General features: G+C 44.1%; 1 protein-coding gene and 2 pseudogenes across 6 annotated transcripts; 2 read left to right on the top strand and 1 right to left on the bottom strand.

The window, feature by feature from the left end:
- Positions 1–82,019: 82,019 nt before the first annotated feature.
- Positions 82,020–200,047, bottom strand: LOC101518372 (ATP/GTP binding carboxypeptidase 1). Of its 6 annotated transcripts, none has more exons than XM_058659857.1 (24): positions 199,916–200,047; positions 194,672–194,739; positions 186,778–186,841; positions 186,204–186,350; positions 183,559–183,690; positions 180,874–180,967; positions 175,834–175,871; positions 172,568–172,776; positions 170,916–171,093; positions 162,366–162,463; positions 156,233–156,349; positions 151,588–152,303; positions 141,112–141,195; positions 140,131–140,217; positions 139,884–140,032; positions 122,982–123,069; positions 119,827–119,971; positions 116,426–116,579; positions 114,910–115,090; positions 113,254–113,383; positions 111,768–111,899; positions 102,189–102,365; positions 97,004–97,161; positions 82,020–82,363 (listed from the first exon to the last, which is right to left on the bottom strand). In XM_058659857.1, the coding sequence occupies exons 2-24, from the start codon at positions 194,720–194,722 to the stop codon at positions 82,189–82,191; spliced, it is 3,504 nt and encodes a 1,167-aa protein (XP_058515840.1). In that variant the 5' UTR covers positions 194,723–194,739; positions 199,916–200,047; the 3' UTR covers positions 82,020–82,188. The 6 variants fall into 6 exon arrangements, with proteins under 6 accessions (XP_058515840.1, XP_058515844.1, XP_058515841.1 ...); XM_058659861.1 differs by having other exon boundaries at positions 82,020–82,393; positions 199,916–200,044; XM_058659859.1 differs by lacking the exon at positions 82,020–82,363 and adding an exon at positions 88,089–88,910 and having other exon boundaries at positions 199,916–200,039.
- Positions 98,502–99,168, top strand: LOC105941584 (elongin-C-like; annotated as a pseudogene).
- LOC101517712 (ubiquitin-conjugating enzyme E2 variant 2-like) lies at positions 134,748–135,156 on the top strand (annotated as a pseudogene).
- Positions 200,048–235,407: the final 35,360 nt, after the last annotated feature.

Raw genomic sequence — 235,407 nt, forward strand, 5'->3', positions numbered from 1 at the left:
GAGCTGCTTGGAAGCCTGATGGTGTGTGAAGTTAGTGAGCCAAATGGAGTTGTTCTCCCACAAGAACCACTCGGCTGATCCTTCTTCAATATGCCCTGCACCAACATGCAGTGTTTCCTTGATTGAATTAGCTCTCACACCAATATTTGCGTCTAGAGCCTTTGCATTGAGGGCTATCTGAAAACGGCTGTGGCACTGAAGTTGCCTGTGAATGTGGAGTTGGTGGCATGTGAAACCCGCATGTGGAGCATTCGTTTGTGTGGGATGCTCTACCGGGTTCATTCCTAGGTAATGCACTCAAAGGGCACTAAGCATAGAGTGTGAAAACTGAGTTTCCTTGAGAGCTGCTTGGAAGCCTGATGGTGTGTGAAGTTAGTGAGCCAAATGGAGTTGTTCTCCCACAAGAACCACTCGGCTGATCCTTCTTCAATATGCCCTGCACCAACATGCAGTGTTTCCTTGATGGAATTAGCTCTCACACCAATATTTGCGTCTAGAGCCTTTGCATTGAGGGCTATCTGAAAACGGCTGTGGCGCTGAAGTTGCCTGAGAATGTGGAGTTGGTGGCATGTGAAACCCGCATGTGGAGCATTCGTTTGTGTGGGATGCTGTACCAGGTTCATTCCTAGGTAATGCACTCAAAGGACACTAAGCATAGAGTGTGAAAACTGAGTTTCCTTGAGAGCTGCTTGGAAGCCTGATGGTGTGTGAAGTTAGTGAGCCAAATGGAGTTGTTCTCCCACAAGAACCACTCGGCTGATCCTTCTTCAATATGCCCTTCACCAACATGCTGTGTTTCCTTGATTGAATTAGCTCTCACACCAATATTTGCATCTAGAGCCTTTGCATTGAGGGCTATCTGAAAACGGCTGTGGCGCTGAAGTTGCCTGTGAATGTGGAGTTGGTGGCATGTAAAACCCGCATGTGGAGCATTCGTTTGTGTGGGATGCTGTACCAGGTTCATTCCTAGGTAATGCACTCAAAGGACACTAAGCATAGAGTGTGAAAACTGAGTTTCCTTGAGAGCTGCTTGGAAGCCTGATGGTGTGTGAAGTTAGTGAGCCAAATGGAGTTGTTCTCCCACAAGAACCACTCGGCTGATCCTTCTTCAATATGCCCTTCACCAACATGCAGTGTTTCCTTGATTGAATTAGCTCTCACACCAATATTTGCGTCTAGAGCCTTTGCATTGAGGGCTATCTGAAAACGGCTGTGGCGCTGAAGTTGCCTGAGAATGTGGAGTTGGTGGCATGTGAAACCCGCATGTGGAGCATTCGTTTGTGTGGGATGCTCACCAAGCTTCATTTCAGTCCTAGGCACTCAAAGGGCACTAAGCATAGAGTGTGAAAACTGAGTTTCCTTGAGAGCTGCTTGGAAGCCTGATGGTGTGTGAAGTTAGTGAGCCAAATGGAGTTGTTCTCCCACAGGAACCACTCGGCTGATCCTTCTTCAATATGCCCTTCACCAACATGCAATGTTTCCTTGATTGAATTAGCTCTCACACCAATATTTGCGTCTAGAGCCTTTGCATTGAGGGCTATCTGAAAACGGCTGTGGCGCTGAAGTTGCCTGAGAATGTGGAGTTGGTGGCATGTGAAACCCGCATGTGGAGCATTCGTTTGTGTGGGATGCTCACCAAGCTTCGTTTCAGTCCTAGGCACTCAAAGGGCACTAAGCATAGAGTGTGGAAACTGAGTTTCCTTGAGAGCTGCTTGGAAGCCTGATGGTGTGTGAAGTTAGTGAGCCAAATGGAGTTGTTCTCCCACAAGAACCACTCGGCTGATCCTTCTTCAATATGCCCTGCACCAACATGCAGTGTTTCCTTGATTGAATTAGCTCTCACACCAATATTTGCGTCTAGAGCCTTTGCATTGAGGGCTATCTGAAAACGGCTGTGGCGCTGAAGTTGCCTGAGAATGTGGAGTTGGTGGCATGTGAAACCCGCATGTGGAGCATTCGTTTGTGTGGGATGCTCACCAAGCTTCATTTCAGTCCTAGGCACTCAAAGGGCAGTAAGCATAGAGTGTGAAAACTGAGTTTCCTTGAGAGCTGCTTGGAAGCCTGATGGTGTGTGAAGTTAGTGAGCCAAATGGAGTTGTTCTCCCACAAGAACCACTCGGCTGATCCTTCTTCAATATGCAATTCACCCACATGCAGTGTTTCCTTGATTGAATTAGCTCTCACACCAATATTTGCGTCTAGAGCCTTTGCATTGAGGGCTATCTGAAAACGGCTGTGGCGCTGAAGTTGCCTGTGAATGTGGAGTTGGTGGCATGTGAAACCCGCATGTGGAGCATTCGTTTGTGTGGGATGCTCTACAGGTTCATGCCTAGATAATGCACTCAAAGGGCACTAAGCATAGAGTGTGAAAACTGAGTTTCCTTGAGAGCTGCTTGGAAGCCTGATGGTGTGTGAAGTTAGTGAGCCAAATGGAGTTGTTCTCCCACAAGAACCACTCGGCTGATTGTTCTTCAATATGCCCTCCACCAACATGCCGTGTTTCCTTGATTGAATTAGCTCTCACACCAATATTTGCGTCTAGAGCCTTTGCATTGAGGGCTATCTGAAAACGGCTGTGGCACTGAAGTTGCCTGTGAATGTGGAGTTGGTGGCATGTGAAACCCGCATGTGGAGCATTCGTTTGTGTGGGATGCTCACCAAGCTTCATTTCAGTCCTATTCACTCAAAGGACACTAAGCATAGAGTGTGAAAACTGAGTTTCCTTGAGAGCTGCTTGGAAGCCTGATGGTGTGTGAAGTTAATGAGCCAAATGGAGTGGTTCTCCCACAAGAACCACTCGGCTGATTCTTCTTCAATATGCCCTTCACCAACATGCAGTGTTTCCTTGATTGAATTAGCTCTCACACCAATATTTGCGTCTAGAGCCTTTGCATTGAGGGCTATCTGAAAACGGTTGTGGCGCTGAAGTTGCCTGAGAATGTGGAGTTGGTGGCATGTGAAACCCGCATGTGGAGCATTCGTTTGTGTGGGATGCTCACCAAGCTTCGTTTCAGTCCTAGGCACTCAAAGGGCAGTAAGCATAGAGTGTGAAAACTGAGTTTCCTTGAGAGCTGCTTGGAAGCCTGATGGTGTGTGAAGTTAGTGAGCCAAATGGAGTTGTTCTCCCACAAGAACCACTCGGCTGATCCTTCTTCAATATGCCCTTCACCAACATGCAGTGTTTCCTTGATTGAATTAGCTCTCACACCAATATTTGCGTCTAGAGCCTTTGCATTGAGGGCTATCTGAAAACGGCTGAGGCGCTTAAGTTGCCTGAGAATGTGGAGTTGGTGGCATGTGAAACCCGCATGTGGAGCATTCATTTGTGTGGGATGCTCACCAAGCTTCATTTCAGTCCTAGGCACTCAAAGGGCAGTAAGCATAGAGTGTGAAAACTGAGTTTCCTTGAGAGCTGCTTGGAAGCCTGATGGTGTGTGAAGTTAGTGAGCCAAATGGAGTTGTTCTCCCACAAGAACCACTCGGCTGATCCTTCTTCAATATGCCCTTCACCAACATGCAGTGTTTCCTTGATTGAATTAGCTCTCACACCAATATTTGCGTCTAGAGATTTGCATTGAGGGCTATCTGAAAACGGCTGTGGCGCTGAAGTTGACTTGAATGTGGAGTTGGTGGCATGTGAAAACCCGCATGTGGAGCATTCGTTTGTGTGGGATGCTCACCAAGCTTCATTCCTAGATAATGCACTCAAAGGGCACTAAGCATAGAGTGTGAAAACTGAGTTTCCTTGAGAGCTGCTTGGAAGCCTGATGGTGTGTGAAGTTAGTGAGCCAAATGGAGTTGTTCTCCCACAAGAACCACTCGGCTGATCCTTCTTCAATATGCCCTGCACCAACATGCAGTGTTTCCTTGATTGAATTAGCTCTCACACCAATATTTGCGTCTAGAGCCTTTGCATTGAGGGCTATGTGAAAACGGCTGTGGCGCTGAAGTTGCCTGTGAATGTGGAGTTGGTGGCATGTGAAACCCGCATGTGGAGCATTCGTTTGTGTGGGATGCTGTACCAGGTTCATTCCTAGGTAATGCACTCAAAGGGCACTAAGCATAGAGTGTGAAAACTGAGTTTCCTTGAGAGCTGCTTGGAAGCCTGATGGTGTGTGAAGTTAGTGAGCCAAATGGAGTTGTTCTCCCACAAGAACCACTCGGCTGATTCTTCTTCAATATGCCCTTCACCAACATGCAGTGTTTCCTTGATTGAATTAGCTCTCACACCAATATTTGCGTCTAGAGCCTTTGCATTGAGGGCTATGTGAAAACGGCTGTGGCGCTGAAGTTGCCTGTGAATGTGGAGTTGGTGGCATGTGAAACCCGCATGTGGAGCATTGGTTTGTGTGGGATGCTCTACCAGGTTGAAGCCTAGATAATGCACTCAAAGGGCAGTAAGCATAGAGTGTGAAAACTGAGTTTCCTTGAGAGCTGCTTGGAAGCCTGATGGTGTGTGAAGTTAGTGAGCCAAATGGAGTTGTTCTCCCACAAGAACCACTGGGCTGATCCTTCGTCAATATGCCCTGCACCAACATGCAGTGTTTCCTTGATTAAATTAGCTCTCACACCAATATTTGCGTCTAGAGTCTTTGCATTGAGGGCTATCTGAAAACGGCTGTGGCGCTGAAGTTGCCTGTGAATGTGGAGTTGGTGGCATGTGAAACCCGCATGTGGAGCATTCGTTTGTGTGGGATGCTCTACCGGGTTCATTCCTAGGTAATGCACTCAAAGGGCACTAAGCATAGAGTGTGAAAACTGAGTTTCCTTGAGAGCTGCTTGGAAGCCTGATGGTGTGTGAAGTTAGTGAGCCAAATGGAGTTGTTCTCCCACAAGAACCACTCGGCTGATCCTTCTTCAATATGCCCTTCACCAACATGCAGTGTTTCCTTGATTGAATTAGCTCTCACACCAATATTTGCGTCTAGAGCCTTTGCATTGAGGGCTATGTGAAAACGGCTGTGGCGGTGAAGTTGCCTGAGAATGTGGAGTTGGTGGCATGTGAAACCCGCATGTGGAGCATTCATTTGTGTGGGATGCTCACCAAGCTTCATTTCAGTCCTAGGCACTCAAAGGGCAGTAAGCATAGAGTGTGAAAACTGACTGAGTTTCCTTGAGAGCTGCTTGGAAGCCTGATGGTGTGTGAAGTTAGTGAGCCAAATGGAGTTGTTCTCCCACAAGAACCACTCGGCTGATCCTTCTTCAATATGCCCTTCACCAACATGCCGTGTTTCCTTGATTGAATTAGCTCTCACACCAATATTTGCGTCTAGAGCCTTTGCATTGAGGGCTATCTGAAAACGGCTGTGGCGCTGAAGTTGCCTGTGAATGTGGAGTTGGTGGCATGTGAAAACCCGCATGTGGAGCATTCGTTTGTGTGGGATGCTCACCAAGCTTCATTCCTAGATAATGCACTCAAAGGGCACTAAGCATAGAGTGTGAAAACTGAGTTTCCTTGAGAGCTGCTTGGAAGCCTGATGGTGTGTGAAGTTAGTGAGCCAAATGGAGTTGTTCTCCCACAAGAACCACTCGGCTGATCCTTCTTCAATATGCCCTGCACCAACATGCAGTGTTTCCTTGATTGAATTAGCTCTCACACCAATATTTGCGTCTAGAGCCTTTGCATTGAGGGCTATCTGAAAACGGCTGTGGCGCTGAAGTTGCCTGAGAATGTGGAGTTGGTGGCATGTGAAACCCGCATGTGGAGCATTCGTTTGTGTGGGATGCTCACCAAGTTTCATTTCAGTCCTAGGCACTCAAAGGGCAATAAGCATAGAGTGTGAAAACTGAGTTTCCTTGAGAGCTGCTTGGAAGCCTGATGGTGTGTGAAGTTAGTGAGCCAAATGGAGTTGTTCTCCCACAAGAACCACTCGGCTGATCCTTCTTCAATATGCCCTTCACCAACATGCAGTGTTTCCTTGATTGAATTAGCTCTCACACCAATATTTGCGTCTAGAGCCTTTGCATTGAGGGCTATCTGAAAACGGCTGAGGCGCTTAAGTTGCCTGAGAATGTGGAGTTGGTGGCATGTGAAACCCGCATGTGGAGCATTCATTTGTGTGGGATGCTCACCAAGCTTCATTTCAGTCCTAGGCACTCAAAGGGCAGTAAGCATAGAGTGTGAAAACTGACTGAGTTTCCTTGAGAGCTGCTTGGAAGCCTGATGGTGTGTGAAGTTAGTGAGCCAAATGGAGTTGTTCTCCCACAAGAACCACTCGGCTGATCCTTCTTCAATATGCCCTTCACCAACATGCAGTGTTTCCTTGATTGAATTAGCTCTCACACCAATATTTGCGTCTAGAGCCTTTGCATTGAGGGCTATCTGAAAACGGCTGTGGCGCTGAAGTTGCCTGTGAATGTGGAGTTGGTGGCATGTGAAAACCCGCATGTGGAGCATTCGTTTGTGTGGGATGCTCACCAAGCTTCATTCCTAGATAATGCACTCAAAGGGCACTAAGCATAGAGTGTGAAAACTGAGTTTCCTTGAGAGCTGCTTGGAAGCCTGATGGTGTGTGAAGTTAGTGAGCCAAATGGAGTTGTTCTCCCACAAGAACCACTCGGCTGATCCTTCTTCAATATGCCCTGCACCAACATGCAGTGTTTCCTTGATTGAATTAGCTCTCACACCAATATTTGCGTCTAGAGCCTTTGCATTGAGGGCTATCTGAAAACGGCTGTGGCGCTGAAGTTGCCTGAGAATGTGGAGTTGGTGGCATGTGAAACCCGCATGTGGAGCATTCGTTTGTGTGGGATGCTCACCAAGCTTCATTTCAGTCCTAGGCACTCAAAGGGCAATAAGCATAGAGTGTGAAAACTGAGTTTCCTTGAGAGCTGCTTGGAAGCCTGATGGTGTGTGAAGTTAGTGAGCCAAATGGAGTTGTTCTCCCACAAGAACCACTCGGCTGATTCTTCTTCAATATGCCCTTCACCAACATGCAGTGTTTCCTTGATTGAATTAGCTCTCACACCAATATTTGCGTCTAGAGCCTTTGCATTTAGGGCTATGTGAAAACGACTGTGGCGCTGAAGTTGCCTGTGAATGTGGAGTTGGTGGCATGTGAAACCCGCATGTGGAGCATTCGTTTGTGTGGGATGCTGTACCAGGTTCATTCCTAGGTAATGCACTCAAAGGACACTAAGCATAGAGTGTGAAAACTGAGTTTCCTTGAGAGCTGCTTGGAAGCCTGATGGTGTGTGAAGTTAGTGAGCCAAATGGAGTTGTTCTCCCACAAGAACCACTAGGCTGATCCTTCTTCAATATGCCCTGCACCAACATGCAGTGTTTCCTTGATTGAATTAGCTCTCACACCAATATTTGCGTCTAGAGCCTTTGCATTGAGGGCTATCTGAAAACGGCTGTGGCGCTGAAGTTGCCTGAGAATGTGGAGTTGGTGGCATGTGAAACCCGCATGTGGAGCATTCGTTTGTGTGGGATGCTCTACCAGGTTCATTCCTAGGTAATGCACTCAAAGGGCAGTAAGCATAGAGTGTGAAAACTGAGTTTCCTTGAGAGCTGCTTGGAAGCCTGATGGTGTGTGAAGTTAGTGAGCCAAATGGAGTTGTTCTCCCACAAGAACCACTCGGCTGATCCTTCTTCAATATGCCCTTCACCAACATGCAGTGTTTCCTTGATTGAATTAGCTCTCACACCAATGTTTGCATCTAGAGCCTTTGCATTGAGGGCTATCTGAAAACGGCTGTGGCGCTGAAGTTGCCTGAGAATGTGGAGTTGGTGGCATGTTAAACCCGCATGTGGAGCATTCGTTTGTGTGGGATGCTGTACCAGGTTCATTCCTAGGTAATGCACTCAAAGGACACTAAGCATAGAGTGTGAAAACTGAGTTTCCTTGAGAGCTGCTTGGAAGCCTGATGGTGTGTGAAGTTAATGAGCCAAATGGAGTTGTTCTCCCACAAGAACCACTCGGCTGATCCTTCTTCAATATGCCCTGCACCAACATGCAGTGTTTCCTTGATTGAATTAGCTCTCACACCAATATTTGCGTCTAGAGCCTTTGAATTGAGGGCTATCTGAAAACGGCTGTGGCGCTGAAGTTGCCTGTGAATGTGGAGTTGGTGGCATGTGAAACCCGCATGTGGAGCATTCGTTTGTGTGGGAAGCTGTACCAGGTTCATTCCTAGGTAATGCACTCAAAGGACACTAAGCATAGAGTGTGAAAACTGAGTTTCCTTGAGAGCTGCTTGGAAGCCTGATGGTGTGTGAAGTTAGTGAGCCAAATGGAGTTGTTCTCCCACAAGAACCACTCGGCTGATCCTTCTTCAATATGCCCTTCACCAACATGCAGTGTTTCCTTGATTGAATTAGCTCTCACACCAATATTTGCGTCTAGAGCCTTTGAATTGAGGGCTATCTGAAAACGGCTGTGGCGCTGAAGTTGCCTGAGAATGTGGAGTTGGTGGCATGTGAAACCCGCATGTGGAGCATTCGTTTGTGTGGGATGCTCTACCACGTTCATTCCTAGGTAATGCACTCAAAGGGCAGTATGCATAGAGTGTGAAAACTGAGTTTCCTTGAGAGCTGCTTGGAAGCCTGATGGTGTGTGAAGTTAGTGAGCCAAATGGAGTTGTTCTCCCACAAGAACCACTCGGCTGATCCTTCTTCAATATGCCCTGCACCAACATGCAGTGTTTCCTTGATTGAATTAGCTCTCACACCAATATTTGCGTCTAGAGCCTTTGCATTGAGGGCTATCTGAAAACGGCTGTGGCGCTGAAGTTGCCTGAGAATGTGGAGTTGGTGGCATGTGAAACCCGCATGTGGAGCATTCGTTTGTGTGGGATGCTCACCAAGCTTCGTTTCAGTCCTAGGCACTCAAAGGGCACTAAGCATAGTGTGAAAACTGAGTTTCCTTGAGAGCTGCTTGGAAGCCTGATGGTGTGTGAAGTTAGTGAGCCAAATGGAGTTGTTCTCCCACAAGAACCACTCGGCTGATCCTTCTTCAATATGCCCTGCACCAACATGCAGTGTTTCCTTGATTGAATTAGCTCTCACACCAATATTTGCGTCTAGAGCCTTTGCATTGAGGGCTATCTGAAAACGGCTGTGGCGCTGAAGTTGCCTGAGAATGTGGAGTTGGTGGCATGTGAAACCCGCATGTGGAGCATTCGTTTGTGTGGGATGCTCACCAAGCTTCATTTCAGTCCTAGGCACTCAAAGGGCAGTAAGCATAGAGTGTGAAAACTGAGTTTCCTTGAGAGCTGCTTGGAAGCCTGATGGTGTGTGAAGTTAGTGAGCCAAATGGAGTTGTTCTCCCACAAGAACCACTCGGCTGATCCTTCTTCAATATGCAATTCACCAACATGCAGTGTTTCCTTGATTGAATTAGCTCTCACACCAATATTTGCGTCTAGAGCCTTTGCATTGAGGGCTATCTGAAAACGGCTGTGGCGCTGAAGTTGCCTGTGAATGTGGAGTTGGTGGCATGTGAAACCCGCATGTGGAACATTCGTTTGTGTGGGATGCTCTACCAGGTTCATGCCTAGATAATGCACTCAAAGGGCAGTAAGCATAGAGTGTGAAAACTGAGTTTCCTTGAGAGCTGCTTGGAAGCCTGATGGTGTGTGAAGTTAGTGAGCCAAATGGAGTTGTTCTCCCACAAGAACCACTCGGCTGATTCTTCTTCAATATGCCCTTCACCAACATGCCGTGTTTCCTTGATTGAATTAGCTCTCACACCAATATTTGCGTCTAGAGCCTTTGCATTGAGGGCTATCTGAAAACGGCTGTGGCACTGAAGTTGCCTGTGAATGTGGAGTTGGTGGCATGTGAAACCCGCATGTGGAGCATTCGTTTGTGTGGGATGCTCACCAAGCTTCATTTCAGTCCTATTCACTCAAAGGACACTAAGCATAGAGTGTGAAAACTGAGTTTCCTTGAGAGCTGCTTGGAAGCCTGATGGTGTGCGAAGTTAATGAGCCAAATGGAGTGGTTCTCCCACAAGAACCACTCGGCTGATCCTTCTTCAATATGCCCTTCACCAACATGCAGTGTTTCCTTGATTGAATTAGCTCTCACACCAATATTTGCGTCTAGAGCCTTTGCATTGAGGGCTATCTGAAAACGGTTGTGGCGCTGAAGTTGCCTGAGAATGTGGAGTTGGTGGCATGTGAAACCCGCATGTGGAGCATTCGTTTGTGTGGGATGCTCACCAAGCTTCGTTTCAGTCCTAGGCACTCAAAGGGCAGTAAGCATAGAGTGTGAAAACTGAGTTTCCTTGAGAGCTGCTTGGAAGCCTGATGGTGTGTGAAGTTAGTGAGCCAAATGGAGTTGTTCTCCCACAAGAACCACTCGGCTGATCCTTCTTCAATATGCCCTTCACCAACATGCAGTGTTTCCTTGATTGAATTAGCTCTCACACCAATATTTGCGTCTAGAGCCTTTGCATTGAGGGCTATCTGAAAACGGCTGAGGCGCTTAAGTTGCCTGAGAATGTGGAGTTGGTGGCATGTGAAACCCGCATGTGGAGCATTCATTTGTGTGGGATGCTCACCAAGCTTCATTTCAGTCCTAGGCACTCAAAGGGCAGTAAGCATAGAGTGTGAAAACTGAGTTTCCTTGAGAGCTGCTTGGAAGCCTGATGGTGTGTGAAGTTAGTGAGCCAAATGGAGTTGTTCTCCCACAAGAACCACTCGGCTGATTCTTCTTCAATATGCCCTTCACCAACATGCAGTGTTTCCTTGATTGAATTAGCTCTCACACCAATATTTGCGTCTAGAGCCTTTGCATTGAGGGCTATGTGAAAACGGCTGTGGCGCTGAAGTTGCCTGTGAATGTGGAGTTGGTGGCATGTGAAACCCGCATGTGGAGCATTCGTTTGTGTGGGATGCTCTACCAGGTTGAAGCCTAGATAATGCACTCAAAGGGCAGTAAGCATAGAGTGTGAAAACTGAGTTTGCTTGAGAGCTGCTTGGAAGCCTGATGGTTTGTGAAGTTAGTGAGCCAAATGGAGTTGTTCTCCCACAAGAACCACTCGGCTGATCCTTCGTCAATATGCCCTGCACCAACATGCAGTGTTTCCTTGATTAAATTAGCTCTCACACCAATATTTGCGTCTAGAGTCTTTGCATTGAGGGCTATCTGAAAACGGCTGTGGCGCTGAAGTTGCCTGTGAATGTGGAGTTGGTGGCATGTGAAACCCGCATGTGGAGCATTCGTTTGTGTGGGATGCTCTACCGGGTTCATTCCTAGGTAATGCACTCAAAGGGCACTAAGCATAGAGTGTGAAAACTGAGTTTCCTTGAGAGCTGCTTGGAAGCCTGATGGTGTGTGAAGTTAGTGAGCCAAATGGAGTTGTTCTCCCACAAGAACCACTCGGCTGATCCTTCTTCAATATGCCCTTCACCAACATGCAGTGTTTCCTTGATTGAATTAGCTCTCACACCAATATTTGCGTCTAGAGCCTTTGCATTGAGGGCTATGTGAAAACGGCTGTGGCGCTGAAGTTGCCTGAGAATGTGGAGTTGGTGGCATGTGAAACCCGCATGTGGAGCATTCATTTGTGTGGGATGCTCACCAAGCTTCATTTCAGTCCTAGGCACTCAAAGGGCAGTAAGCATAGAGTGTGAAAACTGAGTTTCCTTGAGAGCTGCTTGGAAGCCTGATGGTGTGTGAAGTTAGTGAGCCAAATGGAGTTGTTCTCCCACAAGAACCACTCGGCTGATCCTTCTTCAATATGCCCTTCACCAACATGCAGTGTTTCCTTGATTGAATTAGCTCTCACACCAATATTTGCGTCTAGAGCCTTTGCATTGAGGGCTATCTCAAAACGGCTGTGGCGCTGAAGTTGCCTGTGAATGTGGAGTTGGTGGCATGTGAAAACCCGCATGTGGAGCATTCGTTTGTGTGGGATGCTCACCAAGCTTCATTCCTAGATAATTCACTCAAAGGGCACTAAGCATAGAGTGTGAAAACTGAGTTTCCTTGAGAGCTGCTTGGAAGCCTGATGGTGTGTGAAGTTAGTGAGCCAAATGGAGTTGTTCTCCCACAAGAACCACTCGGCTGATCCTTCTTCAATATGCCCTGCACCAACATGCAGTGTTTCCTTGATTGAATTAGCTCTCACACCAATATTTGCGTCTAGAGCCTTTGCATTGAGGGCTATCTGAAAACGGCTGTGGCGCTGAAGTTGCCTGAGAATGTGGAGTTGGTGGCATGTGAAACCCGCATGTGGAGCATTCGTTTGTGTGGGATGCTCACCAAGCTTCATTTCAGTCCTAGGCACTCAAAGGGCAATAAGCATAGAGTGTGAAAACTGAGTTTCCTTGAGAGCTGCTTGGAAGCCTGATGGTGTGTGAAGTTAGTGAGCCAAATGGAGTTGTTCTCCCACAAGAACCACTCGGCTGATTCTTCTTCAATATGCCCTTCACCAACATGCAGTGTTTCCTTGATTGAATTAGCTCTCACACCAATATTTGCGTCTAGAGCCTTTGCATTGAGGGCTATGTGAAAACGACTGTGGCGCTGAAGTTGCCTGTGAATGTGGAGTTGGTGGCATGTGAAACCCGCATGTGGAGCATTCGTTTGTGTGGGATGCTCTACCAGGTTGAAGCCTAGATAATGCACTCAAAGGGCAGTAAGCATAGAGTGTGAAAACTGAGTTTCCTTGAGAGCTGCTTGGAAGCCTGATGGTGTGTGAAGTTAGTGAGCCAAATGGAGTTGTTCTCCCACAAGAACCACTCGGCTGATCCTTCTTCAATATGCCCTGCACAACATGCAGTGTTTCCTTGATTAAATTAGCTCTCACACCAATATTTGCGTCTAGAGTCTTTGCATTGATGGCTATCTGAAAACGGCTGTGGCGCTGAAGTTGCCTGTGAATGTGGAGTTGGTGGCATGTGAAACCCGCATGTGGAGCATTCGTTTGTGTGGGATGCTCTACCGGGTTCATTCCTAGGTAATGCACTCAAAGGGCACTAAGCATAGAGTGTGAAAACTGAGTTTCCTTGAGAGCTGCTTGGAAGCCTGATGGTGTGTGAAGTTAGTGAGCCAAATGGAGTTGTTCTCCCACAAGAACCACTCGGCTGATTTTCTTCAATATGCCCTGCACCAACATGCAGTGTTTCCTTGATTGAATTAGCTCTCACACCAATATTTGCGTCTAGAGCCTTTGCATTGAGGGCTATCTGAAAACGGCTGTGGCGCTGAAGTTGCCTGAGAATGTGGAGTTGGTGGCATGTGAAACCCGCATGTGGAGCATTCGTTTGTGTGGGATGCTGTACCAGGTCATTCCTAGGTAATTCACTCAAAGGACACTAAGCATAGAGTGTGAAAACTGAGTTTCCTTGAGAGCTGCTTGGAAGCCTGATGGTGTGTGAAGTTAGTGAGCCAAATGGAGTTGTTCTCCCACAAGAACCACTCGGCTGATCCTTCTTCAATATGCCCTTCACCAACATGCAGTGTTTCCTTGATTGAATTAGCTCTCACACTAATATTTGCATCTGGAGCCTTTGCATTGAGGGCTATCTGAAAACGGCTGTGGCGCTGAAGTTGCCTGAGAATGTGGAGTTGGTGGCATGTGAAACCCGCATGTGGAGCATTCGTTTGTGTGGGATGCTGTACCAGGTTCATTCCTAGGTAATGCACTCAAAGGGCACTAAGCATAGAGTGTGAAAACTGAGTTCCTTGAGAGCTGCTTGGAAGCCTGATGGTGTGTGAAGTTAGTGAGCCAAATGGAGTTGTTCTCCCACAAGAACCACTCGGCTGATCCTTCTTCAATATGCCCTGCACCAACATGCAGTGTTTCCTTGATTGAATTAGCTCTCACACCAATATTTGCGTCTAGAGCCTTTGCATTGAGGGCTATCTGAAAACGGCTGTGGCGCTGAAGTTGCCTGAGAATGTGGAGTTGGTGGCATGTGAAACCCGCATGTGGAGCATTCGTTTGTGTGGGATGCTCATCAAGCTTCATTTCAGTCCTATTCACTCAAAGGGCACTAAGCATAGAGTGTGAAAACTGAGTTTCCTTGAGAGCTGCTTGGAAGCCTGATGGTGTGTGAAGTTAGTGAGCCAAATGGAGTTGTTCTCCACAAGAACCACTCGGCTGATCCTTCTTCAATATGCCCTTCACCAACATGCAGTGTTTCCTTGATTGAATTAGCTCTCACACCAATATTTGCGTCTAGAGCCTTTGCATTGAGGGCTATCTGAAAACGGCTGTGGCGCTGAAGTTGCCTGTGAATGTGGAGTTGGTGGCATGTGAAACCCGCATGTGGAGCATTCGTTTGTGTGGGATGCTCACCAAGCTTCATTTCAGTCCTAAGGCACTCAAAGGGCACTAAGCATAGAGTGTGAAACTGAGTTTCCTTGAGAGCTGCTTGGAAGCCTGATGGTGTGTGAAGTTAGTGAGCCAAATGGAGTTGTTCTCCCACAAGAACCACTCGGCTGATCCTTCTTCAATATGCCCTGCACCAACATGCAGTGTTTCCTTGATTGAATTAGCTCTCACACCAATATTTGCGTCTAGAGCCTTTGCATTGAGGGCTATCTGAAAACGGCTGTGGCGCTGAAGTTGCCTGAGAATGTGGAGTTGGTGGCATGTGAAACCCGCATGTGGAGCATTCGTTTGTGTGGGATGTTCACCAAGCTTCATTTCAGTCCTAGGCACTCAAAGGGCACTAAGCATAGAGTGTGAAAACTGAGTTTCCTTGAGAGCTGCTTGGAAGCCTGATGGTGTGTGAAGTTAGTGAGCCAAATGGAGTTGTTCTCCCACAAGAACCACTCGGCTGATCCTTCTTCAATATGCCCTTCACCAACATGCAGTGTTTCCTTGATTGAATTAGCTCTCACACCAATATTTGCGTCTAGAGCCTTTGCATTGAGGGCTATGTGAAAACGGCTGTGGCGCTGAAGTTGCCTGTGAATGTGGAGTTGGTGGCATGTGAAACCCGCATGTGGAGCATTCGTTTGTGTGCGATGCTGTACCAGGTTCATTTCTAGGTAATGCACTCAAAGGACACTAAACATAGAGTGTGAAAACTGAGTTTCCTTGAGAGCTGCTTGGAAGCCTGATGGTGTGTGAAGTTAGTGAGCCAAATGGAGTTGTTCTCCCACAAGAACCACTCGGCTGATCCTTCTTCAATATGCCCTTCACCAACATGCAGTGTTTCCTTGATTGAATTAGCTCTCACACCAATATTTGCGTCTAGAGCCTTTGCATTGAGGGCTATCTGAAAACGGCTGTGGCGCTGAAGTTGCCTGAGAATGTGGAGTTGGTGGCATGTGAAACCCTCATTTGGAGCATTCGTTTGTGTGGGATGCTCACCAAGCTTCATTTCAGTCCTAGGCACTCAAAGGGCACTTAGCATAGAGTGTGAAAACTGAGTTTCCTTTAGAGCTGCTTGGAAGCCTGATGGTGTGTGAAGTTAGTGAGCCAAATGGAGTTGTTCTCCCACAAGAACCACTTGGCTGATTCTTCTTCAATATGCCCTTCACCAACATGCCGTGTTTCCTTGATTGAATTAGCTCTCACACCAATATTTGCGTCTAGAGCCTTTGCATTGAGGGCTATCTGAAAACGGCTGTGGCACTGAAGTTGCCTGTGAATGTGGAGTTGGTGGCATGTGAAACCCGCATGTGGAGCATTCGTTTGTGTGGGATGCTCACCAAGCTTCATTTCAGTCCTATTCACTCAAAGGGCACTAAGCATAGAGTGTGAAAACTGAGTTTCCTTGAGAGCTGCTTGGAAGCCTGATGGTGTGTGAAGTTAGTGAGCCAAATGGAGTTGTTCTCACACAAGAACCACTCGGCTGATCCTTCTTCAATATGCCCTTCACCAACATGCAGTGTTTCCTTGATTGAATTAGCTCTCACACCAATATTTGCGTCTAGAGCCTTTGCATTGAGGGCTATCTGAAAACGGTTGTGGCGCTGAAGTTGCCTGTGAATGTGGAGTTGGTGGCATGTGAAACCCGCATGTGGAGCATTCGTTTGTGTGGGATGCTCACCAAGCTTCGTTTCAGTCCTAGGCACTCAAAGGGCACTAAGCATAGAGTGTGAAAACTGAGTTTCCTTGAGAGCTGCTTGGAAGCCTGATGGTGTGTGAAGTTAGTGAGCCAAATGGAGTTGTTCTCCCACAAGAACCACTCGGCTGATCCTTCTTCAATATGCCCTTCACCAACATGCAGTGTTTCCTTGATTGAATTAGCTCTCACACCAATATTTGCGTCTAGAGCCTTTGCATTGAGGGCTATCTGAAAACGGCTTGGCGCTGAAGTTGCCTGTGAATGTGGAGTTGGTGGCATGTGAAACCCGCATGTGGAGCATTCGTTTGTGTGGGATGCTCAGCAAGCTTCATTTCAGTCCTATTCACTCAAAGGACACTAAGCATAGAGTGTGAAAACTGAGTTTCCTTGAGAGCTGCTTGGAAGCCTGATGGTGTGTGAAGTTAGTGAGCCAAATGGAGTTGTTCTCCCACAAGAACCACTCGGCTGATCCTTCTTCAATATGCCCTTCACCAACATGCAGTGTTTCCTTGATTGAATTAGCTCTCACACCAATATTTGCGTCTAGAGCCTTTGCATTGAGGGCTATCTGAAAACGGCTGTGGCGCTGAAGTTGCCTGTGAATGTGGAGTTGGTGGCATGTGAAACCCGCATGTGGAGCATTCGTTTGTGTGGGATGCTGTACCAGGTTCATTCCTAGGTAATGCACTCAAAGGACACTAAGCATAGAGTGTGAAAACTGAGTTTCCTTGAGAGCTGCTTGGAAGCCTGATGGTGTGTGAACTTAGTGAGCCAAATGGAGTTGTTCTCCCACAAGAACCACTCGGCTGATCCTTCTTCAATATGCCCTTCACCAACATGCAGTGTTTCCTTGATTGAATTAGCTCTCACACCAATATTTGCGTCTAGAGCCTTTGCATTGAGGGCTATCTGAAAACGGCTGTGGCGCTGAAGTTGCCTGAGAATGTGGAGTTGGTGGCATGTGAAACCCGCATGTGGAGCATTCGTTTGTGTGGGATGCTCACCAAGCTTCATTTCAGTCCTAGGCACTCAAAGGGCACTTAGTATAGAGTGTGAAAACTGAGTTTCCTTGAGAGCTGCTTGGAAGCCTGATGGTGTGTGAAGTTAGTGAGCCAAATGGAGTTGTTCTCCCACAAGAACCACTCGGCTGATCCTTCTTCAATATGCCCTTCACCAACATGCAGTGTTTCCTTGATTGAATTAGCTCTCACACCAATATTTGCGTCTAGAGCCTTTGCATTGAGGGCTATCTGAAAACGGCTGTGGCGCTGAAGTTGCCTGTGAATGTGGAGTTGGTGGCATGTGAAACCCGCATGTGGAGCATTCATTTGTGTGGGATGCTCACCAAGCTTCATTTCAGTCCTAGGCACTCAAAGGGCACTAAGCATAGTGTGAAAACTGAGTTTCCTTGAGAGCTGCTTGGAAGCCTGATGGTGTGTGAAGTTAGTGAGCCAAATGGAGTTGTTCTCCCACAAGAACCACTCGGCTGATCCTTCTTCAATATGCCCTTCACCAACATGCAGTGTTTCCTTGATAGAATTAGCTCTCACACCAATATTTGCGTCTAGAGCCTTTGCATTGAGGGCTATCTGAAAACGGCTGTGGCACTGAAGTTGCCTGTGAAGGTTTAGTTGGTGGCATGTGAAACCCGCATGTGGAGCATTCGTTTGTGTGGAATGCTCTACCAGGTTCATTCCTAGATAATGCACTCAAAGGGCAGTAAGCATAGAGTGTGAAAACTGAGTTTCCTTGAGAGCTGCTTGGAAGCCTGATGGTGTGTGAAGTTAGTGAGCCAAATGGAGTTGTTCTCCCACAAGAACCACTCGGCTGATCCTTCTTCAATATGCCCTTCACCAACATGCAGTGTTTCCTTGATTGAATTAGCTCTCACACCAATATTTGCGTCTAGAGCCTTTGCATTGAGGGCTATCTGAAAACGGCTGTGGCGCTGAAGTTGCCTGAGAATGTGGAGTTGGTGGCATGTAAAACCCGCATGTGGAGCATTCGTTTGTGTGGTATGCTCAGCAAGCTTCATTCCTAGATAATGCACTCAAAGGGCACTAAGTATAGAGTGTGAAAACTGAGTTTCCTTGAGAGCTGCTTGGAAGCCTGATGGTGTGTGAAGTTAGTGAGCCAAATGGAGTTGTTCTCCCACAAGAACCACTTGGCTGATTCTTCTTCAATATGCCCTTCACCAACATGCAGTGTATCCTTGATTGAATTAGCTCTCACACCAATATTTGCGTCTAGAGCCTTTGCATTGAGGGCTATCTGAAAACGGCTGTGGCGCTGAAGTTGCCTGAGAATGTGGAGTTGGTGGCATGTGAAACCCGTATGTGGAGCATTCGTTTGTGTGGGATGCTCACCAAGGTTCATTTCAGTCCTAGGCACTCAAAGGGCAGTAAGCATAGAGTGTGAAAACTGAGTTTCCTTGAGAGCTGCTTGGAAGCCTGATGGTGTGTGAAGTTAGTGAGCCAAATGGAGTTGTTCTCCCACAAGAACCACTCGGCTGATATTTCTTCAATATGCCCTTCACCAACATGCAGTGTTTCCTTGATTGAATTAGCTCTCACACCAATCTTTGCGTCTAGAGCCTTTGCATTGAGGGCTATCTGAAAACGGCTGTGGCGCTGAAGTTGCCTGTGAATGTGGAGTTGGTGGCATGTGAAACCCGCATGTGGAGCATTCGTTTGTGTGGGATGCTCTACCAGGTTCATGCCTAGATAATGCACTCAAAGGGCAGTAAGCATAGAGTGTGAAAACTGAGTTTCCTTGAGAGCTGCTTGGAAGCCTGATGGTGTGTGAAGTTAGTGAGCCAAATGGAGTTGTTCTCCCACAAGAACCACTCGGCTGATTCTTCTTCAATATGCCCTTCACCAACATGCAGTGTTTCCTTGATTGAATTAGCTCTCACACCAATATTTGCGTCTAGAGCCTTTGCATTGAGGGCTATCTGAAAACGGCTGTGGCGCTGAAGTTGCCTGTGAATGTGGAGTTGGTGGCATGTGAAACCCGCATGTGGAGCATTCGTTTGTGTGGGATGCTGTACCAGGTTCATTCCTAGATAATGCACTCAAAGGGCACTAAGCATAGAGTGTGAAAACTGAGTTTCCTTGAGAGCTGCTTGGAAGCCTGATGGTGTGTGAAGTTAGTGAGCCAAATGGAGTTGTTCTCCCACAAGAACCACTCGGCTGATCCTTCTTCAATATGCAATTCACCAACATGCAGTGTTTCCTTGATTGAATTAGCTCTCACACCAATATTTGCTTCTAGAGCCTTTGCATTGAGGGCTATCTGAAAACGGCTGTGGCGCTGAAGTTGCCTGAGAATGTGGAGTTGGTGGCATGTGAAACCCGCATGTGGAGCATTCGTTTGTGTGGGATGCTCACCAAGCTTCATTTCAGTGCTAAGCACTCAAAGGGCATTAAGCATACAGTGTGAAAACTGAGTTTCCTTGAGAGCTGCTTGGAAGCCTGATGGTGTGTGAAGTTAGTGAGCCAAATGGAGTTGTTCTCCCACAAGAACCACTTTTCTGATTCTTCTTCAATATGCCCTGCACCAACATGCAGTGTTTCCTTGATTGAATTAGCTCTCACACCAATATTTGCGTCTAGAGCCTTTGCATTGAGGGCTATCTGAAAACGGCTGTGGCGCTGAAGGTGCCTGAGAATGTGGAGTTGGTGGCATGTGAAACCCTCATTTGGAGCATTCGTTTGTGTGGGATGCTCACCAAGCTTCATTTCAGTCCTAGGCACTCAAAGGGCATTTAGCATATAGTGTGAAACTGAGTTTCCTTGAGAGCTGCTTGGAAGCCTGATGGTGTGTGAAGTTAGTGAGCCAAATGGAGTTGTTCTCCCACAAGAACCACTCGGCTGATTCTTCTTCAATATGCCCTTCACCAACATGCAGTGTTTCCTTGATTGAATTAGCTCTCACACCAATATTTGCGTCTAGAGCCTTTGCATTGAGGGCTATCTGAAAACGGCTGTGGCGCTGAAGTTGCCTGAGAATGTGGAGTTGGTGGCATGTGAAACCCGCATGTGGAGCATTCGTTTGTGTGGAATGCTGTACCAGGTTCATTCCTAGGTAATGCACTCAAAGGGCACTAAGCATAGAGTGTGAAAACTGAGTTTCCTTGAGAGCTGCTTGGAAGCCTGATGGTGTGTGAAGTTAGTGAGCCAAATGGAGTTGTTCTCCCACAAGAACCACTCGGCTGATCCTTCTTCAATATGCAATTCACCAACATGCAGTGTTTCCTTGATGGAATTAGCTCTCACACCAATATTTGCGTCTAGAGCCTTTGCATTGAGGGCTATCTGAAAACGGCTGTGGCGCTGAAGTTGCCTGTGAATGTGGAGTTGGTGGCATGTGAAACCCGCATGTGGAGCATTCGTTTGTGTGGGATGCTCTACCAGTTTCATTCCTAGATAATGCACTCAAAGGGCACTAAGCATAGAGTGTGAAAACTGAGTTTCCTTGAGAGCTGCTTGGAAGCCTGATGGTGTGTGAAGTTAGTGAGCCAAATGGAGTTGTTCTCCCACAAGAACCACTCGGCTGATCCTTCTTCAATATGCCCTTCACCAACATGCAGTGTTTCCTTGATTGAATTAGCTCTCACACCAATATTTGCGTCTAGAGCCTTTGCATTGAGGGCTATCTGAAAACGGCTGTGGCGCTGAAGTTGCCTGAGAATGTGGAGTTGGTGGCATGTGAAACCCGCATGTGGAGCATTCGTTTGTGTGGGATGCTCACCAAGCTTCATTTCAGTCCTAGGCACTCAAAGGGCATTAAGCATAGAGTGTGAAAACTGAGTTTCCTTGAGAGCTGCTTGGAAGCCTGATGGTGTGTGAAGTTAGTGAGCCAAATGGAGTTGTTCTCCCACAAGAACCACTCGGCTGATCCTTCTTCAATATGCCCTTCACCAACATGCAGTGTTTCCTTGATTGAATTAGCTCTCACACCAATATTTGCGTCTAGAGCCTTTGCATTGAGGGCTATCTGAAAACGGCTGAGGCGCTGAAGTTGCCTGTGAATGTGGAGTTGGTGGCATGTGAAACCCGCATGTGGAGCATTCATTTGTGTGGGATGCTCACCAAGGTTCTTTTCAGACCTAGGCACTCAAAGGGCACTAAGCATAGTGTGAAAACTGAGTTTCCTTGAGAGCTGCTTGGAAGCCTGATGGTGTGTGAAGTTAGTGAGCCAAATGGAGTTGTTCTCCCACAAGAACCACTCGGCTGATCCTTCTTCAATATGCCCTTCACCAACATGCAGTGTTTCCTTGATAGAATTTGCTCTCACACCAATATTTGCATCTAGAGCCTTTGCATTGAGGGCTATCTGAAAACGGCTGTGGCACTGAAGTTGCCTGTGAATATGGAGTTGGTGGCATGTGAAACCCGCATGTGGAGCATTCGTTTGTGTGGGATGCTCTACCACGTTCATTCCTAGGTGATGCACTCAAAGGGCAGTAAGCATAGAGTGTGAAAACTGAGTTTCCTTGAGAGCTGCTTGGAAGCCTGATGGTGTGTGAAGTTAGTGAGCCAAATGGAGTTGTTCTCCCACAAGAACCACTTTTCTGATTCTTCTTCAATATGCCCTTCACCAACATGCAGTGTTTCCTTGATTGAATTAGCTCTCACACCAATATTTGCGTCTAGAGCCTTTGCATTGAGGGCTATCTGAAAATGGCTGTGGCGCTGAAGGTGCCTGAGAATGTGGAGTTGGTGGCATGTGAAACCCTCATTTGGAGCATTCGTTTGTGTGGGATGCTCACCAAGCTTCATTTCAGTGCTAGTCACTCAAAGGGCAGTAAGCATAGAGTGTGAAAACTGAGTTTCCTTGAGAGCTGCTTGGAAGCCTGATGGTGTGTGAAGTCAGTGAGCCAAATGGAGTTGTTCTCCCACAAGAACCACTCGGCTGATTCTTCTTCAATATGCCCTTCACCAACATGCAGTGTTTCCTTGATTGAATTAGCTCTCACACCAATATTTACGTCTAGAGCCTTTGCATTGAGGGCTATCTGAAAACGGCTGTGGCGCTGAAGTTGCCTGTGAATGTGGAGTTGGTGGCATGTGAAACCCGCATGTGGAGCATTCGTTTGTGTGGGATGCTCTACCAGGTTCATTCCTAGGTAATGCACTCAAAGGACACTAAGCATAGAGTGTGAAAACTGAGTTTCCTTGAGAGCTGCTTGGAAGCCTGATGGTGTGTGAAGTTAGTGAGCCAAATGGAGTTGTTCTCCCACAAGAACCACTCGGCTGATCCTTCTTCAATATGCCCTTCACCAACATGCAGTGTTTCCTTGATTGAATTAGCTCTCACACCAATATTTGCGTCTAGAGCCTTTGCATTGAGGGCTATCTGAAAACGGCTGTGGCGCTGAAGGTGCCTGAGAATGTGGAGTTGGTGGCATGTGAAACCCTCATTTGGAGCATTCGTTTGTGTGGGATGCTCACCAAGCTTCATTTCAGTGCTAGTCACTCAAAGGGCAGTAAGCATAGAGTGTGAAAACTGAGTTTCCTTGAGAGCTGCTTGGAAGCCTGATGGTGTGTGAAGTCAGTGAGCCAAATGGAGTTGTTCTCCCACAAGAACCACTCGGCTGATTCTTCTTGAATATGCCCTTCACCAACATGCAGTGTTTCCTTGATTGAATTAGCTCTCACACCAATATTTACGTCTAGAGCCTTTGCATTGAGGGCTATCTGAAAACGGCTGTGGCGCTGAAGTTGCCTGTGAATGTGGAGTTGGTGGCATGTGAAACCCGCATGTGGAGCATTCGTTTGTGTGGGATGCTGTACCAGGTTCATTCCTAGGTAATGCACTCAAAGGACACTAAGCATAGAGTGTGAAAACTGAGTTTCCTTGAGAGCTGCTTGGAAGCCTGATGGTGTGTGAAGTTAGTGAGCCAAATGGAGTTGTTCTCCCACAAGAACCACTCGGCTGATCCTTCTTCAATATGCCCTGGACCAACATGCAGTGTTTCCTTGATTGAATTAGCTCTCACACCAATATTTGCGTCTAGAGCCTTTGCATTGAGGGCTATCTGAAAACGGCTGTGGCGCTGAAGGTGCCTGAGAATGTGGAGTTGGTGGCATGTGAAACCCTCATTTGGAGCATTCGTTTGTGTGGGATGCTCACCAAGCATCATTTCAGTGCTAGTCACTCAAAGGGCAGTAAGCATAGAGTGTGAAAACTGAGTTTCCTTGAGAGCTGCTTGGAAGCCTGATGGTGTGTGAAGTCAGTGAGCCAAATGGAGTTGTTCTCCCACAAGAACCACTCGGCTGATTCTTCTTCAATATGCCCTTCACCAACATGCAGTGTTTCCTTGATTGAATTAGCTCTCACACCAATATTTACGTCTAGAGCCTTTGCATTGAGGGCTATCTGAAAACGGCTGTGGCGCTGAAGTTGCCTGTGAATGTGGAGTTGGTGGCATGTGAAACCCGCATGTGGAGCATTCGTTTGTGTGGGATGCTCTACCAGGTTCATTCCTAGGTAATGCACTCAAAGGACACTAAGCATAGAGTGTGAAAACTGAGTTTCCTTGAGAGCTGCTTGGAAGCCTGATGGTGTGTGAAGTTAGTGAGCCAAATGGAGTTGTTCTCCCACAAGAACCACTCGGCTGATCCTTCTTCAATATGCCCTGCACCAACATGCAGTGTTTCCTTGATTGAATTAGCTCTCACACCAATATTTGCGTCTAGAGCCTTTGCATTGAGGGCTATCTGAAAACGGCTGTGGCGCTGAAGTTGCCTGAGAATGTGGAGTTGGTGGCATGTGAAACCCTCATTTGGAGCATTCGTTTGTGTGGGATGCTCACCAAGCTTCATTTCAGTCCTAGGCACTCAAAGGGCACTTAGCATAGAGTGTGAAAACTGAGTTTCCTTGAGAGCTGCTTGGAAGCCTGATGGTGTGTGAAGTTAGTGAGCCAAATGGAGTTGTTCTCCCACAAGAACCACTCGGCTGATTCTTCTTCAATATGCCCTCCACCAACATGCCGTGTTTCCTTGATTGAATTAGCTCTCACACCAATATTTGCGTCTAGAGCCTTTGCATTGAGGGCTATCTGAAAACGGCTGTGGCGCTGAAGTTGCCTGTGAATGTGGAGTTGGTGGCATGTGAAACCCGCATGTGGAGCATTCGTTTGTGTGGGATGCTCTACCAGGTTCATTCCTAGGTAATGCACTCAAAGGACACTAAGCATAGAGTGTGAAAACTGAGTTTCCTTGAGAGCTGCTTGGAAGCCTGATGGTGTGTGAAGTTAGTGAGCCAAATGGAGTTGTTCTCCCACAAGAACCACTCGGCTGATTCTTCTTCAATATGCCCTTCACCAACATGCAGTGTTTCCTTGATTGAATTAGCTCTCACACCAATATTTGCGTCTAGAGCCTTTGCATTGAGGACTATCTGAAAACGGCTGTGGCGCTGAAGTTGCCTGTGAATGTGGAGTTGGTGGCATGTGAAACCCGCATAAGGAGCATTCGTTTGTGTGGAATGCTCTACCAGGTTCATTCCTAGGTAATGCACTCAAAGGACACTAAGCATAGAGTGTGAAAACTGAGTTTCCTTGAGAGCTGCTTGGAAGCCTGATGGTGTGTGAAGTTAGTGAGCCAAATGGAGTTGTTCTCCCACAAGAACCACTCGGCTGATCCTTCTTCAATATGCAATTCACCAACATGCAGTGTTTCCTTGATGGAATTAGCTCTCACACCAATATTTGCGTCTAGAGCCTTTGCATTGAGGGCTATCTGAAAACGGCTGTGGCGCTGAAGTTGCCTGTGAATGTGGAGTTGGTGGCATGTGAAACCCGCATGTGGAGCATTCGTTTGTGTGGGATGCTCTACCAGTTTCATTCCTAGATAATGCACTCAAAGGGCACTAAGCATAGAGTGTGAAAACTGAGTTTCCTTGAGAGCTGCTTGGAAGCCTGATGGTGTGTGAAGTTAGTGAGCCAAATGGAGTTGTTCTCCCACAAGAACCACTCGGCTGATCCTTCTTCAATATGCCCTTCACCAACATGCAGTGTTTCCTTGATTGAATTAGCTCTCACACCAATATTTGCGTCTAGAGCCTTTGCATTGAGGGCTATCTGAAAACGGCTGTGGCGCTGAAGTTGCCTGAGAATGTGGAGTTGGTGGCATGTGAAACCCGCATGTGGAGCATTCGTTTGTGTGGGATGCTCACCAAGCTTCATTTCAGTCCTAGGCACTCAAAGGGCATTAAGCATAGAGTGTGAAAACTGAGTTTCCTTGAGAGCTGCTTGGAAGCCTGATGGTGTGTGAAGTTAGTGAGCCAAATGGAGTTGTTCTCCCACAAGAACCACTCGGCTGATCCTTCTTCAATATGCCCTTCACCAACATGCAGTGTTTCCTTGATTGAATTAGCTCTCACACCAATATTTGCGTCTAGAGCCTTTGCATTGAGGGCTATCTGAAAACGGCTGAGGCGCTGAAGTTGCCTGTGAATGTGGAGTTGGTGGCATGTGAAACCCGCATGTGGAGCATTCATTTGTGTGGGATGCTCACCAAGGTTCTTTTCAGTCCTAGGCACTCAAAGGGCACTAAGCATAGTGTGAAAACTGAGTTTCCTTGAGAGCTGCTTGGAAGCCTGATGGTGTGTGAAGTTAGTGAGCCAAATGGAGTTGTTCTCCCACAAGAACCACTCGGCTGATCCTTCTTCAATATGCCCTTCACCAACATGCAGTGTTTCCTTGATAGAATTAGCTCTCACACCAATATTTGCGTCTAGAGCCTTTGCATTGAGGGCTATCTGAAAACGGCTGTGGCGCTGAAGTTGCCTGTGAATGTGGAGTTGGTGGCATGTGAAACCCGCATGTGGAGCATTCGTTTGTGTGGGATGCTCTACCACGTTCATTCCTAGGTGATGCACTCAAAGGGCAGTAAGCATAGAGTGTGAAAACTGAGTTTCCTTGAGAGCTGCTTGGAAGCCTGATGGTGTGTGAAGTTAGTGAGCCAAATGGAGTTGTTCTCCCACAAGAACCACTCGGCTGATTCTTCTTCAATATGCCCTCCACCAACATGCCGTGTTTCCTTGATTTTATTAGCTCTCACACCAATATTTGCGTCTAGAGCCTTTGCATTGAGGGCTATCTGAAAACGGCTGTGGCGCTGAAGTTGCCTGTGAATGTGGAGTTGGTGGCATGTGAAACCCGCATGTGGAGCATTCGTTTGTGTGGGATGCTCACCAAGCTTCATTTCAGTGCTAGTCACTCAAAGGGCAGTAAGCATAGAGTGTGAAAACTGAGTTTCCTTGAGAGCTGCTTGGAAGCCTGATGGTGTGTGAAGTCAGTGAGCCAAATGGAGTTGTTCTCCCACAAGAACCACTCGGCTGATTCTTCTTCAATATGCCCTTCACCAACATGCAGTGTTTCCTTGATTGAATTAGCTCTCACACCAATATTTACGTGTAGAGCCTTTGCATTGAGGGCTATCTGAAAACGGCTGTGGCGCTGAAGTTGCCTGTGAATGTGGAGTTGGTGGCATGTGAAACCCGCATGTGGAGCATTCGTTTGTGTGGGATGCTCTACCAGGTTCATTCCTAGGTAATGCACTCAAAGGACACTAAGCATAGAGTGTGAAAACTGAGTTTCCTTGAGAGCTGCTTGGAAGCCTGATGGTGTGTGAAGTTAGTGAGCCAAATGGAGTTGTTCTCCCACAAGAACCACTCGGCTGATCCTTCTTCAATATGCCCTGCACCAACATGCAGTGTTTCCTTGATTGAATTAGCTCTCACACCAATATTTGCGTCTAGAGCCTTTGCATTGAGGGCTATCTGAAAACGGCTGTGGCGCTGAAGTTGCCTGAGAATGTGGAGTTGGTGGCATGTGAAACCCTCATTTGGAGCATTCGTTTGTGTGGGATGCTCACCAAGCTTCATTTCAGTCCTAGGCACTCAAAGGGCACTTAGCATAGTGTGAAAACTGAGTTTCCTTGAGAGCTGCTTGGAAGCCTGATGGTGTGTGAAGTTAGTGAGCCAAATGGAGTTGTTCTCCCACAAGAACCACTCGGCTGATTCTTCTTCAATATGCCCTCCACCAACATGCCGTGTTTCCTTGATTGAATTAGCTCTCACACCAATATTTGCGTCTAGAGCCTTTGCATTGAGGGCTATCTGAAAACGGCTGTGGCGCTGAAGTTGCCTGTGAATGTGGAGTTGGTGGCATGTGAAACCCGCATGTGGAGCATTCGTTTGTGTGGGATGCTCTACCAGGTTCATTCCTAGGTAATGCACTCAAAGGACACTAAGCATAGAGTGTGAAAACTGAGTTTCCTTGAGAGCTGCTTGGAAGCCTGATGGTGTGTGAAGTTAGTGAGCCAAATGGAGTTGTTCTCCCACAAGAACCACTCGGCTGATCCTTCTTCAATATGCCCTTCACCAACATGCAGTGTTTCCTTGATTGAATTAGCTCTCACACCAATATTTGCGTCTAGAGCCTTTGCATTGAGGGCTATCTGAAAACGGCTGTGGCGCTGAAGTTGCCTGAGAATGTGGAGTTGGTGGCATGTGAAACCCGCATGTGGAGCATTCGTTTGTGTGGGATGCTCACCAAGCTTCATTTCAGTCCTAGGCACTCAAAGGGCACTTAGCATAGAGTGTGAAAACTGAGTTTCCTTGAGAGCTGCTTGGAAGCCTGATGGTGTGTGAAGTTAGTGAGCCAAATGGAGTTGTTCTCCCACAAGAACCACTCGGCTGATTCTTCTTCAATATGCCCTCCACCAACATGCCGTGTTTCCTTGATTGAATTAGCTCTCACACCAATATTTGCGTCTAGAGCCTTTGCATTGAGGGCTATCTGAAAACGGCTGAGGCGCTGAAGTTGCCTGTGAATGTGGAGTTGGTGGCATGTGAAACCCGCATGTGGAGCTTTCGTTTGTGTGGGATGCTCTACCACGTTCATTCGTAGGTAATGCACTCAAAGGGCACTAAGCATAGAGTGTGAAAACTGAGTTTCCTTGAGAGCTGCTTGGAAGCCTGATGGTGTGTGAAGTTAGTGAGCCAAATGGAGTTGTTCTCCCACAAGAACCACTCGCCTGATTCTTCTTCAATATGTCCTTCACCAACATGCAGTGTTTCCTTGATTGAATTAGCTCTCACACCAATATTTGCGTCTAGAGCCTTTGCAGTGAGGGCTATCTGAAAACGGCTGTGGCACTGAAGTTGCCTGTGAATGTGGAGTTGGTGGCATGTGAAACCCGCATGTGGAGCATTCGTTTGTGTGGGATGCTCACCAAGCTTCATTTCAGTCCTATTCACTCAAAGGGCACTAAGCATAGAGTGTGAAAACTGAGTTTCCTTGAGAGCTGCTTGGAAGCCTGATGGTGTGTGAAGTTAGTGAGCCAAATGGAGTTGTTCTCCCACAAGAACCACTCGGCTGATCCTTCTTCAATATGCCCTTCACCAACATGCAGTGTTTCCTTGATAGAATTTGCTCTCACACCAATATTTGCATCTAGAGCCTTTGCATTGAGGGCTATCTGAAAACGGCTGTGGCGCTGAAGTTGCCTGTGAATGTGGAGTTGGTGGCATGTGAAACCCGCATGTGGAGCATTCGTTTGTGTGGGATGCTCTACCAGGTTCATTCCTAGGTGATGCACTCAAAGGGCAGTAAGCATAGAGTGTGAAAACTGAGTTTCCTTGAGAGCTGCTTGGAAGCCTGATGGTGTGTGAAGTTAGTGAGCCAAATGGAGTTGTTCTCCCACAAGAACCACTCGGCTGATTCTTCTTCAATATGCCCTCCACCAACATGCCGTGTTTCCTTGATTTTATTAGCTCTCACACCAATATTTGCGTCTAGAGCCTTTGCATTGAGGGCTATCTGAAAACGGCTGTGGCGCTGAAGTTGCCTGTGAATGTGGAGTTGGTGGCATGTGAAACCCGCATGTGGAGCATTCGTTTGTGTGGGATGCTCACCAAGCTTCATTTCAGTGCTAGTCACTCAAAGGGCAGTAAGCATAGAGTGTGAAAACTGAGTTTCCTTGAGAGCTGCTTGGAAGCCTGATGGTGTGTGAAGTCAGTGAGCCAAATGGAGTTGTTCTCCCACAAGAACCACTCGGCTGATTCTTCTTCAATATGCCCTTCACCAACATGCAGTGTTTCCTTGATTGAATTAGCTCTCACACCAATATTTACGTGTAGAGCCTTTGCATTGAGGGCTATCTGAAAACGGCTGTGGCGCTGAAGTTGCCTGTGAATGTGGAGTTGGTGGCATGTGAAACCCGCATGTGGAGCATTCGTTTGTGTGGGATGCTCTACCAGGTTCATTCCTAGGTAATGCACTCAAAGGACACTAAGCATAGAGTGTGAAAACTGAGTTTCCTTGAGAGCTGCTTGGAAGCCTGATGGTGTGTGAAGTTAGTGAGCCAAATGGAGTTGTTCTCCCACAAGAACCACTCGGCTGATCCTTCTTCAATATGCCCTGCACCAACATGCAGTGTTTCCTTGATTGAATTAGCTCTCACACCAATATTTGCGTCTAGAGCCTTTGCATTGAGGGCTATCTGAAAACGGCTGTGGCGCTGAAGTTGCCTGAGAATGTGGAGTTGGTGGCATGTGAAACCCTCATTTGGAGCATTCGTTTGTGTGGGATGCTCACCAAGCTTCATTTCAGTCCTAGGCACTCAAAGGGCACTTAGCATAGAGTGTGAAAACTGAGTTTCCTTGAGAGCTGCTTGGAAGCCTGATGGTGTGTGAAGTTAGTGAGCCAAATGGAGTTGTTCTCCCACAAGAACCACTCGGCTGATTCTTCTTCAATATGCCCTCCACCAACATGCCGTGTTTCCTTGATTGAATTAGCTCTCACACCAATATTTGCGTCTAGAGCCTTTGCATTGAGGGCTATCTGAAAACGGCTGTGGCGCTGAAGTTGCCTGTGAATGTGGAGTTGGTGGCATGTGAAACCCGCATGTGGAGCATTCGTTTGTGTGGGATGCTCTACCAGGTTCATTCCTAGGTAATGCACTCAAAGGACACTAAGCATAGAGTGTGAAAACTGAGTTTCCTTGAGAGCTGCTTGGAAGCCTGATGGTGTGTGAAGTTAGTGAGCCAAATGGAGTTGTTCTCCCACAAGAACCACTCGGCTGATCCTTCTTCAATATGCCCTTCACCAACATGCAGTGTTTCCTTGATTGAATTAGCTCTCACACCAATATTTGCGTCTAGAGCCTTTGCATTGAGGGCTATCTGAAAACGGCTGTGGCGCTGAAGTTGCCTGAGAATGTGGAGTTGGTGGCATGTGAAACCCGCATGTGGAGCATTCGTTTGTGTGGGATGCTCACCAAGCTTCATTTCAGTCCTAGGCACTCAAAGGGCACTTAGCATAGAGTGTGAAAACTGAGTTTCCTTGAGAGCTGCTTGGAAGCCTGATGGTGTGTGAAGTTAGTGAGCCAAATGGAGTTGTTCTCCCACAAGAACCACTCGGCTGATTCTTCTTCAATATGCCCTCCACCAACATGCCGTGTTTCCTTGATTGAATTAGCTCTCACACCAATATTTGCGTCTAGAGCCTTTGCATTGAGGGCTATCTGAAAACGGCTGAGGCGCTGAAGTTGCCTGTGAATGTGGAGTTGGTGGCATGTGAAACCCGCATGTGGAGCTTTCGTTTGTGTGGGATGCTCTACCACGTTCATTCGTAGGTAATGCACTCAAAGGGCACTAAGCATAGAGTGTGAAAACTGAGTTTCCTTGAGAGCTGCTTGGAAGCCTGATGGTGTGTGAAGTTAGTGAGCCAAATGGAGTTGTTCTCCCACAAGAACCACTCGCCTGATTCTTCTTCAATATGTCCTTCACCAACATGCAGTGTTTCCTTGATTGAATTAGCTCTCACACCAATATTTGCGTCTAGAGCCTTTGCAGTGAGGGCTATCTGAAAACGGCTGTGGCACTGAAGTTGCCTGTGAATGTGGAGTTGGTGGCATGTGAAACCCGCATGTGGAGCATTCGTTTGTGTGGGATGCTCACCAAGCTTCATTTCAGTCCTATTCACTCAAAGGGCACTAAGCATAGAGTGTGAAAACTGAGTTTCCTTGAGAGCTGCTTGGAAGCCTGATGGTGTGTGAAGTTAGTGAGCCAAATGGAGTTGTTCTCCCAGAAGAACCACTCGGCTGATTCTTCTTCAATATGCCCTTCACCAACATGCAGTGTTTCCTTGATTGAATTAGCTCTCACACCAATATTTACGTCTAGAGCCTTTGCATTGAGGGCTATCTGAAAACGGCTGTGGCGCTGAAGTTGCCTGTGAATGTGGAGTTGGTGGCATGTGAAACCCGCATGTGGAGCATTCGTTTGTGTGGGATGCTCTACCAGGTTCATTCCTAGGTAATGCACTCAAAGGACACTAAGCATAGAGTGTGAAAACTGAGTTTCCTTGAGAGCTGCTTGGAAGCCTGATGGTGTGTGAAGTTAGTGAGCCAAATGGAGTTGTTCTCCCACAAGAACCACTCGGCTGATCCTTCTTCAATATGCCCTTCACCAACATGCAGTGTTTCCTTGATTGAATTAGCTCTCACACCAATATTTGCGTCTAGAGCCTTTGCATTGAGGGCTATCTGAAAACGGCTGTGGCGCTGAAGTTGCCTGTGAATGTGGAGTTGGTGGCATGTGAAACCCGCATGTGGAGCATTCATTTGTGTGATATGCTCACCAAGCTTCATTTCAGTCCTAGGCACTCAAAGGGCACTAAGCATAGTGTGAAAACTGAGTTTCCTTGAGAGCTGCTTGGAAGCCTGATGGTGTGTGAAGTTAGTGAGCCAAATGGAGTTGTTCTCCCACAAGAACCACTCGGCTGATCCTTCTTCAATATGCCCTTCACCAACATGCAGTGTTTCCTTGATTGAATTAGCTCTCACACCAATATTTGCATCTAGAGCCTTTGCATTGAGGGCTATCTGAAAACGGCTGTGGCACTGAAGTTGCCTGTGAAGGTTTAGTTGGTGGCATGTGAAACCCGCATGTGGAGCATTCGTTTGTGTGGAATGCTCTACTAGGTTCATTCCTAGATAATGCACTCAAAGGGCAGTAAGCATAGAGTGTGAAAACTGAGTTTCCTTGAGAGCTGCTTGGAAGCCTGATGGTGTGTGAAGTTAGTGAGCCAAATGGAGTTGTTCTCCCACAAGAACCACTCGGCTGATCCTTCTTCAATATGCCCTTCACCAACATGCAGTGTTTCCTTGATTGAATTAGCTCTCACAGCAATATTTGCATCTAGAGCCTTTGCATTGAGGGCTATCTGAAAACGGCTGTGGCGCTGAAGTTGCCTGAGAATGTGGAGTTGGTGGCATGTGAAACCCGCATGTGGAGCATTCGTTTGTGTGGGATGCTCACCAAGCTTCATTCCTAGATAATGCACTCAAAGGGCACTAAGTATAGAGTGTGAAAACTGAGTTTCCTTGAGAGCTGCTTGGAAGCCTGATGGTGTGTGAAGTTAGTGAGCCAAATGGAGTTGTTCTCCCACAAGAACCACTCGGCTGATCCTTCTTCAATATGCCCTTCACCAACATGCAGTGTTTCCTTGATTTTATTAGCTCTCACACCAATATTTGCGTCTAGAGCCTTTGCATTGAGGGCTATCTGAAAACGGCTGTGGCGCTGAAGTTGCCTGAGAATGTGGAGTTGGTGGCATGTGAAACCCGTATGTGGAGCATTCGTTTGTGTGGGATGCTCACCAAGCTTCATTTCAGTCCTAGGCACTCAAAGGGCAGTAAGCATAGAGTGTGAAAACTGAGTTACCTTGAGAGCTGCTTGGAAGCCTGATGGTGTGTGAAGTTAGTGAGCCAAATGGAGTTGTTCTCCCACAAGAACCACTCGGCTGATCCTTCTTCAATATGCCCTTCACCAACATGCAGTGTTTCCTTGATTGAATTAGCTCTCACACCAATATTTGCGTCTAGAGCCTTTGCATTGAGGGCTATCTGAAAACGGCTGTGGCACTGAAGTTGCCTGTGAATGTGGAGTTGGTGGCATGTGAAACCCGCATGTGGAGCATTCGTTTGTGTGGGATGCTCTACCAGGTTCATTCCTAGGTAATGCACTCAAAGGGCACTAAGCATAGAGTGTGAAAACTGAGTTTCCTTGAGAGCTGCTTGGAAGCCTGATGGTGTGTGAAGTTAGTGAGCCAAATGGAGTTGTTCTCCCACAAGAACCACTCGGCTGATCCTTCTTCAATATGCCCTTCACCAACATGCAGTGTTTCCTTGATTGAATTAGCTCTCACACCAATATTTGCGTCTAGAGCCTTTGCATTGAGGGCTATCTGAAAACGGCTGTGGCGCTGAAGTTGCCTGAGAATGTGGAGTTGGTGGCATGTGAAACCCGCATGTGGAGCATTCGTTTGTGTGGGATGCTCACCAAGCTTCATTTCAGTCCTAGGCACTCAAAGGGCATTAAGCATACAGTGTGAAAACTGAGTTTCCTTGAGAGCTGCTTGGAAGCCTGATGGTGTGTGAAGTTAGTGAGCCAAATGGAGTTGTTCTCCCACAAGAACCACTTGGCTGATTCTTCTTCAATATGCCCTTCACCAACATGCAGTGTTTCCTTGATTGAATTAGCTCTCACACCAATATTTGCGTCTAGAGCCTTTGCATTGAGGGCTATCTGAAAACAGCTGTGGCGCTGAAGTTGCCTGAGAATGCGGAGTTGGTGGCATGTGAAACCCTCATTTGGAGCATTCGTTTGTGTGGGATGCTCACCAAGCTTCATTTCAGTCCTAGACACTCAAAGGGCACTTAGCATAGAGTGTGAAACTGAGTTTCCTTGAGAGCTGCTTGGAAGCCTGATGGTGTGTGAAGTTAGTGAGCCAAATGGAGTTGTTCTCCCACAAGAACCACTCGGCTGATTCTTCTTCAATATGCTCTTCAGCAACATGCAGTGTTTCCTTGATTGAATTAGCTCTCACACCAATATTTGCGTCTAGAGCCTTTGCATTGAGGACTATCTGAAAACGGCTGTGGCGCTGAAGTTGCCTGTGAATGTGGAGTTGGTGGCATGTGAAACCCGCATATGGAGCATTCGTTTGTGTGGAATGCTGTACCAGGTTCATTCCTAGGTAATGCACTCAAAGGACACTAAGCATAGAGTGTGAAAACTGAGTTTCCTTGAGAGCTGCTTGGAAGCCTGATGGTGTGTGAAGTTAGTGAGCCAAATGGAGTTGTTCTCCCACAAGAACCACTCGGCTGATCCTTCTTCAATATGCAATTCACCAACATGCAGTGTTTCCTTGATGGAATTAGCTCTAACACCAATATTTGCGTCTAGAGCCTTTGCATTGAGGGCTATCTGAAAACAACTGTGGCGCTGAAGTTGCCTGAGAATGTGGAGTTGGTGGCATGTGAAACCCGCATGTGGAGCATTCGTTTGTGTGGGATGCTCACCAAGCTTCATTTCAGTCCTAGGCACTCAAAGGGCATTAAGCATACAGTGTGAAAACTGAGTTTCCTTGAGAGCTGCTTGGAAGCCTGATGGTGTGTGAAGTTAGTGAGCCAAATGGAGTTGTTCTCCCACAAGAACCACTTGGCTGATTCTTCTTCAATATGCCCTTCACCAACATGCAGTGTTTCCTTGATTGAATTAGCTCTCACACCAATATTTGCGTCTAGAGCCTTTGCATTGAGGGCTATCTGAAAACGGCTGTGGCGCTGAAGTTGCCTGAGAATGTGGAGTTGGTGGCATGTGAAACCCGCATGTGGAGCATTCGTTTGTGTGGGATGCTCACCAAGCTTCATTTCAGTCCTAGGCACTCAAAGGGCACTAAGCATAGAGTGTGAAAACTGAGTTTCCTTGAGAGCTGCTTGGAAGCCTGATGGTGTGTAAAGTTAGTGAGCCAAATGGAGTTGTTCTCCCACAAGAACCACTTGGCTGATTCTTCTTCAATATGCCCTTCACCAACATGCAGTGTTTCCTTGATTGAATTAGCTCTCACATCAATATTTACGTCTAGAGCCTTTGCATTGAGGGCTATCTGAAAACAACTGTGGCGCTGAAGTTGCCTGTGAATGTGGAGTTGGTGGCATGTGAAACCCGCATGTGGAGCATTCGTTTGTGTGGGATGCTCTACCAGGTTCATTCCTAGGTAATGCACTCAAAGGGCACTAAGCATAGAGTGTGAAAACTGAGTTTCCTTGAGAGCTGCTTGGAAGCCTGATGGTGTGTGAACTTAGTGAGCCAAATGGAGTTGTTCTCCCACAAGAACCACTCGGCTGATCCTTCTTCAATATGCCCTGCACCAACATGCAGTGTTTCCTTGATTGAATTAGCTCTCACACCAATATTTGCGTCTAGAGCCTTTGCATTGAGGGCTATCTGAAAACGGCTGTGGCGCTGAAGTTGCCTGAGAATGTGGAGTTGGTGGCATGTGAAACCCGCATGTGGAGCATTCGTTTGTGTGGGATGCTCACCAAGCTTCATTTCAGTCCTAGGCACTCAAAGGGCACTAAGCATACAGTGTGAAAACTGAGTTTCCTTGAGAGCTGCTTGGAAGCCTGATGGTGTGTGAAGTTAGTGAGCCAAATGGAGTTGTTCTCCCACAAGAACCACTCGCCTGATTCTTCTTCAATATGCCCTGCACCAACATGCAGTGTTTCCTTGATTGAATTAGCTCTCACACCAATATTTGCGTCTAGAGCCTTTGCATTGAGGGCTATCTGAAAACAGCTGTGGCGCTGAAGTTGCCTGAGAATGTGGAGTTGGTGGCATGTGAAACCCGCATGTGGAGCATTCGTTTGTGTGGGATGCTCTACCAGGTTCATTCCTAGGTAATGCACTCAAAGGGCACTAAGCATAGAGTGTGAAAACTGAGTTTCCTTGAGAGCTGCTTGGAAGCCTGATGGTGTGTGAAGTTAGTGAGCCAAATGGAGTTGTTCTCACACAAGAAGCACTCGGCTGATCCTTCTTCAATATGCAATTCACCAACATGCAGTGTTTCCTTGATTGAATTAGCTCTCACACCAATATTTGCGTCTAGAGCCTTTGCATTGAGGGCTATCTGAAAACGGCTGTGGCGCTGAAGTTGCCTGAGAATGTGGAGTTGGTGGCATGTGAAACCCGCATGTGGAGCATTCGTTTGTGTGGGATGCTCACCAAGCTTCATTCCAGTCCTAGGCACTCAAAGGGCATTAAGCATACAGTGTGAAAACTGAGTTTCCTTGAGAGCTGCTTGGAAGCCTGATGGTGTGTGAAGTTAGTGAGCCAAATGGAGTTGTTCTCCCACAAGAACCACTTGGCTGATTCTTCTTCAATATGCCCTTCACCAACATGCAGTGTTTCCTTGATTGAATTAGCTCTCACACCAATATTTGCGTCTAGAGCCTTTGCATTGAGGGCTATGTGAAAACGGCTGTGGCGCTGAAGTTGCCTGAGAATGTGGAGTTGGTGGCATGTGAAACCCGCATGTGGAGCATTCGTTTGCGTTGGATGCTCACCAAGCTTCATTTCAGTCCTAGGCACTCAAAGGGCACTTAGCATAGAGTGTGAAAACTGAGTTTCCTTGAGAGCTGCTTGGAAGCCTGATGGTGTGTGAAGTTAGTGAGCCAAATGGAGTTGTTCTCCCACAAGAACCACTTGGCTGATTCTTCTTCAATATGCCCTTCACCAACATGCAGTGTTTCCTTGATTGAATTAGCTCTCACATCAATATTTACGTCTAGAGCCTTTGCATTGAGGGCTATCTGAATACGGCTGTGGCGCTGAAGTTGCCTGTGAATGTGGAGTTGGTGGCATGTGAAACCCGCATGTGGAGCATTCGTTTGTGTGGGATGCTCTACCAGGTTCATTCCTAGGTAATGCACTCAAAGGGCACTAAGCATAGAGTGTGAAAACTGAGTTTCCTTGAGAGCTGCTTGGAAGCCTGATGGTGTGTGAAGTTAGTGAGCCAAATGGAGTTGTTCTCCCACAAGAACCACTCGGCTGATTCTTCTTCAATATGCCCTCCACCAACATGCCGTGTTTCCTTGATTGAATTAGCTCTCACACCAATATTTGCGTCTAGAGCCTTTGCATTGAGGGCTATCTGAAAACGGCTGTGGCGCTGAAGTTGCCTGTGAATGTGGAGTTGGTGGCATGTGAAACCCGCATGTGGAGCATTCGTTTGTGTGGGATGCTGTACCAGGTTCATTCCTAGGTAATGCACCCAAAGGACATTAAGCATAGAGTGTGAAAACTGAGTTTCCTTGAGAGCTGCTTGGAAGCCTGATGGTGTGTGAAGTTAGTGAGCCAAATGGAGTTGTTCTCCCACAAGAACCACTCGGCTGATCCTTCTTCAATATGCCCTTCACCAACATGCAGTGTTTCCTTGATTGAATTAACTCTCACACCAATATTTGCGTCTAGAGCCTTTGCATTGAGGGCTATCTGAAAACGGCTGTGGCGCTGAAGCTGCCTGAGAATGTGGCGTTGGTGGCATGTGAAACCCGCATGTGGAGCATTCGTTTGTGTGGGATGCTCACCAAGCTTCATTTGAGTCCTAGACACTCAAAGGGCACTTAGCATAGAGTGTGAAAACTGAGTTTCCTTGAGAGCTGCTTGGAAGCCTGATGGTGTGTGAAGTTAGTGAGCCAAATGGAGTTGTTCTCCCACAAGAACCACTTGGCTGATTCTTCTTCAATATGCCCTTCACCAACATGCAGTGTATCCTTGATTGAATTAGCTCTCACACCAATATTTGCATCTTGAGCCTTTGCATTGAGGGCTATCTGAAAACGACTGTGGCGCTGAAGTTGCCTGTGAATGTGGAGTTGGTGGCATGTGAAACCCGCATGTGGAGCATTCGTTTGTGTGGGATGCTCACCAAGCTTCATTTCAGTCCTAGGCACTCAAAGGGCGCTAAGCATACAGTGTGAAAACTGAGTTTCCTTGAGAGCTGCTTGGAAGCCTGATGGTGTGTGAAGTTAGTGAGCCAAATGGAGTTGTTCTCCCACAAGAACCACTCGGCTGATCATTCTTCAATATGCCCTGCACCAACATGCAGTGTTTCCTTGATTGAATTAGCTCTCACACCAATATTTGCGTCTAGAGCCTTTGCATTGAGGGCTATCTGAAAACGGCTGTGGCGCTGAAGTTGCCTGCGAATGTGGAGTTGGTGGCATGTGAAACCCGCATGTGGAGCATTCGTTTGTGTGGGATGCTCACCAAGCTTCATTTCAGTCCTAGGCACTCAAAGGGCAGTAAGCATAGAGTGTGAAAACTGAGTTTCCTTGAGAGCTGCTTGGAAGCCTGATGGTGTGTGAAGTTAGTGAGCCAAATGGAGTTGTTCTCCCACAAGAACCACTTGGCTGATTCTTCTTCAATATGCCCTTCACCAACATGCAGTGTTTCCTTGATTGAATTAGCTCTCACACCAATATTTGCGTCTAGAGCCTTTGCATTGAGGGCTATCTGAAAACAGCTGTGGCGCTGATGTTGCCTGAGAATGTGGAGTTGGTGGCATGTGAAACCCGCATGTGGAGCATTCGTTTGTGTGGGATGCTCTACCAGGTTCATTCCTAGGTAATGCACTCAAAGGACACTAAGCATAGAGTGTGAAAACTGAGTTTCCTTGAGAGCTGCTTGGAAGCCTGATGGTGTGTGAAGTTAGTGAGCCAAATGGAGTTGTTCTCCCACAAGAACCACTCGGCTGATCCTTCTTCAATATGCCCTGCACCAACATGCAGTGTTTCCATGATTGAATTAGCTCTCACACCAATATTTGCATCTAGAGCCTTTGCATTGAGGGCTATATGAAAACGGCTGTGGCACTGAAGTTGCCTGTGAATGTGGAGTTGGTGGCATGTGAAACCCGCATGTGGAGCATTCGTTTGTGTGGAATGCTCTACCAGGTTCATTCCTAGATAATGCACTCAAAGGGCAGTAAGCATAGAGTGTGAAAACTGAGTTTCCTTGAGAGCTGCTTGGAAGCCTGATGGTGTGTGAAGTTAGTGAGCCAAATGGAGTTGTTCTCCCACAAGAACCACTCGGCTGATCCTTCTTCAATATGCAATTCACCAACATGCAGTGTTTCCTTGATTGAATTAGCTCTCACACCAATATTTGCGTCTAGAGCCTTTGCATTGAGGGCTATCTGAAAACGGCTGTGGCGCTGAAGTTGCCTGAGAATGTGGAGTTGGTGGCATGTGAAACCCGCATGTGGAGCATTCGTTTGTGTGGGATGCTCACCAAGCTTCATTTCAGTCCTAGGCACTCAAAGGGCACTAAGCATAGAGTGTGAAAACTGAGTTTCCTTGAGAGCTGCTTGGAAACCTGATGGTGTGTGAAGTTAGTGAGCCAAATGGAGTTGTTCTCCCACAAGAACCACTCGGCTGATTCTTCTTCAATATGCCCTCCACCAACATGTCGTGTTTCCTAGATTGAATTAGCTCTCACACCAATATTTGCGTCTAGAGCCTTTGCATTGAGGGCTATCTGAAAACGGCTGTGGCGCTGAAGTTGCCTGTGAATGTGGAGTTGGTGGCATGTGAAACCCGCATGTGGAGCATTCGTTTGTGTGGGATGCTCTACCAGGTTCATTCCTAGGTAATGCACTCAAAGGGCACTAAGCATAGAGTGTGAAAACTGAGTTTCCTTGAGAGCTGCTTGGAAGCCTGATGGTGTGTGAAGTTAGTGAGCCAAATGGAGTTGTTCTCCCACAAGAACCACTCGGCTGATCCTTCTTCAATATGCCCTTCACCAACATGCAGTGTTTCCTTGATTGAATTAGTTCTCACACCAATATTTGCGTCTAGAGCCTTTGCATTGAGGGCTATCTGAAAACGGCTGTGGCGCTGAAGTTGCCTGAGAATGTGGAGTTGGTGGCATGTGAAACCCGCATGTGGAGCATTCGTTTGTGTGGGATGCTCACCAAGCTTCATTTCAGTGCTAGGCACTCAAAGGGCACTAAGCATAGAGTGTGAAAACTGAGTTTCCTTGAGAGCTGCTTGGAAGCCTGATGGTGTGTGAAGTTAGTGAGCCAAATGGAGTTGTTCTCCCACAAGAACCACTCGGCTGATCCTTCTTCAATATGCCCTTCACCAACATGCAGTGTTTCCTTGATTGAATTAGCTCTCACACCAATATTTACGTCTAGAGCCTTTGCATTGAGGGCTATCTGAAAACAGCTGTGGCGCTGAAGTTGCCTGAGAATGTGGAGTTGGTGGCATGTGAAACCCGTATGTGGAGCATTCGTTTGTGTGGGATGCTCACCAAGCTTCATTTCAGTCCTAGGCACTCAAACGGCACTTAGCATAGAGTGTGAAAACTGAGTTTCCTTGAGAGCTGCTTGGAAACCTGATGGTGTGTGAAGTTAGTGAGCCAAATGGAGTTGTTCTCCCACAAGAACCACTCGGCTGATTCTTCTTCAATATGCCCTCCACCAACATGTCGTGTTTCCTTGATTGAATTAGCTCTCACACCAATATTTGCGTCTTGAGCCTTTGCATTGAGGGCTATCTGAAAACGGCTGTGGCGCTGAAGTTGCCTGTGAATGTGGAGTTGGTGGCATGTGAAACCCGCATGTGGAGCATTCGTTTGTGTGGGATGCTCTACCAGGTTCATTCCTAGGTAATGCACTCAAAGGGCACTAAGCATAGAGTGTGAAAACTGAGTTTCCTTGAGAGCTGCTTGGAAGCCTGATGGTGTGTGAAGTTAGTGAGCCAAATGGAGTTGTTCTCCCACAAGAACCACTCGGCTGATCCTTCTTCAATATGCCCTTCACCAACATGCAGTGTTTCCTTGATTGAATTAGCTCTCACACCAATATTTGCGTCTAGAGCCTTTGCATTGAGGGCTATCTGAAAACGGCTGTGGCGCTGAAGTTGCCTGAGAATGTGGAGTTGGTGGCATGTGAAACCCGCATGTGGAGCATTCGTTTGTGTGGGATGCTCACCAAGCTTCATTTCAGTCCTAGGCACTCAAAGGGCAGTAAGCTAAGAGTGTGAAAACTGAGTTTCCTTGAGAGCTGCTTGGAAGCCTGATGGTGTGTGAAGTTAGTGAGCCAAATGGAGTTGTTCTCCCACAAGAACCACTTGGCTGATTCTTCTTCAATATGCCCTTCACCAACATGCAGTGTTTCCTTGATTGAATTAGCTCTCACATCAATATTTACGTCTAGAGCCTTTGCATTGAGGGCTATCTGAAAACGGCTGTGGCGCTGAAGTTGCCTGTGAATGTGGAGTTGGTGGCATGTGAAACCCGCATGTGGAGCATTCGTTTGTGTGGGATGCTCTACCACGTTCATTCCTAGGTAATGCACTCAAAGGGCACTAAGCATAGAGTGTGAAAACTGAGTTTCCTTGAGAGCTGCTTGGAAGCCTGATGGTGTGTGAAGTTAGTGAGCCAAATGGAGTTGTTCTCCCACAAGAACCACTCGGCTGATCCTTCTTCAATATGCAATTCACCAACATGCAGTGTTTCCTTGATTGAATTAGCTCTCACACCAATATTTGCGTCTAGAGCCTTTGCATTGAGGGCTATCTGAAAACGGCTGTGGCGCTGAAGTTGCCTGTGAATGTGGAGTTGGTGGCATGTGAAACCCGCATGTGGAGCATTCGTTTGTGTGGGATGCTCACCAAGCTTCATTTCAGTCCTAGGCACTCAAAGGGCATTAAGCATACAGTGTGAAAACTGAGTTTCCTTGAGAGCTGCTTGGAAGCCTGATGGTGTGTGAAGTTAGTGAGCCAAATGGAGTTGTTCTCCCACAAGAACCACTCGGCTGATCCTTCTTCAATATGCAATTCACCAACATGCAGTGTTTCCTTGATTGAATTAGCTCTCACACCAATATTTGCGTCTAGAGCCTTTGCATTGAGGGCTATCTGAAAACGGCTGTGGCGCTGAAGTTGCCTGAGAATGTGGAGTTGGTGGCATGTGAAACCCGCATGTGGAGCATTCGTTTGTGTGGGATGCTCACCAAGCTTCATTTCAGTCCTAGGCACTCAAAGGGCACTAAGCATAGAGTGTGAAAACTGAGTTTCCTTGAGAGCTGCTTGGAAACCTGATGGTGTGTGAAGTTAGTGAGCCAAATGGAGTTGTTCTCCCACAAGAACCACTCGGCTGATTCTTCTTCAATATGCCCTCCACCAACATGTCGTGTTTCCTAGATTGAATTAGCTCTCACACCAATATTGCGTCTAGAGCCTTTGCATTGAGGGCTATCTGAAAACGGCTGTGGCGCTGAAGTTGCCTGTGAATGTGGAGTTGGTGGCATGTGAAACCCGCATGTGGAGCATTCGTTTGTGTGGGATGCTCTACCAGGTTCATTCCTAGGTAATGCACTCAAAGGGCACTAAGCATAGAGTGTGAAAACTGAGTTTCCTTGAGAGCTGCTTGGAAGCCTGATGGTGTGTGAAGTTAGTGAGCCAAATGGAGTTGTTCTCCCACAAGAACCACTCGGCTGATCCTTCTTCAATATGCCCTTCACCAACATGCAGTGTTTCCTTGATTGAATTAGCTCTCACACCAATATTTGCGTCTAGAGCCTTTGCATTGAGGGCTATCTGAAAAACGGCTGTGGCGCTGAAGTTGCCTGAGAATGTGGAGTTGGTGGCATGTGAAACCCGCATGTGGAGCATTCGTTTGTGTGGGATGCTCACCAAGCTTCATTTCAGTGCTAGGCACTCAAAGGGCACTAAGCATAGAGTGTGAAAACTGAGTTTCCTTGAGAGCTGCTTGGAAGCCTTGATGGTGTGTGAAGTTAGTGAGCCAAATGGAGTTGTTCTCCCACAAGAACCACTCGGCTGATCCTTCTTCAATATGCCTTCACCAACATGCAGTGTTTCCTTGATTGAATTAGCTCTCACACCAATATTTACGTCTAGAGCCTTTGCATTGAGGGCTATCTGAAAACAGCTGTGGCGCTGAAGTTGCCTGAGAATGTGGAGTTGGTGGCATGTGAAACCCGCATGTGGAGCATTCGTTTGTGTGGGATGCTCACCAAGCTTCATTTCAGTCCTAGGCACTCAAACGGCACTTAGCATAGAGTGTGAAAACTGAGTTTCCTTGAGAGCTGCTTGGAAACCTGATGGTGTGTGAAGTTAGTGAGCCAAATGGAGTTGTTCTCCCACAAGAACCACTCGGCTGATTCTTCTTTTCAATATGCCTCCACCAACATGTCGTGTTTCCTTGATTGAATTAGCTCTCACACCAATATTTGCGTCTTGAGCCTTTGCATTGAGGGCTATCTGAAAACGGCTGTGGCGCTGAAGTTGCCTGTGAATGTGGAGTTGGTGGCATGTGAAACCCGCATGTGGAGCATTCGTTTGTGTGGGATGCTCTACCAGGTTCATTCCTAGGTAATGCACTCAAAGGGCACTAAGCATAGAGTGTGAAAACTGAGTTTCCTTGAGAGCTGCTTGGAAGCCTGATGGTGTGTGAAGTTAGTGAGCCAAATGGAGTTGTTCTCACACAAGAACCACTCGGCTGATCCTTCTTCAATATGCCCTTCACCAACATGCAGTGTTTCCTTGATTGAATTAGCTCTCACACCAATATTTGCGTCTAGAGCCTTTGCATTGAGGGCTATCTGAAAACGGCTGTGGCGCTGAAGTTGCCTGAGAATGTGGAGTTGGTGGCATGTGAAACCCGCATGTGGAGCATTCGTTTGTGTGGGATGCTCACCAAGCTTCATTTCAGTCCTAGGCACTCAAAGGGCAGTAAGCATAGAGTGTGAAAACTGAGTTTCCTTGAGAGCTGCTTGGAAACCTGATGGTGTGTGAAGTTAGTGAGCCAAATGGAGTTGTTCTCCCACAAGAACCACTTGGCTGATTCTTCTTCAATATGCCCTTCACCAACATGCAGTGTTTCCTTGATTGAATTAGCTCTCACATCAATATTTACGTCTAGAGCCTTTGCATTGAGGGCTATGTGAAAACGGCTGTGGCGCTGAAGTTGCCTGTGAATGTGGAGTTGGTGGCATGTGAAACCCGCATGTGGAGCATTCGTTTGTGTGGGATGCTCTACCACGTTCATTCCTAGGTAATGCACTCAAAGGGCACTAAGCATAGAGTGTGAAAACTGAGTTTCCTTGAGAGCTGCTTGGAAGCCTGATGGTGTGTGAAGTTAGTGAGCCAAATGGAGTTGTTCTCCCACAAGAACCACTCGGCTGATCCTTCTTCAATATGCCCTTCACCAACATGCAGTGTTTCCTTGATTGAATTAGCTCTCACACCAATATTTGCGTCTAGAGCCTTTGCATTGAGGGCTATCTGAAAACGGCTGTGGCGCTGAAGTTGCCTGAGAATGTGGAGTTGGTGGCATGTGAAACCCGCATGTGGAGCATTCGTTTGTGTGGGATGCTCACCAAGCTTCATTTCAGTCCTAGGCACTCAAAGGGCACTAAGCATAGAGTGTGAAAACTGAGTTTCCTTGAGAGCTGCTTGGAAACCTGATGGTGTGTGAAGTTAGTGAGCCAAATGGAGTTGTTCTCCCACAAGAACCACTCGGCTGATTCTTCTTCAATATGCCCTCCACCAACATGCAGTGTTTCCTTGATTGAATTAGCTCTCACACCAATATTTGCGTCTAGAGCCTTTGCATTGAGGGCTATCTGAAAACGGCTGTGGCGCTGAAGTTGCCTGTGAATGTGGAGTTGGTGGCATGTGAAACCCGCATGTGGAGCATTCGTTTGTGTGGGATGCTCTACCAGGTTCATTCCTAGGTAATGCACTCCAAGGGCACTAAGCATAGAGTGTGAAAACTGAGTTTCCTTGAGAGCTGCTTGGAAGCCTGATGGTGTGTGAAGTTAGTGAGCCAAATGGAGTTGTTCTCCCACAAGAACCACTCGGCTGATCCTTCTTCAATATGCCCTTCACCAACATGCAGTGTTTCCTTGATTGAATTAGCTCTCACACCAATATTTGCGTCTAGAGCCTTTGCATTGAGGGCTATCTGAAAACGGCTGTGGCGCTGAAGTTGCCTGAGAATGTGGAGTTGGTGGCATGTGAAACCCGCATGTGGAGCATTCGTTTGTGTGGGATGCTCACCAAGCTTCATTTCAGTGCTAGGCACTCAAAGGGCACTAAGCATAGAGTGTGAAAACTGAGTTTCCTTGAGAGCTGCTTGGAAGCCTGATGGTGTGTGAAGTTAGTGAGCCAAATGGAGTTGTTCTCCCACAAGAACCACTCGGCTGATCCTTCTTCAATATGCCCTTCACCAACATGCAGTGTTTCCTTGATTGAATTAGCTCTCACACCAATATTTACGTCTAGAGCCTTTGCATTGAGGGCTATCTGAAAACAGCTGTGGCGCTGAAGTTGCCTGAGAATGTGGAGTTGGTGGCATGTGAAACCCGTATGTGGAGCATTCGTTTGTGTGGGATGCTCACCAAGCTTCATTTCAGTCCTAGGCACTCAAAGGGCACTTAGCATAGAGTGTGAAAACTGAGTTTCCTTGAGAGCTGCTTGGAAACCTGATGGTGTGTGAAGTTAGTGAGCCAAATGGAGTTGTTCTCCCACAAGAACCACTCGGCTGATTCTTCTTCAATATGCCCTCCACCAACATGTCGTGTTTCCTTGATTGAATTAGCTCTCACACCAATATTTGCGTCTTGAGCCTTTGCATTGAGGGCTATCTGAAAACAGCTGTGGCGCTGAAGTTGCCTGTGAATGTGGAGTTGGTGGCATGTGAAACCCGCATGTGGAGCATTCGTTTGTGTGGGATGCTCTACCAGGTTCATTCCTAGGTAATGCACTCAAAGGGCACTAAGCATAGAGTGTGAAAACTGAGTTTCCTTGAGAGCTGCTTGGAAGCCTGATGGTGTGTGAAGTTAGTGAGCCAAATGGAGTTGTTCTCACACAAGAACCACTCGGCTGATCCTTCTTCAATATGCCCTTCACCAACATGCAGTGTTTCCTTGATTGAATTAGCTCTCACACCAATATTTGCGTCTAGAGCCTTTGCATTGAGGGCTATCTGAAAACGGCTGTGGCGCTGAAGTTGCCTGAGAATGTGGAGTTGGTGGCATGTGAAACCCGCATGTGGAGCATTCGTTTGTGTGGGATGCTCACCAAGCTTCATTTCAGTCCTAGGCACTCAAAGGGCACTAAGCATAGAGTGTGAAAACTGAGTTTCCTTGAGAGCTGCTTGGAAGCCTGATGGTGTGTGAAGTTAGTGAGCCAAATGGAGTTGTTCTCCCACAAGAACCACTCGGCTGATCCTTCTTCAATATGCCCTTCACCAACATGCAGTGTTTCCTTGATTGAATTAGCTCTCACACCAATATTTGCGTCTAGAGCCTTTGCATTGAGGGCTATCTGAAAACAGCTGTGGCGCTGAAGTTGCCTGAGAATGTGGAGTTGGTGGCATGTGAAACCCGCATGTGGAGCATTCGTTTGTGTGGGATGCTCTACCAGGTTCATTCCTAGGTAATGCACTCAAAGGGCACTAAGCATAGAGTGTGAAAACTGAGTTTCCTTGAGAGCTGCTTGGAAGCCTGATGGTGTGTGAAGTTAGTGAGCCAAATGGAGTTGTTCTCCCACAAGAACCACTCGGCTGATCCTTCTTCAATATGCCCTTCACCAACATGCAGTGTTTCCTTGATTGAATTAGCTCTCACACCAATATTTGCGTCTAGAGCCTTTGCATTGAGGGCTATCTGAAAACGGCTGTGGCGCTGAAGTTGCCTGAGAATGTGGAGTTGGTGGCATGTGAAACCCGCATGTGGAGCATTCGTTTGTGTGGGATGCTCACCAAGCTTCATTTCAGTCCTAGGCACTCAAAGGGCATTAAGCATACAGTGTGTGAAAACTGAGTTTCCTTGAGAGCTGCTTGGAAGCCTGATGGTGTGTGAAGTTAGTGAGCCAAATGGAGTTGTTCTCCCACAAGAACCACTTGGCTGATTCTTCTTCAATATGCCCTTCACCAACATGCAGTGTTTCCTTGATTGAATTAGCTCTCACACCAATATTTGCGTCTAGAGCCTTTGCATTGAGGGCTATCTGAAAACGGCTGTGGCGCTGAAGTTGCCTGAGAATGTGGAGTTGGTGGCATGTGAAACCCGCATGTGGAGCATTCGTTTGTGTGGGATGCTCACCAAGCTTCATTTCAGTCCTAGGCACTCAAAGGGCACTTAGCATAGAGTGTGAAAACTGAGTTTCCTTGAGAGCTGCTTGGAAACCTGATGGTGTGTGAAGTTAGTGAGCCAAATGGAGTTGTTCTCCCACAAGAACCACTCGGCTGATTCTTCTTCAATATGCCCTCCACCAACATGTCGTGTTTCCTTGATTGAATTAGCTCTCACACCAATATTTGCGTCTAGAGCCTTTGCATTGAGGGCTATCTGAAAACGGCTGTGGCGCTGAAGTTGCCTGTGAATGTGGAGTTGGTGGCATGTGAAATCCGCATGTGGAGCATTCGTTTGTGTGGGATGCTCTACCAGGTTCATTCCTAGGTAATGCACTCAAAGGGCACTTAGCATAGAGTGTGAAAACTGAGTTACCTTGAGAGCTGCTTGGAAGCCTGATGGTGTGTGAAGTTAGTGAGCCAAATGGAGTTGTTCTCCCACAAGAACCACTCGGCTGATCCTTCTTCAATATGCCCTTCACCAACATGCAGTGTTTCCTTGATTGAATTAGCTCTCACACCAATATTTGCGTCTAGAGCCTTTGCATTGAGGGCTATCTGAAAACGGCTGTGGCGCTGAAGTTGCCTGAGAATGTGGAGTTGGTGGCATGTGAAACCCGCATGTGGAGCATTCGTTTGTGTGGGATGCTCACCAAGCTTCATTTCAGTGCTAGGCACTCAAAGGGCACTAAGCATAGAGTGTGAAAACTGAGTTTCCTTGAGAGCTGCTTGGAAGCCTGATGGTGTGTGAAGTTAGTGAGCCAAATGGAGTTGTTCTCCCACAAGAACCACTCGGCTGATCCTTCTTCAATATGCCCTTCACCAACATGCAGTGTTTCCTTGATTGAATTAGCTCTCACACCAATATTTGAGTCTAGGGCCTTTGCATTGAGGGCTAACTGAAAATGGCTGTGGCGCTGAAGTTGCCTGTGAATGTGGAGTTGGTGGCATGTGAAACCCGCATGTGGAGCATTCGTTTGTGTGGGATGCTCACCAAGCTTCATTTCAGTCCTAGGCACTCAAAGGGCACTAAGCATAGAGTGTGAAAACTGAGTTTCCTTGAGAGCTGCTTGGAAGCCTGATGGTGTGTGAAGTTAGTGAGCCAAATGGAGTTGTTCTCCCACAAGAACCACTCAGCTGATTCTTATTCAATATGCCCTTCACCAACATGCAGTGTTTCCTTGATTGAATTAGCTCTCACAGCAATATTTGCATCTAGAGCCTTTGCATTGAGGGCTATCTGAAAACGGCTGTGGCGCTGAAGTTGCCTGTGAATGTGAAGTTGGTGGCATGTGAAACCCGCATGTGGAGCATTCGTTTGTGTGGGATGCTCTACCAGGTTCATTCCTAGATAATGCACTCAAAGGGCACTAAGCATACAGTGTGAAAACTGAGTTTCCTTGAGATCTGCTTGGAAGCCTGATGGTGTGTGAAGTTAGTGAGCCAAATGGAGCTGTTCTCCCACAAGAACCACTCGGCTGATCCTTCTTCAATATGCCCTTCACCAACATGCAGTGTTTCCTTGATTGAATTAGCTCTCACACCAATATTTGCGTCTAGAGCCTTTGCATTGAGAGAAATTTGAAAACAGCTGTGGCGCTGAAGTTGCCTGAGAATGTGGAGTTAGTGGCATGTGAAACCCGCATCTGGAGCATTCGTTTGTGTGGGATGCTCACCAAGCTTCATTTCAGTTATAAGGCTCTCAAAGGGCACTAAGCATAGAGTGTGAAAACTGAGTTTCCTTGAGAGCTGCTTGGAAGCCTGGTGGTGTGTGAAGTTAGTGAGCCAAATGGAGTTGTTCTCCCACAAGAACCACTCGGCTGATCCTTCTTCAATATGCCCTTCACCAACATGCAGTGTTTCCTTGATTGAATTAGCTCTCACACCAATATTTGCGTCTAGAGCCTTTGCATTGAGGGCTATCTGAAAACGGCTGTGGCGCTGAAGTTGCCTGTGAATGTGGAGTTGGTGGCATGTGAAACCCGCATGTGGAGCATTCGTTTGTGTGGGATGCTCTACCAGGTTCATTCCTAGGTAATGCACTCAAAGGGCACTAAGCATAGAGTGTGAAAACTGAGTTTCCTTGAGAGCTGCTTGGAAGCCTGATGGTGTGTGAAGTTAGTGAGCCAAATGGAGTTGTTCTCCCACAAGAACCACTCGGCTGATCCTTCTTCAATATGCCCTTCACCAACATGCAGTGTTTCCTTGATTGAATTAGCTCTCACACCAATATTTGCGTCTAGAGCCTTTGCATTGAGGGCTATCTGAAAACGGCTGTGGCGCTGAAGTTGCCTGAGAATGTGGAGTTGGTGGCATGTGAAACCCGCATGTGGAGCATTCGTTTGTGTGGGATGCTCACCAAGCTTCATTTCAGTGCTAGGCACTCAAAGGGCACTAAGCATAGAGTGTGAAAACTGAGTTTCCTTGAGAGCTGCTTGGAAGCCTGATGGTGTGTGAAGTTAGTGAGCCAAATGGAGTTGTTCTCCCACAAGAACCACTCGGCTGATCCTTCTTCAATATGCCCTTCACCAACATGCAGTGTTTCCTTGATTGAATTAGCTCTCACACCAATATTTGAGTCTAGGGCCTTTGCATTGAGGGCTAACTGAAAATGGCTGTGGCGCTGAAGTTGCCTGTGAATTTGGAGTTGGTGGCATGTGAAACCCGCATGTGGAGCATTCATTTGTGTGGGATGCTCACCAAGCTTCATTTCAGTCCTAGGCACTCAAAGGGCACTAAGCATAGAGTGTGAAAACTGAGTTTCCTTGAGAGCTGCTTGGAAGCCTGATGGTGTGTGAAGTTAGTGAGCCAAATGGAGCTGTTCTCCCACAAGAACCACTCGGCTGATCCTTCTTCAATATGCCCTTCACCAACATGCAGTGTTTCCTTGATTGAATTAGCTCTCACACCAATATTTGCGTCTAGAGCCTTTGCATTGAGAGCTATTTGAAAACAGCTGTGGCGCTGAAGTTGCCTGAGAATGTGGAGTTGGTGGCATGTGAAACCCGCATCTGGAGCATTCGTTTGTGTGGGATGCTCACCAAGTTTCATTTCAGTTATAAGGCTCTCAAAGGGCACTAAGCATAGAGTGTGAAAACTGAGTTTCCTTGAGAGCTGCTTGGAAGCCTGGTGGTGTGTGAAGTTAGTGAGCCAAATGGAGTTGTTCTCCCACAAGAACCACTCGGCTGATCCTTCTTCAATATGCCCTTCACCAACATGCAGTGTTTCCTTGATTGAATTAGCTCTCACACCAATATTTGCGTCTAGAGCCTTTGCATTGAAAGCTATCTGAAAATGGCTGTGGCGCTGAAGTTGCCTGTGAATGTGGAGTTGGTGGCATGTGAAACCCGCATGTGGAGCATTCGTTTGTGTGGGATGCTCTACCAGGTTCATTCCTAGATAATGCACTCAAAGGGCACTAAGCATAGAGTGTGAAAACTGAGTTTCCTTGAGAGCTGCTTGGAAGCCTGATGGTGTGTGAAGTTAGTGAGCCAAATGGAGCTGTTCTCCCACAAGAACCACTCGGCTGATTTTCTTCAATATGCCCTTCACCAACATGCCGTGTTTCCTTGATTGAATTAGCTCTCACACCAATATTTGAGTCTAGGGCCTTTGCATTGAGGGCTAACTGAAAATGGCTGTGGCGCTGAAGTTGCCTGTGAATGTGGAGTTGGTGGCATGTGAAACCCGCATGTGGAGCATTCGTTTGTGTGGGATGCTCACCAAGCTTCATTTCAGTCCTAGGCACTCAAAGGGCACTAAGCATAGAGTGTGAAAACTGAGTTTCCTTGAGAGCTGCTTGGAAGCCTGATGGTGTGTGAAGTTAGTGAGCCAAATGGAGTTGTTCTCCCACAAGAACCACTCGGCTGATCCTTCTTCAATATGCCCTTCACCAACATGCAGTGTTTCCTTGATTGAATTAGCTCTCACACCAATATTTGCGTCTAGAGCCTTTGCATTGAGGGCTATCTGAAAACGGCTGTGGCGCTGAAGTTGCCTGAGAATGTGGAGTTGGTGGCATGTGAAACCCGCATGTGGAGCATTCGTTTGTGTGGGATGCTCACCAAGCTTCATTTCAGTGCTAGGCACTCAAAGGGCACTAAGCATAGAGTGTGAAAACTGAGTTTCCTTGAGAGCTGCTTGGAAGCCTGATGGTGTGTGAAGTTAGTGAGCCAAATGGAGTTGTTCTCCCACAAGAACCACTCGGCTGATCCTTCTTCAATATGCCCTTCACCAACATGCAGTGTTTCCTTGATTGAATTAGCTCTCACACCAATATTTGCGTCTAGAGCCTTTGCATTGAGGGCTATCTGAAAACGGCTGTGGCGCTGAAGTTGCCTGAGAATGTGGAGTTGGTGGCATGTGAAACCCGCATGTGGAGCATTCGTTTGTGTGGGATGCTCTACCAGGTTCATTCCTAGATAATGCACTCAAAGGGCACTAAGCATAGAGTGTGAAAACTGAGTTTCCTTGAGAGCTGCTTGGAAGCCTGATGGTGTGTGAAGTTAGTGAGCCAAATGGAGTTGTTCTCCCACAAGAACCACTCGGCTGATTTTCTTCAATATGCCCTGCACCAACATGCAGTGTTTCCTTGATTGAATTAGCTCTCACACCAATATTTGCGTCTAGAGCCTTTGCATTGAGGGCTATCTGAAAACGGCTGTTTCGCTGAAGTTGCCTGAGAATGTGGAGTTGGTGGCATGTGAAACCCACATGTGGAGCATTCGTTTGTGTGGGATGCTCACCAAGCTTCATTTCAGTCCTAGGCACTCAAAGGGCACTAAGCATAGAGTGTGAAAACTGAGTTTCCTTGAGAGCTGCTTGGAAGCATGATGGTGTGTGAAGTTAGTGAGCCAAATGGAGTTGTTCTCCCATAAGAACCACTCGGCTGATTTTCTTCAATATGCCCTTCACCAACATGCCGTGTTTCCTTGATTGAATTAGCTCTCACACCAATATTTGAGTCTAGGGCCTTTGCATTGAGGGCTAACTGAAAATGGCTGTGGCGCTGAAGTTGCCTGTGAATGTGGAGTTGGTGGCATGTGAAACCCGCATGTGGAGCATTCGTTTGTGTGGGATGCTCACCAAGCTTCATTTCAGTCCTAGGCACTCAAAGGGCACTAAGCATAGAGTGTGAAAACTGAGTTTCCTTGAGAGCTGCTTGGAAGCCTGATGGTGTGTGAAGTTAGTGAGCCAAATGGAGTTGTTCTCCCACAAGAACCACTCAGCTGATTCTTATTCAATATGCCCTTCACCAACATGCAGTGTTTCCTTGATTGAATTAGCTCTCACAGCAATATTTGCATCTAGAGCCTTTGCATTGAGGGCTATCTGAAAACAGCTGTGGCGCTGAAGTTGCCAGTGAATGTGAAGTTGGTGGCATGTGAAACCCGCATGTGGAGCATTCGTTTGTGTGGGATGCTCTACCAGGTTCATTCCTAGATAATGCACTCAAAGGGCACTAAGCATAGAGTGTGAAACCTGAGTTTCCTTGAGATCTGCTTGGAAGCCTGATGGTGTGTGAAGTTAGTGAGCCAAATGGAGCTGTTCTCCCACAAGAACCACTCGGCTGATCCTTCTTCAATATGCCCTCCACCAACATGCTGTGTTTCCTTGATTGAATTAGCTCTCACACCAATATTTGCGTCTAGAGCCTTTGCATTGAGAGCTATTTGAAAACAGCTGTGGCGCTGAAGTTGCCTGAGAATGTGGAGTTACTGGCATGTGAAACCCGCATCTGGAGCATTCGTTTGTGTGGGATGCTCACCAAGCTTCATTTCAGTTATAAGGCTCTCAAAGGGCGCTAAGCATAGAGTGTGAAAACTGAGTTTCCTTGAGAGCTGCTTGGAAGCCTGGTGGTGTGTGAAGTTAGTGAGCCAAATGGAGTTGTTCTCCCACAAGAACCACTCGGCTGATCCTTCTTCAATATGCCCTTCACCAACATGCAGTGTTTCCTTGATTGAATTAGCTCTCACACCAATATTTGCGTCTAGAGCCTTTGCATTGAAAGCTATCTGAAAATGGCTGTGGCGCTGAAGTTGCCTGTGAATGTGGAGTTGGTGGCATGTGAAACCCGCATGTGGAGCATTCGTTTGTGTGGGATGCTCACCAAGCTTCATTTCAGTCCTAGGCACTCAAAGGGCACTAAGCATAGAGTGTGAAAACTGAGTTTCCTTGAGAGCTGCTTGGAAGCCTGATGGTGTGTGAAGTTAGTGAGCCAAACGGAGTTGTTCTCCGACAAGAACCACTCAGCTGATTCAATTCAATATGCCCTGCACCAACATGCAGTGTTTCCTTGATTGAATTAGCTCTCACACCAATATTTGCATCTAGAGCCTTTGCATTGAGGGCTATCTGAAAACGGCTGTGGCGCTGAAGTTGCCTGTGAATGTGGAGTTGGTGGCATGTGAAACCCGCATGTGGAGCATTCGTTTGTGTGGGATGCTCACCAAGCTTCAGTTCAGTCCTAGGCACTCAAAGGGCACTAAGCATAGAGTGTGAAAACTGAGTTTCCTTGAGAGCTGCTTGGAAGCCTGATGGTGTGTGAAGTTAGTGAGCCAAATGGAGTTGTTCTCCCACAAGAACCACTCGGCTGATTTTCTTCAATATGCCCTTCACCAACATGCAGTGTTTCCTTGATTGAATTAGCTCTCACACCAATATTTGCGTCTAGAGCCTTTGCATTGAGAGCTATTTGAAAACAGCTGTGGCGCTGAAGTTGCCTGTGAATGTGGAGTTGGTGGCATGTGAAACCCGCATGTGGAGCATTCGTTTGTGTGGGATGCTCACCAAGCTTCATTTCAGTCCTAGGCACTCAAAGGGCACTAAGCATAGAGTGTGAAAACTGAGTTTCCTTGAGAGCTGCTTGGAAGCCTGATGGTGTGTGAAGTTAGTGAGCCAAATGGAGCTGTTCTCCCACAAGAACCACTCGGCTGATCCTTCTTCAATATGCCCTTCACCAACATGCAGTGTTTCCTTGATTGAATTAGCTCTCACACCAATATTTGCGTCTAGAGCCTTTGCATTGAGGGCTATCTGAAAACGGCTGTGGCGCTGAAGTTGCCTGAGAATGTGGAGTTGGTGGCATGTGAAACCCGCATGTGGAGCATTCGTTTGTGTGGGATGCTCTACCAGGTTCATTCCTAGATAATGCACTCAAAGGGCACTAAGCATAGAGTGTGAAAACTGAGTTTCCTTGAGAGCTGCTTGGAAGCCTGATGGTGTGTGAAGTTAGTGAGCCAAATGCAGCTGTTCTCCCACAAGAACCACTCGGCTGATCCTTCTTCAATATGCCCTTCACCAACATGCAGTGTTTCCTTGATTGAATTAGCTCTCACACCAATATTTGCGTCTAGAGCCTTTGCATTGAGAGCTATTTGAAAACAGCTGTGTTATTTTGAATGGTATCTTGCTGGTTAAGTCTTTTTCCAGCTTGGGGCTGTTAGCATACACTATGGCTGTTGATTTTTTTTCATTAATTTTGTACCCTGCCACTCTACCAAACTCTCGTACAAGTTCTTGCAGTCTCTGTATTGAGTCTCTTCGCTCTTCTACATAAAGAATGATATCATCTGCGTATAGTGAGAGCTTGACTTCTTCGTTTCCCATTTGGATTCCTCTGATTTCTTTTTCTTGTCTTATGGCCTCAGCGAGTACCTCTAGGACTATGTTGAATAGTAGTGGAGAAAGTGGACATCCCTGTCTTGTTCCAGATCTCAGTGGGAAGGGTTCCAGCTTTTCTCCATTCAGTATGATGCTGGCGTTGGGTTTTTCATATATTGCTTTAATTATGTTGTGGATTTTTCCATCTATGCCTACCTTGGTTAGGGTTTTTAGTAGGAAGTGATGTTGGATTTTGTCGAAAGCTTTTTCCGCATCTATTGATACTATCATGTGATTCTTGTTTTTCAGTTTTTGGATGTGGTGTATCACATTTATAGATTTTCGAATGTTGAACCATCCCTGCATTCCAGGGATGAATCCTACTTGATCTGGATGAATGATCTGTCTGATGTGTTTTTGAATTCTGTTGGCTAGGATTTTGTTGAGAATCTTAGCATCAATGTTCATCAAAGAGATAGGTCTGTAGTTTTCCTTCTCTGTTAGTTCTCTGTCTGGTTTTGGGATTAAGGTAATGTTGGCTTCATAGAATGAGTTTGGAAGGGTTGCCTCTTTTTCTATTGTTTTGAAGAGTTTGTAGAGGATTGGGGTCAGCTCTGTTCGGAATGTTTTGTAGAATTCTGGAGTGAAGCCGTCTGGGCCTGGGCTTTTCCTTGTTGGGAGGTCTTTAATCACTGATTCAATCTCTACTTCAGTTATGGGTTTGTTCAGGTCGTTTGTTGCCTCTGGGCTAAGTTTTGGCAAGTGGTAGAAGTCTAAGAACTTTTCCATTTCTTGGTGATCTTCTGATTTGTTGGAGTACAGTGCTTTGTAGTAATTTCTGATTATGGCCTTAATGGATGCGGTGTCTGTTGTTATGTTGCCTTTTTCATCTTTGATGCTGTTAATTCTTGCCTTCTCTTGTTTTTTCTTTGTCAGTCGGGCCAGTGGAGTGTCTATCTTGTTTATCTTCTCAAAAAACCAGCTTTTTGATTCATTGATTTTGTGTATGGTTTTTTTTATTTCTATCTGGTTGATATCCTCCCTTGTTTTGATGATTTCTTGTTTCCTATTGTGTGTGGGGCTCTTCTGCTGTTGTTTTTCCAGTTCCTGGAGGTGTGTGTTTAGTTCCTGTATTTGACGCCTCTCTTGGGCCTTGACATGAGCTCCAATTGCGATGAGTTTACCCCGTAGCACTGCTTTGGCAGTGTCCCACAAATTTTGGAATGTTGTGTCAGAGTTTTCATTGGTTTCCATAAATTTTTTGATCTCATCTTTAATTTCTTCTCTGATCCATTGTTCGTTTAGTAGCATATTGTTCAGCCTCCAAGAGTTTCTGTATTTCCTGGGGCATTTTGAATTGCTGATTTCCAGCTTCATTCCGTGGTGGTCTGAGAGGGTACATGGTATGATTCCTATCTTTTTGAAGTTATTTAGGTTTGCTTTGTGTCCTATCATGTGGTCGATCCTGGAGAAGGTGCCATGCACTGCTGAAAAAAATGTATAATCTGTGGCCTTAGGGTAAAAAATTCTATAAATGTCAACCAAGTCCAGTTGTTCTATTGTTTGTATGAGTTCTGTTGTTTCTTTGTTGAGTTTTTGTTTTGTTGATCTGTCTATAGTTGTTAGTGGGGTGTTAAGATCACCCACTATTATTGTGTGCATATCTATGTCTCCCCTTAAGTCCGTGAGTAATTGCTTCACGTAGCTAGGTGCGTTTGAATTTGGTGCATATATGTTCACAATGGTAATTACTTCCTGATGGATCAGTCCCTTCACCAATATATAATGTCCTTCCCTGTCTTTTTTGATGTGTGTCAGATTGAAGTCCACATCATCTGAAATTAAGACAGCTACCCCAGCCTTTTTTTCTCGTCCATTGGCATGAAATATCTGTTTCCAACCTTTCACTTTCAGCTTCTTTGAATCTCTTCTGGTTAGATGTGTCTCTTGTAGGCAACAGATAGTTGGGTGCTGTTTGATAATCCATTCTGTTAATCTATGTCTTTTGATTGGTGAGTTCAGGCCATTTGTGTTGAGAGTTAAAATTGAGAGGTTGTGATTTTGCCCTGCCATACTTGTTTTTGTGGGTGTTGATATCTGTGTTATTGCCCTTCCTTGTGTGGACTTTAGTGGGGAGACCTTCCTGTTTGCCATCTTTGCTTATGATTCACCTCCTTTTTTTCTGGAATTAGTGCATTTCTAAGGAGATTTTGTAGAGCTGGTTTTGTGCTGGCATATTCTTCTAATTTCTCTTTGCTGTGGAAGTATTTGATTTCGTTCTCAAATACGAATGAGATCTTTGCTGGGTACAATAGTCTTGGTTGACAGTTGTTCTGATTCAGGATTTGGAAGATCTTTGTCCATTCTCTTCTTGCTTGTAAGGTCTCTTCAGAAAAGTCAGCCGTGATCCTGATTGGTTTTCCCCGGTATGTGATCTTTTCTCTGCTTCGTACTTGTCTCAGGATTCTTTCTTTGTCTTCGTTGGAGTGGAACTTGAGCACCACATGTCTGGGTGAAGATCGCTTTGGGTCATATCTGCTGGGAGTCCTCTGACCGTCCTGGATTTGAGCTGGATTCATGTTCCAAGTGTTTTGAAAGTTTTCCTGTATAATTTCGTCGAGCACCATTTGCATTCCTGATTCTTTTTCCGCTCCTTCAGGAAGGCCAATAATACTAATATTTGATTTTCTGAGGTTGTCTTTCATTTCTTGTATGGTCTTATTGGCTTTGTTCAGACTTGTCTCCAGCTGTTTCATGAACTGGGTGTGTTCGTTTTGTGTGTCTTCCGTTTCAGAGATCCTCTCTTCTGCTGTATTTGTTCTGTTGGTTAGGCTCTCAATTTTGTGCTCTAAGTCAAGGATTTTACTTTTCATTTGTTGTATTTCTGAGGCTATGTGGTTCTTGAATTCCTTGAAGTCCTCCCAATTCTTCTCACTGTCTCTGACATATTTTAACATTATTTTTTTGAATTCCTTGTCTGGTAGATCTTCTATGTCTTCATCTCGCATCTCCGAAATAGACATTGGCTTTCGATCCTTTATTGGTAGGGTGTTGGCACTCTCATCTGGATCATTACCTTTTCTGGTATTTCTTCCCATTGTGTTAGTGTTTCTTTTTTGAGAGACCTAGGCACCAGTGTGCTGAGGGGTCTCCAAGCACTATCCTGTAGAGATCGGAGTCTGCAGGCGTGGAGTAGCAGGGTGTGGGAATTTTCAAGGCACTTTTGGTGCGTCTCCAGAACACTGGACCTCAGGGCGCCTCTTCCAGGGCCCAGAGGATTCAAAGCGCACTCTCAGCTCGTCCCCTACAGGTATGCTACCACAGGGCGTGGGGGAGTGAAGGCACTCTCTGTGCGCGCACCCTGTTTATTGGATCACAGGGCTCGGAGCAAGGGACTATAGGGCGTGGGGTGTTCCAGGTGCTCTCTGGAAACGCCTCCTGCGCAGGTCCGCCCACCCCAGCACTTGCAGGGGACCGACCGCCCCGGCGCTAGCAGGGAACTGCCCAGCCCAGAGGCGTGCTTGGGTTCCTGTGGGATAGCACCGCCCAGCTGAGTGCCACACCGCAAAGGCACAGGGGAGTATCCAGTGTGCCTTTTGCCTTTCTCCCAGACACAGTTTTGGCAGTCTCAAGGCACTCGCCCTGTGTCTCTAGAGGCTGGAGCCTGGGGGGGGGGAGGGGCGGGGAGACCAATTGTGTTCAGGCTCTGTCCGTGCCCCTGGGGGGCCAACTCCCGAAGCCTCCAACCCACCACTGTCCCCACCCAACTCACTCAAACCTCAGGTTCTTGCAGTCTGCCTCTTCCTCTGGTGGGAATCCTGGCCGCCAGTGCGTCTCCCGACTGCTGCGTCCTTGGCTGGTCTCCGCGCGGGTCGCGATGGAGCCTGGAGGCTGCGGCTGGTGCAGGTCCCGGGGGTTGGCGACCAGGGTGGGCAGATGCCGGCGGGTCCCGGTGATTCAGGGTCCTGGTGTCCGCAGCGGGGCAGGTCCTGGCGAGTCCTGGTGACCAGGGTGAGCAGATGCCAGCGGGTCCCAATCACCGCCGGTCCTCACGGCCACAGCGTCTGCAGGTCGGTCTTTGGGTGGGTTCGGCGGCTTTCAGCGTCTGCACTCAGAGGTGACTCAGCAGGTCAGGAGCAGAAAGTCGTCTTCCCTGTCCTTTGCTTTGTTTTTCCCTGGTTGCTCTTCCGAGTTGTGTGGATTTTTTTGGCTCCACACTGTCCAGGGAACTTCACGTTCTTCTCCCTGTAGTTCTATGCTGCTCCACTTACGCTTTTGTCGCGTTCTAGCCCTCTCTGTCTGTGAGCTCTCTCACAGTCTTCCTCCTATGTCGGCCATCTTGCGAGTCCGAACACCCTGTATGCTTACCCAGTCCAAATGAACAGAAACCCAGGCCAGTGTAGGAGAAGGGGTTGAACTTCTAACTTCGGAGATGGGGGACAGCTGCCACCGCTGAAGTCCCATCTTTGATAGTTTAAGCTTACCCTTGAACCTTGCTGCAGGATGTCGTGTGAAGTCAAGTTTCCTCCAGCGAGGGCTGGTGCAGCTTGACCTTGAACCTGGAAGCTAATAAAAAGTGGGGGAAAATACTGGGTGGCAATGAGGACAGAACTCAGTTAAGCAAGCCAGAAAGTTTATTGCCTGTTCTACAGGCCCTGGTTCATTAGGCATCCTGGTGAAGGCCATGGTGGTTCCAAGTTCTAAATGAAAGTGGACTCTCCTGGCAATGAAGAAAGCAGGAACTGCCATTGTTGTCTCCACAGGGCATCAGGAACGGCACTGAGCTAGGGAAACTGGCAATGGGAGGTGGGAGAGATGGAGAAGAGGGGGTGCAGACAAGCCTGCCCAACCCTCAACAGCTGCAGGCACAATGACCCTGCACAAAGGAGGGGGCCATGGTGGGCCTGGCAGACTTGGACAGACCTGGGCACCACCACTGCCATTGTCACTGCAGCTGCTGCTATTTTTCTTATTTTTATTTGATAGAGTTGTGGAAAGGGGGAGACAGAGAGAGATAGATATCTTCCATCTGCTGTTTCATTCCTCAAATGACATCTATGGTCAGGGCTGGACCAGGCTGAACTCAGGTGCCAGGACTCCATCTGACTCTCATATGTGAGTGGCAGGGGTCAAGCACTCAAGCCATCCATCTTCCACTGCTTTGCCCAGGTACATTAGCAGGAAACTGGATCAGAAGTGGAGCAGCTGGGACTTAAACTGGCAGCTTAGTCCACCATCTGCTGTCTGTGTGCCAGGTACAAGGTGTCAGCCATCCCTAGAAGGTTCCAGAAGATATAACCTTGTCTTCTTTTTGCCTTGACACTGCCTCTGACACTGGAATCCTCAGTGTCTCATTAACAAATAAATTTGCTCACTTGCAAGAAATCACTCCATGCCTGTCAAGTGCCAAAGCTCCAGTCTTTGGTGGGCTCCCAGGTGCAGCAAAGGCAGGGAGCAGAAGAGGCCAAGGAAGGGTGAGGAGATTCCTGACCCCTGGAAGGGGACTCCTAATCATCCTCCCCACTGTGTCCCTGGCAAACAGTGACCATAAAGAAAATGGACTTCAGGGCCCAGAATGATGGCTGGTTCGCATCCCAGCTGCTTCACTTGATGTCCAACGCCTTGCTTATAGCCTGGGAATGCATTATAGGATAGCCCAAAGCCTTAGGAAACTGCACTTGCGTGGGAGACTCAAAGAAGGCTCCTGGTTTCAGTCTGGATTGACTCAGCTCTGGCTGTTGAGGTCATTTGGGGAAAGAAGCAACAAATGGAAGATCTTTCTCTTTGTCCCTCCTCTCCATAAATCTGATCTGTCTTCCCAATAAAAATAGGTAAAATCTTGAAGAAGGAGAACAAGAAGCAAGAACTTCACTCTTTCGGGATAGCATGGCATATTCCAGGCCCCCTAACACAAAAGCTGTGAGAAAAGTTCCCCTCATCCACTTGTCCCCACATGGCCTCATCCCTGCAGCAACATGACCATAGTTTTAATCCAGTCCTGCCTTAAACTGTCCCTTGGGCCCCAGACCTCAACCTTCTACCTAAGGCCCGGGACTTGTGAGCTCCCAGAAGCTTCCTTCTTGATTCCAGTGAAGAATCTCTCTCTCTCTCTCTTTTTAAAAGATTTACTTATTTTTATTGGAAAGTCAGATATACAGAGAGGAGGAGAAACAGAGAGGAAGATCTTTCGTCCTATGATTCACTCCCCGAGCAGCCACAACGGCTGGAGTTGAGCCAATCCGAAGCCGGGAGCCAGGAACCTCCTCCAGGTCTCCCATGCGAGTGCAGGGTTCCCAGGGTTTGGGCCATTCTCAACAGCCTTCCCAGGCCACAAGCAGGGAGCTGGATGGGAAGTGGGACTGCCAGGATTAGAACCGGCATCCATATAGAATCCTGGTGCATTCAAGGCGAGGACCTTAGCCGCCAGGCCACGGTGCTGGGCCCCAGTGAATGATCTTGCTTTCAATCCCAGCACTGCTTAGAAATACAGTCCCAGGTGATTCCAATGCATGAGCCAGAACTGAGAATCCTGGGAAGTGTCTCCAGGTTTGTAGAAGGATCAGTGCTGTGATTTAGTGGGTTAAGCCGCCACCTGCAATACCAGCACCCCACAGCTAAGCACCGACATCCCATATCCTTCCATTCTAGTTTCCTTGTGATGCACCTGGGAGAGCAGAAAAAGACAGCTCAGGTATTTGAATCCCTGGCACCCACTCGGGAGATCCAGATGAAGCTCCTCTCTTCTGATTCAGCCTGGCCCAGCCCTGGACTGTTTTAGCCACTTAAGGAGTGATAGTTGATGAAAGATGTTCTTATCCCATCCCATCACACCCCCTTTCAAAAGGAAAGAAGGGAAGGAGAGAGAGAGAAGGAAGGGAGGTAGGAAAAGAGGGACGGAAGGAGATAAGAAGAGAGAAATATATTATGAAGAACACACACTACAGTAAAACACCCACAGATTTTTTAAAATTTGCACCAAAACCAATCCATCTTTTCTTTCAAAAAAAAAGTATTTGTTTTTATGGAAAAGGAAGATTTACAGAGAGAAGGAGAGACAGAGAAAAATATCTTCCATCTGCTGGTTCATTCCCCTAATGGCTGTAGCAGCCAGAGCTGAGCCAGTCCGTAGCTAGAAACCAAGAGCTTCTTCTGGGTCTCCCATGCGGGTGCAGGCTTTGAACCACCCTCTAATGCTTTCCCAGGCCACAAGCAGGGAGCTGGATGGGAAGTGGAGCAGCCAGTACATAAGGCAGTGCGCATATGGGATGCTAACGTTTGCAGGTGGAGGATTAGCCTGTTGAGCCACAGTACTGGCCCCTCAATTCATCTTCTATTTCTATATTTCCATAAACTTTTCAAAGTCTTGTATAATACAGCTTGCATATACTAGATCAACTTTAATATTGACTAGACATTACATGATATTATGAATTGCTAATAAATTTTAAGTGTGATAATATTAACGCTATTGTGAAAATAAATGCACACTGTTGTAACTAGGTTAACTCAGAAGCAGTACAAGGCACATCATTGAAGCGAGGTGGAACAGATGGTGTTTACTGCTTCATTATTTTAACTATTTCAAAGTTGGAACATTGTTGTGATTAAAAAAAAAGTAAGGTAACAGTCAAAAACAGCTACAATATCTCCTATATTGATAAGAAACAATAAAATACTTATAATATAAATGCGTTCCGTGTCAAGGTTGTTGAGAAAAATGACCCTAGAACAGCTCCTGGGTGGGTTTCTGAGCTTATGGTGAGGTGTGGGGCCAGGAACAGCCTTTTAACTGTGTGCAGGGGTGGGGATAGAGTGCAGGGGTCCCTCAGAGGGGGATTCCTCCCACCCAGATGGGAAGGAGGTACATTTCCCCCGGTGCAGGCTTCCACGGTGCTTTTGGCACCATGTTTAAGACACCCGCATTCCATATCACAACGCTTTAGTTAAAATCCCAGCTCCACTCCCAGTTCCAGCTTCCTGCTAATATGCATCCTGATACATCCTGCCACTCACACGGGGGACCAGGAGGGAGTGACTGGCTCCTGACTTTGGCCTGCCACTGCTCTTACCATTGCAGGCATCTGGGGAATGAACTGGCAGGTGGGAGGTCTTTCTCTGTCCCTGACTTTCCAATAAAGTAATTTTAAAATAAAGTAATTTTAAAATTATTTTAAAAGTATTTCCCCCAGCAATTTTAAACAAATAGGAAGGTTATGATGCATACAAAAGGACATTCACCATAGCAGGTTTTTTTTTTTTTTTAGATGATGTTTACATAGTTGATCATGATGAGAAGCATCCTGGGTTAGGGAGAAGTGGGTGTGATCACTGTTTCCAAGTTTTCTACACCTTTTTCCTATTTCTAGGAGGAGGGCAGAGATATGGGGAAAGGCTATACCCAACCGCCCCACCATTCCAGTAACCGAGGATGGGCAAAGGATACCCAATATCAACCCAGGGTCACAATGGTGCATGTTCCAAAGGTTCTGTCCAAGTGGATGCAATAGTTCTGAAATGCTATCAATCTCTCTGATCTATGGAGAATCCCTTCCAATGTCCACTGGCTGACACAGCCAACCTTATAGTCTCCAATCACCCAGATATTTGCTGTCATCATTTGGTTGGGGTAGTTGTCCATATGTTCTGGTCTCCATTCTCTGTTGCACCGTGGTCTGTCATCCAGTACTCCATCCTCTACACTGAGGAAGGCCAGTTCTTTTAGGTGGGTTCATGGATCTAAGCCAAGCAATCTGGGCCATGTCAGGCGTCCCACCCATGGGGCTCATCGACCTAGCCCTCACCACTTAGGCAAGCTCAGTGACCTGGACCAAGAGACCTGGGTCCCTCTGGGGCCCCCACCCCTTGGGTTCACAGATCTAGCACCCACCACACAAGTGGGCCCAAGGACCTGGGTGAGAAAACCAAGTCCCCACTGGAACTCCCATTCCTAAAGCTCACAGACCCAACAACACTCACTACATAGGTGTCCACTAGGATCTGGGCCTCAAGACCCAGGATCCGGCCAGCACTCCGACCCCTGAGTCTCACGGGTTCAGCACCCACTGCACAGCGATGCCCCAGGCCCCAGGCCATGTGACTCAGGACCCACTGGGACCCCCACCCCCAGAGCATGGACCTGGCCCCCACCATGCAGGCGGACTCAGTAACCTGGATCAAGGAGACCCAGGCCTTTCCCGGCAGAGCAGCTCAAACAAGCAAACAAACAAAAAAAAACCTAGTAACCAATCACAATGTAGAATAATATTCAGCCATTAAAATTAAGTCTATAATTTTATAGAGAACTAGCAAGAGGAATCTCAATATATAGAAATGATAAGTGTTCAAGGAGATAGAAACATTGATTATCCTGATTTGATCATTACAAATGGTACATGTGTTGAATTATAACACAGAACTCCAGAAATATGTATAATTATTATGTGTCAATTAAAAATAAGTGAAGGGGCTGGAGTTGTGGCCCAGTGAGTGAAGCTGCTATCTCCAGATCAGCGTTTCACGTCCGTCTGTCCCCGCTGCTCCTCTTCAAACCCAGCTCCCTGCTGATGAGTCTGGAAAGCAGCAGAAGGCGGTTCACATGCTTTGGCCCCTAGACCACACAGGAGACTCAGGACCAGTTTCAGTCACTGGGCTGCTTGTGTAATGAAGCAACAGAATGAAGACCTCTCTCTCCCTCCTCCTTTAAGCAAATCAATCTTTTAAGAATTAATTAAGAATAGAGAAATTCAAGGGTACTCAAGATCACAGAAAATGTGTGTTATAAAAAAAAACCAACATAGATTTCAAAACTTTTTTTTTGCCAAAATAAACTTTTAGTTTCAACTTTCCATAAACTTTTTGAAGCGCTCCTGTATAAATGTCAACTTGGCCAGATGCCCACAGTTGTAAACAGGCAGACAGACACAAACAGGAAGAAATCAGAGCTCCGGAGGCGTTTTTGCTGGCTCTTGGGTCTCTGTTTCCTTGAGAAAACTTTAAACAATCATTTCTGATGGTGGCAACCAGAGAACAAAAGCCCTTCCCGACATCCACCTGCGGGGACACACCATGCCAGCCCAGAGGAAGTCAGTGGGACCAGCACAGGTTCCAGGGGCCTGGGGAGGGGGGAGTATCAGGGGACACTGAGGCGTTGGTGGGGTGTGCAGTCCGCAAGCTTCCCTGTAAGAGCACAGGCTGTTTCCATCTCTCTAGGCATGCCAGCCCACATTTTGTCATTTGATTGAAATTGTGTCATGCAGTCTGTCTCTCCATAAACAAATGGAATATTGGGAGCTGCCATCAGTTGGGTCACACAGCTTGCTTCTTTTTGCAAAGAAAAAATAAACATTGTGTATCATAACAACCGAGTCTTGATGGCTAAAACATGCCTGGGAGCCATAGCCACTTACACGGCCCGGGCCTCAGGCTGACACAGATGTGTCCCTCAAGCAGACAGTCTTGTCTGCTCACACAAGGCTCTTATTTGTCCCAGCGGTGATGATCAGAGGCACAGCCAGCTGGGCCCCTGGCAAAATCTCCAACCACCCTTGTGCCGGTCTGCCAGGCATCTTCCCTGGGACGCTTGCTGTCCTGATGTGCTGAGCCCAGACCAGCAGCATCAGCCTTGGGTAGTGATCTGGGGAGAAAAGCAGATGCCCTGGTCCCAGTGCAGACCTAAAGAAGGGATGGGGGGCCCGGCGACATGGCCTAACGGCTAAAGTCCTCGCCTTGAACGTGCCGGGATCCCATATGGACGCCGGTTCTAATCCCAGCAGCTCCACTTCCCATCCAGCTCCCTGCTTGTGGCCTGGGAAAACAGTTGAGGACAGCCCAATGCTTTGTGATCCTGCACTCGCATGGGAGACCTGGAGGAAGTTCCTAGCTCCTAGCTCCGGATCAGCACAGCACTGGCCATTGAGGTCACTTGGGGAGTGAATCAACGGATGGAAGATCTTCCTGTCTATCTCTCCTCCTCTCTGTATATCTGACTTTCCAATAAAAATAAATAAATCCTAAAAAAAAAAAGAAGGAATGGGTACAGGGCATGAGAATGCAAACTCCTTGGCAATTCCCCAGAAGTTACACTCAAAGAACTGTAGGCTTGTGTTTTTGACCCTGACCCTGACCCTGACCCTGTCGTGATGCTGCTACTCATCGCAACTAGGAGATCCCCCTTGCCTTAAATCCATGGGCATCTTCCTACCTCCCCACCCCATACACAAAGCCAGGGAGGAAGGGAAGGAAGGCTGCTGAGCTGGTCAGCGACAGTGCCCATGTAGCTGCCTTGTATCTTCACCTTACCCTCCCTCTCTCCACCCCTTGTGGCAAAGCCCCAGGGTCAGCAGACCTGAGGCTCTGTGGTTGTTGGTTTCCCTGCAGAGGCAGCCATGGTCACTTCTCCTGTCCTCTCTCCTCTCTCACCCAGCAGTGTTAACTCCCTTCACTGGTCTCTTGCTGCTGGTGTTAAAAAGATGCCCTTTTTTGAAAAAAAAAAATTAAGATTTTTCTTAATTGGACAGATCAGATTTACTGAGAGAAAGACTGACATAAAAATCTTCCATCTACTGGTTCACCTCTCAAATGACAGCAACAGAGCTGATCTGATCTGAAGCCAGGATCCAGAAGTCAGGAGCCATGAGCTCCTGCCAGGTCAGCCATGCAGGTGCAAGGTCCCAAGTCACTGGGCCATCCTCCAATGCTCTCCCAGGCCACAAGCAGGGAGCTGGATGGGAAGTGGGTCAGCCAGAACATGAACCAGTGCCCATATGGGATGCTGGCACTTACGAGGTGAGGATTTACCCAACTGAGCCTTCATGCCAGTTCCAAGCTGCCCTTTCCTTAAGACAAGTTCTGGTCCTTCCCAAGAGTACTGCCTGCTTCAGGGAAAAGCCCATGACCTCTGTCACTGATGGGGACCACTTGATGGACGCATCACTCCATGCCCTCGTGTCTTGCTAAGGCTCTGCTGCCAGATCCCCAAGGTCTTGGGTTCCTGACATAGAACAGGTCATCACTGCCTTGTGGAGGATCAATGCCTGTTATGTCACAACAGCCACCTAAGCACATCCAGGTAAATGCCCCCACAAAACAGCTGACCTTTGCTGCATAGCAAAGCCCCAAGGGGCTTGGTGATTTCCAACACTAATTATGTTGGATTGCAGTCTGGTGGGCTTGCTGAACTCTGCTTTAGCCACTTTCACATCTGCACCATTTGTACTCAAGGGTCTCCCAGTTCACACTGGCTCCTCCCATGGCAGGTGCATAGAGCTAGAGCCTGGGCCAGGGGAAGAGGGCTGAATGTTCTGCCTGGGCTGGAGACAGGTGTGCCCAAGCAGGCTGAGGGACATCCTCAGATACTCGCCTAGGTGCTGTAAGACCCCCAAGGAGCTCTAAGCATACTGTGTGGCTCCAGAACGTCAGGCCAACCCAAATTCTACAGGAACAGAATTAGGCACCACCTGTGGATGGGAACAACAGCCAGAGATTGCAGCTGTCTTCTGTCCACACACTGCACGGGGCTTTACATCTTTTCTTGACTTTATTTTCACTTATTGGAAATGCAGAGACCGAGAGTAACTCCCCATCTGCTGGCTCATTCTCACATACCTGCAATAGCCCAGACCAAGAGCCTGGAGCTCAAGCCATGCCTCCCACGAAGGTGCCAGAGAGCCGAGCCGGCACTGCAGCCATCATCAACTGCCTCACAGGCTGGACAGGAGAAGACAATGGAAACTAGAGGCAGAGCCAGAGCCTCAAGCCCGGGTCCGTGGCAGGGGATGTGGGGGTCACCAGCAGCACCCCGAGCACAGCTCCTCCCACTGGTTTTAGAAGCGAGGAAACCAAGCCACTGGGAGGTTTCATTCACGGTCATTGGTTCTGTAAATGGCAGACTCAGAACCAGTGACTCCAGCCTGCCCACACCCAGACAGCCCCCACATCATCTTTGCTGCTAAAAGTGACACAGAACAGGCCCTGTGTGATAGCATAGTGGCTGAAGTCCTCGCCTTGCACGCGCTGGGATCCCATATGGGCGCTGGTTCTAATCCCGGTGGACTTCTTCCCATCCAGCTCCCTGCTTGTGGCCTGGGAAAGCAGTCGAGGATGGCCCAAAGCCTTGGGATCCTGCACCCACTTGGAAGACCCAGAAAAAGCTCCTGGCTCCTGACTTCGGATTGGTTCAGCTCCAGCCACCATCACTAAAGGAAGAGGAAGATATGATGCCTCATACCTCTCCAGGCACGCTTTGTCAACAAGGTGGCCCGCAATCTCAGCAGAAAGTCTGCCTTCTGCAAAATTCTCAGTCTGCCAAGAACATTTGAGTTTCGGGGTCCTTAGACATTTGGTCATCTGGCGTTTTGGGGGGATAGTCCTTCAACAGTCCAGGACCTGACAGGTGCCCAAGGAATCCAGACTAGGTAAAGCAGAAGTAAACAGAGCCTCCACCCCCAAAACACACACTTGTGTGCACAAACACACACACACATACTGCTCCTAGGGGGCCAAACTCAGCACACACTTACAAACCCAGTGTGGACACCCACACTCAATGGATCAGCATGAGGCCCAGCAGGTGCTGCCCCAGCTGGAGGGGACCAGAAGTCAAGTCTTCCAGCTGTGTTTCCCTCAGATTTCCCAAGGGAGAGCCAGATGGTGACCATGGCTGGAAACAAATCAACAAAACAAAATGACAACCTCATCTAAGAAGCCCTTAGAATATAACTCTATCATCCTCCATCCCTTCTTCCTCTTAGTCTCTCACCCACTTCAGATACTGCATGCAAGGGCTCATCAGCCCTACCTAATCAATATATGATCAGGCCTACCTATTCAGCTCATGTTCATTAATCCACTGTTTTCTTTCCCAGTCCCACTAGGAAAGCTGCTAGAGTTCCAGGTCCAAGGAATAATGAGCAAAGTTTAATGTGAGATTAGTAAAAAATAATAATATGCGCTGAGGCCATGGCAAAGGAGGCCAAGTTTCTGCCTGTGGTGACAACATCCCACATGGACATTGGTTTATGTCCCTGCTGCTCCACCTCTGATCCAGCTTCCTGCACATGGCCTGGGAAAGCAGCTGAGCATGGCTCAGCTTCTTGGGCCCCTGCACCCATGTGGGAGGTCTGGAAGAAGTTCCTGGCTTTGGATGGGCCCTGTTTCAGCTATTGTGGCCATTGCAGGGGTAAATCAGCAGATGTAGGACCTCTCCTCCTGTGTTCCCTTCTCTGTAATTCTGCTTCTCAAATAAAACTAAATCTTAAAAAAACAAACAAACAAAAAAAAAGAATTTCAATGGAGGGTGCAATGGCTCAATTGAATAATCCTCCAAGTGTTACCAACCCATATGGGCGTCAGTTCATGTCCTGGCTGCTCCACTTCCCATCTAGCTCCCTGTCTGTGACCTGGGGAAGCTGTCAAGGATGGCCCAAAGTCTTGGAGCCCTGCACCTGTGTGGGAGACATGGAAGAAGCTCCTGGATCCTCTCTTTGGTTCAGCTCAGCTCTGATCATTGTGGCCATTTGGTGAGTGAACCATTGGATGGAAGATCTTTTTCTCTGTCACTCCTTCTCTTCATAAATCTGACTTTTCTAATAAAAAAAATGTTTAATGTAATAATAAAAGCCAAAGTTCTGCTTAGAACATGTGACATATCACCCAACTTCAACTACAATGAGGTAGGTGCCCAGTCCCCTATCTGAGTGGGGTATCAGTCAACTACTACCTGAAGTATGCTGTATACCAAACCATACACAAGCTCACCTCTGTAGGTGAGATGGCTCTACTGATCCAGCCTGAGCTAGTTGCCTTGCTGCCTCTGCTTCTGGCTGTTCCATAGCTAGCCTTGGCTGCAGGCTGCAGTGCAGATCTGGGGCAGCTTCGTGGGAGTAGAGGTGTCTGTTCTGGGCCTTGGCTGCGGAGGGCCACCAGGACATTCACAATAAGTGCTGCATCACCAGAGATGGAGCACAGCCAGCCTCTGCGCAGGCGCATTGAAATCCTTTACTCACCTCATCCAAAACTAGCCTTGGGTATGTCACCCGGGAGCAGCCATGGCCTAGTGGCTGCCTACACCCTATCATAGAGTCGCTGGAGTTCCTGCCTTTGGCTCCCAACTCCAGGTTCCCTGGGTAGGATCCACAGGAGGTAGCACTGATGGCTCAGGTTATTGGATTCTACCACTCATGGGGGCGATGTGGCTTGAGTTCCAGGCTTCCGGCTTCAGCCTGCCCTACTCCTGGAATTTTGAGTACTCAGGGATTGAACCAGCATTTGGGAGCTATCTGCTTTTCTTTGCCTCTAGAATAAACAGATTTAATGTCAGTCCCACGGAAAAGACTCACTCAGTGCAGGGAGAAGCAGAGATGGCCATAAGGAGGAGAGAGCAGGTGTGAACATCCAACTGTATCAGAGGTAATGAAGGGCGGGCAGAGGCTCATGACTCAGGCAGTGGGAGAGACTGCTCCTACCTGATTTGTACCCATTCTGCCTGTTGCAAGCTCTCTTCACAGAGGTCCCAGTGCTGTGTGGGTCAGAGAGGAGCTGCTTCTCAGCAGCTGGAGTCATTCTCCCCAGGGCTGCCTTTGGATTTGCCTTGCTCAGTCTGTTTACCAACCCGCTAACTGCTTCTTCACCTGCATTCCAATTGCCGAAACTGTGTTGCTGCTTTCCAGTCCATTCCTCTAGGTCCTTCCGGGTTTAGAAATTACCCCGTCTGATTCTTCTTGCGGTGGGACAGTTCTGTAGCTTGTGTTACACAGCACCACACATGGTAACACTGCATGAAACACACCACACACACACAAGGAAACTGGCAAAATCTGAATACATTTTTATTGTAATACTGTATTGTTTTTAAAAAAGCATTCCTTTATTCTTCATGTACACTGATTTTCTCCATATACACTGGTTTTTAGAGACTTATTTCTAATAAATGCTTTTAAAATTCATCCTTGTGACAGAAAGGTAAAGATTTCCTATCTGCTGGTTCACTCCCCAAATGCGCACAGCTGGGGCTGAGCCACGGCCTGAGCTGGGAGCTGGGAATGCATTCCAGGCTTCCCGTCGGGGTGGCAGGATGGGGGTGCCTCCCAAGCTGTGCACCAGCAGAAACGTGATGTTAGGAGCCAAACTGGACTCAAAACCCGGGCACTCCAACAGGGGGCGCAAGCATGGTATCCACTAGACCATGCTCACCATGGATACTGTCATTTAGCAATATGATGTATCCCCATAGAAGTAAGTGCACAAAGGGCACACAAACCTTCCTATACATTTTTGGCCATTTTCTCTGAATCTTTATCATTCACAAAGAAAATAAAGAATGAGTTCTCTAAACTTCTTTCACTGAGGTGTTGAGATGCAATTAAAACAGTTGTCAAGTGACCCATAAGAACCAAAGCTCCTCCCTTCCTTGCGTCAAGAAGTTCCTCAAAGCAACCTGCCATGTTCCAATTATCAGCAGAAAGCATCCACACTGCCATGCCTAATACCGCATTCCAAAATCATCACCACATTTTTTTTTTTTTTTTTTTTTTTTGTACAACGGCTTGTGTTCGTCATCCTCATTTACCTTGACAAAAACACCTTTCATTTGTGCAGGGTACAAAAAAAAATAGACAAACCTAGCCTGACCCATGTTTCCACACAGGAGGTTGGTCCCAACTGCTTCATGACAGAGATAGGAGGCCTCCTGGTATTTTCCACTAAGACTCTTCCAGACTAACAGGGAAGCTTTCAAAAACCTGCAGGACTGGGCCCGGCGGCGTGGCCTAGCGGCTAAAGTCCTCGCCTTGAAAGCCCCGGGATCCCATATGGGCGCCGGTTCTAATCCCGGCAGCTCCACTTCCCATCCAGCTCCCTGCTTGTGGCCTGGGAAAGCAGTTGAGGACGGCCCAATGCATTGGGACCCTGCACCCGTGTGGGAGACCTGGAAGAGGTTCCAGGTTCCTGGCTTTGGATCAGTGCACATCAGCCCGTTGCGGCTCACTTGGGGAGTGAATCATCGGACGGAAGATCTTCCTCTCTGTCTCTCCTCCTCTCTGTGTATCTGGCTGTAATAAAATGAATAAATCGTAAAAAAAAAAAAAAAAACCTGCAGGACTGATTCACCTGAACAGACATGCTGGATCTGTGTTCTGCCCTCTTCCCTTGCCCAAGCAGCAAATGCGAATGACTAGGAGTTGGCTTGCAGACAAAGCCGACATGGATCCAGCTAGCAAGACTCAGCTGAACCACCCAGGCCTGGATCTGGCATGTGGATGTAAAGAACCTGTGCACAGGTTTCATCAGCCCCGAGTCCCCGTCCCACTCGCCATCGCTGAACCAGCTCCGTGACTCTGATCAGCTCCAAGCCCCCCTTCCACTACTCACCCTGAACCAGCTCTGTGACCCTGGACAAGATACTGGATTTTTGTGCCTGAGCTTCTACACTGCAAAACAGCAAACAACAACAACAAACAGTGCCAGCTTTGAATTGGTGTGTGGGGTTTCAGAAAAGATGTACTTACTTTTACTGGAAAAGCAGATTTTTACAGAAAAAGAAGGAGAGACAGAGAAAGGAGTCTTCCATCTGCTGGTTCACTCCCCAAATGACTGCAGTGGCTGGAGCTGAGCTGATATAAAGCCAGCAGCTTCTTTCCAGGTCTCGCTCATGGGTGCAGGGGCCCAAGGAGTTGGGTTGCTCTTCACTGCCTTCCCAGGTCATAAGCAGGAAGCTAGATTGAAAGTGGAGCAGGACTCAAGCCAGTAGCCCATATGGGATACTGGCATTGCAGGGGGAGGATTAGCATGATATGCCACTGGCCCAGACCCTATTATATGGGTTAAATTACATGCATCAGGCATCAGACCCAAGGCTCATCACAGAAGAACAGCTTAACAGTGAAGCTGTGGAAGCTGACCCATTAGGTTGTCCAGTGATTAAGAGGGACCATTTTCTTCCAAGGCTGCTAGGACGAAGCCTGCAAAGGTCTCAGGCACAGGGAGCGGGTAGATCCCATCTCTCAGAGCCCTTCATGAGTTTATGATCAGAGTCGGATCAGATACAAATTCATCACCAAAATAGGGTGCTTGGAGTACTACAGCCCTCCAACCCACTCTTAACCTTCCTGAAAGCCAGATCCAATGCCATCACCACTTGCTTGGGACCCATTCATGGCTCCTCAAATTCCAGAGCACAGCTCCCAAGTCTCTTCGTGAATGGAAACTGCTTCCGGCTCACACCATGGCCCACCTTCTGCTCACCTGTGCCCTCTGCCAGGACGTCCTCCCCTAGCACGCCTCCCTGCCTCCAACTCCATACCTGCCAGCCCCCTTCTTAACTCACTCCAATTGCCGGTATCCTCAGAGTTAGCTCAGTCTCCCACATCCCACAACACTCCCCAGATCTGTGTCACCATCAGTCCTTCCCCAGTGTGCTTGGCTCTTCGTCCCTTCTCCCAGATTACCCGGCTCTGCCCTGCATTACTGTTGTTGATGAATATCAACTCTTGCTTCCACAGGACTCCAGGGTCCTGGAAGGTAAGGCGGTGTCTTGCTTCCTTTCCCACGCCTGTTCTCCACTTGCTGCCGTTCACATCAGCACCCCATGAAGGCTTGAAAAGTGAATTCTCCACATTACTAGCTGCCCACTACTGTGCAGACCTATTCTCCAATCTAACAGTAACAGGCATTTCTACTCCCTGAAAGGAATAATCAAATCAGGTCCAGCACAATGACTCAATTGACTAATGCATCTCTCGCAAGCACTGGGATCTCATACGGGCACTAGTTAATGTCTCAGCTGCTCCACTTCCCATCCAGCTCCCTGCTTGTGGCCTGGGAAAGCAGTCGAGGATGGCCCAATGCCTTGGCACCCTGCGTGGGAAACCCTGAAGAAGCTCTTGGCTTCTGATTGGCTCAGCTCCTGCTCTAGTGGCCATTTGGGGAGTGAACCAGTCGACAGAATATCTTTCTCTCTGTATCTTTTCTCTTTGTAAATCTGCCTTTCCAATAAAATAAGTAAATAAATATATCATTTTTTTAAAAAAAATCAATGAAATCACTTAAGAAATGGGAAAGAATTTTTAATTATTTTACTTGATAGACTTACTAACAATTTCTAAACAAAGGACCTACATCAAACATAAAGCTTTGGAGCGAAAACATATCAAAGGTGAGGTCCTTCACTGCAACTCTGCAAAGCAGTCTTAAGTGTTCAGGCAGTGACCTGATCCTTTGTGCCTTTCAAAATACAAAATGCACACGCAGAATCACAGATATCCGATCAGACAACCGCTGTCACTGGGAAGTCCATTACCAAAGCCCGCTTGCTCAGACTCCTCATTTCACTCGAGCCGTCATCTTGCTGCCCTGCTATGCCACTGCTTAAAAGCCTCATGCTTAGTTGAAGGGAGTGCACTTTGGGTTGGGGGAGCATTTGCAGTTATATTTTAAGGCGCTTCCCAGAGCCATAAAGTTCAAAGCTATAAATGCATGAAGGGCAATGTAATTGTCAACAGAATACAGAATGAGTCTGAAATGACAGTAACTCTGCTCAGCTTAAAAGGATGATCCAAGAGCCGGCACATGACAGAAAGGGTTTGATAGGGGCTGGGTATCTGCGTGGGGCACAGGCAGAGAGCTGGGCGACTTCAGACAGGTCCCTTAACCTCTCCTGGATTTTGTTCATTGGAATGAGCTGAGGGGACCTGATGACCTCCAAGGGCAGGTCCTTTAGGGTCTCAAACACTAAGTGGAAGAAATGTAACTGAGCCAGATGGGCCAGCCTCCCTATTATTGGGTTGTGACTTGAAGCTGAGCTTTGTGTCTGATATCCTCCAAATGTGCACACAATTCAAAATCCACACAGCTCAAACATGGTTACCATCATTTCCAAGCAGATCTGAAGGCATGAGCCAGGAGCTTCTTCCAGGTCTCCCACACAGGTTCAGGGTCCCAAGGGCTTTGGGCCACCCTCCACCGTTTTTTTTCCAGGCCACAAGCAGGGAGCTGGAAGTGAATCAGCTAGGACATGAGCTGGTGCCCATATGGAATGCCGGTGCTTTAAAGGTGGAGATTTAATCACTGAGTTATCATGCCAGGCCCTTAGGCTTCTCCTTCTAGCACTTCAGAGTAAAGCGAGCTGCATTCTAAAGTTTTAGGAAAAATTTTTTTTCACTCAAAGCAATGACAATTTCTAGGCATTCACCTTTCTTTCTGCCTCACTCCTGGCTATAAACATACATTGTGGGATGAGAACAAACTAAATTCCAGAGCTGCATCATTTTCCGCAGCCCTAGGGTGCTGCTATGAACTCACACGCTGTGACAGCAATATTGGCCATTTAAATTACACGGACATTCAATCCTCCACCTGGTGCACACTAATCCCGTTAGGAAAGTAGAGCCATGGCAACGGCACTCTCTGTCCAATTATTTGGAAGAATCTACAATAAACCAGATCTCAGGCTCTCCAAGCTGGGACAACAAGCCAAAGCTTCTGTGTGACCTGCTGGAGACTGTGGCTCAGTGGAGAGGATACAGCTGAAAACCATCACTTGCGAACCCTGTGGCGACTTGCACTTCTGGGTGGCACAGCTGTCCTTTATAAATACTCACACAGGCTAGGGACACAGCAAAGAAACATTCCTACACTAAAGAAATGAACACAACCTCTTGTTTTGTCCTCCTCAGTGGATCTGTAACATGATACAAGTTCAGAAACAACTTTCCACTTTCCCGAGTGTGTTAAGCTTCACTGTTCCTGTCAAGTTGACATTTGAACATGCGAGGCAGAACTTCTGTTCTTTAGACACGAAGCTGGCTGTGTGTGATACTTATGCCTACTCAGGTCCCACTCAACAGACGCTACCTGTAGATCAGGTATCACCCCTCCTTAGAGATCATGGCAGGGGTACACACAGCCACCTGCACCAGCCCTCCAGTGCATCCCAGACAGGTACACACAGGCTAAAAGGCATGCTTCACCTGGCTATCTCCCTCAGAAGGGAACATTCACATTCTGACTCCACCCAATTGTGGTTTCCCAACACATGGAGCCTCTAGACTTAGATATCACACAAAAGGTGGTATTTGGCATTTTTCTCCCTCATCAATCCATGCATCTTCACCAATTGCCCTGTCCTTTCTATTCCAACACAGTTCTGTTTGGGTTGTCTCCTTTCAATGACAGCAAAGTTCCCAGTGGTTGAACTTATCTGCATCCCACCAAGGCTGCATGGGGTGGGGCCTTCAGGAACGCTGCCAGAGGACCAGAGTGATGTGCCACATTATGCTGCCTGGTCAGGTGCTGTGGAATCTGGGAGGAGGGTGACAACTTTGAAACATCCCCAGGAGTAGTTTTGCCAACTGTTTTCTTGCTTGCCTTGAATAGTGATCACTGGTTTTTCTAATGTTTCTTAGCTGTGTGGCCTTTGGTTGTTTTCTGTTTCTTTAGAGGTAGTAATCTCTAGCAGGGTTGCTGCGAGGACTGAACAGGCATGTGTACACAAGGCACACAGAGCACTGTCCTAACACAACAGGCACTCTGAATATTACCCTTAGTGTCATCAAAGCAAAAAGCCACAGTTTCATTCACTCTAAGTCTTGGATGGATTATCACATCTTGCAGAAGGATGACTAAAACAGCTGTTCTGTAAAGATGTGGTGATACTTCCCACATCAAGTTACCTAGGAGCAAAGCCAGGACCCAGAGCTGACTTCCCTCTACTTTGGAGGGTTGGTGTACACATCCGAAGAACTCTTCAGAACAATCTTGCACGGGCGGACAAGATTCACATAATCAAAATGCTTATAGAGACCACTGCTCGTACCAACTGCTCATGCTGGGAACTGCCAGACTTTGAGGATGATACAAGCTAAGCTAGTTCCACAGATAAAAATCTCAGCTTTGTCAATAACGCTGTCACAAACAAATGTGAAGTTGGAGTGCTTTGGTCATCTTATTCTTGTTCTGCATGATAAATGAAATACTTCTAACTAAAAAGGCCTCTAAAAAAGTAGATAATTTGGGGCTCACTTCTAGAACCTGCCTGTTCATGTAACAATAAAACTATAGAATATAGCCTCTTTCCAGTAAAAATGTAAATTCTTCCAAGAAAATGAAACAAAGATCTCTGGGCAAGTCTATTGGACAGAATTTTTTCCCATCACCACCACAAAAATAAAAGCAGACTTGCCAAGCCTGAAGAAAACCACCAGGCAAACAAGGTGGAAAAGGGCAGGTCCTGGCCTATTACAGAGAAAATTAAAACAAAATTCAATGGTCTCTAGCAGACGGAAGACTGCCTCATTTGCTCCATGATTCTACCTTTCACATAAATCTTGGGCAAGTAAATTGATTTTTTTTCCTTTGGTGCAAATTTCTTTGAAATCCAAGCGTAATGTTTTTCATAATACATATTTTCCATTAACTTTTTGAAGAATCCTCTATGCATTTCAATGTTTTGCACCTTTTTCCAAAAAAAGAAACTTCCTTCTGTCATCTCCAAATGATCCAGTGACAAGTCTCATCACTTGAAGAAATATTCCAAATTTAAAGACAGCAATGACAAAAATGTGGCTCATTTCTGGACCAACAAACTTTTTTTGGTGACAGTCACACAACAAAACTAGTTAACATTTGCCCAGCATTGAGAGTTCAAAGCTAAATCCTCCCTTTGGAAGCCCTGGAATCCCATACGGGTACCGGTTTGAGTCCTGGCTGCTCCACTTCCCAACCAGTTCCCTGCTTGTGGCCTGGGGAAGCAGTGGAGGGTGGCCCAAAGCCTTGGGACTCTATGCCCATGTGGGAGACCTGAAAAAGCTCCTGGCTTCAGATTGGTTCTGCTCTGGCCATTGCAACCATTTGGGGAGTAAACCAGCAGATGAAATTTCTGTCTGTCCTTCTCTCTGTAAATCTGATGTATTTTCCAATAAAAATAAATAAATCTTAAAAAATAAAAAAAAAAGAGTTGGCCTAATGGGTTGGAGTAAACATCTATCAGTATTGCTTGTTCAGCATGTTCAACTTCCCTAAGACCATGTGAGGTGGGCGGAGCCAGACACACGTGTGTGTGACGTGATGCTGCTAGTGTCCGATAATGCAAAGCAAATGCCTTGAACAATAAAAATAGTTAACAGGCTTGCCTAACTGGCGCCACTAGGGATCTCAGGCACAGCTTGATGTGGGCTGGAAAGACAACAGGACCCTGTGTCTACCACTGCATGGGTGCTGTTCCTTTGAAGTTGGCTCCTCTCTCAGCCCAGCACTCCTCCCAGGGTTTCTGGATGCCTTCCATCTACAATTAAAAAAAAAAGGTCTAATTCTAGCTCTGCCACAGAAAGTGCCAGCCTTCACTGCATGTGGACTGGTTCAGGTTATGTGCGCACTGCACCGATCTCTTGGGGTCAGCAGAGATGTGCCCAGAACCCTGGCCATGGATATTACACCTCCAGAGTTTCAGGCAACATCGCTGACCTCAGGACTCGGAGTTCTAGAACATCAGTTAAGCAAGGGTGAGAAGAAAGGAAAGAACCCACACAAGTGTCTGCTGCAGCCAGTGAAGTTCTGAGATTGAAACTGTCAGCACCTCCAACAGTAACGTGGTCTAGTTTTTGACACTGCTGCGTTTTCTACAGCTCTTTGGGAAGCACTGGAAAGCAGGTGCATATCAGGCACTCTTCTGTCTACATTACACATAAACAATACTTGTTGAAAACAGTTTTAGAGTTTTGAGTTTATCCTCTCACATGAGATTATATAGTTTACTTTATTGCAAGGGCCCACATTCTGAAAATAAATAAAGCAAACAGCTGGAAATGTCAAACATGAGGACATCAGAGAACAGCAGCAGTCACAAAGGTGAAATGAGGCAAAGGAGGAACACGGAAAGAGTTGAGCAAAAAAGGCATGATACTGTAATAATGTGACCTTAGTGCTGAACAAGCATCAAAGTAAGTTCTGTTTTAAAATTCTCAACCAGACCTTTAGCTGGAAAAAAAAATGTACAGAGAAGACAATCCACTTTCAAAGGTGCAAACTTTTATTGGGCTCTAGTCTTGTCTAAGTTTCAGAACAAGCATCTTTGTCTTTTACAATTTCTTCACAAATGCCATTTCTCAAAGATCTTATGATTTCAAAGTATATTACAAACGTTTGCAAGATCATGCAGCACAATCACGCCTGACCAGATTTTTGCAACTGTTCATCTCATATTCCCTTGGCATTCTATCAATGTACATTTGGCATCATAAATGTAAACTTTGTAAGTATCTGGATCTAAATGTCTGACGTGTTAAAGTCATCTCGGATTTCAAGTAGATGGATACTACAAACCCATGTCCACTTCACAGTGGTTTATATGTATGTTCACAAACGTACAAAAATCACAGCAGTACTCTACAAAGCATCAGCCACATCCTGAACTCCAAGCACCTGTGTGATGCCATACACGGCCATGGAAGAGGGCCACTCATTTGGGTGTGGGCCATACATAGTGATCACAAATCAGGACAAAAAAAAATCGTCACGCAATGTGCCCAATAATCAGCCAAGCTCTGAAGAATAGTCAGATCTGACAGGGGATTACAGGAAGTCAGGCTGTGGCGTGGAAGGAAGGGTGGCCAGAGGCCTCAGTGACAGCAGACTTACATCATCCCAGGATGGGTCAATGGAAGCACTTGTAAACATGATCCACTGTGCAACACACCTGATGTGTGACACTTCAAGGACCAAGGAGACCTTCCTTAGGTCTCCTTTTCTCAAGGTTGCAAGGACCTGAATATGCTTTCAATCTGAGAAATATTACTTAACAGTAGTATTCTATGGTATAAAGTAGAACTATTGTTTCAATAGGTTTTTCCTAATACAAAGAACATTTGCACAGTTACTAAACAATCACCAAAACAAGCAAAATTCATCAATTCCCTCAATTTTCAATCAAACCTTTGAAGTGTTTATAGTGTATGATGAGAAAAACAAGATTTATAAGGATACATTTGTAGGTTATTACTGTCATCAATTACCATGCACAAAAACAATTGCATCATTACATTCAATATCCACTTGAGTGCTTATACATAACATAGTCATTTGATTTTGGGTATCTGTAAGTAGAGATCACATTACTGCTCTCAGGGTACTAGCTGAAGCATGAACTCCACGTTACCTGGTCATTAGAATTCAGACACATCCATGTTTCTAAAAATTACACCCAAACAAGAGATTGACTCAATTTACTGTACTCAAGCCAAGTCCAAGGTCACAATATGAGGACAATGTGAAGCAGGGATTCTGACCTTTTACCTTGCCTGAACAAATTTTATTTATTCAGGAAAGACCCTTGGGTTTTTTCAGAAGCCTCTCTTTGGGGAAGGGCAAAGCTGAGCAGCTTGGGGCTGACACTCTGGCTCTCCCCACGGGACCTTATCTGACCTCTCACTTCTATTTCCTTGACTGTGTCAATCAACTGGTTTGCAACTCTCCTGCCCTCATAGCTCACAGGCCCTCTCCTTCTCAGGCAGCGGTGAAGCAGCTCATTAGAGCAGACCAGTGACTGCAGGTGTGCACCTGTGCTACTATTACACCCCGGGGAGCCCGTAGAGATGCCAGGCCTGTGGGTCCCATCCCGAGTCTACACAGCCATCTGATGATGCATGTGGCCAAAACGACAGGGACAAATGCAAGGTAACTGACATAAATCTAAACTGTTTCACTTCCACACAGGGAAGAACACTGCTTCTCAGAACCATGGCACTGAGAATCTCTTCATCATTGTTGGGAAAACCTGAGGCCACAGAGCTAACATTAGAACAATGCCAGCTGTTAATAGCCAAAACATAAAACACAAACAAACAAACAAAAACTTTAACAATAACCCTAATTAGAAAAGTTAGGATATTAGACTACTTTTTACTTTTCAAAAGCTATTAAGTGCTGACCAAAACACAAACAAAAAATCACTTTTTAAAAAGTCTTTTCCTCAATCTCTTAAATATTCAATAAAAGGCACATTCGAGCATATAATAAATACTAAAAGATATACTTAATGTAAAATATTACAGCAGTACAAATAAGAGATTTTTATACTGGTAATGTAATAAACTTTTGAGTCATTCTTTATATTATAGTAACTCTACTTACTTTACATACATGATCATCTTGGTTTTTAGTTTTTAATTCAATTCTGTAAAAGCCAAAAAAATTCATACGTAGGCTTTAAAGGCTCCATAATCTACTTAATAAAAAAAGTATGATTTTAATGAAAGATGCAAATTATTTATAGAGAGATAAAAATAACTGCTAATGAACAATTAAATAAATAATTACCTTGCTAAAGTGTCCTAATCTTTCCTAAATTAAGGAAAATGCACTAAGATAATTAGTTTAACTTCACAGCCCAGTTCATCTTTATTTCCTGAGATGAGTAAGAATTCAGCATCTTTAACTGTCCCACCCTATGTTTTCACACAGTTCTCAAGAGAACAAAAAGAATTTACCCTGTGGATGAAAAAACCTTGAACAGTATAAAAAAATACTAATTGGGAAAAGCATAAATCTGAAGAACATTTTAAAAATGTATTTTCCATTACAATTGATTAAAAATGTTCCAGTTGGGGAATAAGCAGGGAAGACAGGTGCCTGAGCTCTGGAGTCCTGGCAAGGATCTGCAACATCTTTTGGGGTACATTTTGTTAGAACAAGATCTCCTTATTTCCTCCGACTTGAAGATGAAGCCATTCCCACAGCAGCATGGCTACAATTCCGGAAGCTATCAGTGCACACATTTCAGTTTCCTGCAGTCATCTTGGACGCTAACCTGAGGGTCTAGAAGCACCATCACTCAAGGTACACTCATGAAACACAATGTGAGAGTTGTTTAAATACATCTTTTACAACAGGTGTGAATATAACCATGTCATACAAAAAAAAACCCAAGACCAGTCAACTGGGCTTTTCCAACTTTTCTAACTTTTTAGCCACGTGTTCAGATACTCACCAATTGCTGTGGACCAAGTCTCCTAAGCTGGTTATAAACAATGATGAAATGAATGCAGCTCTTAAGATAGCTTCTATTTGTTTAATTTGGTAAGGTAGAATGTCCTGGTTCCCAGGCAAACTCTGGATTATTTCAGTCAAAACCCATGACATGATTCTGAAGCACAGTCATCAATACCTACCCAACTCTACAGACACAGCTATAAGAATCCAAGTATGTATACAGTAGCTTCCACTGACTCCGGATTTTCAACAGCGCTAGAATTCAGATGTCACATTCTGAGATACTTCAAAACTATCCATTGGATGCAGGACATAACCACCATGAGATAAAAATTCATGCAATGATACTTGGGGTTTTTTTTTTCTTCAAGTATATCTAGTATTTAATCATTCAATGCTAGTGCACTGAATATCTAAAATAAAACAAGTGCCAATTTTTATCGTGAATGAACATATTTATTGTCTTGAAACCCAACAGGCTCAAGTTTCCTTTTTTTCTTTTTGAGTCAGTTCTCTATAAACTCGCTTCTCTCAACCTTCCTGTGTAATGAAAGCCTTGGAATTTCACTTCTTCATTGCAATCAACAACAGATGGCAGAGGGCTCAAGGCAGGTATCGTGGTGGTTCTGAGTCAGAGAGCACTTCTTCCTGAGCAGAAGGTTCATAATCGCCCACATTTTCAGTCAATTCATTATCTAACTCATCATTACTTTCTGCACTGTAATCAACTTCTTCAAGGAACCGCGGCTCGTCTTCTTCCAAAACGTAAGTCGTAGGGCTGTGGTCAAAACACACAGAACACGCAAGACTTCATGAAGGGCTTTACGGTTCCAACGTAAGACTATCTCACCAAACTGGGTTCATTCTGATTCCAACATAGTACCAGCACTGTTTATATAATCTACACATTGTTTATCCAAACGGATCAACTTACAGTAGCCAAAAGCTCCTTGAATAATGATGACATGCTTATTTTTAATTATACTAACAAGAACATCTATATATCTTATGTAGATTTCTAAAAAAAAAAAGGTGGGTGGAGGCTGTCTTATTATACTCTTTCTTTGAAGGATTTCATCGATTAGCAGGCTATTAAGATTTATATTTAAAGTTACGTTACAATCACTGTAAATCTGCCAATAGATACTTAGGCCTTTTAAGAAACTGTAGATATTTGGTGGTTCCTCGATTAATGCACTGACATCACTCACATCAAACCTACTGAGTGAGCAGCTGGCATTAAAACAGCCCATTCCCCAGACAATGAGAATAAAAATGGAAAACAAGTGAACACTCCACACCGAGGCCTTTTACCATCCCCTGGGACACAGAGTAATGCCTACGGGAAAGCACCAAGCACCAAATCCCTGTAAAGTAGTGTAAAGTAGTCTTTCCACTAGGGCCTTGAGAGCTCTTCCTGCTCAGAGAAAAGATCCATGTCCTTCTGGATACTGTCCATTTGGGAGATAGAAGCACGGGCACCCAGCACACATATCCACAAATTGCATCAGAGAAATATCAGAATCATTTCCAAGTTCCTAACCAAGTGACCCAAAACACTTTAACTTCACACAGACATGTTTATGTCCTGATGGCTTTCCAAAGTTGTTTCCAGCAGTCGATGTAACTAAATGCCATAAAATCAAATAATGCAAAAGAACATTAATTTGCTAAAATGAGCAGAGAAACAGATGTCATGAGACACCTGTGGTGACAGAATTCCTGCAACTGAGTGTAAAATTCAGTTCCAGCCTCCAGAATACAGGAATAAAGAATTCTTGGAGGTTGCAGTCCCTCAAAAACAAAAGTCATCTGGCAAGAGTAATTTTCCCCTAGAATTATTTTAACCTTAGAAAAGAGAAAACTATGTCACAAAACTAACTTGATCTAATATAATATAGCAAACTTGCTCTGCGAAGGTGAGAGCTTGCATGATGAAGTAGTCTGGATAAACCAAGCTGAGTGGCCTGAAATATTGTGCAAGATTCCACAATACACTGAACACAAGAACAATGTCACAAGTGTTAATCATGCAGCTACAATGTTCAGCATGTGCTGGCTAGGTCTTTTTTTTTAAATCGATGAAAGGTTATGTGCCTTTTACAATGACTGTCACCATCTTGGCTGTGAAGTACAATAGTACATCCCTCCCCTTGACCTTGGTGTTCCATTCTCTGGACACGTCCTAGATGTCTCCTCAAACACACACAAACTGAGGCAAAGGAAGAGGCGGGAAGGGAGAATGGGGGAGAGACAAATCCTTCAGATATGACCATGGAGACACCAGGAGACAGATCTGCTCTGAAGCCAGGTCCAACATGTGCACAGTGGCTTGGGATCCAGTAGCTGGATCCAGAGGGCTGACACACAGGAACCAGTGTGTTCTGACACCTGTGTGGTGGAGCGTCAGGCAACAGGGGTCAGGGGTCAGGGGTCGGGGCGGGCCAACACTGTTCAAGAGCTGTACACATATGGCAGAATTCCAGCCACCCACAATTCCATCAGAAAGTAGACAGGAAGAAAGGCAGCCGCTGGTGGGGAGCTCAGTTGTGTGCTGAGTTCAGGGCTAAGACCGAACTCCCCAGGGAGCTGAAGAACTAAAGAAAAGATTTAAAGAGAAAGCCCAGGGGCCTGGTGCAGTAGCCTAGCTGCTAAAGTCCTTCCCTTGCATGTGCCGGGATCCCATATGAGTGTCGGTTTTAATCCCGGCAGCTCCACTTCCCATCCAGCTCCCTGCTTGTGGCCTGGGAAAGCAACAGAGGATGACCCAAAGCTATCTGCATGGGAAACCCGAGGCAGCTCCAGGCTCCTGGTTTCAGATTGGCACAGCTCTGGCCATTGCAGCTGCTTGGGAGTGAATCAGCAGATGGAAGATCTCTCTCTCCCTCTCTCTCTCTCTCTCTTTCTCTCTCTCTCCTCCTCCTCTATCTGACGTTCCAATAAAAATAAAATAAATCTTAAAAAAAAATAGAGAAAGTCTAGTCTCAGAGGCTAGCAAGAAGCAGAAGGAGAGGAGTACGATTCTGGAGTGACCAAGATATCCTAGATGGAGCCAAACAGGCCTTTAAATAAGAAAATGTCAAACAATGCTGGTATCGAATTCTGATGTGCAATTTAAATTTTAAAATATTTTTTATTTTAAATTTAGTTTTTTAAATTTGAAAGTAAAACAGAATTAAGAGAAGCAGTGGGAGAAGCAAGCAGATACTCCCCAAAGGGCCACCACAGCCAGGGTGGGGCCAGCCTGAAGCCAGGAGCCGGGAGCTCCATCCAGGTCAAACACATGGGTGGCGGGGACCCAGGCAGTTGGACCACCTTCTGCTACCTTCCCAGGTGCATCATCAGGGAGCTGGATCAAAAGTGGAGTTGCCAGGACTTGAACAGGTGTGTAGAGTGGATGCTGGCATTGCAGGCAGTGGTTTAACCAACTGTAACGCAATGCTGATGTGCATTTTTAAGAACAAGAAGGCAAACTCCTGGAAAATTAGAAGTAGCTCCAGATCAAGCAATGTTCAGAATTTCGAAAATAATTTCATCCTGTCAATTCTTGATGTTGGCTCATTCTTCATGCTGTGACATGAACTCCATTCGTGTTCTGATGCGAGATATGAAATAAGAGTGAAGACACAGTTCGCTCCTCTTTTTCCACTCCGGTCACTCACGCTGGCCCTGATGATTCACTCCTGCACCTCCAGCTTCCAACAAAACCAGGTTTGTAGCCTCAGCTCCATTTCTGCAGCCGAAGCAAAGCACAGCAAGCATATCCCATGGAGGGATGAGGGCACAAGGGCTGGCTGCAGAAGAAGAGCAGGATGCAGTGTGCGAAAGGGATGAGGCAGTGAGCGGCAACAAGGAGCATGCACAGGAGGGTGGGGGAAGACAGAGAGGAGGGTGCAAGAGGAGCAGAGAGGGCGAGGAGTGGAGAGCAGACTCCAGGTGTAAGTGCCTCCAGTACAGAGATCATAGAGAGGCAGGGACCGGTCACCGCTCAGTACTGACACTGCCCTTTGCGCCCCATCAGCCCAATGGCCATTTCCCAGGCCATTTGTCCCTGTATCTTTCTGGAACATTCAACAGCAGTTAAAATCCCAACATCCCTGTTTTGGTTTGCTTCAGTCCTGTCTCTTCTTCATTACCTACCTTGGACTTCTCATTTTCTACGTAGTCCTCAAAACTAGGTAACAAGAAAAAAAAAAAAGTTCTTCATTAACAGCTCCTGTTACATTCCTCTGGGAGGAAACTCTGCATTCGGACCCCTCCCAACATGTATTTACCTAACATGAAAGTCAGAGTTACAGATTGAGATGGAGGAGAAAGAGACAAAGAGAGGAGGCAGAGACAGAGACAAACAGAGATCTCTTATTCCCCAAATGAATGCAACCACTGGCGTTGGGCGAGTCTGAGACTGTACTCCCACGGGAGTACAGGGGCCCAAGGACTTGAGCCATCCTCTGCTGCTTCTTCAAGCCATAAGCAAGGAGCTGGATTGGGAAGTGGAACAGCCGGGACATGAACCGGCACCCATATGGGATGCCAGCACTGAAGCCAGAGGATAGGCTTGCTCTACCACCATGCCGGCTTCCCAAACCCAAATATCTAGCACTGACTTTTCCAGCCGACTTCTGTAAAACTTGCCCTTATGAGATGGATTTCCAGAGCTGTCTCATATGCACTTCAGATGCAGCATGTTGAAAGATTATCACTGGTTTCCCCCCACCCAGAGCCTGCTTCTCCTCTGGCCCTCTCAAATCATTCAGTGTGGCACACAAGTCTATCAGTTAGCCACTCTGTCTCTGGACAGCTTCTCATCCCACACCTCATCCTCTAAGCCTCCACCTATACTGTTTTCTCTGGGTGAGGCCCACGGCCCACCACCTCTCTGCTACTAACTAACAAGTCCTATGTTAGGACACAGTTCTGGCTAATCTTGTGATATTTGTCCTTAAAGCAGAAGGAGGAGCAACTTCTCTCTACTCCTTTTTCTAAGCTGCACAAGTATTCTACCAGCTCATTTACCATCCAGGGGTGAAAGTGCCCATTTGTACTTGCTTTTTCTCAGAAGGACAGCAGAAGCTCCTTAAAGTTCAAGAACGGCAACTTACCCACCTGAGGCCCTCCTGTCAGCTCCCAGAGGGCCTGCCACACCCCAAGCACCCCAATATATATTTACTGAATTCCTTAGGAAAAGCCATGAGGGAGTATATGATCCCATTCTATTGATTTGACTTCACTGAAAAAAAGTGGGAAGGCACAAGACCAGTCACAGTAACTCATCTTTTATTGACAATTCCAACAGAGGTTTTGCACACTTCATAACTTGGGAGTTACTCCATATAAATCAGCTCACATTATTCACTTGAGGACCTTAAGCTTACTTGCCTAAGGGTTACAAAATCATCTCTTGGTGTCAGCAAGTGGGAATGTAAAAGTTTTTGCAATCAGAAAAAAAGTCTTACCAGGGCTTCAATCTTTCTCAGCTCTATTCGCTTTCCTGCAGCCGCTGACCTGTCCACTCAACCCTCCTCACATACATTTCCTTCTTTCTTTCCCTTGTTTCTGCCTCACTCTCCAACAACCCTGCCTTAAAAACCCTGCTGTTCTGGATTTTAATTCTTAGGGTTAAAGTCACTAAACCAGAAACAATTTGATAAGAAACACTTCATTCTGAAATAATCATTTAGACCCCAAGCAAATGCTGCTTCAGGGAAACACCCAAATTTTGAAAGAGCCTTCTCGAGGGATGCACGCACTGGTCCCTGCTGTGTCATGTCACTAGGATGCAGAGGTTTCCGATTGCAACTGCCCTCTAACAACCCTGCTTCATACAGACTCAGTAAGGTGTTTGGCTATCTTGCTATTAAGCTACTAAGACTGCCCAAAAGTAAACTTAAAAAAAAAATCAACCTTCCCCCTCAAATGTCTGTCATATACTTCTTTTAGGGCTCCTCTGCCCCCGTGATAGCAGATCCGAGATCTGAGGAGTGCACACCTCCATGCCTGTGACCAGCTGGGGAGGGACCGTGAGCCGTCCCTTCTCACAGCCAGGGTCTTCCCAAGCACATGACACAAGTAACAGGATCAGCCCTCCCTATCTTACAAAAGTTGCTTAGCTCCAAGTTAGCAAACGTAAAAACCATGATTAATTTGATAACATGGAATGTTATGATGATGATAATAAAATCTACCCTGTGACAGGAAAAATAAATCAAACTTTCTAAGTTCCCTGGGAGCCCAGACATGGGCCTATCCCATACCACCGGGACCAAAATCACCCCCTTTAACCCCCGTAATCCAGAATCTTCCCTTAACCAATCGTACCAACCTGTGCCACTGGGAAAATAATTTCCCTGTTTTAAGACAGTTCAGTGAACATGTGTGTGTGCTGAGGTACATGGTGTGTGTGATTGATGCACAAACAGAAATATATTGCAATTTGTGAATTGCTAACTGTGTCTGGCTTTCCTGTGTTGAAATATCAGATATAAGGTTAAAAAAAGCACAAATACTAGAGGACATTTTATTTATACAATTTGATTCCAATCTTAGGACAATTACAGCATCTCCTAAACATCACAAAATAAACAAAATAATCCACAGAAAACACAATTAACAATTTTTGTTAGTCATACGTGGCAACTGCATACACACAGGGCTGGTGAAAATAATATCCATTTGAAAAAAGGGAAAGAAATAAGCTAATTTATTGATACATTTGTTGGGGGAAAAAGTATCAGCTAACTCTAGGAAACAGTAATTAGTCAAGTCACTTTACTCGGCTTTACTCACTATTCACCTACAGGCATTCCTTAAGGACAACACGAGACGGTCAGAACACCATGCAGGACCACTCCAAACACTACAATTGGTGCATTCCACTAATTCGACTTATATGCTTGGAAGAGAATACAAGATACATAAAGGAATGGGAATTTCGGAGCTGGAGCTGAGTCCAGTTGCTGGTTCTGCAGGAACCACTCTGTGGGCCCTCGGGCCACTTCGTCCCTTTGAGCTTCGATGGCAATGCCACGGTGTCTGCTTGCTCTCAGGAGAACGCTACACTCCCCGAGATGAACACACTACACAGAAATCCATCCTTGATGGGCTAGGGGGATGCAGCACGCAGCACGTGGTCAGGTTCACAGTTGTGGCTTATTCCAGTGAAAGGATACAATGCAAAATCAGCAAACACAAAAGGCGCAAGGGGGCAAAGTCCAGCGTAAACCAAGGCCAAGCAAGGCGCAGCGGCTAGAAGTAGGGGAGCCATCGAGGTTCAGTCATTTCAAAGGACTGCAGGCAAAAACTGGAGTTCAGAACTGCCAAGTTTCCTGAAAGAAGGGAGTGGCAGAGATGTAACCCTAAGACTTGACGGTGTTCCCCTAGAGGCAGGAGGTTAAAATAAAATGCAAAGCAGATAGCAGCAAAAACAAACAAAACAAAATAAACAAATGAGCAACATAGGTTGGGAAATGTTGTGGAGTTGTGGCCAGGGAGAACCCTGGCCCTTTCATGGTGATCCCTGAAAGGCAACAATTCAGAAACCCAAGGAGGGTCAACCAAACAGTTAACAAGTTTTCACCCATTTTGCCATCCCACCTGAAGTCGGCCAGGGGCTCTCTGAATCGAGGTGCTCTGCTCTGCTCTAATGGCCCACCAGAAGACGGGAGTAGGAGTATTGACGGGAGTGTAGTCAATACACAAGCCCTGCATTTGAACAGTATTACCAGTCACATCCACAAACAAAAACAGACAGAAAGTTCACCCAACAAGTGGTACCGTATGAGATTTGTCAGATATGAACCCCACAATACTGTGAAATTGATGACAAGAGCAAGAATTTACCATACAGTTTCTATAATACAACCAGACAGAATGGGAGGACTGAACAAATAAATGAAATTAACAAGTACAAAAGAGATTTCAGAGAAGTAAGAAAGCTGAACATTTCCAGACAAAAGCAAAGAAAGCAAGAAAGGATAGAAAACTTAAAAAAAAAAGTATCCATACCAATTAAACCTTCAAAAAGGCAAAAATGTGGCAGGAGCAACACTAGAAGAGCCAATGGCTTGGGATTTCTAAAAACAATGTAAGACTGGACTACAAATCCCAGCTACGTAGGACAAATATAAAGAAAATCAGCTGTCAGTACTCACAGCAAAATTACTATCAAAAAAGAAAAGCAGGCAAAGGAAAAACTTCCAGAAGATTCCTCACCTTCAAAAGAGCAAAAAAAAAAAAAAAAAAGGGAAGAAGGACAAATTGCCAAGTTCTCAACAAAAACAGTGGGCGTCTAAACACACTGAAATGACATTAATGTATCCTAAGATCCTAGCATTATCTGGGTAACTTTTAGTGTAAGAAACCAAGGATTCATATTGTCATCTCTAGGCTAGCAACACAAGAAAATGGAAGAAGTTTAAAGAGACACAAACATGAAGAAACAATAAAATAATTAATTTGAAAGAAGGAAAGGTGAAAGAACAGACCACACAGTGAGACCAACAGAAAGCAGCGTCCCAGAGAAGCTCAACTGCACAAGTAATTCATTAAATGGAAAAGGAATAAATACTCCAGTTAAAAGACAAAATTAACTATGAATTATCAAATACATAATTACACACTGCACAGAAGGTTCATGTATTAAAGTACAAGGACAAAGAAAAACAGAGTAAGAGGAAGGAAAAAGATAGGTTATATAATCCCAAACCAAATGAAAGGTAGGGTAGCTACGGTTAAAACAAAACCAAAGAGGAAAAGATAGTCCGTGATGATAAAGGAACCAATCCACCAGGCTGGTGTAGCAATTCGAATGTTCTACACATCCATGGTGTGACCTCAAACTACACTGCGTAGCGTGGACACAGTCACAATCACAGAGCGAAACTCCTCTGAGACATGGCTGCAGCTAGAGATGGATGAGCTCTTAAGAGAAGAGTAGAACTCAGAGAACCGTGTAGGAACTCAACGGAAGCAAAAACAGGAGGGGACTTTAAAGGACTTGGGCAATAGAGATGGCAGAAAATGAAGAGCACTCTCAAAATAAAATAGGCACAGTGTCAGATGCAGTAGGGAAAACTTATCAAAAATTACCAAAAATCATCCTGTGGATGCTGACACCCAGAAAAGAGTCCTTCAAATGACACAGTGAGGGCAGCCAATGGTGCTGCAGTGGGCAGAGGAAGATACGCAGAGTCCTGCACGGGCACTGGGGCTGACTGTGCCAGCGTGTGGAGCAGGAAAAAAAAAATCAAACCGGAAAGCCAGCAACAACATGAGAAGTGGAATGACAAATCAGAAAATACGATTCTATCAGGAATATACGGCCACCGCCCTCAGCAATAAGAGACAGCATTTACGAAACACACCTGTATGTGTGTTCCACTCTGCGGCGGGCTACTTCAGATGCTGAAGTTAAGAACGACTTCACTCTCCTGAGAGGCTTACTGCCAGCATACACAATGCCCATGTTCTTGGCACAGCCAGGTCCCAGAGACTAGTGTGGTTACTAACTGGATCTCTCTCAGATCTCAGTTCTAATGGTCACTGACAGCTCTTATGCTAAGCTTCATAACTTTCACTATTATTTTAAGCTCCTTTGTATTTGTGCAAACAGTGACATTTCATCTACATAGCACAAACACAAATGCTTCACATTTACTTACAACAACAATGATTTTCAGTAGCTGAGAAACTGAGAAGCCATGTTTAACTATAAAGCATGATTTATCTACCCAGAAATTATTCCAATAGCAATGAAAGTTGTAAGCATCTTCTCACCTATCAGCAACAAATGGCTTCCAGAAACGCAAAAGTGACTCATCTATGAGTATCACAGCCACTAGAACAGATTTTTTCTTCCTAACACCAGCTGAAGTGGCTAACTCTACATGTAAACAAACCATGTTAATAACAGTAAGCTTTACTACACAGCTTGGTATTAGAGATTACTGTTAAAATTTGGCCATGGGGATGGTTGCTGAGGTACGGTGCTTGGAATGCGTGCATCTTAAGTCAGAGGTGCCTGGGGTGGAGTCTGACCCCTCCATGTTTCCAATCCAGCTTTCTTAGCCTATCCCAGGAAGCAGCAGAAGACAGCTCAAGCGTCTGGGCTGGTGGTGGCGGGGGGAGTAACGAAAGCTTGTTCAGAACTAAGTTCCACTGAGCTCCCCAAAATCCCACTACTGGGCTTACGCTGTCCCAGCTGTATTTCTAAACTTCAAAAATCACCCACTAAAGAATATTTCTAGACAGCTATTTTTTCTAATTTCTTCCTTGATTAACTACAACTAAGAATTAATTTAAAAGGTAACATTTACATCTGAGTAAGAGCTGGCTAAAGACAGAATGGATCGGCTAGAAGGCAGCTGAGGAAGAACGTCCAGGAGAAAGCACGAGACCCGGAAAGAAATTTACTCGCAAGAGATTATTAACACAGAGTCTACGGAAAGATCTACCTCAAATATAAAGTGAAATCCCAGAAGGAGAGAGAATGGGGCAGAAACACCATCTGAAGAGAAAATGACTTAGCAGTTTCCCAATATCGACAGACATGACAATATAAATACAAACAGGAAGAAAGACGATCCCATCCGTGTCAAGCTTGGTATCAAAGATGCAGCAAATTCAAGACAGCTCCTTCTTCCAAGGCACAAGGTCTACTGGCTCCCTGGACAGCTCAGCAGTGTAGAAAAGACAACGGATCCACATCTCCCTCGGTTAGAGAAAGAAGATGCCATCTGGCTTCTATCTCCAGCAAAATAGCCCTCAAAAAAGAAGAAAAAGAAGGCTGAAGCATGAATGTTCTTCGAGAAGAAGAAAAATGACTTCAGACAAAATGCAAAATGTAGGAAGTAACAGTGAGAGAAAGAGAGAGAATGTATGGTGAGCTCTCGTGCACGCACAGGATGCCCGTCATGTCCAAAGGACGCGTGTGAAGAGGGGCTACCTGCACTGAACACGGCTGAGAAGTCTGCACTGTCCCAAAGGAGACACAAGTGCACGAAGAGGCGGACACACTGAGAATTAGGAAGTCGAGTCAGAAGAAGGCAAGATAGGATACCCTTACTTGCAACGACCTATCAGTCAATCTAATACATTCCAGATCAAGAAGCAATCTGAAGTAGGTCCTGAAGGCATACACAGTGCCCCAGAGGTGGAAGCTAAACCCAGATTAGTGAAATTATTAAGTCTGAATGGATAGGAGAGTCACAGCCAAAAACCTTTTGAACTTAGTAATTCTGTGATTCTCCTAGTCATTAAAAAGCGGGCAAAAGATTACTAGTATGCTAATGGAGGGCTGGTGTCACGATACCAAAAAATGACACAGACTTGAACTGGAGCCCTCCGAAGACCAGGCTGAAAGCACTGTAACCCCAGAGACTTGAAAGGGCAAGAGACTCCACATGAGTCAATGACCTGCAGAGGCTCACAAGAACTCACTGACACAGTAAGATTACACAGCGAAATTCACAAGCAACTTTAGGGTCCTCAAAGAAAGGGCAACAGCCATAAAATAAAGAAGAAAATACAAAGCAAAAACACACATAAAAATTTAAGATGTGAAATCAAAATCTCCCTTGAGAAAGTCTATGGAAGGGAAAAAACTGGATACTGAATTGCAAAAAATGCTATGGAAGACTCTAAGCACCAATGCTGCGGCACAGCGCATTAAGAGAATGACTACAACCCCACCCTATGGAGTTATCAGTTCACATCCCAGATGTCCCACTTTTGAGCCAACTGCTAACGACCTGGAAAATGGCACAGGTACATGGGCTCCCATCACCCATGTAGGAGACCCAGACAAAGCTCCTGGCGCCCAGGGCTGTTGCGGCCATTTGGGGAGTAAACTGGCAGATCTCTCTCTTTCTCTCCCTGATCTGCCTACTCAAGCAGCAGGATCCCTGACAGGCAGACAGGGCACCCAGCTCCTGACTTCAGCCTGATCCAGCCCTGGCTGCTGAGGCTCTTGGGGAATGAATCGGTGGATGGAAGTTCTCTCTGTGTCTCTCTTTCTGCCTTTGAAATGAATAAAAATAATCTGAACACACACACACCAGACTTAGAAGCAACAAGCATAAACCAATGATTCCATCTATACTTCTGAAGCAGGCTGGGATTCCTTTCAGTCTATAGCAGAATTCCCCTCATTCCCCTTCGTTAATTCATCCATATTATTTGGAAACCACATAAACAAAACGCCAATACAAATCTACTCTCTTTCTCTCTGACTTCCAAACAAATAAATAAATAAATCTTAAACATGGGGGGAGGGTTTTTTTGGTGCAGTGGGTTAAGCCTCTGCCTGCCATGTCAGCATTCCATATGAGCACTGGCTTGAGTCCTGACAACTCCACTTCTAAACCAGCTCCCTGCTAAGGACCCTGGGAAGGCAGCAGAAGGCACTCCCAAGTACTTGAGCCCGCGTACTCACTTGGGAGACCTGAGTTCCACGCTCTTGGATTTGACCTAGACCAGGCCTGTCCTGTCTCTGACTGTTGCCGTCATTTGGAATATGAACCAGTGGATGGAAGCTCTCTGTCTCTCTCTCTCTGTCATTTTGCCTTTAAATTAATAAAAAATTGTAAAGATAAAACAAGTACACATTTACTACATCTTCTGTAAAACCCACTCTTTAGCATAGAACCAAATGCTGGCTTCCTGGATTCTTCAATCTTAGCTGTTCTAAGCCCCCAATAAGCCTTTCCGCCTCACCTCAATTAGTCTATTTCCCATTGCTGACTCTGTTTACCCCATGTTCAGCTGCTATTTCTTTGCCAGCCCTTATTGCTTAGGTGGTAGCCTAAAGAAAATGTTCAGAAAATTCCAGGCCAATCTTCAAGTCTTCACCCAGGAACTCAATTTTTGTCTGTGATTTTTAACCATCTTCTTGCATAGCCACAACTGTTCCTCTGCACAGAGGCGAGCTGGGCTCCTTCCCTGACACCGTCAGCTCGCTCAGGGCATGGAGCTTCTGCACCTGTGTACCACTCCTCTGGTTCTCACGGGGTCTCGACATTCTGCCTCCATCAGAATGTAGTAACCAGTAGAAGCCAGGACCCATGAAGAGGAGACAATCATTATGTGACCAGAAAAAGCTCCCCCCTTTGAGGGTGTTGGAGTTTGTACTGGGTGAGAAAGACACATGGAGTTGAGAGACCCATTACTCACAGGCAGGGTGACCAAACAAGTAAAAATAATCATGGGAATGACAACCAGGATTCTCACCGCTTCAGAAGGAGCTAGACATTTGAAAAGTAGCCTGAACGTTTAGTTATAGAAGTGGAATGAAAGATATCGCTAGGAACTCATGATTTTTCAGTTTAGGTCTATGCTGTGTGTGTAAATATTTACTGAGTGGACTTGGGAGCAGGGATTCCACGAAGACAACACAACGAGTCCCTAGGCTGACACAGCAGTACTAAGCTACAACAACAGCAATCAGAGAACCTTGACGAGATGGCGGATTCCAATCCTAGGATAACATTACGGACCAGGATGAGTCAGGAAAGGCTTCTGTGTCATAGGGAATGTTGGGAGAATGATGGGAGTACGCCAGAAACTCAGAGAATCTATTCAAAGGGAGCCAAAGCTGTGCAACCCTGAGTTTCAATATAAATAATTGTAACTGGAAAACACTCATGGGATTAAAACTGTTAGGTCATAAGCCAATACATGTAAATTTTAAAATGAATACAATGAACATTTCTTAAGAACTCAAACATGGGCACTGCTTCGAAATATGCACCTATAAAAACGCTTAGTGACAAAATGGTGAAGGGTAATTCTGCAGCAGAAAAACTTGACAGCGCCTTAGCTGAGAGTTCAAGAAACAACTCGAGGAAAGGAGCACGGTACATCTGAACAACACTACAGGATGCAGTGAGAAGAACAGAGCCCGTGGCCTTCCTGCTAGAGTGGCGGAACTTCAGACACAACACTCAGGAAAGGCAGGCAGGCACAGCCTGAGGACTTAGGACCTGAAAAGCATCACAACACAAAACTCAAGGAAAAGCTGGGAGATAAACAGAAAATTCACTTGAGATCCAGAAACAAGAATGGCAGCATGGAGGAAGCAGTGACTGTTAACCTAAAGACAAGGAGCAGGAGGTAATTTAAGGGCAAGAGTCTTTCCATTTCTAACTGGCTCTCATTCAGATTATATTTTTATATGTATTCTCTGATGAGAAGTAGAAATTCTTAACCCTCTCTGTGCCAGTCATCTTCAAGGGTCTAATGATGTATATGCATTCCTCACAATAGTAATATATATATAAAACAAGTGCAATTATAAAGGAAAACAATTACACTGGAACACAATTACCAGAATATGAAAAACTGTATAGATGATTTCTTTAAAATATGTGCTTTTGAATATATATATATGTTGTGTGTGTGCATATACACACACACACACATATATATATATACATTCCTTTAAAGAGTAAGACCAATGGAGGGTCTAAATATAACCATAACTATGAAGCGTTACTAAGCTTAAATGATATTTCAGGTTATCTGAGGAAAATGTAATATGCAGACTACTCATTAAGATTACATAAATTAGAGGAGACTTGCACATATTCACTAAAAGTGCCAATCTTCCTGTTCCCTTCCATTATTTACAGCAGGCACACTGAAGAACACAGAACGCAGGTGACCAATGTCTGAGCTGTCGCATGTGTAAGTACTGAGGTTCCAACGAATATTTTAGCTACATTTAAAGCTTCAATATATAACAGTGATAGCTATTAAAATACATGCCAACAGATTAACAAAGCTGATGATAAGTTAACATCTAACAACAAAAAGATTCAAGTTTCTTTCAAATAGAACTATCCTTTATCTATATATACCAAAATAGACAAATCTAAGCTCTGGCACTATGATTAGAATTGTGATACTGAGCTCATAACTAAACAAAACTTACATCTTTTGAATTTGAAAAGGATCAGCTATTAAGAAGAGCAGCTGACAGAAACAGATTTTCAAAGGGATGTTAAATTAATTGTTTCTAATATGTAGAATCAGAAAGTTCCTGGACAGACATATGTGTGTATACAGCAACAAAAGAAAAGTTTCTTTTGATAAATGAATTTTCAGTCTAAGCCTATTCTTTAGATTCCCCAGGAGCAACAGTTCTTCCCTTGCAGACTTTGAGTTAAAAGTAAGCTAATCAGAGTACCACAAATAGTTTCAAAATATGCCCATTAAACTCTCATCTAAAATACTAAGAGAATCAAGAACATTGTCACAGTTTGGGACAAATATGAATAAAACTGAACATACTCATGGCAGTTAAAATTTCTATATCTTAATAAATAAATCTTAAAAAAAATCTGTCTCTTTCCAAAATTCAATGTTGAAATAGCTTAAAAGTATATTACTATATGCTAAATGCAAAAAAAGAAATGAGTCCTACCTAGTTACTTTACTGGATTCAATTAAGTCATTTTCAAAGTCGAGCAGGCTGGAAGGCAGATTGTATTCCAAAGGGGATGTCAATCTTTTCAAACGCAACAGACCAACACAAAATTTTGCTCCCATCTCTTCCAATTCTCGAGTGCCAATCTGTAAGCCCTAGGAATAAAGAAACGTTACATATGTACTTAGTCTGGGACAGATGTTTGATGTGACTTGGCTGTAAAGATACTGCTTGGAATGCCTCCATCCCACGGCAGGGAGCTGGGGTTGTAGTTCCAGCTCCACTCTGGCATCCTGACATGTGCATCGTGTGGAGGCAGCAGCTGACGGCTGAGGGCTGACTTGGTAGTGCGGCTAGTAAAGCCTTGGCCTGTGACACCAGCATCCCTATGGGCACTGGTTTGAGTTATGTTTGTTCCACTTCTCATCCATTTCCCTGTTAGTAAGCCTAGGAAAGCAGTAGAAGACGACCTGAGCATGTGTTTCAAATAACTAAAGTAAATCTTTAAAGAAAATTTAAAAGAGAAAGTTTGCTAGTCTCTGGTTGCATTGCATTAAAATTAGACACAAGGAATCTGTACTTAATGAAATTTAAAAGTTGGTACTTTTTAGTTGTATGGAATTAGGACTTGACGAGGCTCATGTCTCCTACGCAGTTATTCTGGGATACAGAGAAACCATCTGTTTTATAAGGCACTGCTAAAATGTCTATTGTCATTCACTATTTCCATCAACGCACTGCAAAGGAAACAAAATAGGTCAACATTTTGTGCTGTTCATCTTGCAGTCAATGTGTTAAATTATATTTAATAAGATCTTGGTGACACTTCTTCTGAACTGCTACTATGGTCACCAATGTTGAACCATTATGGCATTAAATTAAGGCTCCACTATGTATTCCTCAATATATCTTACAGGACACTTTTACTGTGTGGTAGAAGAAACTGGTCAGTTAAAAAAAATAAAGACAACTGTCAAAAATGGAATCAAATCAATCTCCACCACTGAGGTACTAATAGGCATCTATGATCCATCTCATTTAATGTCCACTTAAAATTCTATGATTTTACCTTTGTCTCTCCCTTTTTAACCACCAGTTTCTGAATGAGCAATATAAAGTTTACCAAAAGTTGATTGTCACCATAGAAAAGCATCAGCATAAAACTGCAAACTAAGATATTGTTTATTGTTTATTTTGCAGATGAAAACCAACTGGTAACCCAAGTGGAATTCTCACACCAACAAAAAGCTGTACTTGGGGATGAGGGCAGACAGGTATCACAGAACAGCTCCTTGGTGTCTAGACTACGGAGTCTCTATGGCACGTGGTAATTGAAGAAAATGAACTGTCAAAGCCATTACTCAGGTGGGTAGAGGTGGGGACAGCCCTGAGTAGGGGCTGTGGGGACCCAGCTGTGGTGGCTGCGCTCACTGCAGGGCTGATGAGAAACTACTGAAGTTCCTGTAGAAGCAAAGTAGAATTTCATAAGAACACAATGAATGGAGAGGAGAAAACCCGCGATGGCTGTGAAGACCCTGATGCCGTGTATGACAAGTTGGTATCTTCTGATTGTCATGAATCTATTGTAAACAGAGAACATGAACTAACATCAGGAACAATTAAAGCCATGTTGAGTGGCCCAGGTCAGTTTGCCAAAAACGAAACCAATAAGGTCAATTTTAGAGCGATTCCTTTCCATGTGCCATCAAAAGTGCTGGCGCAATAGCATAGTGGTTAAAGTCTTTGCCTTGCACATGCCAGGATCCCATGTAGTCGCCAGTTCTAATCCCAGCAGCCCTGCTTCCCACGAAGCCCCCTGCTTGTGGCCTGGGAAATCAGTGGAGGACGGCACAAAGATTTAGGACCCTGCACCCACACGGGAAACCCAGAAGAGGCTCCTGGCTTTGCATTGGCTCAGCTCCAGCCGTTGCAGCCACTTGCGGTGTGAGCCATCGGAAGGAAGATCTTCCTCTCTGTCACTCCTCCTCTCTGTATACCCGCCTTTCCAATAAAAATAAATAAATCTTTAAAAACAAAAAGTATGCATGTAATTTACCTACAAGGTTTGCTGCACTAACAACTCCACTGAGATTCATGAATTCCCAGTTGCACCTGGAATTGATTTGAAACTGCTGATGGCCGCAAACTTCCTAGATTATTAAGTAAAATAAATTATAATAAACTGTTAACTTTTTCGGTTAAAAACAAGTCATTACTCACTGTACGTGATGCGCATGCTTTACAATCTGGCCCAAATATTCCAGAAAATACAACCCAGGTGACTTAATTGAAACACGCATGTGCTTCTTAATTTAAAAACTGTAGACAGGCCATGCCCGCTTCTCAATTAGTTCATAAAAAAGAAGCAATATTCACAGCCTAACATTCATGACATGAAAACATGGTTCAGGGTGAGGCAGAGTGCTCCCTATAGTATCATTAGGTTCATACAGCATATCAGCCAACAAGTTTAAAACTTGGCATGCATTGCGGGCGTGTCTGTGGACAGAGCATATGGAAATTCTGCACTTGCGCATTCCATTTTGCTCTGAACCTGTAACTGCTCGGAAAAGAAAGGTTAATCATTTTCAATAGTATGTGTCATCATCAAAGCCTTGACTTGCACACATTAAGAAGAACCTGACTTGGTAAGACACACTTCTTCTCCACACGTTCTAGACCAATGTGCCTTCTATTAAGTAAATCATATGAGAGAGAAAGGAGTATTTATCAGTCACGTGTCCTATTTTTAAAGGTTTATACATTTACATGTTAAAAACAAACTCCAGAAAACATTTTTAGCAGTTTATGTTTCATAACATACTTTAGCTTTCTTAAACACTTTTTCAATGCCCAAATTTATTAAAACACATTTTAAAAAGCCAGTGAAAGGGTACCAGTGGGATCCACAGACAGCAACCACATCCTCCTCGTGGGAGTCACAGGTGACCTCTCCCTGGCTTCTTCCTGGCCTCTGCAGGGCCACTTCCTCCACAGGGATGTCTCCAGTCACTGTGGCCAGCCTCACGGCATACATCTCTCCACAGCCCCAGCCTGTCACCTGGGGGTTCCCCAGGAGTTCTAACACAGAAATGACACTCTAACGATTTTATCCCTGGCAAAAGTACTGCACCAGAAGCAGCAATGAGGAAATCGTACCAGGCCCCTCAAGACCATCGCTTCCTCACTGAGGCAAAATCACTAGAAGCTGGGGCTGTATGATATTTGGACAGCAAGCTGGAAGAGCAGCACACGGTCGTCAGTCCCAAATTCAGCCAAGAGTAACTCAGCAGAGGGTACTGAAATGTCAGCAAGTTCTCCTGTATGAGGCTCCAAAAATCTGAACATCTTCGCAAAATAGTACAATGTAATTACATTCCAATTTGCTGCAGACTGAAAAAGTCATTTTTAGGCTTTTAAAAATGTTTGACATGAACTATCATGTTTACATTCTAAATGCTAACCAGTTAGATACTGAACTCATTTCCAACACATGTCATGGCCATCTATTTATGTACTGTATGAGGAAAAGAATCATCTGGGGGCAAGCATTTGGCACAATGGTTAAAACAACATCTGGGATACACATATCTCATACCAGAGTGGTGGGGTTTGGGTCCCAGCTCTGCTCCCCATTCCGGCTTCCTGCTAATCTGCACCCTGGTAGGCAGTATGTCTCAATATTTGGGTCTCTGAGACCCACATGGGAGATATCAACTTAGTTTCTGGCTCCTGGTTTCAGCCTCAACCTCTTCTAGTTATCAGAAGCATTTAAGGAGTGAACCAGAGGATGGAAGATCACTGTCTCTTTTCATTAAATTAAACACAGATTTAAAAAAAATCATTACCAGAGGCCAGTGCTGTGGCATAGTTCATAAATCTGTCACTTGGGATGCCAGAATTCCATATGGGTACCAAGACCTGTCCCAACTGCTCCACTGCCAATCTAGCTCTCTGCTGACATGCCTAGGAGAGCAGTGGAGGATGGCCCAAGTGCTTGGGCTCCTGCACCCAGAAGAAGTTTCTGGCTCTTGGTTTCATTTTGGTCCTGTCCTGGCTATTGCAGCCATCTGGAGAGTGAACCAGCATATGGAAGATCTGTCTCTCCCTTCCTCCCTTTCTCTAACTGCACCTTTCAAATAAATAAAATTAAACAAATCATTATCAGATTCAGTACCTTTCTTCCATTAAAAGCAAGCAAAAAAAAAAAAAGCTGAATGAGTGAAATGATTAGTAAGACACCTGAAAATATTTCTGTGCCATGAGAAAAAAAATCAGGTTTGTTCACTATCTAAAGCACAACTCATTGCACAGTAAGTCCTCAATCTTTAAAATTAAAAATATTCAGTTATCTAACATTCTACTACTCTATATATCAAAAATAAAGTGCATTCTCTGGATGTCTCCATTAAAATTATAGAGATTGCAAGAAAATTATCTGAGTGAAAAATTTCAACAATGGATTTGCATTTCAAAGACATACACAAGGGGTCTGCAATGTGACACAGTGGGTTAAGCCACCTCTGGCAAAGACAGGTATCCCTTACGGGCACCAATTAGGGCTTTAGCTGCTTCAATCCCAAACCAGCTTCCAGCTAATGGCCTAGAAAAACCAGTGGAAGGATGCTTGGGACCCTGCCACAAACGTGGAAGATGTGGATGAAACTCCTGGCTCTTGGTTTCAGTTTGGCCTAGCAGCCATCTGGGGAATGAACCAGCGGATGAAAGATCTCACTGTGTCTCACTTTCTCTGTAACTGATTTTTCAAATAAAAGAAATAGTTTTAAAAAGACACATGTAAAATCTAAATATAACAAACCAGCTGCTTTATCAACAAGCAAATTGTGCTTAATTTTAATACATCATTTATACCCAACAAATTAAAATATTTATATTGCTAATGCCTCATTCAGTATAAATTACCTGTCTGTATTTAAATGTGCACTCCGATATATTTTCTTAAAACTTACAAATGTAAGTAGGCACAATAACGGAAATCTAAGCATTCCAAGCAAGCCCTTTAGAGAAGTAACTAAGAAAAAAAATCCTGCTCTTGAGATTCCAGGGGATTCAACTCCATTCGCATAATTTACTTGTAACTTAACAAAACAAAGGCATTTTTTACTACATACTTGAAAGCCACCGCAAGTTTATAGGACCACAGAGTCCCAGGATGCTTTACCTTGTACTTTCCCTGGTCACAGCCACACAAAGTGCTCTCCATTGTGTAACTTCTTTGTACTCCTATTTCTCTCCAAACCACAACACGCGCCGTGGATTCCTTAGATTTTTCCACTACGAAGCTACAGCTGCTCATGCAAAATGCCGGGGCAATATGGCTGAGTATCTTCGGCAGTGTCTGCAAAGAGCAGAAGTGATTAAAAAAAAAAAATCAGGAGTTCATTTTGATTTTAAAATGTCTACTTTTAAGCATTTTTTATGAAAATGTAGGGTTTGTAATAAATCTCCTTGCTAACATATCCCCTGCTAGGCAAATAGCAAAATGATCCTCTTGTAAATTTAGAATTTTCTGTTTTGCTACATAAATAGGAACCAGTCTGAACACACAATGGGAGGGAAGATCACACTGACAGTTAACGACCAAACACAGACCAAAATCATGTGAGCTCTGTTGATGACACTAAGTTAAGGTTAGGGCAAAGATGCTCTAGGTATTGCAAAATGACTATATAAAATTGTAATGGACTACATATATAATTCTTAAAATAAGCTAGAAGACAGGATTTTGATATTTCCACCAAAAAGAAACAATGAACATTTGAGGAGATAATTATGCCTATCCTGAAGTGAACCCTGTGCAATGGCTACATGTTTCTGAACGTCACTTGCTGCCTCCTAAGTGTCAATAATTTCTAAGTATTAGCTTAAAACGCTTTTAAATATGAAAACTTAATCATGAAAGAGACATTTCACACTTCAAATGTCAACCACTCTTCATTTATCAAAAACATTAAAGTCACAAACTATTCCCAATTTTTGTAACTTAAAATTATCCTTGGGACAGGTTTCATGGAGCAGGTTATCCCTCAGGAAGCCTGCTTCTGGGACTGGAGTGCTGCCGCAAGTCCCCACTGCTCTGTTTCTGCTCCAGCTTTCTGGAGTGTGGCAGGTGCTGATGGCACAGGAGCTCACACCCCTGCCAACCCAGGTAAAACACCTGGATAGCGTTCTAAGATCCTAACTTTAGGGCCTGGCACAGTACTCTCTAGCTCAATGAGTCAGTCTCTCTCTCTCTCTCTCTCTCAGTCTCTCTCTCTCTCTCTCTCTCTCTCTCTCTCTCTCTCTTCCAGCCTCTCCCATCACCCTACCTTCCAAACAGATGCAAAAAAAGTAATAAACATTTTTCAAAAAGTATTCAAGTACACCTCGATGTGTAAGCATAAATACACATCGGCCCACTGCGGCTCACTTGGGGAGTGAATCATCGGACGGAAGATCTTCCTCTCTGTCTCTCCTCCTCTGTGTATATCTGCCTGTAATAAAATGAATAAATCTTTAAAAAAAAAAAACAGAACAAAAAAAGAGACAGGACACCAAGAAGAAACGGTGCTTTAAAATTCTGCTAATGGCACTGGTATGTCACAGAATTTTCTTAAACATTTATTATTTTATGTTTTAGCTTCATAGGCTATGGGATGTCCCTCCCCTCCTTCCCAAATCCCCTCGCACCGATTTCCCCTATATAATTACAACAATACAGTGCTTCATCAATTTGCATGTATCCTGACATTATAGCATGGGCAATGGCAGAGAGTACGTCAAGATATATTTGACAGTTTCATTGGGAATCCATCTTTGATTTTAAAGTAGAGATTCATATTGCATTATATCTTCACATCTGGATATGCTCATCTCTATTACACAGTGACTATATATCCTCTTAAATAAAAAGCCATAAAATAAAATTAACAGGAAGAAAAATGGAAGTTACAACATACAGTTAAACAACATGCTACTGAATGACCAATGTGTCACTGAAGAAATGAAAATTAAAAACCTTCTTAAAGAAAACAATGCTACTATATGATCTATAAATCAGAGTAGAAATTAACAGGGAAAAAAAAACTTTTCTAAAGGAATGAAAATCAAAACAAAAATACCAAACCCCATGAGATGTTGGGAAAACAGTATTTAAACAGTTATTGTGTTTTGCATGAAGGTTTCCTTATATCAGAACATATGATATTGGTCCTTTTGGGATTGGCTTATTTCACTGAGCATAGTGGTCTCTCGTTGGAGCCATTTGGTTGCGATGGTAGAATTTCATTCTTTTTAACCTCTTTTGAGCATCTGGGTGGTTTCTGTGTCTTTGCTGTTGTAGATTGTGCTGCTGTAAATAGAGCATTACAGATCCCTTTCTCCTATGCAGATTTCATTTCCTTTGGGCACATTCCCAGAAGTGGGATAGCTGGGTCATAGGGCAGATCAATTTTCACTCTTAACACTCTCCATACTTCCACAGTAGTTGTACTATCTTACACTCCCACCAACACTGAAGGAGGGTACCTTTTTTCCTACAACCACACCAGTATTCATAGTAGAGTTCTGAATGTAGGCTAATCTCACTGGAGCTAGGTGGAACCTCAGTGTGGTTTTCATTTGTATTTACCTGACAGCTAGGGAGCCTGAGCATTTTTTTCATGTCTATTAGCCATTTGAATTTGTTCTTTTGAAAAATGTCTGCTCATTTACTCCATGGAATACTACTCAGCTATTTAAAAAAAAAAAACAAAATGCAGCTTTTTGTGGTCAAATGGGCCCAACTGGAAACCATTATGCTAAAGGAAATGAGCCAATCCCAAAAGGTCAAATACCACAAGTTTGCCTTAATATAAGATGAAAGGATGTCAATCCAGAAAATAGTACACATGTATTATAATATTATTTTAACCCCAAGCAGCCTGTATCTAATGCATTAAGATATTGTGATGTAATCAATGCACATACAATTAACATGAATCAGATTGCTTATGTTCTACATCAGAGAATTGTAAAACCTAATATACTTTTAAGACCCTAAACTACTCGGAAATGGGGTGGAGGAACAGGGAAATCTTCCATCTCCTTAGAATGTGTGAGGAAGACGTAAAGTATAACCTATCAGAAACATAACAGGTAATTCACAGACAACAGACTCGGATCAGCATTAAACAATAGTTAAATGACAAAGACATACAGGGGGAATCAAGAGTCATCCTGACACCCTCTTAACAGGAGGTCATATACACAGAGCAGGGGAGACCCCAGAGTGGAGCGGGTGGAAAGGAGGAGGCTTGTATCCCAACCCTGAGGACTCGGATCCTCACCAAGGACTATGGGCACCAAGGACTACATCCCAACTGCCAAGGAGAACACGGGGAATTGGAGCGCCTTCAGAGGCCGAGAACTCCAAGGTCACCCAGCCCTGTTTGGATCTACCACATGGGATAGAAGAGGCACAAATCCTTCCTCGCAGGACCCAGGTCATCGGAACATCAGCCAGGAGCCCTGAGGGATCTGCAGAAATAGAAGCACAACAAACTTCCTTCGGGACTGGGGAGGGGAGCTTCTTCTGGTCCTTGCTTAGCTCCAGTTTTGGATCCCCACCCTCTCTTGCAATGACCATCAGGATCACCCCGGAGCCACCCCCCCCCAAAAAAAACATAGAATAGATAGTCAGAGAACTACAAGGAAAGCTTAGAACCAAACAGGAAACAATCAACATGGATCTACATATACCTTACTATATAGGACACAAAGATTAGTTAATCCTCACTAGGGTATGGAAGATTTCTCTGCACTCCCCTCCTAAAACTGTTCTGCACCTCAACTGTTGACAAAGGCCTTCTTTGATTTATAAGCCAGTTCAGACTATCCTAAAATCTACCAAGTACAGCATAATTATGCGTCAACACAATAAACTGCTAAATACTAAAATGAAAACAGACACGAGACAGCTGAAAAGTACCCTATAGCCACTTTAAGGTGTATAGCAGCCGGTTCTGTGTACAAACAAAAGTTGAAGGTTCATTGAAGTAGTCACAGGACATGGTTAAGAACTTGCACTGTTATATAACATATTGATTACTCAATACCATGTCAATTAATCCCACAATGTTGTAAATTGTTGTTGATGTCCTGGGGCTTCCAATTGATCGGGACGATATTCTGCCAGCTCTACCTTCAGACCAGAGAAGGTCTCCCCAAGAAACTGTTGAAATTATCTGTACAATAAGATGCTGGACTCTATGCTTGGTATATGGCTGCAACGAAGGAATCTTGACTTCATTTGAACTGTCATACTACAACAAGGTGGAGGAATCCACCATGGGGGGAGGGCACGGGGAGAGGATGGGGGAATCCCAGAGCCTAAGAAACTGTGTCACATAATGCAACGTAATAAATAAAAAAAAAAAATGTCTGTTCGTTTCCTTTGTCCATTTCTTCACAGAGTTGCTTGTTTTGCTGTCACTGGCTTTCTGAAGCTCTTTGTAAATCCTGGATATTAGTCCCCTCTCTGCTGTCTAATGTGCAAAGATTTTCTCCCATTCTGTTTGCTGCTTCTTCACTTTGTGGATCATTTCCTTTGCTGCATAGAGGCTTTTTAGTTTAATGTAGTCCCATTTGTTTATTTTGGCTTTGAATGCCTGTGTTTTGGGTGACTTTTCTAAGAAGTCTTCACTAACTCCTACATATTAAAGAGTGTTTCCTATATCTTCCTCTAATAATTCGATGATTTCTGGGTGTAGATTTAGGTCCTTGATCCATTTAGAGCTGATTTTTATTTAGGGTAACTGGTGGGGGTCTTGTGTCTTACCTCTGCATGTTGCTATCCAACTGTCCCAACAGCATTTGTTGAATAGATCAGGCTTTTTCCCTGAATTATTTTCAATTCTCTTGTCAAAGATCAGTTGGCTGCACATGTGTGGGCTCTCTTCTGGTGTTTCTATTCTGTTCTATTGATCTTCTTCTTTGCTCCTGTACCAGTACCAGACTGTTTTGATGACCACTGCTCTGTAGGATGTCTTGAAGTCTGGAATTGTGATTTCCCCAGCTTGATTTTTATTCTTCATGATAGCTCTGACTATTCACGGTCTCTTGCATTTCCAGATGAACTTGTGTATCATCTTTTCTGAGAAGAATGTTGCTAGGATTTTAATTGGGATTGCGTTGAATCTGTATATTACTTTTGGTGATAGGGACATTTTGATGATGTTGATCTTGCCGACCTGGGAACATGGTAAATTTCTCCATTTTTTAAATATCTTCTTCTAGTTTTTTAATGTTTCATAATGTTTTGTCTCCCACATCTTTGATTAGGTTAATGACAAGGTATTTATGATTTCTCTCCTCTATTTTAAAGGGAACTGTATTTATAATTTCTTTCTCAGCCATGGCACTATTTGTGTATACCAGTGCCATCAATTTCTGTTCATTCACTTTGTATCCCACTACCCTGATGAGTTCTCTTATGCATTCCAATAGTCTCCATGGAAACTTTTGGTTCTCCTATGTGGAGAATCATGCCAACTGCAAATAGGGATAATTTTAATTCCTCACTTCTGATTTGAATTCCTTTATTTATTTATTGCCTAATAGCTCCGACGAGGACTTTCAATATTATATTCAATAGCAGTGGTGAAAGTGGACATACTTGTCCATTTCCAGATCTTAGTGGAAACGCTTCCAGTGTTTCCTCACTTAGTATGATGCTGGCATTGGGTTTTTCGTATATTGCTTTGATTGCACTGTCGCATGTTCCTTCTATGCCTATCTTGTTTAATGTTGTTAACATGCAGTGGTGTTGGATGAGTGGGTGGGCCAGTGGTGCAATGAATTTTTTTAAAACAATCTACGCTGTTTGTTTTGGCCTAACTATAGTAAGAGAAACACTACGATAGAATGCAGAACTCTAAAACTTGAAGCAGTAACATCTCATCCCTGTATGAGCCACACTACTTTTTAGCCAAACACACATGCCCATGCATCTAGTGGTTGACTCATTTGTGCCTTAACCACAATAATCGCCCCACTCCCATCATCAAGTACTGTGAGGTCAAACCAGAATCTCACATGAAGGGACACTAACAACTGTAAGTGTGGTCCAAATAAGGCAATGTAATTGTCAGATGTCTGTCTACAGATAGACTCATCCATTCATTCTCCAAAGATTCACCTATTGCCTATTGGGGACACTCAGCTAACTAAAGGCACAAAGTCCTCATCCATTCTTAATCACCTTACTTAGAATTAGTGGCACAAGCACACTTTAAAAGCAGTTCATGGAAAAACAGAACTTTTAAAAAGCAACTGTTTAACAGCTGTAAAAAAATTACATTCATGCAGCACTTGTCATGGTATGTATTTTCCACAAACATTTTAAATACTCCTGATATCCATAATATCTATCAGTGCTAGGTGCCTTGAAGCTAACATTTTATTAAACAAATTAAATATTTTCTTCCAATAAAGTAATTATCAGAGTGTGATAGTAATAATAGTACAAATAATCCAGACAGCGTCTAACATGGTAGCCTAGCGGCGAAAGTCCTCACCATGCTTGTGCTGGGAGCCCAAGTAGGCGCCAGTTCTAATCCCAATGACCCTGCTTCCCACCAGCTCCCTGCTTGTGGCTTGGGAAAGCACAAGAGGATTGCCCAAAGCCTTGAGATCCTGAATCCATGTGGGAGACCTGGAAGAGGCTCCAGGCTCCTGGATTCGGGTCGGCACAGCTGTGCTTGGGGAGTGAATCAACAGACAGGAGATCTTCCTCTCTGTCTCTCCTCCTCTCTGGACATCTGACTTTCCAATAAAAATTAAATAAATAAATAAATAAATAAATAGAGTAAAAATAAAGATTATTTTTATAACTTGCTTTGAACTAATTTTCAACAGGAAAAAAGTAAAACCAGTACAAAAAAATTTCCCTCTCTAAGTTATCCCTACTGTTAACAACATAAGCAGAGAACAGTATCAGGACAAAAAAACTCATGCAAATTTAATATTATTGCCAAAATTGCAGGCCTCTTTGCAGTTCTATCAGTTTTTCTAACGTCTTGCTCCTGGTTGTAGGAGCCCACTCAGAATCCCAGGCAGTTTGTGACTACCCTATCTCCTTAGTCTCCTGTGCTCTTCAGCTGTCCTGAGCTTTCCTGATCTGAACATTTCTGACGATAATGTATCAAAAATACTCCTTGACATACACTCCATAATTTTCTGTATTTGTATTCAAAACATAAGCATATACACTAAAAGGGACAAAGGAGTACTATGATTTATATTTGTATTTTATATTAATTTTAGAATCCCAGCATTTATGTGTGTATTAATTCATCAAATTATCTGGGGGGAAAAAAAGGGTTCCATGGTACTGAGTCAAAACAGCGGCCTGTGGAAAGACGCTCCCATCTTAACTCACACACCCAGGGACTACGCGAGCTGACAAGGCGGATGGCGCTGTCCACGTGTGATTTAAAGATGTTCAGAAGGAAGATTACGCTGATGGACTCAAGGTCATCGCAAGAGAACCTCCTAAGGGGAAGTGGAGGCAGGAGAAGCGGGGAAGGTGATTGTGAAAAGTGAAGCAGAGCTCGCTGGACCTTGATGCGGGCTGAAAGCGACACGACGCCAACAAACACAGACCATCCTTAGGAACCCCAAGAAGATGCAGGTCTAAGAACTGAGCCCAGAGTTTCGATCCAAAGAATTGGAAGCTGAGAACATGTTACTGAAGCCCCATATTTGTGATAGTTTATAAAAATGCTTCTCTCTCTCTCTCTCTCTCTCTCTCACACACACACACACACACACACACGCACTCACACACTCGTGCTCCCCCGACAACCTTGAGGAGCCCTCTATGCAATCATCAGCCACCCCTGCTTATTAAACTCCTGGGAGGGAGGGGGGTGGCAGTCTGAAATACCCGTTAGTATCCCGAGGAATGTTCTGTGGGGAAGAAGACAAATCATGCATTCTAACTCATGTCATCACACCAAAATCCAGAGGATTAATCAAACACAGAGCACGGGGCAAGAAAACTAATGCAAACAAATGAATAACAAACACAAAATACATTTTCCGTCTTGTGATGTAGAGCAGCAGGTGCAGTGAGCATCCCCCAAGAAGCTAGAGATGACGGAGCGGCAGGGGTGACAACGGCGCTGGGCCCCAGACAGAGGACAGCACTCAGAAGAGTGCAGCTTCCTCTCACCTTCTCAACCTCTCCAGCTCTTCCTACATGGTTTATCGTGAATATTATTTTTTAAGGATTTATTTATTTTTATTGGAAAGTCAGATACACAGAGAGCAGTGAGAACAATGGACAGAGCTGAGTCAATCCTGTACCAGGAGCCAGGAGCCTCTGCCTCTTCCAGGTCTCCCACACAGGCGCAGGGTCCCAAAGCTTTGGGCCACCCTTAACTGCTTTCCCAGGCCACAAGCAGGGAGCTGGAAGGGAAGTGGAGCAGCCGAGATGTGAACCAGCACCCAAATGGGATCCTGGCATGTATAAGGCAAAGACTTTAACCCCTAGGCGACTGCATCAGGCCCTATCTGGAATATTCTTATTTGTCTTTTACATCCCTGAGCACTGCTGACTGATTGCTTCCTTCCTTTCCTAACCTCACTGGGCTCTGCAGCCTCGGGGGGTGGCACAGGGTGGGAACACTGCCGAGTGTTGGAATACTGGTGTTTTCCACACATTATTTCCCTGCTTATCCCCTGTGATCCAGGCCTTGTCTCTGTTGAATTTCATTTCCTTGTATCTTCGCCTGCTACACAACATTCCTTCATTTTGGTGAGAATTATCTTCCAGTAGCTCCCAGTAAAAGGCTGGCTGTGATGTACATTTTTATGATTTTCCAAAGCTGAGAATATCCTTTTCACTTCTACACAGACAGACGTACAGGTTGGCCATCTGAGAATTGAGAAGGCACCTGTTCCTCTTGGCTGTCAGTGTTGCCACTGAGAAACGACACGCCCTTCTCACAGTAACCATAGCAGAGAGCTGAAGCAGGGTGGGGAGTTCTGAGAACAGACAAGAGCTTTTCTGTGCACTGTAAGGATCAAGTGTGGGCAGGCTGGTATGTGGGGCAAATCACCCATTCCCAATGCTAACTACAATCACAAAGTATCTGAGAGTAAGTCTAATAAATATACCAGGCCTAAGTGGAGCTATATCGTATCCTCATTGAAGAATACAAAAGAATACACTGAATAGAAAGGCAATGTTCACACACAGCAAGGCTACATATTATTATTCTCTGCAATATAGGTTCAGTGTAACTGATCCAAATCCCAGCAAAGTTTACCTATAAGATGATCCCACGATTCACAAAGAATAACAGACATGAAAGGATCAGGATAATTTTTTAAAAAGAACAAGAAAGAAAATTTGTGCTACCAGATATCAATAGCAGCTTAACATATTAAAATGATGGCATGCAAAGAGATAGAACTATGACAGCAGTAATAGCCTTGTAGCAGAGGGCTTCAGGCAGGCAGCACAGGGGACTCTTGAATCAGTGGTGCTGAGACACCTGCTAGCCAGGGGAAAATAAAACCACATCCTCACATCCCACACACAAACACATTCCAAAGATGTAGAATACAAACATAACATACAAAACCTTCAACAACAACAATGACGACAAACTGTGAATGGCAAAATGTCAGCATTAATGAATATGAGTAGTTCGTGTTTTTCTGTAGTTCTACACGTTTGGCATATAAAAACGCAATCGTCATCTGTCCTAATTACCCTGTATCCCGTATCTTCTACAACATCACAAGAAGATGCATTCTCGTGGGTGTGCCACACTGTCTCCTTGATGCTGCAGCCATACATAAACACATTCTTCTTTCGGGAATGGCCATGATAGTCACAATAAACCTTGGGAAAAAAAATAACAAATTAAAACAACAAGTCTTAACTTCCTATATGGCCAAGTAAAGGTGGGTAACATCAGGCCAACACACAAGTCTGTGCTCCTGGTTGTTGTTGTTTCTTTAATTGTAACAGAATCACTTAGGTAAGTAAAACCAATAAAAGTGATATCACCTGGCTTGGAAAAGGATTTATAATTGACTCCAGACTTGCTAAATGCTTTGAAGATCCTACATCAAGCACAAGTCCCACTCTTTCTTTCGTATCTACCGTCTATTGATTAAAAAAATCAAATCACAGCTCAAATCCACAGTCAGTGGTCAATACAGCTTCAAAAGGCAGTTAAGACATTTACCTAATGAAAAAGAATACTGAAAAGTTCTCATGAAAAGTATCATAAAAAGAGTATGGTTTTGATTTGATTTTTATGAGTAGCCTTTTTAAAAATAATAAATTCATTTTATTTCTGATGATGCTTACATAGTTGAGAAGGATGCATTCCCATGTGGACCACCGATTAGGGTGGGGAGGGTTGAGGAATGGGGAAAGTGGATGAGACAACTGTCTCCAAATCTCTTTTTTCTTCCTGTATCTGGGGAAAGTGAGGAGAAGGGGAGAGGGCCGCTCCGAGCAGCCCAAGCGCATCAGTACCCAGAACAGGGGAAGGCCACTTGATGTCACCCCAAAGTTCCCGAGATGGAGTGTGTTCCGAGGACACTGCTCAAGTGGTTTTGATATTCTGAGATGCCTCTGATTTCATTAAGAGCAGCATTTTTAAAGTGCAAAATAAAGAATAGAGTCACATGTCAATTTTGCACTTCTATAGTTTTTCTAACATCCCCGAGGAGGATTACAAATTTCAGCATGGACTTAGTAGGGATATTCTAACAAAAGGCTGGTAAACACGCAGTGCAGGACAGTCTTACAACACACTGGCACTACATGTCCCATGTGAGAATTAGAGGCTTCAGTGTCAGAGCTGGGGACAAAGCCTAGAAATACTCACAAGCTTCCACCAATGAGAATGTGGGAGACTCACACTGTTACCTTAACACTATTGAACAATGAAGTTAAGAACCTGAAATTTTTATTCAAGAATTATCAATACTCAGAAACCATAAACAAAATACATGAAGATTATAAGCAACCAATCTGCCAAAAGAATATGAACATACTGTTAATAATATGACACCAAAATTAGTACACGAGACACTAATAAAGAGGTAGTTTAAAGAAACTGCTTTTGAAATCATTAACGATTAGTTTTTATAAAACAGAAGATATGTTCAAAATACCAAGTCCACTAATCCACAAAAACATTCACTGCTTATAAAGAATAAAAGCAAGTACTACCACCTACCAGAGGTAAGCGCTTCACTGCGGCCAGGTACTGCAGCAGCCCCTTGGCGTGGTAGATTGTGGGGTGCAGATCAGGATTGGGACTCTGCCACTGTCTGTTTAAATCCTCTCCACTTAGAGAACAGCGGTGGCTACATGTACAGAAAAACAGAGATGGAAAACACTGCTCCCAAGAAATCTTTTAAACACTTCTAATTTCACTTCATGATTTCATTCAACTGAGCATTCCAAATTGGTGTAGGTGGTCGGCACCGCCCAGCGTCTGCTGTATTCACTAGGTACTAACCAATACATGTTCTGTTCATCAGAACATTAAGGTTTGCTGTATGCAAGATGTTGTGTCAGACGAAACTGGCAATGGTAAGCTTTTAGATTCATAATGAAGATTTTCTAACTGCATAAAAACTGATACTCAATTCTGGGTGTTTTGTTCCCTTTATAAAATGGATTAATGGGGCCCAGTGCAGTGGCCTAGTGGCTAAAGTCCTCACCTTGAACGCCCCAGGATCTCATATGGGCGCTGGTTCTAATCCCGGTAGCTCTGCTTCCCATCCAGCTCCCTGCTTGTGGCCTGGGAAAGCAGTTGGGGACGGCCCAGGGCTTTGGGACCCTGCACCCGTGTAGGAGACCCAGAAGAGGTTCCTGGTTCCCGGCTTCGGTATCAGTATCAGTATCAGTCGTTGCAGTCATTTGGGGAGTGAATCATCGGACGGAAGATCTTCCTCTCTGTCTCTCCTCCTCTCTGTATACCTGACTTTCCAATAAAAATAAATCTTTTAAAAAAATGGATTAGTGGTCACATCTTCCATTCTGAGTACATCAGTGCACTGGCTATGCTGACATCCTGTATTTTGAATGTATTAGTCATTTTCTAAGAACTCTCTTTCTGAGAAGGATAAACAGTATTCACGTTATTGTAAAAGTTCAGGTGCATTTTTGCTTATCTGTAGGTATTAAATACTAAAGCCATTGAACAAAACCTTAAGCAAATCACCAGGTGTAAACAGAAATAAGGCATTCTGACTGGCCCACACGTTTCTGTACTAGAAAACACATATAATTAGCTCCCTAACTGAAACACAGAGCAAGATACAGTATTGTTCTCTTTTGGAGATGCTCACAGAAGCTACAGCAAATCACACAGAGAAGCGCCAGAGACCTTGGCCAGTCACCAGAAAGAATCAACCATTAGTCCTCTTGCTTAAAAAGCAATCATCGTCCTGTACTTCCGGTCTGTAGCCTCCCTTCTGTCAGAAACTACACTTTCGTGTATGGAAAGCCATTAGCAGATGGGACTGCGTTTCCTTACCAATGGAAAGATTCTAGAACCTTCCCTATCTCAGAACCATAACTGTACAATTAACAAAAAAGGAATAGAGAAGTAGGCGTTAAACGTCTTTTCTCACATTCTGACTCTCCTTTTTCTAAAACAATTTAAGACCCACACACGTTTTATGAAATTATAGGCCAATGGGTACAAAATTTCATAAAATATACAAAATACATTTTCGAAAGTTTATCAGCTTTCCTCATCTAAAATCTGTTAGAGAAAAATCACTACTTTGTTTCTCAAATTAACTTGGATGCGATCACTTCAATACTTTTATATACAAGACAGACACAGCAAACTACAGTGTTTAATTATTGCTTAACTTACTTTCCATTGATGACACCATCTGGATTGAGCATTGGGACAATTTTAAAAATATAAGATTCTCGTAAGCTTTGAGCAGTAGGGTTATTACTCATGAGATACTCCAATGTTCCCTTCATCACCCAGCTTGCATTAGTTTCTCCAGGATGTACGCGAGCAGACAGGAAAATGTAAGGGCGATTTCCTATTGAATTTAAAAAAATATCTCAAATCACAATAATCAGCTTCTAGGTTTGGTGCTTCAGAAATGACTCTAGTGGATCATAAATCTGAATATAAATTCATAGCAGAACTGACCATGCACCTACTAAAGCCAACTGCTACTCTAGACTCCTCAGAGAAAATGAATATGAAAGTAATCTAAATCGCATCCTAAACATGCGGAGTACACCATATTAAACACATTGCCTGTCAGACACTTATTTATCTCCTACTGATTAATCCAGTAGGTAAAGTTAGTTTTATCACATACTTTTGAATTTTTTAAAAAAGAAAGAACAAGTGGTTAGATTAGGGAAACAAGGCATAAAGTTATTTTTCATGTAATCATGAGCATACTAGAACACCATCCTATATTACACTCTAAGAGGCACAGCAGAAGGCAGCATATTTGATCAAAGACTTAGCAAAACAAAAAGTATTTTCTGCCTTATATTTAGGTATACTACACCAGTCTACAAAGCTCATCAGCACATTTTTCATCCATAAAAAGCCTTTTCTCGGGCTCAGTGCGGCATGGGCCTAGCGGCTAAAGTCCTCACCTTGAACGCCGGGATCCCATATGGCGCCGGTTCTAATCCTGGCAGCTCCACTTCCCATCCAGCTCCCTGCTTGTGGCCTGGGAAAGCAGTCGAGGACGGCCCAAAGCTTTGGGACCCTGCACCTACGTGTGGGAGACCCGGAAGAGGTTCCAGGTTCCCGGCTTCTGATCGGCACAGCACCGGCCCGTTGCGGCTCACTTGAGGAGTGAATCATCGGACGGAAGATCTTCCTCCCTGTCTCTCCTCCTCTCTGTATATCTGACTTTGTAATAAAAATAAATAAATCTTTAAAAAAAAAAAGCCTTTTCTCTCTCCTGAAAATATTTCACCTTCTTACAAAAAAATGGAATATTTTTCTTCTTTTTACCATCACAGCCATACATTTGAGACAATTTTTAAAAACAGAAATGGAAGGGAAAAGCAAGTAACTATCCTATATTCAGTATTAAGACATTGGATATCTCTGGTTATTTTACTTAGAAGTAAAACCAGTTGCTATTCTGTAAACCAATGGTAATGGTCACATGAATCCCCAAGACATTCTGTCGCAGTCTATTCCAAACATGACTTCAGAGAACAAGAACAAAAGATCACTGCCACCACCTGAGACTGGAGAGCCTTCAAGAGAATGAACCTCAGGCCTGAGAGAACTGGCAGCTACACTTTTTGATCCTTGTTCTACTGTTATTTCCATTATAAAATACACGTAAGACAAAAAAAATAAGTGGAGAAAGATACTGCTAATGAAGCATACTTACTGAACTGACAGATATGTTTGTAGTAGTTAGACTCCGGCATCGCCGTGATGGTCAGCAAGGGACAGGTATTTCCAGACAAGGTTTCACATAACACATCTTTGCGGAAGTAGATCTGCTGAGGATTATGTGCGGACTCCAATTTTTGAAGATGCATCTTGATAAAACCGCAAAAAGCAATGTATACGATTATTTACAACTCTTTGAGAAATAAAAATCATGCCTCCAGCTCTCCCGATAACTGGGAGTGAATCAGATTATTAATCCCCTATCTAAAACGCTCTGGACCAGATGTGGTTCAAACATCAGCACCTGGGGCAATCGACGAAGCTGACACCTTATACATTCCTGATTCGGGCAACACTACCAGCAAGGTCACGGGCAGCAGCCCGTAATACACTGGTCATTACTTCTGCAGTAACACACACTGCAGAGTCACCTTAGTGTAACCAGTATTCCCAAAGAAGCTCCTATCAGTTCATGAATGTGTTACAAAAAAAGCTTTTGATTTTCAAAACATATTTTACTCTCAGAATATTCAGCAAAGTGATCACAGACTTGTAAAACCAACCTACAAGTTGAAGAATATGTGATATAGCACCAATGTTTAACAAAGTATTTTTGCAATTTCAAGATTAACACAGGTTCGTTGTAAAATGTGCCAAAGTGTTGTAAACATCTGCCAACTACATCACCTAGATTATAAAAAAGCAATGTATATAAGCAAAGTGTGATTATATGATGACACTTTATATAATCTGATCTTATTAACTCATAAGTACACACAGACACATATATTCATACCATACCACTGAACATGTTAAGTGTTTTTAAACACACACATTTTGATGGTCTCATTATACAGTAGCACACCGCCATGTGCAGGAGCTAGGCTGGAGTGTAGGTCATGCTGGGCTAGGCTACCACACTTACCGGTTTTCATGAGCCAGGGATGGGGGCAGACTGGGCAGGGATAGGCTGTGGCACCCACCAGCAAGAGTTGGGACTGGGTGCTGGCTGGGTCAGGACAGGCTACAGCATCTGACGGCAAAGGCCAAGCTGGGTGATGGACTACGCTGAGTTGCATCACAGCAATCATTATCATGCACAAAATATGTGGCTAAGAACAGGCTTGGTTGGGAAGATAAGAGGATGCACTGGCTGCATTGTCGTTCCCACTGATGAGAGTAATAGCTGGAATGGGGTGCTCTGGGTGGGACATGGCTGCAGTGTCCCTCAGCATGGTGTGGACTGGGTCTGGGGTGTGCCAGACTCGGCTAGATTCCAGCACCTGAGGATGCTGGGCAAGGACCCACTGGTGTGCACAAGGTCTGCCACTAGGAGGAGACCTTACAGAGGAGCTTAGGGAACTTCTCTGTCAGGATTCAGTCCCTGCAGGTGAGCATAAGAACCAAGACAGGGAGCAGCCCAGACCAGGCCACAGTACCCACTGGCATAAAAATTTCTCAGGTATGGGGGCAGGCCTGGCTGGGCTAGTTCCTAACAGTCACTGGCAGATCTGAGACCAGGACGGGGTGCAGGACAGGCCATGTTGAGACACAACACAGCCAGTTCACATTAAGGGCTGGGACTGGGACCATCCAGGTTGGGCTAGGCTGCAGCACCCATGAGCATGAGCTGGAACTGGGGGCAAATCAGGCCAGGCCAGGCTGCAGAACCTGCTGGCAAATGCCAAAGTGAGGCAAGCCATTCCAGACTGGGCCCCAGCTCCGACCAGCACATGTAAGATCCAGAATTAGGGGTGAGTCCAGCATGGGGCAAGCTGCAAGGGCTCCCCTGCTAGGCCTCTGCTCCTGTGGGTAAGCATGAGAACTGGGGCAGGGGCAGACCAGACTAAGCATGGTTGCAGCATCCATTGGCCTGCATGTGAGCAGTTTTAGGCGGAGAGTCAGGCTGGGCTAACCGACTGTACCCACTGGGGTATGCATGAGCCAGAATAAGTGCAGGCTGGTCAGGCTTTGCTGCATAATCAGCTGGCAAGTGCTGGGAATGGGGGCAAGTCCTGTCAAGTTACATTGCAGAACCACCCGGAAAGAACAACATGAGACTGGGAGCGGGCCTTGTAGAAAAAAACTGTGGGCACATCTCTGATGGGCTGTAGTTCCCACCTGTGAGCATGAGAAGCAGGGCTTGGGGGTGGTCCTGGCTCGACAGGCAGTAGTACCCACAAGCATAAGTGTGGGCCGTATAGTGGGATTGGCTAGGCTGAGCCAGGGTGCAGCACAAACCCATGTGTACAAAAGCCAAATGAGATGCAGTAAAGATCGGACAAGTCTGCTGAACTTATCGGCACATGCAGGAACCAGGGTTGGGGCGGGTCTGGGGAACATCTTTTGGGGGTTGCTCCAACTAGGTCACAGTTCCCACTGCTGTACATGAGAGTTGAGTGTGTGGTGGGCTGGGCTGGTCTAGGCCACGGCACCCACTGGTTTGTGTAAGACATGAGGCTGGAAGCACGACTGATCCGCAACTGCAACCACCCCTGTGTGATTAGCTGATGTGGGTGATGGACCCACACACAGGAGTCAATTTGGGGTCACCTCAGGTGAGGAATTTTAGGGGACTCCCCCAACTGGATCACTGGACTCAGAACTCCAGCCACAAGGAAAATCACAGAGTCTGTGGTCTGACCATAGAGTACATGTGCCAGAACTGGGCCTCCTCAGTTGCTAAGACAGAATAGTAGACAGCATGTCCAAATGAGGAGACAGCAGGCCATGGGGGCCTGCAGAGGACTCTAATACCATAGCAGAAAGGAGGGCAGAATAAATTGGACAACTACCCCAGCCAAGCATTGGCACCAAATATCTGGGTACATGGAGACTCTAAGGTAGACTATGTCAGCCAATGGACCTTGGAGCATTTCTTCATCCTTGGAGCAACAAAATCAACAGCATTTCAGAACTATCAAAACCACTTAAACAGAAGAACCCTTGGAGCTCAACATTGGGAACCCTGGGATGAAACTGGGTGGCCATTCTCCATCCCTGGGAAGGAGGCAGTTAGGATGCTGGGTGCAGCTTCTCCTCTTTTCCCCACCCTTCCCTGAGTTACAGGAAGAAGAAAAAGAAACTTGGAAACAATGGTCTCACCCACTTTCCCCTAATCCTTGACCCTTCCCACCCGAATTAGTGGTCCACATGGGCATCTTCAACCATTTCAACTACGTAAACATCATCAAAAATAATTTTTAAAAAAAGCAGACCACATTCCTATTTTATTCCCTTCAATGTTTTCAATAAGTTCTGTTGTGTTTTCCAAAAGATACAACACTGAATCTTTCTCATTTGATTATGATATCCAACTGAAAGGACTCTGCTTTAGCTGTCTGACACAATGTATACAACACAGTAACAGTCACAATACAGCTTAAGAGTTCTCACCTGCAAGGTTGAGTATGTATATGGATAGTGGTAGGCAAAGTAGCAAACGTCATCTTTATGGGGGAAGTTGACAGTGAACGTAATTGTATAGTAGGATTTTCCCTTTTGCCCACCTGCTGCAACTGAACTTCTTGAGAAGTGATTTCTGAAACAGAAATGGATAAAATGTTTACTTTGTCCACATAAATTCTGATTTCCCTGACACTTTTACTAAGTGGAATTCCATGGGAGAAAAAGAAAAACTCCATTCCACAAAAAGCTTACTTTAAATACCCTATAAAAAAAACATATTTTATCTCTGAGCTACGCGGAATCTCTTCCCTTCCTATTAACAGCACACTAACATAAGAACTGACGAGAACCGTGTTGCAGTAACCATGTATTTACAATGACCTTGAGAAGCTTAAGTCATAAATTCCTTAAAATTTTTCTTAAATGAACTAAAAAAAAAAAAAAAAGATTAGGTGCTAACAAACCATTTCGTTATTACAAGTCAAGGACAACATTTGTCATGTCCGGATTTACACTTAAACGGAGCTAATACACATCGGTAAGACCTAAACATTCCATCTGCAGGCTTTATGATATTCCTGAATCCAGGCAATGATCATCAGAGGCTTTTACAAACATCTGATGAAGAAGTAGGAAAAAAAAAGCACATAATAACACATGCTTTATGGTGGATTTGTCAGGTCACAATGGCTGAATGCATTAATCAATCTTAAAATTACAAAAACCATAAATCATCAGAGATAACCTTGTTTCCTAATGTGATACAATAGGAAGTCCCTGTACTGCCTCTGTTGTATTCTTGCCAAAAACCACAACTGAGATTAATTAAGCTTTCCGAATAACCAGTTGAATCAATAAAGTAATACAGAAGAATTTGCTGGAGTCAGCACTACGTCACAGTGGAAAAAGCCACTGTCTGCGATGCTGGCATCCCATACAGGGGCTGCTTCATGTCCTGAATGTCCCACTTCTGATCTAGTTCCTCCTAATGGCCTGGGAAAAGCAGAAGACAGCCCACGTATCTGGGGCTCTTGTCACTCCTGTGGCAGACCCAGATGAAGCTTCAGGCTGCTCTTCACCTGACCCCAGCCCTAGTCATCTAGGGGATGGACCACTCCCTCATTTTATGGCTTTTCAACAAGTGACTGGATGAATGAATGGACGAATGGAGGGAAGACAAAGGCGAAAGGAAGAAGGTAGAAGGAGGGCTGAGGAAGGAGAAAGGAGGAAGACAGGAGCAAGAAGGAGAAAGGAGGAAAATTCAACAGCTCTGGAATTCAATTTATAAGATCCAAATGCGAAAAATTTTTCATGGTGAATAAGTCAGTTTCCTTTACAAATGAACAATAAATTTTAAAAAGCAAAAAAAAGGATCATAAATTTAAGAAAATTTTAAAAGACATAACAAAAATTAAATGCAATGTGGAATCTTTGGATACTGATGAAAACAAATCAACTGTGAAACAGTATTTTTGAGGCAACTGGGCAACACTGAACACGGACTGGGCTTTTCCTCTTATTAAGGAATTCTCTTAAAAAATTTTTTTTGAGATATCGTAATGGTACTGTGTTTAGCCTTAACAGGTCTTAACCTTTCCAAGATACATTTTTAAGTACAGATAAAATACGTAACCTGGAAACAACTTCAGAGGCTCAGTATGGTAGCAGGGGAAAAGTGTTGCCAACACAAAATCTACCATGTACCGAAAATTACTGAACTAGTGGGAGCACATGGGGCCTCAAGATTCTATTTTCTGCTTGTGTACATGTCGGAAGACTTTCACAGCAGGAAGTTTTTTAGACTACTTCCAGGCGAATGACACAGGCTGCTTTAAAGAGGTTATGTTTACCAACTTTATTTCCTAAATTCCAAATTATCTTGGCTCAGTTAAACTACAACTTAAGAAAAATAAGAGGCCTATAGGTTATTTATTTATGCATAAAAAAAAGCTCAAGGTATTTTTCTAGCTGGTACAGTCTTACCTTATATATGTCCAATGATAAGGCAGTAAGGATTAAGAAATATACAACACAGGTTCAAGAACCACTTCCTGACAACTTTTCCCAAAAAAGGTAAAAATATGGTTGGAGAGGTGTTCACGGCACCACACAGCAGCTCTGTGGCGGTTTATACGGTGTAATTCGGTAAAAAACATCATTTCACATGACAACGAAATGCACTTTTACTCTGCTTCCGTGAAAAACACAAGCAACAGATAACTAGCATGGAAAGTGAAGCACGCGGCACAAGCAGATTTTAATGTGTCCTACAAGACGTGTAGGCAGGCTTCCGGAAATCAGCTGGAACAGTGTCCATATGGAAAATGGTTAATAAATGTTCAATTAAACTGAACTCCAATTTCAGATCTGAAAGCAGCCAAGGGGAAAAAAGCAAAAACTAAACCTATCACAAAACCCTGCGATCATCCTTCACACACAACAGCTCCTCAGGCTTCCATCAATTCCTGGACAGATGACAACCCTCTAAAAGCAGAGAGGCAGGAAAGATACAACACAGCTTTCAAAATGCTTCCCCCTCGTCATCTGAATAACTGCCAACATCGAGCCAGGCCCCGCCCAGGCCATCAGTGCTGTATCCCAATCAGAACACAAGACACATGATGACAGGAATTTTTATATTTTGGAAATCAAAATGAAGTAATTACATGCACATCAACATAAGAAAAAAATGTAAGAAATTTATTTGCTACCACAGGAACAAAAAGCCACCGTGAATTGGCAACGATGGACTTTCTCATTTTTCATTTTAAAGTCAAGTTGAAGACATATAACTAAGTAGCGAAGATAAGACCTTGGCCTACTTTTACCTGTCCACACACATTTTACTTCTAACATTATGTGAGGGGACCCCAAAAATGTCACGGTGATGGGTTTTATGAAAAAAACAATACATGATTATCACAACTTTTATTGCATCAAAAAAATCCACCATTTTATTAAGCTTCCGGAAGTACTGTCCTATACTTCCTCAGCAGACTTCCCATTCTAAAGAACTGCTTAATAATTAGGTATAACAACACAAGCTGAAGAACGCAGTAATTCTTTTTACTGTTCGTGGAAACAGAATGAAGTTAACATCCCCGTCTGTAAGTCTGATGTGCTGGTAATCTCAAGACACTTACTTATAGTAGCAAATGTCAGTCCCCATACGAATCCAAGATGGCCTGGCATTTAATGCTTCCTGAACCGAATACATGAGTGGCTGCATTCCTGAGAGAGACAGAGAGAGGAAAAACAAAGAATTCTTACCACACTCTTTTAGTTACAAATTAATCTTGCCTTTGTACAACGCACCGAAGCTCTGGAAAGCAGAACTCAGTTTCTTACTATGTATTAAAAAGGAAAATCTGGTTCAAGTTTTTTTTTAAAGATTTATTTATTTTTATTGGAAAGGCAGATATACAGAGAGGAGGAGACACAAAGAGAAAGATCTTGCCCCCGATGATTCACTCCCCAAGTGACCACAATGGTCGGTGCTGTGCCGATCCGGAGCCAGGAGCCAGGAGCTCTTCTGGGTCTCCCATGTGGTTGCAGGGTCCCAAGGCTTTGGGTCATCCTCGACTGCTTTCCCAGGCCACAAGCAGGGAGCTGGATGGGAAGCAGGGCCACTGGGATTAGAACCGGCGACCATATGGGATCCTGCCATGTGCAAGGCGAGGACTTCAAGAACTACACTACCGCGTGCGCGGTTAAGTTTCCCAAAAGCCAGTCAATCAACATGTTTTTGCTCTATGGCTAAACTGAAACTATGATTTCATGGTGAAAAACCATGAACTCTTTTCTATTAAATTTTCTGTATTGAAGATCCTCTTAATGAAGGATTCAAAAAATATATGAAGGTAAAGTGTGTGAGCAGCATCTTTCCAATTCTTCACAAATTTTCTTTTCTACTGAAGTTATAGGGGAAGGATGACACCAAAAAACAGTCTTTTCTTTCCTTACCGATTTCCAAACAAATATATGTCCACAGCAGAGAAGGGGAGCAGAGGTTATTAAGCTATGGGATTAAATATACAGTGTATTTTTGGACACTTACCACATTAACTTTAACATCATCTCATTTTCTAAAATGATGCACTGCTTTTCTCACTTGGAATGGAATTCACATGTTAATTTTAGGAAGATTGACCATTTTTATTGAGACTTGGTTTGACTTCTCTTTAAGAATCTAATCTTATTCCTGGCACAGAAACATTCTGTTAGCATTATCTGCGAGGGGAAGGCACTGTGCCCAGCAGTGAGAAGGCGGCAGCACACATCGGAGTACCTAGCTTCAGTACCCACTCCACTCCTGACCCAGCTTCTCGCTAAGGCAGACCCTGGGAGGCGGTGCTCATGGCTCCAGTCACCAGGTTCCGCCACCTCTGTGGCACAGCTGGATTGAATCCCTGACTCCTAGCTGCAAACTCGCTCACTGTGGCACCTGGAGAGTTAACCAGCTGTACAGAACTTTCCTCTTTCTCTCAAATATTGAACAAAAACCATTTTTTTAAAGATTTTTATCTGTATCTTATAAGGTTCTTTTTTTTCTTTTCCTGCTTTATTTTTCAGTTTTTATTTATCTGAAATGCAGAGAGCTTCTCCATGTACAGGTTCACTCTCCAAAGGCACACAGCAGCAGAGGCAGGGCCAGTCGGGAGCCAGATGCCCAGAACACATTCCAGGGCTTCAAGTGGATGCCAGGAAGGCAAGTGCCTGAGCCCCCCTCTGTGGCTTCCCTCACCCTGGCAGGTAGCTGGAACTGCAAGGGGAGACGGTTACTTCCACAAGGAATGACTACTTACATCTTGTATTTGTCTTACCATCACAAGGTCCCTGTGAATATACTCACCACTTTTTTGTGTTAATTTAGCTAATTTTTAAAAGATTTATTTATTTTTATTGGAAAGGCAGATGTACAGAGAGAAGGAGAAACAGAGTGGAAGATCTTCCATCTGCTGTGGCTGTAACAGCCAGAGCCGATCCAAAACCAGGAGCCAGGAGCCTCAAGCCTCTTCCGGGTCTCCCACAGGGGTGCAGGGTCCCAAGGCTTTGGACCGTCCTCAACTGCTTTCCCAGGCCACAAGAAGGGAGCTGGATGGGAAGTGGAGCATCCAGGACATGAACTGGTGCCTATACGGGATCCTGGATGTACAAGGCGAGGACTTTAGTCACTATGCTATCGCACCGGGCCCTACTCACTACTTTTTAACAGATTTTGTGTAGTCCCTGGATTTTCTAGACATATAATCATATTGTTTATAATTTTAAAAAAAATTTTATTTCCTCTTGTGGTATTTATAGCAGCTATTTCATTTTACACTTTTATTACATTTAAACAAATCAAATCACATCAAAAGATGATACAAATAGCAGCAATAATATAACTAGACACACAGTAATGTAAATGGTATATAAAAAAATTGCAGGAGTTGGTCCCTGTCGCAATCAAATGCAAGGCAGCAAATTCCCACAGTGCATTACTTTAATTCTGGCCACAAGATATTTTCCGAGTCACAGTTCCAGAGCACTATACTATGTTAAACTTTGAGGCAAAATCATTGGCTTTCCTTTTTGCTCATGCCAAGAGAATGCTTTAATTCTTTTCTGGACTTCTGCTAGGCAACCAGAACACAGCAAGCCAGACAGAGACAGGGTTAATCTCTCCCCAGGCAGACCCTGATCCCAGGGCAACCCTGGAGCCTGGCGAGACTGGTGTGAGCTTTTCCCAGAGCTACTTCAAATTATCTGCCACTCCTCCACAGCAATTTCTAGGAGACTAGCGCCCCCTCTCTGCAGCTTCGATAAGGAACACCAGACTGCTCACTGGGCACCAGTTCTGGAAAGCGAGAGGTCAGTTGACAGAAAGCGCTTCTTCCTTTTCCCTCCAACCTTGCCTTGTTATTTTCATGTGGCACCAGTAAGAACAAACGACTCAGGGAATTTCAACAGTACTTGATCAGTGGATATGCAACAAGGTGGAATATTCCACATGGGGGGAGGGCGGGGGGAGGGGTGGGGTGATTCCCAGTTCCAATGAAACTGTATCACATAATACAATGTAATCAATGACTAAAAAAAAAAAAGAAACTGAAAAAAAAAAAGAACAAACGACTCCTGTCTTGTCCAATATGTTCAATTGTATGTTCTGTGGATTCAATGCAGTATCTGCTATTCCTTACAAAGCAACATTATCATATTTAAATTAAAAATATAGTTAACACTGACGTTTCTATGTATCAGACATGGTTCTAAGTAATATCACATGTGTTAAACCATTAAATCTTCTCAATTGAGTAGTTTTGCCATAATTCTTATTACACTAAAAAGAGTTTTATTATACCAAACTCCCTTTCAGCCTCTGTTAATAGAATCAAATGGCTCTTCTCAACAAGTGCCATATCCAACCACGCTAGTGGGTTTCCTACTCTGAGTTGTGTTTGCATTCTGGGAAAATATTATTCTTCTATTAGTATTTGATTACATAAGCCTATATTTAAATTTTTTGCATCTAAATTCCCACATTTTTTCTAAATACTTTTTATGCTATATTGGTTCTAAGATTAGACATATGGCTGGGCCCGGCGGCATGGCCTAGCGGCTAAAGTCCTCGCCTTGAACGCCCCGGGATCCTATATGGGCGCCGGTTCTAATCCTGGCAGCTCCACTTCCCATCCAGCTCTCTGCTTGTGGCCGGGGAAAGCAGTCGAGGACGGCCCAATGCATTGGGACACTGCACCCGTGTGGGAGACCCGGAAGAGGTTCCAGGTTCCCGGCATCGGATCGGCGCGCATCGGCCCTTTGCGGCTCACTTGGGGAGTGAATCATCGGACGGAAGATCTTCCTCTCTGTCTCTCCTCCTCTGTGTATATCTGGCTGTAATAAAAAAAAGAATAAATCTTTAAAAAAAAAAGATTAGACCAGGTGCAGAAAAATGAATTTAGACACTTTCTATTGCTTACTGAAACAACAAAAACCTTTTTTTTTTAAAAAAAAAAGATGCTTTTATTTGAAAGGCAAAGTGACAGAGAGAGACAGAGAGATCACCCATCTGCTGATTGACTCCCCAAATGGCCACTGTGGTCAAGAGTGGTCTGGATCAGTACCTGCTTCTTTCCCACAGTAGCAGGAAAACTGGAGCATGAGTAGAGCAGTTGGGATCCAAAAAGGCTGCCTACATGGCATCTGGTACTGCAGGCAGCAGCTTAGCAAGCTGTGTTACTACACCAGTCACACAGAATCTGTTGTTAGTGTTGTTGTTGTTGTTTTAATGACAAAAACCTGCACCATCTCAATATGGTGACTAATAACTGCATATTTTTATTTCCTTTCCAACAGTTCTAGCCCATACATAATCCGTGTTACTTTATCACTTTGGCATGTATGTGCTTTGTTTTCTTTTTCATGATTTTTTGGCGTTTATTTTTATCAACTCATTTCCTACTGTTTTTCATTTTCTTCTCCTAGTTCCTGAATCTGTTTTGTCTTTTCATACTTTAAACAAGGACAGCTGCTATAGACTTCCAACATCTCTGGCTGCCAGTTCAGCTACAACCCACCCTCTTGAGGTCCTTCCCTAGGAATGCTTCCTGAATCAGTGCTGTCCAGCTCAACTTCCTGCCAGGAAGCGAACGTGTTGTACACACGCTCGTCCAGTGCGGCAGCCTCTAGCTGGAGTGGTTATCAGGCACAGGCAGTGAGCCTAGTGCCACTGAAGATCTGCCTTTTCAAAATAGTTTAACTCACTTCAATCTAAACAGGGAGAGCTGAAACCAACATGGCAGCGGAGGAAGAGGCTCCAGCAGCCACCTTCCCGCAGACACGCCAAGATGGCCAGCTCTACACACACCAAGTCACCTGCACAAGAGTTGCTGAGGCCAGGTGGGAGACTACAGTGTTTCCACCTGCTATAACCAGGCAGGAAAGAGCTGTCCACATCACTGTCCTTCAGCTCCAAGCAGTAGCGTGTGCAGCAACACATCCCTCCTTGGGAGAAAGAGAGTGAACTGAATCTCAGGCCAACCCCACTGCAGAAACTTTGCTTACACTAAGGACCCCTGCCCCAATGCCCAGGCCCAAAACTGGACAGGGAATATCTGGAGTCTGCACAGGCACGTAGTCTTGGTCATTCCTTCTGCCCACCACCAGCAGAGAGCAGATCTCTAGCCATGCCCAGAGGCTGGGAGGAGTTCAGAGCCGGGTAACCAGGACCTGACACGGCCGGAAGGTCTCTGGCCCTGGGCTGGGTAGGTGCTGACAGACTGAGCCTCTAGACTTGCCTGTCATCAGGCGGAAGCCGAAGCTCTGGGGAGTCTAACTCAAATGTGGGTATGCTGTGTTACTGCTAGCCTCTGGTAGACTCTTAGTGGGTGTCCCCAGGACTTTGTAGGGACCTGTGGCTGGGACTCACATGTCCTAGGGCCACTCTGGGTGACCAGAAGGCTGCTTTACCGTTTTCCTCCAAACTGGGGCAGACAGGAAAGGGCCATGCAACTGTGCCTTGGGGATCAACACCAAGCAGATCTCAGCAGTCTGACCCAAGAACAGGGCCTGAGGACTGGCAAACACCTGTACCTTGATGCGGCAGACTTCTTTCTGGCACGTATCAACACCAGGTTCTTGCAGGCCTCGTGCGCACTCCCAGAATTGCTCAGGGTCTCCTGACTGTGAGACCCATATACGACCCATATACAACCCACCATAGGGACTGCTTGCATAGTTGAGGGACTGCCTCTATTCTCTCCTCCATCCCCACAACCTTGGGCAGATAGCAAAGAATTATAGGATTGGTGGGTACTCAGCATGAAGCTGACAGCACTCTGCACTGAGCACATCCTATCGGTCCCTGTCCCCAGGCAATCCCTGCAGTGAGCCTCTAGGAATGTTCAGAGGCAAATGTTCCAGAGTCCTGGCTGAGCAGTCTAACACCCCACCCAACCACCAGCGGCTGACAGATGTGGCCTGGGCAGGGAGCCCACAGGAGGCTGAGCTTTGGTCCTGTTCCCAAGCTGCACTGCTCTTTGGCAGGCTGAGGGCTCTGGATGTCATGCGTGGCATCATGGCACTTGAGGGTACAGAACAAGGCATCCACCACAGACCAAGGAAAGGCTTAGAGGAACAGACTACACCTTTCCTAGTATATTCCCAGTTCATATTACGTGAGACATCAGCAACACATTTTGAGAAAACCTGAGATTGGGGATAACTCTAAATCAGTAAAAACATCAACATGGACCTCAAACAAATGACACCCCAGGGTGTTATCTAGTGCTGAAACAGCAGAAGTATCCATAGAATCAAAGACAATACACAGATGGCTTAGAATTTCTGGATGACTATAACATATCCTTCAAAACGCCAACCAGCATGCACAACCGCATGCAGACAGCAAATAAAGGATTAGAAGTCAATCATCTAGGAGCTGAAATTTCCAATTAGATGAAGATTGCAAAATAACTGTTTCAAAAAATTCCATGAAATTCATGAGAATAGAGAGAAACTTCATATTTTACCAGACAGATCTAAGGGAAAGATGGAAGCAATTAAACAAGGTCAACCAGAAATCCTCCAGCTGAAAAATACAGAGTAAAAGGCATTAACAGAAAAACAGACCAAAGAGAAAAATTAGTGACCTTCGAGATAGGCTATTTGAAAGCACACAGTCAGAGGAGAAAAGGAAAAGAAAATAACCAAGATGAATGAAAAAGAGCTTCTAGGGAATTCACATGAAAAGACCCAATGTGCAGGCTCTGGCCATTCAGCAGGCAGAGCAGCAAAAGAGTAAAAAGCACATTCAAAGAGATAACAGGAAACCTTGCAAACACCAAGAAAGGTACAGGTTTCCACCGACAGGCAGGTCAGAGGCCACCAGTCAGATTCAACCCAGTCAAGCCTACCCCAGGACGCACTCAAATTCTCTAAACATGAAGAGGCGATTCCAACAACTGAGTAAAGGATGTATGCTTTAGCCGGAGCGTAAACCTTTATGTGCATAAAACACGCTAACAAGTGTCTATCTGAAATGTAAAATATAAAACAATCACAAAAAAGAAAAAGAGTAACTTTACAATGAGAAGCCCTAGCAGTCACCAACTCAATCAAATTAACATTAGGAATAGGACAGAACAGAATCCTGTGCCGCCAGAACACACCACTTCTGGGATATTCCTGCCAAAGACGCAGAATGTCAACGAATCCTCAAGGAAGAGGAGACGCGTCCAAACTGAGAGCCATTCTACAAAACAAAGAGGGTGGTAAAGTTTATTCAGCGGTAAGAAGTACAGACCTATGTGGGTCACGTTCAGAGAGAGTGAGAACAAAGCGGAAACAGTAAGATGTACTGTCCTCGCAGAGCACCGGCAGGATGCCAGGGAGGAAGCGTGGACACAGGGCCGAGAGCCAAGCGCCAGGGTTAAGCTGCAAGCCACGAAGCACGCTGCGGATAGAGCAACAGGCCTATTTCCAAAGCACAAAGACCATGAACATCCAAGGCCAGAAATGAGGCTTTGAGCTCTACTCTTGGGAGAAAAACGGGAACCAAAACAGGGGCCTGAGCATTACGAGGGACTCGCGTGATCCATGATGACTTCCTGATCTTGATGGCTAACCTGCAGTGATATAGGAAAATGTCATTATGTATAGAAAATATACATCCCAAGCATTCCACAGTGACGCAGCTGCAATTCAGATGCTTAGCATCTACGTGAACGGCACAGCTTTTCCTTAAACTCAGAATTACTTCAAAGTAAAGTCTTTCGAGAGCGTGGGAGATTCAACCTGTGATCTTGTCGACACATGTTTTGCGTAGGTTCACTTTTCTGTTCCCAATTGGGATCTTTTCCAGAGTTGAGTCAACTGTCGCCTCACTAACAGTCATTGAACGCCTAAATACCATGGTAGGAATGTGACAACAGTCAACGACAGACAACCGTCCTGAGCTCAAGGAGAGGAAGGACTGGCAGGAGAGATATGAATGAGCCCCACACATACACTGCATGCCAAAGGAAAGCAGTCCACGAGGAACATTTATCAGGGGGACCACTCCAGCGTGGGCAGCCAGGGAAGTCTGCTCTAGTGAAGGGACAGCTCAACTCGGGGGCATGGAAAAACCTAACATGAGTGTGGGGACTGGAACACTACAGGCAAGACTCCAAATTTCTACATTGTTGCCTGGTTCCAAACATGTCCAATTTATGTACGAAGGTAGTTAAATCCTCATATATCAAAGACACACACAGAGGGCGAAAACACCTGCTACGAAAGCTTCCAGCTATTAAATTCCAAGACTGCCATCTAGTGGAAAGAGAGGACAGAGCACAGAGACACACAGCACTATCAGACTGAGTGCTCAAAGAAAGCATTCGCTTTAAAATTGAAAACAAAGTAATAAATACTGCAAACTGCTTAACTTGAAGATCACTCACTTGTGAGAAAACAAGGTACTTAACAGAATTGGTTTTTTTTTTTAATCTCAATAAAAGGGCAGCTTTAAGCAAAAGCAAAGGTCAGCCTCTCCCTTCTGGGGGTTCTACACACTAATCAAACACGGGAAAATATTTACAGGCAATAACCTACTTCTAACACCGCCTCCTCATTTCAAGCACATGTGACAATTAAATCAGAACTTCCAGCCGGACAAGTCTGCACTAAAGCTATCTTCTGTTGTCCACTCCAGGAGTGACTCCAACAGTGGCGCCACCTGCTGATCACAGGGTTGGTTACACATGGGCTGCTTAGGATTCACTGGTTCCCAGTGTTCTAACTTTACTGCTGTTAGACAAACTAGAATTTGCTTTATGTTATATTAACTGCACAAAACTAATGATGGATTTTCGTAAGCAATCCTATTTATGTGAACAGTTTCTTTAGCTTCTCCTGACTTCCTACTTAAATACTTACAAGTACATGGAAATACACAGGAAGCTCGCAAGAGACAACTTCTTTTTAGAATACGAGAAGAATCTGTGCTAAAAAGACCTAAAGAGTAAGACTGAAGGAAAAATCCAATGTAGAATCTATCTCACGATCTAATTTGGTGTCTTTTTAAAATATTTTACACTTTTTTGGACTCCACGGCTAAAACAAATGTCACACTATACTTGAAATCCCTTGGAAAATAGCAGATGCCAAAAACAAAGTGTCAAAGCAGGAGGTCACTCCAGTTGCACCACTTCTGCTCCAACCCCCTGCTGATTTGCTCCAGCGCTCCAGCCCTGCACCCGCGTGGGAGCTCCTGCTGTGGGCTGGCTTGGCCCAGGCCGCGGAAACCACTTGGGGAGGTGCAAGAACTCTCCCTGCTTCTCACTCTCTGTGTGACTCTTTCAAATCAATACATAAATGTTTCTTAAACAGACTAGTTAGCTGCAGATGTGTACATTTACTTAGGGGGTTTCTATTCCATTCCACTGACATGCATGTCTATTGTTCTGCAAGGGCCAGGCTATTTGGATTATAACACACCTGCAGGATCTCCTGAAGTCTCGTATTGTGATGCCTCAAGGTTTATTTCTATTGTTTAGGATTGCTTTGGCTTCGGCCACATTGTGATGTAGTAAGTTAAGCCTCCACCTGTAGCCCCAGCATCCCAAGTAGGCACCAGTGAATGTCCCAGATATTTCTCTTCTGATCCAGGTCCCTGCTTGTGGTCTGAGAAAACAGCAGGAGATGCCTCAGGTCCCTGGGCCCCTGTACCCATGTGTGAGACCCAAAAGAAGCTCCTGGTTTCTGGCTCTGGGTTCGCCCTAGTCGATCTATTGCAGCCATTTTGGGAAGGAATCAGCAGATGGATGATCTGCCTGTGCTTTTCTCTGTAAATCTGCCTTCCAAAGGAAAACACACACACATCGCTTTGGCTATTCGACACCTTTCATGTTTTCATATGAATTTTCAGAATGTTTTTTTCTAGTTTTGTGAAGAAAGTCCTTAGAATTTTTACTGAGACTGCTCTGAATCTGTATACTGCTGTGGATAGTGAAGACATTTTGATATTCCATCTCTTCAAATCCGTTTGCATGGAAGAGTTTTCTATTAAAATTATGCTTGTGGTGAGGACTTCAGTATGTGACTACACCGCCGCCTGGGATGCCCAGTGTCCGCAGCAGAAGGCATCGGCTCAAGTCCCAGCTCTGCTCTCCACTCTGGCTTCTGGCTAAGGCACACTCAGGGGAGCCCTCAGGTGACAACGTAACTCCAAGTTCCCTATCGCCTACACAGGAGTCCCAGATTGGGTTCCAGGCTCCTGGCTTCAGTCCAACCCAGCCCCAGGTATTTTGGATATTTGGGGAGAGAACCAACAGATGACAGATCTCTGATTTTCAAATACATTAACTTTTTAAAAAAGATTTATTTTTATAGGAAAGGCAGTCTTACAGAAAAAAAGAAGTGACAGAAAGATACTCCATCCACTGGTTTACTTCCCAGGTGGCCGCAATAGCCAGAGCTAAGTTGATCAGGAGCCAGGAGCTTCTTCTGGGTCTCCTACACAGATGCAGGGTGCCAAGTCTGTGGGCCGTCCTCCACTGCTTTCCTAAGCCACAAGCCGAGAGCTGGATGGGAAGCGGGGCCGCCGGGACACCAACCGGTGCCCACATGGGGTCCTGTGGGTGCTCTGAGGGTGGGGATTTAGCCATAATGTGTGACATGATGACACTGACAGAGATCAAGTCTACTTCAATGTTTCACAATTACAAACGGTCTCGGGATAGTGATCCTTGCCTACATTTTGCCATGAGTTCCTACAAAACATGCTGAAGAGAATGAGCACACATTGCTGAGCGTTAGGGGAAGTGCGCACTGGCAGAAGCATTAAATTCATTCCTGCAATTTGATGAACAGTTAATATGTCATTATACTTTATTCAACAGACTGTTAGAAACATATTAGTTATAATGTTGCTACATAATATTTACCAGGATGTGGAAATCTGCAAATTATTGTGTAGCTTTAAAAAATGCAGTGTTACAAAAGAGTTTGCAAACTGCAAACTCAGGGTCTCTTTTTCCACTTTTCCTCCTATCACTAGGGCAGAGAACCAGCGTCTTTCCACTGTTCCTCCTGCCACTGCGGCCGGGGTAAGGGTCCTGTCTATCTCAGAGCCCCCTCCCATCACTAGGACGGGAGTCTCCTTTCTCAGCTTTTCTAATAAATCTTACTTTAAAACTAAACTGTGTCCGCACGAAAATTCTTCTTTCCTGCGAGACAGGAATTGAGGTTGCTGCCGTATTCAGGGTCAAAAACCCTACAACACTTTTGGTGCTGCGTGACTCAGATTCTACCAGCGAGATCGGAGTTCATCTCCAGCCAGCCTCCAGACGTCCATCTTCTCGGACAGAATTTGTTCATCTGGCTCAGCAAATAAGCTGTTACATATTGCTTCAAGTCTGCTCTGACACGTCACTGCTGTAAGGCAGAGCTATAGAAAAAGACAGGAGAGGAGGGAGAGGGGAGATCTGTGCGCTGGTTCCTTCTGCTGCAGTGGTTGGAGCTGGACCTATCCAAATCCAAGACCTTCTTCCCCGACGTGGGTACAGGGGCTCAAGCAATGATACAACTGGCACTGATTGCCCAAGTTCATTAGCAGTGAGTTGGCATAGGAGTAGCAAGGACTTGAACTGGGGTCACCCCTTGGGATGCCAGTGCAACAGACAGTTGCTTTCTTTACCCACTATGCCACAGAGCCAGCTCCAGTATATTTTCCTCTAAGCAGTGACAGCGAACAAATCATTCATTGGCATGGGTATCAAATGTGAAAGTTTCTTCAAAATACAGTTGTAGAACAAGTGGACATAATACATTGATGCATATAAAAAACAGATCTGGACTGCTGCTTATGCCATACACACAGAAAAAAATAGTCAGCTTAAGGGATAAGTCTTTAAAAACACACACACGGCGTTGGACTGCAGGAGAAGATGGCAGTCTCCATAGGAGTTGAAGTTCCTTATAATCTTCGCTTGTTGGAAGAACTAGAAGGACAGAAAGGAGTGGGTCATAGTACGGTCAGCTGGGGCTTGAAGGTGATGAAGATATGACACAAGACAGCAGGCATGGTGATTGGGCCATCAAGGACACGTTACCAGAACAGGATATATAGCCTGAAAGTCAAATGTGGACCTAAATACCCAGGAGCTCCTCCGTCAGTTAGATTCCTAACAAAAACTAATAATGGGAATGGTGGATGCACGGAACATACCAGTATTAACAAAATGGCAAATTTCATAGAGCATTAAGGTTGTGCTTCAGGAGCTAAGACGTCTAATGATGTCCAAAGAAGATGTGAAGCTTCCACAGCCACCAGGAGGACAAACATACAGCAATTAATTTTAGTGGATCTCATATCTGTCTTAAATCAACAGCCTTCTACATACTAATGTCTTGATTAAATCTCTCAATGCAAAATACCCACAGATTCAGGAAAGAATTCCAGCTGATATACATGACTCAGACATTCGAAGGAATATATTCAACATATGTACACCCAGTATGTTTTCAGGTCACAGGAGGGAAAGTGTGGCACCATTGTTCTTTCTCTTGCTGAGGCACTGTCATTTGAACATAAACCTGCAGTGCTCCAAGTAGGCTTCGGGTTTGCAAGACGCGAGCAAGGTGAGACGTGCCAAACGGAAGTGGAAACGTGTTTTTGAAAGTAAAAATCCTGAGAAGCACAGACAGCAATGGCACACTTTATCCATCTTGCTTAGTGACAGAGCCGCAGTGGGAACTGTTTAAAGTAGCAGGTACAGCGAATATTGTCACAAGCTCTGTTAAGTTTTGAAGCGGTGTGGGTGCTGACTACTATTAATATAAAAATATGTTCAGGATTGTTTTGATATCTGTATTTATAATAAAAAATGCTGGGGAGGGGTCGATGAATTTCTGTTAAAAGCTGTTCTGTGAGTTACATGTAACAGACATGGTAAATATTTGTTTACAGTCTTTGTTTAGCAAACCATGCATTTAAGTTTAAGTGAAGTCAACAAAAAAAACCTGCAAACTCAAATCTGTAAAAGATTAATATTTAATTTTAAAATAGTGTTAATTTAAGAACAGATACCAAGTGTTAAAATGTAGTTTTCCTGGATGCTCTCTTCCTTACAGGCCAGTTTCTTCCCTAAATTGTTTTTATTTTGCTACATTTCAAGCCTATTCTTAGTTTCCACTGTTTTGCTATCAAAATATGTAAGTACAGAAAAAATTCCACTTCCGTGGATCTGTAACCAAGTAATTATACACAAATACTTAAGGGCAATAATGTTCCTCTGAGTAATAGCAAAAAATAAACTAGAAACAAATGTGTAACAAAAAAAGGTTTGGGAAATGTAGCTTACACTAGATCTCCATAGAATACCAATTAAACTCTGTATCAGCCAAAATATTTCATAAGCAGAATATTTTGTTAACATACAGAATATGAAACTAGCTGGTTGTGGGCCTTATTCTATAAAGTAGAACATGACTATGTATGCCAAAATCATACACAGGGGCCCCGTGTGATAGTGTAATGGTGAAAGTCCTCACCCTGAACATGCCAGATTCCATATGGGCGCCGGTTCTAATCCCAGCGGAACCACTTCCCACGAAGCTCCCTGCTTGTGGCCTGGGAAAGCTGTCGAGGATGGCCCAAAGCCTTGGCACCCTGCACCTGTGTGGGAGACCTGGAAGAGGCTCCTGGCTTTGGATTGGCTCAGCTCCAGCCGTTGCGGCCACTTGGAGAGTGAATCATCGGACGGAAGATCTTCCTTTCTATCTCTCCTCCTCTCTGTATATCTGCCTTTTCAATAAAAATAAATAAATCTTAAAAACAGAAAAAAATCATACACAGCATTATTAAAAGGCTGATACGAAATAACAAACGTTAAAGTGGTTAGTTCTGAATTCTGTAATGTCAGTAGTTTTAATTTTCTTCTCAAGACCATACTGTTTTCCAAATTCACTACAAAGTTGGTTTGGAAAGTGTGATATACATTAAAGCTTATCCAAAAGAAAAAAGGAAGTAGAAGAAATTTAAAAATAAAGCAGCCATCTGTCACACTGCTTTCAGTTTTAATTAAAGCTAAAATTTTAAATGATACTAAAGGGAGAGATATTCTATCCGCCACATTTTAAACAAAGCATGCTCCAAGGCACACTTTCAAGATTTAAAACATTTAATAAGGCTTCAGGTGCTGAATATTTTTAAATGAATAAATAAATGTTGTGAGTTAAAACACCCACTTTTAACAATATTTGAAAATTACACAATAAACATAAGTTACCATTTTATTCTGAAGGTACACCCAAAACATGAAGAGTAACTTAATAATTGTCCTTTGTCTTCTAAATATATCTAAAAATGTTATGTTAACATATGAATCAGATAGGAAAAACATGAGATTTCTTTACTAATTTTGATCATTACTACATTTGATCACTCGGCTATGATTGGTTAAGGGCAACAAGCAGGTTTCTGAGAATTATCACTAGTTATTTACCTATTCAATAAACTCACAAAAGCCAAGAATGTGAAAGGCTATATAAATGAACAATATTCATAACACAATTATACAAAGCAACATAACCACTGAATATGCTTTAGTAAAAACAGAATTAGAAAGCACTTAAAATTAGATTCTAAACATTTTAAAATATGGATGTTTATAACCAAATCAGGTATGTGTCCCTAATTCTAGAGTTTACAATTTCTATTTCCTACATGCATACTGACAGGTGAGAACAAGCAGTTTTGGAAACATTCTTTTCCAGAAATGCCTCCTGACAGAGTATCTCCACACTCACGGTTTTAACAGCCTAGAGGATTCCTTTAAGAGAGACAATACGGCATTACAGGGCCAGGGGTGTTCCAACCTCTCTCAAGATTTCAGAGCTCATCAATACAGATTTCTCCTCAACAGCAAATGGAAGATTTTTTTTTTTGTTCACCAGAACAACAATATTTTCTTTTGCAAGATGAAACAAAAACACCTGCTGTTATCAAGTAGTTGAAACCTGATGTTTCAATTTTTTACATCTTAATATCGAGTATATACTTATATTACTTTCCACAGGCATGCCTGACTATAAGACACAATGTCTGACAAACAGCCCTTCCTTACATATTGGTTAAAGTACTAAAAGAAGTGCCTTCATTCCAGCTACATAGATTTGATCTTCTTGCTGGTGTATTACCGAAGCTTTTTTTTTTTTAAGATTTATTTTATTTTTATTACAAAGTCAGATATACTGCGAGGAGGAGAGACAGAGAGGAAGTGGAGCTGCCGGGATCAGAACCAGCGGCCATATGGGATCAAGGCGAGGACCTTAGCCACTAGGCCACGCTGCCGAGCCCTACCAAAGCTTTTTAAAGACTATCACTTGACATTAAGCGGTAGAGAAATATCAATGAAACCAAAAAAAAAAAAAAAAAACCAGTTCCTTGAGAATGTCAATAAAACCAACAGCTCTCCAGGAAGACTGACAAACAGAAGAGACGCAAACGACCATTGGGAGGAATGAAATACGGGCGGATATCGCGATGGATTCCACAAATCCACACACATGCTCGACAAGAAAAAGGAACCAACTCGTAAGAAACACAAACTTAGATGAAGTAATTTGAAGCACCCTAACACTATTAAAAAAACTAACCTCCTGGAAGAATTCTACCAAACCTCCAAGAAGTAATCCCAATTCTATGGACGTGCAAGAGGAATACTTGACAATGCCTCAACTCATTTTACAAGCAGTACCATGACAGCTAAAGCAGACACAGTGTCAAAAACAGAAAAACTATTGACCAGTATCATTTCTGAGTATGAATCCAAAGATTCATAACCAGATAGGAGTCATTATACACAACTACCATGTGGGATTTTATTTCACAGGTTAAAGGCTGGCTGAGCATTCAAAAATCAAACAATCAGGATAAGAAATCAAACAATCAGGATAAGAAAAAGACTATATGATCAGATGAACCCACTGGAGCATACATAGCAAATCTTTAGGTATATTTTACTAGAATGAAATTAACCATCTCCATTAAATTTTGAAGAACCTGACTATACAAAGGTAGTTATTTTAATGAGAAAATCAAAGATCAATGTATTTCAAAATTTGCATAATAAACATGACTTTCAGCAAATAGAAAATAACAAACAAAGATATTCACAAGTCTTTCTAAAAGGTAATAATAGTCTTGGAGCCCGGCGCAGTGGCCTAACGGCTAAAGCCCTCGCCAGCATGTATCCTCAGCACTTTTCCCAAGTGTCTACCACATGTCTGGGAATAGCAAGAGCAGCCATAACCGAGTAACTAAGTAACCAAGTATTATCCTACATATTTTCATATATTTCATTTTCCCCTCACATGATGAAAAAGACAGCATTCATTCTTTTGCATGTAGAAGAGTTTGCAAAACAATCTGCCCAAATTTACACAGTTTAGAGTCCAGGAATTCTGCAGCACAGCAAGACACATGCCGCTATATTAGTTATGCATTACAGATTCCATGTAAGGTGTACATGTAATTCACTAGTGTAAAGACGCATTCTCAAACCTGTTGTCTTCTTATGTCTGAACTCTGAGATGCAATCCCAAGTCTCAGGAGAGCTCCTTAGTTTTGGCCACGATCCTTCTTACTGGGCCTGGCGCTGTGACCTAGTGGCTAAGGTCCTCGCCTTGAACGCACCGGAATCCCATATGGGCACCAGGTCTAATCCCGGCTGCTGCACTTCCCATCCAGCTCCCTGCTGGTGGCCTGGGAAAGCAATCAAGGACAACCCAGAGCCTTGGGACCCAGCACCCGTGTGGGAGACCTGGAGGAAGTTCCTGGCTCCTTGCTCCTGGCTTCAGATCGGTACAGCACTGGCCGTTGCACTCACTTGGGGAGTGAATCATCAGATGAAAGATAATTCCTCTCTATCTCTCCTCCTCTCTGACTCCTATCTGACTTTGCAATAAAAATAAAATATATATAAAAATAAAAAATTTCTAAAAGGTAATAGTCTTTTAGACTCCTATTCTACAGCTAAGATGCCTGCATGCCCTCTCCGCTAGGAACAAAAAATTCTTACCATAATTAAATTGACTGTTGGATTTCTCACAATTAATGATGTTGAATCTGTAAGCAACCCCGGGCCGCATTCCACTGACTTCAAAATAAAACCACTGATGATAATGATTGCTGTTTATATCTGAATTCAGAATAAGATCATACTCATTTCTGAAAACAGAAGACAACAAAATTTAGTGAAATTTAGCAAAAATATGAAACATTTCACATTATGCACACACAAAATGAGAAAACCTGAAATGACTTACTTTCTAATTTGAATTACTTTACGTAGATTCCCAGACTCAAATTTGGAGTTAAACTTCAAAATTTCTCCTTCCTCTGGAATGGTGTAACTAAATAAAAAGTTTAAAAGAAAACACACTAAAATATATTGCATTTAAACGAGCAAACCACAAATAAATAAACAACACTATTGTCACAACACCTTTCTTGTTATTTTTTACACCAAAGAACCTAACAAACCCATTCAAAGTATCAACTGAGATTAACAGAGAAAAGACCAAAGTTACTTTCAAAACTCCATATGAGCTAATAATAATTCTAATCAACCATATAATTCTTGAGTGAAAACAGTGTTTTTAATCTTGCAACAGATAATATTATCTATTATCTTCATTAGCACCAAAAAGGGACACACATTTTCTTCATTTTGCATATTCATTATTTTATTATTTACTGAGTGCCTACCAGGTAACCAGATACTGTCTTAAGGTATTTGTTGAGTTTTCTAATTAAACACCAACACTTTCTCTAACTTAAACACAAACTCTTCAACTCTTTTGCTTCTGGAGCTTAAATTCTACCAGGAAACTAAAAACGCCAATACTGGTGACAGTCCCAAATTTTATCTGACAGCACTGTAAGGGCCACAATCACTGAGAGATTACAGATAAACTGGGCAGATGCTTCCTCTCCTTGCTAAGCACTGCATTCCATAGTATTCAACCCTAAGTCTTAACAGGGTTTCAACAATCACCTTCCCAGTGAAAACCTTTAAAAAGTGTTATCTAGCCTCAGTTTCTTCAGAACACAGCATTACATTGTGATCTCTACCTTAAACCTCTTAACAATTTACCTTAAAGGAAACAAAAGCTTGTGATATTCAATTTAAGCAAATAAAAGGGATTGACCATTACACTCCCCCCAAAAAATAAGCTAGAAAAGTCAACTACAGTTTCTTATGTTTTTATTAAACAACCCATATTTTACAATAAAACCAGACTTACTTTGGATTGTCTAGGTCATAGACCACCCGATCTATGATATCACTCTGATGTATTAGTCTCTCAATGTCTTGGGCAATTTTTGTCCTGAAATCATAAAACAGAATATAACCAAAATTCATTATCAGATACCAATGTACAACTTCCTTCCAAATAAGTTTTGAATAAAAAAAATTTTTAATTTCTCAAAATGATCATTTTGCCATCTGTGTATTTTATGTGCAAAATATCAACATACAAGACTATAACCCATCATTATCAATCCGATTGTAGAAAGCAGACATATAGAACAATATCCATAAGTCCAACAGAAAAAAAACTATTCAATGTCCGTTATGGCTACCCTTATTAATTAACAAATTAATTTGAGAAGCACAGACACAGTGATGGCAAGAAACAGAGACTTCCCGTCTGCTCACTCACTCCTTGAATCCCGGCAAGATGCAGGGGTGGGCCGGGCTCAAGGCACGAGCCTGGAACTCAGTGTCTGCGCCTTCCAGGGACGCAGTATCAGAAACTAGAACCCAGAGCCGAGCTCACAGGCTCTGATATGGGACACAGGTGTCCCAAGCACTCCACCCCTTCTGTTCTACTTTCTTACAGAAAAATCATCTGGATTTGAATCTAACTCAGACAAATCACTGTGTGTACATGATAACAGCATTATGACAAACGATAAGGAGGAGGGGAGATTTTCAAAAGCAAATGCAGTGGCAGACATTTGGGACAGTAGATGAGACACCACTTAGGACACGTACATACATAATGGAGTGCCTGGCTGAAGTTTTAATTCTATTTTCCTGCTGCTGATGCTCAGCCTGGGGGCAGGGGAGGTCACCAGATGTCCCCCAGAGTACTCAGGTCCCTGCCATCAGCGTGGGAACACCAGACTGAGTTCTGGGTTCCTGTGACTGCTGCTGCTCTGCTGCACTTACTGAAAGCGTTTGGGAGCACATGAGAGAACCTCACGCTTCATCTGACTCTGTCAGCCTCCCTTTCAAATTACACGCATTCAGCTTGTACATTCCGCAGCATACCCTCTCTTCTGTGCTGGGAAGGAATATGTGGAAAAGAAGTGAACACCTGTCAGGGAATAACAAGCTCTCTTCAGGAGTCCCCCGGCCAATTTCCTCAGTCATCCCCCAAAAAACACACATGCACTGCAAAACTCCTAAGCTCCCACCACTGAACCCCGCACAGAACCCACAATCTTCCCTATCAATGAGTGAGTCCCCAGAGATGACAACCACCAGCAACAACTACAGGGGAGCTGAAAGAGACCTGGATCTCAGAGCCAAAGGCCTGGAGCTGCAGGGCACAGCTAGAAGGAAGCCACTACTGCAGGATGACCTGAGGAGGAAGTCCGCTGCATACACTCCTGTAAATTCCAAATTGCCTTGTTTCAGTTGGAGACAGGTGATGGGGATCAGAACGGTCATGTCTACACTTGTGCAGAACAACAACAAAATATGCCAAACTAATTGTTTAAAAAAAAAATCTCAGGAACACACTAAACTCTGAAAATCTCTGTAACTTCAGATAACTTGAAACCTTTCTCCTGCACAGTGGTACTTCCTAGAAGTTAAAAGACACCACACTCACAGAGTTCAGAAATGTGCCCAACATCACACTGTAACTTAAAATTCAAAATAAATCAAGAACCTATTCTAACAGAAGACTATAAATTACCAGGAAAACGTGAACCACAATGCTGAAATTCTTAACCTACTAAATAGTTAAGCATAATGCATTTTTATTCTAAAAAAAATTAGTTCATTACTCACAGAAACTATTAGGAAAAAAGATTTAGTAAAAAAAAATTAAGCTATAAAATTCATTCTTGCACCTGGTACAATAGCCTAGCGGCTAAAGTCCTCACCTTGAACGCACTGGAATCCCGTATGGGCGCCGGTTCTGATCCTAGTAGCCCTGCTTCCCATCCAGCTCCCTGCTGGTGGCCTGGGAAAGCAGTCGAGGACGGCTCAAAGCCTTGGGACCCTGCACCTGCGTACAAGACCCAGAAGAAGCTCTGGGCTCCTGCCTTTGGATCAGCTCAACTCCTGCCGTGGAGGCCACTTGTGGAGTGAACCAGTGGATGGAAGATCTTTTTCTCTGTGTCGCCTCTTCTCTGTATATCTGACTTACCAATAAAAATAAACAAATCTTGAAAAAAACCAGAGTAGGGGTGGCATGGCGGTGCAGCCCCTAGGCCACTGCTTACGACAATGCTGGCATCCCACAGTACATGGCCTGGGTCCAAGTCCACCATCTCGGCTTTCAACCCAGCTCCCAGGAAAAGCAGCCGATAATGACCAGGTCCTCAGGCCTCTGCCACCCATGTGGGAGACTCAGATGGAATTCTGGGTTCCTGGCTTCCACCTGCCCAGACAGACCTGGCTGTCATGGCCATTTTGAGAAGGAATCAACACTTGGAGGATACACCTCCCCACATACACACATACCTAATTTTTAATATATGTACATAAAACAGTAAGAGAATTGATTAAAGCACACTAGCAGTACCAAACTTGGAAACCCAGTTTCTGTCTAAAACAACAAGCTGACTGGTGCCAAGTAGGAATCAGAGTTTAATGTTGTCATGTCTGATTTATTTTTAAAGATTTACTGACTTTTATTGGAAAGGCAGATCAGACTTATGGAGACAAGGATAGACAAAAAGATCTTCCATTGGCTGGTTCACTCCCCCCAAGCAGCTGCAATGGCAGAAGCTAAATGGATCCAGAGCCAGGAGCCAGAAGTCAGAAGCATCTTCCAGGATTCCCATGCAGGTAGAGAATCCCAAGGCTTTGAGCCATCCTCCACTGCTTTCCCAGGCCACAAGCGGGGAGCTGGATGGGAAAGGAGCAGCTGGAACAGGAAATGGTATCCATATGGGATCCTGGTGCTTGCAAGGTAAGGATTTAGCCATTGAGCCATTGTACCATCACATGGGCCCATGCCTAATGTTTTTGAAAAATTTTTATTCTACGTGGAATCTCTCAAATTTAAAACACTGGCAGTTAAAAAAAAAAAAAAGAAAAAATCACACTATAAGTTAAGCCAAAATCATGTTCAAGCTGAATATGGCCTGATGAACACTATTTTTTTTAACCTCTACCACTATATCTGGGGGCATTAGCACCTTTTAAATATGTCGAGTAGATGAAAATTAATATTTGAGAAAAATCTTTGCTCTGTTCTAGGCCCTCTTCACTAAGGAGGGGAAAAGGTCTTTTATTCAGGCATGTATTTGTTTTCAGTAGTTCAACTTCACAAAAGAAAGTCAATCCCTCCTTTATCCCAGAAGCCCACGTGTGTGTGGTTTTCTAGTCAAAAGTCAAACAACCAACACTGTCCAGGTATTCTCATACATCCTCAAGCTTTACTGATACCCAACATATGGCAAAGACTTGGCCCAGAAGGAAGTAATTTATGGAGGGCAGTGTGGACAATGAGCAGCCCAGGCAGACCATACTCAGATCACGTGAAATGTTACCACCAGCCAAAGGGCTGTGTTAGGTTTCCAACCATGAAGCAACACTATACAGAAACACTCAGTGAACCACTCTGGATATTATGGAAGATGCTCCCAATGATGTAACCATGTTCTTTGGTAGTTCATATCATTATCTGTATCTTGTGTAAAAAAATGCAAAACACTATTCTTCACAGACAGTACATTATAACCACACACACACATGATCACCTCATATGTGTGGATAACAGGATGGGCTCAGGGTCCACATCAGGGCTGGGACCTTGACGCTGCCCTTGTAGTGGCCACTCAAAAACTCAGTCAGTGATCTGGCAATACTAAGCTGCAGCATATTCTTTCGTAAAGTAAGAACTGTTGCAGCCCTGAGGGGCACACTTTATACGCATACATAGGCTGCAATACAAAATGCCTATTAGTGAATCTTGTTTGATCTATTAAAAAGCTCCTAGAAATTATCTCCTGTGTTTGCTCCTACCCCTGCTTCTACTGCTGCCTCAATTCCAGAAATACTCCTGCTTTCCCATGACCTTCTAAAACCCAAGATAAAACAATCCACAGCTTGACCTGCATTATTTGCTTCTGCAATTTAAAATGTCCAGATAAGGTAAAATGTTCACATTACATAAAAATTAAACATGACGAAAGCATAAAGTGAAAAAACGTTTCATTTTCAACACAACCTACATCTGCCTCTGGTTAATTTCCTTTCAGACCTTTTGGAGGAAAAGGTAAAGTTGCTCTGTTTCAGATACAAAGCCTAGGCAGCCATCAAACCAGCAGGCTGCTTATTTCTCTATTACACCTTAACAGCTCCTTCCTCTAGTGCAAGGAGAGGCCTTTTTGGGTTCAACCAAGGCATAATACTCATAAAATCGAACGTGCCAAAATTTGTTTAACTGGTTTCTGCTGATGGGCATTTGCGTTATTTCTCAAAGTACTGCTGCTACAAAAGCCTCTGATCATTTCTTACATATGTCACGTACACTGTAAGGGTGCATTTGCACATGATTTTTGACAGACTACAAGAGACTGTCCTCTGCCAGGGTAGTATTCACTGACTCCCACCCTAACTGTATGCAAGGCTGGACTGTTTTTTCCCCCCAGCCTCATCAATATAATGTGCTGTTACACTTCTGGATTGTAGCTCATTTGCTGTATAGGAATAATATCACATTTCCATTTGCATGTCTTTTATTCCGTATGAAATTGGGCACATTGTGCAGTTAAGAGTCACTGCGTTTCCTTTTTGTTATTGGACGAATCTCTTTTTGAGAAATATATTAAATGGCTTTTAAAACAGGCAATATGTATTGGATTATAATCTTAATAAAATATATTATTAAAGGTAATTTTTGACACACAAAAAATAATAGAAAAGAAATTCTGATGCTAGGTTACCTTCCTTCTTTTTTATATTCTAATTCTTTGCAGTAGGAAAACAGAAAAATAGAAATCTTAAGCACACTTTGAGATGTTTTACTTTAATTCTTAAATCTAACTTAAAAAATAAGGGTTTATGTAATCATCAGCATATTCACAACAAGTTTTTTTTTTAAATCTTAGTATTTTATCTGTGTCAGGGTGAGCACAAGTGACCCCATGACGACCACACTGCTGCAGCTGCTGCCCTGGCTCAAGCTGATGCCCCACCTGGAACACCCAGGACACCCTAAGCTCATCTCAATGTGCAGGTGTCAGTGCCTGACACGCACAAGCAGCTGTTGCCTTTTCCCGTTGTCTTCCATTCCCTTGCATAAGGTGGGTACAGCCCCGGCCTGTTTTCCTCCTGTGGATGGACACACACACACGCACAAGTGATCCTGGACCTTCTCCTGTGAGGGAGTAGTCTGTGAGGCTCCCTCTTGGTAATAAAATCCTTGGCCAGCACTAAGAGTCTCTCAAGCACATCCAAGTGCCTCTGAGTCTACCAACGATACGGCTGATAATATCTTCCCTTATAGTTTTTTCTTCTTAAAATTAAAAAAAAATTGACTTGAGAAACTGAAAGCGAAAAGGAGAGACTGAATTAGTGCACTCCACTTAGTGCCACACTGGCTAGGTATGGGCCCAGGTTACGGAGAGAAGCAGGAACTCCGTGTAGGGCCCCCACATGAGCAGCGGGAGCCATCATCACTGCCTCCCAGAGTCGGCAAGAACAGGAACCGAGCATAAAGGTAGAGATGGGGATGGAACACAGGTGCTCCAAGAGGGCACAGGTGTCCCAGCTGCTGTTTTACCTGCCAGGCCAAAAGCCCATCCCAGCTGAGACCTTTCGGCGAATCTTTACTCATGTTATATAAAACATTCCTCCAAAAAGATCAGAGACCACAAACAAGAACCGAGGACCCCAGGGTAGAAGACCAAGGTAGCAAAAGGGTATTTCTACTGACTGATTTTAAGGAGTTTTAGGCCTGCTTTCTCTCCCAAGTGATACAGCACTAAATCTTCCTTGATGTACAATGTCACTGCATTGAGAAAGGGATTAGGATAAAATTAGCAAGTAACTCACACAATGCTCATCATTTACTTAAAAATAAAGAAAAGAAAAAAAGAAAAGGTTGCAGAAAGGGCCCTATATGATAGCCTAGTGGCTAAATCCTTGCCCTGCATCCACCAGGATCAAATATGGGCTCCAGTTCATGTCCCATCTGTTTTGCTTCCCACCCAGCTTCCTTCTTGTGGCCTGGGAAAGCAGTCAAGGATGACCCAAGGCCCTAGAACCCTGTACCTGTGTGAGAGACCTGGAAGAATCTTCTGGCTCCTGGCTTCAGATCGGCTCAGTTCCGGCCACTGTGGTCACTTGGGGAGGGAACCAATGGACAGATATTTCTCCCTCTTTCTCCTTCTCTCTCTAAATCTACCTCTCCAATAAACATCAATAAATCTTTTTTTAAAAAAGTTGCAGAAGACCTTATGCACATTAGTTACAAGTATCAAGTTTAAAAAATTGAATAAGAGGAAGCTTTGAGCTATACACCTCTGAGCACCGCAAGGTTTTGGTTCACAATCTCCACAGAAACCAGATGCGTACAAAGTCCGTGCAAAATAAGGAGGAGAAGGGCCAAGTCACTGTCATCTACCAGGTGATCCGTAAACTGTTTTAAATAGAAATATGCTCCCAGAGATTATAGCTAAGGCAGAGACATACAGAAGAAGAAAGAGACAGAGGGAAGCCTTCCATCTGTTGGTTCACTCTCCACATGACTGCAATGCTGCAACCACGAATTTCTCCCAGGACTCCCACACGGGTGCCTGGGCCCAAGGATGTACGCCACCTTCCACTGCTTTCCCAGGCACATTAGCATGGAGCTGGATCCAAAGCAGAGCAGCCGGGACTTGAACCAACACCTAGAGGGATGCCAGCATCAGAGACAGCAGCTTAACCCACTATGCCACAAAATTGGCCCATTAATTAATTGTCGCTGAGGAAATGTCTATATATCTAAAGTTTTAACTGAATCCTATTACTCTATTGACTTATGAAGCTCTGGCCCCATCAGCCCCATCATTCTCCAGGCTACACGCACATCTTAAAATACAGCTAAATTCAAACTTACATCAAGTACCTGCTATTCATGGACACTGTGGCAAATATGACATAGAAAAACAAGTAGGACAAAAGGCATTTTGAACAACATAGAGTATATAATCAGTCAAATTTGATTAAAGTTACCATTTCCCAAATTATGTGATGAGAAACTAACAAGAATGTGTTAGGATGTTTCAAAAATGACAATTTATTTCTATTTTTAAAAAAACGAATCAGAAGGTAAAAACAGTGCCTTTATCAAGGTCACAAAACTCGAGAGGAAAGTCTGTATAGAAAAACCAATGTTTGAAACTTCTGGATAAACAGGTCACTCGACCTTAAAGGGTATTTTGGAACCAAACTCTTGTTTTTCTCCCTGCAAAGTTTCTAGGAAGAAGCACAGACCAGCGGGTAGTTTCCCTTTGCTGAGTCGCTGCTGTTTGAAGCCCCATTAGCTCTGTCACTGACTTGCACACTAACGTCCCTTTCTGTAAGACATGCACACTGACACCTTCCTCACACTCTTCATCCCCAAACCCCAAAGACCCATCTTAAAGATGCTGTTTGAGCTGCAGAAGGCTTGGTGGTACTCCACACTGTGTACACAGGCAGATATTTTAACAAATATCCCACAGGTGGCCCTTGGAAGGGCAAGACTGGACTCTGATCAGTAGAGAAATTCTACCACCTGTGTTTCAGAAACAGGGGGAGAAAATGCATCACAATGATTGAGAGGAGGGAGTTGGTTGCTATAAATTTCCTGACCGTCAGGACAAGCCCAGTGCTGGGGACAGAGGCAGCAGAGCTCAGGCTGTGCTGAAGCAGCAGGCTCAACAAACACCAGGCTGGTCAGGCGAGGACAGAGCCAGAGACAGAAACACCTGCTGGGGGGGAAGAGGTCACCACCCCGGGGCGAACGCTCCTCCTGCACAATGTAACTCCTACCAGCCTCCATCTATCTGCAGTTTCCTTATGGTCTGGTGTCCCCATCCACCAAGTTTCCTTATGGACTGGTATCCACAGCACCTGAAGAGTCAGTCCTGCTTATCCAATGCTGAACGGCCAGACTTTTGGCAGCTAACATGTCCTCTCTTAACCAATGAGTAAATACTTAAAAGACTTGATTGATGAATGCTTTCACAACCAGCACCATGATGGGAAACAAGAAGGACCCTAGGTGGTACAATTAAGGCTGAAAAGGAAAGATTTCTGCAAAAGCTACACCTCTGTCCCACTGTCCTCTCCACTCTAACCCCACTTCAGGTACACAAGCTGGTTAGAAGAGGGAAACACTTCGGGTTTGAGGTTAATTTAATGGGGAAACTGCTGTCGGGGTTTAAAGAGCGCTTAAAACTGGGCAAGTGCCTTCTGCAGACAAGACGACATCTTTCTCTTGGGAGAAGTAAAGTAGTGATGATCCCGAAAAGGAGAAAATTCGGGTTGCATTCTTTTCTGAGCCATGCAAAGTGTGTCAGTTCGGTCCCTCCGAGGCACCATGAGGTGTAGAGAGACCTACTTGGAAAACACAGGGGAGACTGGGATGGAGAGCAGGGTCCTGAGGAGGGCTTGCCACAGCAGGCAGGCTGACATCAGGAGAAAGAGTCCCTGACTACCAGACTCACACCACACCGGGAGACACACTTGTGAGCCGGTACCTGTGCTGGTCAGGGATGAGGCCCAAGAGGCAATTCAGAAGAGAAACAGCAGGACATACCACATCCCTATCAGCGTACCTGTCACAGGACTGCCAGGATCTACCTAAGTCCCTCTCACCTACCACCTATCACTTACAGCTCCTGCTCGGACATCAGACGCAGCGACTCTAGCCCTTACTCCCGAGGGGTCTGCACCTTGACCACTCTCATTTCAGGATGCCTGTATTCATTCACAGCTTCAATTTGGCAAGCGAGTAGCAACAGTCAAAATAACTGGGTCACCAGAAATCCCCACATATTCACCCTATTGCCACTGGGCAACAGCAGCCCCATCTCTAGCTGAGCTGAGCCGATTACTTGTATCAAGTGGTCATGGCTCATCTATCTGCTATTCCTAGACGCATGGAGTCTGAAATAGCCAACTGGCAACCATAGCTTGTAACTACTTACTCTGCACCACTGCCAAGTCCTCAGTGTAACATTTCACCAACAGGAGATTAGGACTTGGAAGCCTGAACAGCCTGGAGGTGACAGAGAGAACAAAGTCCAGCAATGGACACAAGGAGTACAGTTAACCGGGCCACTTCTGCTCCCATCACCTTCCTCCAAGACCCTTCCACTCCTTCTCCTGGGAAACATAGAATCAGCTGAAAATTTCTGCCACATCCCAAGAACTCCATCCTGAGAGATGACAACTTGTCCACAGGGAGAGTCTCCTCCCAGAAGGGGCCTCCCTTGAGAGGAATACAGGGGTTCCGCACCTGTAGACACAGGAGCTAACTGGCAGACTAAATGTATACTAAGTTGCTGAGTAAAAATAAAATTTAAAAACTCATACCACTTGCTGTAAATTAAAGCAAACAAATAACAAAGAAATGACTGTTGTTCCAAAAGGAGTTCATAGTATAAGGAAAATCAAATATCCACAGCCAGGTCTTCCTGTTCATCATACATTATACTCATAAAAAGATCACACCAATATTTCTTACACTCCGGTAAGTCATCACCACCAAGCTTTAACCATAATCATCAAAAATAGTCCAGATATGCCAAAAGATGTATTTTTATATGCCAACGACATACTAGCTGGTAATACACAACAATATTAGTTACTGCTTTTATGGATCCTAAATTTTGCACTGTATGTTTCCAACTAAAATTCCAAAATTTGAGACAGGCATTTGACCTAGCCTTAAGGATAGCAGTTAACACACCCATTTCTTATACAGGACTACATGGGTTCAAGCCCAAGTTTCATTCTTCATCTTTGTGTAGTATTAATGCAGACCCTGGGAGATGCCAAGTGATGGCTCAGGTTGCCTGAGTCTTCCCACCAAACAAGGAACCCCACACTGAATTTCAGGCTCCTGGCTTAAGCCTGGCCCAGACCTAGCAGTTATAAACATTTGGGGGTGAACCAGCACATGGAAATCCCATCTCCCTTTCCCGTCTCTCAAATAAAAGCATCATTTAAATCTTATCACAAAACAAAACTGCCACATTTCTTCATTTATAACTTGTTCTCAAATCATACACCTCAATCAGGCACACATGATAATAATTCACATTCTTATACTGAGATTCACTCTAAATAGAACATCCCTGTATTATCCACTGGTCAGGTTTATTATTCTGGCTTCATTTCAATACACAACAAGCTTGGGAAATAAAGGGCAACTTAACAAGGAAAATATGAGTATGAGGCAAAGTCTTCAAAGCAGGATTTTTTAAAAATGACAGTAACTTTAATTCAGAGTCATTTCCATCTTCATTGGAAGGGAAAGAAAGCTGCCACTTACCTCTGTACACCGTAAGGCCTTTCCAAAATTGGTTCTTTGAAAGGAGGTGGTATGTGACCAAAATAATCTGGGTAAGCCACCTCTGAGTACTGCGGGACAGACTTCGTACTCTTCACCACCTCGATGTACAGTTCCGCATCATGCAGCGTCGGCCCTTCCGGTAACTCAGCTGACGCCTGATCCACAGAGGAATTAGACTCCGTATCCTCGTCATCTTCAGCCCCCACACCAGTACAGCACAGCTTCCCCAGCTGAACCGCTCTTCCCTCGAAGAGAGAATTCCCGCAGGAGGACACGTGCGGGCAGACTTTGGCGCACGAGAGGACGGTGAGAGGGAGGTTGTAGTCCTTCTTCATACCAGCGGTGAGCCCCGGGGCGGTCTCAGAGGACATATTCTGCAAAGTAATCCTGTCCAAGGCCTTCACGAGGTCACTGTTGAAGCCGGGGGCTGATGGGGCAGTTCTGCTTGGATCACCCAGCTGCTGCTGCAATGCTCGCTCACTCCCTTTCCTGTCTTCTTTGGCTCCAGCCGTCGCGGCAGGTTTCCTGTCACCTTCCTCTCCCCGAGGTGATGCGCTCTCCTTTGCGGCACCGCCTCTTCTTGAACTGCCAGAACTCCCAGAAGCCTCCTCTCCTGCGGTGGGAACGACAATAGGACCTCGAACTTTCCCCTCAAACAGAAAAGGCTTTGGTTCTTTGGAGATTAAATCATAGCCCTTAAAAAAAAAAAAAAAGTCCAACCTTTTATCTGCAAATTTTTTTAGCTGCAAATATTAAGAGATATTAACAAAAACAGAATCATTCACTTAATATTTTGCTTCAAATTTAACATTTGAAACATTTTAAAAATAGATAAAACACGGTATGCTTGGATTTCACTAATGAAAAACAAAAAGTATTTAACCATGACAAATATCACACTTTCTTCTTCTAGTGGCATTCCAGAAACAGGACTTCCAGCATACAAGTCCTGGAGTCAGAAAATGCTGAAGATATTAAAGATTGATAAAGCATATGTTAAGCTACCATCCAAAATTAAATATCGAGTGGATACTCTGATGAAATTTTCTGAACGCAGCACAGAGAAATAGCATTAAAAATAAGTGGTTACAAAACCATGGCAGACAGTGAGCAGTTTTAAATGCAGCGAGAACTACACAAAGAAGGGAGAACAAAAAGGGGATAAGGAGGTAACCAAAGAAGAAACTGTCTTTCTGATTCTATGAGATAACATAGAGAATCCAAACTCTGTCAACACTACTGTGAAACTGCAGGTCACCAGACAGCAAAGCTCCCTAAAGAACCACCACCAACTAACTGTTCCTTACACAGTAAAAACACACGTAGCATGAATGCCACTCGGCTATTTACCCAACAGAAAGGAAGGCATGTTTCCACCAAAAGGTTTGTACACAAATACTGGCACCAATCTAATTAATGAAAGGACAAAACTATAGGGGCTGCAACACTCGGAAGTTGGGTATATCTCAAAATCATCGCTGAGCAAAAGAAATCTCAGACACAAGTGTAAATGCCACATGATTTCATCTACAAAAGCACTGGGATAGATGGAATGCTACAATGACGGAAAGCAGACCAGTAGTGCCAGGGAAGACATGAAGGAATCCGAGGAAACTTCTGGGGACAAGAGAATCAGCCTTGTTCTTCATCAGGGTGATAGTCACATGTTGTATAAGTATGTCAAAACTCACCAAACTGAAATGTTATGTATTACATTTAAACTGGATCTCAACTAAGCTGGTTTTCAAAAAATAGCTAGACAAAAAGGAGAACAACTTTCAAGAACAATTACAAAAGTATTTTTGCAGAGATGAAAACAAAAATTTTTAAGCTAGTAAAAATGTACATACATCAATGATGTTTTTTCCAAAGTTAAAATAGAAATGAAAACCATGTAAACCGGATTGGAAAGTGACTATAGCTAAAAACACTCTAGGTTTCTTTTTAAGTTACTTCCAGTGATTTAATTTCAGTTCAGTTCAAAGGCAGAGACAGAATAGCAGTCCATCTTTGGCCTTCCAGTTGGCACCTCTGAGCTGGGCCGTGCTCAAGCCGAGTTTGGACCTTAACTCCAACAAGCCTCCAACACAGATGACAGGGACTTAACATCTGAGGCCATCCCCCAGCCCCTCCCAGGGTGCCCACTGGCAGGACACAGGATGAGACGTGGAGGAACCAGGACTCCAACGTGGGGAGGTGTTTGCTCTGGTGACGGACGCGGCCTCAGCACTGCACATTTGTCCTCCTGTTTCTTTTTGTCATTAAAGGAAGCAAAGGTCCTGGTAAGTTTCAGACTATTGCAAATAGAAGTAGACTTCAAAATGTCTGTTGAAATTATAACTAAAAGATAACTTAACTAAAATTTAAAATCAAATTTGAAAGAGAAGGAAAAGAAAAAAACTAAAAATTCATATGGTAAATGTCATCATGCTTCCAAAGATGTATTTTCAAAAGTGTGAAAATGAAGAATGTTGACACTTTGAACACTTTGCCATCCAGAAATAAGAAAAAATAAAACTATAATTGTGACTATGAGTAAACAGCATTTTTTAAGCCACAGCTTTAAATGCATGACAAGATCCTTTCATAAAGGCTCCCAGAGTCAGGAGTCATGAACTCCATGCTTGTCTCCCACGTGGGAGGCAGAGGTCTAGCACGTGGGCCATCCTTCTCAAGGACATTGGCAGGAGACTGGATTGGAAGCAGAGCACCCAGGATTACCAGCATTGCAAGCAGTGGCTTAACTTAGCACACCACAAAGCCAGGCCCTCTAGCTTTTCTTTCACCAAATATCTCCTTCATCCCTGCCATCTTATCTATCACCCTTGATTTCAAAGTACCTCCTTATATGTTGCAAATCTATGCGAGTTGTTCCCTCTTGTATTTATCCAAGGTTCTTAAGTTCCCAACGAGAAACTCAAGAGAAATCCAAGACCCTAGCCGATATCTATCCCCCACACACAGTTTTGAATTTCTCATTTATAATCTCATGTTTCAGACTTTTTATTTAAGCAAGTAGGAATCGCACATACAGAGTTTGAGAAGCAAAGGGTTTGGCTAAGGGCCAAATAAATTTTCAACATTATTTAGTTCATATTCTGTATTTTACCCTTTAAGTCCTACGGACTTAACCAAAGGCCTACTACAGGTCAACAACAAAGTGAGAAGATGTAGACCTACTGACAGTCACAGAATCAACTGCCCTTGCTATGTAATCCAGAGAGAATGATTATACTCATCTACAATGGAAGGGGAGCCAGCCCAGTGGCCTAGCTGGATAATCCTCCACCTTGTGGCACCAGCATCCCATACAGGTGTCAGTTTATGTCCTAGCTGCTCCACTTCCCATCTAGCTCTCTGCTAGCGGCCCAGAAGACAGCAGAGGAAGGCCCAAGTCCTGGAGTATATGTACTACTAAAATTTAGATAGCTTTTAAAATAACTTGCTTCTGAGGTCAACATAGTGGCGCGGTAAACAGAACGACCACCTGCAATGCCGGCATCCTGTATATGGATGCCGATTTGTGTCCTAGTGCTCCATTTCTATCCAGCTTCCTGCTAATGCACCTGGGAAAGCAGCCGAAGATGGCCCAATTACTTAAACACCTGCAACCCACATGGCAGACTCAGCAGCAGCTCCTGGTACCCGGCTTCAGACCAGTCCAGCTCTAGCCATTGTGGTCATCTGGACAGTAAATCAGTGGTTGGAAGATCTTCTGCATCTCCCTCTCTGTAACTCAGACTTCCAAGTAAAAAACAAAAAAATATAAATAAATAAATGAATAAATAAATAAATAAACAAATAACAAATAAACAATGAAAGGTGAGAAATGTTAGTAAGAAGTTACTTCAGGGCAAGCACGCGTCCTGACAGGTGAGACGCTGGTCACGACACCCACAACTCAAACCTGAATGCAGAGGCTCGAGGCCAGCCTCCACCTCCTGACTCCAACCTCCTGCCAGAATCTGGGAGGCAGTGGTCACAGCTCAAGCGGCTGCTTCCTGCCACGCACACTGGACATGTGCTGCCCAGTACACCTGGCCCAGTCCACTGTCAACCAGCACACATGCGGATTCTTGTTCTCCTCTTTTCTCTCCTCTCTCAGAAATAAATAAATAACATCAACTCACACACAAAATTCTAAGCTCCTTTCTCTGTGTAAATTAATTTAAGGTATTACACTGTCATCTTCTGTCTTCTCCCAACCCTCACCAAGGTTAACTACTGGGGGGTAAAACAAATCCACACACACACAGACTCCATTTTTAATTCAGCACAGTTTAGTCCCCACCTCTCCTTAAACACACCTGATACAAGAGAGACTGCAACAAATCTTACAGCAAGAATTCAACACATTATTTTAAAGGAGTAAAAAAAAAAAATCTATGCATTAAAAGTGAAGAATCAAAACAGCAAAAGACAGACTTTTTTAAAAAAAAAAAAAAACGCAATTTTAAAAAAGCAGCTTGCAATTCAGAACGATGGTGGAATTATTTTAACATTACTTGGAAATACAATACGAAAAGCAGAATACGAAAATTACAGAAAAAGGAGGAAAATATAGTTTTTTCACTACAATCACTTGTTAATTTTCTATGTTATCTGTAATTATCTATATTTATACCTGAAAATCATCAACAAGCTCAGGGAAAAGGTGTTCATACATTTTTAGTTCTTCAATTGTTCGTCCAGGCTCTTGCTGGGGCTTTAGTTTGTTAATGTCTGTTTCAATATCATCATTCTGAAATACAAAAAGAAAATGATCATCAGTTTACCAAAAAAAAAAAAAATTGAAATGACCAAAACCACTTAGTTAAAATGTTCCAAATAATCAATTAAATGCAATTAGCACATATCACTGAATATAAACATCATCATTAATTTCCATGAAAATTCAAATTCATTTGTTATTTTTGTATTGTTGTGGTCATTATTTTGATATCATAGTGTATCTGCCTCCTCAAGAGAACTACCTGTGGCCAGAACAAGACTTTAGTATTCTCTCCTCAGTCTCCTCACTGTCTTCATTTTGCTCATATCAAAAGGCAATAAAACTGAAGAAAATAAAGCTGAAAAAAAACACGCACATATGATGGCAGTAATGACACGCTGAGCACTGAAAACATGTGAATCATATTACCCCAATTACTCTTCATAAGAACAAGCAAAACATAGTATCATTACCTCCATTAAACTGATCAAGAAAATGAGACGCAGAGAAGCAGCTTGCTTAAAACCACACATCCTGAAGGAAGGGAACAGCGTGCCCAGCGTGGTCCCAGGGTCCACCTGCTGGCCAGGAGGATGCACTGCCTCAGCGACAGCTAAGGGGCTAAGGTAAGTAATCACACCTGCATTGGCAGGCAAGCAAAGCCCTGAGAGCACTTCAGTGTCACCATTCACTGTTTATCAGGAGGAAAACATTCACACCGGAAAACCAGCCAGGAATGATCCCCAGGCCCCTCTGGGAAAAAGAAAGGTGAATTTAAACGAAGAGTATGTTTTTTAGAGAAACAAAGTCCATATCCAGGATGAATCTGGTCCATTTACTCCTTATAACAGTTAGGGTGTTCCTGCTGGGAAGGAACTATCTAAGCTAGTGCTAATCTAGGACCTCAAGGACCCTGGCCTTGCACAAATACAAACTCACACTACATCTGTTGACCTCAGAAAAGACATTAAGACTTACTAATTTTCAACTGGCATTCATTTTTAATTCTCATTTATCTTACTACCAATTATTCATCAGCCTTAAAACTAATTTATTCTTCTATGTTTCAATCTTCAAAATGTCCTTCTTCACACACATGTATATAAGTTTAGCTACATTAATACATATTAATAAATTAAGAGGAAAACCATACTACGTATTTATTACTTCATTTACAGGAATTTAACTATTATTTCTTAAAAAAAAATTATTTCCACTGGAAAGGCAGATATACAGAGAGAAGGAGGCAAAGAGAAAAAGATCTTCCATCCAAGTGACAGGCCCTGTCACTCAACACAGGAAATCAGTGACAGGCTTCAGACAAAAAACTAAGCAAAGTCCAGATATAACACATTGAAAATAATATGCATACACAACAATGAAAAAAAAAAGATAACACAGCTCAGCAACCTCCAAAACTCAAAAGTCCTACAGTCCTTGAGGAAAAAGAACAGCTTGTATTTCAGTGCAGACACTGATTTCAGGCCCCACCCCAAGTAAGCTATATTACCTCTCTAGGTCTATTTTTTCACGTGCTTGTATCATGTAGCTCCTGTAAGAACCATGAGGATTTAAAACTTACTATATATACCCAGCGGCAGGTATCTGCCTAGGTTGCATTGCACCTAAGCAAATGTTACACTGACGGGGGGAAAGCACTTAAAGCTGGCAGGCATCCTGAGCCAGGGTTAATGCCAAATTTGTGCTAACAATACCAGTGTGCTAGCATAGTTGCCTATTCTTTTTTTTTTTCTAAGATATATGGGAGGCAGACACCGGCACTGCAGCAGACAGGGTCTGGGGACCCATGAGCAAGCATGCACGGGCCTGAGTTGGCATGCAGGGCCCCAGGCTGCCATGGCACATTACCAGAGGGCCAGGCTTGAAGCTCTGCATGCTCACAGGCATAGGGGTGGGGCTGTGGATTGCTCAAAGAAGCAGGTCTGGTGATGTGTGGGAGGGAGGACTGCTGAGGGAGAGCATGACAGGTGAGGAGTAATTTCTGGGGGACTTCCACCAACCAGACCCAAGTGGTTTAGAGGAGAGAAACCAGAGGAACTTTTGAGGCCAAACCAGTATACCAAACCATGTGGGAGACCTCAGTTGGTATTGTTGGTATCATCATTGCCTACTGGAAGCACATGAAAGCTATGGCAGGAGGCCTGCCTGGCAGGGCTCAACCACAGCACCCACCAGTGAGTGTCAGGGCAGAGGGTGGACCATGTTAGGCTGGGCCATGACACTAACCAGCTCAAGAGAGAACTATGGAAGATTTATGCATTCACACTTGTGGGACTGCCATACCAGCTGGTTTGCTCAAGGGCTGGGAGTGGTGATGGGCTGAGCTACATATGACTATGGAACTCACCATCACTCATAGGCATTGGAGTTGGGAACAACCAGGGATGATTCAGGTTGTAGCACTCACAGGTGCATCCAAGTGGGTGTGGGTGGGATAGACTGAGTCACAACATCCACCAGCACACACAAAGGCCAACATTGTGGGGGGCGGTCCGGGGGACAGACTGTGCCAGGTAAGGATCTAACACGTGCTGGCATACGTAGGATCGCGGTCTGGGAGTGGGCCTGGTGGGGGGACTTGGGGAACTCCCCTGGTGGGTCATAGCTCCTGTTGGTGAGGATGTGAGTCAAGGCTCAGTGCTGGTCAGGCCAAACTGGGCTGCTTCACTTGTCAGCAGGTGTGTGGGTTGGTTTTGAGAGGGCAGACCAGGCAGGCCTAGCTAAACCATAGCACACTGGCATGCACAGGAGCCAGGATGAGGTATAGGCCATGCTGGGCTAAGCTATCACACCTACCAGTCTGCATGAAAGTCAGAAATGGAGCAGGCTGGCAGGGATAGGCTGCAGCACCTGATGGGAAAGGCCATGCCAGGCAATGGATTATGCTGGACTGGGCTGAAGCAATCACTGGCACACACAAGGTTTGTGGATAGGAACATGCCTGGATGGGGAGCTAAGGGGATGCCTCAACTGGATTTGTGGTTCCTACTGGTGAGCACAAGATTCAAAATGAGGGCGGTGATCTGGGCTGGATAAGGCTACAGTATCCCTTGGCATGGGTGTGGACTGGATTTGAGGTGTGCCAATTGGCACCAGGACCCACTGGTACTCACAAGAGACAGAGCGAGTGTAGCACAGGCTGGTCTGAGTCTCGGCACCTGCTGAACCATGCAGGATCTGGGTCTGGGGCTAGACAAGGCAGGGCTGGGCTAGAGCACCCAATGGTAAGAGCTGAGACAGTTGTGGGCATGTCAGGCAAGGCTGCTGTATCTTCCAGGACAGGAGGTGAACCCAGTTAGGTTGGGCCAAGAACCCACTGGTGTGTGCAAGATCTGAGACTGGGAGGTGACCTGACAGAGTAACTTGGGGAATTCCTCTGTTAGGACATAGTCCCTACAGGTGAGCACAAGAATCAAGGCAGGTAGCAGCCCAGAAAAGGCCAAGTTACAGTACCTGTTGGCATATGAGTGGGATATGTCTTAGGGAAGGCCAAGATGAGCTAGTTCTAACACCCACTGGCAGATGTGAGAACCAGGACAGGGTGCAGGAAAGGACACAACACCAGCCAGTTCACACTGAGGGCTGGCACTAGGGGCCTCAGGTTGGGTTAGGCTGTAGCACCCACCAACATGAGCTGGAACCAGGGGCAGACCAGACCAAGCCAGGCTGCAGCACCAGATGGTCAATGCCGAGGTGAGGCAAGCCATGTCAGTCTGGGCTGCAGCTCCCACCAACACAGGTAAAACCCAGCATGGGGGGCAAGCCCAGCAGGGGAGTTGTGGGGGCAGACCAGGGTGGGTGGAACTACAATACCTGTTGGCCTGCATGTGAGCTGGGTAAGCGGGGGGGGGGGGGACAGCCGGGCTGGGCTAAGCAACCATTCTGCTGGTATAAGCATGAGCCAGGGTAGGTGCAGGCTGCTCAGACTGTACCACAGCATTGGCTAGTACATGCTAGGACTGAGGACAAGTCTGTCAGGTCAGAACATAGAACCACCTGGAAAGTGTTCCTTCCCATAAGTCAGTCACAAAATCAACAGCATCTCTGAAGTACTGAAACCATTTAAGCAGCACCCTCAGAACATGCTCCACATTGGGGATCCTGCAATAACACCAGGTGGTTAAAGTGGTTGAGCTGCTGGGAGCAGCCCTCTCCCCTTCTCTCCACATTTTCTCCAGATGCAGGAAGAAAAAAAAAAGGATTGGAGGTAGCTGTCTCACCCATTTTCCTCAACCCTCCCCACCCTAATCAATGCTCCACATGGGCATGCATCCCTTTTAATTATGTAAACATCATCAAAAATATAATACTACAAAAAAGTTAATGTAAAGAGTTCATACCAGTCCACAGCATTAAGGGTTCAATAAATATAAGCCATTTTTTTCTTATAACCCATTTTTTTTTCTTTAAAGTAAAACAGAGACAGTAAAAGTTAGCTCTGACATAGCAGCAAATCACACAAGTCAATAACTACTTTTTTCAAACATGTCAGTATCGTACAACAAAGTATGGAAATGTTCCATATTAAAGGAGAATAAGGAGACAAGACAACTAAGGTTACTATCTAAAACTAGATCCTATTCTGGAAAGGGAAGAAAATCTTACAAAGGACATTACAAGATTAACTGACAAAATGGAATATGGATGACACATTACCGAAGCGGTATAGCATGGTAAACTTAGGGAATTGACAACTGTATTATGACTGTGTCTCCTATTCTTAGACACATACTTGAATGTATTCAGGGGTGAAGGACCACAGTACACAATATATTCACAACATGCTCTTGCATATTCATGCATTCACACAATTTGCAAGCAGCATCATTGGGGCGACTGATAAAACTTCCAGTGATAAAATTCTCCATATTTACATAGTCATCATAATGACTGACACTCTTAATGAGGACGAGATCTCTGAGTTGTAAAAAAAAAAAACAAAATCATACTTTCAAAAAGTCTTAGAAACATACAGAATATAAAAGAAAGGTTTATATCAAAATATAGTATTTTTAAGTGACAGATGGTGTATTAATCTGGCAAGTCTTACTTGACATTCATTTCTAAACAATTATTTTCCAAAGCATTAAAATAGCTGCGTTTTCCCTGTGCTTTAGGTTCTGTTATCTACAGAACCTGATTCATACAAAAATCTAAACTCTCCTCACTTGGATCCCGCAGGCTCTTCCACATACATCAGCTTCAGAAACAAAACCACAGGGACCCCAGATGGCCTTGACTAATCCATCTAAAAACGAGTTTTCTAAAAACTAACCCATCTCTTTACCTACTATCTTAAGTGACAGCTCAGTAATTTTTATTTTTCTCAAATCAATAAATACTTATTTGCATTTCCTTGTCCACTCCACTGAAAAGCTAAGAAGCATTACACAAACACAAATTCTCACAAAACCACCAACAGGCACAGACTCTTTTTCTTCTATCCTTGTTCCCCAAAAAGCTTCTGGCAGGAGATAATTCCCTTTGGCATCAGCTGGCACAACACTCCCAACCTCCTCCGTTAGTTGTCGTCAGTCTCCTTGGATTTCCAGATCTAAGTTAGAGGAGTGAAATAAAATCCTTCTTGGCAGAGAGAGAGCAGAAATAAGAGAGTGCTTCGAAAACTTCGTGGGGAAAATGTGATTACAAGATGATTTTCATGCATAAAAACTGAAACACAGGCAAGTTTATTCATCATATGCACTTCAATGAACTATCTGGAGACCTCTCAGAAGCACAGATTTCAATAATTTTCGGCACCAAAAAATAAGCTTCATTTTTTTAGGACTTCCCTCATACTTTCTGAGGTTCCTACGTAAGGTAGTTTAAGCCACCGTTTAGACCAGTGATTTAAGGTAAGACGATTTGCTCTTTTAATCTCTGACCATCCACAGTCATACATAATTAAAATTACAGAGATGTAGATGAAGCAAATCTGTGTGTGTGCAGGTATTTTCCCCAATGTTTGTTTTAGAAGTGCCGTATATAAAGCATGTAAGTTAACTAATGATAGAAATGTACTAACCTTAAAATTCTGATCGAGGTCATCTTCATTCTCAGTTTCGTTTTCGGCTTCTATATCAATATCATCGTTGTCATCACTTTCATCTACTATGTCATCCACTGCAATACAAAATGCGCTTTAAGTAGGTCAGAGGTAAGCATTCTACAACATGCACACCCAAAGGAAAAAGGTTATACACACACAAGCTATCTCAATCACCCAAGAAAAAGTAAATGAGATTTCTTATTAGAAGAGGCTGTTCTTGCTGTTGGAAACCTATTACAACATGTGGAAATTCTTTCGATTCTGCCAAAAAAAATCCTATGCTAGTGTTTGCAGTTTTAAAAAAAAATCATATCTTACACTGAGTGAAACATTGTTTCCTGTTTATGATAAACTTCCAGGGCTCAGATGTCATCCCCTCCACACTGGAACTTCCATCTGTTTCAGTGACGGCCATGCCGTTTACACACTGTGCTGTGTGTGGTGAATTTTTCAAGATGATTCAATATGACCACAGCGAGCTCAAGAAATTATATATGGAGTAAACAAGTAACTGCAATCCACAAAATAAATACTAATGAAGGCCTAAAATTCAAAATGCATACAAAAACTAGGACTGCACTAACCACAAACTGCTCGAGCCAAGTCCTCAATCATTGATAATGTCACTGAAAAGCTATCACTCACCAGAGAGATGAGCATTATCTTGATAAAAAGTACAAGAGATTTCCATGTGAATACAAAGGTAGAGTGACTTTTTGTTAATATTACTTCTTTTTATTATTATCATTTTATGATACAGTTTGATAGGCCCTGGGATTTCCCTTATCCCCTCCCCAATTCCCTCTCCCATTACTGAGTTCCCCTACATCAATACTACAGTATAGTTCTTCATATACAGTCATATGTCCATCATTGCGGGCACAGACAATGGCAGAGAGTCCAGCATCCTACTGTCAAGATATAGTAAACAGTTTCATTGGGAATCCATCTTTGGAAGTAGAGATGCACACTGCCTTGTATCCTCACATCTGAATATGATAGTAGAGTGACTTTTAAGAAGAAATAATGGTAAAAGAAGCCAGTGAAATGCTACCTTTGGAAGGCTAAGTATGTCTGGCATGTATAAGATGCTCAGGAAAGCAAAGTGCTAAACGGCAACTAAGAATATGAAAATGAAAGGCATAATAAGTAGGCCAAAGAGTTTGAATTTTTAACCTGAATTAGAAATACTGAGGATTGGGACCTGGTGTGGTAACCTAGTGGCTGAAGTCCTTGCTTCAACTCACTGGGATCCCATGTGGGCACCGGTTCTAATCCGAGCAGCTCCACTTCCCATCCAGCTCCCTGCTTGTGCCCTGGGAAAACAGTCAAGGACGGCCCAAAGCCTTGGGACCCTGCATCCATGTGGGAGACGCAGAAGAGGTTCCTGGCTCCTGGCTTCGGTTGCGGCCTGCTGGGGAGTGAATCATCAGATGGAAGCTCTTTCTCTCTGTCTCTCCTCCTCTCTGTATATCTGACTTTGCAATAAAAGTAAATAAATCTTTAAAAAGAAGAAGTAATAGTGGTAGTACTGAAGATTTTCAAGAGAAGAATGACTTAAGTCTACTTGCATTTTCCAAACATCACTATGGCAGATGTGAGAGACAGACCACAAATAAAAGAGGAAAAAGTAATAATTGCCTAGACAGACAAGGGAGTAATAGGAACGAAGGAAGGGTGCACATTACAGAGGGAAAGGAAACAGACGATGGATGTGCAGGAGACGGGGGAGGAAGGCAGCGTGGGAGCTCCAGATTGCCCATTTCACGCTCTACTTATTTTACTTTGATTTCCTGGGTGAATCAATGGCAAGAATTATTAGTTGTCATGCCATCTTGGGATCTCCTCTCCTTCCTTTTAGGGACAGAACCCCTTATTGATTGCAACCCTCCTTGCAGTACTGACGGTCTACACGTGTCCAGTTTTGGGATAGGGGTTAAACGAAGTACAGTGTTGACTGCAATTCCCATCACACTATCAAAAAAGAAAACAAACTTGTACATTTTCTCTCACTTCTCCATTTGCCACATGCACACAGGAAACCCCCAGGGAAAATGAAGCAAAGCACCTATTTCCCTGGATGACCTAGAGCAACAGGGGTCTACAGCCAGGCAATGCCTGCCTTCTGGTTGGAAGCGCAGCAGATGGGCTCTGGAGACAGAATAACTGAATTTAAATTCTCACTCCCCACACCCTAGACCTTAATCAAGCAAGTTTGCAAAGGTCTGTCCTTGTTTCCACATCTATAAAACAGAGGCCCCTACTCATTAAAGGAGATAGCAAAGTGCCAGGCAAACAGAGAGTAGGTGATACTGAGACGCTTACCACTGCTGCTGTCGGAGTGACTGTGCTGCCGCGTCAGCTCAGTCTCTCCTAACTGATCCAATGGTCAACTGTTGCAGCTTCCTTTTGGAAATCAGAAGTCAAAATTAACTGCCACGTTGCATTACCGGGATTACTTACATATATGCCTTACTGACACTTAGGGATTAACGGGAGTAAAGCCGACAAGCGGAGAGAAGAAACAGGATGTCTCATGGAAAAAAAGAAAAGACTGAAATTGGAAAAATCTATTAGAAAGAGGGAAAAGTGAATCCTGGAGCAGAGAAGGGAAACTGCATTTCAGAGTCAGGAAAAAAACAACCATTTTTAATTTTTAGTCAAAATTTTCAAATATCTTCCTTTATACGACATTTTCCTTTGGATTGAAACACCATACAAGCTGATGTGTTGTGGACCATCTCTGCTATCCCAAAGATGTAGGTTCACGCCATTACCAATATCTAGTAAAATTAGGCTTTGAAAACCAGATGAGAATCAAGATGGTGGAATAGGGTAAGGATGCAAATAAACAGATGGAAAATCATTAGCCAGGGTGAAGCAGAGAGAGCATATTCCAGAAAATAAAGAGTACAGGCTGACGGTGGAGGAGCATCTGGAGATTGACAGACCGGGGAAAGCAGCAGAAACAACAGTGTAGTATTGCAGTGACCAGATACCCCAGTGGCAGTCAGTGAGTATCATAATATAAAATAATAAATGACCAGAGAACATACACATAAATTTGAATTAATTTTTAAAATGTCCTTGGTTTAGCAAAAAATGAAAACAGAGGAAAACCTCTAAGTATCAGTAGGAAACCAGCTGGATAAACTGTACTATATATGATATGATCTTTAAAGGGAATGAGTCAACACTTTCTGTAGTTATTTAAAAAGTGTTTACCTGATTGTAAATGTGACCTATTTGCCTTTACATTGAATAGCCTATCTAGTGCTACTGTGCACATATATTTTACTGATTGCCGTAGGATAGGCATGCACACACACACCAAAACACAAATTTTTTAAAGATTTATTTTTATCACAAAGTCAGATACACAGAGAGGAGGAGAGACAGAGAGAAAGATCTTCCGTCCGATGATTCACTCCCCAAGTGAGCGCAACGGCTGGTTCTGCGCCGATCCAATCCGAAGCCGGGAACCTGGAACCTCTTCCGGGTCTCCCACGCGGGTGCAGGGTCCCAAAGCTTTGGGCCGTCCTCAACTGCTTTCCCAGGCCCCAAGCAGGGAGCTGGATGGGAAGTGGAGCTGCCGGGATTAAAACCAGTGCCCATATGGGATCCTGGGGCGTTCAAGGCGAGGACTTTAGCCGCTAGGCCAGTGTGCGGGCGCTAGACAGAATTTTTATTTTCTTCAAACTAGCATTTCATTGAATGAATTTTGAGTAAGCCATGCTTTATCACTGATTCACTTAGATTGTCCATGAAGACAGTAATATATTCAACAGATATTAATACATTGATCTCCCTCTTTTGAATAGCTAAGAGCTTTTCTTATCCCTTTACTTACTGATTCTAATTGGCTACAACTTCCAAATTATGTGAAGTACAAATGGTTATGAATCATCCTCTAACATTTCTTCATTACTTGCAATGTCCACTATTGATCCGAGTTAGATGATACTCAGACTGTTCAGAAACTATTCCTGGTCTACTTAGGCACCTGTATCTGGAATTGACAGGACTTTCATGTGACCTCTTTATGGCAGGTACTGACTAAGCTACAGCCTGGTTAACATCTCGAACTACCGATAATAAATTTTATTTAAATTCTAGTGTTAAAGCAAACTTATTTTTCTAAAAAGTACATTCTTATTTGTTCAGGATGCCCTATACATTAAAAAAATACTGCTGCAGTCAATTTGCTAATATTTTAGGATTTTCAGCATCTATTTTGATGACTGACATTGATCTTAGGTTCCTTCAGGTTATTCTTACCAGGTTTTGTTTTCAACATCATCCTAGCTTACAAACACTGCTTTCTTTTCTATGCTCTGGAAAACAAAGCATAGGAAAAGTTCTTGAAAGTTGAAAGAACTAACCTATGACATCATTAACACTTTGCTGTCTTCACTGAGAAAATAAAACTGCACATTCAATGTCATGTATTTTTACTATTTAGGTCAATTTTAGTTAGCCAATATTGCCCTAAAACACTGTCCATTTCATTCATATAGTCCAATATATTAGGAGTAATATTTAGCATTCTCTTGGTTTGATTTAATCTCCTCTATTTATTTGCCAAGAACTTCAGTTATATTAAAAATCAGCCACTATCCCTGTATTTCTATCAATTTTCCTTGCTATTCAAATGTTTATAGCTTAATTTGTTTTTTATATACTCTTAGCACCTCATCATTTATCTTACATAAAATCATCTTTGCTGTGTTAAACATTGTGGCTGATTTATATGTCATAAATAGTTATATTGTCATCCTTGCCTCTTTGGCTGGAGATGACAGATACACAGCACCATCCGTTTACATTCAAGCTTTCTATTTTGCTGTCTGAAGAGTCACCTGTACAAATTAGCTAGATGGAGTGTTTTTTTCAACCCAGTCTAAGAGACCTTTTTTGAAACAATTATTTGAAAGACAGAATCACACAGGTGGGAGTCACACACACACACACACACACACACACACACACACACACAAAATCTTTCACCTACTGCTGTCACTACCAAAATGCCTCCAAAAGCCAGGGCAGGAGAGGCCAAACCAGGAGTCAGGAACTCCATCCCGGTCTCCACAGTGTGTGGCAGGCACTCAAGTAAAGCCCATACAGCAGGAGAAGCTGGATCCAGCCTAAACAGATGCAGGGGTCTAAGAACTCAGGCCATCCTCCTCTGCCCTTTCCAGGCCACCAGCAGGGAACTGGTCTGCAAGCGGAGCAGCCAGGACTCAAACAGCCACTTACAGGCGACTGCTCTACCCACTCAGCACAATGCCAGTCCTCCTATCCTTTTTAACAGGAGTACTTCATTCACTAATGTCTATTGTTACTAAAATGGATTTGCATGTTCTTGCTTTGTATTTAGCACTTTAGCATTTTTGTGCATCTTTGAAATTTTCTTACGTCTATCCTTCAGCAAGTTCTTCTAATAACAAATAATAATAATAATAATAATGTCACACAGGATTTCAAAGTGTTCAGTCTCTGAAACCCATCCATGGATTCCTGTGGTTCAATGACCCCATTCTAAGCATCCCAGATCTAAATGTTACTTTTCCATGTGCAAACTTCAGTTTATTTATGTAAAAGACCCTGTTTATAGTAACTGTATCTTATCTTTCACTTAGAATTAGTTGATATGCTTCATAATAGTACAGCAGCTATTTAGTATTATGTAGCTAATACAGTTTAACATAATTACTATTCCATGTCTTCTGTATTCTTGACATCTTTAATTCATCACTTGACTGGCTGGAATAGTATTTCACATAATAACCTCAGGAAGGGCTCTTGGGTAGTATAACCATGTGCCCTAACATTCCAAGGAATATAACACCTTCATCTATCATGGCAATTAATAAAGGCTCAGAAATCTCAAGTCAGAAACCCTTTTCTTCAACTCTCCATAGATACTATTTCACTATATTTGATATTTAATGTTTGAAAGAATAAGTCTTCAAGCTAACTCGATTCATTCAGCAAACGCTAAACCACATACCCCATGAAATGTAATGCTAAAGAGAAATGCTAAAGAGAAAACAAAGAAGAAATAATAGTCTTACTGAGATTAAATACATATTTCAGGAGCAGGTATTGGCTCAGAGGTTCAAAAAATTAAGATGCCGGCATCCCATCCTGGAGTGCCTGGATTCAACTCCCAGCTCTTGCTGTCAATTCCAGTTTCCATACAGAGCAGGGAGGCAGCAAGAGCTCCTATCATATCCCAGAGCTCTGGGCTGAGCTCCCAGCTCCTGATTTCAGCCTCAGTCCAGCTCAGGTGTTGGAGACACTTAGCAAGTGAACCAGTGGGTTGGCGTGCTCACTCTCCCAGCACAGTCCCCTTCCCCATATACATGTGTGTTCACTTTTGCTCCTGGTTCATGGTTACAGGTTCCTGAATTTCTCTTCACATCACTTGGGTATAGGGGTGTCTTCCATTCTAAGGAGGTGACTTGTGGTGGCTCCCTATATAGCTTCATGATAGAAGCTAGCAGCTAAAAATCAACATCTGAGGAGGACAGAGGAACTGGAGATTGAGCCCCTCACCCACTGTCAGTGATCTGATCATTGTTTATGAAAGGGATCATCATTAAAATCCTTCGGTTTACTTTGGTTCCAGTGAGTCCAGAGAGTTTCTGGGCTGGTGACCCATGAAAGGGCTAGGAGGATACTGTGCCTGGAAATGCGATGAAAGCCCCACACCTGTTCACCCATGTATGTCCCTATGCCTCTCCTCCATGTGGCTGTGCCTCAGTGCATCCTCTACTTAAAACAAAAACAAAAACAAAAAACAGTAAATGTACATAAATCATGTCCCTGAGTTCTGGGAGCCTTTCTAGCAAACTACCAACCATGAAAACTGCCCTCCACCACCAGTCTCACAGCCAAGCAGAAAAGGGATTTGTCTTGCAGGACTGAGCCATTCCTTGCCTGTGGGGTTGGCACTAACTCCAGGTCATCCGAACTGCAGAACACTCACTGGGTATGAACTACAGTTTGTTGGTGTGCTGTTGATGGGGGAAAAACTACTAGAATCAGAAATGTGGGGAAAACAGGTCTGTCCTTATGGAATTTATATTCAAGCTGAGGAATGTAAAACATAAGAATTTTGATATATTAAATATACATATATGTAATACATATTTTATATGTATATCAAAGACTGAGATGTGAGAAAGCAACAGAGAACAGAATGAGGGTATTTCCCCTGTGCTGAAAGAGGTAATATCTGAATTCTTCCTCACATGTGAATCATAAAGGCTTTTCTAGTTCAGCAATTCATCAAGTCTGAGAAGCAGCAGAAAGGAATCAGCAGAAAAATAACACCTTTTTCATCTATCACATGTTTGGTGAATTCTATCCTTCAATCTGGCCACTGAGTAAAGAATACTATAGGTTATGTCTATCATGGTGTGTCACCAACTGCCTACCTGTTAGAAAACCCACTTAAGACCCTGCACTCTTAAATTTATCTTGAGATATGGGAGATCATGTGCTACTGGCATTTGAACATGGAGCCAGGGACGTAGCATTTCATATACGAAGAAGTAGAAATTTGACGTCTCCCTTAACTTGTGTATCTACCATACTGATATCTGTTTGTTCCATGAGGATGCCGCTCTTACCTGGTTTTCAAATTTAATACAAATTTTTCCTTTTTTAAAAATTTATTGCTGATTTCATATGCAACCAGAAGAAGGAGTCAGACCACCATTTCACTTAGCTTTCTGACTCCTAAGTCCCTAACTTAATGTCACACTTTCAAACGTCTTTAAAATGATTTCTAAATAATACAATTTGGTATTTTTGTGTCAACTAAACAATTATTTTAAATGAAATCATGAGAGTGTGCATTGATATTTACCATTAACAAACTTATATTAGGGATAGTAAAACTGAAACATCTGAGAATTCTACCATTTATTTTAAACAAGTGTTTTATTTATAAAAGACTTTCAACTGCTTTAAAAATCATGGTTACCGGATAAGAAAAAACTATAAGAACTCTATTAATAGCCTGGACTTCTGACTCTTTCCCATGTTCCTAGATCTCATCAAACTCTTCCTTTACTGCATACACACAAGTACTAAACACACACACATACACACAAATAGGCTACTTCCGGTAATTTCCTATTTTCATAACAATTTGGTTGATTAGGTTCTTACAACTTGGGGGGAAAAAGTTCACTAAAAAGCGACATGCAAACCCCTACATGATTAACTTTAACACTCTATGAAAACCTATATAAACTATCAAATGATGTTCCTATATGATGGTCAACTTTTTTCAAAGTTCACATTTACATGTATGTAACTCCTCCCATAACATTTCACTTAATTACTAAATTTCAAGTTCTTAACATTTACAGAAATATCTACTAACTAAACTAAAATGTGAAAGTTTATCATGCTCGTTAGTCTTTTTCCACTGGAGGACTTGGAAACAAAACAGAAGCCCAGCGACAGAATCACACATTTCCAACAACTAATCCACGTCAGTGCTCCTACCTTCAGGGGGCAAACTGTACAGCTGGGCCACCGGGCCAGTCACAGGAATAACTGGCAACTGGAAATGGAAAGAGCTTTTAATGGTTGGCAGTGGCAGGCGGTTTTTGGGGAAGCACTTTCTCATGATCAGACTGGAGGTGTTGACAAGAGGATCAAGAGTCCTGACCGCCAAACATTCCTGTTGGTTAAGAAAAGAATAAATAAACAAATAAGACAAAAGGTTGTTGGTGAATAACTGAAGCCAATTTTGCGTTAAGAAATATATTAATAATTTTCTAGAGACAAATGATCGTGAACACCAATACAGCAATATGGAGTCATTATAAAGCAGCTTTGCTATTCAGAAGTATATATTTTTAGGTTGGACGACAATGTGGCAAATTTAGTAGGATTTGTCCTTACCCATTTAACCAAGCACTAAGCAGAGGTCTAAGCATGAAATTAAAAAATAATAATAATAAATAAATTCAGGGGAAGAAGGGAAAGACTAAGTACAAAATATGTTAAATTTATAAAAAACAAAAAAGGTTTGTTTGACAGTCTATCTCAGAATTGTATGAGCTCTCATATCATGGCACACCTCTTAAGTTGGCTTTTCAGTGTGGAGGAGAGCCTGAACGTCTCAGCTTTAAAAGCTGGATTTGCTGCCCTGGGCTCTCATCTTGAGAAGCTTCACACATAGGGGATTTGAGACTATGTTATACAAAAGTAGTATTACTTTGCCAACTGACATTTAGATGGCACTTTAATACACTACAAATTTCAATATTTCTTTCCACATCTTAACTGTTCTTTAAAATGAAGCAATTAAGCTCAGAAACGTTAATTAGCATAAAGTCACTTAATTCTTCCTCAAACTCATCTACCCATCACTGAATACACTAGAAACAGTAAAAAAAAAAAAGTGCATATGGTTCATCTAGAAAAAAAAAAAGATAAAAGTAAACATAAAATATGTGTAAAGATATCTTTAACTACCGTCATGTAGAAAGAAATGTTTCTCATGTGTTAAGATCACCTGATTGCCAAGAGGGACACCCAAGATCCTAATATTTTTTAAATGACAAACTTCTTTCTGGTAACAACAGCCTTCTAAGAAACACAAGTTGTATTGCAAAGTTGTGTTCCCCAAAGTTGAAACTCTCCTACATATGTTAGAAAGAGTTGCACACACTAGAAAGAGATTCATATTCAATCAACACTGATTATTCTTGGGGCAAACCAGCAGACTTAACATTCCCAGTTCCAGGCTTCATTACTGAACATTTTCTATTGAAGACATGCTGTGTCCTGGAGAAGAGACACAGAGAAGTCACAGGACAACACAACTGCCTCAGCAGCTACGATGGATACCCAAGCACCTGACAATGTAGGCACCCAAGTCTAGCAAACGTAGCTACCTGGAATCCTTTCCAACCCAGTGGATGACTTATACACCTTCCTTTGATATTTGCAAGGGGAAAAAAAATCACACACTGCAATTTTCCCACTCAATCTGAGGTCACACATGAGAAATTATTTGATATTTGGTGGTAAGATTTTTTAAATATATTCATTACATTTTGTTATGGGTATTCAGCACACATTCAGTTTTCTCAAAAGTCAAATCATGTAATAAAGGCATCCAAAATAGTAGGAAGAAAACAACTCACTTGTGAAGTATTATACAAAATTTTCATCCCATTGGCATCAATAAATGCTTTTCTTCCCAACTTGATGTTTGTAACACTTTTTAAGCTCTGTAAAATTCCTTTTCGGACGAGCATGTTTCTATGCCGACTGTCATGGCGGTGCCAATCTACATAAATTGTTAAAAGCACTTGCACATATCCTCTGTCTACAGCTCTCCTGGCATTTGTTTCTTTAACAAAAGAAAATTGAGAAACAACATCTTTTAAATATCAAGAGAAGCAGTGGAAGAAATCAAATTACAAACATAACTTCAACATGATGAATTCTTACATTTATTTATTTCCAAAAAAATGGCAATCACAAATTTAAGTATTTTTTCTTCAAAAAAAAAAGAAAAAAGAAAAAGAAAAAGAAGACCATTTCTAGAACATTTTCCCAAAACCAGCCCCTAAATTGCTTTGTGATATACAAATACCAAAAATCTCTCTATTAAAATTAGGGCTACATTTTAATAAACCAGTCTTTAGCTTGCTGGCTGTGAATACAATCTTGTTAAAAGCCACTACTGATTTCCTAACTTCAATTACAAGCATGTGTTCCCATTAACTTCATTGACTTGCACCCCCTTGCTGCAAATTTTGAGCTTTCACGAAAACTGACTGTTGTAATTATCCCTTAATTACCATATAAATATCCATGATATCACAATGCTAAATTATACACTCATTTATTAAATAAAAGGTAAAGAGCCTTACGTGATCAGAAAATAGTGCTTTCTCATTAAGATGTTTAATATATTGAAAACTTGACACTTTTTTGTAAATGGTCAGTTTTATTGGAATTGACCTAATTTTATTATTTTAAAGTATTTACATTTATAATTACTAACCAAAACACAGCAGCAAGGGACACCTATCCTAGCCCTGCACCAAATCACTGTGTCATCCAGTACTACTTTGGGGACTAATTACAAGCAGCACAGGATAAAGTGCAATACCAACCTAGCTGAGGTTGACCAGTCAAAGGAATACAAATCTCTTCTTAATCTCAAACGTACCTATTGAATGTCCCCCTGGGTCTTGGCACTGATACTAAGAATAAAACAACAGCAGCGCTCTACTGATTTTAGTTTCCTGAAAGAATTCCAAAGCTGCTAACCCACGACCAAAACATAACACTGAGAGCAACTTAGTAATTCCCTCTCAGAACTTTGTGGGAGAAACTTACCAGGGAGAAGGCTTTCTTACATGAAATCATTAAAGTCTCTATTGTATCTAAGAATGAAGTTTTCTAAGGCTGTGGCTATCTACAACAGTTCCAATTGTTCTGACCACAAACACTTCATGAATTTTAAGTAAATAAATACTCTGTTTACACCAGTGAGACTACGGTAAGCCTTAGTTTGTAGACAAAGTGATCATTCTACTACAAACTTGGTGTGCTTCTGCCAGAATTCCCAGTAGCTCTAACTGGTATTTACGAGAAACACTAAAATTCTTGATTAAAGATCAAGTAAGAAACCAAGCCATAATTGAAACACGGTGCTTAGTGAATCTTAAAGGAAATACAAGAGAACTACCTGCAATCTGTAGTGAGTATAAGAAAACAGATCAGTAAAAGAATGCTTATGCATGTGTTCAGGGCAGCAAACTCCCAGTCTCTTCTTCCCTCTTTTACGTTAAATTCATCTTAGGTTAATCTCTAGGTTATGCTGGCTAATCCATATTCCAGCAATGGCAACTGAACATTTTCTGGATTCTTATTCTTTGCTTTGCACTTTACCACAATTATTAGTAGCCTCATTCTATCCTTTTAAGTCAAGTCTGTCCTCCCCTACACAAAACAAGGAAGGAATATTTTTTTTTAATAGCTGTGACTCCTCCAAAATAGCCATGGTTCACAAAAAACCTGCAAGATGTGCTGCTAAACATTATTTTGCTTTATCAAATTTTTATCCTATTTAGTGCAACACTCATTTAAAGCATGGGTGGGGACCAACCAGCCCACAGGCCATGTAAGGCTCAAGAAATCATTTGGTCTGCTTCTGCCAATGAATCTACTGCAGACAAATTTTTAACTTGATAATTTGTATGGTGCAGGAATGATGTTACAAATATCCAAATGGTCTTCAACAGGAAAAAGGGTGCACACCCCTGATGTAAGTCATTCTCAAAGCTCATTTTCAATCTAGATGCATTCAATAGGTATCTCTGGCTACCACCTTTTGAAGGAAGGCAGGGAGTAAGATAAAAATTTCTATAGAAAATCTAAGTGGATACCATATGTTTGTTTCATTTCAAGAATAAAATTACTACTTGATGACTCTAGAACAGAATACTAAAACCTAAAGTGACTCCCATTAATTTTTTTTAAATTCTTGAATTTTTAATTTTAAAAAATTAATAAGCCACTACTTTCTCAAATATCAGATTTCAACTAATTAATCATCCGCTACTATTCTAAAAACTAGGGTAACTCAAATTAAAAGCCAAGTTGGTCCCATTTTGAGCAGCTTTCTATGAACTGCCTATTATGTCGCCCTTCTGTGGGCAGTGAGAACCACATGGAAACCGTCAACATAAATCCTTAAGACCAAATGTCATGTTTTCATAATGCAACAAAATGCTGATTATGTATATATTCTAAGGAATACTAATGAAAATTAGTGTTTAAAATAGTGATATTAAGCATCTTGGAAAGAAAAATACACAAATGTGAATTAACTCTTGTCAAAAAGTCCCATATCAGACACATCTACTCATGCTTTCATTTTGAAGATAAACAGTGATTTATTTTGTAAATGTATCAGATTAAATTGACAGTTACTTTTTCAACTTATACATATGTAGTTATGGTATAAACAATATTTCTAACAATAAGGTTTAACTTAAAATCATGGGTTATATATAGACAGTAGCTGTTCAACTTATTTCTCACGAATTTTCAACCTCATGTTGGCTTCATTTTAAAATATATATATACATATATATATATATATATATATATATATATCATTTCCTATACTAGCTGGCTTTTATGTTTATACTAATGCAGATTTGGGAAATAAATGTTTGCATTATATAAACACACTGAATGGATTACAGCTCAATAATGACAAGAGTTATAACATCTATCAACTGCACTAGAATGCAAAAATCAACGTTGACATTAGGCTATCAGGAACCAGCTTTATTACTGTAAACTAAAACTACATTTCCAGTTTCTTTAATAGAATAAATAGAATGCCCAGAAAAATATCTAGTATTGCTAGTATTTAAAAACTTACTTGATTTTAGCAATGCAGCAAGAGTGTCTAAAGCAACCCTGTCAATATGAGAAAACACAAACAACAACAACACTAGTAAAATTAATCTACAATAGGAAATCCACACAATCTTTTCAGATAATTATCTCATTATCTATTCCAAAATTTATTCTTGTTAGCATCAATTGATCATGTTGTTTCTCTGTATACATTTCTCCCTTCAATGTGAAATTGGACACAAGGAAAAAAATAGAAATAGCATTAAAAACATAAGGAGGCAAAAAAATGAATGTGTATCAGAAGTTGGATAAATGGAAAAATTACCATATCTATATCTGACCCTGAGAGATTTCACAAAAGAACCATACTATCAGTAGGTCCTGATTAGCAAAAAAATTAAAACAAGTTTTAGCATAAATTAGGTTCAAAACTTTTACTTCTCATAAGCTGTTTTTTATCTGACTTTCTCTTCTATTCCTCATATTTTAGGTAATAATAACCAATTTAAGATGCTTTAGAATTTCCAAGTTTTAAAAGAGAAAAGCATGAACACTTGACAATTTTCAGCCACAAGACACTACAGAGCATAATGAGACTAATATATCACAAACACTGCTGTCTCCTACAGTACAAATAGCCAAAAATATTTAAGAAGCTTGTACTTTATTGGACTGTAAGTATTCACTTAACATACAGTGAAACAGACTAGCTAATATTAACCAATTATAAAGCACATCTAATATCACTGTGAAGGATCTGTATTTAAGTTATTTTTTAAAGTGAGTTACTAAATAAAATAATACTTGGTTTCAGTAACTTTAAAAATGTAAGGCTACATACCTTACATTCAACAACTATAAGTAAGCTGCATTAAAATGTGTATGTTAACTCTTAGTAAGATATCAACTATGATTAATTTATAGTAAAAATATGTATGTCACCAAAATTAAGTATCTGGCTCAGCAGCATTTGTTGAATGCCTACTACATGCCCACAGCAGCAAGTTCTCCATGGGTATAAGAATCAGAATACAAACTTCTCTTTCCCACAGATAATTTTGCAATTTACAAAATGAAATAAAACAAGCATTTCTGTGGGGGTGGGGGGAAAACTAGCTCAAGAAATTAAAACCAAAAATCAGGCAATAAAGTAAAAGTTGCATACACTGGTGGTAAAGGACAGGTAGCATGACTAGAAACACTTAAAAGGTAATCAGCGCAACAATGGTTGAGACGAACACTGGTTCACAGCAAAACCTGTAACAATAAGCAAGGACCAAGCTCAGGGCAAGTAAGCACTCAAAACTTCCAGCAAACATAACTTCTTGTTTTTTTATTATTATTATTGATTACATTGCATTATGTGACACAGTTTTATAGGCACTGGGATTCCCCCCACCCCTCCCCAAACCCTCCCCCCATGGTGGATTCCTCTACCTCAGCAAGCATAACTTCTTCACAACTAAGCTTAGGTTGGTTCATAAGAACATTTACAAAATAAAAGACAGGTACATGGCTTTCAAAAATATTACCAACTGATACCTATAACTTATTCTAAACAATATGAAGCATTGGCAATGCTGAGTTAAAAGCAAATGAAGATTAAGAAACAATCTACTCAGTTTTTATCACAGTGAATCATCAGTAGGAAACCTGTCAAACTTTTACAACCATGCAATAAAACGTAGAACTATAAAACTACTGGAATAAGGATAGCCCAAAACTGGTCATAATTAAACACAAAACTAAGTGGCTCTTTCAAATGAAACTATAGTTTCAGTGAAACTAAAATGGAAAAGAAAATTGTTCATTAAGACAATAAATGAGACCCTCCCATGAAGGTGATTGATTTATGTGTTCTCTAGTTTAATTCTTAAAACAATTTTCTGGCAAGGAAACTACAGATTTTAGCAGTCTCAGTCTCTCTCTCTCTTTCACACACACACACACACCTCAATGACAAGGGAGTTTCTCTCACTGACAAAGGAAATGAGAAACTAACAAATTTCAGTCTTCCTGTAAGATGGATTGGTGTGGCTTCCAGTGGTAAGCCTCCTCCTATAAGGTGAGCATCCCCTATCTGAGCCTCCAAGCCCTGGTTCAAGTTCAAGCTCCCTGCTGATGCACCTGGGAAAGCAGCAGACACCCACAGGGAAAACTTAGGTAGAGCTCAGGAGAGTTCATGGTTGCATCCAGGAAGTGAACCAGCAGATGGCAAATCACTCCATCTCTCTGTTTCTCCCCTGCCACTCACCTTTTAAAAAGTAGACAAAATGGAAAAACTGTCTAACATACTGGAGAGTTAGTAATGAAATATCTGAAAGATAGATGCAAATGAAGCGGCTGCTACAATTGCTCCCACTTACTGCACTCACAGAGGCACCAAGCCATAGCATAGGAGGACAGAATCTACATGGGACTCCGACTCTAGCACCTGAATTATTTGATCTGGATAGAAAGACGAGAGCTCAGGGCAACACAGTTCACAGAGCACCCACAAAAATCAATAGACAAGGGCTCGGCGGCGTGGCCTGGTGGCTAAGGTCCTCGCCTTGATCCCATATGGCCGCTGGTTCTAATCCCGGCAGCTCCACTTCCTCTCTATCTCTCCTCCTCTCAGTATATCTGACTTTGTAATAAAAATAAAAAAATAAAATAAATCTTTAAAAAAAATCAATAGACAAAACAGAAAAACCTGCACAGTCAGAGAAGCCCAGAGAGTTCCAGAGGGTTCTGCCGGAACACCCAGAATCACGGTGATCGGGACACTAACTCCCCAGACAGGGAAAAGCCACCTCATAGGCTCCGTGGATATCCAGGACTCATAGCACCTGTTTGCACCAGCTACCTGGAAACCTCAAAATCCAAGCGGTGCATGGCAGAGCATTCGGAAGGACTGTGCCTCCGCTGCGGTTAAAGCATCGGAGCAAAACCTGAGTGGGAGAACGGTGCTCTCGTCCCATCCGAAACACCCCAAAAGACTTCAAGAGAACTGATATATCCCGGGAACTTCACTGCTTCCCAGAACAAACCACAAGAACATTTACAGTAATACAAACATTTCCAGCACCAGCAAGGTGATATTTGTGGCACCCAATCAAAAACTTGCAGCCATGCAAAAAGAGAAGGAAATAAGACACAAAATAACAAGAGAAAAAAAAAAACTAAAATTCACAACAATTACTGCCAAAACATTTGATGTGTTTCAGCAGCTACACATCTCGCCTGTCAAAGAAAGGTCATTTTCAAAAGTTATAACCAACAGTCACCACCAATGCAGCCAGTCCATTCCTCAATATCTACCCAGCAGTAACACTCACAGCGTCTTTGTAATCGCCAAAACAAAAGCAATCCAAACAACTTTAAAAACCAGACATACAAAGGACACTAGGGGCCTGGCGCTGTGGCCTAGCGGCTAAACTCCTCACCTTGAATGTGCCGGGATCCCATATGGGCACAGGTTCTAATCCCGGCAGCCCTGCTTCCCATCCAGCTCCCTGCTTGTGGCCTGGGAAAGCAGTTAAGGACAGCTCAAAGCCTTGGGACCCTGTACCCACGTGGGAGACACGGAAGAGCTCCTGGCTCCTGGCTTCAGATCAGCACAGCACGGGCCACTGTGGTCACTTAGGGAGTGAATCATCAGATGGAAGATATTTCTGTCTCTCCTTCTCTCCTCCATATGTATATCTAATCTTTGCTTTAAAATACTCTCGGAGGAAACAAGGCAAGAAAGAAAAGAAAACTGCAAAATGGCAGAATATCAATTACTGTTCAAGTCAGTTGACAGTTACAGATGAGCCTGTTACGCTATTTTCTCTACTTCTACATAGCCTTAGAAAGTTCCTTGATGTAATAAGGAAGAAGGTACCTTGTATAAATTCTGATTCAAACTCTAAAGATACAGACGTTTTCAGAAATCTGGAAAAACCTGAAGACTAGATTTTAGATCATATTAATTAATAATTTGATTACATATGATTATAGTAAAATGGCCATTTTAGGTCCTTATTTGTAAGAGTTATGTAACTATAATATTTAATAAATTAATAATATTCAAAGGAAGTGTCTGGAATTTGCTTACAGAAATACACACACACACACACACACACACACACAAACTTCAATTTGCTTAAGAGAGCACCCTAGGAAAAACAAACAACAGTTCAAATAGGAAATAAATGAAATGAAGTAGAAAATGTTGATAGCTGCATACAATAAGCAATGAGTAATTCAACCAAAGCAAATAGTTTGATAGAATATCATATAAGTTATATTTCATGCACGTTTGCAAATTCCACAATTTGAAGTTTCAAATAACCTCTAATATAGGTTTTTTTTTTATAAAGGTTTATTTAAAAAAAATTGTTATTGGAAAGTCAGATATACAGAGAGGAGGAAAGACAGAGAGGAAGATCTTCTGTCCATTAATTTACTCTCCAAGTGGCTGCAATGGCTGGAGCTGTGCCAACCCAAAGCCAGGAGTCAGGAGCCTCCTCCGCATCTCCCATGTGTTACAGGGTCCCAAGGTTTTGGGTTGTCCTTGACTGCTTCAGGCCACAAGCAGGGAGCTGAATGTAGTTTTAAAAATACTAAATATGAACAAATAACCGGAAGCGGAAGCCACTTTATTTACTGCAGTTGAACGGGTGAAAATATATAGACACATTCACACACATAGGAGACAAAGACCGACATGACGGAAAAAACACACCAGTAAATTGAGGACGTATTTGGGTAATCGTGAGAATGAAGAAAATGGTCACTGAAAGCTGCCAAACTGGTTGGGAAATATAGTAGGCACTCAATAATGTTTCTGAGCAAATGATATGAGTTTTTCCTCTTATGCTCTTTAGAAATGTTCAAAGCGTAAATTTCTATAAACTACAGAATCAATAAATCTAAGACATTCTAATGTTGATGTGTATCTGAAGATCAAAAGCAGATCATGATAAAAGTCATAATTTAAGAACTAAGAAAGGATGCTAGATACAATTTAATTCGACCTGCTCGTTGTACGTGTCAGGATAATGATGTCCAGAATTAACAACAGATCTTTACTCACTTCATAACACTGGAATTCTTCTTACTAAATGGTCCGATGATTTTGAACATCAATTCCACAACTCCATTTTTCCCTAAAGACACCGAATTCACAGCTGTAAGGGAGATAAAAGGTGCAAAATGGTTAAAAAAAACTTCAATAACTAAAAATGTGTTTATCTGGTAATACTTAGCCAGAAATACATACAAATTGATGTGGATGAATGCAAATTCAGATCTCAAAGTTCATCGTAGCTAAGGTAGAATTCAGAGAAGATTTTTTTTCTTTTTTTAGATGGGAAATTTAAGCAAAATTTCAAAATACATTGCATAGAAAAAAATCATTAAGAAAACACTAGCTATTCTACTTGCTTCTTCAATAAATTTAACAAACTTCATTAAATGCCATCTCTGTCCACAAAGAACATGGGACACAAAGGCTGGCAGGAACAACGTCCAATAATCATGGACTCAACTTCCAAAACAGAGAGAGAGTTAGGCTTCTCGGGTTCCACCACAGAGACCCTAACCTAGGAGACAGAGGCAGTTCCAGGGCATGTGACAGCTGCGCTCTAAGTAGGAGTGTGACCCTAGGACAGCGGCTGGCCTTGGCGACGGTCTCTGCAGACAGGGGCAGCTGGACTACTGAACAGAGGCAAGGGACAGCGTGGTACAAGCTGCTACAGGCTATCAACACACATGCTATCGGACCAAGGGTGCGAAGACGAAGTACAAAATAAATTATCAAGAGTCCCTTCCAGCTAACAGGAAGTCAGCCAAAAGAAACAACAAATCGGATGTGTGTCTTATGCAGACCAGAGCTAGCAGGCCTCTACAGTAAACAGATCAGAGAGAAACCCAAGGCTACGGGGTCCGGGTCAGGAGGTATTGAAGATATTAACTAATGGCAATAAGGCCAAAGGGGCAGCAATTGTAACATTTCAAAATGAATACCCAATAACCTAAGCAGAGAATTATGCCCATTGGTTTCAATTCTGAACATTTTTTTAAAAATTATGGGCAACCATATTCTAGCCTTCTAGTGTGAATTCAACAAAGCACCATCAAAAATGTACCCTTCAATGTTTTCTACTATAATCTTAATTTCCTAATTTGCATGTTTATTATCAATTTTTGGTTATATTTTCCTTTTTCCTCTTCTGTGATATTTTTAATCTACTAGTTTTATTTTTAAAAATCATTTTCTGTTTTTCTAATGTATCTTTTTGATTTTTCCTTTCCTATATTTATAAGTATTGCACTGCTCTTACCTGCTTTGATTGGATATCTAAATCATTCACTTCCTTACACTCTTTTTCATTATAAAAATATTAATTATGTAAGTGTACAAGGTATTTTCCTCAAAGCACATCTTTCACCATATTAATGAAAGTACAGACACACACACACATACACACATCCCTGGCATTTTATGTTATTTTACCAAGACATTTATTGCGTAGTGAGAGAATGGGAAGGAAACCCTCCCTCATGGAGGTGAAGCTGACACTGCTGCCTGGGAGTGTCCAGAGGCATGTGATCTGAGCTACCTCTGGGACCCATCCCCACCTTCTCCAGAGACACGTGATCTGAGCTACCTCTGCAACCCCTCCCCACCTTCTCCAGAGACACGTGATCTGAGCTACCTCTGCGACCCCTCCCCACCTTCTCAGAGGCATGTGATCTGAGCTACCTCTGCAACCCCTCCCCACCTTCTCAGAGGCATGTGATCTGAGCTACCTCTGCGACCCCTCCGCACCTTCTCAGAGGCATGTGATCTGAGCTACCTCTGGGACCCCTCCCCACCTTCTCAGAGGCATGTGATCTGAGCTACCTCTGCGACCCCTCCCCACCTTCTCAGAGGCATGTGATCTGAGCTACCTCTGCGACCCCTCCCCACCTTCTCCAGAGACACGTGATCTGAGCTACCTCTGCGACCCCTCCCCACCTTCTCCAGAGACACGTGATCTGAGCTACCTCTGCGACCCCTCCCCATCTTCTCCAGAGACACGTGATCTGAGCTACCTCTGCGACCCCTCCCCACCTTCTCCAGAGACACGTGATCTGAGCTACCTCTGGGACCCCTCCCCACCTTCTCAGAGGCATGTGATCTGAGTTACCTCTGGGACCCCTCCCCACCTTCTCAGAGGCATGTGATCTGAGCTGCCCCTGCGACCCCTCCCCACCTTCTCGGAGGCATGTGATCTGAGCTACCTCTGCGACCCCTCCCCACCTTCTCGGAGGCATGTGATCTGAGCTACCCCTGCGACCCCTCCCCACCTTCTCCACAAGCGCAGGCATGATCTGCTGCTCTACTCCACATTGAAGTTAATGAACTCAGTGTGAATATGCTCCCTACCCTCCTTCCTTCCCAGCTTTCCTCTCACCTGTGGGAAACGGGGATTTTCTAGCTGCCAACACCCTCAGGCCCTTGCACCTCCTTTCCACAGGCTCCCTCCTCATTTACCTCACCCCAGTTGAGTACAAACCTGGCAGTTTTCTGGGATGCTCCAGGTGATGTCAAGCCACCTTCTCAGCCCACATCACTTTTGCTGGGAATGGAGTTAGGAGCTACAACAAGTCATACCTATCCTGCTCTTTCTTTTTCCATAAGTTTAAAAAGTTCACAGTGTTAAGGTACTCTGAGATGTTCACTTTGCATAACTCCACAACACAGAATTAACTGAAAGGCCACTTAGACACTCACAGTTGGCAGAGTACACTCGTAAAAGCTGAAGGCAAGGTAAAACCAAGCGATGATTCTGCAAATTCTGCTTGACCAAATTCAGGCTAATATTCAGAGCCCCATTAATTCTAGCTTTCACTCCAAATTTTTTATCTGTGTAAGAGAAGAAAAATTAGGATTTATTCACATGTGAATTTTTAACAAAATGAAGATATCATAAAGCAAGAATGTCTTAAATTTCTATTGTGCTCTCATATTGTCAAATAAAATATTGATCGGAAATGATTAAAATTATAATCACATATTGAAAATACCTGAAACAATGTAGTGAAGGGCATGTAGGAGAGAGGTTAGGGTGGGAGAAAACAGTGGGAACAGCCCACCCTTAAGCCTGTTGCAAGTCAAAGGAAGAATGTAACTGACCCACTGCATATGTTCAGTCTGTTTATTGCAGCACATATCCTAGGAAAACCTTTACATAGCTGAGTAGAACAGTACATCCTTTTCAGTCCTATAGTAACAATTCTAAATCAACTTTAAAAACTAAACATTTTACATGGAAAATCTGGGATACCGACATCCCAAACTAGAGTTCCCGTGTTAGCTCCTCTCCTAAATCAGCTTCCTATTGATGTGCACCCTAGGAGGCAGACAGAATGGTCCAATGCTTGGGTCACTTGCCACCCATGAGAGAAACCCAGGTGGAGTTCCAGGCTCTTGGCGGCTTCAGCCTGGCCCAGCCCACACTGCTGACGGCATTAGGAGAGTGAACCAAAAAAATGCAAAATCAAACAATCATTCTGTCTTTCAAATAAAATGAAAATAAATAACCAGGAAAAAAGAATTCTAAGTAAAAAAAACAAAAAAACAAAACTAAATATTCCTGTTGGAAATTTACTCTGACCTCTCAAGAGAAAAGAAAGGTTAGAAAATCGTTAACATAGAAAAAAATTCCTGTATGATGCTTTCAATGATATGAAAAATGGAAAACTAGGATAAATAGTAAAGAATGGCACAAAATTTTTTTCAAATATACAGGAAAAATGCAGATGCCTACAACTTGAACATTAAATACAGACAAGTACAAATTAAGTACATAAATATTTTAACTTCACGAAAACCAGAAGTTAAGTTATTTCTAATCAGAGAAGGAAACAGGAGGTGATATATAATGCAAAATAACAGTTTCTTACTTTAGTTTTCATTTTCACTTTTGGTAAAAGAAAAAAATCTCGAAAGTGAATCCTTATCCCTCAAACAAGATTCAAATAAAGAAACAGCCAACATATTTCTTTTTAGTAATTTGTTTTGAAAATCAGAGTGGAGGAGATAGAGGCAGAGATCTTCCATCTACTGATTCACTCCCCAGATGGTTGTAACGGCTGGCTCTGGGCCAGGTGGAAGCCAGCAGCCAGGAGCCAGGAACTTCTTTCAGGTCTCTCCCATGGATTACAGGGGCCCAAACACTTGGGTCATCTTCCACTACTCTCCCAGGCACATCAACATCGAGCCAGACTGGAAGTAGTGTACCCGGGACAAAAGTGGCACCCACTGCAAACAGTGGTTTTTCCTGCCAGCACCACAAAATTCTTAAATAACTGAATTTTTGTATATTTATTTCTTAAGACCCCACCAGGAAAATTAATATCCAATCAGTGTTACTTACCAGTTAAAACTGCCAACTAAATAATCAAAAGATGTGCACTGAATCTTCTTTTTCCTAATTATTTTATGACACAGTTTAATAGACACTGGGGTTCCCCACCACTCCCCTGAATCTTAAACTATGTAAATACACACTTTTCAGGATGGTATTTCAGCCAAATAAATTTTATTTAAAATTTAAAATTTATATGCTGGGGCTGGCAGAGTGCTGTGTCAAGCTAATTCTCTGGCCTGTTTCACTAGCATTCCATAGGAGTGCCATTTTCCTGTCCTGGCTAATCCACTTCTGGTCCAGCTCCCTACTAATGTCCTGGGAAAGCAGCAAAAGATGGCCCAAGCCTTTGGGCCCCTGAACACACATGGAAAACCCAGAAGAAATTCCTGGTTCCCACGTTCAGACTCAGCTTTGACCATGGCAGCCAAATTGGTAGTATAACAATGGATGGAAGATCCTCTCTCTCTCTCTCGCTCTCTCTCAATGTCTCTCTATATATAATTCTTTCAAGTAAAAAAAAATCATATGCATATGCCACAGGCAAAATTCTCACAATAATTCCGAGAGGTTGGGGACTCATTTAATCTTCGAACTTAGATTCCTGAGAGTCCATTTAAAAGATGTCTGCATCCATTAAGCTAACCAGGCCAGGCCATAGTCAGCAGCTTCATTAAGGTAGCAGGGGTCGAATAAGCTGGGCCCTCTTCTGCTGCTTCCTCAGGCACATGAGCAGGTAACTGAGTCAGAAACAGAGCAGCTGGGACAGGAACCAGCACTTACATGGAATGTAATTGGCAACAGCAGTTTAACACACTCTGCCACAAGGCCACTGGTTCCTCCTCTCTTGAAGGTTACTAGATAACTATACAAAGCATTCCATTACTAAAACCAGGAAAAAGCAGTAACAATTAGACTTATCTAAAGTGAGCAAATTAAAGGCAAAAGAATGAATTTTACAAAGATGATTCTAGAAGTTACAAAGATGGCCTAGACATTAAACCTTTACCTTTTGGTCCGATCTTTGCCAGAACTGAATGAATCTGTATCATTAACTCCTCATTTGGGGGAGATTCTTTGCTGGCATTCGTAAGCAATTGTAACAGTATTTGTGAACCACCTTTGCCAACTAAGAAACTTGCTCTTCGACCTCCACCTAAAAGTTAGAACAAATGCTTTTCATAATAAAAACCTTCCTACACCAGCTTATCACAATTTGTTAACGTTCCACAAATGTTCACAGTGCTGATTGAAAAAAAAGTGCTGATTACTAAAACAAATACTACCAATATCACTTTATTTCATTTACATGTGATGCAATACACAAAGAATAAACACATGACACCAAAATTATAAGTTAAATTTAGGCTCTTAAACATACTGTTCCTGGAGTATTTTGAGGAACACTTACAGACACCAAAAACAAAGTAACACCACAAGGAAGAGATTTCAGTGTCTCAATTCAGTATTCTGAAGAGCCCCTCCTCCGAACACCAGGAAATTCCACATAAAACACACATGAATGATACGTTATTGATGACTATTCACAAACAGAAATCAATCCGACAGTAACAAAAACTTACCAGCGGACACCAGCTCAACAAGAATGTTTAAGATATTAAGTGCAGTCTGAAGATCTTTCATGTTCTGAAACAAACAATTGATTTGTTTTATTAAGACTGTAATTTTGTGATTCCCAAATATTTTTTTTTCCACTTGTTGGGAACTGCCTATATTTTGTAAATGACTTTTTCTTAAAACAAATATATTTGAGCTTCTACTATTCTCATATATTCAGTTTCTTTCGACTGCCACTAAAAGTTTTTACAAATCAGGTGAATTACTGCTTTCTTAGTGCAACAATATCGCAGGAGGAATTAATCTGACAATTGAACTCTTCATCCTTCTACCAAACAGGTAACAAAAACCAGGAAGGGCATTTGGCTCAGCAGTTCAGCTGCCGACAGCCCACGTGGAATGCCTGGGTTCTACTTCGGCTTTCTTGCTGATGTACACCCTGGAAAGAGCAGGTAATGACTCAATCCTTGAATCTCTGTTTCAAACTGGTCCAGCCTCAGCTTTGCATCTGAAGAACAAGCAGATGGATAACTACGTCTCTATGTTTCTCTGTATTCACTCTCCCCATCAAACAAATAAAATCAAAAGCAAATAAATAAATAATGTAAGAGGCACTTGGCCTGGAGTGATGGCTTCACTGGCCAATCCTCCCCCTTGCACATGCCGGGATCCCACATGGATGCTGGTTTGTGTACCAGATGCTCCATCTTCCACCCAGCTCCCTCTTGTGGCCTGGGAAAGCAGCAGAGGATGACCCAAATCCTTGAGACCTGGAGGAGACTCCTGGCTCCTGGTGTCAAATTGGCTCAGTTCCGGCCATTCTGGCCATTTGGGTAGTGAACCAGCAGATGGAAGATCTTTCTCTCTGTCTCTACTTCTCTCTGTAAATCTGACTTTTCAATAAAAATAAATAAATCCTAAAAAATAATAATAGTAATGTAATAGGCACTAAGATGTATGTATGCCGACTCCCTCACAGAGGGCAATCATGCTAGTTTTGTGTCCTAATAATCCATTTACACAGACACTCAGGCACATTTACTTCATCAAATGGCTCTACCCATTGGAAACTAGTCTGTACTTTGACACTTTATATCTCGATCAATACATAACTTCCTTATCCTTTTTATGGGCGAAAAGGTAACTCCATTAAGCGAGGGATTCTCAAAAAGTTCACAGAAAACAGTAATTCCTCCATAAATATTTCTGGGTCTCCTCATCTGCCCATGCCCTTGTTCGTGTAACTTAATCATTTATCTTGCATGTTTAGGCTTTTCTCAATTTCCTGTTATTAAAATTTTTCAAAAAATAACTGCACATTTTTTTTATGTGATGAAGCACATTTGTTTCTGGGATAAATTCCTAGGTCAGAACTTATGGGCATTCACATAGACATATGTCACCAAACTGCTGCACATCATGTAATTTCCACGTCCATCAGCAATGGAATCTAACTGACAAAGCCTGGTCAACCCACTCCATGAGGTGAAAATGTATTTCAGTTATATTTCTCTTTCTGGAAATGATGTTCAATCGCAAGTGACACTAGTTTTCTATTTCTGGGACCTGTCTATACATAACCATTACATACCTTTTTTGTTTTTGCATTGATTTGTAACTCTTCATAGGATAAAGAAAAATCCACGTGGGGCTGGCACTGCGGTGCAGTGGTTTTGTAAGGCGCCACCACTTGCAGCAATGGCACCCCATAAAGATCCCAGCCACCACACCTCCCATCCAGCTCCCCGCTAATGTGCCTGCAAAAGCAGTGGAGGATGGCCCAGGTTCCTGGAACCCTGCACCCAGGTGGGAGACCCAGAAGAAGCCCCCGGCTCCTGGGTGTAGACTGGCCCAGTTCTGGAAATTTTGGCCTTTTAGTGAGTGAAGCAATTGATAAAAGATATATCTCTGTCATTTTGAATTTTAATCAATAAATAAATCTTTAAAAAAAAGAAAATATATGAGTTTTCCAATTAATAATGGTTTACACTCATGCATTTTTGTAGCTGAATTTATCGGTCTTTTCTTTTATGGCCCCTGTTTGTTGCATACATATAGAAGCTTTTTTGCTGTCAGGTTATTTTTTAAAATCGCCCAATGCTCCTCTAGTACTAAGAGTTTACTGTCCATATTTAACTACTGGTTCCATACAAAAAAAAAAAAAAAGAGGTAAAAACTCAATATTACGCCTTTCCAGACGGTTACTGATTTGCCCCAGGTCTACTTGTTAAGTAGACCTTTACTTATCTGAAACACTACTTTCATTATGCAATATTTAATTCCCACCAGCATGTTAGTTTATTTTGGGATTTCTCTATTCTGTTACACTGTCCACTACTTACTAAACTATTTTAATCAATAAAGCTTTAAAATATTCCTTGATATTCAATAGGAGTTCCAACTTCACTTTTACAGAAATGTCCTTTTTCTAATTATTTTTCTTCCCATTTTAACTTCAGAAGCAAAACTCTTGGTTTCGTTCGTTTTTAATCTATCTATTTGAAAGGCAGAGTTGCAGAGACAAGAACAAAGAAATCCTCCATTCACTGGTTCATCCACCAGATGGCAGCCACAACCAGGTTGAGCTAGGCTGAAGCCAGGACTCAGCTGCTTCTTCCACGTGTATCACATGGGAGGGACCCAATCACTTGATGTCATCTTCCGCTGCCTGTCCCAGGCACATGAGCAGGGAGCTAGAGTGGAAGTGGAGCCGCCCAGACTCAAATCCATGCCAGTAAAGGATGCTGGCCCTGCAGGCACTGGCTTTACTGACATACAATGCCAGTCCCCAATTGTATTCCTACTGAGAAAGCCCTAGTTTTCTGCTAGGTGGTCTCAGGGCATGAGGGAACTGGCACTGGGGGCCAGTGGAATGGAGCAAGTCTGGGAGTCCCACACATGTTTAGGTCCTAGGCGGGTGGCAGTGGTGGTGGCATTAGGGCCATAGGATGGCATGCTGGCCTGGTGTGCTGGTGGACTTAGGGACTCATTAACATGCCTGAGTCCTGGATGGGCAGAGGGGTAGGGTCCCAGGCCAGCAATGTGCCAGAGGTCTGGATCTGGAATCCCAGATGGGCAGGCAGTGCTTCAGGCCAGCACACCTCCCCAACAGAAGACAGGGCTGAGGAACCCATGAGCTCATGGTAATGGGGGTTTGGGATTGATCAGGGAAGGAGGTATGGGATGTGTAGCAGGGAGGACTACTGAGGGAGTACATTATAGGTAAGGGATGACTTCTGGGGGACTTCTACCAACATGGCCACTGTATTTGCAGATAATTAAGGAAGCTGAGACCCAGAGGTTTCAAGGAGGCAAACTGAAGGATCTTTCTGGTTAGATCAATGCACCTACCCACATGGGAGACCTGAGTTGGGCTAGTTAGCATTGACCACCTCACAGCAGTGCACATGAAAGCTAGAACCAGAGGCCTACTTGGTAAGGCTAGACAATAGTACCCACCAATGAGTGCTGGAACAGGGGATGGGTAAATCAGGCTGGGCCATGCCACTAACCAGCACACGACAGAGCCAGGACTGAGGGCAGATTCTAAGAATATGTGGGCTCATCCCTATGAGACTGTACTATCCCCTGGTTTGCTCAAGAGTTGGAGGTATCGACAGACCAAACTAGGTATAACCATGAATTCTCCAACACTCATGGATACCAGGGTTCAGAACAGGCCAGGCTGGTCCAGGCTAGTCCACATGTGTCCACCTGCAGACACATCCAAAAACTGGGTTGGGGCAGGCCAGGCCACAATATCCATCAGTACACACAAAGGCCAACACTGGGGGGTGGAGTATACTGGGTAAGGGCCTAAAAGCTACTGGCATGCATGAGATCTGGGTATGGTATAGAAACTAGGGAAATCTCCTGGTGGACAGAAGCCCCCACTGATGAACACACGAGTCAGGGCTGAGCGTTAGTCAGGCCAGGCAAGGCTGTTCCACTTGTTGGCAGGTATGTGGATTGGTTCTGGGACAGGTGTGGACTAGACAGGGCCAGGCCAAACAGTAGCACACTGGCATGTGCAGGATCTAGGATATAGGCCATGTGGGCTAGGCTAGGTTCTCATACCTACTGGTTTTCATGAGAGCCAGGGATGGGGGCAGACAGGGCAGGGCTAAGCTACAGTACCCACCAGTGAGAGCTGGGACTGGAGGCTGCAGTATCTAATATAATAGCCAAAATAGGGATGGGCTATGCTGGGTTGGGTCAGAAAAACCACCGGCATGCGCAAGATCTGTGGTTGGGAACAGGCCAAGTAAGGAAGTTAAGGGATGTCCTGGCTGGGCTGCGGTTCTCACTGGTGAGCGTAAAAGCAGGAATAGAGGCGGTGAACAGGGCTAGACATGGCTGTAGCATGGGTGTGGACTGGGTCTGAGTGTACAAGACTGGTCTAGGTTCAGTATCCACTGTGCTCACAAGAGTTAAAGTGGGTATAGAACAGGCTGGGCTAGGTCTTGGCACCCACTGAGCCATGTGAAAGCTGGGTTTGGGGATAGGCCAGGCAGTGCTGCACTGTAGCACCCAATAGTAAGAGCCAGAATGGGTGAGGGCTGGTCAGACAGAGCCACTGTAAGTCCCAGGACATGTGGTGGGCCAAGTCAGGTTGGGCCAAGAAACTACCAGCGTGCGCAGGATCTGTGACTGTGAGGTAACCTGATAGAGGAGCTTGAGGAACTCCTATATCAGGATGCAGTCCCTGCAGGTGAGTACAAGAATCAAGGCTCTGGGGCCCGGCGACGTGGCCTAGTGGCTAAAGTCCTCACCTTGAACGCCCTGGGATCCCATATGGGCGCCAGTTCTAGTCCCGGCAGCTCCACTTCCCATCCAGCTCCCTGCTTGTGGCCTGGGAAAGCAGACGAGGACGGCCCAAAGCTTTGGGACCCTGCACCCGCGTGGGAGACCTGGAAGAGGTTCCTGGTTCCCAGCTTTGGATTGGCGCGCACCAACCCGTTGCGGTCACTTGGGGAGTGAAAACATCAGATGGAAGATCTTCCTCTCTGTCTCTCCTCCTCTCTGTATATCCGGCTTTCCAATAATAATAAATCTTTAAAAATAATAATAATAAAAATAAATAAAAAAAAGAATCATGGCTGGGAGCAGCCCAGACCAGGCCAGGTTACAGTACCAGCCAGTATATGTGGTGCTCAGGTCTAGGAGCAGCCCAGAATGGGCCAGTCCATAATATCCACTGGCAGTCATGAGATCCAGGACAGGGTGCAAGACAGGCTGAGTTGAGCAGCTACACCAGCCAGTTCACATTACAGGCCAGGACTGGGGACTGGCTGGGCTAGGAAAAGCCATACCACCCACCAGCATGAGGTGGAAATGGAGGCAGATCAGGCCTAGTCAGGCTACAGCACCCACCGGTGAATTCCGAGGCAAGGAGGTTCATGCAAGTTTGGGCTGCAGCACGCACCAGAACACGTAAGAACCAAGATGGGGGCGGGGGGGGGGGAGAAAGGGTTGTGAGCCTAATAGGAGAGTGTGGGGGCTCCGCTGCTAGGTCACTTCTCCCACTGGGGAGTGTGAGAACTGGGACTTGGAGCAGACAAGGCTAGGAAACAAAATCCACTGGCTTCCATGTGAGCAGGGTTAGGAGGAGAGTCAGGCTGCACTAAGTGACCATATCCACTGGTACAGGCAGGAACCAGAGGAAATGCAGGCTGGATGGCTTTTGTTACAGCATCAGCTGGCAAGTGCTGTGACTGAGGGCAAATCCTGTCATGGCAGACCCCAGTACCACCTGGAAAGTGCAAGATCCAGGACTAGGAGAGGGCCTAGTAGGGAAATTGTGGCCATCCCTCTATGGGCAGCAGCTCCCACTAGAGAGCATGAGAACCAGGGCTGCAGGCAGGCCTGGCTGAAGCTCCCACCAGCATAACAATAGACTGGATAGTTGGGTTGGCCGGGCTGAGCTAGTATACAGTACCTATTAATGCATGTAAGCACCAAATGGGATGCAGGAAGTGTTTTGTGTTAACCAGTCCTCAGCAGTCTATGGATCAGCCTGCTGCACATACTGGCATGTGTAGGAACTGAGGCTGGGGACAGGTCTGGTGGGGGCTTAGAGGGGTTGTTCCGACTAGGCTGCAGTTCCCACTGGTGTCATGAGGGCTGAGTGTGTTGTGGACAGGGTTGGGCTGGGCTGCATCATGCAATGGCTTGCATATGAGATGGAGCTAGAGAAAAACTGACTGGGCAACTACAACCACCGGTGTGTACAGGCTAAATGGGTAATGGACCAACTAGATCCTGCACTGCGCTGTCACAAAGGAGTCAGCACTGGGGTCACTTCTGGTGATGTTTCTTTGGGGGACACCCTCCAACTGGAACGATGGTCTCAAAACTCCAACCATGGGGAAAATCACAGGATCTGTGGTCTGACTATGGAGTGCCATGCTCAGAACTGGGCCTCTTCGGTTGCTAAAGCCTGTGCGGTAGACAGCATGCCCAGATGCACGTGGAGGACACGACAGATCTTTGAAACCTGCAGAGAATATCTAGTACCATGGAGGGCAGAACAAATCGGAACAACTCTCCCAGCCAAACGCTGACAGCAAGTAACTAGATGAGTGGAGACTCCAAGGTGGACTATATCAGTCAAGGGACCTTGGCAGGATTTCCTCAACCTTGGAACAGTGTAATCAATAGCATCTCAGAACTACTCAAACCACTTGTGCAGTGCCCTTGGAACATGTTCCACGCTGAGGACCACAGGATGACACTGAGTGGCCATCCCACATCCCCGGGCACTGATGCAGTTAGGCTTCTGAGAGCGGCCCTCTCCCATTTTCTCCTCCTTTCCTCCAGACACAAGAAGGGAGAAAAAGGAAACAGCTGTCTCAATCACTTTCCCTCATTACTTGACTTTACCCACCCTTATCTGTGGCCACATGGGTGAGCATCCTTCTCCACTATGTAAACATGACCAAAAATAAGAGAGAGAGAGAGAGAGAGAGAGAGAGAGAGAGAGATGAATGCTTTAAACTGCCAGATCATTTATGGCAATCCAGCTGCCTGCTAATGGGCCTAACGAAAGCAGCAGAGGGGACCCTGCCACCCATATGGAAGCCCTAAAAGAAGCTCCAGGCTCCTGGTTTCAGCCCTGCTCAGCCCTGGTTATTGTAGCCATCTGCAAAATGAACAAGCAGATGAAAATTTTTCTCTGACCCTCTCCTTGCCTTACTCTATTAACTTTTTCAAATACATAAATAAATCTTATCAATTATCAAATATAACACACTCAACTAATATTAGTAAAATAAATCATGAATATATATCAACTGATAAGCATTCCCAATATCTATCACTTATTATCTTCTACTAACTGGAATGGCATTAAGATTAAACTTTACGATTTAACCATACTCATGGGGAACTACACCAAATAACAATTTAAAACATAGACTTTCATTCATTTGCTTTATCTCTAAGAAAAAATGTTGTAGGACCCGGCGCAATGGCCTAGAGGCTAAAGTTCTCGCCTTGAATGCACTGGGATCCCATATGGGCTCCAGTTCTAAACCCGGCAGCTCCACTTCCCATCCAGCTCCCTGCTTGTGGCCTGGGAAAGCAGTCGAGGACAGCCCAAAGCCTTAGGACCCTGCACCCATGTGGGAGACCTGGAGAAAGTTCCTGGCTCCTGACTTTAGATAAGCACAGCACCGGCCATTGCACTAACTTGGGGAGTGAATCACTGGATGGAAGATCTTCCTCCCTGTCTCTCCTCCTCTCTATATATATGACTTTGTGATGAAAATAAAATAAATCTTTAAAAAGAAAAATGTTATATTTCTTGTATGTGCACACACAAAAAATATATGAGGTCATTTCCCCCTTTAGCATTGCTTCATATCAACAGTTTCACATTTAAAGTGCATAGTGATTTACCTCTAAGGTGGTTAGCAGAACCTCCATTCCTGTAGAGCCTTTGGCTGTCATCTCTCTCCTCGTTTTTTCTGAAAAACAGAAAACAACTTGTCCTCAAACATCAACCCAGAAAGAATATACACAATTTTGTTATACATAGCTAAGACATAATCAGCAAGTCTACATTTTCCTAGATGTTCCTTCTTCAGATGGTGCTGAGTCTACGCTCTGTGGACCTCTAGATTTCAATTAACAAGACCTTCCTTGCAGTTCACTTTCCTGGCATCCCCATCAGGGAATGGCAAGTCTCTAAGACTCCATCTAGAATTTTACAGCTGATGATACAGTACAACTGTCAGAACCGGAAGGGAGATAAAAATCATGGTAAGCTCCTTTCTTCATCTTCATGAGTACAGCTAGAAACAGTGAACCAAGATAAAGGAAAACAAAAATTTAACACTGTTGTTAAAGGTTCCGATAGTGTTAGTACTGTTTAAGAATTCTAGAATCAAGCAAAACTTACCACCAGGAGGAAGGAGAGTCTAACGGAGACCAGAGTACCCAAATGATCCATTCCCTCACACTGGGATTGGGAGTGGGGAAGCACACACACACACACACAAAAAAAAAAAAAAAAAAAGAAGAAAGAAAATCTGTTTCCATTATTTAAGGGTTCCTAGAGCTTCTTTTTAATTCTTCTTTAATTAACAAAAGAAAAACTGATCACAGGCCAACATTCCACCTACTTTGCCTATATTATTTCAAACATACTTTAATGCTCTGGGGAAAAAATTACTCTTTTCAATGGATCAAAAATCTACAAAATCAACAGGTAAATTAAAATGTGATTTTTTTCCTTTTTTTTAGAGATTTACTTATTTTTTATATATTTTTATTAATATTTAGCATTATGTGACAGTTTCACAGGCTCTGGGAATCCCCCTCCCCCTCCCCTGGTGGATTCCTCCACCTTGATGCAGCATTACAGTTCAAATTCAATCAAGATTCTTTCCTTGCAAACATATACCAAGCATGGAGTCCAGCTACTTATTGTCCAGATGGGTTGAACAGTTTCTTGGGGAGACCATTTCTGGTCCGAAGTCAGAGCTGGTATAATATCATCACAGTCAATTAAGAGTCCCAATATAACATCAACAGCAATTTGCAATATTATGGAATTGACATGGTTTTGAGTAACTAGTATGTTAAAAAAAAAAAAAAACAAGTCCTAACCACAACCTATGATTACCTCATTGACATCTCAATTTTAGTTTATATACAGGACCGGACCGGCTGCTATATACCTTAAAATGGCTATAGGGTACCATTCAGCTGTCTCGTGTCTGTTTCATTTTAGTATTTAGCCATTTGTTGTGTTGAAGTATAATTTTGTTGATCTTGGCAGATTTTGGGATAGAGATTTACTTATTTTTATTACGGAGTCAGATATACAGAGAGGAGGAGACGGAGAGGAAGATCTTCCATCCGATGATTCACTCCCCAAGTGACCGCAACGGCCGGTGCTGCGCCAATCCAAAGCTGGGAACCAGGAACCTCTTCTGGGTCTCCCACATGGGTGCAGGGTCCCAAGGCTTTGGGCTATCCTCGACTGCTTTCCCAGGCCACAAGCAGAGAGCTGGATGGGAAGTGGAGCTGCCAGAATTAGAACCGGCGCCCATATGGTATCCCAGGACGTTCAAGGTGAGGACTTTAGCCACTAGGCCACGTCGCCAGGCCCTAAAACGTGTTTCTTAACACATTCACATAATACAGAAGTTACAACAAGAAGAAACAAGGAATTTTCTAATATTTTTATTATTATTTCTGTAATTTTGAATTTTACGATACAATTCCACAGCATCTGGGATTTTCCCACCCCTTCCCCAAATTCACACCTTCTGACTGATTTTGCCCATATTTTTACAATAGCACAGTCCTTCATATGCAGTCATAAGTCCATCAGTCTGTTAATTAAGTGTATCCTGACATTGCTGCTACAGACAACGTCAGACAGTCCAGCATCCTAAATGTAAAGATAAATCCAACAATTTCATTGGGAGTCCATCTTTAATCTGGAAGTAGAGATGCATACTGCATTCTATCTTCACATATAGACATGAGAGTCTCTATTACACCTACACTATACATTCCCTTAAATGAGATGCCACGAAACAAAGTCAACAACAGGAATGAAGTTAAAACAAAAAATTTACAGCAGCATGGAGTCAAACAACACATCACTGAATGAGCAACACGTTACTGGAGAAATAAAAACAAAAAGCCTCTTTCGTAAAACGATGTTACTGAGTAATCCACAAGCTAGCAAAGAATTCAACAAGATAAAAAAAAACTGTGTGTTAAGAAATGAAAATAAAAACAAAAACATCAAAATACATCAGCAGCAGCAAAAAAAAAAAGTATAGAAAGGGTTATTGATCATACAATTTGCAAGAAGGCTGCCTTATGTCAGAGAAATATACGATATTTGTCCTTTGGGGACTGACGTATTTCACTGACCACAGGAGGCCTCTAGCTGGGAACATTTGGTTGCAAATGCTAGAATTCCTTTTTAATGGCTGAGTAGTATTCCATGAGTAGATGTACCACAGTTTCTTTATCCACCCCTCTTTGGATGGACATCTCGGTTGTTTCCACTTCTTTGCTATTGTGGAGTGTGTTGCTGTAAATACAGGATTACAGATCCCCTTCTCATACGCAGATTTCATTTCCTTTGCATATACCCAGAAGTGGGACAGCTGGGTCATACAGCAGGTCAACTTTCAGTTCTCTAAGTACTCTCCATACTGACTTCCACAGTGGTTGTACTGACCTCCACTCTCACCAACAGTGAAGGAGGGTGCCTTTCTCCCCACATCCACACCAGCAGGTGTTGTTAGTAGAGTTCTGAATGTAAATCAATCTCACTGGAGTTAGGTGAACCACAATGTGCTTTCATTTGTACTTCCTTGACAGCCAGGGAGCCTGAGCATCTTTTCATGTCTATTAGCCATCTGAATCTGTTCTTCTGAAAAAATGTCTGCTCATTTCCTTTACCCATTTCTTCACAGGGTTGTTTTGCTACCACTGAATGTCTGAAGCGCTTTGTAAATCCTGGATATTAGTGCCCCGTCACTCGTGTAGTGTGCAAAGATTTTCTCCCATTCCATTGGTTGCTTCTTCACTTTCTTGATTGTCTTTGCTGTACAGAAGCTTTTTAGTTTGATATAGTCCGACTTGTTTGTTTTGGCTTTGACTTCCTCTGCTTTTGGTAACTTTTCTAAGAAGTCTTTCCCTGTTCCTATATCTTGGAGAGTGCTTCCTTGTTCTCCTTTAATAGTTTGATGGTTTCTGGGTGCAGATTTAGGTCCTTGGTCCATTTAGAGCTGATTTTTTTATAAGGTGACAGGTGGTGCCTTGCTTCTTAATTCTGCAAGCTGCTATCTAATTTTCCCAACAGCATCTCTTGAATAGACCAGGCTTTTCCCCTGGATTGTTTTCAGCTTTCTTGTCAAAGATTAGTAGGCTGCACATGTGTGGACTCCCTTCTGGGGTTTCTATTCTGTTATACTGATCTTCTCTGTTTATGTACCAGTACCAGACTGTTTTCATGACCACTGTTCTGTAGTATGTCTTGAGGTCTGGAATTGTGATTCCTCCAGCTTGACTTTTTATTCTTCAGGATAGCTTTGGCTATCTGTGTTCTCTTGTGCTTTCAGATGAACTTTTGTATCTTCTATTTCTGAGAAGAATGTTGTTGGGATTTTGGTTGGAATTTTAACAGAAATGTTATTAAAGTACTGCTGTTAAATATTAAGCTAGCTGCTGGCTTTCCCCTCCCATCCCCTAAACAGGCACATGTGTGTGAGAATAGAGTGAGAAAAACATAGAAATCAAGCACAAATTTTAGAATAAAATAACAGAATAAAACAGAAAGGGTTTTTATTCTTAATATCAATTTAATCTGTCCAAATAATGTTATGCTCATATTAAAACGTCTGTGTTCCTGAAGTAACCCTTTTTTAGCAAGGATATTCACCTCTTGCATGCTCTTAATTTATCAATTTTTTTAGATTTACTTATTTTTATTGCAAAGTCAGATAAACAGAGAGGAGGAAGAGAGACAGAGAGGAAGATCTTCCATCCGATGATTTACTCCTCAAGTGCACGCAACAGCCAGTGCAGCACCAATCCGAAGCCAGGAGCCAGGAACTTTCTCCAGGTCTCCCACATGGGTGCAGGAACCCAAGGCTTTGGGCCGTCCTCGACTGCTTTTCCAGGCCACAAGCAGGGAAGGGAGCTAGATGGAAAGTGGAGCTGCCAAGACTAGAACTGGCGCCCATATGGAATCCCCATGCGTTCAAGGTGAGGATTTTAACAGCTAGGCCACTGCGCCAGGCCCTCATTTATCAATGTTTATTTAGGTTTTCTCACATGTCTCAGCGCAAATGCAGCATTTCTTGAGTATCCTTGTCAATACTTGATATCAATATAGTATTATGAGCAACATAAAACAGCATTCAGGATGACATTTACTGAGCACTTTGATATTCCTTTTTGACAGCTCTTAAGTAAATGTCACCACAGTCCCAAGACATGCTACCTCTCTCTTGGAGAAGGTGCAGCTAAATCTCAGAGATTCAGTAGCTTCCCTAAGGAACCTACCCACCATGAACGGAGCTGATTTTCAAAGTGGGAGTATGCCAACAGCCAGCACTTCCATGGCACTTGATAGCTTTCTGTCTAGATTCTGTGCGAGGGCTGCCCTGGGCTCCAGGATGGCATGGGAAAGTCTCTGGCGAAGGATGACACAAACTCCCGTGCTCTGCCAAGAAGGGCAAGTCACCTAGCGGAAAAAGCTGCTGGACCACAAGAAAATCTACCCTAACCAAGATGTACCCTTCCAGTCCACCTTGCAGTAAGCAGTCAGCCTCAGATGGTGTGGTGTGCCCACTGGAGCACTGGACCGTGTTCAATACATCCTAACTCCAGTGCACTGGTGCACTCATTCCCTCCCCACCTGGATGGCGACACCTGCCACTACAAGTAAACTGGATGGAATTCACAGCAAGACCCATACGGAAGTAAAACTGGTATCACAAACAAGGTACCAACGATCATGTCCTCGACAGCCTCTCAGTTTTCTACTTGTTGAGCCAATTTAATAAAGTTCAATTCTTACAGGAAATCAGACAGTCACCAAAAGTTTCAACATCCCTAGCTTCTACTTTTAAGCACTCAAAAAACAAAGCAGAGACTAAAGCTTACCTTGACTTCGAACGAGATGAAGAATCTTTGATGTGACATATCTGGTAGCGTCAGCGTCTGCAGATTCAGCATTTACCTTCTCCAACTGAGCCAGGAGTCCCACAATCCGAGAATAATTGGTCACACTGCTAAAAAAAATAATAATAAAGAACAAAGTATGTTACATCAGGATACATTCTACACCAATCATAAATCAAGTACCATAAGACCGCTGTTTAAAAAAACTGTACTTGTCCTAAAACATTAAGCACTTACACACAGAACATTTCCTTACTGTTAACATTGTTAAAATTCTACTGATTCAACTAAGCCATTCATTTGGTTTAGCTTGCTTTACTCAGTCCCCTGCTTCCTAAAGGAAGACAGCAGGACATTTAGAGTCCTGTAGTTCATTTTAAGGAGTTTGGCTTCTACGAGTGAGACAGAAGTTTCTGAGAAGAGTGATGCTTTCTCACTTTTAAGAACACTCTTCCACTGAATGCCAGCCCTGTGGCATTTTCTAGGTATTTGCTCCCTCACTTAACCTTTCTCTGACTCACATCTATCTCACCCTTTCAAATGGGTCAGACCCACTGGCACACAAACAAGGGCTGGGAGCGCCTCCCAGGCAGACACTCCCCATGTCTCACAACAGGGTTATCTTCTGCTCCCTGAGGTCTTCCACTAGCCTCCCGTGGACACCTGGAGCCTCACCACAGCCAGCATCCTCAGCACTGTCCTGAACAAATGGCTTGGCCTTGTGTCACACAGTGCCCACTTCTACCCATGCCTCCAATTCCAATAACTAAATACAGCCATACCATTCACCACTATCGGAGGCTATTTAAGTCCCATGCAGGTAGGGACCTTGCACATCTTCCTCTATACTCCCAGTTACCAGGAACTATAGCTAGCACAGATCAGACTGCTTCCACAGGGACCAGACAAACAAAAAGAAACATGGACTACATTTTATTTGTGCATTCATTCTACTGTCAGACTGACAAACAGACTTAAAACTTATATCTGGAAGTACTTTACTTGACAGGATATTTTATTTTTTTTAAAAGATTTATTTATGTTATTGCAAAGTCAGATATACAGAGAGGAGGAAAGAGAGAGGAAGATCTTCCGTCTGATGATTCACTCCCCAAGTGAGCCGCAACGGGCGGTGTGCGCCAATCCGATGCCGGGAACCAGGAACCTCTTCCGGGTCTCCCACGTGGGTGCAGGGTCCCAAAGCATTGGGCTATCCTCGCCTGCTTTCCCAGGTCACAAGCACGGAGCTGGATGGGAAGTGGAGCTGCCGGGATTAGAACTGGCGCCCATATGGGATCCCGGGGCTTTCAAGGCGAGGACTTTAGCCGCTAGGCCACGCCACCAGGCCCGACAGGATATTTTAATGTTGAAAAAAATCACCATATTATTTGAAAATGTAACTAACATGCCCACTGAAAATATTTATAAACATAACCCCATTTTTTCAGATAACCAACGTATTACATAAACAGAAATAGCACTGTACATTAATCTTAAAAGGAATGCTAGAATTTTAATATCTATACTATATCATTAAAATGAGGTTTCAAAATACAATATACTATTCTTGTGTACATTTATAATGCATACAAATGTATTACACAGAGCACAATTATATACACGTACCTGGATTATATATCAATAAGTTATATATTAGATATATAAATGAATGCATTCTAGAGATAAAGACAAGGAAATTATAATATAAAATTCAGAACTACCTCCAAAGATAATGTAACAAAATGCTCTTAAGCAGCAATACACACATTATAATTATTCATTTCTTGGATGATCGGATCAAAGGATCCTTTTCCTTCTCTATTTGCTTTTGTAAGTACCTAATTTTGTGAAATTAAAAAAATATATATGGATACAAGTCAGTTTACATATTTTAGTTTTTACAAATTTTCTTTTCCTGTCAACATTGTAGGAGGAAGGAATGATTCCTTAAAACTCTTCATCATAAACCTGAATAAGCAAGAAGTTTCATATTATGGAAAATTTCAAAAAAAAATAATACAATGACTTACTATTTAGCTCCAACAATTATCAATTCATGAACAACCTACTTCTCACACACCCACATTCAAGCACACATATCACACTGGCTAATTCTGAAGCAAATGTAAGATCATCTCCTCTGGAAAAAAAAATCTGGTATTATCTGTTTCTAAAATATAAAAGCTCTTGGGACCGGCACTGGGGCATAGCAAGTTAAGCCTCCACCTGCGGAACTGGCAATCCCATCTGGGGGTCAGCTGGAGTCCCACTGCTCCCCTTCAGAGTCAGCTCCCTGTTAATGGCCTGGGAAAACAGTGGTGCACAGCCCAAGTGTCTGAGTGCCTGTAACTCCATGGGAGATTAGGAAAATGCTCCCATCTCCTGGCTTCAGATCAGTGCAAATGCGGCCATAGGTTTCATCTGGGAAGTGACCAGCAGATGGAAGATCTCTCTCTCTAGGTCTCTCTCTTCCTCATTTCTTCTTTTTTCTGTAACTCTGATTTTTAAATACAATTTTTAATCTTTTCTAATTCAGATAAAATATATAAAATAAATATATAATTTAAAGCTCTTTAAAATTATAATATCACAACAGGTAATTCCATAACTTCATAAAAGCCCTATTACATATCTGATTGTGTACAGAGGTACAGCATTTATAATTTACCTCAAGCAGTTGAGGAAGTGTTTTGGCTTACTGTAGGAACATGAACTCAGATTTGCACATATTTTACGTTTTCTGCACTGGGTTATTGGTGCTCAAATGTCCTATCCCATACAGGAGCCTCTTCATGCCAGCTCCTGAGTCCTTCTAATACAATCCTGTTCCTTGATAGTACACTAATTGTCTTGTGATCTTCTTGACAAGCAAGTCTTAAAATGCAATCTGCAAAATTCTGTGAATACCTGCGTCACTTGCAAAGTACCTGTAAAGCCAAAGTCTTTCTTCATACAAATATTAAAATTATTTACTTATGACATTACAGTGACAAACTGGTGGTTTAAACACAAACAACAAATAAACAGCTAGAAACTGGTTAGAGTCCAGTTAGCTCCCTTTCCCATCCAACTCCCTGCTTGTGGCCTAGGAAAGCAGCAGAGGACAGCCCAAAGCCTTGGGACCCTGCACCCACATGGAGACCCCAAAGACGCTCCTTCCTCCCAATTTCAGATCAGCTCTGACTGTTGCATCCATTTGAGGAATGAATGAGTGGATGGAAGTTCTCTCTTACTCTCTCTCAGTCTCTCCTTTCAAATAAAAATTTTTTTAGTAATCTTAAAAAAAAATCTACAATAGCTGTCTCAGGAAAAAAAACACATACGCAAATGAACTGCTAGTGAACTAACAATCTTTTTCTCACAGAACATTACCCACACTTCAAAAAACAATGAACAAACAATGACTATTCAGAATACAATACTTGAGCAAATATGTTCGTGGAAATAAGCAAAGTGAGTCTCTCTGTTAAAAGAAAAAACTGACAGTTCTTGCCAAATGATAAAACTCAAGCTCAGAAGCAAAAATTAGAATTTCTGCAAACATGTACTCACGCATTTGACAGATTCCAGTACTAACAATTTTCTGATAAAATAGTCATAAAACTAATAAATGCAGCTGTTTAAATACCATAAAAAATGTGTCAATATTAGCAACCTACATAGCTAGATTAATACTTTCCAAATGACAAATGATGTAAAAATGACTAGAGTGCAAGAGAGATGAAAGGACGTTAATGTAATAAAGCATACTGACATGGTTCCAAGTTCCACAGGGGAACTAAGAAACCAACATACCAAGTTTTGGTGTAATAAATATAAAAAAAAAAATCATTTCCACTTGAATGGTAAACAGTATGGCTTTTTTTCCAAACTGCATTATCATTCCAAACTATCCCTCATTTGCAATTACTATCCTTGGTTTAATCACTTTTTTTTTAATTGTTTTTCTCCAAAAGCTGAATGCACCATTTTATATTCCTCACCCACAAATCAAGGAACCAATAAGCTGCCAGGGCTATTTGAAGCACATCTTCCTTCATAATTACACATCTCTGTGGGCTGAGATTTGTCCTTTCCCATCCTTCAAGCATTAACACCACCCAAAAATGTGTACATAACATCAAATATGCATAATTTGCCTATGTGTGTGTGTGTGTCACAACAATGTGAACTGCAAAGCAGATGACTCTTGCTGTCTTCCATTAAGCCAAACTTGGAATAGACCTACAAAAATGCAAACTATGTCGCTCTTCTTACTATTTTTTAACTTGAAAAATGAGATTTTTAGAGCCCAGTGAGATAGCTCGATGGCTAAATCCTTGCCTTGCAAGTATAAGGATCCCATATGCACAGTGCTTTGTGTGCTGGCTGCTCCATCTCCCACCCAGCTCCCTGCCTGTGGCCTGGGAAAGCAGTAGAAGATGGTCTAAAGCCTCGGGACCCTGCACCTGTGTGGGAGACCCAGAAGAAGCTCTTGGCTGCTGGTTCAGCTCCTGTGTGGGAGATACAGAAGAAGCTCTTGGCTGCTGGTTCAGCTCCAGCCATTGTAGTCACTTAGAAAGTGAACCAGCAGATAGAAGAGCTTTTTCTCTCTCTTTCTCTCTGTAAACCTGCCTTTCCAATAAAAAATAAATACATATATTTTTTTAAAAGATTTATTATTATTGGAAAGCCGGATATACAGAGAGGAGGAGAGACAGAGAGGAAGATATTCCATCCAATGATTCACTCCCCAAGTGAGCCGCAACGGGCTGGTGCTGCGCCGATCCAAAGCCGGGAACCAGGAACCTCCTCCAGGTCTCCCACGCGGGTGCAGGGTCCCAATGCATTGGGCTGTCCTCGACTGCTTTCCCAGGCCACAAGCACGGAGCTGGATGGGAAGTGGAGCTGCCGGGATTAGAACCGGCGCCCATATGGGATCCCGGGGCTTTCAAGGAGAGGATTTTAGCCGCTAGGCCACGCCGCCAGGCCCATAAATAAATATTTTTTTTAAAATGAGCTTTTTAAGTACAAAAAATGCTAAATGTTATACAATAAATTCATTAGTTTTTAAATGAATTCGTGTGTTTTAATTTATAATGAAATAAATAACAGATAAAATAATGCACATAAACAAAAGTTTTTTAATGATATCATTAACTTACAGACAAATGAGGGTTTGGTTTGGTGTGGTGTGGTGTGGTGTGGGTTGGGTTGGGTTGGGTTGGGTTTTTTTGCCCTTAAAGAAAAGAATCCTCCAGGTCTCCCACATGGATGCAGGGTCAAGATTCTGGGCCAGCCTCTGCTGCCTCCCCAGACCACAAGCTGGGAGCTGGGTGAGAAGTAGAGAAGCCAAAACACAAACCAGTGCCCGCATGTGATCCCGTGCTTGAAGAAAAAGGATTAGCCACTTGAGCCATCGTATTGGGAACAATAACAGGAGATGGCCCAAGTGTTGAGCTGCTGCCTTTCACGACAGGAAACTGGAAGAAGCAGCAGGCTCCTGGCCAGTGAGGACATCTGGGAAATAAAGAAATGCAAGATCTCTCTCCCTGTGTCCCTCTGCTTTTCAAATAATTTTTTAAAAACAAATATTCTTTAAAGAAAAGGTCATCTATTCGTTTTCAGTAGTTAATAAAGCATGCACTATTCAATTTAACATCAAGTAATTCACACACACACACACACACACACACTCAAAAACACCAAACATATGCTTTAGTCCATTTGAAATTAAGAACCTCCTTTGTCAGTGACTTCGAAAAGTTAGTATTAAACCACTACCAAAAATTCTTGCACTAGGTGATCCTTCATGAGCATCAAGTTCTTCCGCATCACGGAAGGACTGACGAATTTTCTACAAGCAGGCTAGAAAACGAGCACTGAAAACACAGATGATTTCCCTTACTTCTATTCTTCTCACTTTTACCACGAAAACTGGACAAAATTACATCCCAAGCTGCTTCCCAACTCAGTTCACTGATGACTTGCTGCCACTGGTAGCCAGGGTCACAGAGTGAACACCAGAGGGCAACTCTGCCTTCTGAATGGCTGTCAGACCACAACACTGAAGGCTGGAGGGACTGCAACCCCAGACACTACCCTCAAAGCAGGAGCTTTTCTATTATTTACTTTTGATGTTCACACAGTTGACAAGGATACACATCATGAGGACCATTGATTAGGGTGGAGAGGGTCAAGGCAAGGGGAAGGTGGGTGGGACAAATGCTCCCAATCTTCCTTCTCTTCCACATTTGTAGAGAGAGGGGGAAATGAGGAAAGGGAGCCACTCTCACCTGCCAAACTACATCAGTACCTGGGGATGTGGGTTGTCCCTTGACATCATCTTAGATACCCTGATGTGGGGCCCAGGGCAATAGTGTAGTGGTTAAAGTCCTCGTCTTGCACGTGCCAGGATCCCATATGGTTGCCAGTTCTAATCCCGGTGGCCCTGCTTCCCATTCAGCCTGCTTTTGGCCTGGAAAAGTAGTTGAGGACGGCCCAAAGTCTTGGGACCCTGCACCCGTGTGGGAGACCTGGAGGAAGTTCCTGGCTCCTAGCTTTGGATTGGCTCGGCTCCAGCCGTTGCAACCACTTGGGGAGTGAACCATAGAACCATCTCTGTCTCTCCTCCTTTCTGTATATCTGTCTTTCCAATAAAAATAAAATAAATCTTTTTTAAAAAGAAATTAAAAAACCCTGATGTGGAGAAGAATGCCCAAGGGTGGGCCCGGTGCAATAGCGTAGAGGTTAAGGCACTCGCCTTGAACACACTGGGATCCCATGTGGGTGCCGGTTCTAATCCAGTGGCCCCACTTCCCATCCAGCTCCCTGCTTATGGCCTGGGAATGCAGTTGAGGACGACCCAAAGCTTTGGGAAATGAGCCAATCCCAAAAGGTTAAATACCACATGTTTGCCTTAATTTAAGATGATATGATGTTATGTATAACATGTTATGTTTTGAATGTTATATGTTGTGTATAAACTAAAATTGAAGTATAGGTGAGGTGGTCACAGAAGGTGGCTGGGAACCCGCATTTACTTTTAACATATTGGTTACTCATTACTATGTCAATTAATTCCATAATGATGTAAATTTTTGCTGATGGTATGTTGGAGCTTTCAATTGACTGGGATTATACTCTGCTGGCTCTGTCATCAGACCAGAGAGGGTATACCTAAGAAGCCGTTGAACTTGACGGGACAATAAGATGCTGGACTCTATGTTTGGTATACGCTTGCAATGGGGAAATCTCAACTGAACTTGAGCTGTGGTTATGCAATAAGGTGGAGGAATCCACCATGGTGGGAGGGTTTGGGGAGGGGTGGGGAGAACCCAAGTATCTATGTAATTGTGTCAGATAATACAATGTAATTACTGAAGTTAAATAATAAATAATTAAAAAAAAAAAAAAAAAAAAAAAAAAAAAAAGAAAACAGCTGTGGCGCTGAAGTTGCCTGAGAATGTGGAGTTGGTGGCATGTGAAACCCGCATGTGGAGCATTCGGTTGTGTGGGATGTTCTACCAGGTTCATTCCTAGATAATGCACTCAAAGGGCACTAAGCATAGAGTGTGAAAACTGAGTTTCCTTGAGAGCTGCTTGGAAGCCTGATGGTGTGTGAAGTTAGTGAGCCAAATGGAGTTGTTCTCCCACAAGAACCACTCTGCTGATTTTCTTCAATATGCCCTTCACCAACATGCAGTGTTTCCTTGATTGAATTAGCTCTCACACCAATATTTGCGTCTAGAGCCTTTGCATTGAGAGCTATTTGAAAACAGCTGTGGCGCTGAAGTTGCCTGAGAATGTGGAGTTGGTGGCATGTGAAACCCGCATGTGGAGCATTCGTTTGTGTGGGATGCTCTACCAGGTTCATTCCTAGATAATGCACTCAAACGGCACTAAGCATAGAGTGTGAAAACTGAGTTTCCTTGAGAGCTGCTTGGAAGCCTGATGGTGTGTGAAGTTAGTGAGCCAAATGGAGTTGTTCTCCCACAAGAACCACTCGGCTGATCCTTCTTCAATATGCCCTGCACCAACATGCAGTGTTTCCTTGATTGAATTAGCTCTCACACCAATATTTGCGTCTAGAGCCTTTGCATTGAGGGCTATCTGAACATGGCTGTGGCGCTGAAGTTGCCTGTGAATGTGGAGTTGGTGGCATGTGAAACCCGCATGTGGAGCATTCGTTTGTGTGGGATGCTCACCAAGCTTCATTTCAGTCCTAGGCACTCAAAGGGCACTAAGCATAGAGTGTGAAAACTGAGTTTCCTTGAGAGCTGCTTGGAAGCCTGATGGTGTGTGAAGTTAGTGAGCCAAGTGGAGTTGTTCTCCCAGAAGAACCACTCGGCTGATCCTTCTTCAATATGCCCTGCACCAACATGCAGTGTTTCCTTGATTGAATTAGCTCTCACACCAATATTTGCGTCTAGAGCCTTTGCATTGAGAGCTATTTGAAAACAGCTGTGGCGCTGAAGTTGCCTGAGAATGTGGAGTTGGTGGCATGTGAAACCCGCATGTGGAGCATTCGTTTGTGTAGGATGCTCACCAAGATTCATTTCAGTCATAGGCACTCAAAGGGCACTAAGCATAGAGTGTGAAAACTGAGTTTCCTTGAGAGCTGCTTGGAAGCCTGATGGTTTGTGAAGTTAGTTTGCCAAATGGAGTTGTTCTCCCACAAGAACCACTCGGCTGATTTTCTTCAATATGCCCTTCACCAACATGCAGTGTTTCCTTGATTGAATTAGCTCTCACACCAATATTTGCGTCTAGAGCCTTTGCATTGAGAGCTATTTGAAAACAGCTGTGGCGCTGAAGTTGCCTGAGAATGTGGAGTTGGTGGCATGTGAAACCCGCATGTGGAGCATTCGTTTGTGTGGGATGCTCTACCAGGTTCATTCCCTATAATGCACTCAAAGGGCACTAAGCATAGAGTGTGAAAACTGAGTTTCCTTGAGAGCTGCTTGGAAGCCTGATGGTGTGTGAAGTTAGTGAGCCAAATGGAGTTGTTCTCCCACAAGAACCACTCGGCTGATCCTTCTTCAATATGCCCTGCACCAACATGCAGTGTTTCCTTGATTGAATTAGCTCTCACACCAATATTTGCGTCTAGAGCCTTTGCATTGAGGGCTATCTGAAAATGGCTGTGGCGCTGAAGTTGCCTGTGAATGTGGAGTTGGTGGCATGTGAAACCCGCATGTGGAGCATTCGTTTGTGTGGGATGCTCACCAAGCTTCATTTCAGTGCTAGGCACTCAAAGGGCACTAAGCATAGAGTGTGAAAACTGAGTTTCCTTGAGAGCTGCTTGGAAGCCTGATGGTGTGTGAAGTTAGTGAGCCAAGTGGAGTTGTTCTCCCACAAGAACCACTCAGCTGATCCTTCTTCAATATGCCCTGCACCAACATGCAGTGTTTCCTTGATTGAATTAGCTCTCACACCAATATTTGCGTCTAGAGCCTTTGCATTGAGGGCTATCTGAAAACGGCTGTGGCGCTGAAGTTGCCTGTGAATGTGGAGTTGGTGGCATGTGAAACCCGCATGTGGAGCATTCATTTGTGTAGGATGCTCACCAAGCTTCATTTCAGTCCTAGACACTCAAAGGGCACTAAGCATAGAGTGTGAAAACTGAGTTTCCTTGAGAGCTGCTTGGAAGCCTGATGGTGTGTGAAGTTAGTGAGCCAAATGGAGTTGTTCTCCCACAAGAACCACTCGGCTGATCCTTCCTCAATATGCCCTTCACCAACATGCATTGTTTCCTTGATTGAATTAGCTCTCACACCAATATTTGCGTCTAGAGCCTTTGCATTGAGAGCTATTTGAAAACAGCTGTGGCGATGAAGTTGCCTGAGAATGTGGAGTTGGTGGCATGTGAAACCCGCATGTGGAGCATTCGTTTGTGTGGGATGCTCTACCAGGTTCATTCCTAGATAATGCACTCAAACGGCACTAAGCATAGAGTGTGAAAACTGAGTTTCCTTGAGAGCTGCTTGGAAGCCTGATGGTGTGTGAAGTTAGTGAGCCAAATGGAGTTGTTCTCCCACAAGAACCACTCGGCTGATCCTTCTTCAATATGCCCTGCACCAACATGCAGTGTTTCCTTGATTGAATTAGCTCTCACACCAATATTTGCGTCTAGAGCCTTTGCATTGAGGGCTATCTGAAAATGGCTGTGGCGCTGAAGTTGCCTGTGAATGTGGAGTTGGTGGCATGTGAAACCCGCATGTGGAGCATTCGTTTGTGTGGGATGCTCACCAAGCTTCATTTCAGTCCTAGGCACTCAAAGGGCACTAAGCATAGAGTGTGAAAACTGAGTTTCCTTGAGAGCTGCTTGGAAGCCTGATGGTGTGTGAAGTTAGTGAGCCAAGTGGAGTTGTTCTCGCAGAAGAACCACTCGGCTGATCCTTCTTCAATATGCCCTGCACCAACATGCAGTGTTTCCTTGATTGAATTAGCTCTCACACCAATATTTGCGTCTAGAGCCTTTGCATTGAGGGCTATCTGAAAACGGCTGTGGTGCTGAAGTTGCCTGTGAATGTGGAGTTGGTGGCATGTGAAACCCGCATGTGAAGCATTCATTTGTGTAGGATGCTCACCAAGCTTCATTTCAGTGCTAGACACTCAAAGGGCACTAAGCATAGAGTGTGAAAACTGAGTTTCCTTGAGAGCTGCTTGGAAGCCTGATGGTGTGTGAAGTTAGTGAGCCAAATGGAGCTGTTCTCCCACAAGAACCACTCGGCTGATCCTTCCTCAATATGCCCTTCACCAACATGCAGTGTTTCCTTGATTGAATTAGCTCTCACACCAATATTTGCGTCTAGAGCCTTTGCATTGAGAGCTATTTGAAAACAGCTGTGGCGCTGAAGTTGCCTGAGAATGTGGAGTTGGTGGCATGTGAAACCCGCATGTGGAGCATTCGTTTGTGTAGGATGCTCACCAAGATTCATTTCAGTCATAGGCACTCAAAGGGCACTAAGCATAGAGTGTGAAAACTGAGTTTCCTTGAGAGCTGCTTGGAAGCCTGATGGTGTGTGAAGTTAGTGAGCCAAATGGAGCTGTTCTCCCACAAGAACCACTCGGCTGATCCTTCTTCAATATGCCCTTCACCAACATGCAGTGTTTCCTTGATTGAATTAGCTCTCACACCAATATTTGCGTCTAGAGCCTTTGCATTGAGAGCTATTTGAAAACAGCTGTGGCGCTGAAGTTGCCTGAGAATGTGGAGTTGGTGGCATGTGAAACCCGCATGTGGAGCATTCGTTTGTGTGGGATGCTCACCAAGATTCATTTCAGTTATAAGGCTCTCAAAGGGCACTAAGCATAGAGTGTGAAAACTGAGTTTCCTTGAGAGCTGCTTGGAAGCCTGATGGTGTGTGAAGTTAGTGAGCCAAATGGAGTTGTTCTCCCACAAGAACCACTCGGCTGATCCTTCTTCAATATGTCCTTCACCAACATGCAGTGTTTCCTTGATTGAATTAGCTCTCACACCAATATTTGCGTCTAGAGCCTTTGCATTGAGGGCTATCTGAAAACGGCTGTGGCGCTGAAGTTGCCTGTGAATGTGGAGTTGGTGGCATGTGAAACCCGCATGTGGAGCATTCGTTTGTGTGGGATGCTCTACCAGGTTCATTTCATTCCTAGGCACTCAAAAGGCACTAAGCATAGAGTGTGAAAACTGAGTTTCCTTGAGAGCTGCTTGGAAGCCTGATGGTGTGTGAAGTTAGTGAGCCAAATGGAGTTGTTCTCCCACAAGAACCACTCGGCTGATCCTTCTTCAATATGCCCTACACCAACATGCAGTGTTTCCTTGATTGAATTAGCTCTCACACCAATATTTGCGTCTAGAGCCTTTGCATTGAGGGCTATGTGAAAACGGCTGTGGCGCTGAAGTTGCCTGAGAATGTGGAGTTGGTGGCATGTGAAACCCGCATGTGGAGCATTCGTTTGTGTGGGATGCTCTACCAGGTTCATTCCTAGATAATGCACTCAAAGGGCACTAAGCATAGAGTGTGAAAACTGAGTTTCCTTGAGAGCTGCTTGGAAGCCTGATGGTGTGTGAAGTTAGTGAGCCAAATGGAGTTGTTCTCCCACAAGAACCACTCGGCTGATTTTCTTCAATATGCCCTTCACCAACATGCAGTGTTTCCTTGATTGAATTAGCTCTCACACCAATATTTGCGTCTAGAGCCTTTGCATTGAGGGCTATGTGAAAACGGCTGTGGCGCTGATGTTGCCTGAGAATGTGGAGTTGGTGGCATGTGAAACCCGCATGTGGAGCATTCGTTTGTGTGGGATGCTCACCAAGCTTCATTTCAGTTATAAGGCTCTCAAAGGGCACTAAGCATAGAGTGTGAAAACTGAGTTTCCTTGAGAGCTGCTTGGAAGCCTGATGGTGTGTGAAGTTAGTGAGCCAAATGGAGTTGTTCTCCCACAAGAACCACTCAGCTGATTCTTATTCAATATGCCGTTCACCAACATGCAGTGTTTCCTTGATTGAATTAGCTCTCACACCAATATTTGCGTCTAGAGCCTTTGCATTGAGGGCTATGTGAAAATGGCTGTGGCGCTGAAGTTGCCTGTGAATGTGGAGTTGGTGGCATGTGAAACCCGCATGTGGAGCATTCGTTTGTGTGGGATGCTCTACCAGGTTCATTCCTAGATAATGCACTCAAAGGGCACTAAGCATAGAGTGTGAAAACTGAGTTTCCTTGAGATCTCCTTGGAAGCCTGATGGTGTGTGAAGTTAGTGAGCCAAATGGAGCTGTTCTCCCACAAGAACCACTCGGCTGATCCTTCTTCAATATGCAATTCACCAACATGCAGTGTTTCCTTGATTGAATTAGCTCTCACACCAATATTTGCGTCTAGAGCCTTTGCATTGAGAGCTATTTGAAAACAGCTGTGGCGCTGAAGTTGCCTGAGAATGTGGAGTTGGTGGCATGTGAAACCCGCATGTGGAGCATTCGTTTGTGTGGGATGCTCACCAAGATTCATTTCAGTTATAAGGCTCTCAAAGGGCACTAAGCATAGAGTGTGAAAATTGAGTTTCCTTGAGAGCTGCTTGGAAGCCTGATGGTTTGTGAAGTTAGTGAGCCAAATGGAGTTGTTCTCCCACAAGAACCACTCAGCTGATTCTTATTCAATATGCCCTTCACCAACATGCAGTGTTTCCTTGATTGAATTAGCTCTCACACCAATATTTGCGTCTAGAGCCTTTGCATTGAGGGCTATCTGAAAACGGCTGTGGCGCTGAAGTTGCCTGTGAATGTGGAGTTGGTGGCATGTGAAACCAGCATGTGGAGCATTCGTTTGTGTGGGATGCTCACCAAGCTTCATTTCAGTGCTAGGCACTCAAAGGGCACTAAGCATAGAGTGTGAAAACTGAGTTTCCTTGAGAGCTGCTTGGAAGCCTGATGGTGTGTGAAGTTAGTGAGCCAAGTGGAGTTGTTCTCCGACAAGAACCACTCGGCTGATCCTTCTTCAATATGCCCTGCACCAACATGCAGTGTTTCCTTGATTGAATTAGCTCTCACACCAATATTTGCGTCTAGAGCCTTTGCATTGAGGGCTATCTGAAAACGGCTGTGGTGCTGAAGTTGCCTGTGAATGTGGAGTTGGTGGCATGTGAAACCCGCATGTGGAGCATTCATTTGTGTAGGATGCTCACCAAGCTTCATTTCAGTCCTAGACACTCAAAGGGCACTAAGCATAGAGTGTGAAAACTGAGTTTCCTTGAGAGCTGCTTGGAAGCCTGATGGTGTGTGAAGTTAGTGAGCCAAATGGAGCTGTTCTCCCACAAGAACCACTCGGCTGATCCTTCTTCAATATGCCTTTCACCAACATGCAGTGTTTCCTTGATTGAATTAGCTCTCACACCAATATTTGCGTCTAGAGCCTTTGCATTGAGAGCTATTTGAAAACAGCTGTGGCGCTGAAGTTGCCTGAGAATGTGGAGTTGGTGGCATGTGAAACCCGCATGTGGAGCATTCGTTTGTGTAGGATGCTCACCAAGATTCATTTCAGTTATAAGGCTCTCAAAGGGCACTAAGCATAGAGTGTGAAAACTGAGTTTCCTTGAGAGCTGCTTGGAAGCCTGATGGTTTGTGAAGTTAGTGAGCCAAATGGAGTTGTTCTCCCACAAGAACCACTCGGCTGATTTTCTTCAATATGCCCTTCACCAACATGCAGTGTTTCCTTGATTGAATTAGCTCTCACACCAATATTTGCGTCTAGAGCCTTTGCATTGAGGGCTATGTGAAAACGGCTGTGGCGCTGAAGTTGCCTGTGAATGTGGAGTTGGTGGCATGTGAAACCCGCATGTGGAGCATTCGTTTGTGTGGGATGCTCACCAAGCTTCATTTCAGTTATAAGGCTCTCAAAGGGCACTAAGCATAGAGTGTGAAAACTGAGTTTCCTTGAGAGCTGCTTGGAAACCTGATGGTTTGTGAAGTTAGTGAGCCAAATGGAGTTGTTCTCCCACAAGAACCACTCAGCTGATTCTTATTCAATATGCCCTTCACCAACATGCAGTGTTTCCTTGATTGAATTAGCTCTCACACAAATATTTGCGTCTAGAGCCTTTGCATTGAGGGCTATGTGAAAATGGCTGTGGCGCTGAAGTTGCCTGTGAACGTGGAGTTGGTGGCATGTGAAACCCGCATGTGGAGCATTCGTTTGTGTGGGATGCTCTACCAGGTTCATTCCTAGATAATGCACTCAAAGGGCACTAAGCATAGAGTGTGAAAACTGAGTTTCCTTGAGATCTGCTTGGAAGCCTGATGGTGTGTGAAGTTAGTGAGCCAAATGGAGCTGTTCTCCCACAAGAACCACTCGGCTGATCCTTCTTCAATATGCCCTTCACCAACATGCAGTGTTTCCTTGATTGAATTAGCTCTCACACCAATATTTGCGTCTAGAGCCTTTGCATTGAGAGCTATTTGAAAACAGCTGTGGCGCTGAAGTTGCCTGAGAATGTGGAGTTGGTGGCATGTGAAACCCGCATGTGGAGCATTCGTTTGTGTGGGATGCTCACCAAGATTCATTTCAGTTATAAGGCTCTCAAAGGGCACTAAGCATAGAGTGTGAAAACTGAGTTTCCTTGAGAGCTGCTTGGAAGCCTGATGGTGTGTGAAGTTAGTGAGCCAAATGGAGTTGTTCTCCCACAAGAACCACTCGGCTGATCCTTCTTCAATATGTCCTTCACCAACATGCAGTGTTTCCTTGATTGAATTAGCTCTCACACCAATATTTGCGTCTAGAGCCTTTGCATTGAGGGCTATCTGAAAACGGCTGTGGCGCTGAAGTTGCCTGTGAATGTGGAGTTGGTGGCATGTGAAACCAGCATGTGGAGCATTCGTTTGTGTGGGATGCTCACCAAGCTTCATTTCAGTGCTAGGCACTCAAAGGGCACTAAGCATAGAGTGTGAAAACTGAGTTTCCTTGAGAGCTGCTTGGAAGCCTGATGGTGTGTGAAGTTAGTGAGCCAAGTGGAGTTGTTCTCCGACAAGAACCACTCGGCTGATCCTTCTTCAATATGCCCTGCACCAACATGCAGTGTTTCCTTGATTGAATTAGCTCTCACACCAATATTTGCGTCTAGAGCCTTTGCATTGAGGGCTATCTGAAAACGGCTGTGGTGCTGAAGTTGCCTGTGAATGTGGAGTTGGTGGCATGTGAAACCCGCATGTGGAGCATTCATTTGTGTAGGATGCTCACCAAGCTTCATTTCAGTCCTAGACACTCAAAGGGCACTAAGCATAGAGTGTGAAAACTGAGTTTCCTTGAGAGCTGCTTGGAAGCCTGATGGTGTGTGAAGTTAGTGAGCCAAATGGAGCTGTTCTCCCACAAGAACCACTCGGCTGATCCTTCTTCAATATGCCTTTCACCAACATGCAGTGTTTCCTTGATTGAATTAGCTCTCACACCAATATTTGCGTCTAGAGCCTTTGCATTGAGAGCTATTTGAAAACAGCTGTGGCGCTGAAGTTGCCTGAGAATGTGGAGTTGGTGGCATGTGAAACCCGCATGTGGAGCATTCGTTTGTGTAGGATGCTCACCAAGATTCATTTCAGTTATAAGGCTCTCAAAGGGCACTAAGCATAGAGTGTGAAAACTGAGTTTCCTTGAGAGCTGCTTGGAAGCCTGATGGTTTGTGAAGTTAGTGAGCCAAATGGAGTTGTTCTCCCACAAGAACCACTCGGCTGATTTTCTTCAATATGCCCTTCACCAACATGCAGTGTTTCCTTGATTGAATTAGCTCTCACACCAATATTTGCGTCTAGAGCCTTTGCATTGAGGGCTATGTGAAAACGGCTGTGGCGCTGAAGTTGCCTGTGAATGTGGAGTTGGTGGCATGTGAAACCCGCATGTGGAGCATTCGTTTGTGTGGGATGCTCACCAAGCTTCATTTCAGTTATAAGGCTCTCAAAGGGCACTAAGCATAGAGTGTGAAAACTGAGTTTCCTTGAGAGCTGCTTGGAAACCTGATGGTTTGTGAAGTTAGTGAGCCAAATGGAGTTGTTCTCCCACAAGAACCACTCAGCTGATTCTTATTCAATATGCCCTTCACCAACATGCAGTGTTTCCTTGATTGAATTAGCTCTCACACAAATATTTGCGTCTAGAGCCTTTGCATTGAGGGCTATGTGAAAATGGCTGTGGCGCTGAAGTTGCCTGTGAATGTGGAGTTGGTGGCATGTGAAACCCGCATGTGGAGCATTCGTTTGTGTGGGATGCTCTACCAGGTTCATTCCTAGATAATGCACTCAAAGGGCACTAAGCATAGAGTGTGAAAACTGAGTTTCCTTGAGATCTGCTTGGAAGCCTGATGGTGTGTGAAGTTAGTGAGCCAAATGGAGCTGTTCTCCCACAAGAACCACTCGGCTGATCCTTCTTCAATATGCCCTTCACCAACATGCAGTGTTTCCTTGATTGAATTAGCTCTCACACCAATATTTGCGTCTAGAGCCTTTGCATTGAGAGCTATTTGAAAACAGCTGTGGCGCTGAAGTTGCCTGAGAATGTGGAGTTGGTGGCATGTGAAACCCGCATGTGGAGCATTCGTTTGTGTGGGATGCTCACCAAGATTCATTTCAGTTATAAGGCTCTCAAAGGGCACTAAGCATAGAGTGTGAAAACTGAGTTTCCTTGAGAGCTGCTTGGAAGCCTGATGGTGTGTGAAGTTAGTGAGCCAAATGGAGTTGTTCTCCCACAAGAACCACTCGGCTGATCCTTCTTCAATATGTCCTTCACCAACATGCAGTGTTTCCTTGATTGAATTAGCTCTCACACCAATATTTGCGTCTAGAGCCTTTGCATTGAGGGCTATCTGAAAACGGCTGTGGCGCTGAAGTTGCCTGTGAATGTGGAGTTGGTGGCATGTGAAACCCGCATGTGGAGCATTCGTTTGTGTGGGATGCTCTACCAGGATCATTTCATTCCTAGGCACTCAAAAGGCACTAAGCATAGAGTGTGAAAACTGAGTTTCCTTGAGAGCTGCTTGGAAGCCTGATGGTGTGTGAAGTTAGTGAGCCAAATGGAGTTGTTCTCCCACAAGAACCACTCGGCTGATCCTTCTTCAATATGCCCTACACCAACATGCAGTGTTTCCTTGATTGAATTAGCTCTCACACCAATATTTGCGTCTAGAGCCTTTGCATTGAGGGCTATCTGAAAACGGCTGTGGCGCTGAAGTTGCCTGAGAATGTGGAGTTGGTGGCATGTGAAACCCGCATGTGGAGCATTCGTTTGTGTGGGATGCTCTACCAGGTTCATTCCTAGATAATGCACTCAAAGGGCACTAAGCATAGAGTGTGAAAACTGAGTTTCCTTGAGAGCTGCTTGGAAGCCTGATGGTGTGTGAAGTTAGTGAGCCAAATGGAGTTGTTCTCCCACAAGAACCACTCGGCTGATCCTTCTTCAATATGCCCTGCACCAACATGCAGTGTTTCCTTGATTGAATTAGCTCTCACACCAATATTTGCGTCTAGAGCCTTTGCATTGAGGGCTATCTGAAAATGGCTGTGGCGCTGAAGTTGCCTGTGAATGTGGAGTTGGTGGCATGTGAAACCCGCATGTGGAGCATTCGTTTGTGTGGGATGCTCACCAAGCTTCATTTCAGTGCTAGGCACTCAAAGGGCACTAAGCATAGAGTGTGAAAACTGAGTTTCCTTGAGAGCTGCTTGGAAGCCTGATGGTGTGTGAAGTTAGTGAGCCAAGTGGAGTTGTTCTCCCAGAAGAACCACTCGGCTGATCCTTCTTCAATATGCCCTGCACCAACATGCAGTGTTTCCTTGATTGAATTAGCTCTCACACCAATATTTGCGTCTAGAGCCTTTGCATTGAGGGCTATCTGAAAACGGCTGTGGCGCTGAAGTTGCCTGTGAATGTGGAGTTGGTGGCATGTGAAACCCGCATGTGGAGCATTCATTTGTGTAGGATGCTCACCAAGCTTCATTTCAGTCCTAGACACTCAAAGGGCACTAAGCATAGAGTGTGAAAACTGAGTTTCCTTGAGAGCTGCTTGGAAGCCTGATGGTGTGTGAAGTTAGTGAGCCAAATGGAGTTGTTCTCCCACAAGAACCACTCGGCTGATCCTTCCTCAATATGCCCTTCACCAACATGCAGTGTTTCCTTGATTGAATTAGCTCTCACACCAATATTTGCGTCTAGAGCCTTTGCATTGAGAGCTATTTGAAAACAGCCGTGGCGCTGAAGTTGCCTGAGAATGTGGAGTTGGTGGCATGTGAAACCCGCATGTGGAGCATTCGTTTGTGTAGGATGCTCACCAAGATTCATTTCAGTCATAGGCACTCCAAGGGCACTAAGCATAGAGTGTGAAAACTGAGTTTCCTTGAGAGCTGCTTGGAAGCCTGATGGTTTGTGAAGTTAGTGAGCCAAATGGAGTTGTTCTCCCACAAGAACCACTCAGCTGATTCTTATTCAATATGCCCTTCACCAACATGCAGTGTTTCCTTGATTGAATTAGCTCTCACACCAATATTTGCGTCTAGAGCCTTTGCATTGAGGGCTATCTGAAAACGGCTGTGGCGCTGAAGTTGCCTGTGAATGTGGAGTTGGTGGCATGTGAAACCAGCATGTGGAGCATTCGTTTGTGTGGGATGCTCACCAAGCTTCATTTCAGTGCTAGGCACTCAAAGGGCACTAAGCATAGAGTGTGAAAACTGAGTTTCCTTGAGAGCTGCTTGGAAGCCTGATGGTGTGTGAAGTTAGTGAGCCAAATGGAGTTGTTCTCCCACAAGAACCACTCGGCTGATCCTTCTTCAATATGCCCTTCACCAACATGCAGTGTTTCCTTGATTGAATTAGCTCTCACACCAATATTTGCGTCTAGAGCCTTTGCATTGAGAGCTATTTGAAAACAGCTGTGGCGCTGAAGTTGCCTGAGAATGTGGAGTTGGTGGCATGTGAAACCCGCATGTGGAGCATTCGTTTGTGTGAAATGCTCTACCAGGTTCATTTCATTCCTAGGCACTCAAAAGGCACTAAGCATAGAGTGTGAAAACTGAGTTTCCTTGAGAGCTGCTTGGAAGCCTGATGGTGTGTGAAGTTAGTGAGCCAAGTGGAGTTGTTCTCCCAGAAGAACCACTCGGCTGATCCTTCTTCAATATGCCCTGCACCAACATGCAGTGTTTCCTTGATTGAATTAGCTCTCACACCAATATTTGCGTCTAGAGCCTTTGCATTGAGGGCTATCTGAAAACGGCTGTGGCGCTGAAGTTGCCTGTGAATGTGGAGTTGGTGGCATGTGAAACCCGCATGTGGAGCATTCGTTTGTGTGGGATGCTGTACCAGGTTCATTTCATTCCTAGGCACTCAAAAGGCACTAAGCATAGAGTGTGAAAACTGAGTTTCCTTGAGAGTTGCTTGGAAGCCTGATGGTGTGTGAAGTTAGTGAGCCAAATGGAGTTGTTCTCCCACAAGAACCACTCGGCTGATCCTTCTTCAATATGCCCTGCACCAACATGCAGTGTTTCCTTGATTGAATTAGCTCTCACACCAATATTTGCGTCTAGAGCCTTTGCATTGAGGGCTATGTGAAAACGGCTGTGGCGCTGAAGTTGCCTGAGAATGTGGAGTTGGTGGCATGTGAAACCCGCATGTGGAGCATTCGTTTGTGTGGGATGCTCTACCAGGTTCATTCCTAGATAATGCACTCAAAGGGCACTAAGCATAGAGTGTGAAAACTGAGTTTCCTTGAGAGCTGCTTGGAAGCCTGATGGTGTGTGAAGTTAGTGAGCCAAATGGAGTTGTTCTCCCACAAGAACCACTCGGCTGATCCTTCTTCAATATGCCCTTCACCAACATGCAGTGTTTCCTTGATTGAATTAGCTCTCACACCAATATTTGCATCTAGAGCCTTTGCATTGAGGGCTATCTGAAAACGGCTGTGGCGCTGAAGTTGCCTGTGAATGTGGAGTTGGTGGCATGTGTAACCCGCATGTGGAGCATTCGTTTGTGTGGAATGCTCACCAAGTTTCATTTCAGTCCTAGGCACTGAAAGGGCACTAAGCATAGAGTGTGAAAACTGAGTTTCCTTGAGAGCTGCTTGGAAGCCTGATGGTGTGTGAAGTTAGTGAGCCAAATGGAGTTGTTCTCCCACAAGAACCACTCGGCTGATCCTTCTTCAATATGCCCTTCACCAAGATGCAGTGTTTCCTTGATTGAATTAGCTCTCACACCAATATTTGCGTCTAGAGCCTTTGCATTGAGGGCTATCTGAAAACGGCTGTGGCGCTGAAGTTGCCTGTGAATGTGGAGTTGGTGGCATATGAAACCCGCATGTGGAGCATTCGTTTGTGTGGGATTCTCACCAAGATTCATTTCAGTCATAGGCACTCAAAGGGCACTAAGCATAGAATGCGAAAACTGAGTTTCCTTGAGAGCTGCTTGGAAGCCTGATGGTGTGTGAAGTTAGTGAGCCAAATGGAGTTGTTCTCCCACAAGAACCGCTCGGCTGATCCTTCTTCAATATGCCCTGCACCAACATGCAGTGTTTCCTTGATTGAATTAGCTCTCACACCAATATTTGCGTCTAGAGCCTTTGCATTGAGGGCTATCTGAAAATGGCTGTGGCGCTGAAGTTGCCTGTGAATGTGGAGTTGGTGGCATGTGAAACCCGCATGTGGAGCATTCGTTTGTGTGAAATGCTCTACCAGGTTCATTTCATTCCTAGGCACTCAAAAGGCACTAAGCATAGAGTGTGAAAACTGAGTTTCCTTGAGAGCTGCTTGGAAGCCTGATGGTGTGTGAAGTTAGTGAGCCAAATGGAGTTGTTCTCCCACAAGAACCACTCGGCTGATTTTCTTCAATACGCCCTTCACCAACATGCAGTGTTTCCTTGATTGAATTAGCTCTCACACCAATATTTGCGTCTAGAGCCTTTGCATTGAGGGTTATGTGAAAACGGCTATGGCGCTGAAGTTGCCTGAGAATGTGGAGTTGGTGGCATGTGAAACCCGCATGTGGAGCATTCGTTTGTGTGGGATGCTCTACCAGGTTCATTCCTAGATAATGCACTCAAAGGGCACTAAGCATAGAGTGTGAAAACTGAGTTTCCTTGAGATCTGCTTGGAAGCCTGATGGTGTGTGAAGTTAGTGAGCCAAGTGGAGTTGTTCTCCCACAAGAACCACTCGGCTGATCCTTCTTCAATATGCCCTGCACCAACATGCAGTGTTTCCTTGATTGAATTAGCTCTGGACAAAAATATTTGCGTCTAGAGCCTTTGTATTGAGGGCTATCTGAAAACGGCTGTGGCGCTGAAGTTGCCTGTGAATGTGGAGTTGGTGGCATGTGAAACCCGCATGTGGAGCATTCGTTTGTGTGGGATGCTCTACCAGGTTCATTCCTAGATAATGCACTCAAAGGGCACTAAGCATAGAGTGTGAAAACTGAGTTTCCTTGAGAGCTGCTTGGAAGCCTGATGGTGTGTGAAGTTAGTGAGCCAAATGGAGTTGTTCTCCCACAAGAACCACTCGGCTGATCCTTCTTCAATATGCCCTTCACCAACATGCAGTGTTTCCTTGATTGAATTAGCTCTCACACCAATATTTGCGTCTAGAGCCTTTGCATTGAGGGCTATGTGAAAACGGCTGTGGCGCTGAAGTTGCCTGAGAATGTGGAGTTGGTGGCATGTGTAACCCGCATGTGGAGCATTCGTTTGTGTGGAATGCTCACCAAGTTTCATTTCAGTCCTAGGCACTGAAAGGGCACTAAGCGTAGAGTGTGAAAACTGAGTTTCTTTGAGAGCTGCTTGGAAGCCTGATGGTGTGTGAAGTTAGTGAGCCAAATGGAGTTGTTCTCCCACAAGAACCACTCGGCTGATCCTTCTTCAATATGCCCTGCACCAACATGCAGTGTTTCCTTGATTGAATTAGCTCTGGACAAAAATATTTGCGTCTAGAGCCTTTGTATTGAGGGCTATCTGAAAACGGCTGTGGCGCTGAAGTTGCCTGTGAATGTGGAGTTGGTGGCATGTGAAACCCGCATGTGGAGCATTCGTTTGTGTGGGATGCTCTACCAGGTTCATTCCTAGATAATGCACTCAAAGGGCACTAAGCATAGAGTGTGAAAACTGAGTTTCCTTGAGAGCTGCTTGGAAGCCTGATGGTGTGTGAAGTTAGTGAGCCAAATGGAGTTGTTCTCCCACAAGAACCACTCGGCTGATCCTTCTTCAATATGCCCTGCACCAACATGCAGTGTTTCCTTGATTGAATTAGCTCTCACACCAATATTTGCGTCTAGAGCCTTTGCATTGAGGGCTATCTGAAAACGGCTGTGGCGCTGAAGTTGCCTGTGAATGTGGAGTTGGTGGCATGTGTAACCCGCATGTGGAGCATTCGTTTGTGTGGAATGCTCACCAAGTTTCATTTCAGTCCTAGGCACTGAAAGGGCACTAAGCATAGAGTGTGAAAACTGAGTTTCCTTGAGAGCTGCTTGGAAGCCTGATGGTGTGTGAAGTTAGTGAGCCAAATGGAGTTGTTCTCCCACAAGAACCACTCGGCTGATCCTTCTTCAATATGCCCTTCACCAACATGCAGTGTTTCCTTGATTGAATTAGCTCTCACACCAATATTTGCGTCTAGAGCCTTTGCATTGAGGGCTATGTGAAAACGGCTGTGGCGCTGAAGTTGCCTGAGAATGTGGAGTTGGTGGCATGTGAAACCCGCATGTGGAGCATTCGTTTGTGTGGGATGCTCTACCAGGTTCATTCCTAGATAATGCACTCAAAGGGCACTAAGCATAGAGTGTGAAAACTGAGTTTCCTTGAGAGCTGCTTGGAAGCCTGATGGTGTGTGAAATTAGTGAGCCAAATGGAGTTCTCCCACAAGAACCACTCGGCTGATCCTTCTTCAATATGCCCTTCACCAACATGCAGTGTTTCGTTGATTGAATTAGCTCTGGACAAAAATATTTGCGTCTAGAGCCTTTGCATTGAGGGCTATCTGAAAACGGCTGTGGCGCTGAAGTTGCCTGTGAACGTGGAGTTGGTGGCATGTGAAACCCGCATGTGGAGCATTCGTTTGTGTGGGATGCTCTACCAGGTTCACTCCTAGATAATGCACTCAAAGGGCACTAAGCATAGAGTGTGAAAACTGAGTTTCCTTGAGAGCTGCTTGGAAGCCTGATGGTGTGTGAAATTAGTGAGCCAAATGGAGTTCTCCCACAAGAACCACTCGGCTGATCCTTCTTCAATATGCCCTTCACCAACATGCAGTGTTTCCTTGATTGAATTAGCTCTCACACCAATATTTGCGTCTAGAGCCTTTGCATTGAGGGCTATCTGAAAACGGCTGTGGCGCTGAAGTTGCCTGTGAATGTGGAGTTGGTGGCATGTGAAACCCGCATGTGGAGCATTCGTTTGTGTGAAATGCTCTACCAGGTTCATTTCATTCCTAGGCACTCAAAAGGCACTAAGCATAGAGTGTGAAAACTGAGTTTCCTTGAGAGCTGCTTGGAAGCCTGATGGTTTGTGAAGTTAGTGAGCCAAATGGAGTTGTTCTCCCACAAGAACCACTCGGCTGATTTTCTTCAATATGCCCTTCACCAACATGCAGTGTTTCCTTGATTGAATTAGCTCTCACACCAATATTTGCGTCTAGAGCCTTTGCATTGAGGGCTATCTGAAAACGGCTGTGGCGCTGAAGTTGCCTGTGAATGTGGAGTTGGTGGCATGTGAAACCCGCATGTGGAGCATTCGTTTGTGTGGGATGCTCACCAAGCTTCATTTCATTTAATAGGCACTCAAAGGGCACAAAGCATAGAGTGTGAAAACTGAGTTTCCTTGAGAGTTGCTTGGAAGCCTCATGGTGTGTGAAGTTAGTGAGCCAAATGGAGTTGTTCTCCCACAAGAACCACTCGGCTAATCCTTCTTCAATATGCCCTTCACCAACATGCAGTGTTTCCTTGATTGAATTAGCTCTCACACCAATATTTGCGTCTAGAGCCTTTGCATTGAGGGCTATCTGAAAACGGCTGTGGCGCTGAAGTTGCCTGTGAATGTGGAGTTGGTGGCATGTGTAACCCGCATGTGGAGCATTCGTTTGTGTGGAATGCTCACCAAGTTTCATTTCAGTCCTAGGCACTGAAAGGGCACTAAGCATAGAGTGTGAAAACTGAGTTTCCTTGAGAGCTGCTTGGAAGCCTGATGGTGTGTGAAGTTAGTGAGCCAAATGGAGTTGTTCTCCCACAAGAACCACTCGGCTGATCCTTCTTCAATATGCCCTTCAGCAACATGCAGTGTTTCCTTGATTGAATTAGCTCTCACACCAATATTTGCGTCTAGAGCCTTTGCATTGAGGGCTATCTGAAAACGGCTGTGGCGCTGAAGTTGCCTGTGAATGTGGAGTTGGTGGCATGTGAAACCCGCATGTGGAGCATTCGTTTGTGTGGGATGCTCACCAAGTTTCATTTCAGTCCTAGGCACTCAAAGGGCACTAAGCATAGAGTGTGAAAACTGAGTTTCCTTGAGAGCTGCTTGGAAGCCTCATGGTGTGTGAAGTTAGTGAGCCAAATGGAGTTGTTCTCCCACAAGAACCACTCGGCTGATCCTTCTTCAATATGCCCTTCACCAACATGCAGTGTTTCCTTGATTGAATTAGCTCTCACACCAATATTTGCGTCTAGAGCCTTTGCATTGAGGGCTATCTGAAAACGGCTGTGGCGCTGAAGTTGCCTGTGAATGTGGAGTTGGTGGCATGTGAAACCCGCATGTGGAGCATTCGTTTGTGTGGGATGCTCACCAAACTTCATTTCAGTCCTAGGCACACTCAAAGGGCACTAAGCATAGAGTGTGAAAATTGAGTTTCCTTGAGAGCTGCTTGGAAGCCTGATGGTGTGTGAAGTTAGTGAGCCAAATGGAGTTGTTCTCCCACAAGAACCACTCGGCTGATCCTTCTTCAATATGCCCTTCACCAACATGCAGTGTTTCCTTGATTGAATTAGCTCTCACACCAATATTTGCGTCTAGAGCCTTTGCATTGAGGGCTATCTGAAAATGGCTGTGGCGCTGAAGTTGCCTGTGAATGTGGAGTTGGTGGCATGTGTAACCCGCATGTGGAGCATTCGTTTGTGTGGAATGCTCACCAAGTTTCATTTCAGTCCTAGGCACTGAAAGGGCACTAAGCGTAGAGTGTGAAAACTGAGTTTCCTTGAGAGCTGCTTGGAAGCCTGATGGTGTGTGAAGTTAGTGAGCCAAATGGAGTTGTTCTCCCACAAGAACCACTCGGCTGATCCTTCTTCAATATGCCCTTCACCAACATGCAGTGTTTCCTTGATTGAATTAGCTCTCACACCAATATTTGCGTCTAGAGCCTTTGCATTGAGGGCTATCTGAAAACGGCTGTGGCGCTGAAGTTGCCTGAGAATGTGGAGTTAATGGCATGTGCAACCCGCATGTGGAGCATTCGTTTGTGTGGGATGCTCTACCAGGTTCATTCCTAGATAATGCACTCAAAGGGCACTAAGCATAGAGTGTGAAAACTGAGTTTCCTTGAGAGCTGCTTGGAAGCCTGATGGTGTGTGAAGTTAGTGAGCCAAATGGAGTTGTTCTCCCACAAGAACCGCTCGGCTGATCCTTCTTCAATATGCCCTTCACCAACATGCAGTGTTTCCTTGATTGAATTAGCTCTCACACCAATATTTGCGTCTAGAGCCTTTGCATTGAGGGCTATCTGAAAACGGCTGTGGCGCTGAAGTTGCCTGTGAATGTGGAGTTGGTGGCATGTGAAACCCGCATGTGGAGCATTCGTTTGTGTGGGATGCTCACCAAGCTTCATTTCATTTAATAGGCACTCAAAGGGCACAAAGCATAGAGTGTGAAAACTGAGTTTCCTTGAGAGTTGCTTGGAAGCCTGATGGTGTGTGAAGTTAGTGAGCAAATGGAGTTGTTCTCCCACAAGAACCACTCGGCTGATCCTTCTTCAATATGCCCTTCACCAACATGCAGTGTTTCCTTGATTGAATTAGCTCTCACACCAATATTTGCGTCTAGAGCCTTTGCATTGAGGGCTATCTGAAAACGGCTGTGGCGCTGAAGTTGCCTGTGAATGTGGAGTTGGTGGCATGTGTAACCCGCATGTGGAGCATTCGTTTGTGTGGAATGCTCACCAAGTTTCATTTCAGTCCTAGGCACTGAAAGGGCACTAAGCATAGAGTGTGAAAACTGAGTTTCCTTGAGAGCTGCTTGGAAGCCTGATGGTGTGTGAAGTTAGTGAGCCAAATGGAGTTGTTCTCCACAAGAACCACTCGGCTGATCCTTCTTCAATATGCCCTTCACCAACATGCAGTGTTTCCTTGATTGAATTAGCTCTCACACCAATATTTGCGTCTAGAGCCTTTGCATTGAGGGCTATGTGAAAACGGCTGTGGCGCTGAAGTTGCCTGAGAATGTGGAGTTGGTGGCATGTGAAACCCGCATGTGGAGCATTCGTTTGTGTGGGATGCTCACCAAGTTTCATTTCAGTGCTAGGCACTCAAAGGGCACTAAGCATAGAGTGTGAAAACTGAGTTTCCTTGAGAGCTGCTTGGAAGCCTGATGGTGTGTGAAGTTAGTGAGCCAAATGGAGTTGTTCTCCCACAAGAACCACTCGGCTGATCCTTCTTCAATATGCCCTTCACCAACATGCAGTGTTTCCTTGATTGAATTAGCTCTCACACCAATATTTGCGTCTAGAGCCTTTGCATTGAGGGCTATCTGAAAACGGCTGTGGCGCTGAAGTTGCCTGTGAATGTGGAGTTGGTGGCATGTGAAACCCGCATGTGGAGCATTCGTTTGTGTGGGATGCTCACCAAGCTTCATTTCAGTCCTAGGCACACTCAAAGGGCACTAAGCATAGAGTGTGAAAACTGAGTTTCCTTGAGAGCTGCTTGGAAGCCTGATGGTGTGTGAAGTTAGTGAGCCAAATGGAGTTGTTCTCCCACAAGAACCACTCGGCTGATCCTTCTTCAATATGCCCTTCACCAACATGCAGTGTTTCCTTGATTGAATTAGCTCTCACACCAATATTTGCGTCTAGAGCCTTTGCATTGAGGGCTATCTGAAAACGGCTGTGGCGCTGAAGTTGCCTGTGAATGTGGAGTTGGTGGCATGTGAAACCCGCATGTGGAGCATTCGTTTGTGTGGGATGCTCACCAAGCTTCATTTCAGTCCTAGGCACACTCAAAGGGCACTAAGGCATAGAGTGTGAAAACTGAGTTTCCTTGAGAGCTGCTTGGAAGCCTGATGGTGTGTGAAGTTAGTGAGCCAAATGGAGTTGTTCTCCCACAAGAACCACTCGGCTGATCCTTCTTCAATATGCCCTTCACCAACATGCAGTGTTTCCTTGATTGAATTAGCTCTCACACCAATATTTGCGTCTAGAGCCTTTGCATTGAGGGCTATCTGAAAACGGCTGTGGCGCTGAAGTTGCCTGTGAATGTGGAGTTGGTGGCATGTGAAACCCGCATGTGGAGCATTCGTTTGTGTGGGATGCTCACCAAGCTTCATTTCAGTCCTAGGCACTCAAAGGGCACTAAGCATAGAGTGTGAAAACTGAGTTTCCTTGAGAGCTGCTTGGAAGCCTGATGGTGTGTGAAGTTAGTGAGCCAAATGGAGTTGTTCTGCCACAAGAACCACTCGGCTGATCCTTCTTCAATATGCCCTTCACCAACATGCAGTGTTTCCTTGATTGAATTAGCTCTCACACCAATATTTGCGTCTAGAGCCTTTATATTGAGGGCTATGTGAAAACGGCTGTATCGCTGAAGTTGCCTGTGAATGTGGAGTTGGTGGCATGTGAAACCCGCATGTGGAGCATTCGTTTGTGTGGGATGCTCACCAAGCTTCATTTCAATTAAAAGTCTCTCAAAGGGCACTAAGCATAGAGTGTGAAAACTGAGTTTCCTTGAGAGCTGCTTGGAAGCCTGATGGTGTGTGAAGTTAGTGAGCCAAATGGAGTTGTTCTCCCACAAGAACCACTCGGCTGATTCTTATTCAATATGCCCTTCACCAACATGCAGTGTTTCCTTGATTGAATTAGCTCTGACACCAATATTTGCGTCTTGAGACTTTGCATTGAGGGCTATGTGAAACGGCTGTGGCGCTGAAGTTGCCTGTGAATGTGGAGTTGGTGGCATGTGAAACCCGCATGTGGAGCATTCGTTTGTGTGAGATGCTCACCAAGCTTCATTTCAGTGCTAGGCACTCAAAGGGCACTAAGCATAGAGTGTGAAAACTGAGTTTCCTTGAGAGCTGCTTGGAAGCCTGATGGTGTGTGAAGTTAGTGAGCCAAATGGAGTTGTTCTCCCACAAGAACCACTCGGCTGATCCTTCTTCAATATGCCCTTCACCAACATGCAGTGTTTCCTTGATTGAATTAGCTCTCACACCAATATTTGCGTCTAGAGCCTTTGCATTGAGAGCTATTTGAAAACAGCTGTGGCGCTGAAGTTCCCTGAGAATGTGGAGTTGGTGGCATGTGAAACCCGCATGTGGAGCATTCGTTTGTGTGGGATGCTCACCAAGCTTCATTTCATTTAATAGGCACTCAAAGGGCACAAAGCATAGAGTGTGAAAACTGAGTTTCCTTGAGAGCTGCTTGGAAGCCTGATGGTGTGTGAAGTTAGTGAGCCAAATGGAGTTGTTCTCCCACAAGAACCACTCGGCTGATCCTTCTTCAATATGCCCTTCACCAACATGCAGTGTTTCCTTGATTGAATTAGCTCTCACACCAATATTTGAGTCTAGAGCCTTTGCATTGAGGGCTATCTGAAAACGGCTGTGGCGCTGAAGTTGCCTGTGAATGTGGAGTTGGTGGCATGTGAAACCGCATGTGGAGCATTCGTTTGTGTGGAATGCTCACCAAGTTTCATTTCAGTCCTAAGGCACTGAAAGGGCACTAAGCATAGAGTGTGAAAACTGAGTTTCCTTGAGAGCTGCTTGGAAGCCTGATGGTGTGTGAAGTTAGTGAGCCAAATGGAGTTGTTCTCCCACAAGAACCACTCGGCTGATCCTTCTTCAATATGCCCTTCAGCAACATGCAGTGTTTCCTTGATTGAATTAGCTCTCACACCAATATTTGCGTCTAGAGCCTTTGCATTGAGGGCTATCTGAAAACGGCTGTGGCGCTGAAGTTGCCTGTGAATGTGGAGTTGGTGGCATGTGAAACCCGCATGTGGAGCATTCGTTTGTGTGGGATGCTCACCAAGTTTCATTTCAGTGCTAGGCACTCAAAGGGCACTAAGCATAGAGTGTGAAAACTGAGTTTCCTTGAGAGCTGCTTGGAAGCCTGATGGTGTGTGAAGTTAGTGAGCCAAATGGAGTTGTTCTCCCACAAGAACCACTTGGCTGATCCTTCTTCAATATGCCCTTCACCAACATGCAGTGTTTCCTTGATTGAATTAGCTCTCACACCAATATTTGCGTCTAGAGCCTTTGCATTGAGGGCTATCTGAAAACGGCTGTGGCGCTGAAGTTGCCTGTGAATGTGGAGTTGGTGGCATGTGAAACCCGCATGTGAAGCATTCGTTTGTGTGGGATGCTCACCAAGCTTCATTTCAGTGCTAGGCACTCAAAGGGCACTAAGCATAGAGTGTGAAAACTGAGTTTCCTTGAGAGCTGCTTGGAAGCCTGATGGTGTGTGAAGTTAGTGAGCCAAATGGAGTTGTTCTCCCACAAGAACCACTCGGCTGATTCTTATTCAATATGCCCTTCACCAACATGCAGTGTTTCCTTGATTGAATTAGCTCTGACACCAATATTTGCGTCTTGAGACTTTGCATTGAGGGCTATGTGAAACGGCTGTGGCGCTGAAGTTGCCTGTGAATGTGGAGTTGGTGGCATGTGAAACCCGCATGTGGAGCATTCGTTTGTGTGAGATGCTCACCAAGCTTCATTTCAGTGCTAGGCACTCAAAGGGCACTAAGCATAGAGTGTGAAAACTGAGTTTCCTTGAGAGCTGCTTGGAAGCCTGATGGTGTGTGAAGTTAGTGAGCCAAATGGAGTTGTTCTCCCACAAGAACCACTCGGCTGATTTTCTTCAATATGCCCTTCACCAACATGCAGTGTTTCCTTGATTGAATTAGCTCTCACACCAATATTTGCGTCTAGAGCCTTTGCATTGAGAGCTATTTGAAAACAGCTGTGGCGCTGAAGTTCCCTGAGAATGTGGAGTTGGTGGCATGTGAAACCCGCATGTGGAGCATTCGTTTGTGTGGGATGCTCACCAAGCTTCATTTCATTTAATAGGTACTCAAAGGGCACAAAGCATAGAGTGTGAAAACTGAGTTTCCTTGAGAGTTGCCTTGGAAGCCTGATGGTGTGTGAAGTTAGTGAGCCAAATGGAGTTGTTCTGCCACAAGAACCACTCGGCTGATTCTTATTCAATATGCCCTTCACCAACATGCAGTGTTTCCTTGATTGAATTAGCTCTGACACCAATATTTGCGTCTTGAGACTTTGCATTGAGGGCTATGTGAAACGGCTGTGGCGCTGAAGTTGCCTGTGAATGTGGAGTTGGTGGCATGTGAAACCCGCATGTGGAGCATTCGTTTGTGTGAGATGCTCACCAAGCTTCATTTCAGTGCTAGGCACTCAAAGGGCACTAAGCATAGAGTGTGAAAACTGAGTTTCCTTGAGAGCTGCTTGGAAGCCTGATGGTGTGTGAAGTTAGTGAGCCAAATGGAGTTGTTCTCCCACAAGAACCACTCGGCTGATTTTCTTCAATATGCCCTTCACCAACATGCAGTGTTTCCTTGATTGAATTAGCTCTCACACCAATATTTGCGTCTAGAGCCTTTGCATTGAGAGCTATTTGAAAACAGCTGTGGCGCTGAAGTTCCCTGAGAATGTGGAGTTGGTGGCATGTGAAACCCGCATGTGGAGCATTCGTTTGTGTGGGATGCTCACCAAGCTTCATTTCATTTAATAGGTACTCAAAGGGCACAAAGCATAGAGTGTGAAAACTGAGTTTCCTTGAGAGTTGCTTGGAAGCCTGATGGTGTGTGAAGTTAGTGAGCCAAATGGAGTTGTTCTCCCACAAGAACCACTCGGCTGATCCTTCTTCAATATGCCCTTCACCAACATGCAGTGTTTCCTTGATTGAATTAGCTCTCACACCAATATTTGCGTCTAGAGCCTTTGCATTGAGGGCTATCTGAAAACGGCTGTGGCGCTGAAGTTGCCTGTGAATGTGGAGTTGGTGGCATGTGTAACCCGCATGTGGAGCATTCGTTTGTGTGGAATGCTCACCAAGTTTCATTTCAGTCCTAGGCACTGAAAGGTCACTAAGCATAGAGTGTGAAAACTGAGTTTACTTGAGAGCTGCTTGGAAGCCTGATGGTGTGTGAAGTTAGTGAGCCAAATGGAGTTGTTCTCCCACAAGAACCACTCGGCTGATCCTTCTTCAATATGCCCTTCACCAACATGCAGTGTTTCCTTGATTGAATTAGCTCTCACAGAAATATTTGCGTCTAGAGCCTTTGCATTGAGGGCTATCTGAAAACGGCTGTGGCGCTGAAGTTGCCTGTGAATGTGGAGTTGGTGGCATGTGAAACCCGCATGTGGAGCATTCGTTTGTGTGGGATGCTCACCAAGTTTCATTTCAGTGCTAGGCACTCAAAGGGCACTAAGCATAGAGTGTGAAAACTGAGTTTCCTTGAGAGCTGCTTGGAAGCCTGATGGTGTGTCAAGTTAGTGAGCCAAATGGAGGTTGTTCTCCCACAAGAACCACTCGGCTGATCCTTCTTCAATATGCCCTTCACCAACATGCAGTGTTTCCTTGATTGAATTAGCTCTCACACCAATATTTGCGTCTAGAGCCTTTGCATTGAGGGCTATCTGAAAACGGCTGTGGCGCTGAAGTTGCCTGTGAATGTGGAGTTGGTGGCATGTGAAACCCGCATGTGGAGCATTCGTTTGTGTGGGATGCTCACCAAGCTTCATTTCAGTCCTAGGCACTCAAAGGGCACTAAGCATAGAGTGTGAAAACTGAGTTTCCTTGAGAGCTGCTTGGAAGCCTGATGGTGTGTGAAGTTAGTGAGCCAAATGGAGTTGTTCTGCCACAAGAACCACTCGGCTGATCCTTCTTCAATATGCCCTTCACCAACATGCAGTGTTTCCTTGATTGAATTAGCTCTCACACCAATATTTGCGTCTAGAGCCTTTATATTGAGGGCTATCTGAAAACGGCTGTGGCGCTGAAGTTGCCTGAGAATGTGGAGTTGGTGGCATGTGAAACCCGCATGTGGAGCATTCGTTTGTGTGGGATGCTCACCAAGCTTCATTTCAATTAAAAGTCTCTCAAAGGGCACTAAGCATAGAGTGTGAAAACTGAGTTTCCTTGAGAGCTGCTTGGAAGCCTGATGGTGTGTGAAGTTAGTGAGCCAAATGGAGTTGTTCTCCCACAAGAACCACTCAGCTGATTCTTATTCCATATGCCCTTCACCAACATGCAGTGTTTCCTTGATTGAATTAGCTCTCACACCAATATTTGCGTCTTGAGACTTTGCATTGAGGGCTATGTGAAAACGGCTGTGGCGCTGAAGTTGCCTGTGAATGTGGAGTTGGTGGCATGTGAAACCCGCATGTGGAGCATTCGTTTGTGTGAGATGCTCACCAAGCTTCATTTCAGTGCTAGGCACTCAAAGGGCACTAAGCATAGAGTGTGAAAACTGAGTTTCCTTGAGAGCTGCTTGGAAGCCTGATGGTGTGTGAAGTTAGTGAGCCAAATGGAGTTGTTCTCCCACAAGAACCACTCGGCTGATCCTTCTTCAATATGCCCTTCACCAACATGCAGTGTTTCCTTGATTGAATTAGCTCTCACACCAATATTTGCGTCTAGAGCCTTTGCATTGAGAGCTATTTGAAAACAGCTGTGGGGCTGAAGTTCCCTGAGAATGTGGAGTTGGTGGGCATGTGAAACCCGCATGTGGAGCATTCGTTTGTGTGGGATGCTCTACCAGGTTCATTCCTAGATAATGCACTCAAAGGGCACTAAGCATAGAGTGTGAAAACTGAGTTTCCTTGAGAGCTGCTTGGAAGCCTGATGGGTGTGTGAAGTTAGTGAGCCAAATGAAGTTGTTCTCCCACAAGAACCACTCGGCTGATCCTTCTTCAATATGCCCTTCACCAACATGCAGTGTTTCCTTGATTGAATTAGCTCTCACACCAATATTTGCGTCTAGAGCCTTTGCATTGAGGGCTATCTGAAAACGGCTGTGGCGTTGAAGTTGCCTGTGAATGTGGAGTTGGTAGCATGTGAAACCCGCATGTGGAGCATTCATTTGTGTGGGATGCTCACCAAGCTTCATTTCAGTCCTGGATAATGCACTCAAAGGGCACTAAGAATAGAGTGTGAAAACTGAGTTTCCTTGAGAGCTGCTTGGAAGCCTGATGGTGTGTGAAGTTAGTGAGCCAAATGGAGTTGTTCTCCCTCAAGAACCACTCGGCTGATCCTTCTTCAATATGCCCTTCACCAACATGCAGTGTTTCCTTGATTGAATTAGCTCTCACAGAAATATTTGCGTCTAGAGCCTTTGCATTGAGGGCTATCTGAAAACGGCTGTGGCGCTGAAGTTGCCTGTGAATGTGGAGTTGGTGGCATGTGAAACCCGCATGTGGAGCATTCGTTTGTGTGGGATGCTCACCAAGCTTCATTTCAATTAAAAGGCTCTCAAAGGGCACTAAGCATAGAGTGTGAAAACTGAGTTCCTTGAGAGCTGCTTGGAAGCCTGATGGTGTGTGAAGTTAGTGAGCCAAATGGAGTTGTTCTCCCACAAGAACCACTCGGCTGATCCTTCTTCAATATGCCCTTCAGCAACATGCAGTGTTTCCTTGATTGAATTAGCTCTCACACCAATATTTGCGTCTAGAGCCTTTGCATTGAGGGCTATCTGAAAACGGCTGTGGCGCTGAAGTTGCCTGTGAATGTGGAGTTGGTGGCATGTGAAACCTGCATGTGGAGCATTCGTTTGTGTGGGATGCTGTACCAGGTTCATTCCTAGATAATGCACTCAAAGGGCACTAAGCATAGAGTGTGAAAACTGAGTTTCCTTGAGAGCTGCTTGGAAGCCTGATGGTGTGTGAAGTTAGTGAGCCAAATGGAGTTGTTCTCCCACAAGAACCACTCGGCTGATCCTTCTTCAATATGCCCTTCACCAACATGCAGTGTTTCCTTGATTGAATTAGCTCTCACACCAATATTTGCGTCTAGAGCCTTTGCATTGAGGGCTATCTGAAAACGGCTGTGGCGCTGAAGTTGCCTGTGAATGTGGAGTTGGTGGCATGTGAAAACCCGCATGTGGAGCATTCGTTTGTGTGGGATGCTCACCAAGCTTCATTTCAGTGCTAGGCACTCAAAGGGCACTAAGCATAGAGTGTGAAAACTGAGTTTCCTTGAGAGCTGCTTGGAAGCCTGATGGTGTGTGAAGTTAGTGAGCCAAATGGAGTTGTTCTGCCACAAGAAACACTCGGCTGATCCTTCTTCAATATGCCCTTCACCAACATGCAGTGTTTCCTTGATTGAATTAACTAATACACCAATATTTACGTCTAGAACCTTTATATTGAGGGCTATATGAAAACGGCTGTGGCGCTGAAGTTGCCTGTGTATGTGGAGTTGGTGGCATGTGAAACCCGCATGTGAAGCATTCGTTTGTGTGGGATGCTCACCAAGCTTCATTTCAGTGCTAGGCACTCAAAGGGCACTAAGCATAGAGTGTGAAAACTGAGTTTCCTTGAGAGCTGCTTGGAAGCCTGATGGTGTGTGAAGTTAGTGAGCCAAATGGAGTTGTTCTCCCACAAGAACCACTCTGCTGATCCTTCTTCAATATGCCCTTCACCAACATGCAGTGTTTCCTTGATTGAATTAGCTCTGACACCAATATTTGCGTCTAGAGACTTTGCATTGAGGGCTATGTGAAACGGCTGTGGCGATGAAGTTGCCTGTGAATGTGGAGTTGGTGGCATGTGAAACCCGCATGTGGAGCATTCGTTTGTGTGAGA

The sequence above is a fragment of the Ochotona princeps genome, unplaced genomic scaffold (assembly GCF_030435755.1).
Source record: "Ochotona princeps isolate mOchPri1 unplaced genomic scaffold, mOchPri1.hap1 HAP1_SCAFFOLD_221, whole genome shotgun sequence".
Lineage (NCBI taxonomy): Eukaryota > Metazoa > Chordata > Mammalia > Lagomorpha > Ochotonidae > Ochotona > Ochotona princeps.

Excerpts from the sequence above, each read along its gene's own strand:
- LOC101518372 (XM_058659861.1), bottom strand. The coding sequence starts at position 194,722 with ATGACAGCCAAAGGCTCTACAGGAATGGAGGTTCTGCTAACCACCTTA. Across the intron at positions 156,350-162,365 it reads ACCTCGATCAGAATTTTAAG|AATGATGATATTGAAACAGA; the intron begins GTTAGTACATTT and ends TTTGTATTTCAG. Across the intron at positions 119,972-122,981 it reads ACTGACATTTGCTACTATAA|AAATCACTTCTCAAGAAGTT; the intron begins GTAAGTGTCTTG and ends TTTCTGTTTCAG.